General features: G+C 41.2%; 1 protein-coding gene and 1 non-coding gene across 2 annotated transcripts; one reads left to right on the top strand and one right to left on the bottom strand.

The window, feature by feature from the left end:
* Nucleotides 1–61,050: 61,050 nt before the first annotated feature.
* LOC138432526 (eukaryotic translation initiation factor 2 subunit 1-like) lies at nt 61,051–62,546 on the bottom strand. The gene is given in 2 exon segments (XM_069573843.1): nt 61,051–61,851; nt 61,854–62,546. Coding segments are annotated over 2 exon segments (945 nt in total). The 5' UTR covers nt 62,422–62,546; the 3' UTR covers nt 61,051–61,474.
* Nucleotides 62,547–131,112: 68,566 nt separating this feature from the next.
* LOC138434822 (U6 spliceosomal RNA) lies at nt 131,113–131,218 on the top strand. Its single transcript, XR_011254900.1, has one exon. It is a non-coding gene; the product is annotated as a U6 spliceosomal RNA (small nuclear RNA).
* The last annotated feature ends 157,140 nt before the right edge of the window (nt 131,219–288,358 follow it).

Genomic DNA, 288,358 nt, shown 5'->3' on the forward strand with positions numbered 1-288,358 from the left:
CCAGATGAGAAGACTGGAGCTCAGAAAAGGGAAAATAACTGTTTTCAGAGTCTCATAGCTTGAAAATATAAATATACCTTAAGCCTGAAATGGTTCTACTAAGATTTGAAATCACAGTTTTTGTTTTACTTAACCAGAAATCTGTTATTGAAGCTTTTGAGCCACCGAGACCTATAATTAGAGATTGACCTTACTGTCCATTTTGCTGTTGTGATGTCTCACATGCACCCCTGCTCACGTCCCCGCTGTTGCTAACCCTTGAACCATGCTCAAGTCTTTGTTTAAATGCCATCTTCTCATTAAGACCTACATTGTCCACCACATGAAGCTTGTAACACCTCTGTCAGCTTGCACAGCCCACAAACCCTGGCTACACTGTCTTGGTTTTCCATAGCTCTTTTCAATGGCTGAAAAGCGATGCATTTTATTATTTTTTATAATTATTGTTCCTTATGTCTTCCTCTAGAAATCAGCAACAGAAGAGCAGAGTCCCATGTCTGCTTTTGTTTGCCAGTCTTTTCTACTCATTTACAACAATGCTTAAAACCTAGAAAGAGTTTGGCAGTATTTCTGGTGTGAATTCCTAAATAAGCATGTCATTCTATCCATTCATTTTTTAAATTTTCATTGGAGTATAATTGCTTTACAGTATTGTATTAATTTCTACTGTACAGCAAGGTAAATCAGCTCTGCATAAAACATCCAGCTCCTCTTTTCTGGATTTCCTTCCCACTTAGGTCACCGTTCTTATCATATGTGGCTTCCAGATCCTTTCAACAGCCCGGCTGTTAGCCACTACCATTGGATCTGAATTGTAACTTTAACTAAACTTGAAATAGTGTGCCATTGTTTCTTTTTATGTAAAGTGAAAATAGAGGTGGTACCATCAACCATAAGCTGTCAGGAGGACTAAGTGAGTTAATGCACCCGATGTGCTTAGCACACTGCGCGGTCTACGGTGCCTGGCACTCAATTCTTTCTCACTGTCATTTACTGGCTTTCATTTATCCAGCTTATAGCACATGAATCTACACAGTTCTAGTTAAAGCGCATGTCAGAATCTGTGTTTTCAGAATCATCTTGATTTTCCTCATCATTCTGACATACAAAACCTTAGGGCAACCCCAGTTTAAAACACCTTCCTTAATCTTCCAAGGCAAAAATCATTTGCTTATTCATTTTCGTAAGCATTAGGTCTAGTATCAACAAGCTTCTATGTCTTGTTTCCTGTAATCATTTGCTACTTTATCTATAAGATGTGAATTCTTCCAGGACGGGGTCTATGCCTTGGTACTTCCGTTACTTCATTTCCTCAGGTGGCATCTGATTTATAGTATATATTTAGTACCTACTTATTACATGGTTGTCTTCTTTGCATCTGTTTCTTGCCCAGATTACAGCCAGAAGCCTACATGTACTGGACCCTCATTACATATTTGCTACCTTAAACTGCATCTAGTAGACCCACCCACCAAGTGTGGGCAACTCTACTCCTTGCTTAATTATGCAGTGTTTGTCTGACTTCAGCTCTCATACATCCAGTAACAGTACTTACTGCCTCCAAAGAGGCGTTGTGGGGTGACTAATTGCAGTGACTTGAACTGAGAAATGTCTCATGATAACTTTAACCTACTGGCCAGAGCTTTCTTGTCTGGACCACAAAGCACATTACTTCCCCCGCCTTTCAGATGACCGTCTGCTACTTGGAAATGGTGGCCGCCGGCTTCCTCCTACCAGGCCCACCGTGCACATGCCCACAGAAGTCATCACTCCAGGCAAAATGCCCTTCTGGCTTAAGCTATTTTCAATGGGTAGTAAACCAAAAATGTTTGGTCCCTTTCTTTCCTTTGATGGCAAAATCCCTTTAATTTACCATAAAGGATTGTTTTGGGGCTCCCAAAATGAAAGGGTGAGTCGACCGATAACAAGCAGATCATTCAATGGTGTCTTTTAGAGACAGCCTCATTTCACATCATTTAAGTGGTATGTGGGAAGGAAAAGGGAAACGGCATTTATGGAATGCCTACTATGTTTTGGTTGCATTACACTGATTGTGTTCCGGGATCTTCACAGCAATCCTTTGAAGTCCATATTATTATACCCAGTCTCATAAGTGGGAAAACTGAGACTCAGCGGTTTTGAGTAATTTGTTCTAAACCAAACATCAGGAGAGTGGTAGAGGTGGAATTTGAACCCAAGCCTGTAGAATTCCTCAGGTTGTTCTCCTGGCATCCTGCCCAGCTGTCTCCTGTCTCAGGGTCCACAACTGTGGTCGAAACTCTGCCTTTTTAACTTGCTGTGAATGCCTCCCACGAATCATAAACAATGTGGTCTTCCAGTAATTCTGACATAGATTTTCTAAAAGGGTCACAGCTGGCCAGTTGAATGATGCATCTTGCCCAGTGGTCTGCATCTAAATATGTTCCCAAAGGGCAGAACCATGTGATGACTGATATTCTGTACAGAAGCAGAAGAGGAACCCATAACTAAATTACTCACTGAGTCACCTTATGCAGGCTTCCTGTCTATTAATGAGTTGATCATTGTCTTGTCACTGTCATCTTTAACTACACATCTTCCACACATCTAAACCCTCACTATTGATTCTGCCTGCAAAAGACTTCTCATATTTGCAGTCTTAATCTCTATTGCAAGTGCCCTTATTAAAACTGTTCTCCACATTCCATATGTTACTATACCCCTTCCTACTTGGTCAGCCTAGCTGCAGGCATATATACTCCTGTCCACCCTCCAAAGCACATCAAGAGATATTTCAGACAAAGACCTGAGTGTTCCACCTCCTTCTTCAAGAAGTCATAAGTGCTGTTAATGGGGAACAGGCACCATACTTTCTTTCTTAGGAGACTTTACTAAAGTAACACATTTTGTCATTGACCCTAATTTTACTGTCTCCTTCTCATAGAGGGGAAGCTAGCAAACCACAGATAGAGGTTGGCCTACATTTCTTAACTGGGTGGAGCTAGTTTACTGAAAGACCATGGACATTTAGAATTTGTTCTTTCTTACTTTTCTGCCATAGACCAGGTTGATACTTAGGGTCACTGTGACTTAGGTTATTCTAAGGTAAGAATGTATACCTTGTAGACTAGCTGCTGCTGCTGTTGCTGCTGCTAAGTCACTTCAGTCGTGTCCAACTCTGTTTGACCCCATAGACGGCAAGAGCTGTCTCTTATTCTGTGAGTTTCAGTCTCAGCAAGGGTAGGTTTTGCTATAGTCATGAGAGACCCCTAGATTTTAGTGACTTAAACCCACTGATGATGAATGTTCATAGCAGGAAAGCAATAACACAGCTTCATGTTATCATTCCAGAACCCAGGCTGCTTCCATTTGGACCATTATTGAATCATCAGGGCAGAAGGAAAGAAAACACGGATACAGTGAACCTCTCAATGGTTCTCATATACTCCTCTCAGATGTATCACTTCCATTTACCTCACTAGGCAACCAAATCTTTTGACCTCACCTGAATTAAAAAGAGTGGGGTGTTATATCCTGTCACAGTTAGGGGTACCACAGAGAAACGCATGGAATCAGAGTGAATGGTAACACACAACATCACACCTGGTTAACAGGAGAGCATTAGCAAGCCCAATTTGTCCCATACCTTTGCCAAGTCATCTAACTTAGTATTTAGTTATTAAAAAGAAAATGTTGGTATTTTGAGCTGATGCTCAGAGAGGCAAAGTTACTTGCCTCACTCTGCAAAATCTGTGAAATTCAGAGTAAGGACAAGGAGCTAAATCTCTTTCCATTAAAGCGGATTGTCTCTCAAGCTTCATTGCCCATGTCTGGCACAAAGTAGGTGGCTGGTACACGTCTGTAGAATTGAATCAAATTTATATGACCCACTGGTCAACATCTCCCTGAAATTCATTTTTTTTTCTGTTCAATAAACACAGCTTCCACCTGTGTTATATGGTCTAGGAAACTCCACTGCATGCTTAACACAGAACTTTCACAGCAAGTAAATCCCCTACCCTTCATCCAGCCCATCCAGACACACATTTTGATTTCTATATTGGTGTCATATCACCAAACACCATAAACAAGAAATGAAAACCAGACAAGTGTCTTAGGAACAGGAAAAGCCTCCACGTGCCACCCCTCATCCTTGGTTTAATGTTAATCCCAATTCCTTGCTTCTGGGCCAACAACCTTCTCCCTCAAGCCCCAGTCCCTTTCCTTTCTGGAAGAAAGGCTAGGTACTTCTTGAATTCATTTAGTTTGTTTTTTCTTCTCTTCAGTCGTCTTCCCGAGTAACGTCTTCCATATGTCTGTGAGCCATTGTGCGGACGAACTCTGCCCAAAGTCCTTATTTATTCTGAGTGGATTGGAATGGCAGCCTTAAGTCTGGTATTTCCTCACGTTTGACAGCTTGAATTACAGACTTTGGGTACATTTAATGTAATCCATTCATGTGGAATGGCTGTTGTTCCTCTCATAGTAGTTTGAAAATATAAATATTTACAAACCCCTAAGACAAAAGCTCTTACTGACAAGGTCTCTAAAGCATAGCTTTGTGGACAAGAACCTTTCCACTTAGAGTTTTCCACTGACAGAGTCTCGATTCTCCTGGGTCATGTGCGCCCCATTTAATGCTAATGGAATCATAGTGAAATCACAGGATCTTATCTCCCTGTGTGTCCAAAGAGGAAAGGGAACAGAACACAAATATGGGAGACAGGTTTTCTTAGCAGATACAGTTATCTAGCTCCTTCAAAGCTAACTGGAAATGAAGTCCCTGGATTTGAAGATAGTATCTGACTCTCCAGGATTTCTCACTGCTTGGTGTCTTCTTTATTCCAGGCACACATGCTGCAATTTATTGATAACTCATAATCCATTGCATCGATGTAGAGAAAAATCTTTAAGGGATAAGTGAGTTCATTGGATGTCAAACACCTAGCAAATGGAGATTCCAGGAATTTGACTGTAGGCTTTATCCTTTAAGGTAAAACTGGAAGGACTAGAGGGTATTATATGCAAGTTATCTAAATACAAAGATAATAGGTAACACTGGAATAATCTACATTTCTGAAAAGATTTCTCTTGGCTCAATACAATAGCTACATTCTCTATACATGCCAATTTCATTAATTTATCAGTATGTGACACTCTCCATTCTTTTTAAAGAGATATATCCATCTATATCAATTGGCATTGGTTTCAGTTGTATATAAGGGAAATAAATAATAATATCTTAAAATAAGGCAAGTTTAGGTGTCCTGTGTTTAAAAGTGTGTTATGGGTTGGAGATCTGAATTTGGTATGGTGGCTCTATTGATGTGAGAGAACACGAACCTTATACCTCTCTTCTCCAGCATCCTTTGAGTGTGCACCTCATTCACATGACCAAATTGGCTGCTACAGTGGTGCCCACTGAAACTGTGCACTAAGAATCACGAAGGACAGAAAGAAGAAGGAAGGACACATAACTTCTCATTTAAGAAAACTTCCCAGAACAATCTTCTACACACTACTTTAGTTTACACATCTTTAGCCAGAACTTCATCCCATGGTGGCAACTAATTATACAAGAGAAAATTGGAATGGAAATGTAATCTTATAAGTGGATGGTAATGTGCTCAGCTGATAGCTGTGACTCAAAGCTACTAGGAGTATGAAAATGGGTCCAGTAGACAGATATTGGGACCAAAAGTAGAAAGCCTAACATTTACCATGGAATTTTTGTCTTGGCTTCCCAGGTGGTGCTAGTGGTAAAGAACCCACCTGCCGATGCAGGAGAAATAAGTGATGTGGATTCCATCCCTGGGTTTGCAAGATCCCCTGGGGGGGAGCAAGGCAACCCTCTTCAGTATTCTTTCCTGGAGAATCCCATGGACAGAGAAGCCTGGAGGTCTACAGTCCGTAGGGTTGCAAAAAGTGAACACAACTGAGGTGACTTAGCATGCATGCATGTATACTAGAAATATTGATGGCAAAAGGAGAAGGGGGTGGCAGAGGATAAGATGGTTGGAAAGCATCACCAAATCAATGGACGTGGATTTGAGCAAATCCTGGGACATAGTGAAGGAGGAGCCTGCCATGCCGCAGTCTGTGGGACCACAAAGAGTCAGACAAGACTTAGCAACTCAACAACAATAGCAACAAATTTTGTATCTCATCTTAAGTACCCCTACAGGGAGAGGGTAAGAATCCTGGCTTCAATACCAAGCAAACTTGGGCTTCATCCCTTTTCTCTCTATGTGGATGGTTTAGATGGGAATAAAGATATAACTGGTTTACTTGAAGAGTGGATCCAGATATGAAACTTGGCTCCATTTCCATTCTATGACCATACATGGTAGGTAATAAAAGAGCAACATTTATGATTTATGTATGTATATATGTATCTGTATGTGTGTGCACATATATGTATGTACATATGTATGCACGCAGATGTTGGTAACCTAAGTGAATCAAAGGGCATAACTGGTACAATGTGTTAGAGTGTTAGAGGTCAGGATCCTAAAGAACCAAAATTTTAGTGCACAAGACCCCAAAGAACGTACAAATACTAGAGCCAGGGCTGAGTTAGTGTTTTCCCTGCTCTAGACTCAGGATGTTGTCTTGAAGCAGAAGATGATGAGGACCTTGAAAATAAGGCCTTCATCTAGGGAAGGTAGAAAAGAAAGTAGAGTTCATTAGGGCTTTGTGCTTTTGAAGTGTTCACATGAAAACAGGGCACAGAAATGGCCCAATCTGGGAATATGAACAATTGTCCGGTCTCTAGGTCTGGAGGCCAAAGTTGGGCAAAGAGACCAGCTCTGAGTCCTGGCAGTAGAAGTACTTAGAGGGGGCCGGACAGGACTGGAGTGGACGGCAGACAATTGAGGAACCAAGGTTTGGCCACATCCTGGTGCATCTGTGGTCAGTGATGCATTAACCAGCCTTCGTCTCCCAAAGTTCTAAATGGAGTCCTTTCCCATGAATGTGGCTGAGAAAACTCAAAGAAAAGAAGAGGACAGAAAGGATGAGAAACTCAAATCACCCAGTAGATTCCTGTGTGAGAGCAGAATGAAAGCCCATGGGATTTTAACACTTCATCTATTTGGATTCTGGAGTCAGAATTTGATTCATATCCTGGCATCCCTACTTACTAACTGCAGACACTTGGGTAATTTTACCATGTCTCTGATCCTTATTCCAGGAATATTTTAAAAAGGATACTTGCCTCACAGGGTGGTTGCGTGCATTATAAGAGATGAGTTATCTGAAAGATCTCTGCAAGTTACAAAACACAATATTCATTTGAGCATCTCATGTAGTTCCATATAGCATTCCTTCTTATTCTGATGATTCTGTAACCAATAACTTTCTATACCTTGTCCTTATTCCAATATGGCCCACTTATATCTCATGGTTTTGCTGGTTTCATAACACTAACAAATTCTTTCCAGTTAGCATAAGTCAAATCATGATGCCTCATAGCTTACACCTTATCTGTTGAACAGCTTGTAAGGAATAGGGTTGTGAAAGTTGGTCAAGGTGAAAACCAGGTTTCACAAGGTGACAATGAGGCAAAAACTATAAATACTAACAATTATTCTACATTTTCTGTCTTAGAGAAAAGGAGTTTAGGAGACTCTGCCAAACTTAACCATAACATGCAACAGCTTATTTCTACATTACTACTGCACAATTTGGGCTTCCTGGGTAGCTCAAATGGTAAAGAATCTGCCTGCAATGTGGGACACCTGGGTTCAGTCCCTAGGTTTGGAAGATCCCCTGGAGAAGGGCATGGCAACTCATCTCAGTATTCTTGCCTGGAGAATTTCATAGACAGAGGAACTTGGTGGGCCACAGTCCATGGGGTTGCAGAGTCAGACACGATTGAGCAACTAACACACACACACACACACACACACACAATTTACTAATAATAAAGAATGAGAACTCAGAAATCCTAATCCTGATTAAATTTGAGTTCGGAATCAATAAGCCTTCCCTATTTTAGGGGAATATGCTAATGTGTTAATGATTTTACGACATTAATGAATGTGATAAAAAATCAAAAAGCATGCTAAATTTCAAAATGAAACTGGAAAGTACATTTGAAAATGAATATGCCACTGAGTCAAATATCTTATTTACATCAAGTTCTTTCAGTAGTTTCCTAAAACATATCATGGGTACATACCAAATCTAGTGATTTGTGATTTATCTAATATTCATCTCCTTTTCTCTGTCACTCAACTCTAGCTCAGAAAGAGAATTATGACAGTGTAATTTGAAGATAGCAGAGAATGGAAAGCTTTGAAGTGAAGAAACTGAGTATATGAGGAAAATACTATGGGAACTACAGGGTAAAAGCAATAGTGGAGTTAAGTGTTTTTTGGGGGGGAGAGGGTGGGATTTGGCCACACCGTGCATGTGGAACTTCTCCAACCAGATCAAGCCCCTACCCCCTGCAGTGGAAAGTGAAGTTGCTCAGTCCTGTCTGACTCTTTGCGACCCATGGACTGTAGCCCACCAAGCTCCTCCGTCCATGGGATTCTCTAGGCAAGAATACCGGAGTGGGTTGCCATTTCCTTCTCCAGGGGATCTTCCCGACCCAGGGATCCGAACCCAGGTCTCCCACATTGCAGGCAGACGCTTTAACCTCTGCACCACCAGGGAAGCCCTTAAATACAAGAATCAAAGATTTCAAGGGAGGAAAGGAAGCCAGGTTGAAAGAAGAAGGGGGAGGAGGCAGGAGAGGGGGGCGAAAGGGGTGGCCTTACAGACGTCTCCTGCCACCTACAGATGCCCAGGCATTATAGGACTTTCCCCTGGGCCTCCAGAGAAGGGAGGACTGGAACTCAGCCCTACCAGAAATCAGACTAGACCAGAACCAGAATTCAAGTTCTCTGCCAAGAGGAGGTGATCAGTCTCCAAACCTCAGCTCAGGCTGAGGGCCCTTCAACCAGATTCCTGCATCCAGGACCGGGGGACTAGAAAAACAGGGAAGGATAGGAAGGGTTAAGGAGAGGAAAGAGAGAGGGAAGGGGAGAGAGGTCAATAAAGTCTCTTGTTCCTTACCGGTTGGGGCACTCTGGCCAGTTGTCCGCGTCAGGAGGAGACCAGGGACAAAAGGGTCCCAGTTGCGGCCGCTGGGTCTGGTCCATTGGCAGGCAAGCTGGCCCCTGAGTACCCCGAGTGGTCAGGATGTCAGCTGCAGCAAAGAAGAGCCCCACCAGAGTCACCATTTGTTGTAGGAAGAAGGACCCCTTCCAGGGCCCAAAACTGGGCTCTTGTCTAACATTCAGAAATGAATTGTCCGAGGAGACACGTGCTGACAAAGCAAGAGATTTTATTGAGAAAGGGCACCCGGGTGGAGAGCAGAGTGGAAGCACAGTCTTAACCACTAGACCACCAGGGAAGTCCTAGAGTTAAGGTTTAAGTCTAAGCTCTTTTATTAATTAGCTGTGTAATCTTGAGAAATGTATATATCCTCTGTTAGTCTTACTTTTATCTAAAAACTAGTATTCAGAATCCCTAGTTATCAGTGCTGTTAGGAAGCATAAAAATGATAAGACATACCAAGAACATACTGCCTCCCTTTTCCCTTTGGTTCTCTCCTCGACCATATGTGACCTTGGGAAAATTCTTCACATTTCCGTACCTCAATTTTTTCATCTATAAAATGGCAAAAATATTAGCATCCATATATTTGAATGGTGTGAGTATTAAGTATGTTCATACATATCAATTCTTAGTACCAGTGTGAGTGTGTGTGTGAGTGTGTGTGTGTGTGTGTGCGTGCGTGCGTGCGCATGCTAGTTGTATCTGACTCTTTGCAACCCCATGGACTATCGCCCACCAGGCTCCTCTGTCCATGAAATTTTCCAGGCATGCAAACTGGAGTAGGTTACCATTTCTTACTCCAGCCTGGTACCTATTAAGAGTTCAATAAATGATAATAACTAATGTCTGTAATACAGTACCTGGCATATATTAAGGGTACAGTCAATTGTAAATATTGTATTAATTCAAGAATATTTTCTTTTAGAGTCATAACACAAAATGGAATAATTAAGCCCATTTCATAGATGAAAGACTAAGGTTTAGCAACTGGGATCTATTGGAATCCCACCAATACCTGGGATCATAACCTAACCTTTTTTAAATTCCAAGGTTAAATATTATTTCATATAAAATGTTTCAGAAGTCAGGCAGATCCTCTTGTTTCTCTAAGAACATATTATTTCCATTAGAGCTTTCTCACCCCAAATTTCAATCCTCAAATTGGAAAGGCAAGTTACTCTTATAAACTGACAGTTTGGAATTCATTCCACTTGTCTGAGTTCTTGAGTTTCATATATATGTATATGGAAGTTAAATATATTTTCTTGAATGTGATTTATGAGGACTTTCTGACTAAGTTCAAGAGGATCACTCATAATATACCTCTAGACTGCATGCCATAATCTAAACACTGGAAGGAAAGTTTAGGAAAGCAATTCCCCAAACAGCCTCACCATCGGTGAAATCACAGTATCTTGTACTTGAAGCATTGGCCTCAGTGATTCAGCTTGCCTGAGAATTGAAATTGACTAAAGTTTTTATAAGTTTGTGGCTTATCTGGTTTACATTAAATACCCAAAGAGAAATGAATACATCTATGGCGTCAGTGGAAGAGAGAAAAATGGTGTCAGGCTCCAAGCCCAGGGGAGATGGCTGGTCTCAAGGAAAGACTTAAGTAGAATTATTTCCTTTCCTCTTCTGGGGGACAGAGACAGAAGTCAAATGACTAGACAGGGAAAGAGAGAAAAAAAAATAAGACAAATCTCAGCTTAAAACATTGGCTGACTTTTTTGGCTTCTCTTTTAGACTACCTTGATTTCATGGTGTTTTGCATTGTCCACTATTAAGAGGGTTTCTTTCCAGATTATGACACTCTTGGGGCTACAAATTTCAGTAGATCCTTACTGCCTACCAAAACCTTAATGTGCCTTCCAAGGATTCTGTATCAAGATACTTTGAGTGGCAAATAATAGCACACTCAAGTCAAACTGGTCTAAGCCATAAAGGAAATTTATTGGCTCATGTAACACAAAAGTCCAGAAATAGCACTGCTCTCCTGTGAAGCTTAATCCATTAACTCAAAAATGTTAGGACACAGTTTTTCTCTGTCTTCATTTTTCAGCCTGTGTTCTCAGTGCCAGATTTATTTTTAATTTTTTTTTAAAATATATTTTTCCTCTGGTCCCAAGATGGCTGTCAGGAGTTATCAAAGCTTTAGGTTTCCTTGTTCACATCAAGGTGGGGGGGGCGGGGAAAGACCATTATCTTATAACACACACTGAAGCGAAAGAGATTTTCTTGCATAAAACCAACAGAGCAATGTATGTACGTGTGTGTGTGTCTATGTGTATATACAGGCTGGTTCCAAATTGAGAAAGGAGTACATCAAGACTGTATATTGTCACCCTGCTTATTTAACTTCTATGCGGAGTACATCATGAGAAATACTGGGCTGGATGAAGCACAAGCTGGAATCAAGATTGCTGGGAGAAATATCAATAACCTCAGATACGCAGATGACACCACCCTATGGCAAAAAGTGAAGAAGAACTAAAGAGACTCTTGATGAAAGTGAAAGAGGAGAGTGAAGAAGTTGGCTTAAAGCTCAACATTCAGAAAACGAAGATCATGGCATCTGGTCCCATCACTTCATGGCAAATAGATGGGGAAAAAATGGAAATAGTGAGAGACATTATTTTCTTGGGCTCCAAAATCACTGAACGTGGTGATGGGGAAAAAATGGAAATAGTGAGAGACATTATTTTCTTGGGCTCCAAAATCACTGAACGTGGTGACTGCAGCCATGAAATTAAAAGACACTTGCTTCTTGGAAGAAAAGTTTTGACTAATCTAGACAGCATATTAAAAAAGCAGAGACATTACTTTACCAACAAAGACCCATCTAATCGAAGCTATGGGTTTTCCAGTAGTCATATATGGATGAGAGAGTTGGAATATAAAGAAAGCTGAGTGCCAAAGAATTGATGCTTTTAAACTGTGGTGTTGGAGAAAACTCTTGAGAGTCCCTTGGACTGCAAGGAGACCCAACCAGGCCATCCTAAAAGAATCAGTCCTGAATATTCATTGGAAGGACTGATGCTGAAGTTGAGAAACTCCAATACTTTGGCCACCTGATGTGAAGAACTGAGTCACTGGAAAAGACCCTGATGCTGGGAAAGATTGAAGGCAAAAGGAGAAGGGGACGGCAAAGCATGAGATGGTTGAATGGCATCACTGACTCAATGGACATGAGTTTGAGCAATCTTGGGAGTTGGTGATGGATAGGGAAGCCTGGTGTGCTGCAGTCACGGGGTTGCAAAGAGTCGGACACGACTGAGTGACTGAACTGAACTGAACTGATACATATATAAGTACATACATATATGGGCTTCCCTGATGGCGCAGGAGGTAAAGAATGCAGTGCAGGAGCCACAGGAGACCCGGGTTCAAGGTCCCCTGGAGAAGGGAATGGCAACACACTCCAGTATTCCTGCCTGGAGAACTCTATGGGCAGAGGAAACTGGCGGGCTATATAGTCTATGAGGTTGCGAAGAGTTGGGCACAGCTGAGCAACTAACACTTCCTTCCAAAACAGAACCTACCCCCATCAACTGGGAGTGGAACTAATCCCATCAAATTCTCAAGGCTCAGAAATGTGGAGGTTGGTGGATTGGATCCTCTAGTATCAACCTGTTTCTTGAACTTCTGAATCAACCAGTTTTTCCATCCTTACCTCCCACTTCGGATTTTACTTTCTGTATGTGCATGCATACTGAACTATTTCTAGTTTCACAAACACACCTTGATCTTCCAGCCTCTGCTCCATTCTACTTCCTCGTGAACTGTCCCTCTCATCATATTTTCAAAAGCAAACCCATCCTTTGAGGTCCTATTCAAACACTCCCTCCTCCATGAAGCTCTTCCATAATATTCTCAGCTGGAAGTTCTCTATCATCATTTTTCCAATAGCTATGCTTATTTCCTGGCATTCTGAGTTGGATAACTTCCAATCTATTCTACTGATACTGTGTGTGGGTCTCTTCTAGATGATGCGAGTTCTCTGAGAAACAAGACTGTGCCTCCCTTCTTCTTGATTTGCCTTAGAGTAAGTACCAAGTACCTGCTCTGAATATTGTAGACCAGCCAATGGGCTTTGGGATCATTTTTCTGGAGACACATATTCTGTATATTTGATGTTGTTCAGTTGCTATGTCCTACTCTGTGTGATCCCATGTACTGTAGCACACCAGGCTTCCCTGTCCTTCACTATCTCCAGGAGTTTGCTCAGTCTCATGTCCAATAAGTCAGTGATGTCTAACCATCTCATCCTCTTCCACCCGCTTCTCTTCCTTCCCTCAATCTTTCCCAGCATCAAAGTTTTTTCCAATGAGTTGGCTCTTCACATCAGGTGACCAAAATATTGGAGCTTCATAACCCCACTCCTGTTTCTTTGAGAAGGTTTAACATTTTGGCAATTTACTTATCTGGTAGCCAGTTCTTCATTCGTCATAGTGAGCTTGTCAGCTGATAGCAGAAAAGCAAAAACCAGGGGCTTAGCAATATTTATTTTTCTACTTTTCAAACTCTGTAATACAACAGACTTGGACCAGAAGTCCGTGATTCATGGATCAGAGTAAATCAACATTTCCTTTCTTTTTCATTTTCTTATTAATTTTAGTATCATTGTATTTAGATGACATATATCTGAGAAGGAAAAATAATGAGTATTGCATATTTTCAAAAACGAATTCCAGGCTAAAAATCAAGGTCCTTATGCAAGAGGTAAATTGAAGCCATAGACAGGCTTAAGGTAACAAATGAATTGATCACGTTTTTGTTCACCTTGTTGAGAGTTACCACACAGCAAAGGGTTCCTTTTCCCTCTCAAATTGTGCTAATATTATGTGTGACTGTATCATTCACAGATATCTCAAGCATAGCATGTTTAAAATAAAACTGTGGCTTTCCCTCCAGAAACATGGTTCTCCCTCAGGTCTTCTTTATATTAGCAAAGGGTCCCACCATTTACCTTGTTTCTCAAACAAAATACCTGGAGAGGCATCCGTGTCTTTGGAACTACATACAGGTCCATGAGTGCTGTAAACTCTATCTCCACATATATCCCTGGATCGACTCCTCTCTCTCTCTCTCTCCCATCCTCTCTGTCTCTCTGATAGCCAGTGTCTTAGTCCAGAAGCCCAGAATGGCCGTGATAGTCATCCCTTCATGATTTCTAGGCATGTTATTGTTCACCTGTTAATGTGTGTGTGTGTGTGTATATATTTGCCTGTGTCAGGACTTAGCTGTAGCACACAAGATCTTTGATCTCTACTTGTGGCAAGTAGGATCTAGTCCCCTGAGTAGGGATTGAACCTGGGCCCTCTGCATTGGGAGCACAGACTCTTAGCCACTGGACCACGAGGGCAGTCTCCTTTATTACTCACCTTCAACCCACTGTCCACATAGCAATAATCTGCCCCCTGACTTCCTCCCCCTTCCATCCTCTGAACTCTTCTCCTGGTTCTTGCAGGTCCTAAAGCTCATCCGGTTCTTTCCTCCTTCAGAGCCTCTGGTCATGCCATTCCCTTTACTTGAATTGTTCTTCCTTCTGCCTCTTCATGAGGTTGTATTTTTTTCTCTTTTAGTGCTTGGCTGAAATAGTATCTCTGCAGAATGGCCTTTGCTTACTACCCTATCTAAGAGGTGAGCCCCTGTTAGTCTCCACTTTAATTCCTTATTCACAGTCTTTATCTCATACTCAATATGTGGTGGTTTTTTTTTTTTTTTTGCCTTTATGTTTTTGTTTGTTTCTCCCATCAGAATGTAAATTCATAAGGTAAGGGTGATGTCAGGCTTATTCTCCATTTTACCTCAGTCCCTAACACTGTTGCATTCAGGATTAAATACCTACTGAATGGAAGGAATTTCTGTTAAAGTCTGCCCATCTATTGTATTTCATGGGATGTTTATTGAGTCTAAGCACCCCCTGAATATAAAAACAGTGGTAGTTTAAACTAATTTACTATCTAAATAACCAAAGTTTGGTTTTTTTTTTTTAAGAATTCGTAAGAACTTTGTGAGATTTATGATTCCCTCACCACTGTGAAACATCCTTGATGAAACAGGAATGCATTTGAAGCGTATCTTGAGAAACAGAAGGTTGGAATCTGTGAAAAATGACAGCTTGTACCCTTATATGGCAAACTCTACTTTGCCAAACAAAGTTTCTGTAACCCACAGAACCCTTGTGGTCTGAGATATGCCACTGCAATTCACTCAAAACACTGGACAGTGTTTTCCAAAGGATGAAAGCGTCAGCCTCCAGCTGCTTTTCCAGATCCTCTTCCTCCTAATCCTTTTCCCTAACAGGGATTTGCAAGGTCTAAGTCTGTACCCCTTTCACTTCTATTATAATTCTGTGCTCTGTTTCCATGAGAGAAATTACCCTCCTTCTCATGTTTTCGTTATCAGCTTTCTATTGATAAATCTTAAACTCGTATTTCTAATCTCAGCCACACCTTCTGATGAGATCGGTTTCTCCATCAGCCTGCATCATGGATTCCTAATGCTGCCAAATCTGAGCCCGACAAGTCTAAATCTACCAGACCCTTCTCTGTGTACAGTGCTCAGTAGCTGCAACTGTGTCCGGCCCTTTGTGACTCTATGGACTATAGCCCACCAGGTTCCTCTGTTCAAGGGATTCTCCAGGCCAGAACACTGGAGTGAGTTGCCAAGCCCTCCTCCAGGGTATCTTCCTGGCCCAAGAATCGACGGTCTCCTGAGTTTCCTGCATTGCAGGCAGATTCCTTACCCCTAACCCACCAGGGAAGCCCTTACCCCTCCCTAAACCTCAGCTATACGGTTTGTTACTTTCTCTCATGGATATTTTCTTATAGCCCATGGCCTTGCATTTTCAGCTTCTTCATCCCTGTTGTTCATATACAAACACGTGAATGTGGGGAATGCTCTTCAATCACGTTTGATACCACTGCAAAGCTCTAGAGGGCGCCATTTACACTGCTGTCTAGGTGAAGGGGGGCTTCCCTGGTGGCTCAGATGGTAAAGAATCTACCTGCAATGTGGGAGCCCCGGGTTCGATCCCTGGGTGGGGAAGATCCCCTGGAGGAGGGTACGGCAACAGACTCCAGTATTCTTGCCTGGAGAATCTCCATGGATGGAGGAGCCCGTGGGCTACGGTCCATGGGGTCACAACGAGCTGGATACGGGCGAGCGACTAAGCACACTGTGTGAAGGGAAGTGTTTCTGACTCCTCTACATTTTCCATCTGCTGTTCCAAATGCAAGTCTCTCTACGTTTTGGCCACCAGGAAAATGCTGCTGACACACAGTTTTGGCGAATGATGAGGAATTAAAAGTGTCAGAGAGTGTCAGGTCCACACCCTAAAGCTTCTTTACTGGACTGTATGAGACATTTGCCGTAACTCTCTCCCCATGCAGCTTGCCCCATTCTGAAAAGAACGCGTTTACAGGATGTGTCCTCACTTTATCTCTTACTTCCTTGTATAATCCTCCTTTTGTGAGGGTATCAAGCTTAACAGAGGAATGTGAAGCCAAAGAGCAGTTATTTCCTGATGGCTCTGCCCAGAGATTGGTCACGGTGCTTATGCAATCATAAGACTGGAACATGGGTTCTCTATGCTGAGCACCTAGATAATACATTTACAGCGCTGATAGGCAGAGGGCCCTCATTCAGAGTTACCCAAAAGGTAACTCAGAACCCTGTTGCCTAGCTCAGGACTTGGCATTGGTAGGGACCCTCCAAACACATGCTGAGTGAATGAGCTGGAGTTCACTTTGCTATAGTGAGATTGTCCCTGGGTAATTATCCCAAATCCAGTGTAATTCAGTAGTGGAAGTCTAGCTGGGACACTGACAATGGGCAAGCCCTATAATTTTTAAGGGCTTCAGGACTCTTTCATTAAAAATTATACCCACTTAGATTTTACACACTTTAGATTTGTGCTTTTGTAGGATTCGGGTTTTATAAATCCATGTTTATAACATTTAAGGATATCTGTTGTAAAAATAATGATAATAGAGTTGAGCACTCATTAGAACCAGTTTTTGAAGTAATTTGCATATTTATATGAATCATTATCAATATTTGCATATTAAGCAAATTGTTAAAAGAATGAGTACAGGAACTGTTTTAAAGTTATTTACTTATTATTATTGTCATTATTATGATTTTTTTTTGTATACAGATATCCCCTCCCTTTTGAACCTCCTCTCATCTCCCTCCCCATCTTGCCCCTCTAGTTTCATACAAAGCCCCTGTTTGAATTTCCCAAGCCATGCAGCAATTCCCATTGGCTATCTATTTTAATATAAGTTTCCATGTTACTGTTTCCATGCATCTCACCCTCTCCTCCCCTCTCCCCATGTCCATAAGTCTATTCTCTATGTCTGTTTCTTCATTGCTTCCCTGTAAATAAATTCTTCAGATTCTGTATATGTGCATTAGAGTACGATATTTATCTTTCTCTTTCTGACTCACTTCACTCTGTATAATAGGTTCTGGGCTCATCCACCTCCTAAGAACTGACTGAAAGGCATTCTTTTTTATGTCTGAGTAATATTCCATTGTGCATATGTACCACAACTTCTTTATCCATTCATCTGTCGATGGACAGCTAGGTTGCTTCCATGTTCTAGCTATTGTAAATAGTGCTGCAATGAACAATGGGATACATGTGTCTTTTTTTCAGTTTTGGTTTCCTCAGGGTATATGCCTAGGAGTGGGATTCCTGGGTCGTATGGTGGTTTTATTCCTAGTGTTTTAAGGACTCTCCATATTGTCTTCCATAGTGGCTGTATCAATTTACATTCCCACCAACAGTGCAAGAGCGTTCCCTTTTCTCCACATCTTCTCCAGCATTTATTGTTTGTAGACTTTTTGGTGATGGCCATTATGACCAGTGTGAGATGATATCTCATTGGGGTTTTGATTTGCATGTCTCTAATAATGAGCGATGTTGAGCATCTTTTCATGTGTTTGTTAGCCATCTGTATGTCTTCTTTGGAGAAATGTCTGTTTAGGACTTTTTCTCAATTTTTGATTGGGTTGTTTGTTTTTCTTGCTTTGAGTTATATGAGCTGCTTGTATATTTTGGAAACTAATCCTTCATGAGTTGTTTCATTTGCTATTTTTTTCTCCCATTCTGAGGGTTGTCTTTCTAGAAACAAATGACAATGAAAACATGACAACTCCAAATCTATAGAATGCAGCAAAAGCAGTTCTAAGAAGGAAGTTTATAGCAATACAGCCCCACCGCAAGGAAAAGAGAGACATCGGACAGAGAGCCTGACTTTAGACCCAAAACAACTGGAGAAAGAAGAAAAACAACAGCAACAAAACCAGAATCAGGAGAAGGGAAGAAATCAAAAGATCCAGGCAGGAATAAATGAAAAAGAAACGAAAGAAACAATAGTAAAGATTAATAAAATGAAAAGTTGGTTCTTTGAGGAGAAAAACAAAGTTGACAAGCCTTTAGCCAGACTCATCAAGAAAAAAAGAGAGAAGAATCAAATCAACAAAATTAGAAATGAAAAAGGAGAGGTTACAACAGACAGTGCAGAAATACAAAGGATTATAAGAGACTATTATGAACAACCATATGGCAATAAAATGGATAACCTGGAAGGAATGGACAGGTTCTTAGGAAAGTTCAATCTTCCAAGACTGAACCAGGAAGAAATAGAAATTATGAACAACCCAATTACAAGCACTGAAATTGAAGCTGTGATAAAAAGAAATCTCCCCCACAAACAAAAGCCCAGGACCAGATGGCTTCACAGGAGAATACTGTCAAACATTTAGAGAAGAGCTAATGCCTATCCTTCGAAAACTCAAAAAATTGCAGATGAAGGAATACTTCCTTCATGAGGAAACTCATTCTACAAGGCAACCATCACCCTGATACCAAAACCAGACAAAGACAGCTCACAAAAAAGAAAACTACAGGCCCGAATCACTGATGAACATAGATGCAAAAATCCTGAACAAAATCTAGCAAACAGAATTCAGCAACACATCAAAAAGCATGATCAAGTTGGGTTTATTCCAGGGATGAAAGGATTCTTCAATATATGCAAGTCAAATAATGTGATACACCATATTAACAAATTGAAAGATAAAACAATATGATAATCTCAATAGATGCAGAAAAAGCCTTTGACAAAATTCAGCACCCATTTGTAATTAAAACTCTCCAAAAATGGGCTTACTCCTTGGAAGAAAAGTTATGACCAACCTAGATAGCATATTGAAAAGCAGAGACATTACTTTGTCCACAAAGGTCCGTCTAGCCAAGGCTATGGTTTTTCCAGTGGTCATGTATGGATGTGAGAGTTGGACTGTGAAGAAAGCTGAGTGCCAAAGAATTGATGCTTTTGAACTGTGGTGTTGGATAAGACTCTTGAGAGTCCCTTGGACTGCAAGGAGATCCAACCAGTCCATTCTGAAGGAGATCAGCCCTGGGATTTCTTTGGAGGAAATGATGCTGAAGCTGAAACTCCAGTACTTTGGCCACCTCATGCAAAGAGTTGACTCATTGGAAAAGATTTTGATGCTGGAGGGATTGAGGGCAGGAGGAGAAGGGGATGACAGAGGATGAGATGGCTGGATGGCATCACTGACTCGATGGACGTGAGTCTGAGTGAACCCCGGGAGTTGGTGACGGATAGGGAGGCCTGGTGTGCTGTGATTCATGGGGTCGCAAAGAGTCGGACACGACTGAGCGACTGAACTGAAGTGAAAAACGGGCACAGAAGGAACCTACTTAAACATAGTAAAGGCCATATATGATAAGCTTACAGCAAACATTATTTTCAATGATGAAAAACTGAAAGCATTCCCCCTAAGATCAGGAATAAGATGAGGGTGTCCACTTTCCCCACTATTATTAACATAGTTCTGAAAGCCCTAGCTACAGCAATCAGAGAAGAAAAAGAAATAAAAGGAATCCAGATAAGAAGTGAAGCTCTCACTTTTTGCAGATGACATGATACTGTACATAGAAAACCCTAAAGAAACCCTGAAGATAGTATCAGAAAATTACTAGAGCTAATCAGTGAATTTAGCAAAGTTGCAGGATCCAGAATCAATACACAGAAATCACTTGCATTTCTATATACTAACAATGAAAAATCAGAAAGAGAATTTATGGAATCAATCCCATTCACCGTTGCAACAAAAAGAATTAAATATCTAGGAATAAACTCACCTAGGTTGACAAAAGAACTGTACACCAAAAATTATAAGACACTAATGAAAGAAATCAAAGACAATATAAACAGATGGAGAGATATTCCATGTTCCTGGGTAGGAAAAATCAATATTACAAAAATGACTATATTACTAAATGCAATCTACAAATTTGATGCAATCCCTGTCAAATTACCAATGACGTTTTTCACAGAACTAGAACAAAAAATCATATGGAAACACAAAAGACCCCGAAAGCCAAAGCAGTCTTGAGAAAGAAGAATGGAGCTGGACTTCAGATTATACTATAAAGCTATAGTCATCAAGATAGTATGGTACTGGCACAAAAACAGAAATATAGACCAATGGAACAAGATAGAAAGCCCAGAAATAAACCCATGCACCTATGGGTACCTTATTTTTGACAAGAGAGGCAAGAGTATACAAAGGGGGAAAGACAGCCTCTTCAATAAATGGTGTTGGAAAACTGGACAGGTACATGTAAAACAATGAAATTAGAACAATTCCTAACACCATACACAAAGATAAACTTGAAATGGATTAAAGACCTAAATGTAAGACCAGAAACTATAAAACAGAGGAAAACATAGGCAGAACATTTGATGACATAAGTCAAAGCAAGATCCTCTATGACCCACCTCCTAGAGTAATGGAAATAAAAACAAAAGTAAAGAAGTGGGACCTGATTAAACTTAAAAGCTTTTGCACAGCAAAGGAAACTATAATCAAGGTGGAAAATGTCAGTATTATTTGCATTTTTATCTTCTTTAATACTCCTGGTAAAGATCTTGACCCATGTTAGATAGCCAGTAACTTTCTGAGTTAATGAATGAATCAGTGAATAAAAATCGCATGTCCTGTGACTGGTGAGAGCTCTTTGAGACATTATGTACAGCACTCACTTAGCCTAGGGTAGTTTCTGAGACATTGTAGCAGTTTTGGATGTATTGACAGAAAGGGGAGATATGAATACAACTGGACTTGGATAGGTAAGTGTTATTGCAATTGTGGACCAAATTAAGCTCTGAACTTCCTAAAGGTCAAAGCAGAAGGGTACACAATGGATTAAGTGGATCTCATTGTCTGCTTAAAACACACACACACACACACACACACACACACACACAAATTGTGTGTGAGAGGTCACATGGACAGATCAAGGCAAGACATTCACACTGGGGCATCACCAAGATCTCTTGGAGCAGGAACTCCCTAGACTACCTCACTTTATGGAATGTGTCTCTGTCTATAATGAGACCAACCTGAAGCAGCTCTGTGATGCAGAATGTGTCATTTTAACTGCTACCTTCAGATTTCCCAGACAGAGTCACTCCCATTCTCTTAGAAACTCTCAGGGTTTTTCAATGTTGGTCAACTAACTGTCTGTCTTTTATTATACTCCCACACTTGTCTCTTCTCAACCCATTTTTCCCCCACCCCAAATCTTTTTCCTTCCAGGGTCCCTTGATTTCTTTCTCCTTCTCCAACCTGTTCACCAACATCAGTTGAACATCAACTATGCATTGGTTCCACATCAGGCAACATGTCATGCATCTGAAAGTTAATAAGGCATCCCTCTTCCCCCAAGGTGTTCCCCAGCCTTTCACACTTCCTGCTAAAATATTCATGTGCTAGGCTTCACCTCCCAGGTGTGAGCTGCATGAAAATAGGACAGTGGCTATGTGTTAACAGCTGTATCTCCATTACCCACATCAAGTTCCTCTTTACTGAACAAAGGAACCTAAGCTAATTCTTAATGCAGTGTTTCCCCAGTTATTCTGTGGAACACTAATCTGTAAATACACTGTTTAATCTAATGGGTTTGAGCAACACAACTTCCTCCATCCCCTGCCAAAAGAGTCTGAGAAGCCTTGTAGGAATCAAATATAAACTGAGCTCAACTTATACTGTTTATTTGACTTCAGAAATGTATGTGTTTAGTATAACATCATGTAGAACTTGCAATCTATGGAAAATGTCATCAGAGTGAGGGAAGCACACCCAGTTAGGAAAGATGATGGTGGGCAGATCTGAGAACAGAAAGCCCTGAGCCCAATCAAAGCCATTCCAGCAGGGACCAAGAAACCAGCAGCTGAAAAAGAAGCCTCCAGAAAAGAAACCTACCACAGAGGAAAAGAAGGCTGCTGCGTAAGCTTAAACTTGTTTATTCCCTAAATGCCAAATCATTTTGGACAGCTAATTTTGAATAATGACCTGAACAAAGAGGCAATGAGAAAAAGAAACAGAAAAAAAAAAAAATTCCAGGAGCTCCCCTTGACCTTTTCAAACTCAAATACAGTCTTGTCAATAAATATGGATTTTGGATTGAAATCAATATTTTACTTTTACTAGATCCCAGCTGTCGTGTATCCTCCACAATTCTAAGACAATACCCGTCACAAAGTTTTACTAAAAATTGGGTAATTGTACCAAATTATGACTGTCAGCCAGTTTGGAAGCTGACCTAAACCACCTCCCCGGTTATTTACTATGTGTGTATATTGTAGTCAGTGTGTGTATATCAATGTGCTTTTAAAATATGCTATTATTCTGCTCTTATTTATTACTTTGCAAATGGTAGGAAAAGCATGTACCAGCCATCCATTTCATTTAGCATCAAGGTGCTTCCAAAAATAAAAAAGGCACTTTCCCTTACTGATTTCTGAGTTGATGGCTTAATGTTACTATTCGAATACATAATTTATAAGGAGAAGCTATCCATGGAGGATACAAGACACACCCATTTCAAGTTAAAAATCTTCACAGATTAAAAAAAATGGCTTTTGTAATTTATAATTTTGTGCTATTTGTTTATTGTAATTGTTTCTCTAACTTTGAAAGGGGGGATATTTAAAATAAAACAGTGAAAAGCTCAAGTCTGCATAAACTGATTCCAACAAGAGACATTTTGGAGAAAGTTCACTGTAAAGTTAACTTTGAAAATGTCTTAGAAGAAAATTATGTCTCGTAAAGGGTATGAATAGTCTTTGAGTGTTTTAGCTCATGATCTCAGAAGGATTTTGGAACAAGAGGACACATTTTTTTTTTCAGTTTTAAAGAAAAAAGCATATTCGTTTGTACTAAGTCTTTATTTTCCATTAGTGCTTTAAAGTTTACAAACTGTTCTCGTTTGATCCTCCCAGGAGCCTGTGTGGTTGGCACAGAAGTAAAAATAGCTACCATTTACAAGAGGTGCTGTTAGCAGAGATTTACCTCACAGATGCTCAGGCAGTCCTAAGACGTGAGTACTACCGCTGCCATTGCAGATGGGGGGAGTGAGGCATTGGGAGGGGAAGCGACTTTCTTAAGGCCACAGGCCGAGTCTGGAGGTCCAGGTGAGATACAAGCCCAGGCCGTCTGGCCCCATAGGCTGTGTTCCTAACCGGTGCACTAGATTGTCTCCTGAGACCAGAGTGGTGCTCACTTTTCACAGCTCACATGCAGGAAGATGGCCAGTGGAGGCATCAGCGTGGCAGCATGGCCTCTCGGGGGCAGAGAGCAGTGTAGACGACTCATCTCTAGCAGTTCAGAGCCCTCGGGGGCCTCTTAACCTGGCCAAGCGGGGCCTCCGCTGTGGACATAGCTCGCCACATTAGACATCTTCTAGAGGCATCACTGCGCCGGTGCCTCTATGGGACTGACATATACCCACTGCTGCATAAAAAGTACATAACTGACGAGGACCTACCGTATAGAACAGGGAATGCTGCTCCATATTATGGAGTGGCCTAGGTGGGAAAACAATCAAAAGGAGTGGATACATGTATGTGTACTACAGATTCACATTGCTGCACAGCAGAAACTGATACAACATAGCAAATCAACTGCACTCCAGTAATAGATATTCATCACAGGGCTATTCATCATGGCTTAAAAAAAGAAACATTCCCCCACATCCAAAAATATAAGAATGGTCGAATGATTCAACATTTGAATACCACACACACACACACACACAAGATAAACAGGAAATAAAAGACTGGAAAACCAAATGACTTATGCAAGACCACTGAGCTCCTAGATGGAACAGATGAGGCTAGAAAGTCAGTCTGTAGATCTTTGAGTCGAGTGTACCCCCCGCCCCTTTCAATGGCTTCCTCTTCCAGCAATTACCTAGGGCTGTATAGCTGTAAGTCCTCTCACCCTGCCCCAGCTAGACTTTGGTTGTTCAGAAGTCTCTAAGTCATGTCTGACTCTTTGCAAACCTATGAAATGCAGCATGCCAGCCTTCCTGTCCTTCACTGTCTTCTGGAGTTTTCTCAAACTCATCTCCATTGATTTGGTGATGCCATTGAATCATCTCATCCTCTGTCGCCCCCTTCTCCTCCTGCCCTCAATCTTTCCCGGCATCAGGGTCTTTTCCAATGAGTCACCTCTTTGCATCAGGCTAGACTTGATCCCTGCCCAACTCACAGTTTTCTCATCAGAAAGATGAGGAGAATCAAGCCTACTGTACTGAGTGGATTCTGAGAATTAATGATGTGGAAAGAAAATTGTAAAACAATGCTATGAAAATGTTCACAGAGCATCGCATTTTTCAGAATCGTGATGGCATGCTGTGTGCCACAGAATTATATTTTCCATGTTACAAGCCTATTCATCAGATATAAAATAGATACAATCTCCCAACATTCTGTAAACTTTTTCTCTCAAAATCTTTCTGAACCATTTCTTTATGTTCTTAAGAGGAGCAAATACTAAAACACATATTTTCTACCTTCAGGAGGTTTGTAGTTGAGTAGAGGCTGCTGCTGCTGCTGCTGCTGCTGCTAAGTCACTTCAGTCGTGTCCGACTCTGTGCGACCCATGGACAGCAGCCCACTAGGCTCCCCCTTCCCTGGGACTGGGTTGCCATTTCCTTCTCCAGTGCATGAAAGTGGAAAGTGAAGTCACCCAGTCATGTCTGACTCTTAGCGACCCCATGGACTGCAGCCCACCAGGCTCCTCCATCCATGGGATTTTCCAGGCAGGAGTACTGGAGTGGGGTGCAATTGCAAGTAGAGGCAACTGCCTACAAATGTAATCTCAGGCAAATTACTACCAGAATAACTGAAAATTGGGGGAGGGTTTCAGGAAAGAGGTAGCACTTACATAATCATGAGAGATAGAATTTCAGCAGGCTGAAATGAGGGCAGAGTACCTTCATTCCTGGTGGACAGGCTATGTGGACAAAGGAAGGGAATAAATATTTAATGAAAAGACACTTAGGATTGCTAGATTGTCCAGTGGAAATGAAGTCAGAAGCCAGAACTTAGAAGGATTGGACTGTTGTTCACAGGCAGGAATTGAGGACAGAGGGTTCTGCTCAGCAGGGCACCGTAAACGCAGAGCAGGAAAAGCTCTGTAGGAGGCAGTAGACTGTCCAGACTTGGGCAGGGAGACCAGATGCCTAAGATTGTTTACTCACTAAACGTGCCTGACTCTTCTGTGACTCTTCTGCTATTCCATGGATGGTAGCCCACCAGTCTCATCTGTCCATGGGATAACCCAGGCAAGAATCCTGGAATGGGCTGCCATTTCCTCTTCTAGTGCATAAAATTACCTGCATGTAAATGTAGACAAGATTCATGTAAGGGCGGTGGGCTTGAGAATGAGGGAAGAGCAGAATGGGTCTGTCAGGACACTCTGAATGGATGAATAATAGTGCCTCTTATCTGTGAAGGGGGTCAGTAAAGGGACGTGTGTGTGTGTGTGTGTGTGTGTGTGTGTGTGTGTGTAAGGGAAAAGAGAGAGGGAAAAGATCACTTGCAATTCATTTTGGCATAACTACCACTTCATGGGAAAGATCTGGATGCTTCAGAGTATCATCAATTATTCACCTGGCTTCTGGCAACCTTTCAAAACATCTTTTAGGTTTGTATATTATTTACTCCTTTGCCTTAATGCATTTCCCCTCCCCTGTTAACCCTACCTCAACCCTGAAATGAAACAAAACTGTAATTAATTTTATAGCATGTAGAAAAATAAAGTCCAGGGAAACGTTCCTCATTTCCTGGAGGGCAGTGACTCTCAACTGCCTGAAGAAATGGAAAATGATTTTCACCATCTCAGGGAGAAGAAAAACAGCCATTTCCAATTAAGCTGTTTGCTTTCTGGGTTCAGAGGGAGGAGGGGACTGGTTTGGGCCTCCTTCTATGACACAGAATTCACGTTGCGAGACAAGGGAAGAGCGCTGAAAGGACACGATGCCAAGTGCAGAGCAGCACGGGGGCGCACGTAAAGGGGGCGCACGTAAAGGGGGCGCACGTAAAGTGGCCGCACGGCGCCCGGCGCAGCATGTACCACTGGTTTTCTACGTTTCATCACCCAGAGGTTCTGAATATGGATTTGTGGGTTTGGGGACTCTGAGCAGGTCAGACAGATAATCCCACTGAATTATAGGAACAACAAAATACACCCTCAGATGCTGGCGACAGATCACATGACCATTTTCTTCTAACTTCGGAGGCCTGGATGCATGAGTGAAGTACCTTCTTTTTATTATTTGAAAAAGAAAAAAATTGGCATGCAAAAAAGTTGAAAAAAATAGGACAAAATGTCTGTATACCTGTCACCAGATTTCCCCAGATGTTAACATCTTATATAACCTTGGTGCAGTTATGGAACTATAAAATTATGGTTGCAATCCTATAAACTACAGACCTTATATGAAGTTTTCTACTTGTACCACAGATGTCCTTTTCTGGCCCAGGGTTCACTTCTGGATTAAATGTTACTCTTAGTTGTCATGTCCCCTTAGTTTCTCCCAATCTGGGGCGATTCCTCAGTGTTTTGTTTTTCCTCTCTCTTTTATTTTAAATGATTGTGACACTTTGGAAGAATACAGGACACAGGTCAGTCTTTTAGTAGAAGGTCTGTTATCTGCTGTTTCCTCATATTAATATTTAAATTCAGAAAATACATTTCCCTATGTATCCTTAATCCATTAGTTTCCATTTCTATTGAAGAACCTTGCCTGAAACAGTTAAGTGTCGTGGTGTTCACTAAGCAATAATGTCCAGTATCGCTTCTTCATTTAAAAATTGGGACTTTACTAAGGAAAGAGCTTTTCATACTGCTCATGGAGTTCTTGAGCCAAGAATACTTGAATGGTTTGCTATTACCTCCTCCTGTGGACCACATTTCATGAGACTTCACAACTGAACAACAACAACACAAACTTAAGAAGACAACTGAGCAACAACTAAAGGGAAGAGCTCTGTTTTTCTTTCATTTTTTGTGGTGTTCTGTCGCTCAGTCATGTCTGACTCTTTGTCACCCCATGGACTGCAGCACACCAGGCTTCCTTACCTTCACCATCTCCCAGAGCTTGCTCAAAGTCACGTCCATTGAGTCAGTGATGCCATCCCACCATCTCATCTTCTGTTACCCCCTCCTCCTGCCTTCAATCTTTCCCAGCATCAGGGGCTCTTCTAATGAGCTGGCTCTTGGCATCAGGTGGAATCAGCTCTTTGCATCAAAGAATTGGAGATTCAGCTTCAACACCAGTCCTTCTAATGAGTATTCAGGACTGGTTTCCTTTATGATGGACTGGTTTGATCTTCTTGCAGTCCAAGAAACTCTCTAGAGTCTCCAACACCACAGTTCAAAAGCATTAATTCTTCAGCACTCAGCCTTCTTTATGGTCCAATTCTCACATCCATACATGACTACTGGAAAAACCATAGCTTTGACTATATGGACCTTTGCTGACAAAGTAACATCTCTGCTTTTTAATATGTTGTCTAGGTTTGTCATAGCGTATCTTCCAAGGAGCAAACATCTTTTAATTTCATGGCTGCAGTCACCATTTGCATTGATTTGGGAAACCAGGAAAATAAAGTCTGTCACTGTTTCCATTGTTTCCCTATCTGTTTGCCATTAAGTGATGGGACCAGATGCCATGATCTTCATTTTTTAAATGTTGAGTTTTAAGCCAGCTTTTTCACTTTCCTCTTCTGCCTTCATCAAGTGGCTCTAAATTTAGTTCCTCTTACCTTTCTGTCATAAGGGTGGTGTCATCTGCATACCTCAGGTTATTGATATTTCTCCCAACAATCAAGATTCCATCTTGTGCTTCATCTAGCCCAGCATTTCATGTGTTGTACTCTGTATATAAGTTAAATAAGCAAGGTGACAATATACAACCTTGACATACTCCTTTCCCAATTTGGAACCAGTCCCTTGTTCTATGTTTAGTTCTAACAGTTGCTTCTTGACCTACATATAGATTTCTCAGGAGGCAGGTATGGTGGTCTGGTATTTCCATCCCTTGAAGAATTTTCCACAGTTTGTTGTGATCCATACAGTCAAAGGCTTTAGCATAATCAATGAAGCAGAAGTAGATGTTTTTCTGGAATTCTCTTGCTTTTTCTATGATCCAATGAATGTTGGAGATTCAATCTCTGGTTCCTCTGCCATTTCTGAATCCAGTTTGAACAGCTGGAAGTTGTTGGTTCACATAGTGTTGAAGGCTAGCTTGGAGAATTTTGAGCATTACTTTACTAGCATGTGAGATGAGTGCAATTGTGTGGTAGTTTGAGCATTCTTTGGCGTTGCCCTTCTTTGGGATTGGAATGAAAAACTGACCTCTTCTGGTCCTTTGACCACTGCTGAGTTTTCCAAATTTGCTGGCATATTGAGTGTAGCACTTTAATAGCATCATCTTTTTCAATCTGAAATAACTCAGCTGGAATTCCATCACCTCCGCTGACTTCATTTGTAGTGATGCTACCTAAGGCCCACTTGACTTTGCACCGAGATGCCTGACTCTAGGTGAGTGATCACACCATCATCATTTAACTATTTATAGCTATAAGCTTACACAAAAATGATACTTTGTAAAGTATTTGTGAGGCATTATTTTACCAGGCAGTCCATTTTCCTGAGAGATAGCTGGTGAGGTTTTCTCATCTCCAGTTTACATATAAAGATCCTGAAGTTCAGCGACTTGCATATTTGTCTACCATCTCCAACAGAGATGATGAAGTCCTGGAAAGTAGTGCATTGGATCTTGTTTGTTCACTTCCATGATGCCTAGAAGACTCACCTAGTGCAAATGAAGTGAAAAGAAAACATTAATTGGGTAAGATTCAATGGTAAATCCAAGACAAATGGCCAGAATTCACTGTTGGTAAAGAGAGATGAATAAACATGCCGTTAGGCTGTGATGAACATGCTATGGCATACATAATTGTGGTATTCAGAATGTACTTTTGAATAAATAATGTTTTGGGGATATGAAGTAACTGAGCATGGAAGGCAGATACCGTCTGGTATGAAACTCTTCTGGGGTCCTGGCGTGGTTCACTCTGTCCCTCTTGTCCCACTGTATTTCCCCTATTCTCACCTGTCTAAGTCATTCTTAGTCTTTCGTTCTCAGCATAGACTTTGTTTCCTTCTTGAGGATGGTCCTGATTCTGTTTAAGTTTGAGGATACTTATTTGGAGTTTGCCATCATCCTGTATTTTCTACACCCAAGTATGTTTTACACCACGTTGTGTTGGAGGTAAAAGGTTGCATGCAGCCCCGTCTTCTTGGAACACTGTCTGGTGGAGAAGATATTACTAAACCTCAGTTTTCCTGATAAGATAGAATGGGCTAGTCCTTAGGAGATCTCAGGTCAACTGGCTTGTTTGGAATCTGTTCCCTGTTTCTCTCCAACCATATGATTTCTGACAAATTGCTCTAAGTGCTCGAAGTGTCATTTTTTTCTTTTCTGGAATTTACGAATAAAAGTGATACTCCAAGGTTTGTGGTTAGAATTAATTTGAATATAATAATATATGTAAAGTGCTTATAAATAAATCTCTTACTTTTGGAAAGTGCCTTTTAGTTAAGAAAACACTTAACATTACTCTGTCCTTTAACTAGTGACTAGACTCTGTAAATCACTGAGGTGTCTCATCTATCCAACACTCCATAAGATGTAAACCAGCGGGCAGGAAGAACACTTCAAGAACTGCTCCTTTTGACATATGAATATTTCACCTGACTGCTTCCAATTCCGCTTCTAGATTATAGTTCAGTGTCTGTCTTCCACCTCTCCCCAGGAAGTTTGTTTTCATATTTTGCTTAAGCTTTCTCTATTCCATTATCCTAGCCATGAGGCCACTGAAAATGTAGATCCAGTGACATTAGAGCACCCTTTGGATTTTGATTACAAGTCCCTATTCCAAAAGGAACACAAATACCAATCCATACATCTCAGATCCCCAGAATATCAGAGTGGGAAGAAGTCTTCCCAGAAGATTTCACTTTACAGATGGAAAAAGCTGAGGTCATAAAGCAAATTAGTAATATTACCAAGATTAGAACTCAATCTGCTCTCTCCAAATATTGAATTCTTTCCAACCCATAAATAGGTACATGAAAAAAACAAAACCAGATCACTGAACTTACCCATTTCAGGCAAATTAGTCCAAATTTTCCTTTAGTTTATAGATATGGAAATCCTTGGGAAATCTAAGCCGAGTTTGATTTCTCTTTGGGGACTTATCTCTGAGGACAGAGAAAGTAAAGAAAATTTTGGAAACCCCAGTGCTATGAACTGAACTGTTCCCCTCTCCTCTCTACCAAAATTCACGTGCTGAAGCCCCAGCTCTCAGTGTGATTGTGTTTGGAGAGAAGGTCCTTTCAAGGGTTGTGCACATGTTCTAAATCACTTCAGACATATCAGACTCTTTACAACACCATGGACTGCGGCCTGCCAGCCAGGCTCCTCTGTCCGTGGGATTCTCCAGGCAAGAATACTGGAGTGGGTTGCCATGCCCTTCTCCAGGGACTCTTCCCGACCCAGGGATTGAACCCACATCTCCTGCACTGCAGGTGAGTTCTTTTCCACTGAGCCGCTGGGAAAGCCCCCTCTTAGGAGTTATTAAGGTTAAAGAAGATTGTAAGGAAGGAGCCCTAATGTGATGTGATGGTGGCCTTATACGTAAAGGATGAGAGCTCTCTCTTTCTTTTTGTCTGTGTGTATGCTCTCGCCAAAACTGTTCACACTGGCACCCTAGTCTTGGGTTTCCAGCACACACAAGTGTGAGAACATAGATTTAAATTGTATGGCATTTTGTTATGACAACCCAAGTCAGCTAATATACCCAGGATTGTATCCCACATGCAAAGAATATAATCAGTCTGATCTCAGTATTGACTATCTCATGGTGTCCATGTTTAGAGTCATCTCTTGTGTTGTTGGAAGAGGGTGTTTGCTATGACTGATGTGTTTTCTTGACAAAACTCTGTTAGCCTTTGCCCTGTTTCATTTTCTACTCTGAGGCCAAGCTTGCCTGTTACTCCAGGTATCTCTTGACTTCCTACTTTTGCATTCCAGTCCCCTATGATGAAAAGGACATCTTCTTTTGGTGTTAGTTCTAGAAGATCTTGTGGGTCTTCATAGAACAGTTCAACTTCAGCTTCTTCAGCATTAGTGGTTGGGGGTTAGACTTGGATTACTGTGATATAGGATGATTTGCCTTGGAAATGAACAGTGATCATTCTGTCATTTTTGAGACTGCACCCAAGTACTGCATTTGGGTATAAGGAGATCAAACCAGTCATTCCTGAAGGAAATCAATCATAAACATTCATTGGAGGGACTGATGCTAAGGCTGAAGCTCCTATACTTTGGCAACTTGATGTGAATAGCTGACTCATTAGAAAAGACCCTGATGGTAGGAAAGATTGAAGGCAGGAGGAGAGGGGATGACAGAGGATGAGATGTTTGGATGGCATCATTGACTTGATGGTCATAAGTTTGAGCAAGTTCCAGGAGATGGTGAAGGACAGGGAAGCCTGGCATGCTGCAGTCCATGGGGTAGCAAAGAGTAAGACAAGACTGAGTGACTGAACAACAATATATCCCATATGCAGTGTGAGTATATTTTAAGTCTTTACCAAATGCAACCTATGGTTGACTTCTTAGCAATTGAAAATAGGATATGAACTGGCAATGACTTTTTTTTTCCAATAAGTGCCCTTCATTTCAGTTAGAATTAGTATCCATGAATTCCTAACTGTAATGTGAGGTGATAGGTGGAAGAGGGGAGGGGGAGCTCAGGAATAATATTATATCCTGTTTTCATTGAGAGGGTTAGTGCTCAAAATAGTCACAGTTGGGGAAACTTTTGAGACATGGATGGAGAACCCTTCTTGTATTCCAGCAGCAAATGGGTAGGTCTCTCTCCCACCCTCCCACCGGTACAGAGCTGCTCCCAGCGGGACACTGGGATTCCTCACTGTGGTCTAATTTTAAGTGAATCAAATGAGGTGGCACTCTGCCACATCCCTCTGGAAACTATTCGAAAATCGAGCAGATCTCATCCTTTGAAAATGTTCCTTGAGTAATGGAAACATGAGGAAGGGGAATACACTGCAGACCCCGGATGCATCCTTCAACCACAGTGGAATGCAATCTGCCAGACTCACTCTTGCAGTGGTCAAGATGGACGTGGGAAAGATCTGGGGAAGAGAATGATGAGGTCTGCTTGTTGTCTTAAATCGCTTTCATCACTAGATGCTCTCAAGGATTAAATGACACAGTGCTAGGCACATTGGGAGGTACTCAATTCCATTTCAATACAAGACCTGTAGACACTGTTACGTGGTAGCTACCAGGTAGGTAAAAGATTAGAGTTTTCTGTTTTTCATATAGATATTACACTGTGTTGGAAAGGTTCTAAGAGTCCATTTAGTTGTAAGTTAATTTATTCATTTAAAAAATGGGAAAACTAAGCCTGACTAGGAGTCTAGCGTATGTCCATCCCAGTAGAGGGTGCCAAAGCCCACCTGCTCCGTAGGTGTAGCAGAGGAGAATCTGCTACATCTAACCCCATCCAGCTCCCTCCTTACCACACCTGTGCTTATTCTTTCCTAAAGAAAAAAAAAAATCTAATAGTGCATTGCTTCTTTAGGGTAAAACTTTGCTTTTTGTTTCTGTAAGTATATACTGAAGGGACTGAAAGTTTAATTGAAAATCTAAAGCTTTTAGAATCAATATTTCATATTTCTGTTAGTTTTGGGCAGCAATGTATGCTTGTCTCTTTTTAACATCTCTGAGTCAGACTTAAGATTGCAGGACTGTGAATCAGGAAGGACATGTACCTTTGATCCCAAGCAAATGATTCACAGCATCGTGGGAGCACCAGCTTGAAAAGCATTAGAAATGCTAACACACCACTCACCACACCCGCTCCATGCACAGGGTGGCAACATCATGCCCTCTGAAATATCTGTCAAGTACCTGTCCCATTTTCTGAGGACCCATCATATACTAAAACCATCATTTCCGTGTTACTGCTTTAATTCCAGTGACCACCCTATGAGGTAATTGCTATTTTCTATATAGGGCTTCCCTGGTGGCTCAGCTGGTAAAGAATCCTCCTGCAATGCAGGAGACTTGAGTTCAATCCCTGGTTAGGAAGATCCTGTGGAGAAGGGACCAGCCACCCACTCTGGTATTCTGGCCTGGAGAATTCCAAGAGAAGAAAAAAAAAAAAAAAGGAAGGAAGGAAGGAAAATAGTACCAAACTCTGAAAGATTTCATGAAAATTTAGTTTACCTTTGTCAAGTGTCTTCCGTGGTATTTAGCATGGTATCTGTTCAGTAAATTTTATGTGCTATCAGTAATATTATGTCAACCTATTTTTCTGGGCCATAGTTTACCCACTTATGAATGCCCATATCTGGACGAGAATTCTCCAGTTTTTCTAGCTCTGATCATCAATGGCTGTGTGCAGTTCTCAGTAACTGTGTTGATACACCTCTCAAACCTACATCTAAAGCGATGATGTACATGGTTTGTTCAGCATCTTCAGCCTTCATTTACTTTGGAAACTCATAATAGAAGTTTAGTTTTGTTTTTTTTTTTTTAATTTTTATAACCATCCCCTCATGGCAACGTAGACAAAATCCATTACTATGCTGCCATAGAATCAGCCCAACATTAGGAAAACAAACTGGCCTTGGGGTAGTCAACTGCTCATGATTCTTTCCACTCCTGTCTTGGTAGGATCCATATTCCTAATCAGATTGAGTGACAGACAGATCACATCCATTCAGTGGGTGAGAAAAGAGAGTTCCATCTTGTGCATTTCATTATTTCACTGCCAAGAAGAAAATCCAAGTTCGAAGTGAAAGCAATTCTGTCCCTGTGTGTGTGTGCTCAGTTGCATCCAACTCTTTGTGACCCCTATGGACTGTAGCCTGCCAGATCCTCTGCCTATGGGATAGTCCAGGAAAGAATAATGGAGGGGGTTGCTATTTATCTACTCCAGGGGCTCTTTCTGACTCAGGGATCAAGCCCACATCTCCTGTGTTGGCAGGCAAGTTCTTTACCATTGCACCAACTGGGAAGTCTAGATTCTGCTTTTAGTTGTATCTAATCACTCAGCAGCAGAAAGGTGCGTGATGGAGGTGCCTTCCCAGTGTCCAAAACCAGAGCAGATGTTTCCAATTGCTCCCTCCTTTGTAATTCTACCCTGGAAACAAGAATTTAAAACCTAGGAAATAATAAGAATACATAAGCCTCACAGAGGGACATACACAGCAGAAGGTGAACAGCATGGGATAAAAGCACGGCTGTGTTGAGAGTCATCGCGTGGGAGTATTTAAGGATTATTTTTCCAATCAGATTGGTACCAAGGGATACAACTGCACCTCTAAATACCTTTCACTTGAGAGAAAAATATGACAAGTTCTATTAAATGTGTTCTCTTATAATGGAAAATAAGCTGGATTTCTTCATGATGCTGGGTTTGAACTCTGAGCCAATACTTGTCTGGGAAGCTCTGATATTCTAACAGTTTTGGTTTGCAAGAAGAAAGTATCAGTTAATCCCAAATACTGTAGGGGTTTAGCAATAGTAGCCTGCATCAAAAGTTAGTAGAATTCTGAAAGACTTCTGAAGATAACTTGGAATAATCACTGTCACCAAACGTAAGAGCTAGAATCTGAAAATTTGAGTGCTCAGGTAAATCCAACATACCCATTCTACAGATGGAGGAGCTAAGACATAGAGAAGTTCACTTGCCTAAGATTAGCGAATGAGTCAAAGACAAAATAGGGACTTACCTGGTGGCTCAGTTGTAAAGAACCCACCTGCAATGCAGGAGATGCAGGTTCGATCCCTGGGTGGGGAAGATCCCCTGGAAGGAAATGTCAATTCACTCCAGTATCCTTGCCTGGGAAATCCCATGGATAAAAAAGCCTGGTGGGCCGCAGTTCATGGGGTTGCAAAGAGCCAGACATGACTGAGGAACTGAGCAGGCATGCAAAAACAAAATGCTACCCATACCATCACAATTAGGAAAACCTGTGGGTAAATAATCATATTTATTTGTATCCTGTATAGTTGAGTACAATACTTTAAAGTGTGATCAGAGCCCTTCTGATACCAATTTTAAAGCTTATATGATCAATCCACCAATGAAAAAGAATTCCTGAGTGTAGCACCATCTTTTATGTACTTCAGTCTTGCTCTGGCATAATATTAAGAAAACAATCAGAATAAATCTCATAAAATAAGTCTACATCAGATAGGAATGAGCACATTTGGGGGAAAAAAAATGCCGAGAGAAAAGGAAAACGTTAGGTAAAATGAATAAATGAATGTGCTTCTTTTTTGTAGTTAATTGCTCTTTAATATATAATGTATGAAAAGACCTGTTATCAGCCAGTGATTTTGCTGGTTGCAAAGCATTTATCAATTATTAATGTAATCAATGATGATCAAGCCTGAGGACGATCCCCTGTATCTCACTGATTACCTGATCTCAGAATTTTAAGGATATCTCAGAGACCACCACATCCAACTTTTCATCTGAGCTCAGGCTCTCTTCACTCCCTTCTGTTAGAGTTACTGGATTCTTCCACTGTTTCCCTTACCCTGATCCTTCTATGCAAGGGAACAACATTAGCTCCAGTGCCACCCTACCTCTGCTTATCCCATGGGCAATAGAAAGACATTGATATAGATAGATAGATAGATAGATAGATAGATAGATAGATAGATAGATAGATCGATCGATCAAGAGCTTACATAGGATCTGAAAGACTTAGCTCAATCTGGTACTTCATTTTGTGCCTGCTTCATTTGAGGACCCCTCCTTCCAGCTAGTGGTTAAACTACTATGCATGCTGTTGCTGTTGCTCTTGCTGCTGCTGCTGCTGCTAAGTCGCTTTAGTTACGTCCGACTCTGTGCGACCCCATAGACGGCAGCCCATCAGGCTCCCTCACCCCTGGGGTTCTCCAGGCAAGAATACTGGAGTGGGTTGCCATTTCCTTCTCCAATGCATGAAAGTGAAAAGTGAAAGTGAAGTCGTTCAGTCGTGTCCGACTCTTAGTGACCCCATGGACTGCAGCCTACCAGGCTCCTCCATCCATGGGATTTTCCAGGCAAGAGTACTGGAGTGGGGTGCCACTGCCTTCTCCGCTACTATGCATGAGTCAAGGGCAAATGGAAGATGGGTGGTTTTGCCGTGCAGAAAACTAACTGCATTGAACAGCAGACAACCTACAGGTCATGCTTGCAATTTTTATTTCAGAGGCAGGTAGCAGGTACTATGAAAAGAATAAATGATTTTACATTAAGCTATTAATGAATTGCTTCTTTTCAAGAAACAATCTGGCCTCATAAGAGGAAAGTAGCACACAGGGTAATGAAATAAAGTTGAAATTTGCTCGAAATGATTTGGAGTATGTATTTAACATCACAGAATCTCATACCTTAGGAAGACCTTCGATGCTACTTTAGGGGATTCCCATCTGATGCAGCTTCCCATCTGAGCACAGCATTCATGGAGTGCAACAGCTCCACTTTATGCTGAAGACCTCCAGTGAATCAAAACATCTAGTTTCCAACACATGTCACTGGTCATATGTTCTTCTTTACTTTTAGCTAGAGTTGGCCTCTTGGAAGCTGTACTTCTTGGTCATTATTGGGTCTTCAGTGACTTCTAAAAACAAGTCCTCCTCAACAACTGCCTTTCTGCTGGTGCAGATCAGAGGGCATGTGCTCCCTCAGTCATTTCGTTTCCAAACCACCATCCAGTCCTTTTCACTTGGAAATCCTCTATTTCTTTTGGTGTGGTGATGGTTAATTTTACATGTGAACTTGAATAGACTATGGCATCCATTTGTTTCATCAACACTAGCCTGGATATGATATGAATACCTGTGAAAGTATATTTTAGATATGATGAACATTTAAATCACTAGATTTTCAAGAAAGTAAAATTTTCTCCATCACATGGGTGGACCTCATCCAGTCAGTTGAGGGCCTTAAGAGCAAAGGCTAAGTTTCTCCAAAGTGAAAGGAATTCTCAAGACTGGAAGATAGAGATCTTACTTGAGTTTCCAACTTGCTACCCTGCAGAATTTGGACTCAAGGCTGCAGTAGCAACATCCACTCTTACCTGAATTTCCAGCCTGCCAACTTGCCCTATGGATTTTGGACAAAAAGGACTCTGCATTCACCTAACCCCGTCCCTTATGATAACCTTCTCTCTTTCTCTCCCTGCCTTTTTTTTTTTTTTTCCTCCTTTCTGTCTCTGCAACACAAGATCTTTTCATAATCTTATTTCTAGCTTGTTGCTCCAACTGTGGATAAGACAGTGTTGGAAATGGTATTAACTTGAAAGATGAATGGAGGGTGCTTCATTTCCCTCTAGTGCTAGAGATGGCAAAAATAAAAAGATTCTACATGCTTCAGGATTTAGTGTTTATAAGCTACTCTCACCAATGGGTTCTCAGGGGAGCTAGACGTTGATCCTGTTTCACAGTTGAAACATGATGGTCTGGGGATATAAAATGATTTACCCAAGACCTCTAAGTCCATGAGTGGTAGAACTCCAAGTCTGATATTCTCCCTGCCACCCCTTTCCTCTCAACAAGCAGACAGAGGAACTACAGAGGCGATTCTTCTGGGGCCATGCTGCACACCCATGGGAATCCGACCCAAGGCTGCCAGGAAAAGCTAAAGGAAAGACCTCTGCCAAGGTCAGACCATGCATTGCCTGAGGTTATTATTCACGATTCCAGCCTCAAGAACTCTGAGAGATCAATGGAAGCATACAGTGAGAAATAAAAGAGGCATGAGAAAATTTTACAGATTGGCTAGTTTTTGTTTCCTGTTGGCTTTTCCAGCACATTCTTGGCACCAGATGAGAGTAATGTGGTAATGCGGTAAAATGTCTCTGTGAGATGCTATCCATTTAGAGACAGGGGCCACTGAGATACCCTAGCCCTTGATGCCCTAAGGGCTCCTCTGGACATCCTGAGGTTTTCCTAGTGACCAATGTGGTCAACTTTTTATCATATCAAATAGGTTTGCGTTTTAGAGAATCTCAAGGCATCAAGGTTATGGCACTATCTACATTTCCCCTGCTGGCTCTGAATCGGAAATGCCAATAAATGAGGCTTGCTTCATGCTTACTTGATGTCTAAAGAGAACGTGCAAGTTCAATCTTGTCTTTTCCTAACTGGCAGAATTGCCCATCATAATATGCTTTTCACAGGATTAGAATCAGTACCAGGGAGTCACACTGTGTCTGATTTTAAAGAAAACAACTGTCCAGGCCCTGAACTTGGAAGAGAAACTCAACAAGGGAGTTGACCCTCACATTTGAGGAGTCTCATGTTATGATGTCATAGCAGCAACTCTGATTTATTGAGCATCTACTATGGGGCCAGATAGTTTAGAGACATTATTTACAATTCTCAATTCTCATAACAACCCTTGAAAGCACTTAGGAGAAAACTGATACTTGGTGAAAGGAAGTAACTTGCTAAAGGTCACAGAGCCAGAAAGTATCTAACTTGTCTAGCAAATGTTTTTGCTACTATAGTGAAGCTTTTCTCTTCAGATCCTATGAAAAATCATATTGACAATTTGCAAGGGAGAAATTTCTCTGTCTCTCTCTCTCTCTCTCTCTCACATGCACACACATACACACACATACATACTATACACATCCACAGAAATTCTTCCTATATAATGTAAATGAAATCCTGATTTTAAAAACAGCCTTTTTTTTTTAATCAAACAAAGTTTATTCATCCTTCAGGACTCAGAAAGTAGGTACAATTATGTTTGTGTTCAATTGATATTTGTGAAATTAAAAATACATCCTTTATTACTGTTAACCCCAAGCATGTCATCCAAGACCTTCTCTCTCTCTCTCCCACCTCATCAGATCTATTTCTAAAAGAGAAATCACTAATTCTTTCAACAAACATGCCAGAGCATATATATTCTAGTCGGAGATATAGTTCTAGAAACTGGGATACAGATTTATAAGGATAGAATGCTAGCTTCTAGAGAGGCAACTGTCTTCTAGGACAGACAGGCTTATGGACAGACAGGCCTATAGGCTGACAGGCTTGAACACAGGCTTGTAGACTGACAGCGTCATTAGTGCTGGGCACGTGCAAATAGGGTTGGGACGGCATTGCAGAGGACTCTACAGATAACCGTAGGAAGAGATGAAAGCACAAACTGCTCCAATGTGTGGCCAAGTGTAGGATTTCCTTGTTCTCTCAGGCTTATTCTCATTCAAAAAGGCCTTTAATTATGTGTGATTTCTAGGTTTTCCTCTTAGAACCATAGGACCATGGGATTTGGCAAATTTGTAGATCCTTTAAAAATAGATGTCTGGTTTGGGCCATAGAACGGGCTAGAGAATTGGAAAGTTCCATTGCCATATAACACTTGGAAACCCTAGATATTATATAAGAAGTTCTTTCAAATGCACAGCTGAATGCGCAATAAAATAGAATTTTACAAGCACACACACAACCACATACACACACACACACATGCACACGCACACACACACAAATGAAGAAGGAATTGAGATCCAGAAAATGAGCAAGTACAAGATGCCGTAGCTGTCCTAGTATAGTAACGGAAAATCAGAGGGCTGTTCTTGGGTGATGTAAGGATGGGGGAAGGAGAATTTGGGCCCGCTCACGCATAATAGTTAAAATTTAGACATCATCAAGTCAGGCTTGTCAGTATTCTGCACCTCAATTAAAGGTGAAGTGAACTTGAATTTGCCCTTCTCAGCAAAGGTATATTTCACAGCACTCCATTCCTTCGGAGCCTGGAAATTTACAACCCAGTCTAAAGTGTGCGGTTATCTCTTTTGTATGTAAATACCTCTACATGTTCTTTATCATTTCCCATTAAAGGAAGTTCTCTCTGCTGCCCTTGGCTCTTGGTTGAAAATAATATAATGAGAGATTTCATAATGATCTGAAGTGCTTCTCGATAAACTTGTCCGAATGCTCATTAGAACGGTTTGTTGCAGTTTACACATTCCTAACTGTGTCTGACAAAGCCCTTTGGTGTTTCTTCTTACTAACTTCTGGATGTGCTGCAAAGGTCATCTTTGCCAATATGATAGAATAATGTATCTTTTAAAATTTAAGGTGCATAAAATTGTTTTTCTGTGAAGTCCAAACAATCTTCATATGTGTTTCAACTGTGTCGGTTGTGAATTATTATTACATGTCTATGTGTCAATGTCCAGTTTCCAGTCTGGGTGCATTTTTGTTCATTTGTTTTTCTTGCATGCTCAGTCACTGAGTTGTGTCTGACTCTGCGACCCTATGGACTGTAGCCTGATAGGCTCCTCTGTCCAGAGGATTCTCTAGGCAAGAATACTGGAGAGGGTTGCCATGCCCCTTTCTAGGGATCTTCCCTACCCAGGGATCAAACCCGTGTCTCTTATGTCTCCTCCACTGGCAGGCAGTTTCTTTACCACTAGTGCCTTTTTCTTATTGATACTTAATTATACTTAATATTTATAAGGCGTTTATGTCTTGGCATCAAGCACCATTTTCTATGTTTAACTTGCTGCTATTCATTTATTCCTGATAATAAATCCTATAGGATAGGTACTATTGTCTCCAAGGGTACAAAGGACATCTTGGAACAATTCACGTAAATGATATCATACAATATGTGTTTTTTGTGACTGTATTCTTTCACTTATAAAAATATTTGTGTATTATTTTCTCAGCATGAAGATTAATGGACAAAGTTAGTTACATAAATTAAATCCTCAGACCCACATAATGCTCAAGTTGATATTTTATGGAGTCTGGGGTTGTTACAAATTTCAGTTTCTTATATTGAGTAGAAGGCTATTGCTCAGCCAAGTCTCCAAGATGGGAGGTACTCAGAGGACATAAACTCCCATAAAAATGGAAAAGGGATAATCTTCATTCTAAGAACTGTTATCATTCATAGCAATTTTTCCTGTGGGGTTGGAGCCTGGAAAGTTACACCCTGGTCTAGGATGTACTGTGTTATCTCCTTCTTTCATTGTATATCTTTGTATGTTTTTGTATCATTTTTCATTACAGTAACTTTACATTCTCTGGGTCCATTGATGTCTTTCCAGTGATTAAAGCTCTATGATATATGTGACAAGCCCAATGAGAGAATACAAAATATTTGATGATATAGTTAGAAGATTGATCTAATCATGGATACAACTCTCCTTCAGCAGTTGGTGGATATCCACTTGTTCACCATTCATTCCTTTGTTAGATATTTATTTAGCTCCTTCTACTAGCCACCTGACATGAAGAGCTGACTCACTGGAAAAGACCCTGATGCTGGGAAAGATTGAAGGCAGGAGGAGAAGTGGGTGGGAGAGGATGAGATGGTTGGATAGTATCACAGACTCAGTGGACATGAGTTTGCACAAACTCTGAGAAACAGAGAACAGGGAAGCCTGGCATGCTGACATCCATGGGGTCTCAACAAATGGGACATGACTTGGTGACTAAACAAAACTATGAGTCTGCCTTGTAGGAGTATCAGCTATGTGACTGAATAAAGTCAAGACTCCTGGCCCAAGAAACTCAAGTTCTACTGGGAGGAACTTAGCTTTTTCTTCCAATTTCATGTGGAGCAATTACACAAATTGAAGTGGTAGAATCTGGCTGACCAATGTAAAGACAGGAAGATAAAATAGAAATGTGAAATGTCATACCTAGAAACACAGATTGCTCCACCCTAAGCAGATTGGTCTGCTTAGGTCTGTCTTACCCCTGACCTGTGCTCAGTGCAAGCAGAATCAGAAGTATAACAGATAACTAATAAGCACCTACTGTAAAGCACAAGGAACTCCACTCAGTGCTCGGTAATGGCCTATATGGGAAAAGATCTAAAAAAAGAGTGGATATATACACATAACTGATTCACTTTGTTGTTCAGCAGAAACTACCACAACATTGTAAATCAACCATACTCCAATAAAAATTAAAATATAAAAGAAGGCAATTCAAAAAAGAATACATAGGAGTTCACAGCCTTCTCAGGCAGCTCTTATCAATGATAGACAGGGATGGCAGTGTGCAGATCCAGCTCTTTTGCCCTGAGTCAGGGCAAAACATGTTGCTGAGGAGTAACATGTTCCAGAGCAGGATCAGACTGAGATGGGAACCCACTTGAAATCACACCCCTGCTTGATTTCATCCTCTCTCTCTCCTACTTCTCGCTTGTCATTCTCTCCTAGGACCATTTCCTTAACAAATAACACGTGCATGAATCTACATTCCAAACATTGCTTTTGGAAAAGCTAACCTAAGATGCTAAAGCCTTTGACTGTGTGGATCACAACAAACTGTGGAAAATTCTTCAAGAGATGGGAATACTAGACCCCCTTACCTGCCTCCTGAGTAATCTATATGCAAGTCAAGAAGCAACAGTTAGAACCAAGCATGGAACAATGGACAATGGTTCCAAATTGGGAAAGGAGTACGTCAAGGCTGTATATCGTTACACTGCTTATTTAACTTATATACAGAGTACATCATGAGAAATGTCAGACTGGATGAAGCACAAATTGAAGTCAAGATTGCCAGAAGAAATATCAATAACCTCAGATATGCAGATGACATCACTCTTATGGCAGAAAGTGAAGAGGAAAAAAAGAGCCTCCTGATGAAGGTGAAAGAGGAGAGTGAAAAAGTTGGCTTAAAATTCAACATTCAGATAACTAAGATCATGGCATCCAGTCCCATCACTTCATGGCAAATAGATGGGGAAAAAATGGAAAGAGTGACAGACTTTATTTTCTTGGGCTCCCAAATCACTGCAGATGGTGACTGTAGCCATGACATTAAAAGACACTTACTCTTTGGAAGAAAAGCTATGACCAGCCTATAAAGCATATTACAAAGCTGAGACATTACTTTGCAGACAAAGGTCCATCTAGTCAAAGCTATGGTTTTTCCAGTGGTCATGTATGGATGTGTGAGTTAGACTATAAAGAAAGCTGAGCACCAAAGAATCGATGCTTTTGAACTATGGTGTTTGAGAAAACACTTGACAGTCTCTTGGACAACAAAGAAATCGAACCAGTGAATCCTAAAGGAAATCAACTCTGAATATTCATTGGAAGGTCTGATGCTGAAGCTGACATTCCTATACTTTGGCCGCCTGATGCGAAGAACTGATTCCTTAGGAAAAGACCTTGATCCTTTGAAAGATTGAAGGTAGGAAGAGAAGGATACGACAGAGGATAATATGGTTGGATGGCATCACCGACTTGATGGGCATGAGTTTGAGGAAGCCCCAGGAGTTGATGATGGACAGGGAAGCCTAGCGTACCATAGTCCTTGGGGTCACAAAGAGTTGGACACAACTGAGCAACTGAACCGAGTATAGTGAATAGTGTATAGTGAAGTCGCTCAGTCGTGTCCGACTCTTTGTGACCCCGTGGACTGTAGCCTACCAGGCTTCTCCATCCATGGGATTCTCCAGGCAAGAAAACTGGAGTGGATTACCATTTCCTTCTCCAGGGGATCTTCCTGACCCAGGGATCGAACCTGGGTCTCCCGCATTGCAGGCAGATGCTTTAACCTCTGAGCCACCATAAAATAGATAATTAACAAGGACCTGCTGCATACTCAGGGAACTGTAGTCAGTAGTCTAATAGCCCATATGGGAAAAGACTCTGAAAATGAACGCATGCTTGTATATGTGCAAATAACTCACTTGTGTACATCTGAAACTAGTGCAGCTTTGTCAATCAACTATAACCTAGAATTTTTAAAAAGTTATCAGAGGGAAGTAAATTTATATCAGTGAGCTGCAAAGACTCACAATCTCCCAATCAGAATTGTATTTATACTCTGAGTCTCATTATCTCCATCTATGGCATTAGGACGTTGCTGTTTACGTCAATATATTTGTTTGTTTAATCAAATTGAATAACATATGAAAAGTGCCTGGCATAGTTCTTAACACACAGCTAGATGCTCAGAGTATCTTGTCCTTCATTGAAGAGCCAGCATAATGAAAAATTAACCAAATAAGGACTCCAGTGGTCAAAACTGTTTTAACCAACCACAGGGTTTTCTTGAAGCAAAGCTGCTATTTCTGGAAAAGAACAGAAAATAACAAATAATCTTGTCAGTTCCCCATACAAAATGGACTGCATCAATGTCTCCATAGACATGATGGATAAATAAAGGAGCTCATACGTTCAGAAGTTTTCTTAATAAAGTCCAGCCCCTTCTCAAAGAAGAAAAGCCACGGAAGACAGGCATGCCACATTAAAACTGCAGTGACCCCGCCAGCCCTTCCTAACTGCTAACTAGGCAATTCTCAGGAGCCCAGGAAGGAAATCCAGAAGTATATAAACATGAAATGAACCAAGCGTGCAATTGATTTTCTGTTCTCTTTTCTTCCCTTCTGTTTTGTTTTGGTGTGTGTGTGTATGTGTGTGATATTTATTTATTTTTATCATCATCAGGACATTAGCACTCAGAGGGAGGAAAATGCCTCTTGAATGAGATGTTTGTAGGGAAAATTACAAGGGAGAGGATGCTGACTTTGACCGAGCAATGCCCTCTGAGGATTGGGCTGGATCAGAATGGCTTCTCATGTTTTTTCTGCTCCCCTAATGGAAGTAAAATAACAACGTGAAATAGAGGGGATGGAACAGTCAGCAGGAGGATAAATACCAAGGAAGCGATGTAAACACAGCCCCCAATTTCCCCAGCGAGTAAGAGAATGAGGAATGTGTTATTTATCTCTCTTCGCAATCTCTAAGGCGGAATAAGGAGCTGCCCTCCTTTGGGAATATCTTCTATAAATAATCAAAGAATTGCAGGATGGGGGTTTGAATGAAGTGAAAGGAACCCAGGAGACTGAGAGTTTCTCCAGGTTCCAGATCTTTTGCAACTCTTCTAGGAAGCCCCTCTTGATCCTCCCAGATTATGAAAAGAACAGAGGTGCTGAGTTGTCATGTACTGTGTCCGCTCCCCTTGTTATTTTAGGTTAGAAAAATTGATGCAACCTGTAGCTAAATTGTTTATTAAGCTTGCTCTGAACTTGTAAGTGAGCATGTAGTGTTGAGTTCTAGAATAAAACCACCCAGGGTAAATTCTGCCTTTATTACTTGTTAAGTGTGTTACTTTGAGAAAGTTACTTAATTTCCCAAGCTTCAGTTTCCTTATCTGTAAAAACTGGAGAAAAACTCATCATAATTTCTGTTGAATCAGATTAACACGGTAATATACATGAAACTCTTAGCACAATGCTTAGAATATACGAAGAGCTCCAAAAGGCTGGAGATTAGTCTTGTTGTAATTGTTGCTGGTTTAATCATTAAAAACTAAAAGTAGAATCTATATTCATGTCTACCATCTTCAAATTCACCTTTTGTTCTCTACTCTGTTATTTCTAATTTCTTGATGAAGAGTTTACATTTTTTCCAGCAAAGTTCATTATTCCATTATAAAATACCTGGTGATAAATCTACCTATCACCTACCTATCTATCTGCCTCTCTCTCTCTCATACATATCTACGAAGCGATTAGGTAATATATTGCTTGTAGAACTTATTATGCCAGGCTTCAGCTCATATAAATCCAATATGCTTTAAGTAAACCAGATAAGCATAACCAAGTTCATCCACATAAAGGATACTGATGAATTTGCCTTGGCAAACAGAGTTAAACATCTCTATTAAAGTATTTGCTGAACATGAATTGAAATGATGAAAATCTATTTTTGCAGGGAAGACTGGATTTTTTTTTTTTTAGGGCAGAGTTAAGATGATAAGGAAAGAAGTGTGGCCTTTGTACTGGGACTTGAGGAGCATGTGGGCTTAGATAAAGGAAGAAACAGGAGAGGGCTTCTAGGTGGAGAGACAGAGAGGACTAGCAGAACTGGCCTGCAAGAATATTCTTTCATCTTTAGGCTTCCTCTTAAAAGTCACTGAGTCAGAAATGCTTTCCTCAGTGTCCCAGTTCAATAGCATCCCACTTTTATTTTCCTCCTTCATAGCGTCTTGCCGTTCTCCTGTGAAGCATGTTGTTATTATTTAAAACTGAAAATCTATCCATGTGTGTTGAGGACAGGAGGGTGACATTCACATGTTTTCAGTTAGCAGCAGTCTCCTTTGTGTGCTCTGTGAGAATAGATATTAGGACTATTTTAATGTATGCTTGTCCTTGGTAGCATATCTATCTGACACACTGTGTTATGAGACATTTCTTCACTGAATGAATACTTGGGCAAATGTATCAATGGGACAATCAGGAGACTCACCTCCACAGAGGGAGCTGCTATGATCTAGAGAAATAGAAATGGATGAGGATCAAGACAGATAACTCTGCCCCTGCCCCCAAAAGGGTCATAAGTAAATCTGTAGTCTTCTCTGAGTCTCCAGGGTCCTTTATGTAAAGTCAGAGTTGGAGCCTAGACCAGTGCATGGGTTGTTTTAGGTTGTCATGATTCTCTAATTCTTTGCTTAGAAGCTTTGTATTTTAATAGCTAAGTACTCATGGGTGAGAACACATATATGAGAGTGCTTTCTAATACACAGAGAAAGGGCAAAGGATAGTTTCTTTCTTTCTCAATTATACAAGTATCCACTGAGCAATTGCTGTGTACAAGGCCTAAGGAGAGGCAGAGTTGAGTTAAACACAGCCCCTGACTTCAGGAGCAGAGACAGAGAATGAAAAAGGAAGAAAAGCATGAGGATTAAGAAGGACAAAGAGGGACTTCTCTGGTAGTCCAGCAGTTAAGATGCTGGCTTCCAATGCAAGGGATGCAGGTTCGAATCCTGGTCAGGAAGCTAAGACCCCATATGCTTTGTGGCAAAAAAAAAAAAAAGAACATAAAACAGAAGCTATATTGTAATAAGCTCAATACAGACTTTAAAAATGGTGCATATTTTAAAAATTCTTTAAAAAAAGGACAGAGAAAGAGGAGCCACAAAAGAAAGAAAAGATGAACAAGGAGAGGGAGGAGAAAAGGGCATTTTATTAAGCATGGTGCCAAGTATTTTACCCATCTTATCTCATTTTACAAATGTTGAAACCTTGGTTTCAAAAGATAAACTATGAAGCTGTTGAGGGGCCTGAATTAACATGAAATCTGACTGCTCATTCCTTGGTATCGAGGTCCGGACACTCTCATGTCTGGTGCAAACAAAGAGGCAGCTACAGTGGTTTGATGAGAACCTTGATGGAGAGCTGTACTCTTTGTGTTTTCAGTCTGAGACCAAGGCCCTGCTCTCTTATTCCTCAGGCTTCTCTCTTTCAATGCTTCAGCTTGCTCACCCCTATTCTGCACTTACCCTTAGAGAAAAGACCTTCCCAGGCCAACAGCAGGGATAAAGACTTCCCTCCCTCTCACCTCTTCCCAGAAAGGTACAGAAAGAGAGGAAGCTTGCAGAGGCTCAGGCCCAAGACCAGATGGGGAGATGGCAAGAGAGGATACAAACAGAGCCTGAAGCATTTTGGCTCCTCTTCTCAATTTTTCCTTCTCTTCCTTTGCAGCTTTTCAATTTCATTCACTATTTCAATGGGATTTGGGGATTGCATTGAAATGATGGTAATAGAGGTGCCTGTGGCAAACTAGCTGTGACTTTTCAGCTTCCAAGGAAAACAATTATCCTAATCTGGTCTACCCTCCCAGGTTCTCCCCCATCAGTGAAACTTCACTGGGTTTCGAGAGCATTTTCATAGAGGAGAGGAGAAATGTTGCTTCGTGTGACTACATCTTGCCTGCAATTCTCCTTTCTCCCATTTGTTTGCTTCCCCTCTGGTTTGTCAAGCATCTACCATGCTTCATCCAGCTACCATTCACTGAGCCCTTGCTAAGTGCTTAATCAAGAGCCTTAGTACAGTGTTTCCTTTCATCTGCACAATGCCCCACAAGCAATGTATGATCATAGTGCTCATCTGTCCCAGAGAGTGAAGTAACCTGCTCAAAGTCACAGCTGTGAAGAAGAGGAGACACGATTTGAACTTAGATGTTTAATTTCAGAGCCTTAAGTGCTTAACATGTTAGTATTGTACAGCCTCTCCACTACAAACCCTGTGTGTTGGTTACCATTCTGTCATTTTTTAAAAATCTTGAAACCAAGGCACAGAGAGCCGAAGGTTTGCCCCAGGTTGTGGGTGTTGTTGCTGTTCAGGCTCTAAGTTGTGTCCAACTCTTTGCGACACCATGGACTGCAGCACTCTAGGCTTCTCTATCTTTCACTGTCTCCCAGAGTTTGCTCAAATGCATGTTCGTTGAGTCATGAGTGATGCCATCCAACCGTCTCATCCTCTGTCACCCGCTTCTCCTCTTGCCCTCAATCCTTCCCAGTACCAGGGTCTTTTCCAATGAGTCGGCTCTTTGCATCAGGTGATCAGAATATTGGAGCTTCAGTCCCAGGTTACACAGCTTGGGATTCTAGTCCATCCAATCCTAGTGTGCATACTGTTCCCACCATACCAAATCCATATGGGCGGTGCTGTGCCAGGGTAGAGGGTTGCCAGGGAGGTTTGTCTCTTAAAAAGACCATCCTGGCTGGCACATGGAGCACTGCCCAGTATAAGCTTGGACACCAGGAAGCCAGTCCTCCTCATATCCACACCAGTGCAGGGCTGTAAGCTTCTCTTTTCTGATTTCTCCTCCCTTTCAGGATTCTCCCACATGATTTTTTCAGTCTGATTTCAGTTGTGGGATAAGAAGATGAGAAGGTGTGATTTGCCTTAAGCACTGAATTTCCCTAGAAATCACCCCAGTGCTTTTAGAGATCCTTGGATTTTTATAATTTCAGGAACCTACAGTTATAATGGTTCTGAAAAGAAATCAGATAATCAGGTATAGACCTTCTTCAAAATTGCTACCATGTCAACATTTGACTTACCAGGGAGGTAATTTTCTCTTTCTGGGTTTTAGTTTCTTAGGACCATTAGGTGAGGGGATTAGATCACATTTGAACAACATTCCTCAACATTCCCACCTGGTATGTGGCTAGATGTGAATGTTTTCAGGATAGATTCCTGCAACCCCAATTCAGACCTATTGATCAGAATTTTAAGGGCCGGAGTATAAAAACTTGCATTTGAAATAAGCAGCTCAAGTGAAGCCCACTGAAGTTAAACTAAAGAACTTAAATATTCATGTGCTGTGTGCTAAGTCACTTCAGTCGTGTCTGACTCTTTGCAACCCTATGGACCGTAGCCCGCCAGGCTCTGTCCATGGGATTCTCCAGGCAAGAATACTGGAGTGGGTTGCCATACCCATCTCCAGGGGATCTTCCCAACCCAGGGATGGAACCCGCATCTCTAATGTCTCTGCATTAGCAGGTGGGTTCTTTATCACTAGTGCCACCTGGGAGGCCCTAAAGATTTATAGACCTTCACTGATTAATAAAAAGGAAGCAAGAAAAGAAGGAAGGGGTCAAGGAAGACAGGAATGTATTAAAGCCTTCAGGAAAATCCAAACGAACTGGGTTTGGAGGGCTTCCAGGTTGGTGAACAAGTGGAGATTTGGGGAGAGTAGTATGCTATGAGGACAAGGAAGCTTATGCTCTTTTCCCATAACTTTCCCTACCCATCATTTCTGTCTGGTGACTCCTGAGTCATATTCTTTTATAATAAACTGGTAATCCAGTTATTGAAATGTTTCTCTGAATTCTGCAAGCCTCTCTAGCAAATTAATAGAATCCTAGGAGGTGTCTATTTATATTAATAGCCAGTTGGTCAGAAATAAAAGTAAGAGCCTGGCCTTGCAATTGACTTTGAAGCCCAAGGAGAAATTCATGGCGATCTCCAATCTATAGCCAGTTGATCTGGGGGAGTTGGAGCAGTCTTGTGGGCTGGGCCATCAACCTGTGAATCTGATGCTATCTTTGGGTAGCTGGTGTCAGAATTTAACTGAATTATAGGACACCCAGCTGGAGTCCTTCTCCCTGGTGGTCAGATAGCAAAGCATCTGCCTGCAATGCAGGAGACCCGGGTTCGATCCCTGGGTTGGGAAGATACCCTGGAAAAGGAAATGGCAATCCACTCCAGTTCTCTTGCCTGGAAAATCCCATGGATGGAAGAGCCTGGTAGGCTATAGTCCATGGGATCACAAAGAGTTGGACACGACTGAGTAACTTTCTTTCTTTTCTTTCAGCTGGTGTTGGAGCATTGAATGTATAGGGAAGCCAGCCTATATACATCACATATCAAGTCTAGGAAACACCCCCCAACCCTGCAAATAAAAGACCACCACAACAAAAGCACTCTGATCTATTTATATGTATATATATATATTTTTAAATAGCATGGCTTATTTATCTTTTCCCTCTGCTATAACTGGCATCTAGGTTAATTGAAAAAAGTATAGAACATTGATCAAGTGTAAAGAAGAGTATAAAAATCACCCATAATCTCACAGGAGAACTTTTAACATGTTAGAATATGTTCTCAAAAAAATAGTATTTGCGTATACTGTTGTATCAGACTTACTCCAGAGATTTATTAACATTTATTAAGTTAATAAGCCCCTGATGCTATTAATCCTGGAATATGTAACACAGTGTTGACCAAATAAGAAGCAGCTGTATCCTGAGTCTACTTTATAATGTAGAGCATCCTCCCTTGTGACTTATTTTTTTTCTTTTTTTTTTTTTTAACTACTCTTTGTTTTGTTTTTCCCCCTTTGGCCATGCGACTGGCTTATGAGATCTCAGTTCCCTGACCAGGGACTGAACACTCACCCTCAGGAGTGAAATCATGGAGTCCTAACCACCAGACCACCTGGAAATTCCCTCCCTTGGGGCTTCTAAAAAATAATTATGTGGCACTCACTGTGAGCCAGCCCTGTTCTTAGCATTTTAAAAATATTGACTGATTTAACACTAATAAACAATTGCACGAAACAGGTATTATTATTTGATAGATGAAGAAACTGTGGGCTGAGTGGGGTTAAGTCTTTGAGGTTCACACTTTAAAGCACTCATATTTGTTGCCATTTTTCATTTTCTCTATCCATGACCTCCTGTTAAGGATGATGTGGCAGGTAGAATAATAGAACCCTATCAAAGAGGTCCATGTTCTTACCCCCAGTACCTACAAAAACATTACCTTACGTGGCAAAACAGACCAGATGTAATTAATGAGGATCTTGAGATAGGAAATTCACCCTGGCTTATCTAAGTCCCATGAGACCATAGTAGTCCTTATAGCAAGGAGGCTAGACTGTCTAAGATAGAGGAGACAGGAGCAGAGTGTGTAGTGATGTGGTGTCAGGAGCCAAGTCGTGTAGACAGCCTCTAGGAGCTCAAAAGCCGAGAGAATAGATTCTCTCCTGGAGCCTCCAGAAGGACTCATGCCTCTATTGATACCTTGAGTTTAGCCTTATAAAACCCCTTTTTCAGATTCTTGACTGCCAGAATGTTAGCATAATAAATCTGCGTTTTTAAGTCACAGTGTTGGAGGTGATTTGTTAAAGCAGCAATAGGAAACTAATGCAGGTGGTACCTAGAATTTATATCCTATGTCTTTGTGGTGAGGCAGGGACTCTAAGTGACTTTCACAAGTGCTGAATAAAGTATACTTTAAATGAAAAAAATCTTAACTATCTTCTCTACCTCATCCAATTCTATAGCGATAGATAGACACATACGCACACAATATGCACAGGTATATATATATATATATGCCCACACACATTCAACTTTATATGTTTATCCATCCTTCCATTTATTATTTCTTGAGAATTTACTCATGTCACTAAACATTATGTATCAAGATATTCCCTTATCTCTTTGAGTCTCAGCAGATGCTCCAAAGGTCCCGATTCTCAGTTGCCGCCTGTTGATACAGGACAGCTGTGGAACTGGTTTTGCCGCTTGGTTTATCCTCCAGGTGTGGGTACAGAGGAGATGCTAGGAGATTTATTCAGATGGAGGAGACTCCTGAAAACTATGCAAATACCCCTGACTTTGGTGAATATGCAGACAGGAATTTGATTAATTCTTGAAAAGGCCTAACAGGGAGATGCTTTCTGAAGGAGTCTTGGACAGCTGGGGTGAGCGGGTGGCTGTGGAGCTCCACTTCCTAGTATGGTGGGGGCAAGGTATATGTGTTCTCTGGTGTGGATGAGGCAGTAAGCCTCCAGATGCCTTGAAATGGACTCTATTCAGAGACCACCCACAAGTAGAGGAGATCCAACAGAGATGGTCTGTGTGGGGTGGAGGTAAGGGTCGCAGGACTGAAGTGTGATCAGAAATATTCAGCCTCTGGAATCAGAGATCGTCAAATGGGACAGTCCTAGAGTGGGTGGGAGTGGAGGTGAAACTGTTAGTCATTCAGTCATGTCTGACTCTTCACAACCCCATGGACTATTAGCCCACCAGGCTCCTCTGTCCATGGAATTGTCCAGGCAAGAATACTGGAGTGGGTGGCCATGCCCTCCTCCAGAGGATCTTCCCAACCCAGATCGAGCCCAGGTTGAACCCAGGTTTCTTGCACTGCAGGCAGATTCTTTACCATCTGAGCCACCAGGAGAAAGCCTAATAATTTCCAGAGCAAAGGGAAGAACCAGTCTTTGAACACCTGCCACCTTTAGTCAAGCATCAGATTTAAATTGTACTGGTCAACAGCACTGCCTCTGTCCCTAAGTACCATGTGAAAATTTTATAAAAGACATACCCTCCTTTTGGAGGCAGCACAGAATTAGGTGAAAAAACAAGGTGACAATTTACAAAAATGTTTCCTTCCCTCAGATGGATGCAGCTCCACACAAGAGCAACTTGGTAAGTTTAGCTTCACAAGCAAAGTGAACTAGATTCCATGTTCTCTTGCCTGAGTACCATTGTACAGTATGCAACCTCCACAACTGGATGTGGCAACCCTGTTGGGCAAGTAAGACATTCAGTGCCTCTTTCTGCTGTCGCCATCACCCTAAAGAAAGTGAAAGTGAAGTCGCTCAGTCGTGTCCGACTCTTTGCAACCCCGTGGACTGTAGGCTACCAGGCTCCTCTGTCCATGGGATTCTCCAGGCAAGAATACTGGAGTGGGCTGCCATTTCCTTCTCCAGGGGATCTTCCTAACCCAGGGATCGAACCCAGGTCTCCCACATTGCAGGCAGACTCTTTAACCTCTGAGCCACCAGGGAGGCCATCACCCTAATACCCTTTCTAATCAGGAGAATTCATAGGAGTCATAGTAAGTGAGGGGAGTGGCAGAGAAGAGCATGGTGGGGAAATGGGGCAGAGGTGGACAACAAGTCTCTTCTCCGTACATTTTCCAACTGTGTGGAGCAGTGCTTAGGAAAGGAAAAATCTTCCCCTTTCCCTGAGATTAGCTTTAGTTCTACAATGAGCTGGGAGACAGGATTATTTATTAACACCTGAGAAGGACCAGAGAAACTATAGAATCCCCCTGAGATACAAGCCAGGAGTATGAGAAATATCAATCTATAAGTTCAAAGAGGTAATGATAAAAAGAATGACTTCCTACTTGTATTTACAGATCAGTACATTCAGTAAAGCAGTCACAAATATTGCAAAACAGATCCTTTTAAATATATTATGAAGAGCTCTCAGAAACTATAATGTGTTAATGGATAGGTCTCCAGGTCTGTTGTTCCCACTTCAGCCACTGCAGGTCCCCTATTATCAGTTTTATTTATTGAATTTCATTTAAATGAAGTTTCACAGTTGAAAGTATTTGAACATCATTGGCTTAAGACCTAATATTTTAACAGCTGCGTATGATTAAACATGCCTTTTATTGTAGCTGACTATATACACATTTAACTGTCCTGTCTGGACAGTAAGAATCTTTTAAGAGTAGAGATTTTATTTTGTTATCTTTGTATTTGCAAGAATGTCTAGAACATAGGAGGTCTCTATACACTCACTGAATGATTGAACAATCTGCTCTGACCTGCCCCATTTTTGGAGTTACAAATGCAAAGACTATTTTCCATCTTTGGGTGGTGAACATATTTCAGCTTGATAAGAAGATGAGCTAGATTTTAATCCTTATATTTAATCACATGAAAATAGAGTCTTGATCCATATTCTCTCTAGATACAGGACCTGATCACACAAAGGCAGGCAGCCCAGGCGACGATAGCTCATAACGACTCCAAGTGCTTCCCAGTACTAAGTGTCACTTGTAGCAGGAAATGGGTGATTTTCGGTTGACATGAAGTGGAAAATTATTTCATGTGAATTGATGCTGGATGGCTCCATTTTTACTAAGCTAATGCAAAATGGCTCGGTGCACAGGAAGCATTTAGCGCTAAGTGAGCTGACATCGATTGGGTTGTAGGGCAGAGGTTCATAGAGGAATGTGGAAACTGAAAATGCCGGGGAAGACCAAAGTTGTCACATCAGATGAATCCAGCATGCCTGCCTTTCAACCTCTAATTCCTGTGGGATACCCTGATGGAAGGAAATTGAGGCTCAGCCTCTGGGCTGCTTGAGGAATGTTGTCGAAAGCAGGTGTGGAATTTCGTTCTTGTAATTACTCTCCCTCCGAATTTTCATGCCATTGTGTAATCTGGCTTGGGGTTTGCCACTAACCCACTGTGTGACCTCGCGCAATTGCTTCTCCTCTCTGGGTCTGTTTTCTTATTGATGAAGTGTAGGAACTCAAATTAGCTCTTTCAGTGATTTTTAAAAAAATATAAACCCTGTGCTAAGTGCTCAAGAAATAGCTTATTAAATACTCCCTAAATCCCTGCTACATGGGTCCTCTCCTTTCATTTTATAGATGAGAAAATTGTGGCTCAGATATGCAACCTGAATTGCTCAATGTCAAGTGGCGAGTGCAGGACTTCCCTGGTGGCTCAGATAGCAAAGAACCTGCCGACGGTGCAGGAGCCCGGGGTTCAACCCCTGGATCAGGAAAATCTCCTGGAGAAGCGAATGACAACCCACTCCAGTATCCTTGCCTGGAGAATTCCATCAACAAAGGAGCCTGGTGGGCTACAGTCCATGGGGATGCAAAGAGTCAGACGTGACTGAGGGACTAACACTTTCACTTTCACACAAATGGCTGGTGAGTGGAGGAATAAGCTTCTAAACACGTGTGTGTCTTATCTTAGAGGTTGTATTAGTCCCGAAACATCATTCAGCTCTTAGGAGAGACCTGAATTCACACTTGAGCTGCATGTATTTTTATATATTGGAAAGAATTCTAAGTTAGAAATCCCATGTGCTCAGTCAACTTCAGTTGTGTTCGACTCTTTGCAACCCTCATGGACAGTGGCCCACCAGGTTCCTCTGTCCATGGGATTTCCCTAGCAAGAATACTGAAGAAGTTTGCCATTTCCTCCTCCAGGGGATCTTCCTCACATCTCCTGCAGCTCCTGAGTTGGCAGATGGATTCTTTACCACTTACCTGGGAAGCCCCTAGAAATCTCACACCTGGATTCACATTTAAACTGTAATTTACTGATTATGAGCAAGGTGTGCTGATCTTTGGGGCCTCCGTTTTTTCAGCTGTGGTAGGCAGATTAATGTCCCCCAGAGATGTCCAGCCCCTACTCAGAACATCTCAATATGCTGCAAGGTGATGTGGCAAAAAGAGACCTTACTAATGCGATCAAAGTTAAAAGGCCTTAAAGTAGGGAGATTACTCCAGATAGGCCATTGGGAAAAAAGGAGGAAGGCAGAAGAGTGGGCAAGAGTGATGCAAGGTGAGTAAGATTTGAGCCCTTGATGCTTTTTCTGAGCCTAAGAGAGATCTCCAGCAAGGAGATAGTGATCTAAGTTCTGTTACCACGTTAGACAATTGATTCTCCCCTACGCTATCCACAAAGGAACAAAGGCTTTCAACATCTTGATTTGAGTCCTGGGAGAATCAAACCAAATGCCTAAACTGTGGACTGTGAGATGATACATTTTGGTTGTTTTAAGACACTAAGGTTATAGTAACATGTTACAACAGCAATGGAAAAATGATGCATCACCCCTAAAGTGAAAATGTCAAGCTAGACCATGTCAGAGTCTTCTAGACTGCTAGGGCAATCATGAGAGTAGGATTAAGAAAGAGAGCTGATGAACTCAGGAGAAAGTGGCAAAGCCAGAGAGAACAAAGAGAGTGACAACTCTGCTTATAGAAGAAGAGGCTTGTGGGAACACCCTGAAATAATAAAACCTAAAGCAACATGGGGCTAGAGGTTTCCTGGATGTTTATGTTGTAAGAACATTTTCCACTGGGCAGAGTCTAAAAGATGGACATCACAGCTTATTTTTGGAACTGATGTGGAAGGGAAAAGTTCAGAAATAAACTCAAACTCTCTAAATTGCTTTTAATCTATCCTGCTCTCTCAGGTAGTGACACTGAAGTCTGAACTGAATTATGCTGGATGAGGCTGCTAGACTTGGGAGAAGACAGACACTACTGAATTCAATGGTATTAAAAAGAAAAAAAAGAAAGAAAAAGAGGGAGACTTTTTATTTAATTTGAGGAAAAATGAAATAAACTGTAGGCTCTCTCATTATCCTTAAGCAAACTGCTCTTAGCTGCAATCTTTTGTTTATTTTTAGTTGAAATATAGTTGATTTACAAAGTTTACTAGTTTCTGGTATATAGAAAAGTGGTTCTATATACATATATATTCTTTTTCATAGTCTTTTCCAGTGTGGTTGATCACAGGATGTTGAATATGGTTCCATGTGCTATACCGTAGGACCTTGTTGTTTATCCATTCTATGTAAAATAGTTTGTATCTGTTAATCCCAAACTCCCAGTTCATCCCTCTCCTTCTCCCCCATCCCCTAGGCAACCACAGGTCTGTTTCCTCTGTCTGTGAGTCTGTTTCTGTTTCATAGATAAGTTCACTGTCATATTTTAGATTCCACATATAAGTAACATCATATGGTATTTATTTCTTTTTAACATTTCATTTAGTGTGATAATCTCTACGTCCAACCATATTGCTGCAAATGGCATTACTTCATTTTTTTATGGCTTTTTTTTTTTTTTGCAATAGTAGCATCAAAGATCACAAATGACTGATCACATCACTGATCACAAATGACTATAATGAATATAATAATAATGAAAAAGTTTGAAATATTGCAAGAATTGCCAGAAATGTGACCCAAAGACACGAAGTGGGCAAACAGGAAAATGGCAGCCATAGAGTTGTTTGATGCAGGGTTACACAGACTTTCAATTTGTAAAAAGCACAGCTTCCAAATTTATTTTTACAAAGCACAGTGGAGTGAAGTACAATAAAACAAGGTATCCCTATATTTGATTAGTGTCCTAACTGCCCCTTCCACTTCCTCTAATGTCCCCTATGATCCATTGTCTGCACAGAAGCCAGGAGAATCTCCTAACATTTTAATCAGGTTAGTTCATCTTCCCCATAAAGTATTTTCCTGAATGAATGAACCAACCAAGCAGAATCCAGTGATTCCTCCTCTGTTTATCCCACAGAGCTTTACTGTTCATCTAGCAATTGGGCAGAAAGCTGACTCTTTGCCATTCCCTCGCCAATTATATATCCCTTAGCCCCTCCACCAAGACTTCCTACGTTGATAGATCTAGCTTAGTGAAAACAAGACTCGGGTGGGGAGGGCTTACAGTATGGATAAGGAGTCGCACTAAGCTGGTGGGAAGGGATGCATGCAGGGTCAGACAGAAAGCTAGCAGCTACCCCAGGAAGGCCCACTGACTCCCAGTCCAGTGCTCTGTCCACCACACCTCACTAATCCCTGGTCACAAAGGCATCATGCAACGGAGTCTTCACCTTAGTGAGTGACGTCACCGCTTAGTTCTCAGAGGGCCACATGTCATTTCCTTCACCAAACACCCAATTCTGTGCTAGTTTCCATTCCAATTAGACACTGTCTGGAAAACATGAAAGAGTGGAATGTTTTCACATAAGACCAGAACTCCAAGTCGGTCAAGGAGAATGTATCCAAAGCACTTAGGTTGTCTGGAAAACAAACGTAGGTACTCAAAAGCGTGTGTTTCCATGGAGAAGGATGGAGGTTTTGGAAGTTGATTTAGTGCAGTGGAAGTTTTCCCCAAAAGTATGTGGAAGATGATAATCTATGAAGTATCAGAATGAGCTCCAGAGAGAAATTTGTCTTAGAAGACCTTTGATAATGAAAGAGTACTGATTTTGTGTACTTCTTAATAATGGCACAATGACATTTCCAACCATGGGGAAATCTGTTACTGGTGTTCTGACAGGATGCTCCCCAAGGCCTGGAGTATGTCAACTCAATCTGAGCCTACCTTTCTGTTGTTCCATAGTTGCAGAGTCTTTCAGAATGGACTAGGGGTAGAGAGAATAAATAAAGAGGACTCAAGGAACTTAAAGTAGCAGGGAAAACATATACATATAATCCTGCGCTGTGTGTTGTTGAATGATAAATTGAGCCATATTACAATATTTAAGAGTCTATTTGAGCAAAAAGCAATTCAAATCAAACCAGAAGTGGTTCGGAACACTTTTACAGAGAAAAGTAAAGTGAAGTGAAGTCGCTCAGTCATGTCCAACTCTTTGTGACCCCATGGGCTGTAGCCTACCAGGCTTCTCCCTCCGTGGGATTCTCCAGGCAAGAGTACTGGAGTGGGTTGCCATTTCCTTCTCCAGTGGATCTTCCCAACCCAGGGACTGAACCCAGGTCTCCCGCATTCCAGGTAGGGATCAGGTAGGGAGAATAAGTAAATATTTCAATTATATTTATGGAGCTATATATACTTTACAAACCACTTCTGGTTTGATTTGCAAAGTAAAGCAAATATCAGTTGGCTATAGCTCGAACCCAGTTGGCTGTGAATGGTTGTCCCTAGTGTTTTGACTTCTTATTGACCTATTTACATGCTTAGGTTTTAGTTTGGTTACATATGTCATCACAGCACTAAGCCACATCATTCTAATGGCTCCCTTGTTTACTTAAGCTAACCATTCCCCTCTTTGGGTCGTCCTCTTATACATGAGAGATTGACCCTAAATTTGGTGTTAGCGCCACTCTGTCCCTATCAGAGTCAGGCTGCTAGCATCTCAAGATGAACTCCGTAGGTTATAATGTCAGATCGCTGGAAGAGCTTCTGCTGTTATGAATCATTTTGTCTCGGTTTCTCCGTGCACAGTGAGATCACTGTGTACTTGTGTGGCTGTGATCATAAATTTAATACACTTCAGATAATGTAGCGCACCAGGGGGACTGCAGTGGTAACTATTAGCAGGGTAATAACTCGAGATGGAGGTATACTCCTTAGCCAGGGACTACAGTGATCATACCGGTTGGTGTCAAACAAAGGATATACCTGAAGTCATGTCATCCTGTATTACCTGAGTAGATGATTAATTTCTTGTACTTGCTAGGATACCACAGATGCTGATCTAGGTGCAGCAGAAAGTATTTGCTATGCCTCATACTCTTCCTTGTTCAGCCAATAAAAATAAACTAAAGCAATTCTATTATCTAAAACTGCCTAAGCCAGAAAATTTAGGGACTTGTATTGTACAGCAATGACCTTAGCAGTAGATTCAGCTGTAGTTGCCAAAGTTAAAAAGCATCGTCTTCTTATGCACTGACAGAAAGAAAAAGCAAGTGGCAAAGAGGCAAAAGGAATCAAGTTTTCATGTTTGAGATAAAGATATTGATCTACAATCCTGGGAAAGCTGTCCACTGCAAGGTGATAAAAACTTTGGGGAAAGAACCTCCTTAGTCAACTTTAATTTTAATGTCCAGCTTGTGGGCTGTTCTAAGAGTCTAGAGGAGCCCTTTTTGATTGGGGGATGTGTACTCAGTTATAAAATTTCTGGAGTTTGGATTCCATCTCGGTAGTGAGAAGGATCTGGTATAATCCCTTCCAAGTAGGTTCAAAAGAAGTTTGCTTTTAGTAGTTCCAAATCAGAAGGTTTGGGGGAAATTGGAAACATTAGTTTGGAGAGTTGTAGCTAGATGTTTGAGGAAACCAGAAGAATTCAGGATTCAATTTGGTTTTCAGATATGTACAAAGCCTCAAAGGCAATGATCAGAACTATAATCTGATCCACAAGATTGTATCATAATTTTCTACCGAAATGTATTTTTTCCTCTACAATCACTCTCATTTCTATCAAAAATAATCACAGTGAGTAATTTTTTAGCAAGAAAAAAAATCTAGTTTTATTAAACTTGGCCTGATTTTTTATGTAAGTGAAACAAGAATAGTGATTAACAATACAGGCTCTTTTAAAATTTGCTTTGCTGGAACTTTTTATAAGTTAAAGATTATGAACTTATCATAATCTTAAATTAGATTTTAAAAGCCTCTGCAGACTAGAAACCAAGCCAAGAGTGTACCATCAGAGTTTGCCTGGAATCCCGATAGAGTTGGGTAAAATCCTCTCTTCTTCAGGCTCCCAGGATTTCCTGAGGTTCCAGGCATGCCAGAAAGTGACCTTCCTTACTCACCTGGTAAGACTACTGAGAACGGTGTAAATAAGATACCAGGCCAGTTTTTCCAAGGGACTTTTACTGGCTGTATAGAGTCGATCTTAGTTCCTTAAGACTGGTCTTATATGATCTTTTTTTTTTTTTAAATATCCCAGAAATTTATTTAATGTTTGCTTGATACATTTTATATAGAAAGGTTGGAACTATTTGCTTTGAGTGCCTCTGGTAAATCTCATGGAGGCACTAAACTACAAAGGGGTGCCAATCTGGAGATATCAGAAATGGAAATCATAAGCCCAATTTATGTCTCGTCTTGAAGATCTGTCTCTAGTGAAATCAGGCCACTCCCTTAAAAAATGCTCAAGGTGTTGGAGCTCCTGTGTGAAAACAGCTAACATTTAGGAGGGCATTTCTTATTTTGGTCTGTTGGAACATTTAAATACTTAAAAAATATTCAGCTTTGACGTTTTCAATACTGGAAAACTTTTAAGTCTAGGGTTTACAGCCAGGAAGGCTGCTTTGTGTTCCTTAAACTGGACTCTGTTTCCCACAAAGTTAATCTTCAGCTTTGGCTTCCATTTCTTCTGCATCATCATCTCCATCCACTTCTGCATTTTCTCTCTCAAGCCTCTCCAGCTGCCTTGCAAGTTCGGTCTCATCTGTATCTGTGACCACTTTGGGCTCCATTTGAACATTGAAGACGCCCCTCTTTTCCTCAATTTTTTCTTTTATAACAGCCATAGCTTGATTGAGGACAGAGAGGCCTTCTGTTCTCTCCAGGGTGGTTGTAGTCATTACATACCGAGGAGGAGCTATTAGATTAATCTTGATAGGCATGGTTTCTGTAGAACAATTCAAACCCGCTCTCAGAGCTTCTTTTACGGCATCAATGCCTTCATAGCCATAACAAGCCACTTCAATATCTGCTCGAATTTGACAGCCTGTGGGGTCAAACGCCTATTAATATTGTTAATGAGTACTTCCCGTTCATCTTCATTCAAATCTAAGCTATCCAAAATAGATGGGTCTGAGACTGCGTGCTTAAATGCATCATAGGCACCATATCCGGGTCTCTTGTACTTGTCATCGAAGACCCAGGCAGTCCTCTGGAACAGGCTTTCCAGCTGCTCATCCTTGGTGTATTCTAAGACCTCAGCAACATGACGAAGAATGCTGTAAACAGTTTTGGATTTGGTAAATTTATCTTCACATTTGATTGCTTCCTCTGGTGAAACTCTTCTTTTTGACAAATCAATGTATCCTTTTTCTTTGTCCACTCTAATAACAACCACACATTCATTCCTGCCAATTCGGATGAGTTTGTTTATAGAACGGATACGCCTTCTTGACAACTCACTCAGAAGAATCATGCCTTCGATGTTGTTGTATTCCAGTAAGCTGACATAAGCGCCCATTTCAGCAATGGACCTTACATTCACCATCACTACATCTTCTACCTCAGGAAATTTGTGTTGATAAAATCTACAACTTAGACCTGGCATTCTGAGGTATGTGTGTGAGTCCCACACCAGGCTCCCACGCCACGCTCTTCAGTAGGAGAGATCAGACTCGATCAGCCCTCAGCAGCCGCCGACTTTCTTCAGCGTGTGCTTCGGTTGACCACACCGCGCATCTTATATGATCTAATACACATTCTCAAGCATGATATCCCAGTCCTGCTGCTCCTGCTAAGTCGCTTCAGTCATGTCCGACTCTGTGCAACCCCACAGATGGCCTCCAACCAGGCTCTCCTGTCCCTGGGATCCTCCAGGCAAGGACACTGGAGTGGGTTGCCATTACCTTCTTCAATATCCCAGTCCAATGTAACCAGTGTTTCCAGTTGTGTCTTGTTATATATTCCTATTGAACTTATGTGAATAACTATATTGCCACGGAATAAGAATACTTAATAAATTTCTGAATTCTAGAAGGATCAGGTAGGGAGAATAAGTAAATATTTCAATTATATTTATGGAGCTATATATACTTTACAAAATTATTGTAAATCACAAATAGCTGAAGAGAAAAAGCTTTCCTTAAATCTGGAAAAATAAAACCTTAAGGAACCAGCAACATTTCAAAAAAAAAGTGATGAAAAAATTAGACTCATCCTCATAAATTTATTCAATCCCCCCAAATTTAAATTTAACTCATTTTTAATTCTTATTCTGCTTCAATCCAGTTTTTCATTACTTCTGGTAATTACTAGGCAGTTCAGTTGTATGATCTTAAAGTTGTGAGAAACCTATATTTTAGGGTACTTGTCAGAGTCCTTTCCAAGAATCTCTCTGAAGATGAAGCCCCTTGGAAAAAGTATCAGAGCGAAATAGTAACTGTCTATAAATGACAAAAGACTTTAAAAAGCTCATGGTTAAAGATCTGATGAGAGTTCATTTGATAAGAAAATGTACTTATTTTCATGACATATGAAAATTTAGGGTAATAATTGGACAATGATAGTACTGACAAATTTCTAGAAGCTTGAAAAAATTTCTAGAACACTTATATTAGTAACATACATCTATGCACATATAACTCAAGAAAATTAATGATCATTTCTTATTTAACAATGTTTCCCTTGTAATTTTAACATTCTTAATAAACCTAATTATTTGAATATTTCTCTTCTATAAGGTGAGAGACAGAACACTTGAGATTTTTCAGGAGCTCTCTGGGAAATCTCAGTTATTTTGACGTTAAAAAGAAATCTCCTTTTAGAATTTGATTTGGGGAAGTTGTCAAATGTTAAAAAGTTTGAACATTTGGATAAGTAAAACCTCAGATAATTATGAAACAATGTTTCAGTTCAGTTCAGTCACTCAGTAGTGTCCAACTCTTTGCGACCCCCTGAATCACAGCACGCCAAGCCTCCTGGTCCATCACCAACACCCAGAGTCCACTCAGACTCACATCCATCTAGTCAGTGATGCCATCCAGCCATCTCATCCTCTGTCGTCCCCTTCTCCTCCTGCCCCCAATCCCTCTCAGCATCAAATCTTTTCCAATGAGTCAACTCTTCGCTTGAGGTGGCCAAAGTACTGGAGTTTCAGCTTTAGCATCATTCCTTCCAAAGAAATCCCAGGGCTGATCTCCTTCAGAATGGACTGGTTGGATCTCCTTGCAGTCCAAGGGGCTCTCAAGAGTCGTCTCCAACACCACAATTCAAAACCATCAATTCTTCGGCGCTCAGCTTTCTTCACAGTCCAAATCTCACATCCATACATGACCACTGGAAAAACCATAGCCTTGACTAGACAGACCTTTGTTGGCAAAGTAATGTCTCTGCTTTTCAATATGCTGTCTAGGTTGGTCATAACTTTCCTTCTAAGGAGTAAGCGTCTTTTAATTTCATGGCTGCAGTCACCGTTTGCAGTGATTTTGGAGCCCCCCAAAATAAAGTCTGACACTGTTTCCCCATCTATTTCCCATTAAGAATTGGGACTGGATGCCATGATCTTCGTTTTCTGAATGTTGAGCTTTAAGCCAACTTTTTCACTCTCCTCTTTCACTTTCATCAAGAGGCTTTTTAGTTCCTCTTCACTTTCTGCCATAAGGGTGGTGTCATCTGCATATCTGAGGTTATTGATATGTCTCCCGGCAATTTTGATTCCAGCTTGTGCTTCTTCCAGCCCAGGGTTTCTCATGATGTACTCTGCATATAAGTTAAATAAGCAGGGTGACAATATACAGCCTTGACGTACTCCTTTTCCTATTTGAAACCAGTCTGTTTTTCCATGTCTAGTTCTAACTGTTGCTTCCTGACCTGCATACAAATTTCTCAAGAGGCAGGTCAGGTGGTCTGGAATTCCCATCTCTTTCAGAATTTTCCACAGTTTATTGTGATCCACACAGTTAAAGGCTTTGGCATAGTCAAGAAAGCAGAAATAGATGTTTTTCTGGAACTCTCTTGCTTTTTCCATGATCCAGCGGATGTTGGCAATTTGATCTCTGGTTCCTCTGCCTTTTCTAAAACCAGCTTGCACATCTGGAATTTCACAGTTCACATATTGCTGAAGCCTGGCTTGGAGAATTGTGAGCATTACTTTACTAGCGTGTGAGATGAGCACAATTGTGTGGTAGTTTGAACATTCTTTGGCATTGCCTTTCTTTGGGATTGGAATGAAAACTGACCTTTTCCAGTCCTGTGGCCACTGCTGCGTTTTCCAAATTTGCTGGCATATTGAGTGCAGCACTTTCACAGCATCATCTTTCAGGATTTGAAACAGCTCCACTGGAATTCCATCACCTCCACTAGCTTTGTTCGTAGTGATGCTTTCTAAGGCCCGCTTGACTTCACATTCCAGGATGTCTGGCTCTAGGTGAGTGATCACACCATCGTGATTATCTGGGTCGTGAAGATCTTTTTTTGTACAGTTCTGTGTATTCTTGCCACCTCTTCTTAATATCTTCTGCTTCTGTTAGGTCCATACCATTTCTGTCCTTTTTTGAGCCCTTCTTGGCATGAATTGTTCCTTTGGTGTCTAATATTGTTGAAGAGATCTCTAGTCTTTCCCATTCTGTTGTTTTCCTCTATTTCTTTGCATTGATCTCTGAGGAAGGCTTTCTTATCTCTTCTTGCTTTTCTTTGGAACTCTGCATTCAGATGCTTATAGCTTCCCTTTTCTCCTTTGCTTTTCACTTCTCTTGTTTTTGCAGCTTTTGTAAGGTCTCCCCAGACAGCCATTTTGCTTTTTTGCATTTCTTTTCCATGGGGATGGTCTTGATCCCTGTCTCCTGTACAATGTCATGAACCTGAGTCCATAGTTCATCAGGCACTCTATCTATCTAATCTAGTCCCTTAAATCTATTTCTCACTTCCACTGTATAATCATAAGGGATTTGATTTAGGTCATACCTGAATGGTCTAGTGGTTTTCCCTACTTTCTTCAATTTAAGTCTGAGTTTGGCAATTAGGAGTTCATGATCTGAGCCACAGTCAGCTCCTGCTCTTGTTTTTGTTGACTGTGTAGAGCTTCTCCATCTTTGGCTGCAAAGAATATAATCAGCCTGATTTCAGTGTTGACCATCTGGTGATGTCCATGTGTAGAATCTTCTCTTGTGTTGTTGGAAAAGAGTGTTTGCTATGACCAGTGCATTTTCTTGGCAAAACTCCTTCACCATATCCTGGAGCTTGCTCAAACTCATGCCCATTGAGTTGGTAATGCCATCCAACCATCTCATCCTCTGTGGTCCCCTTCTCCTCCTGCCTTCTGTCTTTCCCAGTATCAGGATCTTTTCCAGTGAGTCAGCTGTTTGCATCATGTGGCCAAAGTATTGGAGCTTCAGCTTCAGCATCAGTCCTTCCAATGAATATTCAGGGTTGATTTCCTTTAGCATTGATGGGTTGGATCTCCTTGCAGTCCAAGGGACTCTCAAGAGTCTTCTCCAACACCACAGTTCAAAAGCATCAATTCTTTGGTGCTCAGCCTTCTTTATGGTCCAACACTCACATCTGTACATGATTACCAGAAAAATCATAGCTTTGACTATACGGACCTTTGTTGGCAAAGTGGTAACTCTGCTTTTTAATACACTGTCTAGGTTTGTCATAGCTTCCCTAGACTGTTAAAAGATAAGCTGGTACCTATTACAATTTTTATAATTTTTAAGAGTTTATTTGAGCAAAAGTCAAGCTGGAATCAAAATGGCCAGGAGAAATATCAGTAACCTCAGATATGCAGATGATACCACCTTTATGGTGGAAAGTGAAGAGGAACTAAAAAGCCTCTTGAAAGTGAAAGAGGAGAGTGAAAAAGTTGGCTTAAAGTTCAACATTCAGAAAACAAAGATCATGGCATCTGGTCCTATCACTTCATGGGAAATAGATGGGGAAACAGTGGAAAGAGTGTCAGACTGCAGCCATGAAAGTAAAAGACGCTTACTCCTTGGAAGGAAAGTTATGACCAACCTAGATAGCATATTCAAAAGCAGAGACATTACTTTGCCAACAAAGGTCCGTCTAGTCAAGGCTATGGTTTTTGCAGTAGTCATGTATGGATGTGAGAGCTGGACTGTGAAGAAAGCTGAGCGCTGAGGAATTGATGCTTTTGAACTGTGGTGTTGGAGAAGACTCTTGAGAGTCCCTTGGACTGCAAGGAGATCCAACCAGTCCATTCTGAAGGAGATCAACCCTGGGATTTCTTTGGAAGGAATGATGCTAAAGCTGAAACTCCACTACTTTGGCCACCTCATGCGAAGAGTTGACTCATTGGAAAAGACTCTGATGCTGAGAGGGATTGGGGGCAGGAGGAGAAGGGGACGACAGAGGATGAGATGGCTGGATGGCATCACCGACTCAATGGACATGAGTTTGAGTGAACTCTGGGAGTTGGTGATGGACAGGGAGGCCTGGCGTGCTGTGATTCATGGGGTCGCAAAGAGTCGGACATGACTGAGCGACTGAACTGAACTGAACTGAATTCTGAACAAATGAAATTGGGCATATCTAAATCAGAAGTAGCCAGGAATGCACCACCAAGAAGTGTAGGGGAGAGACATTTATAGAGAAGAGGCAGAAGTGAAGTAAAGCAATTATTAATTGGCTATAGCTTCACTTTTCACTTTCATGTATTGGAGAAGGAAATGGCAACCCACTCCAGTGTTCTTCCCTAGAGAATCCCAGGGACTGGGGAGCCTGGTGGGCTGCCGTCTAGGGGGTCGCACAGAGTCGGACACAACTGAAGTGACTTAGCAGCAGCAGTAGCAGTAGAATCTAGTTCACTATTTGTGACTATTGTCCTTAGCATTTTATTTCCTAAACTTGAGGCATTTATAGCCTTAGATTTTGGTTTGTTTATATAGACTCTCACAACATGAAAGCCACTTAAGCCTATGTAATGACCTTCTTTTTTATTTGATTTAATAGTTACCACATTTCAGCCCAATGGAGAAAAATAGAACTTTGGAATAAAAACTGAGAAATAACCCTCAAGTTCTGCTCCCATATACCTCAAGCAAGTGACTCAAATTCTCCGAGCCTCTGATTCCCCACTTTTAAAACAGGGAGCTCAAAATATGCCAGAATTCCACAGAGTACATCCCTCGGGACATCACTTTTCAAGATTAACTACAGAATCTGTGGTAAAAAGAGTTCAGTAGATACTTTGACATACATAACACTATATGATTCATGATGTGTATTAACAATCAAAATCCCAATAAATCCTTTAGTAGTGAAACTCATTTTTCCATGGAACCACTTAAAAGCTTCCTATAGAAGCAAAGTCTTGCAGAATTCTTTGGGAGAGGCTGGATGAAGTATTTTCAAATATTTCTTTGAGATTTAATCTGTGACACCGTGAAGAGTACACATGCCTTGTGACTTGAGGTTCCAGATAATCAACTGATTATCAGCAATGGCACTTTTCCAGAAGTTTTTCTTTGGTGACATGACTTTCGACTCAGACTCAGCCAACTTCCTTTACATACATTAGTCAAAATCCTTTTAGTCTCTAGTTATAGAAACCTAATTAAAACTATTTAAAATTTTCAACTGAAATTATAATCTGCCATTTCTTTGACAATAACACAAAGGTAGAAAAATATGTAATTTGTTGTTGATCAGTCACCAAATTGTGTCTGACTCTTTAGGATCCCATGGACTACAGCTTGCCAGCTCCCCTGTCCTTCGCTATCTCCCAGAGTTTGCTCAAATTCATGTCCATTGAGTCGGTGATACTGTCTAACCATCTCATCCTCTGCTGACCCCCTTCTCATTTTGCTTTCAATCTTTCTGAACATCAGAGACTTTCCAGTGAGCTGGTTCTTCACATCAGGTGGCCAAAGTATTGGAGTTTCAGCTTCAGCATCAGTGCTTCCAAAGAATATTCAGGACTGATTTCCTTTACAATTGACTGGTTTGATCTCCTGGCTGTCCAAGGGACTCTCAAGAGTCTTCTCCAGCACCACAATTCAAAAGCATCAATTCCTCGGCACTCAGCCTTCTTTATGGTCCAACTCTCACGTCCATACGTGACTACTGGGGAGACTATAGCTTTGACTGTATGGACCTTTGTCAGCCAAGTGATGTCTCTGCTTTTTAAAATAATGTCTAGGTTTGTCATACCTTTTCTTCCAAGGAGCAAGTGTCTTTTAATTTCATGGCTATAGTCACCATCTGCACTGATTTTGGAGCCCAAGAAAATAAATCTGTCACTGTTTCTACTTTTTTCTCTTCTATTTGCCATGAAGGAATGGGACTGGATGCCATGGTCTTAATTTTTTGAATGTTGAGTTTTAAGCCAGCTTTTTCACTTACCTCTTTCACCCTCATCAAGAGGCTCTTTAGTTCCTCTTCACTTTCTGCCATTAGCATGGTGGTATCATCTGCATATCTAACGTCATTGATATTTCTCCCTGCAATCTTGATTTCAGTTTGCGACTCATTCAACCCAGCATTTTGCATGATAATAAGCAGGGTGACAATATACAGCCTTGTCATGGGGTTCTCAAGGCAAGAATACTGGAGTGATTTGCCATCCCTCCTCCAGTGAGTGGATCACATTTTGTCAAAACTCTTCACTAAGCCTGGTCCATCTTGGGTGGCCCTGCAAGGTGAGATTCATAGCTTTACTGAGTTACGCAGGCCCATTTGCCCTGACAAGGCTGTGATCCCAAAATATGTAAATTTCTGGGCAAATACATAAATTGCACCAGAGGTGGGCACGGTGGAATATTTGAAAAATGTCTTACACCCTAAACATCCATCCATTTGTCCATTTATTCTTTTGGAGAATACTTATTAACAGAATTAAAATAAATACATTTTGTACTTAAATGTATTAAAAAAAAATATTTTGCTGCACCTGGTCTTAGTTATGAAATCTTTAGTTACAGCATGCAAATTCTTAGATGCAACATGTGAGATCTAGTACCCGGGCCAGGGATCGAACCTGGCCCCACCCCTCTATTGGGAGCATGGAATCTTAGCCCCAGGACCACCAGGGAAGTTCCCGTATTGTATTTAGAATGGCTTGGTTCAAACTCCAACTTTGGGATTTATAAACAGTTTAGTTTTGAGTAAATCAGTTATTTTATCTGATTCCAACATCATTTTCCTGAAAATGAGAATAATTATACTTACTGTATAGAACTGCCATAAAGATGAAATGGGATCATATTTGTAAGGTACTGGTGCAAAGACAGAAACAAGTTAAATAGTTTGAGCTTATCTTACCTAAGGAGGAACTTTGGATGCAAAGATGGGAAAATAGCTTCTCTTACCTTTGAGTACCATATATACCTGGGGTAGGTGAGAACCCCAGTCACTATAATGCTTTGTTTAGTTCAGTTCAGTCACTCGGTCATGTCTGACTCTTTGTAACCCCCATGGACTGCAGCATGCCAGGCCTCCCTGTCCATCACCACTGCCTGGAGTTTACCCAAACTCATGTCCGTTGAGTCGGTGATGATGCTTTGTGGAGAATCAGATAATTGGAAGGTCTGGGTTGCAGAAAGGCTAATTTCACTTTTTTTCAGAGAAAGAGAAATGGGTGCTATTATAGTAAGAGGTAGGGGGTGCATGTAAACTGCGACCTGCTTGTACCTATGGGGCTTCCCTGTGGCTCATTTGGTAAAGAATGCCTATGGAAGCATGGCCGACAGTGATCCATCACCATGATGTGATTAAGGTGTGTCAAGCAGTGAACCAAACCTCAAATGTGAAAAAAGGATTTAAAATTTAAATTTAAAAAATAAAAAACTAAAATTAAAAAAAAAACCCAATTAAAAAATAGGTCAAAGACAAAAAACAAAAAACAAACAAAAAAAAAAAACAAAGATTGAGAGCCATTGAACTGAGGTGGAGCAGCAAGTGAACTAATGTACATCACTGTCATAGCTTCCTCTTCATTGACAGACAGGACTATCAAATCACAGAGATTGTTTTTGAGCCCAGATGTAGCCTTCAATAACCAGTATCAAATGAATGTGACATCTTAGAAGAAATATACTTTTTTAAAGCCTTTTGTTTTAGATAAAGATGGGGATGGTAAGTTACATTTCCATTTAGTAACCAACTCCAGTTCAGTGGTAGTGGCTACATTATGTTGTAGAGGAGGATTCTGGTTTTGCTCAGGCTTTTAAGAAAGAGAATCATTAGCCTGTTCTAGGGTATTTTCAGAGGTCCTGGGAAAGCATTTTTGCCCCCAGTTTCCTCTCTCACAAAGTCTAACATCATATGGCTCAGAGGGTAAAGCATCTGCCTGCAATGCAGGAAACCTGGGTTCGATTCCTGGGTCAGGAAGATTCCCTGGAGAAGCAAATAGCAACCTACTCTAAAGACCCTTGCCTGGAAAATCCCATGGATGGAGAAGCCTGGTAGGCTATAGTCCATGGGGTTGCAAAGAGTCAGACACAACTGAGCGACTTCACTTCAACATCATATGGTTCATTTATTCAAAATGACATGCACAGTGCTGAGTCAATAAACTGACAATTCTATTCAATTTAGAGAAACCGTAAAGAGAATTGCCATAAGAGAAACAGAGGGGTATCACAACTAGTTTAAAGAAAGAGAATGTGTCCCAGCATGCTTCAAAGGGACTAACAAATGAACTGAGCCTTGGAGAAGGAGGAGAGTTTCACGAGATGAGAGACAGGAGAGCATAGTATTCTAGACCGAGAGATTGTATGAGTGAAACCAGAAGCCAGAGATACCACAATGTATGAGAGATGCCAGGGAAGAGCAGTGGATTTAAAGGGAAAGCAAGGAGTGATAGAAATGAAGCTGTAAGTAAGCAAGGGCCTGTATCAAAAAGGGTCATGATGCTAAAGTGTTTATACTATTCAATAAAGATGGAAATCATCTAAATAATTAAGGACAGAAGTGACATGATCAGAACTGTGTTAGGAAAAAGATATCATTGGTAACAACACACACCAAGGCAACAGTTACAGGGACTAATGGATTTGGTTGAAGCTTCTTGGCCACCTGATGCTAAGAACTGACTCACTGGAAAAGACCCTGATGCTAGGAAAGATAGAAGGCAAAGAAGAAGCAGGTGGGAGAGGATGAGATGGGTAGATAGCATCAGTGACTCAATGGACAGGAGCTTGAGCAAACTCTGGGAGGTAGTAAGGGACAGGGAAGCCTAGTGTGCTGCAGCCCATGAGGTTGCAAAGAGTCAGACATGACTTAGCGACCGAACAACAGCAACAGCAATGGGTTTGGAAATAGCAATCTGAATTTCTAATTTTTATCTGGAGACAAAATCTTGCATGACATTGGGATCTCAGTCTTCTCCAGTAGAAAGTGATTGAGCTGGACAAGGTGATTTCATTGGGTTTTTACAGGTATAGTATTAACACTTTATACCAATACTTTTGTAACTGGCTTGTATAATTATCTGTTCTTCAATGACATTGTTTGAATAATAGAATCATTTCTGGATTTTCAACCATGTACAAAGAAAGTTCATCGTGTAAACAAGGTCACAAATAATTTTGAAAAATGAGAAAAAGCCAAGATGGTAAGTTATCAGTTTGTTTTCTAAATAAATAGCTAGCCCATAGAAAATGAGGAAGCCTCAGAGTTAACATGACAAAGAGTGAGAAAGGAACTGTGTCTCCTTTTGCTCAGTTTAGCGGTCTGGACCCTCAGAGCCTCAAGAAATGTTATAGATCCCTATTCCTATGGTTTTCAGTTTCTGTTCCACCATAAGCTGGTAAAACTATAGTTCTTTCTTCTTCTCCAATGAGAGAAACCCCAGTTTTGCATATATTTTTCATACTGAATATCTTTCCTTCCTTCTTCTTATCTGCCATGTGGAATATTCCCTTTCTAACTCTGTATTTTTCTGAAAGAACTGGCAAGCATGCAGTCTTGCTTCTTTAGCAGCAGAGATGTGCCATTTCACTGGAATTTCTCAGAACATAAGAGACAGGGAGTAGGGGTGGGGGAAGCATGTTCTCCCTCCATCTCTCTTCTAGGACCATCTTGCTACCACACGTCGAAGTTCTGGCTGAGAATGAAGCCAAGTAGTTATAGGTATATTTCGGGTAGAGAAATGGATCTCTGATGACAGCTTTTGATCCCCGACCCAGTCATGTCTGGTATGCTTTGATTTTTTTTTTCCTCTTGTTTTACTTTTAAACTTGTTTGAATTCCATTTCTGCCACTTGTAATGTAAAAAGTTTTGAGATGTATTTATATATGGGTATTTCATGTATGACTTTATTTAAGGAAAGATTTTTTCCACTGTTTTTCTCTGACAAAACATAAATTTGGGAACTGCTGATCTCATCCAATGTAATTGCTTACAGAGGAGGTAACTGAAGGAAAATACAAGGTCATTTCCTCAATTTTACACGGCAAATAAATGGCAGAGCTGATACCAGCATGCAAGGTCCATATTCGTTTTTATCTCCCATGGCATTTGGAACTGCTTATCTACTGATATTTCTGATACATGCATAATTATACCACCCATCTCTATCAACCATCACTGTGACTCACCAAATATCGAGAAAGAATATTTCCACTGTCCAATAGGGAAATATTTGGGGAAGAACGTTTATCTATCCCAACAGAGATGAAGCAAAGACTTCTCACGCTTGCCACACACAGAGTTGTGTTTAGCAATAGAGGAGGAAAACGTGTCTGATCAACCAGACAGTGTGGAAATGACCTTGCAGGATTCTTGGAAGCCCTTATCCCCAACAAGGGCAGTACTACTTTGACATTGTTAGTGGCTGGATCATTGTGGTCCTGGAGCACCACCTCCTGGCTGTATTTGAGGTCTTGTTTGCCTTTACCAGTCAAAGAAGATCCAATATTTAACACTAGCAGTTTGGGACCTTGGAACTAGCAGAACCTTTAGCAATGACCTACTCTGTTATTTCTATTTTATGCATGAGGAGACAGACTCGGAGAGCAACAGTACCCTTCCCAAGAATGTTACAGTCAGTGAAGAGCAGCCATAGACAGAGAATCCGCATGTGTTGACTTCCTACTAGTACCCGATTCTCTTGCTGTAAAGGGCTTATTAACTATAGGAAACTAAAACTAGTGGGGGTAGAAGTGGGGGTAGAAGTATGCAGGGGCAATTTGTAAGACTTAGAGAACAATGGAACAATTGGATCAGAAACAAGGAACAACTGGGAATCTAGAAGGAATTGCAGGCCGTCTCTTTAGGACACCATCACAGCTCATTATAAATCAGTTTCAAATATTTCCCATTCTTATATTACTTCACTCAAGATTAAATCCCAAGGAGATCAAGACTGATCGGCCTAGCTTGATACACTTGCCAACACATGACAAGGAAATATGAGCCCCTGACGGATGGCTCCTTTAAGACATTTTAGGAAATACCTCTATAGGGAGAAATATTTTCCCAAAGGAAAATTGCATGCTATTCCAAAAAAGAATGGAGAAGGGAGACAAAAACAACAGATGTCCACTGCAGGAACAAAGCCAAGGATATGACTCAGGCATTTCCAAAGGAGAGCCGTGAAGCATCTACTCAGAGACCACAGCATGCATTCTCATTGGGTGAGTTCCCTGTGCATTGCTGATGCCTTCGCTCCAAAGCAAGGAAGGGCTGTGTACCTCTAAGTCTCCGACGCACCTCTTCCCCAGTACTGTTTGCTCCACTGCTCTCCAAACAAGGACTATTTCACTTCCAACTATGGTTGATGCTTGAACAACTCAGAGGGGAATGAAGAACCAACTCGTTGACCAGTTGCAAAGCTGCTTGTAACTATACATTTGGCCTTCTCTATCCATAGTCCTCCCATCTTTGGATTCAAGAAACCACTGATCATGTAGTACGATAGTACATATTTACTATATATGTAGATGTACACAATTCAAATCCATGTTGTTCAATGGTCAACTGTATTTTAGGACCTGGGGACCAGGTGTTGTATACAAGACCATTTAATTAATACCCAGGCCTCGGTACTAATGGAAAATATGAAAGGCTTAATAGAAATGCTTCAAAATCACAGTCTTCATTTTTGTTTTCTCTTCCAAAGAAGGGATTTATTTGGCATATATGAGAGCCCTTTATGGACTTCCATGGTGGCTCAGTGGTAAAAAAATATCTGCCTTCCAATGCAAAAGACATGAGTTTGATCCCTGGGTTGGGAAGATCCACTGGAGAAGGAAATGGCAACCTTCTCCAGTATTCTTGCCTGGGAAAATCCCACAGACAGAGGAGCCTAGTGAACTACAGTCCATGGAGTCTCAAGAGTTAGACATGACTTAGTAACTAAATCAACAATATAAGATCCCTTTTAGATCAGGGCTTCCATGCTTTGGCACTGTTGACATTTGGGGCTGGTTAATTATTCATAATTACTCTGAAAGGCTGTTCTGTCCATTGCTGGCAATTGAGCCGCATCCTCCTCTTCCACCTGCCAGATGCCAGCAGCAACTCCTCAGTCCTGACAGATAAAAATGTCTAATTTTTTTTAAAATCAATTTTTCCACTGGCAGGATGTTTTTTGAGGTGGGAGAGAGATGAGTCTCATTTGATAACTACTGATCTACATGTTTGGAGATGACCACAGGGATTCACAGAATCAATTTAATTTTTACCTGAGAGGGAACATTTTATCAGTCAGTACCACTCAATAATGGTAGAATGTGTCCTTGAAAGCAGAGAATTCACTCCTTATCTAGGGATATTAGGCAGACAGTGAATAATACTAGTTAGAGATGCAATACGGAGAAAGGGATGGCAGGTAGGTATGTTTTTTTTGTTTGTATGTTTGGTTCCATTTTATTCATTAATTGAAAAAATTCAGAATCATTCATTAGACCATTTTACTCTGTTTACTCAGTAGATAAGTATTTCTGTTCAGTTATTTTGATTATAAAAAGCCAATGAGGCCCAGTTTAACTCTAGATAAGGAATTCATATGTACAGGAAATGGAGGGACGGGGGAGGATGACATTAAATATCAACGTATTTTATAGGACTTAATACTCCCACCATGAACATTTCATGCAAAGAGGGGCTCAATAAAGGACAGAAATGGTATGGACCTAACAGAAGCAGAAGATATTAAGAAGAGGTGGCAAGAATACACAGAAGAACTGCACAAAAACGATATTCATGACCCAGATAATCATGATGGTGTGATCTCTCACCTAGAGCCAGACATCCTGGAATGCAAAGTCAAGTGGGCCTTAGGAAGCATCACTATGAACAAAGCTATTGGAGGTGATGGAATTTTAGTTGAGCTATTACAAATCCTAAAAGATGATGCTGTGAAAGTGCTGCACTCAGTATGCCAGCAAATTTGGAAAACTCAGCAGTGGCCACAGGACTGGGAAAGGTCAGTTTTCATTCCAATCCCAAAGAAAGTCAATGCCAAAGAATGATCAAACTACCGTACAATTGCACTCATCTCACATGCTAGTAAAGTAAGGCTCAAAATTCTCCAAGCCAGGCTTCAGCAATACGTGACCTGTGAACTTCAAGATGTTCCAGCTGGTTTTAAAATAGGCAGAGGAACCAAAGATAAAATTGTCAACATCTGCTGGATCATCAAAAAAGCAAGAGAGTTCCAGGAAAACATCTATTTCTGCTTTATTGACTATGCCAAAGCCTTTGACTGTGTGGATCACAATAAACTATGGAAAATTCTGAAAGAATGTGAATACCAGACCACCTGACCTGCCTCTTGAGAAACCTATATGCAGATCAGGAAGGAACAGTTAGAACTGGACATGGAACAACAGACTGGTTCCAAATAGGAAAAGGAGTATGTCAAGGCTGTATATTGTCACCCTGCTTATTTAACTTCTATGCACAGTACATCTTGAGAAACGCTGGGCTGGAAGAAGCACAAGCTGGAATCAAGATGGCCAGGAGAAATATCAATAACCTCAGATATGCAGATGACACCACCCTTATGGCAGAAAGTGAAGAGGAACTAAAAAGCCTCTTGATGAAAGTGAAAGAGGAGAGTGAAAAAGTTGGCTTAAAGCTCAACATTCAGAAAACGAAGATCATGGCATCCGGTCCCATCACTTCATGGGAAATAGATGGGGAAACAGTGGAAACAGTGTCAGACTTTATTTTGGGGGGCTCCAAAATCACTGCAGATGGTGATTGCAGCCATGAAATTAAAAGACGCTTACTCCTTGGAAGGAAAGTTATGACCAACCTAGATAGCATATTCAAAAGCAGAGACAAAGGTCCATCTAGTGAAGGCTATGGTTTTTCCAGTGGTCATGTACGGATGTGAGAGTTGGACTGTGAAGAAAGCTGAGCTGAAGAGTTGATCCTTTTGAACTGTGGTGTTGGAGAAGACTCTTGAGAGTCCCTTGGACTGCGAGGAGATCCAACCAGTCCATTCTAAAGGGGATCAGCCCTGAGTGTTCACTGGAAGGACTGGTGCTAAAGCTGAAACTCCAATACTTTGGCTACCTCATGGAAAGAGCTGACTCATTGGAAAAGACCCTGATGCTGGGAGGGATTGGGAGCAGGAGGAGAAGTGGACGACAGAGGATGAGATGGCTGCATGGCATCACCAACTCAATGGATGTAAGGCTGAGTGAACTCCAGGAGTTGGTGATGGACAGGGAGGCCTGGCGTGCTATGATTCATGGGGTCGCAAAGAGTCGGACACGACTGAACTGACTGAACTGAACTGAATACTCCCACCGTCACTCTGTCCTTCTGGGGCTCACAGTCAGCCTTTTGATGTCTGTCTGACCTTTTGTGCTGTTGTCTTCTTTCCACCAGCGGGCTACCTTTGCTTACTTACAATTATTACTTCCTTAAGAGTTGAGTTTATTCATGACTCATTAAGGCAATTCTGAATTCTTTCTCTAATTAGTAATGTTAGGGATTTAGCTCCAAACTTACATTTTTCTTCTTTCAGTAATCCCAAGTTCTAGTTTCTGAAAAAATAAAAAAGGAATCTAAAAGGTCAGTTTCTCATTTTGCACTAGATAGCCACATAGATAATTGCTCTGCATATGGACTGAGGTTTGTATTCATTACTGTGCCTTTGGTTACCCATAACAGAAAACCCTGATTCAATTAGGTTAAACAACAAGGCAAGTCTGCCTTCTAGTTATGCGGTTCTACAGTAGGACTTCTCCTAGGTCCTTTAATTCAGCATTTCTTTGATGACCCAAGGGTCTGGGTTCTTTATTTCAGTCTTCTTTGCTCTCTTCGGATGCTAGGTCTGTTCTAAAGCTGACTATCCCCTCATGATCTTTGTAGTAGCTGAGTCTAAGCATCTCAACCAAACATCGCAACATCTTGTACAGGAAGACACTTACTAAGTTTTGCTTTTTAAGAATGAGGAAACTTTTCCCAGAAGTTCATCAGGAGAATTTCCCACATCAGCTTCACATTTCATTTACTGGAACTATGACACATGCTGTGTCTAAAACAAGTGCTATCAAAGGGAACGAGATTACTAAGATGGCTTTAGGTTTTCCTTCTGAGCAGGAGATAAAGTCAACTTTCCTAAATGACTGATACTTGTACAAACATCAGATTGTGTTATCAAGAAGATGTGTTTAGATATTGGTGGTAATGGTATTTGATTCAGCTGACTTTGGATTGAGTGGCCACTTCCTATCCTTTTGTCCACGACCAAGGCCAAGTAGGATGTCATGTGGGCACATCCTGGTTGTCTAGCTAACCTATGGGCGTGTCTACTCTTAGATCTGGTACCACTATAAATCCAGTAAATTGTGGTCAAGAGACCACGTGGTAGAAAATGTACATTTCTCTGTGACAGCAACTGTAAATGGAGCGTTTATCTTCAGATGGGGTTTAAGCGGTTGTTAAAACCATGATCGTGTGCCTTTCTTACCCATTCACCTTCTATATGTCATCTTTCTCACTTATTCAATTCTTTGTTTATTAAGCTTCTGTTGAATGCCTACTGTGTGCCAAGCACTTTGGACACAGGAAAGAATTAGACATAAGGTAGGAAGAAAGGAATCCATGGTATTGGTGTGGATACAGAAATATACAGGGAGATTAATAAAGGCACCTTTGGGTGCGAGCATAGAAGTATGTCAAAGCACACATACAAAATTAGAGAGGGCCAATTTTATATAGAAAAGGAGCCTAAGAGAGGAGCAGGAGGAAGGCAAAGTCACCTAGACTCCCTAATTGAAAGAAGTCTTCTTTTTTGTGCCCACAACACACAGCTTGTGGGATCTTAGTTCCCAGACCAGGGATCAAACCCGAGGCCTCTGCAGTGAGAATGTGGAGCCCCACTGGACTGACAGGGAATTCCTTAGGAACTCTTAATGGAGGTTGCAATGATTAATAATAGCTTAATGAAGCTAACTACTCCAAAGATGTGAACTTTTAGCAAAGAGTTTATGCTAGCAAGAAATGGCCAAACAATGGAATTCCTGGAAAAAGCAACAAGTAGGTTTATGAAAGAGTCTTTCTCTTTGCTTCAGCATTTAGTCTTTAATAATGCTAAATGTCCTAATAGAATTATTTTGTATTCTGATACTGCCTCATCATGAACTTTCATATCTGTTAGCAAAATTCATCTTTGAGTTAACCCTATGAGTCTAACAGCAGAATTCTCTTTATTCCTATTTAAGATGGTTCTACAAAGATTAAGTCCCATCTAAAGGAGACATAGCTCAAATAAACACAAGAACATTGACTTGAACTCAAGAACTTTGGTTTCTATACCGACTCTTTGTTCTATACCACATGCTGCTTAAAACCTTGTGTTTCTTGCTTGATAGAAACAAAGTCAGAGGTTATTAAGTGGAACTAATTCTGATACTCAAAGCCTGTCCAAGTTAGTATCAATATTTTAAAAGTATGATGATTATAAAGTCAATGCAAATTGACTTCATTTAGAAACACACACATTGGGTCAAACTAAGTGAAGTGTCCTAGGTAGAAATCATCAGGGTCCTGCTACACACAATAGATAAAAATAATCTATAACTAGCATGTCATATCTGTATGTATAAATTGTGTCTTAAAGATATTGGGAGAAAGTTTGCTCTCTTAAAGAGGTTAAATATTGCTGCCTGCCATCCTGTTTACACTGTTAATTTGCTTTCCAAATCCTTTTAGCCAGATAAAGCAAAGGTAAACTTCAGAATAGGCCCTGTACAAATTATCACCAATTCTAAATTAATGAGCTTTTTGCTTTATCTGAGTTGCAGAAAGACTAAACAAATGTGCTGGAATCATATGTTTTCTTTCCATCTGAAGGGTTATATTTCCCTTTTAGCACTGTTTCCTCTCTTGGGGAATTCAAGAGGTCCACTGGTTTAAAGAAATCCAGTGTTTCTGCTTGAAAGGGACAGCCCATCCCACCCTCTGACTTCCTTTCTTCTACCTCCTGACTTTCTTTGTCTCACCCAGTAGGTGACTAGGCCTCACTTACTGATTTAATCTAATTTTTCCATTTCCAAATTCACATTAGACAACATCAAGTACTAATGTAATTGTGTGCAAAGTCTTCTCTTTGTCTACAACCGTATGTGGAGAGGAAAAATTCTCAGTGGGAGTGCTGTCCTACATAGTTTAACTAAAATAACAAAAGTTTATTGTGTCCCACAGTCCATCATCTGGCCCAGTTGAGGCCAACTAAATCCCATTTGTATACTGTTCTTTATTCTCATTTGTGCTTGGAAGTTAGACCCACTCTTCCCAGTTTAGGAAATTTGTAATGAGAACATTGGATCCAGACAGATCCCTCTTTGATCCCTGCTCTGCACCCTCAGGCATGTGACTTCCCCTCATTAGACTCAATTTCCCCACATGTAAAATGAGAGTATTTAATGTGATTAAGATTACACAAAATATTCAACAAATATTTCGTAAAATATTCAACATGTTTTACTTCCACCTCACTAAATTTTTGTCAGAGTAGTAGTCTTTAATTGCCCACATCATCACAACTACTCAAATATTGTTCAGGCATTTCTCAGAGCACTTTAGAAAGCATCAGGAGAGGTGGTTATCTGCTAAACTCTCAGCCACAGGCACAGAACCTAATTTATGGTATTCTTTTGCAAAATATCTAATGGTATCCACAGTATAGAAAGTGAACATCGGTTTTGTGGCCAAAAGCACAATAAGCTCTTCTACCTCGAAGCATTTGCCAGGAGAACAGAAATTAAATTTTGAAATTTATTCTTGCCTTCCACCATGACCAAACTGAATGTATATATTCATGACCCACGTGTTTCTCCTGCCGCAAAAATTTATTTTTTTTTAACATTTACCACTTCACCTGTATTATATAGGAGATGACTTTAAAGCATGAGTAAACCTATAAATAAGCTTGAATTATTTCTCTCTCCAAGGAAAACAAAAATAACAGAAACTGACAAAAGAGCAACAAGTTACAAGCAGGTGCATTTTATAAACCCTATCTGCTCTCTCCTTTTTAGAATATTTTTCTCCAATAGCAGTAATAACCAAACAAGCAAATACCAAAATAATTATAAAATCTGATCAAACAAAGCAAATTCTTTTTGTTTTAATTTTTATTGCAGTACAGTTGATTTACAATGTTGTGTTTCTTTCAGGTATACAGTGGAATGATTCAGTTTTACTTTTATTCCAAAAGCAAATTCTTAAAACCAATCAAATACCCAACCAATCACCAGCAACACCACCGGAAAACACACGGTTTCGATCCCCACCTACTGCAAAGGACGTCTAACTCCTTAGACTCAGGGCAGGTTGCTCTCCTCAGGGGCTTCACTCTTGTGTGCTTGTGCTAAGCTCCTTAAGTCATGTCCAACTCTTGCAAACCTATGGACTGTAGCCCACCAGGCTCCCTTGTCCATGGGATTCTCCAAGCAGGAATACTGGAGTGGGTTGCCAGGTCCTCCTCCAAGGGATCTTCCCAATTTGTGTGCTTGGTGCCTCTCAAATATTTCTACCTGAATATCCCACAAGTACTCCTAACCAAAATGCTCAATATTTAATAATTTCTATTCAAATCTCCTCCATTATCCATGTTGACTTATCTCAATGAGTGGCAAAAGCAAGACAAAAATGTGGGGAATTATTCTTGACTCCTCTTTCTGATGTACCTTTCACAAAGAATCATTTCCCAAGTCTTTATACTCCTAACCCCTAACATTCTCAAATACTTTTATTTTTCTTCCATCTCTGGTTGTATATGTTACCACTATTATCTTTGCAACTGACTTCTTAATATTGCCATTCTTTGTTGATCAATGAGTTCTCCATATGGCAGCTTCAAATGGGAATGGCATTTTGTTGCTTCCCTGTTTAAAACATCAGTGGTTCCAGTTGCCCTCTAGATTAAATCCAACTCATTTACATGGCTTTCAGGTCTCAATGAAGTTAGAACCCTGATGACTTTTTCAGTGATGAACCCTGATGAAGTTTTCAAATCACTTTTACTTTGCTCACTGCCCTCCTCCTAATCTTTAATTTAGTGTTCCCAAACCTGACTGTACCTTAAGATTACCTGGAATTGTGAAATCTAAAAAAAAAGAAAAAGAAAAAGAAAAGAAAAGAATCTATATACAAAATAGAAGCACAGTTATAGATATAGAACACAGTCTTATAGTTACCAGGGGATACGAGGGGCAAGGATAAATTGGAAGATTGGGATTGACACAAATGCGCTACTATGTAAAGTAAGTAACCAATAAGGAGATGCTCTCTACAGTCAGCAAAAGCAAGACCAGGAACTGACTGTGACTCAGATCATGAACTCCTTCTTGCAAAATTCAGAGTTAAATTGAAGAAAGTAGGGAAAACCACTAGATCATTCAGGTATGACCTAAATCAAATCCCTTAAAACTATATAGTGGAAGTGACAAATAGATTCAAGGGATTAGATCTGACAGAGTGCCTGAAGAGCTATGGGTGGAAGTTAGTGACATTGTATAGGAGGTGGTGATCAAAACCGTCCCCAAGAAGAAGCGATGCAAAAAGGCAAAATGGTTGTCTGAGGAGGCCTTATGAATAGCTGAGAGAAGAAGAGAAGCAAAAGGCAAAGGAGAAAAAGAAAGATATATCCATCTGAATGCAGAATTCCAAAGAATAGCTAGGAGAGATAAGAAAGCCTTCTTCAGTGTATAGAGGAAAAGAACAGAATGGGAGAGACTAGAGATATCTTCAAGAAAATCAGAGATGCCAAGGGAATATTTCATGCAAAGATGGGCTCAATAAAGGACACAAATGGTATGGACCTAACAGCAGCAGAAGATATTAAGAAGAAGTGGCAAGAATACACAGAAGAACTATACAGAAAAGATCTTCATGATGCAGATAATCATAATGGTGTGATCATTCACCTAGAGCCAGACATCCTGGAATGCAAAGTCAAGTGGGCCTTAGGCAGCATCACTATGAACAAAGCTAGTGGAGGTGATGGAATTCCAGTTGAGCTATCTCAAATCCTGAAAGATGATGCAATGAAAGTGCTGCACTCAATATGCCAGCAAATTTGGAAAACTCAGCAGTGGCCCCAGGGCTGGAAAAGATCAATTTTTATTCCAATCCCAAAGAAAGGCAATGCCAAAGAATGTTAAAACTACCACATGATTGCATTCATCTCACAAGCTAGTAAAGTAATGCTCAAAAGTCTCCAAGCCAGGCTTCAATAGTACATGATGTGAGGACTTCCAGATGTTCAAGCTGGATTTAGAAAAGACAGAGGAACAAGAGATCAAGTTGTCAACACCCAGTGGATCATAGAAAAAAGCAAGAGAATTCCAGAAAAATTTCTGCTTCACTGACTATACTAAAGCCTGTGACTGTGTGGGTCACAGAAAACTGGAAAATTCTTAAATTTTCCGGACCACCTTACCTTTCTCCAGAGAAATCTGTATGCAGGTCAAGAAGCAACAGTTTGAACAGGACATGGAACAACAGACTGGTTCCAAATTGGGAAAGAAGTACATCAAGGCTGTGTACTGTCACCTTGCTTAGTTAACTTACATATAGAGTACATCATGCAAAATGCCAGACTGTATGAAGCACAATCTGGAATCAAGATTGCTGGGAGAAATATCAATAATCTCAGATATGCAGATAACACCACCCTAATGGCAGAAAGCAAAAAGGAACTAAAGAGTCAGTTGATGAAAGTGAAAGAGGAGAGTGGAAAAAGTTCGCTTAAAACTCAACATTCAAAAAGCTAAGAACATGGCATTTGGTCCCATAACTTCATGGCAAATAGATGGGGAAACAATGGAAATAGTGGAAAATAGACTTTATTTTCTTGGACTCCAAAATCACTATAGATGGTGACTGTAGCCATGAAATGAAAAGACACTTGCTCCTTGGAAGCAAAGCTATGACTAATCTAGATAGCATATTCAAAAGCAGAGACATTACTTTGCTGACAAAGGTCCATCTAGTCAAAGCTATGGTTTTTCCAGTAGTCATGCACGGATGTGAGAGTTGGATTGTGAAGAAAGCTGAGGGCCAAGGAATTTATGCTTTTAAACTGTGGTGTTGGAGAAGACTCTTGAGAGTCCCTTGGACTGCAAGGAGATTCAACCAGTCAATGCTAAAAGAAATCAACCGTGAATATTCATTGGAAGGACTGGTGCTGAAGCAGAAACTCCAATGCTTGGCCATCTTTGGTGAAAAGTTGACTCATTGGAAAAGTCCCTGATGCTGGGAAAGATGGAAGGCAGGAGGAGAAGGGGACTACAGAGGATGAAATGGTTGGAAGGTATCACTGACTCGGTGTACATGAGTTTGAGTAAGCTCTGGGAGTTGGTGATGGAGAGGGAAGCCTGGCGTGCTGCAGTCCATGGGGTCACAAAGAGTCAGACACGACTGAGTGACTGAAATGACTGAACTAAGAAGGACATACGTATGGCACAGGTAACTCTACTCAATATGCTTCTCACCTATATGGGGAAACAATCTGGGCAAGAGCGGATATATGTAAACCAGATTCACTGTACTGTACACTGGAATGTAACATATTGTAAATAAATTATATTCCAATATTTTTTTAGAGAGTAGACAAATTCATCATTATACTTAAAGATATTAATACTCATCTCTGTAATTAATGGAAGTAGTTGACAAAAAATAAGAGGAGATACAAAAGATTTGAACAAAACTATTAACCAACTAGACTTAACTGGCTTTTATAGTACACCACTCAAAAACAAAATAGTAAACATTCAAGTGCAAATTTTTTTTCACCTACATAGAATACATTTTAGGCCATGAGACAAGTATCAATAAATTTTGAAAGACTCAGTTCATACAAAGCATTGCCTTGATCAAGGTAGAATTAAATTGGAATTATCTCCAGAAAGCCTGAGAACTTTGGGAAATAAATAACTCACTTCTAAGTGACCATAGGACAAAGAGAAAATTAAAAATTAAATTGGAAAAAAATGAACTAATAAAAATAAAAACAACATATCAAAATATGTGAGTTACTGCTAATGCAGTTCTTTATGGGAAACTTATAGCATTAATATCTTTATAAGGAAAGAAGAAAGATCCCAATACAATGATATCATGTCCACTTTTAAAAACTAGAAAAAGAATAAACTAAATCTAAAGTAAGCTGGAGAAGGGACACATTAAAAGTTAGTGCAGCAATCAATAAAGTAGAAAATAGAAAAGTGATAGAGATAAATCATTGGACCCAATATCTGATTCTTTTACAATATCAATACAATTAATAATTAGTATGGCTAATTGGAAGCCTTTAGGAAAGCCTGGTAAAAAATCTGCCTGCAGTGCGGGAGGCCTGGGTTCGATCCCTGGGTTGGGAAGATCCCCTGGAGAAGCAAAAGGCTGCCCACTCCAGCATTCTGACCTGGAGAATTCCATGGGCTGTGCAGTCCGTGTGATCATAGAGTCGGACATGGCTGAGCAATTTTCACTTCCAAACTTTTAAGACTAATTGAGAGCAATTGAGAGACAGATGGAGACAGAGAAACCATGAGCTACTGAGAGAGAGAGGGGAGACACATTATCATTTGTGAATCAGAGAATTGACATCATTATACATTCTACAAATTTTAAAAGGTTAATCAGGAAATATTATAACCACTTAATGCTAAAAACGTCAACAATTAAATGAAATGGAAAAAAATCCCTGAAAGACAGAAAATTCCAAAGTTCATTCAAGAAGAAACAGCTAAAGTAAATAATCTCTATCTATTAAATAAATTGACTTTGTATTTAAATATCCCACAGGGAAAATCCCAGTTTTCAATGCCTTCACTGATAATGCTACCAAACATTTATGGGAACAATATTCCATTCTACTTAACCTCTTCCAGAAAATTGTAGAGGAGGGACTATTGCCCAACTCATTCTATGAGCCAAACAGTATTCTTATCCAAAAATAACAAAATAAAAGTACATTACAAATAAAAGGAAAACATATTCCAGTTTCTTTTCTGAATATAAATGCAAAATTCTAAATAAACTTTTAGTAAATCAAAAAAATAATATGTGACATCGATAACACACAATATTCAGGTAAGATTTATCCCAGGAATGCAAGGTTAGTTTAACATTTGAAAGTAAACTAATACAATTCTTCATATTAGCAGACTAAATATGATGTACTTAGGAATGAATCTGACAAAGACCTGTATGCTGCCAATTCCACAGCATTGCTGAGAAAATTAAATAAGAACTAAATAAATATAGAAGTATATTGTGTTGTGGGTCAAACACTCAATGTTATTAAAATGTCAATACTCCCAAACTGATTAGTAGACTCAATGAAATCCTAATAAAACATATTAATGCAAAAATACTTTATAAAAATGTATTTAAGTTTGTATAAAATTGGCAAAGAGGAATTAATTTACTTTGTCATAAATATTCAGCTTATGTTTTGGCATTTAAAAGATGCTTTCTTAGTAATTTAATATTTAAGTAACAAACATTATAAACAATAAGCTGACACTAAAGGCAGATTTAGAATCATTAAAAGGCATAAATTTAGACTGTCATAGTTGTTGATGATCTCTTAGACTTCTTTGAGGTGTTCAAGTTCATATCAGAGGAGACAAGTAACGTAAAATATTAACAATGCAATCTAGACATCTGATGGAACATTGGTGTTTAACTAAAAACCCTTCAAACTTGCTACATTTTATCTTACTTTACTCTTAATTTGGTATTTATATTAGGGTTATCTAGAAGTACAGAACAAATAGGATGGATGATGATAAGGAATTGGCTCATCCAGTTATGGAGGCCAACTAAGTCCTAAGATGTGCAGAATAAGTCAGCAAGTTTGAGACCCAGAATGGTCAATGATTTAGTTCCAATTTGGTCTCAAGGTCTGAAATCAGGTAGCCAGTAGCCTAGTTTTAATCAATAGGCCAGCAGGCTTGAGACGCCCGAAGAGACAATGTTTCAGTTTGTATCTGAAGACAAAAAAAATCTGATGTCCTAGTTCAAAGAAATCAAGCAGAAAAACAGCTGATATACCAGTTTAAAAACTATTAGAAAAAAAGTATCCTCTCTTATCAAGGAGGGTCAGCCTTTTTGTTTTATTCAGGCTTTCAACTGATTGATGAGGCCCACCCAAAATAGGGAGAGCAATTTGATTTGCTATTGGTCAATTGCCAAGTCATGTCCGAATCTTTGTAACCCCACAGACAGCAGCACACCAGGCTTCCCTATCCTTCACATTGCCCAGAGTTTTCTCAAACTCACGTCCACTGAGTCAGCGATGCCATGCAATCATCTCATCCTCTGTTACTCCCTTCTCCTCTTGCCCTCAATCTTTCCCGGTATCAAGGTATTTTCCCAGGACTTGGCTCTTCCCATCAGGTGGCCAAAGTGCTGGAGCTTCAACTTCAGCACAAGTCCATCCAATCAATATTCAGGGTTGATTTCCTTTAGGATTGACTGGTTTGATCTTCAGCACCACAGTTTCAAAACATCAGTTCTTCAGTGCTCAGCCTTTTCTATGGTTCAACTCTCACATTTGTACGTGACTACTGGAAAAAACAAAACAAAACAAAACAAAACAAAAACATAGCTTTGACTACACAGACCTTTGTTGGCAAAATGATTTTTCTACTTTTTAATATGTTGTATATATTTGTCATAGCTTTTCTTTCAAGGAGCAAGTGTATTCGAATTTTGTGGCTGCAGTTACCATCTGCAGTGATTTGGGAGTCTAAGAAGATAAAATCTCCCACTGTTTGCATTTTTTTTTACCATCTATTTGCCATGAAGTGATGGGACTGGATGCAATGATCTTAGTATTTTGAATGTTGGGTTTTAAGCTAGCTTTTCCAGTCTCCTCTTTCACCTTCATCAAAAGGCTCTTTAGTTCCTCTTCACTTTATGCCATTAGAGTGGTATCATCTGCATATCTGAGGTTGTTGATATTTCTCCCAGCAGTCTTGATTCCAGCTTGTTATTCATCCATCCTAGCGTTTTGCACTGGGGTGAGTAGCCTATCCCTTCTTCAGCAGATCTTCCCAACCCAGGAATCAAACTAGGGTCTTCTGCATTACAGGCAGATTCTTTACCAACTGAGCTATTAGGGAAACCCCATGATGTACTCTACATATAAGTTAAATAAGCAAGTTGACAGTATACACCCTTGATGCACTCCTTCCCAATTTTGAACCAGTCCATTGTTTCATGTCTGGTTCTGTTGCTTCTTGACCTGCATATGGGTTTCTCAGGAGACAGGTAAGGTGGTCTGGTGTTCCCATCTATAAGAATTTTCCACAGTTTGCTGTGATTCACACAGTGATAGACTTCAGCATAGTCAATGAAACAGATGTATATGTATATATTTAATTCCCTTGCTTTTTCTATGATCCAAAGAGGTTGCCAATTCCATCTCTGGTTCTGCAATCTGCTTTGCTCAGATTTAAATGTTAATATTATCCAAAAATGCCCTCAGAATAATGTTTAAGAAAATATCTGGGCACCCCATGGCCCAGTCAAGTTGACCATGAAGTTAGTCATTATAGGACTATCAGAGACCACCATAATAATATCAGGGTTCTCTTAAGATGTCATATTTGAGCAGAAACCTGAATGTGCTGAAGAAATGAGCCATGAGACTCATGGAAAGAGTTTCCATTCAGTTGGAAAGGCAACAGGGTTTTCAGAGAATCCTAAATATGTTTTACGAATAGCAAGAAAACAAGAGTAACTTGTATGGGAATGAGTATTGGAAATTGCTATAAAAGGAGTCAGAGGTACAGCCAGGGATCAGGTTATGAATTGCCTTGTAGACACCAAAAACACATAGATTATATTCTAATTCTGAAAAGTCAGCACTAGAAGAATATGTGCAGAGAAGTTACATGAAGGGACGAGAATGAAAGCATGGAGCTACCTTGAGAGCCTGTTCATATAATTAGTTTCATGTACTTGAAAGGAGAGTACAGAATAAGCCCTGCTAGGTTTCAGTAAGTTTCCCTGTTTGAAGGAGGCTTACTATGTGGACAGACTAGCGTCCCATGTACAACATCCTTCAGGTTTCTGCACTGAAACATGTCAACAAGCATGTCAAGCATGTCAGGGTCATGGATTGTCCTGATTTCAAAGAACAGATGCTGACTAATTTCAGGATTTCTTTTGCAACATCAGAAGCTGTAGGCTCATTCAACTCAAAACATGTGAACCACCGCAAGTGAACTTTGATTTGGAGCAAAGGAGCTGGCATTGCTCGAAGGTGAGGTCACTGGAATCAGAGCCTTGGTGAAGTTTCTCAGAAAGAAAACATTGTGCTGTGTTTGTGTCTCCATCACATTCCTCCTTCCCTCTTGCCCTGCTTCCCACCACATGTGGGCTGGCTGTTCCCAAAGTCCCAGGGATTGAAGGAAGGTCATTGAGTTTGGAGGATGTCAAAGCATCTATGCAAAACTAGGCAGAAGTCCCATTAACCTGGGCACAGTTTTCCAAGGAAAACTAGTTGATGTTTAAAGATTGACGGCAAAAGGAGAAGAGGGCAGCAGAGGATAAGATAGTGAGATAGCATCAGTGACTCAGTGGACATGAATCTGAGCAAACTCTGGGAGATACTGAAGGACAGGAAGCCTGGTGTGCTGCAGTCCATGGGGTCACAAAGAGTTGGACATAACTTAGCAACTGAACAGCAACAACAATGGAAGAGATGGGGAGAGACTTCAGTCTGTTACAGAAAACAACACTTGGTGTGTACTCATGGAACTCACTAGATAATAAGGAGGCTAATTCTCCAGCTGTGAGTCAGAGCCTGGCTGATGTAAAGTGATGGAGAGAAAGCCTCCTGGAGGTTTATACACAGGGAGATTTTCCAGGACTCTTTGTCTTATCAGCAAAGGACCGGAGGCTCAGGACACTTGCGTTTCAGGATCCAGAGGAGTTATGTGAGCCTGAGATGATCACTTTATTCCTTTGACTTCAGTTTTCTCTTCTGGCCTTCCCTGGTGGCTCAGATGGTAAAGTGTCTGGCTACAATGCGGGAAACCCGGGTTCGATCCCTGGGTCAGGAAGATCCCCTGGAGAAGGAAATGGCAATCCACTCCAGTACTATTGTCTGGAAAATCCCATGGACAGAGGAGCCTGGTAGGCTACAGTCCATGGGGTCGCAAAAGAGTTGGACACGACTGAGCGACTTCACTTCACTTCACTTTTCTCTTCTGTAAAGTAGAGGTAGCAATATTAGTACCTCTGTAGGGTTAATATGAGAGTCAGACAGGAATGTCTGACTCTCTGTGACCCCATGGATAATAGCCCATCAGGCTCCTCTGTCCACAGAGATTCTCCAGGTAAGAATACTGGAGTGGGTTGCAATGCCCCCACATTATGGAGCCATGGCTGTACAGGTGCAGGAGGGCCAAGAGGAGCTATTCCATGTCCAAGGTCAGGAGGGGTGCCCGTGAGGAAATACCCCTTGTCCAAGGTAAGGAGCAGCAGCTGTGCTTTGCTGGAGCAGCCGTGAAGAGATACCCCATGTCCAAGGTAGGAGAAACCCAAGTAAGATGGTAGGTGTTGCGAGAGGGCATCAGAGGGCAGACACACTGAAACCATAATCACAAAAAACTAGCCAATTTGATCACACAGACCACAGCTTTATCTAACTCAATGAAACTAAGCCATGCTGTGTGGGGCCACCCAAGACGGGAGGGTTATGGTGGAGAGGTCTGACAGAATGTGGTCCACTGGAGAAGGGAATGGCAAACCACTTCAGTATTCTTGCCTTGAGAACCCCATGAACAGTATGAAAAGGAAAAATGATAGGATACTGAAAGAGGAACTCCCCAGGTCATTAGGTGCCCAATATGCTACTGGAGATCAGTGGAAAAATAACTCCAAAAAGAATGAAGGAATGGAGCCAAAGCAAAAACAATACCCAGTTGTGGATGTGACTGGTGACAGAAGCAAGGTCTGATGCTGCAAAGAGCAATATTGCATAGGAACCTGGAATGTCAGGTCCATGAATCAAGGCAAATTGGAAGTGGTCAAACAGGAGATGGCAAGAGTGAATGTCAACATTCTAGGAATCAGGAAACTAAAATGGACTGGCATGGGTGAATTTAACTCAGATGACCATTATATCTACTACTGTGAGCAGGAATCCCTCAGAAGAAATGGAGCAGCCATCATGGTCAACAAAAGAGTCTGAAATGCAGTACTTGGATGCAATCTCAAAAATGACAGAATGATCTCTGTTCGTTTCCAAGGCAAACCATTCAATATCGCGGTAATCCAAGCCTATGCCCCAACCGGTAATGCTGAAGAAGCTGAGTTGAACGGTTCTATGAAGACCTACAAGACCTTTTAAAACTAACACCCCAGAAAGATGTCCTTTTCATTATAGGGGAAAGTGAAGTCGCTCAGTCGTGTCCGACTCTTTGCAACCCATGGACTGACTGTAGCCCAACAAGCTTCTCCATCCATGGGATTCTCCAGGCAAGAGTACTGGAGTGGGTTGCCATTTCCTTCTCCAATGCAAAAGTAGGAAGTCAAGAAACACCAGGAGTAACAGACAAATTTGGCCTTGGAGTACAGAATGAAGCAGGGAAAAGGCTAATAGAGTTTTGTAAAGAGAACACACTGGTCATAGCAAACACTTTCTTCCAACAACACAAGAGAAGACTCTACATGTGGACATCACCAGATGGTCAACACAGAAATCAGACTGATTTTATTCCTTGCACGGAGAAGCTCTATACAGTCAACAAAAACAAGAGTAGGAGATGACTGTAGCTCAGATCATGAATTCCTTATCGCCAAATTCAGACTGAAATTGAAGAAAGTAGGGAAAACCACTAGACCATTGAGTTATGACCTAAATGAAATCCCTTATGATTATACAGTGGAAGTGAGATAGATTTAAGGGACTAGATCTGATAGACAGAGTGCCTGATGAACTGTGGATGGAGGTTCATGACATTGTACAGGAGACAGGGATCAAGACCATCCCCATGGAAAAGAAATGCAAAAAAGCAAAATGGCTGTCTGGGGAGGCCTTACAAATAGCTGTGAAAAGAAGAGAAGCGAATAGCAAAGGAGAAAGGGAAAGATATAAGCATCTGAATGCAGAGTTCCAAAGAATAGCAAGAAGAGATAAGAAAGCCTTCCTCAGAGATCAATGCAAAGAAATAGAGGAAAACAACAGAATGGGAAAGACTAGAGATCTCTTCAAGAAAATTAGAGATACCAAGGGAACATTTCATGCAAAGATGGGCTTGATGAAGGACAGAAATGGTATGGACCTAACAGAAGCAGAAGATATTAAGAAGAGGTGGCAAGAATACACAGAAGAACTGTACCAAAAAAAGCTTCATGACCCAGATAATCATGACGGTGTGATCACTCACCTAGAGGCAGACATCGTGGAATATGAAGTCAAGTGGGCCTTGGAAAGCATCACTACAAACAAAGCTAATGGAGGTGATGGAATTCCAGTTGAGCTGTTTCAAATCCTGAAAGATGATGCTGTCAAAGTGCTGCACTCAATATGCCAGCAAATTTGGAAAACTCAGCAGTGGCCACAGTACTATAAAATGTCAGTTTTCATTCCAATCCCAAAGAAAGGCAATGCCAAAGAATGCTCAAACTACTGCACAATTGTGCTCATCTCACACGCTAGTAAAGTAATGCTCAAAAGTCTCCAAGCCAGACTTCAGCAATACGTGATCCATGAACTTCCAGATGTTCAAGCTGGTTTTAGAAAAGGCAGAGGAACCAGAGATCAAATTACCAACATTCGCTGGATCATGGAAAAAGCAAGAGAGTTCCAGAAAAACATCTATTTCTACTTTCTTGACTATGCCAAAGCCTTTGACTGTGTGGATCACAATAAACTGTGGAAAATTCTGAAAGAGATGTGAATACCAGACCACCTGACCTGCCTTCTGAGAAACTTATATGCAGATCAGGAAGGAACAATTAGAACTGGACATGGAACAACAGACTGGTTCCAAATAGGAAAAAGAGTATGTCAAGGCTGTATACTGTCACCCTGCTTATTTAACTTCTATGCAGAGTACATCATGAGAAACACTGGGCTGGAAGAAGCACAAGCTGAAATCAAGATTGCCGGGAGAAATATCAACAACCTCAGATATGCAGATGACACCACCCTTATGGCAGAAAGTGAAGAGGAACTAAAAAGCCTCTTGATAAAAGTGAAAGAGGAGAGTGAAAAAGTTGGCTTAAAGCTCAACATTCAGAAAACGAAGATCATGGCGTCCAGTCCCATCACTTCATGGGAAATAGATGGGGAAACAGTGGGAACAGTGGCTGACTTTATTTGTTTGGGTTCCAAAATCACTGCAGATGGTGACTGCAGCCATGAAATTAAAAGACGCTTACTCCTTGGGAGGAAAGTTATGACCAACCTAGACAGCATATTAAAAAGCAGAGACATTACTTTGTCAACAAAGGTCTGTCTAGTGAAGGCTATGGTTTTTCCAGTGGTCATGTATGGATGTGAGAGTTGGACTGTGAAGAAAGCTGAGTGCTGAAGAATTGATGGTTTTGAACGTGGTGTTGGAGAAGACTCTTGAGAGTCCCTTGGACTGCAAGGAGATCCAACCAGTCCATCCTAAAGCAGATCAGTCCTGTGTGTTCATTGATAAGACTAATGTTGAAGCTGAAATTCCAACACTTTGGCCACCTCATGCGAAGAGCTGACTCATTTGAAAAGACTCTGATGCTGGGAAAGATTCAGGACAGGAAGAGAAGGGCATGACAGAGGATGATATGGTTGGATGGCATCACCGACTTAATGGACGTGTGTTTGGATGGACTCTGGGAGTTGGTGATAGGTAGGCCTGGCATGCTGCGGTCACGGGGTCACAAAGAATGGGACATGACTGAGCGACTGAACTGAACTGAACAGTACATGCTACAGTAATTTTGGTATAAAAGAAAGTATGGCTTATTTTGGATTCATGAGCTCTTTGTCCCATGACAAACAGCTCACATAGAAACATGAGGCCACACAGTGACCTTCAGGCAGCTCACAGTTGGTTAAGTAGTTTTAAAGTCTCTCAAAGTGAAAAAAAGTGAAGTCACTCAGTCATGTCCGACTCTTTGCAACCCCATGGACTATACATACTGTCCATGGAATTCTCCAGGCGAGAGTACTGGAGTGGGTAACCCATTCCCTTCCCCAGGGGATCTTCCCAACCCAGGGATCAAACCCAAATCTACTGCATTGCAGACAGACTCTTTACTGTCAGAGCCACCAGGGAAGCCCAGGAATACTGGAGGGGGTTGCTATTCCCTTCGCCAGGGCATCTTCCTGACCCAGGAATCGAACTGGGGTCCCTCCATTGAGAGTGGATTCTTTACCAGCTGAGCTACTAAGGAAGCCAAGACCCTCACAATCTTTCCTATGTCCATCCAGAAGCTAAGCATTGTCTTTTTTCTTTTTTTCTATCAAATCTCAATTTGGAAGATAGCTGAGTCCTTCCTAGAGCCTCACAGAACTTTACATGGGAGGATGAGTGGAAACGGGCTTCTCAAAACATTCCCAAATTCCAGGGAAACGTCTTCTTCTTTAATTGAGAGGGGAAGATTGAATAAGTCACATCCGAAGGAGATCAGTTCCTGAAATTCATGCTTATGTTGCTATTTGGGCCAGCTCCACGGATGTGGGACCAGTGCCATCACAAAGACCTTACGCTCAGAAGGGTCCCACAATCTAGGTTTAATGCTCCCCAGCCACTGCCTTGAAATCCTTAATTTTTTGTTCAGGCTTGTATGGTCTAAGGGAAGTCTGATGGGAAAATGGGCGATACAGCAGAGGTTTGGAGTCAGAGCTCCAAACAGACCTCCCCATCCTAGCCTCACCCTCTGCCTCCTTCATCCAGAATGATGACCAGATCGTGGTGGGCAGGGTAAGGCCCTTCATCCACTGTTGCTCTCTACCTCCTGTGGGTCCCGAGTGCAGGATGCCACGGGGTTGAGCACACATGCTCTGTGGTGAATCTGCGAGGGGTGTGGCAGCAACATTCCCTGCCCCAGGTAGGCAGAGACTCAGCCCATTCTACAGCTGAGTCAGTGGTGTTAGTGCTGGTCACTCAGTTGTGTCTGACTCTTTGCAACCACATGGACTGTAATCCACCAGGCTCCTCTGTCCATGGAATTTTCCAGGCAAGAATACTGGAGTGGGTTGCCATTCCCTTCCCCAGGGAATCTTCCCTATCCAGGGGTCAAACCTGGGTCTCCTGCATTGTAGACAGATTCTCTACTGTCTCAGCCTCCAGGGAAGTCAGTGATGGGGGTGAACTTTTCACCCACCCATGATCCAGGTACCAAATGTGACTCAGTGCGAAGGCCTCAATTCTCTGATGGTCGTGCACCCCTGATGGTTGGAGCAGAGGCCCCTGGGTAGGAAGATTGCATCTCAGCTTCCAGTCAGGGCACACTGCATCAGCCTGGAGCATCCCACCAAGAGCCAGATGAGTGCACACAAGCATGTGATGGGGCCCAGGGCACCCAGGAAGGTCTGCCCTCACACCATGAGCATCCTCCTGCCAGAGTGAGTGCAGCATTCATTAGCAGACATAAAGCATTCTGATAGCTTGAGAGAGACTGTGGATGGAAGGAAGGTAGTATATTTTAGTACCTAATGGCATTTTTGTCCTGATTTTGAACAAGAAGCCTCATAGATTACACAGCCAGGCCTGGTTACATGCATCTTTTTGTGAATGTCCAGATAATCTCTGTGTTCCAGCTCCTAGCCTTTCTCTGCACAAGAAGGCAGGGAGACCATTTTTCAAAGGTGGTGTGGAAACAGAGGTAGAGATTGGAGTGATGTGGCTATAAGGCATGGAGTGCAAGGGTGCTGGCAGCTGCTTGAAGTGAGGAGAGAAGCATGGAAGAGAGTATCCCTCAGGCACTCCAAAGAGATCCATCACTGCCAAGCCTTCAGACTCCTGGGCTCCAGATCTGTAGAGAATAAATTTCTGTTGGTTTAGACCACCAGGTTTTTCATAGTTTGTTTTAGCAGTCCTAGAAAAGGAATATACATGTGGGTGTATTTTTTTTTTCTTCACATCCTATATCTTCTTCTATATACTTTTCCTTCTTTAGCCTCAAGGAGTACCTCTGCAGGAAGATTCTATAGGCACTGGTTAAAAAAAGAGCAAAAAGAAAATAGCTGATATCTGATTGTTCTTTTGCAAGCCCTATCTGGATCCGCTGATTTCATTACACAAGAAAGAGTTCTTAAAATAAATTTCCTTGGAAAAATCAGGGGAAGCACCTACAGTGCATTGCAAACCATCATTCCAGTTGCTTTTTGTAGAAAAAGAAACAGGCCACTGAAATGATTCACAAATCATGTGATTTTTAATACAGATGATGGCGTGCAGAACTTCTTTGTTTACCAGGACCTTTCTTTCACATGCATGATCTCATTTTGTTCCCACATCAAGCCTGTATTTTCCATGTTATTTTATTCATGAGAAGACAGTAGTTCAGCGAGCTGTCTTCCCAGGATGCCATAGTTGCTATGTGTCAGAACAGAGACCTAAACCTAGTTTACTTGCTAAAATGCTTTTACCATTATGAAATAAAAGAATCACTGGCCTTTATGGTACAACCCCTTGCTTTACTGATGGAGAAGTGACTTATGTATTGAACTCTTGGTAGAAGCAGAAGAGAGATCAAAAGACAACTGGAAGGATTACACATGAGGCTCTTGCTTTCCTTATCTGGTCTGATGCAAAACATTTTCTGGATAAAGAAAAATGACTGTGTGAGGCATTGTGGAATTTTAAATTGGGATTAAAGTCATAAAACAGCCAGATGTGTTGGAGCAAAGCCTCCAAACATGCTAGAGAATACACAGGGATGACCAAGCTCAACTTCATTTGAGATGTAGATTTAAAGGGGATCCTCATTTTTCTAGTTTGTTCCAATGACCAAAGTTTGGGTAATAACTCAAATCAGAGTGGGGACACACTTTAAAATTTTATAATATTTTTAGCATCTTCTACTTCCTTTATACCTTGGAATGCCTATAGCAATAAGACATAGAAAGCATTGTCACCATTTTTTTTTACAGGGGGAATATAAGATTTAGAGAGTGTCAGTAACTTACCCAAAGTGACACAGCAAGAAAGTCTGAGTGAGACTGAAATTCTAACTCAAATTTACCTACCTCTCTTCCATCAGACTTTATAATAAAGTTGCATTGTAAAAGTGAATCTGATTCCTGCCAATAGACCAGAAGCTTTACAGTGTGTCATCTTCAGTTGTTGGACACTGGTGACAGAAATCAATGCTCCCAAGGAGCTCAGAGTCAAGTTGGGAAAAGGGAGAAAAATGAAGCCTTTATGCGGCACCTAAATTACAACTACCATTCTGAATACTTATCATTTCAAAAGGCCATACTTGAGTTTTTACCATGACCTCTCCACGATTAGGCTCTTATTGTGTACCATCTAGAAAGTCAATTATAAGTAAGCAAATTCTGAATAACAGTCATTAAAATAATGCAGATATGTATCCACTGTGGCTCAGTGGTAAAGAATCAGCCTGCCAATGCAGGAGACACAGGAGATGTAGTTTTGACCATGGGTCAGGAATATCCCCTAGAAGAAGAAATGGCAACCCACTTCAGTATTCTTGCTTGGAGAATCCCAGAGACAGAGGAGCCTTGTGAGCTTCAGTCCATGGGGTCATAGAGAGTCAGATGCAACTGAGTGACTGAGCATGCACATACTTATTAACTGATTTATCACGAAATCTGGTAGTTGACAATTCCAGGGCTGGTTCTGTGGTTCAGTGATGCCATCAGGGACCCAGGATTTCATCTATGTACTTGTTATCTCATGGTTTTACAAAGGTTTCCAAAGCACCAAATCCCAATACTCACACTAGTGGATCCTAAGACAAAAAAGTGGGTTCTGTAAAAGACTCTGTCTTTTCATCAGAGACTTACTGTTCATTAGGCATTGTGTTTATCTCATTTAGTTTTCATACACACACACACACACACACACACACACACACGAGTAACACTGAAAAGCACTGAAAAGCTTATTGCCTACACCTTAGAGATAAGGCGATTGAAGGATTATTCATGGGCCCTGAATTAAAATCAGGTCTAAAATATCCCAAAGGGTGAGCCTTCAACTACTGGAGTGAGACAAAACCACTTTGCTGAAAGCTAGAATCCCTCCACAATGAAATCCAGGCAGGAGTCAGGTGTGTGTGGCCCTATGACAGGGCACTTCACACTACTTTATACCTATTAACAGACTAGGATCCTGCAGCAAAGGAGACAGGGAGTCCTCTGAGTTCACACCTCCCTAGGTGCCAGCTCAGGTCTCCTGTCTCTCCTTTATTCTATTTCTGTCTAGAGAAAGACAGGTCTATGATGAGCATATGCTTTAAATATTTCCCAGATTCCCTGGTGGCTCAGACAGTAAAGAATCTGCCTGTAATGCAGGAGACCCAGGTTTGATTCCCTGGAGAAGGGAATGACAACCCACTCCAGTATTCTTGCCTGGAGAATTCCATGAACAGAGAAGTTGTTGGGCTATGGTACATGGACTCGCAAAGAGTCGGACACAACTAAGTGACTCCTTCATTTTAAATACTTCAGTGCGCAGGTGAGGCAATAGGGGTGTCATGGGTTATACACTGCTGTCATATTCCAAGCAAGGCTGAAATGCCAAGACTTCTCCTTCCTTCCCTCTAAGAACATAGCACAGAAGAAACCACTTCAAGATGTTTTTGTCTTGTGACTCAGGAGCATAGGGTGGGAGGGGACTAAAAGATAAGAAAAAGAAAGAAAAGAGAGCCTAGAATGTCTTTTAATCTACATTAGCTGCAAAACTCCACCACTCTTTCCCTTTTAACCACTTCTTACCTCTGAGACATTTTATCAGTCATCTTAATTTCTTTCATAAAGACTTTAACTCCTTGAGGTCTTGTCCAGTGCTGGCTGGATGAGGGCAAATAAGCCAGAATGATGTGCTTATGTTCACCTTGACTTGAATGTGTCTTCAGTTCCTTTTTATTTTTTCTCCTTTTTGCTATGTATTGTCTTTTTTTTCTGTGCCAGAATTAAATACCTTCAAGATTCCTGATTCCTTAGTTTTGATAGCAGTATTCAATCAGTGTAACCCCTAGTGGCCCTCTCCAGAGTCCTGTCTTTCTTTATGCCTCATCAAAGATAATTTAGGAATTGGGGTGGGGGATGGGGTAGAATCTAATAAAGAACTATACTTCCATAATAGAAAAATCAAGCCAATCATATTTTCTCATAAGTTTTGAACATTCTAAACTATAAGGAGAATGTAGCAGGTATATTGGGGGTCTTAACCTAATTTGCCAGACGAATTAGATAATTAACAGGTTTTCTTAAAGGGTAGTAAAGTTAGATCTGAACATGTGACCATTACATCTTTTCCTAAAACAGCTGACATGATCACTAGGTAATTAACCAAGGAACTGACAGAGCATTATTTATTCTGTTCCTTTCCCAAATGGAATTGTGTCATAATGACAAGGAAAGCCCAAGAGATGTTGATTTGTTCAGTGTATATTAATTTATTTATTATTTATGCCATACATTTGTCCAAAAAAATCTACCTGCCACTCCTGTGGTAATAACATCAGTATCAAAAAATCTTATTTTTCATTATCTATGGTGTGAAGACTCTAAGTAATGTCTCCTAGTTGTAGAGATAATAATGTCTGGATTTTTTCCCCCTTAGGACAGGTGGTGTAGATAATGTATTGTTTTTATTAAACAGAAAGTAACTAACATCAAGCACATACACTGTGCCAGGCATGGGACTAGGTGACTTCCATTTATCTCATTTAATTCTTCTGACATATTTATGAAGTAATTTTTATTAATCCCATTGCGGAGAACTCTGAGGCTTAGAGAAATCAAATGACTTGAATCAGACTGATCCCATTTTCAAGGCTGTGCTCTTTCCTCTACATCACTACATGTATGCACACATACACAGAAATATACAAATGTGTCCATTTTTGTTGGCACTGAACTTCTTCTGATTTGACACAGGTGCAGCATGACAAATGGTCTGTTTAGCAGAGTCCCTCCAGGGTCACACATCCAGAAGTCACCACATAACAGACTATACCATTTTAATTGGTGATCCTTCCAAAATGCCTAACTATGTTGGTGAGACACATAAGGTGTCTTTTTCCTAATAAAATATCAAGTTTATTTAGCGAAGTTTACAAAAGCAGTCCATAGTGCAGGAATTAATGAAGCATGTCTCAAGGTGGCTTTGCCCTAATGAGACAGATTTTAGAGACCATTCTTAACACAGATGATGTACTGCCAGAGTTGAAGATACCACCAAATTCTTGTTACACAACAAAACTGCTATACTTGGAATTTAAATTTCCATCCCAGGAATGGGAAGGCCAAACATTCCCAAGATATAGTTTCCTTTTGAGGGAGTTGACAAGTAAAAATTGTATATATTTAAGGTGTATGTAATGATTGGACATACATATGGATAGTGAAATGCCTGCTTGTTCTTTAGTCACTGAGTCATGCCCAACTCTTTTGTGACCCCATGGACTGTAGCCTGCCAGGCTCCTCATCCTTGGGATTTCCCAGGTGATAATGCTGGAGTGGGTTGCCGTTTTATCCTCCAGAGGATCTTCTTGACCCAGGGATCAAACCTGCACTTCCTGCACCTCCTGCATTGCAGGCGAAATTCCTACTCCAGTCAAGTTAATTAACATAGCTCCCCACTTAGTTACCTCTTTTTTCCCTTTTTTAATACATAAGTGCTAGTCGCTCAGTCATGGCTGACTCTTTGCGACTCCATGGACTCTAGCCCACCAGGCTCCTCTGTTCATCGGGATTCTGCAGACAAAAATACTGGAGTGGGTTGCCATTCCCTTCTCCAGGGGATCTTCCCAACCCAGAGGTTGAGTCCGCATCACCCACATAACAGGCAGATTTTTTACCATTTGAGCCACCATAGAGCATTTGAAACACACCCTCTTAGAAAATCTCCAGTAATCAATATATTATTATCTATAGTCATCATGCTGCATATTAAAACTTTAGATTTATTCATCCCACACAACTGCAAATTTGTACCATTTGACCAATATCTCCCCATTTCCCCCACCTCTCTGCTCTTGGTAACCACCATTTTACTGTTTCTATATATTTGACTTTTGAGGTTCTACATGAAAATGAGATCATGCAGTTTTTTCCTTTCTTTGTCTGGCTTATTTCAGTTGGCATAATGTCCTGTAGATTCATCTCCTTCAGCTTGTTCTAGTGTTCAGTTGTGTCTGACTCTTTGCCACCACCATGGACTGTAGCTTGCCAGACTCCTCTGTCAGTGGAGTTTTCCATGCAAGAATACTGGAGTGGGTTGCCATTTCCCACTCCAGGGGAATCTTCCCAATCCAGGGATCAAATCTACACCTCTTGCATCTCCTGCGTTGGCAGGCAGATCCTTTACCACTCCGCCACATGGGAAGCCCAGATTCATCTATGTTGTCACAAACGGTGGGATTTCCTTCTCTTTAACGGCTGAATAATATCCTGTTCTAGCTAACTAACTGGCCAGATCAATGCGTGCAGTTCATTTTCTTTATCCACTCATCTGTGAAAGCAGACTTAGGTTGTTTCCATATCTTGGTTATGGCGAATAAAGCTGTGATTAAAATGGGAGTGCAGATTTCTCTTCAATATAGTGATTTTATTTCCTTTGGATATATACTCAGAAGTGGGGTTGCTGGATCATATAGTAGTTCTGTTTTTTACGTTTTTCAGGAACCTTCATGCTTTCTCCATAGTGGTTGTAACAATTTGCATTTCTACCAAAAGGGTACAAGAATTCCATTTTCTCTACATCCCCACCAATACTTTTCATCCTATGTCTCTTAGATGATAGTCAACCTAACAGATATTTCATAGTCATTTTGATTTGCATTTCCCCAATTATGATTAGTAAGCATCTTTTCATATACTATTGTATATGTATGTATTCTTTGGGAAATCATCTATTTCAAGACTCTGCCCATTTGTAACTGGATGGGTTTTTGCTATTGAATTGTATGAGCTTCTTATAGATTTTGAATATTAATCTCTTTTCAGATTTATGGTTTGCAAATATTTTCTCCCAATCATAGTTACCTTTTCTTTTTAATGATTTTCTGCCTTTTTTTTTTTTGCAGAAGCTTTTTAGTTTTATATAATTCCATTTGTTTATTTTTCCTTTTGTTATCCAAGCATTTTATGCCACATCCAAAAATCATTGTGAAGGCCAATATCAAGGAAATTTTACCCTATGTTTTCTTCTGGAAGTCTTACATTTAAGTCTTTAAGCCATTTTGAGTTGAATTTTGCTCATAGTATAAGATAAAGGTTAAATTTCATTCTTTTGTGTGTGGATATACATTTTGCCTAGAGGCTTCCCTGGTGGCTCAGAGAGTAAAGAATCTGCCTGCAATGCAAGAGATCTGGGTTCAGTCTCTTTGTTGGAAAGATCTCCTGGAGAAGGGAATGGCGACTCACTCTAGTACTCCTGCCTGGAGAATTCCATGGACAGAAGCAGGCTCCAGTTCATGGGGTTGCAAAGAGTCACACACGACTGAATGACCAACACTTTCATACACTTTGCCCAGCACTGTTTACTGAAGGCTATCCTTTTGGCATTGTATATTTTTGGTACTTCTGTTGAAAATTAGTTGACTATATGTGCATAGGTTTGCTTCTGGGGTTTTGATTCTGTTCCATTAGTCTATGTGTCTGTTTTTAAGATGGTCCTATACCATTTTGATTACTATAGCTTAGTAATGCCATTTGAATCAAGCAGGGTAATGCTTTCAACTGTATTCTTATTTTGCAAGATTAATTTGACTATGTGGAGACTGCTACAGTTCTACATAAATTTTAGAATTTTTTTTTTTTTTTCCCCTGAAAGATGCAGTTAAAGTCATGGTAAGAATTGCATTGAATCTATCTCTTTGGGTAGTATGAAATTTTTAAACAATATTAATCCTTCCAATACATAACTGTGGGATAGCTTTCTATTTATTTGTGAATTCTTTGCTTTCCTTCCTCAGTGTTTACAGTTTTCAGCGTACATACCTTTCACCTCCTTGATTAAATTTACTCCTAAGTATTTTTATTCTTTTTGATGCTATAGTTAATTCTAGCCTGATGGCTCTTGTTGTATGGTCTAGCTATGAATCCCTCCAAATAATGTTGAGAAGAAATCATAAATAGAGCATGACTGGCATTTTATTCATTTTCTTGGGTTGCTTTTATAATTATTCCTCAAGGAACCCTTCCAACTGCAAGCTGGATATGATTTCTTTTTCTTCTGAATTCCCTGTTTGTTTGTTTAATGAGCAGTATTGTTCTAATATGCACATGCATATGAATTACCTGGAAAATGTGTTAAAATGAAGCAGATCTAGGGTAGGATCTTCTATTCTCCCATGCTATCAAGTTCCCAGGTAATGCTGATGCTTCATGCTTAAAAACCACCCACTGAATATAACAAGAGTTTTTCTGAGCACTGGTCACTTCTTGTTTTATGTTACAACTACTTGTTTGTGTGTTTGACTTGCTCAATTGGATTGTAGCAATTTTCTTGATGATCTGATTGTAAGTCTTAAAATTAGATCTCAAAAATGTCTCTGGCCAATCTAAACAAACATCCAGTGACTATCACATAAGCTTTTTTTTAAATTTTTTAAATTTTTACTTTAATTTACTTTACAATACTGTATTGGTTTTGCCATACATTGACATGAATCCACCACAGGTGTACATGAGTTCCCAAACATGAACCCCCCTCCCACCTCCCACCCCATATCATCTCTCTGGATCATCCCCGTGCACCAGCCCCAAGCATCCTGTGTCCTGCATCAAACATAGACTGGCGATTCTTTTCTTACATGATAGTATACTTGTTTCAATGCCATTCTCCCAAGTCATCCCACCCTCTCCCTCTCCCTCAGAGTCCAAAAGTCCGCTCTACACATCTGTGTCTCTTTTGCTGCCACACATACAGGGTCATCATTACCATCTTTCTAAATTCCATATATATGTGTTAGTATACTATATTGGTGTTTTTCTTTCTGGCTTACTTCACTCTGTATAATCGGCTCCAGTTTCATCCATCTCATTAGAACTGATTCAAATGTATTCTTTTTAATGGCTGAGTAATACTCCATTGTGTATATGTACCACAGCTTTCTTATCCATTCCTCTGCTGACGGACTTCTAGGTTGTTTCCATGTCCTGGCTATTATAAACAGTGCTGCGATGAACATTGGGATACATGTGTCTCTTTCAATTCTGGTTTCCTTGGTGTGTATGCCCAGCAGTGGGATTGCTGGGTCATATGGCAGTTCTATTTCCAGTTTTTTAAGGAATCTCCACACTGTTCTCCATAGTGGCTGTACTAGTTTGCATTCCCACCAACAGTACAAGAGGGTTCCCTTTTCTCCACACCCTCTCCAGCATTTATTGCTTACAGACTTTTGAATCACAGCCCTTCTGACTGGTGTGAAGTGGTACCTCATTGTGGTCTTGATTTGCATTTCTCTAAGAATGAGTGATGTTGAGCATCTTTTCATGTGTTTGTTAGCCATCCGTATGTCTTCTTTGGAGAAATGTCTATTTAGTTCTTTGACCATTTTTTGATTGGGTCGTTTATTTTTCTGGAATTGAGCTGCATAATTTGCTTGTATATTTTTGAGATTAGTTGTTTGTCAGTTGCTCCATTTGCTATTATTTTCTCCCATTCAGAAGGCTGTCTTATCACCTTGCTTATATTTTCCTTTGTTGTGCAGAAGCTTTTAATTTTTATTAGGTCCCATTTGTTTATTTTTGCTTTTATTTCCAGAATTCTGGGAGGTGGATCATAGAGGATCCTGCTGTGACTTATGTCTGAGAGTGTTTTGCCTATGTTCTCCTCTAGGAGTTTTATAGTTTCTGGTCTTATGTTTAGATCTTTAATCCATTTTGAGCTTATTTTTGTGTGTGGTATTAGAAAGTGATCTAGTTTCATTCTTTTACAAGTGGTTGACCAGTTTTCCCAGCACCACTTGTTAAAGAGATTGTCTTTACTCCATTGTATATTCTTGCCTCCTTTGTCAAAGATAAGGTGTCCATATGTGTGTGGATTTATCTCTGGGCTTTCTATTTTGTTCCATTGATCTATATTTCTATCTTTGTGCCAGTACCATACTGTCTTGATGACAGTGGCTTTGTAGTAGAGCCTGAAGTCAGGCAGGTTGATTCCTCCAGTTCCGTTCTTCTTTCTCAAGATTGCTTTGGCTATTTTAGTTTTTTTGTATTTCCATACAAATCTTGAAATTATTTGTTCTAGTTCTGTGAAAAATACCGCTGGTAGCTTGATAGGGTTGCATTGAATCTGTAGATTGCTTTGGGTAGTATACTCATTTTCACTATATTGATTCTTCTGATCCATGAATATGGTCTATTTCTCCATCTATTAGTGTCTTCTTTGATTTCTTTCATCAGTGTTTTATAGTTTTCTATATATAGATGTTTTGTTTCTTTAGGTAGATATATTCCTAAGTATTTTATTCTTTTCGTTGCAATGGTGAATGGAATTGTTTCCTTAATTTCTTTTTCTACTTTCTCATTATTAGTGTATAGGAATGCAAGCGATTTCTGTGTGTTGATTTTATATCCTGCAACTTTACTATATTCATTGATTAGCTCTAGTAATTTTCTGGTGGAGTCTTTGGGGTTTTCTATGTAGAGGATCATGTCATCTGCAAACAGTGAGAGTTTTACTTCTTCTTTTCCAATTTGGATTCCTTTTTCTGCTCTGATTGCTGTGGCCAAAACTTCCAGAACTATGTTGAATAGTAGCAATGAAAGTGGGCACCCTTGTCTTGTTCCTGACTTTAGGGGAAATGCTTTCGGTTTTTCACCATTGAGGATAATGTTTGCTGTGGATTTGTCATATATAGCTTTTCTTATGTTGAGGTATGTTCCTTCTATTCCTGCTTTCTGGAGAGTTTTTATCATAAATGGATGTTGAATTTTGTCAAATGCCTTCTCTGCATCTATTGAGATAATCATATGGCTTTTATTTTTCAATTTGTTAATGTGGTGTATTACATTGATTGATTTCGGATATTGAAGAATACTTGCATCCCTGGGATAAAGCCCACTTGGTCATGGTGTATGATCTTTTTAATGTGTTGTTGGATTCTGATTTCTAGAATTTTGTTAAGGATTTTTGCATCTATGTTCATCAGTGATATTGGCCTGTAGTTTTCTTTTTTTGTGACATCTTTGTCAGATTTTGGTATTAGGGTGACGGTGGCCTCATAGAATGAGTTTGGAAGTTTACTTTCCTCTGCAATTTTCTGGAAGAGTTTGAGTAAGATAGGTGTTAGCTCTTCTCGAAATTTTTGGTAGAATTCAGCTGTGAAGACTTCTGGACCTGGGCTTTTGTTTGCTGGAAGATTTCTGATTACAGTTTCAATTTCCGTGCTTGTGATGGGTCTGTTAAGATTTTCTATTTCTTCCTGGTTCAGTTTTGGAAAGTTGTACTTTTCTAAGAATTTGTTCATTTCTTCCACGTTGTCCATTTTATTGGCATATAATTGCCATAGTAGTCTTTTATGATCCTTTGTATTTCTGTGTTGTCTGTTGTGATCTCTCCATTTTCATTTCTAATTTTATTGATTTAATTTTTCTCCCTTTGTTTCTTGATGAGTCTGGCTAATGGTTTGTCAATTTTATTTATCCTTTCAAAGAACCAGCTTTTGGTTTTGTTGATTTTTGCTATGGTCTCTTTTGTTTCTTTTGCATTTATTTCTGCCCTAATTTTTAAGATTTCTTTCCTTCTACTAGCTCTCCATTTCTTTCTTTTCTAGTTGCTTTAGGTGTAGAGTTAGGTTATTTATTTGACCTTTCTCTTGTTTCTTGAGGTATGGCTGTATTGCTATGAACTTTCCTCTTAGCACTGTTTTTATAGTGTCCCACAGGTTTTGGGTTGTTGTGTTTTCATTTTCATTTGTTTCTATGCATATTTTGATTTCTTTTTTGATTTCTTCTGTGATTTGTAGGTTATTCAGCAGCGTGTTGTTCAGCCTCCATATGTTGGAATTTTTAATAGTTTTTCTCCTATAATTGAGATCTAATCTTATTGCATTATGGTCAGAAAAGATGCTTGGAATGATTTCGATTTTTTTTGAATTTATCAAGGTTAGATTTATGGCCCAGGATGTGATCTATCCTGGAGAAGGTTCCGTGTGCACTTGAGAAAAAGGTGAAATTCATAGTTTTGGGGTGAAATGTCCTATAGATATCAATTAGGTCTAACTGGTCTATTGTATCATTTAAAGTTTGCGTTTCTTTGTTAATTTTCTGTTTAGTTGATCTATCCATAGGTGTGAGTGGGGTATTAAAGTCTCCCGCTATTACTGTGTTATTGTTAATTTCCCCTTTCATACTTGTTAGAATTTGTCTTACATATTGCAGTACTCCTATGTTGGGTGCATATATATTTATAATTGTTATATCTTCTTGGATTGATCCTTTGATCATTATGTAGTGGCCTTCTTTGTCTCTTTTCACAGCCTTTGTTTTAAAGTCTATTTTATCAGATATGAGTATTGCCACTCCTGCTTTCTTTTGGTCTCTATTTGCATGATATATCTTTTTCCAGCCCTTCACTTTCAGTCTGTATGTGTCCCTTGTTTTGAGGTGGGTCTCTTGTAGGCAGCATATATAGGGGTCTTATTTTTGTATCCATTCAGCCAGTCTTTGTCTTTTGGTTGGGGCATTCAACCCATTTATGTTTAAGGTAATTATTGATAAGCATGATCCCGTTGCCATTTATTTTATTGTTTTGTGTTTGGGTTTATACACCCTTTTTGTGTTTCCTGTCTAGAGAATATACTTTAGCATTTGTTGGAGAGCTGGTTTGGTGGTGCTGAATTCTCTCAGCTTTTGCTTGTCTCTAAAGCTTTTGATTTCTCCTTCATATTTGAATGAGATCCTTGCTGGGTATAGTAATCTGGGCTGTAGGTTATTCTCTTTCATCATGTTAAGTATGTCTTGCCATTCCCTCCTGGTCTGAAGAGTTTCTATTGAAAGATCAGCTGTTATCCTTATGGAAATCCCCTTGTGTGTTATTTGTTGTTTTTCCCTTGCTGCTTTTAATATTTGTTCTTTGTGTTTGATCTTTGTTAATTTGATTAATATGTGTCTTAGGGTGTTTCGCCTTGGGTTTATCCTATTTGGAACTCTCTGGGTTTCTTGGACTTGGGTGATTATTTCCTTCCCCATTTTAGGGAAGTTTTCAACTATTATCTCCTCAAGGATTTTCTTATGGTCTTTCTTTTTGTCTTCTTCTTCTGGGACTCCTATAATTCGAATGTTGGAGCGTTTAACATTGTCCTGGAGGTCTCTGAGATTGTCCTCATTTCTTTTAATTCGTTTTTCTTTTTTCCTCTCTGGTTCGTTTCTACCATTCTATCTTCTATTTCACTAATCCTATCTTCTGCCTCCGTTATTCTACTATTTGTTGCCTCCAGAGTGTTTCTAATCTCATTTATTGCATTATTCATTATATATTGACTCTTTTTTATTTCTTCTAGGTCCTTGTTAAACCTTTCTTGCATCTTCTCAGTCCTTGTCTCCTGGCTATTTATCTGTGATTCCATTTTTATTTCAAGATTTTGGATCATTTTCACTATCAATATTCAGAATTCTTTCTCGGGTAGATTCCCTATCTCTTCCTCTTTTGTTTGGTTTGATGGGCATTTCTCCTGTTCCTTTACCTGCTGAGTATTCCTCTGTCTCTTCATCTTGGTTATAGTGCTGTGTTTGGTGTGGCCTTTCTGTATTCTGGGAATTTGTGGAGTTCTCTTTATTATGAAGCTTCCTCACTGTAGGTGGGTTTGTTTCAGTGGCTTGTCAAGGTTTCTTGGTTAGGGAGGCTTGTGTTGGAGTTCTGGTGGGCGGAGCTGGATTTCTTCTCTCTGGAGTGCAATGGAGTGACCAGTAATGGGTTATGAGACATCAATGGTTTGGAGTAACTTTGAGCTGCCTGTAAATTGAAGCTCAGGGGTGTGTTCCTGTGTTGCTGGAGAATTTGTGTGGTATGTCTTGCTCTGGAACTTGTTGGCCCTTGGGTGGTGCTTGGTTTCAGTGTAGGTATGGAGGCATTTGATGAGCTCCTATTGACTAATGTTCCCTGGATTCAGGAGTTCTCTGATGTTCTCGGGCTTTGGACTTAAGCCTCCTGCTTCTGGTTTTCAGTTTTATTTTTACAGTAGCCTCAAGACTTCTCCATCTATACAGCACTGATGATAAAACATCTAGGTTAAAGATGAAAAGTTTCTCCACATTGAGGGACACCCAGAGAGGTTCACTGAGTTACATGGAGAAGAGAAGAGGGAGGGGGTACTTAGAGGTGACTGGAATGAGATGAGGTGGGATCAAAAGAGGAGAAAGCAAGTTAGCCAGTAATCACTTCCTTAGGTGCGCTCCACAATCTGGACCACTCAGAGGTATTCACGGAAATACCTCTCCGTGAGGTATTTCCTCACAGAGGAAATAGACAGAGGAGAGGGAGGAAGTAGACAGAGGTGGCCAGGAGGATAAAAGAGGGAAATGAAAAGGAGAGAGACAGATCCAGCCAGTAACCAGTTCCTTAGGTGTTCTCCACCATCTGGAACACAGAGAGATTCATAGAGTTGGGTAGAGAAGAGAAGGGGGAGGGAAGAGACAGAGGCCACCTGGTGGAGAAAAAGGAGAGTCCAAGGGAGGAGAGAGTGGTCAAGGTAGTAATCTCTCTCTCAGGTAAAATTGGGTAGTGAAGTTTGGGTTTTTAAATGTACAAAATTGACAACAAAAACCAAAAAGCAAAGATTAAAAATATAGAGTAGAGGTTGGATTTTCAAAAATACGTTATTAAAAAAAGAAGAAGAAAAAAAAAAAAGAAAAAAACAAAGCCACAAGAATTATTAAAACAACAACAACCATACATAGACTATATATGGTGTTTGCTTTAAAAAATAGGGTCTTTTTTTTTAAGTAATTGTCAGTTATAGAAATAAAAATTAAAGGAGAAATAGAGGACTTAACAATTTTAAAAAGTTAGAAAAAAAAGAAGAAAAAACAACCACACAACAACATCAACAACAAACAAACAAACAAACAAACAAAAAGAAAAGAAAAAAATAAAGAATGATCATAAAAATAGTAAAGATATATCTGGCCCTTTCTCTGGTGTTGTGGGCAGTGTGGGGTCACTTCCAAGGCGGTTCCCTCTGTTTAACTTCTTCTGTTTGCTGGTCTCTTCAGTGTCTGATTTCCATCCTGACACAGCGGGAGCAGTGGTGGACACTTTTTTTTTTCATTTTTAGGCTCACTTGTTCAGTCACGCTGTGGGAAGGGAGGGGTGCTGCAAACAAATAGCACTGTCATGTGCACGCAGTGTCTCAGCCCCTCTGGGCCTGCCCCTGCTCGCGTGCACAAACCGTTCAGGCTCTACATTGCTCCGCCGGGAACCATCTGAGGCCGGCCCTAGGCTGCGTGCACCTCCCTGGACTAAGCCGCTCAGGTTCGGCGCTCAGGTAGCCCTCAGAGGCACAGATTCGGTTGGGACTGCGTTTGTGCCCTTCCCAGGTCCGAGTAGCTCAGGTGTTTGGCAAGCGCGGTCGGTGCGACTTATCGCCTTTCCCATCTCTGCTGCTCAGTTTTCTGGGTGTACCGCTGGTGCCCCTTGTTAGGCAGATGGTGACTGTCCAGCACCCCCAGAAGTCTTAGCAAAGAAGCCTGCTTGCAGTTTGGTAGGTAAAGTATCTCCTCTCCGGGGCTGCGATTGCCCCCTTCCAGCCCTTATGGCTCTGGCTGCCTGTCACCGGAGGGGGATGGTCTGTAGCCGCTATTTTCCTTCCATCCTTTGTTTTGTGCGTGGTCTGGCGGTGTCTTATGTTTGAGCTTTTCGCTTGGTAGCTATCCCACAGTTTGGTTTGCTAGCCCAAGTTAGTTCATTCTGGTTACGCTTGGGGCATTCCTGCCTGATTCTAAAAAAGCACTGCAGCCCGCACCTCCCGCACCTCCCTGCCCTGCCCCCACTTGCTAGTGGTGGATGCAGGCTTCTGCGCTGCTTTTCCACTGGGGGAGTTACTGCTGGGCTTGTAATCTGTTGGTTTTAATTATTTATTTATTTTTCCTTCCTGTTATGTTGCCCTCTGTGCTTCCAAGGCTCGCCACAGACTTGGCAGGGAGAGTGTTTCCTGGTGTTTGGAAACCTCTCTTCTTAAGATTCCCTTCCTGGGACAGGATTCCCTTCCCAGGATGGAGCTCCCTCCCCACCTCCTTTGTCTCTTTTTTCGTCTTTTATATTTTTTCCTACCTGTTTTTGAAGACAATGATCTGCTTTTCTGGGTTTCTGATGTCCTCTGCCAGCATTCAGAAGTTGTTTTGTGGAGTTTGCTCAGCATTGAAATGTTCTTTTGATGAATTTTTGAGGGAGAAAGTGGTCTCCCCATCCTATTCCTCTGCTATCTTAGGACTGCTGCCTCACATAAGCTTTTAAATCACCTAACAGAATTTATCCTCTTTGTTTGTCTACCCTTTCTATTATAAAAAAAGAACATGCTCTTTTCAGCTAGAACACAAACATCAAAATACTACCTGGCATACAGTTGATACTTGGTAAATCCACCCTTATGGCAGAAAGTGAAGAAGAACTAAAGATCCTCTTGATGAAAGTGAAAGAGGAGAGTGAAAAGTTGGCTTAAAGCTCAACATTCAGAAAACTAAGATCATGGTGTCCTGTACCATCACTTCATGGCAAGTAGATGGGGAAACAGTGGAAACAGTGGCTGACTTTATTTTTCTGGGCTCCGAAATCACTGCAGATTGTGATTGCAGCCATGAAATTAAAAGATGCTTCCTCCTTGGAAGGAAAGTTATGAACAACCTAGACAGCATATTAAAAAGCAGAGACATTACTTTGTCAACAAAGGTCCATCTAGTCAAGGCTATGGTTTTTCCAGTGGTCATGTATGGATGTGAGAGTTGGACTATAAAGAAAGCTGAATGCCGAAGAATTGATGGTTTTGAACTGTGGTGTTGGAGAAGACTCTTGAGAGTCCCCTGGACTGCAAGGAGATCCAACCAGTCCATCCTAAAGCAGATCAGTCCTGGTTGTTCATTGGAAGGACTGATGTTGAAGCTGAAATTCCAATACTTTGGCCACCTCATGAAAAGAGGTGACTCATTTGAAAAGACCCTGATGCTGGGAAAGACCCTGATGCGGGAGGAGAGGGGACGACAGAGGATGAGACGGTTGGATGGCATCACCGACTCAATGGACATGGGTTTGGGTGGACTCTGGGAGTTGGTGATGGACAGGGAGGCCTGGCGTGCTGTGATTCATGGGGTTACAAAGAGTCAGAAACAACTGAGTGACTGAACTGAACTGAACTGAAATATGGTTTATGAAAGCGAGAAGCACTTTTTTTCTTACTTCTAAGTTCATCTCCTTTATATATAATGACAGATAAAACCATGATGAAGTAACTGTGATGGCTTTCTGTGTTTAATTTCATCATTTTCTGTAGTTCATAGGCACTATAGGAAGGCAGTTAGGCTGAATTGAGCATTACTAGCAAAGACAATTTTAAATGAAAATTTTGTGTGTATCAATGTGAATGTAAGTGTAAAATATATATAATACATTAAAATATAAAATAAATAATATATTTTTTCTTTTTCCTTTTTCCACTTAGCTCCCTGTTTTACCTTCTCACCTTTGATTTTTTTTTTCTTTTTTAGATTCATTCTTAATTAGAATCAGGTAAAGCACAATCTCTTTTCTGGGCAGCAAAAACCCAGTATTGATTTTTCTTTATTGACCAATCATACATTGCAGTATAAATATTTATGATGGCTGCATATAATAAAAAAAAATAAGTTAAATACCACAGAGGAAAATGAAATGTAAATGGAAAAGGATTTCTCGTGGGTAATACATCACTTTATAATCTTACATTACTCTGAGAAGCACCCAAAGGCTTTCTAGGATCAATGCTCAGATTACAAGACCTCCATCATCACAAACAGACATTTGCAATTTGGTCTTGGGTCCTCTTGGGGATCACTCACGTCAGATTTATTTGGCGATTTAGCAAGTGAAATACAATATATATGCAAAGCCCTTCTAAAGTGGCCAGGTGTTTAAATGGAACGCTTCTAATATCTTGGAGCATTTTTGTAGATTCTCCCCAAATGTCAGAGTTGAAAGAAGCCATGGAGATCACTATTCCAAGACTCTCATTTTATGGTGAGAGGAGCTGATGTGCAGAGAGGAAAATGGCTGGCCTCGGGCCACACAGCATGCTGTTTGTTGGACAAGAATCCCATTCAACGCCTAGTTCAGCCGTCTCTCCTGAACGCATCTCCACTGATTCTGGAGATGTAAGGGTGGTTTGGGGAAGGCAGGCAAGGAGGCAGTGGGAGTCGAGTGTGGGCAGGTCAGTTTAGAAAAGGGGCTTAAATACTTTGCCAGACAGTTTGAGAATCCCAAAGGACACAGTAAAAGGCAGCTCATCTCTTCTGGAGTTATTACTGACTTGATTAGAATGTATGGAGACGGCCAATTGTTTTGACGTCAATTTCTGTTTTCTCTACTCAGAAGGATGCAGACAGATACTCAAAGGTTTTGAGGTCACAAAGGTCCTTAAGTGTTAGTGACAAAGATCTTTAAGGAAAGATGTATCCTCCCCACCACCCTCTTCCCCCTCTCCAGTCTCCCTGAGGCAAGTATTAATACCTTCATTTTTGTGGACAGAGATTGTTTTTTCATAATTCAGAATGGTGGAAGATGGGAAACCCCAATAAATAGCATCAACACTTAAACACTTAACATACAGTGTGTGTATTTGAATGTGAACAATATTAGTAAAAGGCAGTTTATTTTGTACAGCTAAAAATAAACTATGCATTTATCTTTTATACTGCAATCTCTACGAAGGAGAAAGAGAGCATAGGATTTTCCATATGTATCTTTGTCTTTTTCATTATTCTTCAAATTCCTCACAGTTATTCTTATGGGAGGCATACAATGTCTCTCTTTGTCATTGGCCACACCAACACACTTACTGAATATGATTCCCAAATTGCAAATGGATGTATTAGGCCCTCAGTGAGAGAATGTGCATGCCTACTTAGTTGTTCAGTCATGTCTGACTCTTTGCAACCCGTGAAGTGTAGCCTGGTGGGCTCCTCTGTTCATGGGATTCTCCAGGCAAGAATACTAGAGTGGGCAGCCATTCCATTCTCTAGTGGATCTTACTGACCCAGGGATCGATCCCAGTCTCCTGCATTGCCAGCGGATTCTCTACCATCTGAGCCACCGGGGAAGCCTCAATGAGAAAAGAGCAGGAATCAAAATTCATCTGAACTGGTAGCCTCCTTATTCAAAACCACTGTATTTGTCCTCAGAAAGAAATGCTTTTTCAGTGAAATATGTTTGTGTGTGTGTGTGTGTATTTTTTTTGTTTGTTTTTGAGTTTTAAGGAAAGAGAAAAAAAATGAGCAGCTGCTTTCTTACACTGAAAATACAGCTATTCAGAGTAACTTGAGTATTCATACCAGATCAGTGATCCACTGCAGTTTGAGATTTGACAGAATTCCCTCAATAGCTCTAAAACCAGAGTCTGGATGATGAGAAGAATACCTGATGTTTGAATTGCCTTTGCAACTACATTTTTTTAGGGCTCTCAAATTGCTACTTGCTAACATTTACATCTCTCTGCAGCCATAATATACCACCATGGGATTTGGGAGCAGATCAAAGGGGCAGGAAAGAAATTGCTATTCCCAAATTCTTACTAGTAGAAGATCAGTGCATGTCAAATAGCTTTTAATGTCCACAAACCCAGTTCAGTATATACACAAGGCGATTTCCATTAGCAAAACCTATACTTTCTTCATTAAAAATCTGTTCACCTCCAAAGAGGAAAGAAACTCTGCTCTGAGTCTTAATAGTCGTAGATATTAGCCTTCAAAGGAACTTCTTAACTTTTCAAGTCCTTTTCCCATTGGTTACAAATTATGTGTGCCTTTTGTTAATAAAACTTGGTCTAAGTAAACCCCTGCTTTTACTTAAATAATTGGGGTAGGTGCAGGAAAATAGAATATTTCAAAGGAAGGATTCTTCATTTCTGAAATAAGGCTTGACAAGGTCCAGAACAGCCTGTATAGCCTAGTCTTATCTGAGATTCATATATGCACATATATCGAAACAGAATAATAAACAAGCATAAGGAAATTAAAGCCATTATCTATAGGGAGGAAGAGGGAGACAGGTAAAGGTTAAAATAAAGTCTAACTTTGTGTGAAAATACCTCATTTTGTAAACATGGCTTTGAAGCCATGAAAATATTTTAAATAATTTTTTAAAATCAGATATAAAAATGACAATTCATAAAAATCAAATACCAAGCCATCAAAAAGTAAAACGTAACAAAGTTGGTGACTTAGCCACACATGGAAGACTCATTTTAATTGACTATAAATAGGATAATAAGATAGCATATTCCAAAGACAAAATAAACTGCCAAAATAACCCTGCTTTCAACAATGATAGTTAGTAATAATATTGGCCTCCTTAGTCTAATACTAATATATTATCTATTAGTATTAGGGAAAGAAAATAAGTATTAAAAATCAAAATTTTGTTAGCAGGTGAGATAAAAATTTAAAACCAAGGGGTTAAGCCAAATCCAAAATTGTCTCGTGTGGTTTCCTCTTTAAAATGTGTCTATTTCCTAGCTCTGATCACTGAAAATTCTGAAAAAAAGAAAAGTTTGATTGGTAATGACTGGTAGCGATGATCATCCCTAATCCCCAGAAGGTTGTTGTTTCAAAATGCCATTTCCCACCAAAAAGAAAAAGGGAACCTCAGAGAAATAATTTATTACTTCCAGATCTGGAGTCAGAAACAGGAGAGAAGCCCGGGACATCTTATCCACTTGAAGGTAATTCTGTCAATGAATGAGACTGTGTCAAAAGGATTCAAGAGCTCCCATTGGCCAAAAAGAGGACATTTGGTCCACAAAGAGAATGATAAGTGAAATAGATTTAAACATATAAAATATTTTATAATCCATGAGCTCATAAAGATACTTTTAAGCAAAAATCCCAAACTTTCATTTTTTTACCTTTTAGGCTTCAACTTACTCTGAAAACTGTTAAACCTGGGGAAAGAATCAAGCATTAACTTATATTTCCCATAAGAACTGTACCTCGTATATCCAAATAATTGGAAAGAAACCTTTCTTTATGGAGAAATTGCAACTGTTATACACAGGAGTAACAGAATATGAACATTTTGGCACCTTTAATGAAATGATGAATGGTCATCAGTGGCTTCTCAAACTTTCGAGTAAAAGCTGATAAGGACATCTATGTTTTGTAAATAAATTCACTTGTATCATGTCTTTGGATCCAATTGAAAACACCAGACTGTACTGATCACTCTCGACATCACAGGGAGAGATATAATCAGACATTAATTTTCTTCATTAATTTTCCTCTAATGTACAATGGAAACTATAGACTACCTCTGATCAAATATTCTTGTCTCTAAATTAAAATAAAATTTATCAGCTCATAGAAAATACAGGACTGAGAATTCCCTGGCTGTCTAGTGGTTAGAACTCCACACTTTTACTGAGAGGGCCTGAGGTCCATACTTGGTTGGGGAACTAAGGTGTGGCTAAAAAAAAAAAAAAAAAAAAAAAAAAGAACCAAAGCAAGATATTAAGCAAGAATACAATCTAAAAATCCAGAAAAAGATAATTCTACAGAAGGTGCCAAGTTCCTTCATCAAATAAATGCAGGCTCCTGCGCATGTGCACACACATACACAAACACACAGTGGGAGGGGAAAGTTGTAAATTAAATTTAAGGGATGTGTTACTCAGATTGTTTTAGATATTATTTAAATCCTTCTTTAAAAAAAAACATGGTAAATGACATTTATTAAGCAATCAGGGAAATGTGAATATTGTGTATTTGGTAATGTTTGAGGGGAAAAAATTGGTATGATCTCACTATGGTGGTTATATGGAAATAGGTAAGTATTAATGTGTGAAATATATAGTGTATAGCAATCTACCAAAACTTGTTCAAGCTGAGAATTCTTTATGTTAATGTTTCAATATGTGTATATATTCAAATATTTCCTCATTTGAAAATTTTTAAAATGCTAAAATAGGGCTTAACACAGATTCTTTAAAACACTAAATTATTTTAGAGTACTAGTACATTTTTGGGAGCAAATGAGAGAAATCCACTCAAACTAGTTTAAGGGGAGAAAAAAGAAAATGTACGTGTTCACATTCCTGAAAGTTCCAGAGATGGAGCTGGCTCAGAAACTCTGGATGTTCCATTTCTTCCCCTGCTCCTTCCTGTCTTCTTTCCTCCTGCTGTTATCCCCTTCCCTCCTCTCTACCTCATCCCTTGTCCTTCCCCAAGTCTTCAGGCTCCACTTCACACAAGAATTACACAATCCTAGATCAGCCACCCCTGGAGGAAAAGAAAGAGACCCTCTTCCAGTAAGGTCTTATTGGGTTCAAGTACAGAAAGCTGGGGTTTCCCAGGTGTTCCTAGGGGGAAAGAACCTGCCTGCCTCTGCAGGAGACGTGAGAGATGTGGGTTCAATCTCTGGGTAGAGAAGATCCCCCAGAAGAGGACGTGGAAACCCATTCCAGTATTCTTGTCTGGAGAATCCCATGGACAGGGGAGCCTGGCAGGCTACAGTTGACAGGGTAGCAAAGAGCTGGTCTTGTCTGAAGCGACTTAGCTCACATGCACAGAAAGTTGGATTACTTGATCACACATGGATAATCACCTCTGGTACATTTAAGGACCCTTACTAATTTACTTTACTAGTTTACTTTATCCTAATTTATATCTCTTTCATCCCTAATCCCCATTAGCATTTATGTCCCCGGATCCTCACCAAAAATACTGATTCAAAGTTTTTGTTATATATCCTTTTGTTTATGAGTAACTTTGTAAAAATATGTATTGTGGTTTTTGAATGCATATATACGTGGGTATCTCATCTGAAACTAATCTTTTTGCCTTTAAAACTACATATTTTTTTAAAAATAGCTAATTTTATTGGGGTCTATTTACATATGGTAAAACACACAGATCTTAAGCTTATAGTTAAGGAAGTTTGACAGATGTATATTTCCATGTAATGGACACCCTGATCAAAACATTGAACATTTCCATCTCCCCAGAAAGTTTCCTTCAGTCCCTTTACAGTAAATCTACAATTAGAGGCAGCCTCTCTTCTGATTTCAATTACTCAAAATTATTTTGCATGTTCAATGAACTTCATAAACATGGAATCATAAAGTAGGTACTCTTTTATGTCTAACTTTTTGTACTCAACTTAATATCTGTGAGATCCATCCAAGTTTTGGCATGTATTAGAACTTTTAAAATTATTATTTTATTGCAACTCATATTCCACAGTAAGAATATAATAAAAAAAAGAATATAATATGTTTTTAAGACAAATATGTGTGTATCTAGTCACTTGCTTCTGGCTGCTTCACTTCTGCTATATGCATCTTGTATATTTTATTCATCAGTCCCCTTCTCATGAACACTTTGGTTGTCTTCTGTAATCTGCTAGCCCAAATACTGCTGTGACAAACATCCTTGAGTGTACTCTTTGTGAATTGTGTGATAGTTCTCAAGCTGATAAGCATCCTTAATTCCATTAAGGACGGTTGCACTATGGAATGCTCACATCAGTTTACATTCCCTTCAGCAGTGTTTGAAGGCACTGTCCCCTGATGTGATGGCCATTCATAGCATTACAGTAAACAGTGTTAACCAGTTTTCAACATTTAGAGCAGTGCTTTCTAATAAAAAGTTTTGTGATCTTGGAAATAGTCTGTATCTTCATTACCCAAAATGGTAACTTCTAGGGATACATGGTTACTGAGCACTTGAAATATAGCTTGTGTGATTGAGGAATGTCATTTCCAACTTTATGAAATTATAGTTAATATAAATGTAAGTTAAATAGCCATATGTGGTTAGTGTTTACCATATTGGACAGTGCAGCTTTAGGATCAACCAGGATGATGAGATTGGACTTAGCTTAGTTTTGACTGAGTCTTGCCATTGGAAAGAGATTCAAAGGAGTGACATGATGCAATTTGTATCTTAGATCATTCCAGCTGTGGTAAGCATGGGTGGAGTGGGGTTCAACAGAAGTCAGGAGATATTAGTTAGGGTGATATTATATTGACCCTAACTTAAAAAAATGACAGCTTATCCAGGAGCAGTGGAGACTGAGAGAACAGAGAAAATCAAGAGCTTAAATGGAAACACCAACAGTCCTTGGAAACGGACTTGAAATAGTAGATTTAAAAAAAAAAATCAGCAGCGAATGCCGAGTTTCTTGCGTGGACAATGAGATGCACAGCTATACATAGTTTCTGATGAAGAAGCTCCCAGGAAATCCACATGGAAAAGCACCCATCAGCCAGAGTGGTGATGGAAACTTAGACAAGGTCCTTGAGTCATGAAAACACTGTGTGTGGAGTCATGTTGTCTCTGGGTCTGGAACCCCATCTGTTACTGCTCTGATTTCACCAAGGTTTGTGCCAAAGGTCACCTGGATCCATCCCATCCCATCCTTTGCTCAGTCATAGGCTGACAGAGTTTAGCATGAGAAGAATGAAGCGACCTGGAGAAATCTGTAAATATCTGGAAGCTAAGGTTGACACAGAAGGAAAAGTCTGGGAACTGATACACATCCATTGTTTAATGTTGCAGGCAATTAGTGATCAGGAGCAGCTGCTATGGTTAAACTGTTAAAAATTTGAAAGTAAGTGAAGCAGAACATATGGGGTAGGTTTTATCTCCAAAACACTGCTTTGAGGATAATATTGACATAATTTGCCTATCATATTTCCCCCTCTTTGAGATGATTTGCATAACATTTCCTAGAAATAGACTCCATATGTCTGTTAGCAATTGGTAGAGGAAGTGCAAACTCAAGCTCATTGAAGGAGAGCCAGTCACAAGGGGAGTCACGAATCTAAGGCTAGAGCCAGGCTGTGTTTCCCCTTCTTGGGCAAAAGGTAGAGCATCAGCAGAAAGTCAGCGAAGGGACAAGGAGCTAGGAAACTGACAATTAGTGACGCTTTTCTATATGCGACCAACTGTATGATGCAGCGTTCTAGGTATTTATAAATATCTCCATTTTATAGATTGGACAACTGAGACTTAAACAGAGGAGGCAATTTACTCAAAGTCACACAGCACCAGATCCAGGATCCAGACCAGATTTTCTTGGCTAAAAAATAAACTTCAGACAAAAAAATCCACCTCTGGATTTGGACAAGTGCACTGATTCTCACCTGAAAAGCCCCCATCATGCGGAGAAGGGAATGGCAACCCACTCCAGTATTCTTGCCTGGGGAATCCCTTGGAGAGAGGAGCCTGGCGGGCTGAGGTCATTGGGTTACAAAGAGTCAGACACGACCGAAGCAACTTAGCACACACAGACAGCGATTCTCAGTGTGGTCTTTGGACTAGTAGCTTAGACCTCACCTGAGAATATTCGATGAATACGAATCCCTTTGTACACACTGAATTAAGGATTCTGGAGGTGAAGCCCAGATGTTTGTTTTAACAAGCTCTCCAGGTAATTCTGGCAGAGGCTACTGTTTTGGAATTGCCAAATAAGTGCGATTTAATCAATCATATAAAAAGAAGTTACTCAGGAATGCTACAGTGGGAGGATGTAGATGGGAGGAGATAGAGAAATATAACACATGTTTTCTACACAAAGAATAGCAAACTTTAGGGGAAATAGATATAACTGGAACAACAACTCAGTTTAGTGGAAGGAATGCTAGCTAGATAAATAATTTGGAACCTTTGTTTCTAGTCCCAGATCTGATACAAATATTCAGGATGGGTTTGAACAGGTCGTTTAACTTCTATGTATTTCCTTTTAATTCCAATTAAAATGATACCAGTCATGGTGGTAATAGTTTATTTACAAGGCCAATGCTGTTACATTATTTTAGAGGTAGATAGGACAGTGACTAGCCAGAAATGAGAAGTGTTAGAAAGCCTGAAGTATTCCTTATAGATTGACATTCTAGTACACTGAAAAGGCAAAATGATAGGACACTGAAAGAAGAACTCCCTGGGTCGGTAGGTGCCCAATATGCTACTGGAGATCAGTGGAAAAATAACTCCAGAAAGAATGAAGGGATGGAGCCAAAGCAAAAACAATACCCAGCTGTGGATGTAACTGGTGATAGACGCAAGGTCCGATGCTGTAAAGAGCAATATTGCATAGGAACGTGGAATGTCAGGTCCATGAATCAAGGCAAATTGGAAGTGATCAAACAGGAAATGGCAAGAGTGAATGTCGACATTCTAGGAATCAGCGAACTAAAATGGACTGGCATGGGTGCATTTAACTCAGATGACCATTATATCTACTACTGTGGGCAGGAATACCTCAGAAGAAATGGAGTAGCCATCATGGTCAACAAAAGACTCCAAAATGAAGTACTTGGATGCAATCTCAAAAACGACAGAATGATCTCTGTTCATTTCCCAGGCAAACCATTCAATATCACAGAAATCCAAGCCTATGCCCCAACCAGTAAAGCTGAAGAAGCTGAAGTTGAATGGTTCTATGAAGACCTACAAGACCTTTTAGAACTAACACCCAAAAAAGATGTCCTTTTCATTATAGGGGACTGGAATGCAAAAGTAGGAAGTCAAGAAACACCTCGAGTAACAGGCAAATTTGGCCCTGGAGTACAGAATGAAGCAGGGAAAAGGCTAATAGAGTTTAGCAAAGAAAATGCACTGGTCATAGCAAACACCCTCTTCCAACAACACAAGAGAACACTCTACACATGGACATCACCAGATGGTCAATGCCGAAATCAGATTGATTATATTCTTTGCAGCCAAAGATGGAGAAGCTCTATACAGTCAGCCAAAAGAAGACTGGGAGCTGCCTGTGGCTCAGATCAGTTCAATTTAGTCGCTCAGTCATGTCCGACTCTCATGAACTCCTTATTGCCAAATTCAGACTGAAATTGAAGAAAGTAGGGAAAACCACTAGACCATTCAGGTATGACCTAAATCAAATCCCTTCTGATTATACAGTGGAAGTGAGAAATAGATTTAAAGGACTGGATCTGATAGACAGAGTGCCTGATGAACTATGGATGGAAGTTTGTGACATTGTACAGGAGACAGGGATCAAGACCATCCCCATGGAAAAGAAATGCAAAAAAGCAAAATGGCTGTCTGAGGAAGTCTTACAATTAGCTGTGAAAAGAAGAGAAGCCAAAAGCAAAGGAGAATAGGAAAGATATAAGCATCTGAATGTAGAGTTCCAAAGAATAGCAAGAAGAGATAAGAAAGCCTTCCTCAGAGATGAAGGCAAAGAAATAGAGGAAAACAACAGAATGGGAAAGACTAGAGATCTCTTCAAGAAAATTAGAGATATCAAGGGAACATTTCATGCAAAGATGGACTCAATAAAGGACAGAAATGGTATGGACCTAACAGAAGGAGAAGAAATTAAGAAGAGGTGGCAAGAATACACAGGAGAACTGTACAAAAGAGAGCTTCACGACCCAGATAATCACGATGGTGTGATCACTCACCTAGAGCCAGACATCCTGGAATGCAAAGTCAAGCGGGCCTTAGGAAGCATCACTATGAACAAAGCTAGTGGAGGTGATGGAATTCCAGCTGAGCTATTTCAAATCCTGAAAGATGACGCTGTCAAAGTGCTGCACTCAATATGTCAGGACATTTGGAAAACTCAGCAGTGGCCACAGGACTGGAAAAGGTCAGTTTTCATTCCAGTCCCAAAGAAAGGCAATGCCAAAGAATGCTCAAACTACCGCACAATTGCACTCATCTCACACGCTAGTAAAGTAATGCTCAAAATTCTCCAAGCTCAGTAATACATGAACCGTGAACTCCCTGATGTTCAAGCTGGTTTTAGAAAAGGCAGAGGAACCAGAGACCAAATTGCCAACATCTGCTGGATCATAGAAAAAAACAGAGAGTTCTAGAAAAACATCTATTTCTGCTTTATTGACTATGCCAAAGCCTTTGACTGTGTGGATCACAATAAACTGTGGAAAATTCTGAAAGAGATGGGCATACCAGACCACCTGACCTGCCTCTTGAGAAACCTATATGCAGATCAGGAAGGAACAATTAGAACTGGACATGGAAAAACAGACTGGTTCCAAATAGGAAAAGGAGTACATCAAGGCTGTATATTGTCACCCTGATTATTTAACTTATATGCAGAGTACATCATGAGAAACGCTGGGCTGGAAGAATCACAAGCTGGAATCAAGATTAATGGGAGAAATATCAATAACCTCACATATGCAGATGACACCACCCATATGGCAGAAAGTGAGGAAGAACTAAAAAGCCTCTTGATGAAAGTGAAAGAATAGAGTGAAAAGTTGTCTTAAAGTTCAACATTCAGCAAATGAAGATCATGGCATCTGGTCCCATCACTTCTTGGGAAATAGATGGGGAAGCAGTGGAAACAGTGTCAGACTTTATTTTTGGGGCTCCAAAATCACTGCAGATGGTGACTGCAGCCATGAAATTAAAAGATGCTTACTCCTTGGAAGGAAAGTTATGACCAACCTAGACAGCATATTAAAAAGCAGAGACATTACTTTGCCAACAAAGGTCGGTCTAGTCAAGGCTATGGTTTTTCCTGTGGTCCTGTATGGATGTGAGAGTTGGACTGTGAAGAAGGCTGAGCGCCAAAGAATTGATGCTTTTGAACTGTGGTGTTGGAGAAGACTCTTGAGAGTCCCTTGGACTGCAAGGAGATCCAACCAGTCCATTCTGAAGGAGATCAACCCTGGGATTTCTTTGGAAGGAATGATGCTAAAGTTGAAACTCTGGTACTTTGGCCACCTCATGGGAAGTGTTGACTCATTGGAAAAGACCCTGATGCTGGGAGGGATTGGGGGCAGGAGGAGAAGGGGATGACAGAGGATGAAATGGCTGGATGGCATCACCGACTTGATGGACATGAGTCTGAGTGAATTCCGGGAGATGGTGATGGACAGGGAGGCCTGGCGTGCTGTGATTCATGGGGTCGCAAAGAGTCGGACACGACTGAGCGACTGAACTGAACAGACTGAACTGAAAGTGAAACTGAAGATACACAGTTATAGATGGCCAAGTCCATTATTCTCAAACATGATTTGCAATGAGGTGCTTATCACAAAGTAAAAATCATGCAGTTCCAGAGAAATATACTCTGTTCACATCCCATGTTTGTGGCATATAGAGACAGGAAAGAGGTGACTATGATCACCTTCAGATGATTCTAGCATGCTTCCAAAGTTGAGAATTATAGCTCTATATAGTCAGCAAATCTAATGAAGGAGAAATCTAAGTGATCAACAATTGTTTGGGGGTGGTGTATGGTGATGTTCTAGGCACCTGTCTTTAGTGACTCTCTCATCATTTATGGGGAAAGTCTAGTTTACTTAGCCTGGAATTCTAGTCTTCTATGATTTACTTCCTGAGTACATTTCCTGCTTCCTGTTTCATTGATCACTTTCATAAGCCTCTGCGTTAGCCAAATTAGACTACTTGCTTTTCTCCAGCTATTCCTAGGTTACACTTCCTCTGTAGTTTTACTAGTGCTATTTCCTATGCCTGTTTTGTCGACTGAAATTATATCCTTCCTCTACAGCACAATTTAAGTGTTTTATCCTTCCTAAAGCCTTCCCTTGTGTCATTAACCGGTAAGCATCTCTGCTCCCTCTGATGGCTTGTCATATTTGGATAGTATATCTTTTTTAATGTTGTGGACTATAGAACAAAACACTTTGTCTCAAATAATTTCAGTCATAAAGGCAATGCACTTCAGTCCTGAGGTATGATGGCAGTAGGTCAGTTCATTTAATAGCTCAATGATGTCATAAAAGGTGCAGGTCCTCTCTACCTTCCCCATCATCCAGCCTAGCTCTAGTCCCTTGATAAATCGAAAACAGCCACCATGGTTCTAAATGTCACTTACAGACAAATACAGCCAGTGTGTGAAAAGAGCTTTTGTTGACCTTGGTTTCTTTTTAAGAACAAGGAAACATTTCCAAGAATCTGACCCTAAGACTTTTTCTCATGTTTCATTGGCCAGCATAATGTCACATGCCCATTCCTAAACCAGTCACTGACAAGGGCAATGCAGTTTCAGGGCCTGGATCATTGAAGCACGTTTAGTCAAAAGATTTCCTGAACAAAACTGGATCACTCTTAGAAAGGAGGAATGGTGGATGCTGCCGAATGGTGCTTGGCTTAGCTGTTAATCCTTCTCTAAAGCAACAGGCCCTCTCAATATACGTGATGACTATCTGTTCCCATGTTTAATTCCCCTATTAAACCTAAGTCTCCTTGAGGACAGGTTTTTGTTTTATGTTTAATGGCATGAGTTCTAGAGTCAGACAAATCTGGGTTGAAACTAATGTGATAAACTCAATCCAATTTGCACAAGACTTTCCTGATTTGGGGGGCTTCCCAGGTGGTGCCAGTGGTAAAGAACCAACCTGCTAATGCCAGAAATATAAGAGATGTGGATTTGATCCCTGGGTTGGGAAGATCCCCCGGAGAAGGGCAACCCACTCCAGTATCCTTGCCTGGAGAACCTTGAGAACAGAGGAACCTGGTGGACTACCGTCCATGGGGTCACAACGAACTGGACATGACTGAAGTAACTTAGCTTGTGCACACTTCCTGATTTTAGCACCGAAAGTCACATCTCTAGAGAAGCCCATTAGCTCCAGGTAAACCATGACAACTGGTCACCCAAGTTGAAATCTCATCTCTGTCGTATACTGGATGCACAATCTGGAAGTCAGTTTTGTTCAAGACTGACTGCTTGAATGCCCACCAAACGCCAGGCACTGTTTCAGAAAGTTTGCCTTGTTTTTCTGGCCACACTGGCACCGGCCCTCTCACTTCCCGCAATCATGCTAGTGTTGCCCCGGGATTACCTCGTGTGTGACCCTCTCTCTGCCCCGCATCACTCAGAGATGATGTCAGAGGAAGCCTGGCCGCCTGACGAATAGGGCTTGGGAAATCCCCAGGAGTTTGCAGACACTGTTTCTGGCTTGAAAAACAAAAACACCCACAAAACAGCCAAGGGTCCCAATCTACTCAGGGAACATGCTGTCCCCTCCTGTTTGCAGGGCCATTTCTTGGACAAGCAGCGGCTCTGTTTGCTGGACTTTTGGCCCCTTGCAGTCACTGTGAGGCAAGGCACATCTCATATAAACAGGCCAGTGAAATGAGGTAATTGCGGCTTTCGATGAATGCTATTTCTGTCTCCTGGGCAATGCTGCTTGGGATGGGAAGAGTGAGAGCAAGTGGATCTGGCACATTGTGGCTCTCCTTTACAAAGTGGAGACAGATAACCCAGGGGTGGGAAAGCCGCCTCCTGTGTCTCCTCCTAATGATGAGTGAGTACCATACGCTTTTTCAGAAAAGACCTGCTCCATGTTGGAAATCCCTTCCGAATGCCAGAACTTTTCCATTTGGGCAATGAGGCTGCCCTTAAATGTGACTTAACAGAGCTGTACTGAGCATAATACGCGCCAAGCCTGTTACAGATGTCATCATTTCCTCTTCACAAAGATCCTCAGAAATAGGTACAATTAATATTCCAGCTATGGAGAAGAGCAAGGGATGACTCAGGATGGTAGGGTCCTCTGGTCACAGCCCCGACATGAGCAAGGCCAGCGTAAACCTCTTTCCATAGCGAGAGCTGTTCCATTGCACCACTGTTCATTTTAGCCATTTGCGTTGAATTTTTGTTGGATTTTGTCCTTTCGTGCTACGTTGAAATGGGAAACAGAAAACAAGATTTCTAATTAACGCTCTTCATAGCCACGTTCTGTAACCAAGTACTGTGACCACTTTGGCTGCTTGACCTAGAACCCATGTTTTTTCATGTTTGGATTGTGTGTTTGTTGTTGTTGTCATCCCTTTTATCTTCAGCCAGTGGTATTCAGCTTCACAACACTTGTTGGCATTATCAATGCATCTACTTCTCAGATTTCCTTACCACCATTTCTCATTAAATGTTTAGTTTTGGATGTTTAAATAAATCACCCAGATAGTTGCATAACATTAAATTGTTGTTGTTGTTGTTGTTGTGTATGTGTGTGCATGCTAAGTTGCTTCAGTTGTGTCTGACTTTGAGCAACCCCATGGACTGTAGTCCACCAGGCTTCTATGTCCACATGATTCTTCTGGGAAGAATACTGGAGTGGGTAGCCATTCTCTTCTCCAGGGGACCTTCCTGACCCAGGGATCGAACCCACATCTCTTATATCTTCTGTGTTGGCCGGCAGTTCTTTACCACTAGTGCCACCTGGGAAATCCTTAAATTGTTATATATAGTGTAAATAAACTCTTCTGTAACCCAAGGGACTATTTTATGGCTAAAAGATGGAGAGAGAGTTTAATAGGCACTTTGGGTTATCTTGCAGAAGATGCGTCTGGTGAAGAATGAGCTTTTGGGAATGAGAGCAAGGTCCATCACAGTCAAACGCAGAGCACTTTGGCATTCATTTAGCCTTCCAAGATTTAGCTTCCTTATGAGAAATACAGGAACTGTGCATGTGATATTTTCATGTATTGCACACTATGGTGTATGAGGAGAGACATTCAGTACAGTGTCCGATGCCTTGTGCAAGCTCTGTCAATGACAGCTATGCCTTGTTACTGAGGACTGCTATTTACACTTTTATGTCAGTTACATGCCTTTCATGGTCTATTCCCCAGGTCAGGGACTGTGTTAGAATTCGTTATTTTTGAATAAGTGAGATATTGCGCTTATCAATGTATCTCCACGTCCATAGCACCTTTTCCATAAAGACTTTCTGTTCTTTATTTCCTGTGCTCCTTCTCCTCCAGGGAGAGGTGGAGATAACCACTGTGCTCTCAGTTATGGTAACCGGATGACCAGAGTGCAGCCTTCCAGCTTCACAGGTGCTCAGCATTCAGCCTCTAATCTTTTGCCATATTGCCGTTTCCCCTCACTTCTCTGCTCTCTTCTACTCCTCAGCCTCACTGATTTCCCATTACTGAGCAATTTACGAATCTCTTTTACTTCCTGACTTTTTCTAACTGTGTCCTCAGGGTCTCACCTTCCTCTACAAGGAGTTAATCAAGGTACTTTGATAGACAAACATTTCCCACCCCAGGAGGATTTTATGGCAGCTGCTAGTTAATATATCTATTTCTTCCCCCTGTAATTAGAACAGAAGGATGTACATAATCCAAGAGGTTGTGAACTGCCTGAGCCACATTGAGAGGCAGGTAGGAAAGTTAGAGCGGGCTTCACTAAGCCTGTGTCATTTGTGCTATTGGAGCTGAATCTTGAAGGATGAGATAGCCAGGGAATCAGCCCTAGGTCAATGCTATTTCAGGTCACAATGAGGCAGACCCAATTAGGTGAGCTCCCAGCGTGCTCAGAGGGAACATTCACCACCAGCAAGGACCATTAGAGTTAAAACAAGTTGCAAAATCAGGAAAGGACTCCTGAGGGGTGAGGAGGGGAGGTGTTTCTGGACATTTGTTCTGAGTTGGAAAACAGTGCTTGTGTGTTCATTAAAACAGCATCAAAACAAAAGACCCTCCAGGAAGTCCCAGTAACCAAGGTTATCAGTATTAAGAAGGCAGAGCCCTAGTCCCTGGGTAGACATTCTATCATGAAAAAGCCTCATTTAGAAATATTGATAAATTGATCTATATCATGTTTTCCTTTTTAATGCTTAAAACACTGGTGGTGTGTTTACATAATTGGAAGGAGGAGGCAGGAAATGGAAGGAAAGCCATATTACTCACTTTGAAAGTGCTTTTGGATGAGCAAAATGAGGGCAAAATCTTGCAAAGAAGGTGTTCAAGAGTTTTTGTGCACAGAAGCATCAGACTGGAAGAAGGAGGTTTTATATTTGGTGTGTGCGTAGTCACTCAGTCCTGTCTGACTCTTTGTGACCCCATGGATTGTAGCTCACCAGGCTCCTCTGTCCATGGGGATTCTCCAGGCAAGAATACTGGAGTGGGTTGCCATGTCCTCCTCTAGGGGATCTTCCCCCCTCTGGGACTGAACCCAGGTCTCCCGCATTGCAGGTGGATTCTTTACCATCTGAGCCACCAGGGAAGCTTTGGAGAGGATATCAAAGCAAAACTCTTTGGAGAGCATATCAAAGTAAAGTTCGAGAGGTGAAGCAGCTAAGGACAGACATATTCCTGTAAGCCTGGCATTGTGTCCCTGTCAGCCAAACAGCAGACACTAAGAATACTCAGGTCCAGGCTCTCTCTAACCCATACCCCTCACTCTCACTGTACTATTTCTTTAAGGTATTGCTTCTCAATGTGTCTTTATTCTGTTGAATTCACTCTCCCTAATGCTACTACCCTGGTACAAGCACATTTATATTTTTGCTTTATTGCTCCAGCTTATTCTTTAAACTTTGACTTGCACTCAGAGGATTCAAGGATCTTGTTAAATTGCAGATTCTGACTCAGTAGTGCTAAGACAAGGCCCAGGATTCTGCATTTCTAACAGACTATCAAGTGATGCCTTGGTGGCTGGTTGGAGAACTACACTTAGAGCAGTGATGTAGTAGGGACAGAAGCAGGTCATGAACCCTCCATAATTCAGGTTCTTATACTACCCCAGGCAGCCTTCTAAAGAGTTTTGGGAGTAGACTTTATCTAGAGGATCCCAGAAGATGAAACAAAGGCTGCTGGATGGAATTAAAGCAAAATCTTACTGTCTAGAAGATGATTCTGACATCAAGAGCTGTTGAGCAATAATTTGGACGGTATTATGAGATGAATATCCTTCATTATGGGGCTCTCCTGGCGGCTCAGCCATGAAGAAATCTCCTGCCAGTGCAGCAGATGCAGGTTTGACCCCTGGATCAGGAAGATCCCCTGGAGAAGGAAATGGTAACCCACTCCAGTATTCTTGCCTGGGAAACCCCATGGACAGAGGAGCCTTGTGGGCTACAGTCCATGGGTTTGCAAAGAGTCAGACATGACTTAGTGACTAAACAACAGCACCTTTCATTATAAATATTCAAGAAAAGAGAAAGCAGTATTTTTCTGTCATTTTATTGGATTGGCCAAAATGTTCATTTGAGTGTTCTGTAAGATGGTATGGAAAACCCAGACAAACTTTTTGGCCAACTTATTACTATGAACATTTCAAACATAATTCTTGATTCTACAGTTAGCATCTTCCTATATGCTTGCTTTATCCATCCCTCTGTTTATTTGACAATGCAATATTGTTTTTTATGCCTACATAGCCTTTACTGAAGTTCAGTATTTGTTTATTTTTTGTGGGATGAAATTTACATGCAGTGGATACACAAATCCTAAGTTACTATTTGATGAGGTTTGACGAATGCATATACCTTTGTGACCCAAACGTCTATCAAGATATAAAACAGTACCATCACACCCAAATTTTTTCATCCCACTCCACAGTCTTCACTCCTATCATCCTAAATGCAACTATTTTTCCTAATTGGTTTTGCCATAGTTTAATTTTGCTTCTTCTAGACTTTCACATCAGTGAGATTAGAAATAATTTACTCTTTTGTGTGAAGCTTCTTTTGCACTAAGTTTTTGAGATTCATCTGTGTCATCATGTAGTTAAGAGGCATATAGTAATGAAGATTCCTGGAGAGCTCACTTCAGCAGCACATATACTGAAACTAGAACGAGACAGAGAAGATTAGCATGTCCCTACACAAGGATGACATGCAAATTTGTGAACCATTCCATATTCGTGTGTATACCTATGGCTGACTCATGTTGAGGTTTGACAAAAAACAACAAAGTTCTGTAAAGCAATTATCCTTCAATAAAAATGTAAATTAAAAAAAATTCCTATAGTATCAGTCTGTAATTTGTTCTTTCTCTTTTATGGTTTTTTTTTTTTAATTTAAATTTTTATTTTTACTTTATTTTACTTTACAATACTGTATTGGTTTTGCCATACATTGACATGAATCCATCACGGGTGTACATGCGTTCCCAAACATGAACCCCCCTCCCACCTCCCTCCCCATAACATCTCTCTGGGTCATCACCGTGCACCAGCCCCAAGCATGCTGTACCCTGCGTCGGACATAGACTGGCGATTCGATTCTTACATGATAGTATACATGTTACAATGCCATTCTCCCAAATCATCCCACCCTCTCCCTCTCCCTCTGAGTCCAAAAGACCATTATACACATCTGTGTCTTTTTTGCTGTCTGGCATACAGGGTCGTCATTGCCATCTTTCTAAATTCCATATATATGTGTTAGTATACTGTATTGGTGTTTTTCTTTCTGGCTTACTTCACTCTGTATAATTGGCTCCAGTTTCATCCATCTCATCAGAACTGATTCAAATGAATTCTTTTTAACGGCTGAGTAATACTCCATTGTGTATATGTACCACAGCTTTCTTATCCATTCATCTGCTGATGGACATATAGGTTGTTTCCATGTCCTGGCTATTATAAACAGTGCTGCGATGAACATTGGGGTACATGTGTCTCTTTCAATTCTGGTTTCCTCGGTGTGTATGCCCAGAAGTGGGATTGCTGGGTCATAAGGTAGTTCTATTTGCAATTTTTTAAGGAATCCCCACACTTTTTTTTTTAAAGAATCTGAGATAAATTTACCCCTTTAAAGTATACAAATTAGTGGTTGTTAGTATATTCACAAGGTTGTGTAACCATTACCACTATCTAATTCCAGAAAATTTCATCACCACCAAGAGAAATCCCATACACATTGGCAGTTACTCCTCAATCCTTCTTTTCGTCCCAGTTCCAGTTCCAGTTCAGTCGCTCAGCCATATCCGACTCTTTGCAACAACATGAACCGCAACACGCCAGGCTTCCCTGTCCATCACCAACTCCCGGAGTTCACCCAAACCCATGTCCATTGAGTCGGTGATGCCATCCAGCCATCTCATCCTCTGTCATCCCCTTCTCCTCCTGCCCTCAATCTTTCCCAGCATCAGAGTCTTTTCAAATGAGTTAGCTCTTCGCATGAGGTGGCCAAAGTATTGGAGTTTCAGCTTCAGTATCAGTCCTTCCAATGAACACGCAGGACTGATCTGCTTTAGGATGGACTGGTTGGATCTCCTTGCAGTCCAAGGGACTCTCAAGAGTCTTCTCTAACATCACAGTTCAAAAGCATCAATTCTTCAGCACTCAGCTTTCTTTATAATCCAACTCTCACATCCATACATGACCACTGGAAAAACCATAGCCTTGACTAGACAGACCTTTGTTGACAAAGTAATGTCTCTGCTTTTCAATATGCTGTCTAGGTTGATCATAACTTTCCTTCCAAAGAGTAAGCATCTTTTAATCTTTTCTTCCCAGACTCTGGCAATCATTATTCTACTTTGTATCTCTATGGATTTGCCTATTCTGAACATTTCATGTCATATTCTGTATTATGAAGTTATCACAGTGTTGTTTTTTTTTTTTTTTTTTTCTCCATCCTCCTATTGATATAAACTTGGGCTATTCCTAGTTTGGGGCTATTTTGACTACATCTTCTTTGAATATTCATGTAAAAGGTATTTTTTGGGCATATGATTTTGTTTTCTTAGGCCAATGCCTACAATTAGGATTACTGGTGGATAGTATTGTTATATGTTTAGTTCTATAGCAACAAGTATTTCCAAAGCGGTCATACCATTTTACATTTCCATGAACATTGTATGACAATTCTGGTTGCTCTACATGCTCAGCCATCTGGTGTTGTCAATTCTTTTTTTTTTTTTTTTTTTAATTTGGGCTATTCTGGTGGGTACAACAATATTTAAGAGGCAGGTAGAAGTTAAGTATGAGGAGCTTGGACAGGAATGTCTCCACAGAGCTCAGAGCTTCTGGGATTCCAAACCAAGTTATATGCATACTTGTGTTAGCTTTATATTGCTGCCATTAAAAAAGAAAAACAAAACAAAACAAAAAACTACCACACACAGTGAAGTAAAACAACACATATTTATTATCTCACTGTTTTCTAGGCCAGAAACCTGGGTTCACTCAGCTGTTCCTCTGTCTTCAGTCTCACAATGCTGAAATCAACCTGCCAGCTGTCTTGGGCTCTCAACAGGAGGCTCCAAGGAAGAATTCATTTAGGTTGTTGGCAGAGTCCATGGTCCATAAGGTTGTAGAACTAAAGTCCCTATTTCCTTCGTGGCTGTTAGCTGGAGGCCGCTATGAGTTCTTCAGGACCTCTTTTCAGCCCTCATACCTGCCCCGTCCATCACAGAAGCCGGCTGCTGGGGATTATACTTGCACTTGCAATCACCCTCACTTCCCCTTCTACCACAGCGCCTCTGCTTCTACCTGGAAAACGTTCTCTGCTTTTAAGAGCTCATGTCCTTAAGACCAGCCTGGATAAATCAGAATAATCATCCTATCTTAATACATGTAACCTCGATCACATCTACAAAGCCTCTTTCGACACGTAATCTAACACGTTCACATGACTCAGGGATTAAGACGCAGATGTCTATGTGGAGCAATTATTCTTCAGCCACGGCTCCTTTAAGTGACAAATGCCCAGACCTCTGGTAGACGACAAGCTTTGGAGTCTGAGGCCTCACCTTCCGCACTGTAGCAGTTTCTCCCCTCTCTGTCAACATTTTGTCAACTCTGATTAAATGCTTCTGGTATTTTATACAACCCAATCAAGAACAGCTTAATATGGACTATTTCAGTTTCACTTGGTAGTTTTAAGAGTGTTCATAGCACTGGTGTAAGAATTCAATGAGATAACTTATTTTTTGGTTCCCAGAGAAATTTATTTTAGTTTATTTTTATACAAGAAGCAAAAATAACATATTAAGTATCATTAAGAACATTTTTCAAAGACTCTGAACTTCCAAGTCAGCAATAGAGAGAGAGAAAGAGAGAAGGAAGGTCTTAGTGTGGATTGCTAAGCAGCATATACACATGTTTTTAAGGCATCTTATTGTTGGCAATGTTTTCTGTGAGCACCCTATGAAACATGTTGTTTAACCCCTAAAGCAATCTTGTTCATATATCCAGAAAGGATATGAAATGCTTGTGCTGGTAGTCAGTTTCTATAAATAATTGTTTTTTGAGCTATTTAAAGAATACCCTCAAGACTCACAGTGCCTTGTTGGATTTTTTCCATGAAATAGTCGTTATTTAAAATGAATCAGAGAGAATGTCTTTTTTTAATTTCAATTTTTGTTACGGTATATTTGCTTTACAATGCTGTGTTAGCTTCTCCTATAGAGCAAAGTGAAGCAGCTATACATATACATATATCCCCTCTTTTTTGGATTTCCTTTCCATGTAGGTCCCCACAGCTAATTAATGCAAGGAAACGCATGTAAAATAGTGCTTGCCACAAAGTAACTGCTAAGGAGACTTCATGTGGGCCAGCCACATCACCATTCTGCCTCAAGCCTCTATTTTCTCTTGATTATGATGCTTATAAGTCTTTGCTTTCCCATCTGCTCTCTGACCTGAAAGGCAGACCTCTCCATGATAGATCAGTGAGGTCCCCTGCCCACTGATGTTCAGGTGGATTTGGCCTCCGGGAGGAACAGGTGAGGGATTGAAGGGAGAGAAATGACTGAGACTGGCATTTTATTCTTCTGCTCATCCAGAGCCCACCACCACTTTCAGAGCTCATGAACCACAACCATAGGCTGCTCTCTCTAGACTCTAATAACACTGTTCCCTTTACTCTTGCCATCAGGCTAAGGGTGCTAGTAGCTTCCACTATTGTTCATCTCGTGTGCTACACAATCTCTTGTTGATTTCCCTGATCACCATCATGGCTTCATAAATCATCTCTTCATTAACCTCTCCTGAATTATCCTTCTTATTGTACCAAGTTACTCTACATATTCATCCATGTGGTGGTGTCTTTTTTTTTTTTTTAATTTGAGCTATTCTGATGGGTCCGGCAATATTTAACAGGCATAAAGTAGCAAAGATCCCTGTAGAATGAGGAGAGAAAAAATGGAAATGTACTGGACCGTTTCTGTAGACCCTTATCTATTTAGAATGTTGTCATTCCTTGGTTCTCAGGATGCATGAACTCTTCACAATTCTAATTTTATTGAGTGGTTAGTTTTGGTAGAAATGTTGAAGAATGTCAAGTAAACACACATCAAGTTTGAGAGTCCCACTTTTTCAATAATTCATTCAAAAATATTTAGTTGTGAACATGTCAAGGAGAGATGAATGTCTTAGCCTTCTTATGTCTTCTTATCACCTCCTTTAAAACAATCAATTCCCTTTTTCTCTGAAATATTATGTCAATGAAGAGGAGGCATACAATGAATATTTATTATCTGTTGAGTGATTTAAACACATCTCTTCAACAATCCTTCCAGGAACCCTTAACAGAAGGGATCACATCCTTTTATCAAATGAGGAAACTGAGGCTCAAAGAGATAAAATAACTTATTCCAAATGTGTGATGCTACTGAGAATTCAAGTTCAGATCTCTTTTCTCAGTCCTGCACCATTTCTTTTAACTAGGCTGTCTTTAAGTCCTCAGCTATTAGAATAGGGATTCAGTGACCCTTGCCTTAAAATCATTATTTTTGTGCAAAATCAGAAAGGGACCTGACATTCAGATGCAGTCACAATGGTCTAGATAAATGAATGAGTGATTGAAGCAATGGGTGAATGAATCAAGCAAATTTTTGCAAGATTAGTTTCACTTTTGTAAAGAAGTCAAAGAAGTCAGACACAGTCATAGATTGGTATAAAAGGTGAACAAAGCCAGGCTGGGATATTGGCTGGAAATCTTGGGAGGGAGTGTCTCCAGGAAGATGAGGTACTTGATGCAAGCAGAGTTCAGCAGGTCTCCACTGCTGCCCTTTCAGCTCCTTCCTACTGCCTGAAACAGGATGTTCCCATGGAGAGAACTGCCCAGGGTTCAGCGTTCTTCAGGATTACATCTGTTGTCAGGTGGATTGACAATGATTAGGCTTCTTGTTCTATGGTTATGAAGAGAATGCCAGGACAAGACACAGTTCTCACCTCGAATGATAGCATCCCAGAAATGCAAGGAAGTTCTCAAAGGGAACCATTCTCCCTTTCTGAGTAATGGCCATTTATTAACATGTACAACGTTTTCTATAGATTATTGTATTTATGCTTCATTACTGCTGTATGAAGCAAGTATTACTAAACCCACGTACAGATTGAAAAACAGACTCAAAGTCCACATGATCCAGGGTCACAGAATGGATAAGTAGCTGAATTGGTACTGAAAAGCAGAGAGGTCTGACTTCAAATGCCTTCATCTTTACCCTCAAAACACCATAACAACTAGTTGGATTTATTAGTGTTTTGGTTTAAGCATTCAGTTCAGTTCAGTTCAGTCGCTCAGTCATGTCTGACTCTTTGCGACCCCATGAATCACAGCACACCGGGCCTCCCTGTTCATCACCAGCTCCTGGGGTTCACCCAAACTCATGTCCATCGAGCCGGTGATGCCATCCAGCCATCTCATCCTCTGTCGTCCCCTTCTCCTCCTGCCCCCAATCCCTCCCAGCATCAGTCTTTTCCAATGAGTCGGCTCTTCACATGAGGTGGCCAAAGTATTGGCGTTTCAGCATTAGCATCAGTCCTTCCAATGAACACACTGATCTCTTCTAGAATGGACTGGTTGGATCCCCTTGCAGTCCAAAGGACTCTCAAGAGTCTTCTCCAACACCACAGTTCAAAAGCATCTATTCTTCGGCGCTCAGCTTTCTTCACAGTCCAACTCTCACATCCATACATGACCACTGGAAAACCATAGCCTTGACTAGAGGGACCTTTGTTGGCAAAGTAATGTCTCTGCTTTTCAATATGCTATCTAGGTTGGTCATAACTTTTCTTCCAAGGAGTAAACGTCTTTTAATTTCATAGCTGCAATCACCACCTGCAGTGATTTTGGAGCCCCCCCAAAAAATAAAGTCTGACAATATTTCCACTGTTTCCCCATCTACTTCCCATGAAGTGAACAGACCAGATGCCATGATCTTAGTTTTCTGAATACACAGAACTGTACAAAAAAGATCTTCACAACCAAGATAATCACGATGTTGTGATCACTCACCTAGAGCCAGACATCCTGGAATGCAAAGTCAAGTGGGCCTTAGAAAGCATCACTACAAACAAAGCTAGTGGAGGTGATGAAATTCCAGTTGAGCTATTTCAAATCCTGAAAGATGATGCTGTCAAAGTGCTGCACTCAATATGCCAGCAAATTTGGAAAACTCAGCAGTGGCCACAGGACTGGAAAAGGTCAGTTTTCACTCCAGTCCCAAAGAAAGTCAATGCCAAAGAATGCTCAAACTACTTCACAATTGCACTCATCTCACACGCTAGTAAAGAAATGCTCAAAATTCTCCAAGCCAGGTTTCAGCAGTATGTGAACCATGAACATCCAGATGTTCAAGCTGGTTTTAGAAAAGGCAGAGGAACCAGCGATCAAATTGCCAACATCCACTGGATCATTGAAAAAGCAAGAAAGTTCCAGAAAAACATCTATTTCTGCTTTATTGACTATGCCAAAGCCTTTGACTGTGTGGATCACAATAAACTATGGAAAATTCTGAAAGAGATGGTTTAAACATTATGTTCTATCGATTACTTTGGTGATTCTTATAGAACTTAATTCTCTTTCTGAACAAATAAAGTTTTGATGACCAGCATATCTAAAATATATTTCCTAACTGTCTTCTTTGTCATTCTTTTAATTCAAATTTATATTTTCTTTCTCTGAATTCCAAAAGTGCATCTAACTAGCATGGTGTATTATCCAGGGTATTTTAAGGTAAAAAATGGAGGCCAAGTCCCAACCCACAATTTACCTATGTAACCTTGGGTGAATAATTTCAATGATCTGAGTATCAGCTCAGTCACCTATCAGACTGGGGGTTATTATCCCTGTCCAACCTAGTTCAAGGGACTTTGGGAAATCAAATTAGATAATGGATATGAAAGTAGTTTGTAAATTATGAAGTGCTATAAAGATGGGTGTGGGTTGTTTATGTGTGTGTTCTCTCTCCATTTCCCACCTATCATATGAATTAGGCAGGACAAATACGCTCACCTTACTGAAGGCAGGAGGAGACTGAAGGCAGGGGGAGACTGAAGGCAGGGGGAGAAGGGGACGACAGAGGATGAGATGGTTGGATGGCATCACTGACTTGATGGACATGAGTTTGAGCAAGCTCCAGGAGTTGGTGTTGGACAGGGAAGACTGGTGTGCTGCAGTTCATGGGGTCACAAAGAGTCGGACATGACTGAGTGACTGAACTGAACTGAAATATGCTTATTTTATTTGTAGATTTCGTCCTTCCTTCCTTCCTTTCCTTCCTTCGCATTTTCCTCCCTCTCTACCTCCTTCCTTTTCTCTGTTTCTTCAACAAACCCCTTTTTTAGGTCTTACCATGAACTTGGCGCTGTGACACAGCACACACAGCCAATTAAAGCATTTACAACCCTGTCATCGAGCAGCCTCAAGCTAGGCACAGAGAGTACACAGATATGTGACGGAACCAAGGGAGGAGAAGTGGCACAGCTGAAGAGACAAGCTGGAACCCTCAGTTTCAAATTCCAAGATAGTGTGCTCTCCATCTATTTACAAGATTCATCTGGGAAAATTACCACTTTGAAGCCAATGTTTCCAAGAGCAGAATCTGGCTTAAAGGAAAAAGAATCCCCTGAGAGTCCACTGAACATGTATATGTGCAGAGAATCATGATGTCTTTTCATGTTCCCCTACATACTGCTATTTCATATATTGGAACAAAAGATCTAGAAAAATGCTTTCTCCCAGATCATAGAACTAGAAAATGGCATATCTCTGTCCCTCCTCCAGGCCAGCTGTGTTTCAAATGTTTAAAGGCAGAGGCATCTTTAGGCAATATAGAAGTGAAGGGAAAGCAACAGGTCAGATTTGATAAGCTAGTAGGGTCTGTCCTTCATAATGTTAGGGCCTCTACCCTTTTTTCTGTGCTCTGTTAATACAGCCTGGGATGATTGTTAATATGACCATTTAACCAATGTTTCCCTTCTGTGGAGCTACTCCATTTGGTGCCTGTCTGGGGATGAATTACATAGACTGTCCGTGTCCTCTGAAATTGTCTAAAGCCTTCTCTTCAAGTTGAGCAGAAACTCACTTCGGCTCAAAGGAACAGCCTATGGAAAATTCCTGACACTGTATGTTCTCGTAATTTTTGGAACACTGTAAATATTTGAGTCAGTAGATCTTAATCCATAAACACAGCTGTACTTAAAAAACCCTGATGGAGAGTTATTATAATTTAAACAATTGGGTAACAAAACAAATCAATGTTAATCATTTTCGTTTTCTAAGGACAATGGACTCAGACTTCTCATAAAACTGACATGATGAGCTTCGCAATTGCATCCACAAATAAACTTACAAATGCTAAGATAAACCATTCTCAACTTTTAAGAACATTATAAAAAGAAAGTGAGGTGGGGGAGGGCCAGGAAAGAGAAGAAAAACAAAACAATTTTGAGCAAGACCAAGACTCTCATAGCCATATTTCACATGAGGCCTCCAAAGATAAACATGAAGGGAGAAAACCCTCTCTGGGTTTGCCGTTTCTCAGTCTGAATTACATTATGAATTACCATTGTTCAGGGGTTATTCTTGTTTCTATCAGAGCTACCTTTGGCTCTCTTCAGACTTCTTTGCTGTAATTTATAGAAACTACTCACAACAGTCAATTAATTTCCAAACGATATGCTGAGCTCTTACTTGTCAAGCATTATGGTGGGGTACTGAGGTTGATGTGAAGAATGAGATACAGCCCCCAGCTTCAAAAGGATTATAGTGTAGAATCAGAGACCAAAACATCATCATAAATGAGCTTTTTGGTAAGTGAATAAACCAATGTTTTGCCTGAAAACGGGGGAAAAAATTACAGACTTTGGAGGACATTTCCAGCTGGAAATGTTGGTGTTTAGGGATAAGGTTGGATGACTGAACTGAACTGAGGGGCTTCCTAGGTGGCGCTAGTGGTAAAGAACCTGCCTGCTAGTGCAGAGACACAAGAGATGTGAGCTCAATCCCTGGGTCAAGAAGATCCTCTGGATGAGAGCATGGCAACCCACTCCAGTATTCTTGCCCAGAGAATCCCATAGATAGAAGAGCCTGGCAGGCTACAGTCCATTGCATCACACAGAGTCAGACATGACTGCAGTGATTCAGCATGCACTCACGCAAAGGAGACCAGTACCTGGGAATGCTGACAAGGGCAAAACTCGAACAGCTCTGAAGGGCCTGGGATTTCAGGCTTGGGAGTTGAGCTTAGAACATCTTCTGTAGTTGATTGGGAAGCATAACCTAATTTTGGTAAAGACTTGACCAACACTAGGATTTAGAAAGATTCATCTGGGAAAATATAACTATCTATTGAGATAGGAAAAAAAAAAAAACAACAACAACAGTGAAGAGACCTAGGGAAGGTTCTGAGACCTTGAATCATGACAATAGCAAGTAGATGGAGAGAAAAACTGATGGGTGAGGTATTTGAAGAGTAAACTTGGAATGATTTGCTGAGAGATTGTATCAGAGGAAAGCTAGGTTTTATGGACCAAATAGAGACAAAAGGTTTCAATTGAGAAAGATTTAGGATTAGAACATTTAGCATTTGAAATCATGCCAAAGTGCTATTGGGGTTCTGAGTTATTATTTTTCTTCATATAAATAACAAGACCTAGTCTTCCTCTGGGATTTTAATGAATGTCCTTTCGCCTCCTTCTGGTCTCATTTCCCACAAAACTGGGCAGCACAGATGTCGTGATGATAGCTCAGCAAGGATTCACGGGGAACGGACGGTGCACTCTCGCACTTGCTTTGTTTCATGTGACTACATTAGCTGATCCGAGAAAAGAATGCGTGGATAAGGTCTTCTTGTCCTTACTTTACAGGAGACAGCAGCGGTGCACAATAAACCCCTGAGTGGCTGCCCTTGGGGCACATATTTAGAGGCAGAATGAGGACTAAGCACTGTGTGAGCGGTGAGGATGAAAGGAACCGAAGATAAGGAGTTGCAGAAAAACCTGAGCAGAGAAGAGGAAGCCTGCACAAGTAAGACTGGGTTCCTTTTCAGGTATTAGCATCAAGTACCTAAGTGACAGTTGAATTGCTTCAACTTTCTGAGAATCAGCTTTCTGATATCAGTATGCTTTGTAAAAGAGACTTTGGAATATATATATATATATATATATATATATGTTGTTGTTGTTGTTTTAATTTTGATATTCTTCCTGGAATCACCAGGTGGGTATAGCCTAACAATGTTGGATAATTTTCCTTTATATGATAGTATCAGTGATTATCTAAACTTAAAAGCATGGAATGGAGCAAAGGTTAAGAACTTTTACTCAATAACCTAGGATCTTTTCATACACTCTGTGTGTGTGTGTGTGTGTGTGTGTGTGTGTGTGTGCTAACTCTCTTTAGTCACGTCTGACTCTTTGCAACTCCGTGGTGCCTCTGTCCATGGGATTGTCCAGGCAAGAATACTGGAGTGGGTTGTCATGCCCTCCTCCAGCGATCTCCCCGACCCAGGGATTGAACCCATGTCTCTTTCATCTGCTGCATTGGCAGGCAGGTTCTTTACCAACAGCACCACCTGGGAAGCCGTTTCATATACTGCTGCATGTAGTTATCTTAATGCCCCATCAAACAGATGAGAAAACTGAGGCCCAGGTACACAGAGATCCCACTTCCCGTAATACCTCTACTTTAGTAGAGGAGTCTGAAAAGTGAACAAAGAGAAATACTTTAGGGGATTCTTCTGAGTCAGCTGCACATTGAACTTTGCATTTACTAAGATGGTGCTGTAGGCAAGGCTCTACTCAGCAGTGGCCCCATAAACACAAACACAGCACCAGACGAGAGCCTAGCATCCTTTACCTCACTTCTAAGGTGCTGCAGGATCTGAACACTGCCTAGGTGTCCTGCCTCAGCTCTCATCGCTCCTCTCACCTCACCCTGATTCTCTACAACCACAGCTGAAGTTCCTCCAACGTTCTCTCTCATTTGTAGGATTTGCTCATTGATTTTTTTGCTCTTCCTAGAGCCAATTTTGCTCTTTTCATCTGGCTGAAATCTAGTCATCCTTCAAAATGGTAGCGACACAAAAGAACTCATCCTGACTCTCCTACACAGATGTAGGATGGCTCTTCTTGGCGCACCTGGAAAGAATCCACACACCAGTGCCTGCTAATGTAGGAGGTACGAGTTTGATCCCTGGATTGGAAAGATCTCTTGGAGAAGAAAATGGCAACCCACTCCAATATTCCCGTCTGGAAAATCCCATGGACTCCTCAGCCTGACAGGCTACAGTGAATGCGGTTACAAAGTCAAACACGACTGAGCAACTAACAGCAACAACAATTTCCCTGCACGTGTTAGGTCCCCACATAAAGTTTTCTCTGTGCTTCTCTTTTACACAATCCTTGGGACACTCAAATGTTCGTAATTCTGCTTTATTAGGTGACTTCCTCTTTTGACTCTAATCTCATTGAAAGCAGAAAACCAACCCTTACCGTCCTCTCTTATTCCTCTTGCTCTTCCTCTCCCTTCTCCTCCTCCTTCTTCCTTTTCTTCTTCTTTCTCCCCATATATATACATATATGGTATGTATCGTAGAGTCACAAAAATGCTTATTGACTATCTGAATGACACACGCAGAATACGCGCAGCACAAAACGTGACTAAGCCCAAATACTGAGGCAGTTTGCTGGGTGGTAGCAAGCTGGGAAACCAGTAAAGTCTCCTGGAAAATATGTTGAAGTTTGTTGGAGAAACAGGGGCCAGAAAGCAATGAGCACAGTGATCAAGCTAGTACTCCTGATAATTGCAACATTTAACTAGATTCAAAATCACTGTGCAGCCTTGTGTGTAAGATTCCTGCTTCCTTCATTCCATGTATGTTCTGGAACCAAGTCCTAGCCTCCTGTCTCTCTGTCCAGTGCTCTATTACCCCTACATCCATGAATATTCTAACAGGGATATAGAATTGAGGGATCACTACAGGGTAGACCAGATATCCACAGAGAATCTAAAGTGGGCAATTAAGTCTTGACTTTGTTTCAGGTGGGACTTCAGTGTCCACAGAAATGAGAACATTAGAAAGGCTGAGTGCAGAGGGGCCATGGAATAGGCCTGAATTTATAAAAGGAGGAGGTATAGGATGTTGACAGCATTTCATAATGTGCCCGGAGGAGCATATCTCAGACCTACCCAGAGGCTCTATGGCCAAGCCAGTTCCCAGAAGACCCAGTTCTAAACTGTTTTTAACTTGTGGCAGCTTTGCTCTTTCTTCCTGCAGACCTGGCTGTGCCTCACCTGAGGAAGAAAACCATTCAGAAGCTACAAACCCTTTCATCCCTCAAATATGCAACTAATCCATGTCACTCAAGGCCAAGCCTTTTCCCACCACTGAGATTAGAGAGGACTGTCCAAATCCGTCCCTGCCCTTTGGCACTGCCATCCTTTATTTCTCTGCATCACTGCCTCTCCATCTCTGGAAATCACATTGGAAGACTTCATCTTCTCTCCCTTGTCACGGACTCCGAATTCTCTTTTTGGCTGCCAAGTTGTGGTCTGGGACGCTAAATGATGCCACCACGTTCCTTCTGAAATGGCACGTTTAACTCATGTGGTGTTAATGGAGTGAATTCAAGTGAATAAAAAGCTATTTATTGTCAAGTTTAGTTTTGGGATTTGGGGAAGAAGGAATATGACTCTTTTAAGTCTTCTTCCTGGATTTTGTATTAATTTTTTGTCTGTTATTTGGTCCAGTACATGCATGCATGAGATGCTTAAATAATTTTGCAGTGGGAAAAATCCAAAGATAATCTCAGAGCACAGAGAGGAAAGTGGTCTGTGTAGCACAGACTGCAGCACAATGAACATAGTCCTGGTTTAAGAGTCGGAGGAAGATACAAGCCATCCTCTACTTGTCTTCAGTTTTTTCCCACCTGTAAAATAAGAAAATTAAATATGAGACAATGTAAAAGTTGAATTAACAGACATCTAAGTTCGTTTAGTATTTACTTTCAATATCTCTATTTTTTTCTAGTATTTACCAATTGAGTAATCTTAAATAAATTGCTTAGTTCTTTGTCTCAGCACAAAGGTATAAGCATGGGCTTTCCTGGCGGCTCAGATGGTAAAGAGTCTGCCTGCAGTGCAGGAGACTCAGGTTCAATCCCTGGGTCATGGGAAGGAAATGGCAACCCACTCTAGTATTCTTGCCTGGAAAATCCCACGGATGGAGGAGCCTGGCAGGCTACAGGCAATGGGGTCGCCAAGAATTGGACACGACTGAGAGACTTCACTTTCTTTCTTCACAAAAGTATAAAGAGGGATAAATGAGTTAACATATGTGAGATGCTTAGCATCCTTTTGACACTCAGTAAAGGACAGATTTGGTGGGTTAGTGGTGTGGCAGTCCTGGTACTGATGGTGATGGTGGTGTCAAGGCAATGGTCATTTAGTCCTGGTGTTGGTCTGATGGTGGTGGTAGCAGTCGGAGTGGTAGGTACAAATTCGTTGGTGGCAGTGATGGTGATTGCAGTAGTGTTAAAGTAGGTGGTAGTAGTGGCTAGGCAATGGAGGTGACGATGAAGTAATCATGAGAGTGGTGATGGTGTTATCCCACAAAAAGAGAGGCAGTCAACTCAGCAAAGGTGGATTTTAACCTCCCATCACCATCCACAATTCTGCTGGCTCGGCCACAAGATTACAACTCAAATAGAATAACTAAGGCTATTCCATATGCCCTCCTTCTCTTTATTCCAGGGGAAAAAAAGTGTAAGTTAGGTGTTCAAGGAGTTGTGAAAACAATTGAGAGTCCTTTAAATCAATAGGTATCTGTTGACTGAGGCACTTCTTCACCAATTCCATAGATCACAAGTAGCTCTGAATTGGGGTAATAATACATCTTTAAGAGTAAGGGAATTCTAAGCAAAATCAATAGCATGTGCAGAAACACAAAAAGATGAAATGCTGTAGCACATGATGGGAAAGGTGAGGGACTCAAGGGACAGAGAGCAAAACAGATGGAGAAGCAGTAGATGGAATTAAAAAAGCTGATTGTGGCCAAATCATGGATGGTCTTACAGACAGGCCAGAAACTCCAGTTCTCTGAGAGCAAGCAGGAGCCTTTGTAGGGGAGAGGTAATATAATCTTCACATCTTCAGAAAACTGTTTAATCAGCAGTGTGGAAAAGGGATTCACGGGGGGTGTGGGTAGGGACTAGAAAGAGAAAGACCAAAATGTCATAGTGGTTAAAATGACAAGTAATACATTCCAAACTGGGACGAGACCATGAGGGATGATTTGAGAGACATTTTGGAGCTGAAACTAACAGCCTTTGGAAACAAGGGATGAAGTTGGAAGAGGGTGTAGGAAATAAGAGAAAAAGAGGAACTAAAAGGATCATGGCTATTTCTATTTTAGGCAGCTGCTGCAATTAATGAAAAGAAAGTTGAAGGGCCCTGTGATGCAAGAGATCTGGAAACAAGCCCGCAGGAGCTCTGAGTGGCCAGAACTGAACAATTTGAGCAACAAAATAGAAAATGATAGAATTGGACCATAATCCATAGACTAAAATACACATCCATGAGTTTATGAGGATATAAAAATATCTGAGATTAAAGAGAAAGACAGGAGTGAATGGACAGTCCTCCCTTATGACAGAATTCATATTAATATAAGCAGAAGGGAAGTCAGTAGCAAGCAGACAGACCGCACTTGCTGCACACAAGTGTTACTAATGGATGTGAACCAGTGAGAGAAAGTAAGAGCAGAAGGAGGGACATAGCCTCAAAGTATCTTCTCTAAGATATCTGCTAAGTACAGGGGCAGGGGTGGGAGGGATAACAATTTTAGAGCAGAGCACCCCTGCAGAAACCGCTTTCTCCAAGCAATCAGGGTTACATCACCAATAAGGCATGTAGACAGCATACGCCTAGTGATACAGTACCTGAGAAAGCCACAGCATCCCTTCTCTGATACTCTTGCCCCAGATGCAGAGCCTCGGTTCAGTCACATGAAAACTCTAGACAAACACACGCTGGGGGACATTCCATGAAATAACTTACCGATACCTCCCCAAAGTGCCAAAGTCATGGAAGACAAAGACTAAAGAGCTGTTATCGACTGTAGTAGACTAAGAAGAGAAGGATCCCGATGGGGTTCTGGAGCAGAAAAAGAGCCTAAGTGGAAAGCCTGGTGAAGCTTCAGAAAAGCCTGTACTGAGTGGTATTGTACCAGTGTTCTTTTTCTGGTTCTGATGGTTACACTCTAGTTGTAGAAGATGCTACTATCTGGGGAGTTTGGGTAAAGGGTGCATGGAAACTCTGTGCTCTATTCTTGCTGTTTTTAGTAAGTTTAGAAGTAGTTCAAATTAAACAAAAATTTTTTTTGCAAAAATATCTGACAGCAAACTGGCTGCTTATTCTGAACTGTTTTCTTGAGGACAAGCATCCTGGTTCCAGGACATAGTACATGCTCTTCTGATGTCTTCCTGTATGATTTAGGGCAAGTCACTAACTTCTCTGGTCCTCCTTTTCCTCATCTTTATAAGGGGATGACAATATTTTACCTCTGACTGAGTAGCAGGCTGGCTCAGGTGGTTCACGGAGGTACTTCACTGTATTTAGGATCCTATGCAGTACTGTTCAATTTGAGATAATATTGAATTCAGATCTAGACCCTTTTCCTGCCTAGCTCTGAAGACTTGGGCAAGTTATTTAATCCCTAAACAATTAATTTTTCCCAATCTTCAGAAGGAAGCTAATAATAGGACTTAATTCATAGAGTTGCCATGAGGATTAAATGAGATAACAAATAGGGAATGCTTAGCCCAGTGTTTTGTACATGGAGAACACTTAAAATAGCAGTTATTAATATTTTCCAAATGGTAGGCCCCTAAAAGAAGTTAGAGGAAAGGAGTACTGAATCGTACTTAGGCCGAGAGACTCTGAAATGGTCCTTCTGTGAAATTCCACTGGAAGGCAGCAGCTTTCCTGTAGGCAGTCACTGTTGACCGAGTGAGGTTTCGGGGTGAGGGGAGAGCTGGAGTTTATGCGCTAATCAGATTGGCTGCAGGAACTGCTCGTGTTTTCTTCTCCGAGGCCCTCTGCCGTCATCGCCCGCATCCCTCCCTGGCACGCCCTGACATTATACATTTGGGATAGAAAACAACCTCAGACAAGGTACTGTGCCCAAACGTGGTTAAGGATTTAAATTTAGAACAGACGGACAGCCTGACTTCATTTGGCCGCTGAGCTTCAAGTCTCACATCCAAGCCACAGTCGTTCCCTATGCATTCCCGAAATTGAGGGGTGGAGGACGAACATTGAGAAATTCCTACCTGGCATACCTGTGCTCCTCCTGGCAGTGATGGTTCCCAGGGGCCCGGGAGCTGAGTTCACCATCCTTCATGGGTGCTAGGCCTCGGGTCCACAGAGCAGTCCCGGGATGGAGAAACAGCTCAGCGGTCAGGTTTCTAAACCGAAGCATGAAGGCCAGACCGGCGGTAAGGCTAGAGACGGCTGCCCTTCCAACCTCCAAGTGGATTGGGACTTGCTACTCCCCGTGCCCGGGGCCACTGCCAGAGGCCAGCTCACAGCATCGCTCCTCTTTGCAGGCCTCCAGGCATCCAGTTTCTCTGTCTTCCCTATGAATCCCACCGGGGCAGTGCCAAGAAGCGGTTTTGGGAGAGCCCCCAGGACACCTCATCACTCATTCAAGCCCAGCCTCCCAAATCATTTCCAAATCAACACACAGTCTAAATAAAACCAGCTCATTAGCTGAGCGTGTGCTCCATAGAAATACGTACATCATCCCTGTTCTTCATTTTGCCCTGCAAACAATCTGACACTGCAGTCCCAGTTCCTTCAGGATACAGTCTAAGGTGCTATAGGATTACCCCCTGCCCGTCTTCCCTGTCTCTTCTCCCACTGAAGCCCACCCCACTCCATAAACACATGCCCAGCGCCCCAACAGCATGGAATGATTTTATTTCTCAATGTAGCGTGTGCTCTTGCTTCCATCCTGTGTATATGCTGAGCCATCCTCCTAGAACGCCCTTCCCCAGGTTATGACTATACTCATGGCTCCACGCTCAATATCTCTACAGTGTTCATTCTTAAAAGATATCAGGGAGCATTCTTAGAAACCAACCGGTCTACAACATGCTATTCACAAGAACGTTCATCAAGAGATGGCTAATAATAGTTCATCAGGACCTCAGCATATGCTGGGCGCCATGCTAGTCTGTTCACAGGCATTAGCCCGCTCAGTACTCACACCAGTCCTGCAGGGAACTGAGTCATATGGGTCCCATTTTATAGCTGAATAACTGAATCTGAGTGAGGTTAAGTAACTTGCAGGAGGACACACATCTGGAAGAGAGGACCTTAGGATTGAAACTAAGTAACAGATTGTTTGTATGCTATTCTCCAACACGCTATAATGACTGATCAGTGCCATATTGTCCCCATAATTTATGGTTGAAGCAATTGAATCCAAGAAGAGGGAATGTTTTTCTCAAGAACAAAAAGTGAGTTTATGAAGAGAAAGGATAAACTCTATACCTCCCACTTCCCAGCCTATGTATAGGATTTTCACTAGATAGTCTTGGAGGAGGTGATGTCAACAAATGACTCCTGGGCACTGCCTTCATATCACTGTGATATGTGCGACTAGGTGCCCCATGTAGCAGAGCACTTGGAAGGAAAAAAGGCAGTCAGCTGATGTCTGGGCAGAGTTTATGATGTGAAGACCCTGTGAAGGTGTTCCTATAAAAGGGATCATCTCCAGAGTTACAGCAAAAGAATATGAACCAAGTTCATTTCCCGAGGCTTCCAATCCTCTCCTACCAAACAGAAGAGCGATGACCTCTTTCAGGATGCTATGAGGATTCAACGAGATACATAAAGCCCTAAGCATGAAGCCAGACAACAACATACTCAATAAAAGTAGCTACCAGCCCACAGGGCACCTTCTTTCCAAGGTCTAGGCCTCAGTAGTCATGAAAAAAAGACAAAATAGAAAATTCCCAAAACCAAAGAAACCTTGAAGATTTCTTTGTGCTGAATTCTTCCTTTCCCAAGAGCAAACTGAGGCTGTAAGAGGAAAAGGATGGGTCTAGGTCCACAGGTAGCTTCCCAAGTGGTGCTAGTGGTAAAGAACCTGCTTGCCAATGCAGGAGACGTAAGAGACATGGGTTCAGTCCTTCAGTTGGGAAGACCCCCTGGAGGAGGACATGGCAACCCACTCCAGTATCCTTGGCTGGAGAATCCCATGTACAGATTCATAGGGGTGGGCTACAGACCATAGGGTCACAGAGTCGGACACGACTGAAGTGACTAGGTAAATGGTGGCAGAACTCAAAGGCCTAGAAACCTGGTCTTCTGATCCCAGACCCAGGAGCTTTCTAGGAGAGCATTCTGTATCTAAGTGCTCCTAGACTGTGCAGTCCAAAGTGGGCTGGCAGAAAAATATCAGCTTCCAGGCCCAGTCTTTTCTCTGAACCATGAACTTGAGTTGAAACTTAAGTTTCCAGCATGTACTGCTGCCTCTAAAGTATGTACATAGAAAGATTTAAAAAGTATGTATGTTTGTGCGTATGTATGTAGAGAGAAAACGAGAGAAGGAAGTTGATGCGCATCTCGGTAAAATAGGCATGAATTCATAGTAAGGCCTGAAAATAGAAGTCTTTGTCACATACTCCGCTGAGCATGTTACAAACACCTCCATTGTTAATTCAGAAAGTTCTGACCCTTTGTCTTGTTGCTTTCACATGCCAAGACTCATTTGCATTCCAGCCCCTTGTGTGCATTTTCCATAAGATAAGATTTAGGGGCACCAACCTGACTTCTTTCTCCTCCTTCTCTTCCTTCCTCTTTCTTTCTCCACCCTCTCCACATAACCCCTCCTGTTCCTCCTCTCCCTGTCACCTCCCCCACCCCTCCTTTTCTTTCTTTTGGTGCAAAGAGATTCAAAGTCTGGACTTAACTTTCTCTCTGAGTGATTATCTAAGGACATGCCTTGCTAGCAACAAGTGAAGTGGTGATTCCTTGATGCCTTCATTTTTTCTTAAACTTTGAATACTAGCTAAATTCACTCAACCAGCATTTATAGGTACAGCACATTTTGCTTGGGGTGCCAAAATGAATAAGACTGTCTCTCCATTTAACCTTTAAAATCTAGTTGGGAAAATCCTCTATGCTATGTTCACGGGTTTTTTCATTTGTTTTCACTGTTTAAATATGGATTACTGCCCATTCAAAGGTGAAGACAGGTTATAGGCACTGTAAATAGATAACTGATACATGTTTTCAAGGAGCTTACAATGCAGGAGAAAGGAATCCAACCATCTCGACCAGTGAGTTCAGGTTGTTAAAACCCCATGGTGAGAAAAATGACAGGAATGCTGCTCTCCCACAGATGAGGAAATCATCTGGAGTTCCCCAGCAATCTCAGGAGGAGTCCCAGGAAAATGTGGCATTGGTTAGGCTGTAAAGAGAGTTCCAGACTCTTTGAGCCCTGATTAGACATTTCATTTTATTTCCTCTTGTATAAAGTGTAGATAGTAAAGCAAGCATGCTCTGTTTAACTCCCAAGATGGCAGTGGGATCCAGAGAGGATGGAGCCTCCACCCCACCAACTCCACCCCGGGATCCTGAGAGGGAAGCAGACTTGGAATCAGAGGGTCTGAAGTGTATACTGTCTCTCCTCCAGGTAATCTTGACTTGGCTCCCCTAGATCATAGCTCTCCGAATTATAATGGAAGCACCACCATTCACTCCACGGACAAACCACAGCCTGGAATTCAGTGTTTTGCTGGACATTGTATGCACCTTGTCTTTTTTTACTTTGATGTGGACCATTGTTAAAGTCCTTATTGAATTTGTCGTGACATTGCTTCTGTTTTTTGTTTTGGTGTCTTTGGCCATGAGGCATGTGGGGTCTTAGCTCCCCTACTAGGGATCAAATCTGCACCCCTCCATTGGAAGGCCAAGTCTTAACCACTGGACCATCAGGGATGTCCCTGAGCTGTTTTTTGTTTTTCTTTTAAAGTCCCATGGCAACCCCCTAAGACATTTATGAAATAGCTCCATTTAGTAGGAAAAGATCTTGGATTTTTGAGGAATAAATTACCTGTCCCAAACTATCTAGCAAGTAAGAGGTAGAACTGAGATTTAACATACAAATATATAGGTTGACCTATATGAACTTTTTATTAAAAAGATGTATTTATTTGACTGCACCGGGTCTTAGTTGAAGCAATCAGTATCTTTAGTTGTGGCATGCAAACTCTTAGCTGTAGCATGTGGGATCTAATTCCTTAACCAGGTGTCAAACCTGGGCCCCCTGCATTGAAAGCACAGCGTCTTAGTCACTGGACCACCAGGGCAGTCTCTGTATGGATTCTTCAGTATGAATGTCTACCATCAGCAAAATCTCATGCTTAATAACTGATGGGACGAGATGGATTAATAACGAGATGGATTGAGTGAAAAAGCCAAGATCAATAAGCACTGATTTGTATATTTCTTTGTGAAAAATACATTTTAAAAAAAGTTTAAGTTTTTAAACATTGTTAAAAGTAAAATGTTTTGCATCAACATAAGATGCGTATTCACAAAGCTGTAAAAAGAAAAAAAGTTCTCTTTTCCGACTCCCTCACTCCCCTTTTCTTCCTCACCACCCTTGAAGTAATCAGTCTTAGTAGTCCGCCGTTTGTCTTTATTTTTAACATTTAACATTTCTTGCTCATGTAAGTCACCACTGAAGAACTGCTAAAAGTCACAAACTGTCAGGGAAGAGTCAAGTTACCGTTTGTGAATGAACTGGGCATCTGTCAGGAAAGTAAGAGGTAAATCATTCATGAAACGCAAGAGATGACCTACAAAACCAGGGCCTAATTTGTCTGCACTGGAGGCTGCTAAGAATCCTTCTTGTTCTTTCCAGCAGGAAATGTAATGTGGCCATCCCCAGATGGAGTGGCCTGGCTTGAGGGCAGTCTACAAAGATTTTGTACAAGGAGGTCTTGTGCCTAGGATATTTTAAGAGCATTCACACTTGCTTCCTTGAATCAAACTGTACAAATCTCTATACAACTGGTAACCATAATTATAGCTGTAGGGCAGAATCTTTACTGCCTCCTATACCCCGATTTCTGCTAAAAGCATAGCGTGATTTATTAAAATGTTCTTCTTTTTTTTACTTCAGCTCTGTTCCTTGGCCACTTCCTATCTTTTTCTAAGGTGTATCTATTAATATCAAGCTACATGTTGCCGATTGTATTCCATGCCAGTTGATTTCTAGGTAGATCCCAGGAGCTACCACATCTTCCAATAATGAGCTATAAACGTGTTAGCATCGCCAGGCCTGAGAAAGTGTCTTCAGTTGCAATCAATTTCCCACCAGGGTGGTAGAGAGCTCTCAAAGAGTTAATGGGCCCCATTCCTAATGGGGCAATCAGGAACCTGTTTGATCCCACTCCTAATCACTTCCTAAGTCGCTATCCCATCACATCGACAAATGAATGTGCTGGGGCCTGAAGTTTGCTGTGGAGGGCAAGTGAGTCATAGGCAGACTTCCTCCCTGAAAGGTTCATTGAGAGAGCCAATTAGCCAGGGAGGAGGTGCTATTCTGCATGCTCTAATTACCCGGAGATGCCAGGGGTCAGATCAGAAGCCTGACCCCCACAAGTAACCACACAAAACGCCTCAATAGACTTTTGAGGCGGGAAAACTTAAAAGCAGGCCTCGCGTCTGCCTCAGCAGCCCTTTCTCAAGAATCCAACAAAGGTTGGAGCCTCGGACAATGGCCTGGGTCCTCCCATGGACCACCTCAGGGACAAAGAGGGAATGCAATTGCTAAGATCCAAGGAGCCGAAGCTGCCGCCCACTCTGAGGGAGGGTGGGGAAAGTGTGGCCATTTCTAAAACCTGATTTTCCCCTTGATCCAAAAGAGGACCTTTTGATCTCCTAAAAAGGGGGTGGGGTAAGGAATTCCACAAACAAAAACACAAAGATTTCCAAGTGGAAGAAAACACCAATTCATTAGCTTGCCCTATCTATCTATCTATTTTCACCAAGACATTTAATCCTAAGTCTTCCAAACTTAAAAAGAAGAAGAAGAAGAAGAAGAAGAAGGAAAGAAAAGGAAAGAATTATAACAATTCTGCAAAAATTAGTTTGGCACTCTCTAAAATGCATCTCTACTCCCTGGTTATGCCTCCTTTTAGTAGTTGACTTGGTTGTCCATTTCATAATCCAAGGTGGTCAGTTAGAAAAGAGGGCACTCTCAAATATTGATACAATAACAAACAACTCAGAGGGACCCTGTACTTCCAGGGTTAGATGAAAACTTAGACTAACCTAGCCAAATCCCCCCAACCACACACACACACACACACACACACACACACACATCCCTAAAATACATACGCACAGATATTAGTTTTATGAGTCTGAAACATATTTGTTGTTGATTGATTTCCTTCTGTTCTTACTGGAGAATGTTCCAGGGTTTAAATTCAGGATTTGAAAAGGGAGTAATCCATTTTGGGGAAAGTTAGATGGTTTTGAAGTGGATAAGGAAAGTAAGATTGACAAACATCTTTTGAAGCTTCCAAGTAGGAACCTGGGATTAAGGAGGACAAAGCAAAAATAGAAGTCAGAATACTTGCGATCACTCTGATATATTTCCAAACAGGAGATAAGAAAGAGATGGAGGGCCAGAGTGTCTCAGAGAGACTGGCAGCTAGGATGATCTTCGTCTCCACCCCTTGCCCTTGTGCCTCAGTTTCCTTGTGTGTAAACTGGGCCAAGTATTCTAGCCGATTCCTAAGGATCTTCCTATGCAATCTGTATTAGTTTTCAGAAAATAACTCACAGTTCTACTCAACACTGGTAGTTTAGGAAGCTAAATTTGGGTAATTCTGGATAACTGTACAACCTATGCACTTCTTTGCATTTTCTCTAAGCTCCCCTTGCTCATAAATCTGACCAGTTACATCCAATATTATGACCACTTCTTCCCTATCTCTGCAGCCCACCTCGGGCTTCTGAACCTTGGTGGTTCAGATGGTAAAGAATCCAACTGCAATGCGGGAGACCTGGGTTCGATCCCTGGTTTGGGAAAATCCCCTGGAGGAGGGCATGGAAACCCACTCCAGTATTCTTGCCTGGAGAATCCCCATGAACAGAGGAGCCTGGTGGGCTGCAGTCCATGAGGTCACAAAGAGTTGGACACAACAGAACAACTAAGCACAGCACAGCAGCACAGCCCACCTGGCAAGATGAGGATACATCCAGAGATAAGAGAGGATAAGAGGTTTATATGGGTCAGGAAGGTCCCCTGGAGAAGGGAATGGCTACCCACTCCAGTATTCTTGCCTAGAGAATTCCATGGACAGAGGAGCCTGGAGAGCTACAGTGCATAGAGTCGCAAAGAGTTGGGCACAACTGAGTGACTAACACTTTCACTTTCACCTAAAAATAAATAAGAAGCCAGGGTAAGAAATGAGGAGGGGAGAGAGCTGGAGGGAGGGCAAAAGAAGAAAACGTGTTGCCTCCATTCATCCTGACTATGGTCAGGAACACATGATGGAGACTTAAAGCATCACCTTCATGCCCACAGAGTCAAAACACATGTCAGCATGCAACTCAGGGAGAAAATAGCCTTGTATTTCTTCTTCCACCTCCTCTGCCTTCGCATGACTCTAATATTTTATTTATGTATTTATTTGTTTAAAAGAGGCAGCAGGCTACGATAATGACGATGTTGACAACTTTAGTGTTTAGTTTTTAGTGTGCTTATTTGTTGCTAAGGACTCTGTTCCCTCTGGGGAAAAGTGTCCCAAGCACCCTCCACGCCTTTTTTTATAGACGAAGAAGTGGAGGCTCCATGGGTTAAGTCATTCATCCAGGATAACTTAGCAAACAAGCAACAGAGCCAGGAACGTTGAAAAGGGTTTAGACTCCAAATCTCAAAAGGCCTGCTGGAGCCACTGGTTCTTTGCAACTCACTAGCTATGTGAACATGGACATGTTATTTAAACTCTTGCAGACTCACTTAATTTCCTTACTTGGACAGCAGAGAATAGCTCCCTCTTAGGACTTAGGTAAATATGAGTAAAGGTAATAGCGTGCATTTGGCACACAGCTGGTGTCGATAAACACTAGGTCCTCCTTGCTTCTTTCCCTACACTCTCTCAAATCCGATTTTAAAATGATTGGCACTATTACATTTTTGATTCTGCAATTCCATAATTGGAACACTTTCTTGGTGCTGACTCCACACCCAAGAAGCCTCATTTTCCCCAAGCCTCGGCCTTTACAGACACTGAACTCAGACAATACACACTCTTTCCAGTCATTGAAAAGGATATGGCTTTGGAGTAATGGGGGGAAAATATATCATGAGTAATATTAACAAGAAACCTCCATAAAAATTGGCCCATAGCTTCTAAAATTCTTGTGGTTCATCATCTAAATGGAAACTTGGTCTCCCTATGGTAGATGGCAATGTTTTCAGGGCCCATCTTCTACAAGTCACTAAGGATTATTGATGGAAAAAATTATAAGATATCATTTCAGCTGAGGGTAGAGACACTTAAAGAAATTTCCCCAAAGAACATCAAGAAACAATCTAATATCAGCAGTATGTCAAAGACCTCGTAATTCCTATTTGTGAGTCGAGGATATGGACATGAGAGAGGTTTCCAAGCGTCCATTAGTTCAGTACATTCTGAGCTGAGTGGCAAGGTGGTATGAATTGCCACCGTTCGTCCATGGTTCTTTTATCTCAGCTGGCTTTTGAGAATATGTCCTGTCCCAAAAAAGAAAGTGACACGTTAGAATTCTTTTCTACATCCCTGTTTCTTTTTCTAACATCCTTGATTTTTCTTCTTCTTCTTCCTTCTGCTGTGGTTAGAAAGAGAAGAAAAGTAATTGGCAGTTTGGTTCTTGGTTTTGAGGTACTTAGGGCCTGTGGACTTCCCAGGTGATGCTAGTGGTAAAGAACCTGTCTGGTGATGCAGGAGACGTAGGAGAAGTGGGTTTGATCCCTGGGTCGGAAGATCCCCTGGAGGAGGGCCTGGCAACCCAGTATTCTTGCCTGGAGAGAAGAGGCTGTCCGTTCTTCCCATGGACAGAGGACCCTGGCAGCCTACAGTCCATGGGGTCGCAAAGAGTCAGACACAACCGAAGCAACTTAACACACGTCTTTGGAACCTGACGTTTCACTTGCACTCTCTGAAGATAATGCCTAGAATTTCTGATTGAGAAGAGGAATGAATGTTTGGTCTGATCCCTCCCAGGCTCTCTTTTCGCAAGTTAGATGGTGACATAAGTAAATTGGCTATAAAGTTAATTTTAGAACTCAGGTTTTCTGACTCCTGGCTCAGTGTCTTTTCTACATACTACTGTGTTCTCTTGGAGACTAAATGATTTAGCTTAGTATTTGAGAGCCTACAGCCAGTTTATAGGAAAGTTATTCTCACTACTCATAGCTTGTGAATTCAGTCCACCACAGCTCTGACTCATCTCCTAATGGGCAACTTGTTATGCCTTGGTCCATACGAATGAGAGCGAGAGTGGACTAAATTAATCGAGAGGGTTCATTTTAATGGTGAGTATCTAATTATATGATTCAATATGTAGTTTCTTTATCAACATGTCTATGGCCATATCTCTATTAGTGACTGGACATAGTGTGGAAAGGGGAAGTTGACCCTGATTACAATCGGCTCCTTCTTCTACATTACCATTGCTCTAGTTTTGGAAAGGGCTTCTCAGGTGGCACGGTGGTCAGGAATCTGCCTGCAAATGCAGGAGACACAAGAGACACGGGTTCGATCCCTGGGTAAGGAAGATCCCCTGGAGAAGGAAATGGCAACCCATTCCAGTATTCTTGCCCAGAGAATTCCATGGACAGAGGATCCTGGCAGGCTATAGTCCATGGGGTCACAAAGAGGAGGACATGACTAAGCACACACACACTCAAATGCAGATTAGTAAATGCTTTAGCTTGTTCTAGAACACTGCACCTCTGTCTCCCACCACTTATCCAATCGTTCATTAACTAATGTCATGGGGTAAGGGGGTGTGTTGGTTTCCAACTTCTCCTCTCCTTCTCTCCGTTGCCCCCTGAAGAATGGAGCACTCAAATAATTCAATCCTAGAGAAAGTGCTTCTTTAATAACGGTTTAACAAGTGATCCACTGAGGTTCCACTGGGCATGGGATTTGCCTCAACATAAAAAATCTTTTGCTTTACAGCTAGTATTCAAAGTTGCAAAGGAGAACCACCTTGTGAAGTGTGTGGGGCTTGGTTGCTAAGTCGTGTTCAATCCTTTGCAACCCCAGGCTCCTCTGTCCATGTAATTCTGCAGTCAAGGATGCTGGAGTGGGTTGCCATTTCCTCCTCCAAAGCTGCCAGGGAGGACTCCGAATAAGCAGAAGCATTCAAATAGAGACTGGACAACCGCCGCTTCAGTGAGAAGGAGAAGGGGTTGTTAGTGTGTTAAGGGCTCAATCTTTGAAGTCAGACAGAAGAGGTTTTCAACCTGCCACATCCCAGCCTTGAGACTTTGTATTCTTTACCTTTGCGCTGTGCTAGCATCACATGGGAGCTTATTAGAAATGCAGAAACTTGATCATATGGTAGTTTTATTCCTAGGTTTTAAAGGAACCTCCATACTGTTTTCCATAGTGGCTGTATCAATTTGTACTCTTACCTACCAGCAGTTCAGGGGAGTTCCCTTTTCTCCACAGTCTCTCCAGGATTTACCATTTGTAGGTTTCTTGATGATAGCCATTCTGGCTAGTGTGAGGTGATACCCTGGAGAAGTGAGATGGGAGGTGGTAGGAAGGAGGCTCAACAGGGAGGGATATAAGTAAACATACAGTTGATTCACATTGCTATACAGCAGAAATCAACACATTACTGTAAAGCAGTTATCCTCCAATTTTAAAAAATGCAGAAACTTTGCTCCACGCTAGATGTAAAGTTTGAAGCTATATTTTAACAAGGTCTTCAGGCCATTCATAGGCACTCTAGAGTTTGAGAAGCACTGACCTGGGTTTTCCAAACCTTGGCTTGGTTATTTATTTATTTAAAAAGTAAAAATAGCAGCTACCTCTCAGGTGTGCTTCAACAATAAATCAAATTGTGTCACGGAAGGTTTCAGCAGAGTACCTAACCATTAATACTCAATAAATTGTAAGTGCTATTTTTAGTCTCTCTATAGACGAATCCAACATTGAGTTGGAAGTTGTACTAAATTACTTCTACTGTCTCTTTATTACTCTAGGACCTTATGATTCTATAATTTTATTTCACACATTTTGGGGTCAAATCATTGCTCCAACTCCCACACCAAGAATATAAGTGTATTTGGAAAAATCATGTTATATTATGGTATGTCTGTTAGGCAGATGTTTTTCCTGCCTCTTCCACACCCACATTGTAAAGAGACTGCATTGAACACGCTTGGCAGCAGGCACTGCACTTCACTCATCCATAAGTATGGGTTTCGTGGGGAGCAGGGGCATGTTGAGGTTGCATTCCATCCATTTCACTTGTTCTGGGAACTGGAGATCTTCCTCCCTTTCTTGATGCTACAGAGAGATCCTGTGTGTGTGTGTGTGTGAGTTGCTCAGTTGTGTCCACCTCTTTGCGATCCCATGGACTGTAGCCTGCCAGGCTCCTCTGTCCATGGAATTCTCCAGGCAAGAATACCGGAGTGGTTAGCCATGCCCTTTTCCAGGGGATTTTTCTGACTCAGGGATCGACCTTGGGTCTCCCATGTTGCAGGCAGATTCTTCACCATCTGAGCCACAAGGGAAGCCAAGAGATCTTATACTGTCTTCAATCTATCATTCTCTGGTTGAAATGTTCACCTGTCATACTTAATACAAAAGTATTGTATTCAGTGCCATATAAGAAAGAGAAATTTAAGCATGAAGTTGATCTTGGAGTCCATAGCATCATAAAGCTGATGACTTCACTCCTCAGCTTTAAAGCTCACTAAAGATTTTCTGCTGCTCTAAAGTTCCAAAATCTTAAAGGGACCTACAATTCCCTGTGTGATTTGACTCTGGCCCATGTCCCTGGTCTTAGCGCACACCCGCTTTCCTCTTGTATCCGTTCTCTATTGCCATGCAGCAAATTGCCCCCAAGTCTAGGGCCTTAAAATGGTTAGTGCTTATTATCTCACACAGTTTCTCACAGAGCTCAGCTGGGGAGCTCTGGCTTGGGATTCTTGTGAGGTTGGTAGTCAGGATGCCATCCGGAGTTGCAGTTATCTAAGGCTGGACTGGAACTGGAGGATCTTCTCCAATGGGGCTGACTCACATACCTGGCAAGGGGAGGCTTGCTGCTGGCAGAAGTTCTTGGTTCTTCTCTATGTGGTCCTCTCCACAGGACCACTTGAGTGTCCTCATGACATGGCACTTAGCATTCCTGAGACTGAGTGATCCAAGAAAAGGAATAGTACAAACTGTAACGTCTTGTTGACTTGGCCTTGAATTTCACACACTATCATTTTCAAAATGCCTTTGTGATGACACAGATTCACCCTACTTAATGCAGGAGGAAACTACACAAGAGTATAAAAATGCCAGAGGCCTAGAATCGCCAAAGGCCCCCTTGGAGCCTGGCGCCCACACCTCTCATGCTCTGAGGATTTCAGTCGGTCTGTTCATGCTGGAGTCCCAGGAGCACTGTGCTCTCTTGCCTCCCAGCCATTACACAGAGCTTCCTCTATAGCAATCTAGTTTAACCCTTTCTTACTCTTCATTCCATACACTCGATGCCATTTTTCCTGAGGAGCCTTGCCTAGATCATTTCCCAGACAGTTCCGGGGCCCCTCCTACAGGCACCTGGTATCCCCCCACGTCCCAGAACTTTTCACAGGATACTGTCATGCTCTCTTTTTAACAGTTCTTGCCAGACTTAAATAGCACCCAGAAACTTCCTCTGTACCAAGAATTGAGGAGATGCCCCAAAACTACAAGGGCTTCCCAGGTAGGGCTAAGAATCTGCCTGCCAGTGCTGGAAATGTTAGACTCTCGGGTTTGGGTTGATCTCTGGGTCAGAATGATCCTCTGGAGGAGGAAATGACAACAGACTCCAATATTCTTGCCTGCAAAATCCCATGGACAGAGGAGCCTGGCAGGCTACAGTCCATGGGGTCACAAAGAGTTGGACACGCCTGAGCATGCAATGAGACATGCATCCATAACTGCAGACCATCTCATAAGTGGGAGCATGGGTGAAACCAAAGGTGATGAAGTTAGGTTTGTCTTGAAAATGGGTAAGACTTGAGTTAGAGGGAAGGAAAGAAAGGATCTATAGTATGAGGAATGGGGTGAGCATTGTTCTCACTTCCCACTACAGTAGGTAATGGCCAAGCTCCTAAGCTTCATTTTTCAGTTCAGTTCAGTTCAGTCGCTCAGTCGTGTCCGACTCTTTGCGACCCCATGTATCACAGCACGCCAGGCCTCCCTGTCCATCACCGTCTCCTGGAGTTCACTCATACTTGCGTCCATCGAGTCCGTGATGCCATCCAGCCATCTCATCCTCAGTCGTCCCCTTCTCCTCCTGCCCCCAATCCCTCCCAGCATCGGAGTCTTTTCCAAAGAGTCAACTCTTCACATTGAGGTGGCCAAAGTACTGGAGCGTCAGCTTTAGCATCATTCCTTCCAAAGAAATCCCAGGGTTGATCTCCTTCAGAATGGACTGGTCGGATCTCCTTGCAGTTCAAGGGACTCTCAAGAGTCTTCTCCAACACCACAGTTCAAAAGCATCAATTCTTCAGTGCTCAGCTTTCTTCACAGTCCAACTCTCACATCCATACATGACCACAGGAAAAACCATAGCCTTGACTAGATGGACCTTATTCGGCAAAGTAATGTCTCTGCTTTTGAATATACTATCTAGATTGGTCATAACTTTTCCTTCAAGGAGTAAGTGTCTTTTAATTTCATAGCTGCAGTCACCCTCTGCAGTGATTTTGGAGCCCAAAAAAATAAAGTCTGACACTGTTTCTACTGTTTTCCCATCTATTTCCCATGAAGTGATGGGACCAGATGCCATGATCTTTGTTTTCTGAATGTTGAGCTTTAAGCCAGCTTTTTCCCTCTCCTCTTTCACTTTCATCAAGAGGTTCTTTAGTTCCTCTTCACTTTCTGCCATAAAGGTGGTGTCATCTGCATATCTGAGGTTATTGATATTTCTCCCGGCAATCTTGATTTAGCTTGTGTTTCTTCCAAACCAGCGTTTCTCATGATGTACTCTGCATATAAGTTAAATAAGCATAAGGCACCCTAAAACCTACCCTCAATCTTTGTCTTCAAACATTTGCTTTGTTTTGGCAATGGGAGTGTGGGACATATCAATCCATCTTTAGTAACTAAGGTCAAATGCTTTTATCTAAAGAGACAGGAATATATAAGAGGGAGAAAGGAGGAGTAGAGAATCAGAGGGCAGGGTGATAGCCAAATAGAAAGGAAGAAGGGTTGATAAACACTTGATATATTTCAGCAAAGCATTGGATTCAAATAGAGAAATGATTGCTCAAGGCCCCTCCTTAAGTTAAGGGCTTTGACATTCTCCATCCATGATCTGCAGAGTGCTCTAATTACAGTTGCATGTCTTGAATCTGCTTGAGACAATCATCTGAGCTAGTGTTTCTTGGATTTTTGTGTCACCTCGTCTCTCAACACTGGTCTGAGCCTTCCCCAGGGGCAAGGACAGGATTCTGTATGGCCTCGGTCACCCTCCACTGTAACGTAGGTTCCAGCAGCTTCAGCCTCCAGCTCATTCAGGTACCATGAACTGATAGATACTCTGGCTTCTGTAGTCATCTCTGGAGGGGCCAGATGATGCTAATTGAAAATGTTGGAGAATCAACTTCTTTGGAGAACATTCTGACCTATGAGATGCAGCATAAGTAAAGACTAAAGAGACAAGCAGCTTTTCCTTTCTCTTCACTCAGCCCTGAATTGTTCTGACACATAGTGGTCCTACACACCTCTCCAAAGTCACCTCCCATGAGCTGAAGATAGCTTGGTAATTTATCCTCTTGTGCTTGCCTTGCCTCTGTCGCTTCCCTTCCTCCGCCATCCTTTGGGGTGAAAGTCCCAAGAAAGTACTAGAATGTAAGCATTGCCTCAGTCTCTTGTGTTCAAAAGAAAGAGACTTTTCAGTGACCCAGTAAGCGTAACTCTAAAGAAAGTCTAAGGAAGATGGAAGACATTGCAACCATCATGAAGAAAGGAGAGGGAAGGGGCAGAGCCTGGAAAAGTATCAGCGTGGTCCCTGGAAGAGTCACCATCCTTAAAAATGAGAGTTAACACAGAAGACTGTACAGATTGTCCTTTTACACCAGAAACAGTAAAAGAGTAAGGACCGAGTGCTGCTTTGCCCACAGGGCCCCTGCCATCAACCATGGTGACAGTGCTGAAAGGCTCCCATCATTAGTAGAACTCAGCTAAGAAACAGGGGTGGTCACCTCATCTCTGACCTTTTTGTGACTCAGTGTGTGACCTTGGGACATGTCACCTCCTAACCCTGCCTAATGGTTTTCTCATTAAAAAAAAAAAAAGATTCAGATAAATCAGCAGTAAGGTTCCTCATAACCTAAATTTTCTTTCCTAATGTGTTTTAAAGCCTCCCAATGCTCATGATTAACATCTGCGTGGCCAGACTTTAGATGTGTTTCAACTAACAGCACAGAGGCAGTGAGTAATTTCTTCTTCAGAGCCTGGTGGCTTCTCACAGGGTCAAACGCACACAGCGCTGCTTTCCATCCTGGTGCGCCATTCAGGAACACCCAAGGAAATAAAAGTATGAAAGGTCCTATGTGAAGACCTAATTTCATTCCCTTTTAAAACTCAACAGGAACACACTTCAGAGGCAGGGCACTGGGAATCTGAGCCAGCAACTGACAAATTTAAACCAGCCCGTCCATTCCATCACAGCCAAACACGTCCATGGGGTCATTCTGCTTCCTTTCCTCTTTCTTGTTTTCCTTCTCTCTCTCTCTCTTCCTTCCTTCCTTTCCCTCTCCCTTCCTTCCTTTCTTTCTCCCTCTCTTTCTTTTTGACCCTCTCTGTTCCTTTCTTCCTTCCTTCTTTCCCCCTCTCTCTTTCTTACTCTCTCTTCCCTCCTCCCTTTCTTTCTTTATTCTTCTCTGAAACAGAGATTATCAATGTAATAGAAAATGGTGGATATTTAGTATTGCCTCTGAAAAAAACAATTGGTCAAATGAATGTATATTATCAGTTTCCGTGATTAATGGACCATTCCATCCCTTGAAATGCACTCAGATTTCCAGTTCCCTCAAGAACATAATGAGATGCTAACTGCCTCTGGATCCAGGGTAAATAGAGTTCATTTTTTCCTGGCTTTTCAACCTTTGAGTTGTTAGATCAGCTGAAAGGGCGAAAGGTAGGGAATCCACAGACCTGGGTTCTGGGTTTGTGTGGTTTCGTTACTGAGTGAGTGGTCCTGAGCACATCTTCCACCCCCTGGCTTCCTGTTCCTTCTCAAGGAAAGTGGAAACTTCATAACAGTCTTCACATGTGATACCAGGCTTGTTGGCAGAGATGCTCTTCATGGGATTCTGCAGTCCTCTCCAGGGATGATGAAAGCTGTTTTAGTTATGTTAATATTACTAGCTAAGTAAACACTGGTGGAAGCATTTGATGAGGAGAAAAGTACTGCTCCACGTGTCTGGTTTTACAGACGTAGTGACTGCTAGTTTATCTGCATTTCCCTTTGTGGGGTAGGGGGCTTTCTGGGGGATAGGTGAGGGTGAGCCTGGTCAATCAGACCTACAATTTTTGCACCTTTCCAGGAAAAGCAGAAAAGTAAGAACCACCAAACATCTCAGGACCCTTCTCTCTTCTTCCAAGAGAGTCAAAGGCAATGTGAAGGGCAGACCCAGAGTGTCCTCAAGGGAATAGCTAGAGAAGACAGTAGAGAAACCATGGAGAAAAGATGAGACCAGAAAGACTTCTTCATAGAAGACATGTAGACAATCAAACTATATTTCATTATAGTACATCATAAATGGTATGTAGTTTATCTTATCTGTCGATTGGAACAGAAGAAATTATGATCATTCCTGCAATGTGGTTATCTTTTTTTTCCTCCATGAAGCATTTGATTCAGAGAAACAAGATTTAAGCTTCAATAGTGGCCACTTCTTTCTTAGTGGAGGACCTCAGACAGGTCACTGGACCTCTCCAGCATTTGCTGAGCACCTACAGTGTGCAAGGCTGCTTCTAGAACATACAGTGTGCATGGCTACTGCTAGAGGCTTTGACACTGAGGGAATGAGATGCAGACTCTGCACTCAGAAAGGAAACAGAAGAAAGACAAAACAAAAAACGCTGTAGTGGAAGAAGGGGGATAGTAGAGAGAAGCAAAAAATACCACGAAAACCTCATAGAGACAACTTAGAAATGGACCCAAGGAGCCTTCCTGGAGGAAGCAACTGGAACCCTGAAAGCACACAGATGTTAGCCAAACATGAAAGGGGAAACACAAATGAGTGAGGCGTGGGTAGAAGTGAAAAGTTTCAACGTGGTGGAAACATAGAGTCTTGTGGCTTAGGATGAGGCGTTCAATGGGCTCCTATTGGAATCCAATAAAAAAAAAAGAGAGAGAGAGACTAAAATAGACTAACACAAATAATCAAGTATGTGAATTTACCCTCTAGGTCCATGGAACCAAAGAAAGTTTCAACTTGCAGGAGGGGAAATGTGCTATGATCAGATCTTCATATTACAAAGAACACCCAGTCTGTTGTATAAAGGGGACTGTGTGGGACCAAACTCCACATATAGAGGTTGGTTAGGAGGCTGGGAATGACTGTGGCTTAGACTGAGTTGGAGGTGGCTTTTTGAGATTTTAAGAAGGGAGAGTCTATAAAAGATGGAAACTGATTGAAAGTGCAACTGCAGAGAGAGAAAAAAAAAAGGTCTCTCTTGGATAACTGGATGAACAGCAGGGGCTTTCCATTGAATCAGTACCAGGAAAAACTAAGAGGGAAAAGAGGGAGAGAGAAGAGGCGATAAAGCCAGTTAGGGGGCTTCCATGGTGGCTCAATGGTAAAGAATCTGCCTCCAATGCAGGAGACCTGGGTTCAACCCCTGGGTCAGGAAGATCCCTTTGAGGAAGAAATGGCAGTATTCTTGCCTGGAGAATACCATGGATAGAGGAGCCTAGTGGGCTACAGTTCATGAGGTCTCAAAGAGTTGGACATGACTTAACATTTAAACAACAACAAGGCCAGTTATGGATATGCTGAGTTTGAAGGGCCTGTGGTTTATTACTGTGGTGATGTCAAGTAAATAGATGGATATATTTCAAACTAATCTTGAAAGGAACACAAAAGAAAAAACAGTCAGAAGAAAATATTTAGGGAATCATCAGCTCATAGCTGTTTTCAGATCTCAGCTTTAGTAAAATGAGGAAAATACTATTTACCTGTTTGTTCATGAAATTGAAATGCAGAGTGAATGAGGTAGCGAATCTAATGTTTGGTGTATATATGGTGCTATACAGCTGCAAGGTGTTTCTTATTAACTGTAGAGCCCTGGGGCATAAAGAATAACTTTATTAGATTCACTTACATCATCTCTACCAACAGTACTATTTTCATATATGACCCTTGGCTAAAAAAAGCTCTTTAGAACTTAGTCTTGGTTTGCAAATAGAATCAGAGGGAAGGAACTGGGTAGGAAGAAAAGGAGGGAGTAAATTGTGTTAGTCGCTCAGTCGTGTCCGACCCTTTGTGACCCTGTGGACTGTAGCCCACCAGGCTCCTCTGTCCATGGAATTCTCCAGGCAAAAAGGAAGACAAAACCAGAAGGCACATAAGGAAATGCAGAGCCATTAGTACCCCAAGAACGTGCTGAGTACCTTCAAAGGCATTGACTTAACTGTCAATGAGGTCCTAATGAATGCAAGGGACTTTGCTCCCTGATCTGTTGCCCAAAGAGATTTCCTTCTCTCAACCTCAGTGAAAGAAAACTTAAGTCATCTCTGTCAGTTGTTTTCCTATTCAATTACTTGGTGTGGGACCCTTCCCGGTTTCTCTTGAGGACAACAGCCGTAAGCCTCAGCATCACTACCACCCTAGAATGGAGTGAAACTGTTCAATAAACACCTTTCCTCTGCATACTCATGACATTCTGATGAGAAGGAGGGGGTGACTCAGCCACAGACTAAAAGATGAATAAGTATCGCCAGCCCCACTCAATTATGGGGCCAGAGGGAAAGGCAGTGTTTGCAAAAGTCAAAACAGATTTCAGAAACAGTTTTTCTTCCAGCCTCTGAAAAACCTGCTCATTCAATTCCATTTCTGTTGATGACTTTGGCTTCTGAGACAGGGTCTTTTGCTGGCGGCCCAGAGCTCTGACAATCCCCCAAATGTCAGGGGCTTGGAGAGCTCCTTGGGGTAAGGTGTCCAAAAGGACAAGGCTCCCAAGCCTCAGAATCTGTGCTGAGCTCCAGAGTTTCCAAAACTCCAGGCTCCTACAGAGACACCGAGCTGCAAATGTGAATTGTTGGAACTCTTCAACCATAACCTCCTGGGTGTTCTGACAGCCCGGGCTCCTTCTTTGCTGCCTTGTAGTGATTAATTACAACCAGCCAGCCAGGTTTCACAGGACCCTACTTTCACAGCAGCCGCAATTGGCTTAACGTGGCCATTTGGAACAAAAGCCCCTGCTCAGACCCTGAGTGCCCTTCACTAGCCCACCACAAAAGAAGGATTTATTATAGAAAAGGAATTCACATCCCCTCCTCTCTTCAACTCAGGACAAATGAGGAGAGATGGATTAAGGCTGGACGTGTGATGGACAGGCCCATTTGGTCCAAGCCATAATTGTAATCCCAGTTTAGACCCCCAACTGCCTGTGTGATGGGCTTACCTGGTGGCTCTGTCGGTAAAGAATCTGCCGGTAAGGCAGGAAGTGCAGGTTTGATCCCAGGGTCGGGAAGATCCCCTGTAGAATAGCATGGCAACCCACTCCAGCATTCTTGCCTGGAGAATTCAATGGACAGAGGAAACTGATGGGCTAGAGTCCATGGGATCACAGAGGGTGGAGCACAGCTGAAGTGGCTGAGCACACAGGCACTGCCTGCATGATGCTGGTAGAAGTTATCTACCTTCTCTGAGCTCTAGAAGCCCTCAGGACGTGATGGGAAGGGATCCATGCGCTATCACACGATAGATGGGAGACAGCTTGACGAAGTACCCTTGACTTTCTCTTCCGCAAACCCGGGCACGACATCACGTAGAGTAGGTGATAGCTTGTCACAAGACCTTTTGTCTGGCATTCCTGTTGAAACAATAGTAGTTCCCTATATATATATATATATATATATATATATATATGTTTTGCCCATCTTTTCATTCTTCTGCTCAAACTCTTCTCTTTTTTAAATATAAATTTATTTATTTTAATTGGAGGCTAATTACTTTATAATATTGTATTGGTTTTGCCACACACCGACAGGAATCTGCCACGGGTGTACACATGTTCCCCATCCTGAACCCCCCTTCCACCTCCCTCCGCATACCATCCCTCTGGGTCATCCCAGTGCACCAGCCCCGAGCATCCTGTATCATGCAAACTCTTCTCTTTGCCTAGAATATTTCTCCCTCCTCTTTCATACCTGTGACAGCACCTGTTTCACCTGCAGCCTCAATATCATCAGAAAGTCTTCCTCCTCTGTGGTTTCACAGACTCCTCTGCCCACCCTAATCTTGACTCTCACCATTGATCTCATCAGCTGACCACTGCCTCTGTATCCATGTCTCTCTTTGGCACTAAAACTCAGTTAATGCTTGTTTATTTGAATAAACTTAGCTCATTTTAATAACAGAACATTTTTTTCCTTACAATCATAAAATAGCTAACTTGAGTAACCCCTTGGTGTTTACAAAGCACGTCTACAAATATTCCCTCATGTGAGCATAAGGGCACCTCTATAGGACAGGTAGTGTCAGCCTTATTTCATAGATACAGAAACCAAGCTTTCAATAAACTTACATGGTAACCACATGACAGACGGTGTATCTGGCTCTAAGTGCAGAGACCTTCCTTCACAGGAGGCTCAGAAGCACTCCCACAGGGCACAAGATTGTAGCAAAACTTTTTTTTTTTTAGTGTCTGCTGTGCACTAGGGTCTTCCTTGGTGGCTCAGCAGTAAAGAATCCACCTGCCAATGCAGGAGAGGCAAGAGATGCAGTTTGATCCCTGGATCAGGAAACGGCAACCCACTCCAGTATTCTTGCCTGGAGGATCCCATGGACAGAGGAGCTGCTGGGCTGCAGACCATGGTGTCGAGGAGTCGAACATGGCTGAGTGACTAAGCATGCGTGATGCACCGGGCACTATGTTAGGTATGGAGGAGCAGAGATGCGTGCGTCAACTTGAGCAAGACTCACGGTGGCGTGAGCAAATTTAATAAAACAGAACTCATTCACCCATTCAAATCACCTTTCCTGAGAATCTGACAGATCCCAGGCATCAGTCTCTGTGCCCATTCTAACAGCATTTCCCTATGTGAGAGAGCACGTGAGGGAAACCTTGGTATAATAATCCTGGGTAGATCCTATGGATTCTATGCTGGTACAGTTTAAATTTTCTATAACAGATGTATATTCATTTGTAATCAGGGAAAACAAGTTAAACAGGAGAAAAAGAACAAGATAGGATATATTGCTCACCTTTATCTGTTTATACATCTGTCTCTCACCATCAGCTTAGTATCTTTAGTCTGTAAGCCGAAAGAGCAATAAAGATAAAGTAAGGCAGGATTTCAGAAGCGGGAGAGTGTCCATCTATCGGGAAATCAGTGAACTCCTAATCTCATTTATGTCATAGTTCCATCTATGAGCAGGTGTTTCGAGGGGAAATTTTTCTTTTTAAACCAAATTTAATCAGAGGAAAAGGCAGAGTGGTGAGACAGAAATTTTTGCGTGTGCCTTGTTTTCCCTCTCTCTTTGTTTGCTTGTTTGCTTTTCCTGTCAGACGCCTCAGAATACTCAATGAGCACGTTTCTTGGAATAATGAGTAGAGTAAGGGCGGGGGGAGACTATTTAGGATTTCTCAAAAATTTGTAATTCTGAAAACAAACACTGAGACTAGTGTTTCTAAGAAAACAGGTTGAGACCCATTGCCCTTCTGAACTTTCAATATCCCTTTAGCTTCATCTAGGGAATGTTGATAGCTGCTGGGATGAGTCTGCGCCAGGAGGAGATAAAAGGAGTGTGCCTGAAAGGTACTTCGGCAACACAACAGTGAGGCAAAGGAAGGTCAAATCTGCCTGAGTGTGGTTTCCTCTATGGAAACAGTAACAGCCCCACTTGATATACAACAGAAGAAAAGTTTCATCTTATTTGCAGCCTGGACATCTTCCTTGGAAGGTTCATGCATGAACTGGAATATGAGAACCATCTTCTCAGTTCACAGTGGAATTGAAAGACTTCAACAGTGGAGATATTGCAGCAGTGTCTTCATGGACACAAGATCGCTCTGAGGAACTCTAGACCTCCCTCCATCTTCAAGCCATCAGGATCCACCTATGGTCTGGAAATAGCATGGTGCTTGGAGTCAGTTTCCTCACCCAACAAATGGGAATAATAATGCGTTTTGTGGGGTAGGTGTGAGGATTATTTGAGCTAACTCATGAAAAGAATTTAGCAATACAGATGGCACTGGTGGTAAAGAACCCAGCTGCCAATACAGGAGATGTAAGAGACATGGGTTCGATCCCTGGGTCACAAAGATCCCCTGGAGGAGGGCTTGACAACCCACTCCAGTATCCTTGCCTGGACAATCCCATGGACAGAGGAGCCTGGCTGGCTACAGTCCATGGAGTCGCAAAGAGTCAGACATGACTGAGCGTCTGAGCACATAGACACACTGTAGGCGCTCAAAGGGAGGCTGTTATTAGCTGCTACTTTCACTAAAAGTTGAAACTCTGTTACCGGTTTGTGAGATGAAATACCATCTTCTGACCTGACAGAGCAATACAATTTAAAAGCCCCTGCTGAGAATGAAGGTCCAGCATTCATCTTCAGTAATTAATACATGCCCTGGGGGATGCTTGGGTTGGAGATGGGAGGGCGGGGGACTATTTTTCCTACTTGATTGAGTGTCTTTTTTATCCCAAGCTATTCTAAATGTCACGGAGAGTTAATGAAGACATGTTGTATACCCGCTGCAAATGCAGTAAAAGAGAAAGTACAACCGATTCTGCGTAGATTAAACCCTCAGTTACACTGAAAGTGCAGGGGAAGAAATGAGAGCTGTGTTAGGAGATGGATGGGGATGATGCTGGCTACAGAGGCAGAAAGGACAGAGGGCGATTCTCTTTCATCTTTTCACATTTCTTCTGTTACTTTTTCTTCCTTCTCAACTTCCCCTCCCTCCCGGACGAGGCACAAGGACGGGGCACATGGTGTCTCTGCCTTCTCTAGCATCAAGTCATAACACCAGGATCAGTTCAGTTCAGTTCAGTCGCTCAGTTGTGTCCGACTCTTTGCGACCCCATGAATCGCAGCACGCCAGGCCTCCCTGTCCATCACCAACTCCCGGAGTTCACTCAGACTTGCATCCATTGAGTCAGTGATGCCATCCAGCCATCTCATCCTCGGTCGTCCCCTTCTCCTCCTGCCCCCAATCCCTCCCAGCATCAGAGTCTTTTCCAATGAGTCAACTCTTCACATGAGGTGGCCAAAGTACTGGAGTTTCAGCTTTAGCATCATTCCTTCCAAAGAAATACCCGGGTTGATCTCCTTTAGAATGGACTGGTTGGATCTCCTTGCAGTCCAAGGGACTCTCAAGAGTCTTCTCCAACACCACAGTTCAAACGCATCAATTTTTTGGCGCTCAGCCTTCTTCACAGTCCAACTCTCACATCCATACATGACCACAGGAAAAACCATAGCCTTGAGTAGACGGACGTTTGTTGGCAAAGTAATGTCTCTACTTTTGAATATACTATCTAGGTTGGTCATAACTCTTCTTCCAAGGAGTAAGCATCTTTTAATTTCATGGCTGCAGTCACCATCTGCAGTGATTTTGGAGCTGCCCCCCAAAAAAAGTCTGACACTGTTTCCACTGTTTCCCCATCTATTTCCCATGAAGTGATGGGACCGGATGCCATGATCTTCGTTTTCTGAATGTTGAGCTTTAAGCCAGGTTTTTCACTAATCCAGCCTTATTATGTGTACAGAGCGACGTTCTCTGGCATTTCTCATCTTGCAAACTTGCCATGGATAATCTCCAAAAAAACAAAAGAAAAAAAGAAAGAAAGAAAGCTATACCTGTTCTGTCAGGAGCTCTTGCTGCTTGGGGGCTGGCTTCAAATAACAGATGTGCAGTCCTTTAGATTAGCAGCCATTCACAACACGTGATATATCCAACTGGGAACAATCTCCCAGCATTGGGATAAACCAGATGATCTAATGCCTGAGGACCCCCCAACTCCCACCCATCTCCTGTATATATGATACATCTGAGAAAGGGTTGAATATGTTCTCCCCAAAAGCCTGGGTAGGGCACTCCTTCTTTCATGAGAGAACAATTTGCAGGGACCCCAAGGGGCAGCTAAAGAGGCTAAGAAATTCTGCAAAATTATTTGGAATTGTCTAGAGAAAAGTTTCCTGCATAAATCTTAGCAATTATGACTCTCAAAGAGAGAAACAAAGCCTGAAAAAAGAAAAAAAAAAAAAATGAAACAAGCCCTAGGGCGATTTGCACAGTGTGGCTATAAAGCAGGCTTTTCTTAGAGGAACAAAGTGATCTCCATTTTTTTAGGGAATATTTAGTTCCCCTCTGCTCTTCTAGAAAAGATCTGGTATACTTCAGATGAGTTGATTGAGTCGTTAAAAGTGACAGCTCTGCTTCAACCCAAAGCAATCCCCAAATAGAACACTACAGTTCTATCAGACACAGAAAGTCTCTGCAGAAGAGGAAAGGGTGCATAGTTGTAATCTAGCGCTTTTCTGCACAGGTTCAAGAGTCAGACAGAACTGAGTTTCAGTTCGGGCTCATCCCTCATGCATCTTACTTAACATCTGAGCCTCAGTACCCTCCTCTGTCAAATGACGGTGATAATAATAACCTCTCCCTTGTGAGATTATTTGTGCTATTATTTTTGAGGGAACTGTCATCATTAATTTGCTGTATCCATGTTGGCACAGACTATTCAGTGTTTTAATGCTTCATTTCTGAATGTATGCATGCTAAGCTGCTTGGAAGAAAAGTTACTTCTTGGAAGAAAAGTTATGACCAACCTAGATAGCATATTGAAAAGCAGAGACATTACTTTGCCAACAAACGTCCGTCTAGTCAAGGCTATGGTTTTTCCAGTGGTCATGTATGGATGTGAGAGTTAGACTGTGAAGAAAGCTGAGCGCCGAGGAATTGATGCTTTTGAACTGTGGTGTTGGAGAAGACTCTTGAGCGTCCCTTGGACTGCAAGGAGATCCAACCAGTCCATTCTGAAGGAGATCAGCCCTGGGTGTTCTTTGGAGGGAATGATGCTGAAGCTGAAACTCCAGTTCTTTGGCCACCTCATGCAAAGAGTTGACTCATTGGAAAAGACTCTGATGCTGGGAGGGATTGGGGGTAGGAGGAGAAGGGGACGACCGAGGATGAGATGGCTGGATGGCATCACTGACTCGATGGACGTGAGTCTGAGTGAACTCCAGGAGTTGGTGATGGACAGGGAGCCTGGCGTGCTATGATTTATGGGGTCGCAAAGAGTCGGACACGACTGAGCAACTGAACTGAACTGAACTGAAGCTGCTCCAGTTGTGTCCAGATCTGTGTGACCTTATGAGTGACTGTAGCCTGCCAGGCTCCTCTGTCCATGGGATTCTCCAGCAAGAATACTGGAGTGGTTTGTGGAATGCCGTGTCCTCCTCCAGGGAATCTTTCCGACCCAGGGATCGAACCTTGGTCTCCTGAATTGCAGGCAGGTTCTTTACCACTGAGCCACCAGGGAAATCCAAGTGCTTAAGTGATGTACTGTACTTTTATAATTTGGGCATAGTGGTTTTCCAGTGGCTGAACATCTCAGAGATATTCCAGGACTGAACTGAAGTATTCAATTGAAGGCAATGTTGGTTTAGCCAAAAATGTTCCTGGGGTATTTGGAGTCCCATCAAAATGTCTTCATAATGGAGCAAGGTTTTCGGCACATCAATTTTAATGTAAATCCCTTTGTTTTATAGATCACAAAATAAAGGCCAATAGAGACATGATTTGCACACGATCACATAGGCAATTGCAGGAAGATAGCAATTTGAATACAAGTGCCCCAAATGCTAGTTTGAATTTATTCTCCTCATAGCAAGTTGCATTTTTTTTTCCTTTCAAACTTTTTTCCCTTTTTTTTCCCTTTCCGTACTTCCTGTATAATCTTCAAAATAAAGGAGGGACAAGAGATGTACAAGTTAATATTTCAACATTAGGGATGAGAGATTTATTCAAGCATGTAGTGCTGATTGATTGAGAAATACACACCAGTCTTTGAGAATCTGTATCAATAAAAAAAAGATGTCTTTATGACATATTCTTGCAATCAATTTGAAGTAATAAACATCCCCTGGGTTTGTTTTGTTTCTGTTTTTATCCTAGCAACAATTAACCCATTAGTTAAGAGAATAGACTCTGGATCCAGACAGATAAGGACTAAATCCTGGCTCCTCTCCTTACCAGCTATGTGACTTTGATCGTGTATTACATTTCTGAACTTCCCTCTTTAGGATAGAAATGATTAAGATATAAAATTCACAAGGTTTATAGGGATATAATATTAAATGCCATTTGTATTTCATCACAAATAGCTTGGCTCATAATAAACTCATTGACCTGTAGTTATTGTTGTTGCTGCCATCGCTGTTATATTGTATTCTTTCAGTCAATAATTCAGGGCACCCAGGGAGATGCTCCGCATAAAAATAAAGCGACGTTGAATCCTTTTGCCTGGGCATGAGGAAGTCTCACTCCTTTTATGTCATTTTGTTATTAATTGTGTGATTGGGTCAACATATTCCTGTCTGGCCCTTGTTGCCCCATATTTCAGAGTATTTTCTATTTCATGGGGTGAAGATCTGCTCCCCACCAGTCTTAAACAAAGGGTGGGTATTACAGGTTTAGGTCATTCAAACCTTCATAGGTAGTCTCTTCTCTAGGTTCAGCTTGTTCCAGGGCTCAAAATACATCAAGAAATCTGCGTTTTTCTCAACACTGCTGAAATCTGTTCTTCTCAACATTCACTTCATTCCCAAATTCCACATGGCGGCAATATAGTTGACAACAGGTCCAGACCTAAATGCCTTCAGCTTCAATTTCAGTGAAAAGAGATCACTTCTTCTCCCTAAACAAATCCAACAAAATAGCTTGGCCTGATTCTCATAGGCACAGATTAACTCACATACCCATCTTGACCCAATCCCTGTGGACAGGAGGAGGGAGCACAATGCTTAATTTAACCTTGGGTCCTATGCCATGACTGAAGATGGAGGGAAGATAGTCCTGTTCGTATAACCAACGGTCAAGAAGTGGATAGCATACTTTTATTATCTCATGATTTTACGATATTAGAAGTTCAGGCACTGCATAAACATTAATTAGTTCTCTGCTCAAAGTCTCACCAGGCTGAAAGCAAAGTGTCAGTCAGCCAGGCCTGTGGTCTCACCTGAGACTCAGAGTCCTCTTCCAAGTTCACGTGGTTGTTGATAGAATTCACATCCTTTTGGCCATGTGACGGAAGCCCCTGTTTTTTTGCTGGCTTTTGGCAGGGACCTCTCTCAGCTCTTAGAGGCCATCCTGAGGTCCTTCACACTTGGCCCCAGCCTCACAATAAGACAGTGTTCTTTGTCCTAAAGTCAGCAAGTATGTCTCTCTTTTTTTAATGGCTTCACCTTTTTGTAAATGACTCATCAGATTAGATCTGGTAACCCAGATAATCTCCCTTTGATCAACTCAAAGTTGACTGATTGCCAATCTATTATAATTACCATTGTATCCCATTGGTTTTTGTTACACATAGAATGTATACAGGGGCAGAAGTTTTTGTGCCATCTTGGAATTCTGTCCAACCAAAGGACAATGGGAGTTTGGTTTACAAAAGGAGATTAAATATTGGGTAACCAGGAAAACAAAATCCTTCATTCCCTTAAAAACAAACAAACAAACAAACAAAAAACAACAGCAACAACAACAACAAAAGCTCTGGGATTGGCCCAGATTATCTCTAACATCACTTTCGATTCATGCTTAATTTTTTGAATCAAATATAGAATCTAAATATTTCCAATGCAGTTGGGGGAGTTAGCAGTAACTTTGTATGAAAGTCACTAGAAACAAAGAGCAAATTCTTTAAAAACGTCATCTTACTGAGTGTTTTATAAGCAATTTCTGCAATCCTCCCCCTTTGGGGGGCATCTCTTGCCTACCCCATTAATATTTTCTGACTTGCTGTTGACAGCTCATTTTTTACAAGACTGGAAGGACACAGTCTAATCTAAGACCCAAGGGGGTTGAAGGAGCCTTCCTGGAATATGGCCCTGACCCAGCAAGCGAGTCACCTTCTCCAAATTCTTCGAGCTTGAGCTATGGTTTATCTCTAGTCCCTTGTTTTTGGCAGTGGAGGAGGAGGATGTGGTCAGGATCGCAAAGGCATTACTCAGAGCCAATTTGGTTCAGAGGAAAGAACAAGGACTGAGATCTGTTTCTGCATGGCTCCATTTCTGTCTGCAAATGATTCCCAGAGGACTGCCTTCAGGAACTAAGCCTTAGTTAGGAGCTGACTGACCAGCAAGATTTGAACACAGATCTCACAGTCCTGGCCTTTCCCCATGAGTAAGCGGAAAAGAAGATGTGGGAGAGCAAACCACCTCTTCCTTGGGAGCAAAGTTCAGTGCAATGTCTCAGGTTCACTGGACCAAAGTTTCATAAGCGATGGAGCATCTACTCGAGTTGGAACAGCATCTATGTCCTCTGTATGCTGACTGCACACAGTGGAGGACCAGAGAAGGCCTCTGTCATGGAGGAGCTAACAACCAACTGGCTGAGATTCATGACTGTGTTTGGACAATTCCAGCAAAATGTAAAATATTATTGCAGAAGCAAATGCAAGGCATAGCCTTTAATAGGAACCAGGTAAAGGAACCAGGGAAGGATTTCTAAAGAAAGGTAGTGCCTGAGTTGAGCTTAAGGAATAGACAGGTGTTAGCTAGGTCAGAAAGGCACTCTGAGATGAGCAAAGCAGCACAAGAAAAGGGTCTGTTGTGTAAACATCCAAATGAATACAGAGAAAAATACAAGTAGGTTGATAGCATTGGGATATGAAGGTGGTTATGGCAGGAGAGAGGTGAACATGTGGAAAGAGCTGATATATACAAGTGAATGTGGGAAGGCCAGGAGAAGCAAGTCTGAGTCTTATGTGCCACATTAAGAGCTTGGTCTTTGTCTTTTGGATGATAGCGTATCCCTTCCAGGTTTTGAGCTGAGCTGATATTTGTTTGTTTTGAATTCTTCTGTCTGTGGTGTATGGAACACATTTTAACAGTACCCAATTGTGGATATAAAGCTCTTGGTTCTTGACTGTTGCGATGGTTCACATGAAAGATGGTGAACGTCTAAGCTACAGCATTGAGACTGGCGAAAAATAGGTTGGAGAGTATTTAGGGCGTAATATCTGCAAGATTGGTGATAGATCGGCTGTCATGTCTAATGGAGAAAACAGCATCAATAACAACACCCCACTGACTTGCTAAAACGTTTCCTTTCGTGTATGTGACTCAGAGTCAAGTTCCACCAACACTTACTGAGCACTTATTATATCTCCAGCCTGTTTTAAACCCTTAAGTATACATTATCAATGTTACTTCCCAACAGATAACTCTATGGGACAACAGATAAGATAATGGAACCTTGAAGAAAGAACCAGCTTGTTTAAGATTAGCTAATAGAAGAGATAGAAGTAGTTTGTATTTGTTTCATAGAATAGATGGACTTTACTTGATCCTAGACCGCTGAAATGAGGCTTGTATAAACTCAAAAGGTATGCTTAGATTTGTTCCAAAGAGAAGCATAGGGGCATTAAAATGGTAGCTCTTATACACCATTATCTTTGTGTCACCAACTTGATTGGTTAAGTTTAGAGGCCTCCAGACCATTGTTTTTCCACTTTATCAACACATGGACATTACCTAGGTAGCTTTAAAAAACACTGCTCCCTATGCTCCATTCCGAAAGACTCTGATTGAGTTGTTTGGGGGTACAGCCTAGACATCGGGATATTTAAGATCTGCAGGTTATTATCACTTATAGCCAAGCCTGAGACTCGTAAGCCATGCTGCAAAACACGCAGCAAACGATCTTCTGCATTGAACTCCGTTCCTGACCCTGTCTCCCTTCTTCTGTCTTAGACGCTCTGACTCACGTGAGCCTCCTTCCCAGCAGAGCCCTCTCCCCCGCTGCAGCCTCCCCACTGCTGGTGGTCCCATGCTCTCGGCCCAGATGGATCTGCTACCTAATTGCCTGCTTATTTGTCAAGTGGTTGTCCCCAGCAGATGTTCCCATGTGGGAATGTGAGGGCCAGCATCTGTACACAAACAGCTGATTGCGTCATGGTCTGCTTTTGATCTAGTCCTGATGGGGCACCTCCCAGGCCATGGATGATCCTCCAGAACTGACCTGAGCATGACTTTTCTGATCCCCTCTTTCCATCCCCACCCTTTCCATCCTTAGTGGCTTTAGAAGCTCTGCGTGTGCATTTTCGGATCTCTCTCCCTCCACCTTCTCCTTTCCTCCTCCAGTCCCTTCCTTCTTGCTCTTCTCCTCTTCCTCCTTCTTCCTTCTGCTATTGGTGTTTCTCTTTGAATAACAATACTCGGCAGGAACCTCAGTGTCTTCATGGTACCAGTATGCTAGCTGAGACCCAGAAGGGGAAAAGGAAATTGGTTAGGACTAGAATATAGCCATTCAGGGACAGAGTTGACTTTTAGTTCTTTTATCTTCTGCCTTCCTTCATTATCACATACTCATGACTATACTCAGACTCTCAGAAATATCCATGGGTTTGATGGCTGGTCCGAAAACCCCCTAGCTGTGTGACTTTCAACAAGTTACTTCACCTAAAGAGAGTGATCGTTTGCAAGACAGTGATCACGTATGACTCTCTGCATCATTTAAAATATATCATTAGTAACTTTTTAAAATACTGTGCATGAAGTACATAGTGCCATATATAAAGAGTCATTTAAAAGTATGAAAACATGATGGAAAATGGATAATGATGATGAAGTGCACTTGCATATCTATTAGATCCTTTCATGTTTTAATCCCTGTTACTGTTGCATGTTAGCAGAGTTCCCTTGGTCAAGTTAATTTATTTCTTTAAGTCTCCATTCCTTCATCTTAAAAATTAGGATGTAAGTAATGTTAACTTCACAGGGTTATAATATTTAGTGCTTATTACAACAGCCTGGCACCTAGTGAGCATTTGAGATAACTGTGAAAGTTAGAGATGATGAGAAGAAAGAAGGAAAAGGGAAAAGAAAAAGAAAAGGACCACAACATTTTCTGTCATTCAGAGAGAGCATGAGGAGTCAGAACACTTAATTTTTAATCTTAGCTCTGAAAACCAAATTGCTACGTGATTGCTGATAAACTCCTCTTTTTGTCTATGCTTCAAAGATCTGAGGAAGGGGAGATGGTCTTTGAGCATTCTTTCAGACTGTGATCTTCTGTGTCTTAGCAAAGTTCTCTGCTTACCCTTCACTTCTCTCATCAGCCAAGGGATGGGACATTCAGGGTCCTTCCGGCTTCATAAAATCATCTGCCTTTGATATAGCCTTCCTTGTCTTCCTAAACCTTTGTGGTGTGACATCATTCCCACTGCTCTGGAGTCTGTTCAGAAGGAGGCGGCCTCATCTTTTCCTGAGACCCCCTTCCTTACATGTGGGGAGAGGGACCCAGGAATCCAGCCTTGGAGATGAACCGCTGAATGTTTTCCGAGATAATCCATGAGCCCCTTTTGAGAAGGCAGGGCTGTCAAGTGGAAACACTGACAGCAGCCTTGGTTCCAGCCATGTAAATACTATTACTGCAAAAACATATATTTAGCATCTATGACATCAGCTTGATTTACCTTGATTAACGGAGCAATTTGCTGTACATTTTTCCAAATGCTGTAATCAATTAGAACTCAAAATAGATTAGAAAACCCTCTATGGTGTGGCCACCATCCAAAAAAACTAATCCATCATAAAATATATGTATGTATCCTTTTCCAGCCATGGCGTGGATAAAGATTTGTGTCCTAGAGGAACTCAGAGTGGTTCAGGTTTGTACAGTGGGGCATCAGGTACTTTTTCCTTCAGCCATTATTAAAGGCACATTGGGGGAAAGGATGTTTGTGGATGTTACTCCAGTTTTGTGCAGCTTCTCATCTCCCTACTTACTGATGCTTCCCTGCCTAACTTCACTATTTGTTTATAAACGACCCAAGTGGTGATAGACCTCCTGGAGCAACAGGATAGAGTCTGACTCTTTAGACTGGCATTGACAGCCCTTTAAAATAAGATTCTATATTACTCTTTCAAATTCTCCTCTTCCTGTGTCCCTATGCATGTACTTTATCCTCCTCAGAGCTACCTCTACCCCAAGCATATGCTATATTTCCTTACAACTCTGTGTTTCCACTTACAGTTCTCTCAGCTTATATTAGAATGAAGAATTAGTGTTTACTGAGTATTTACTGTAGATGAGACACCGGGTTAAATGTTCACCATATATTATTGCCTTGCAGTTCAGTTCAGCTCAGTTCAGTCACTCAGTCGTGTCCCATTCTTTGCAACCCCATGAATCGCAGCACGCCAGGCCTCCCTGTCTATCACCATCTCCTGGAGTTCACTCAGACTCATGTCCATCGAGTCGGTGATGCCATCCAGCCATCTCATCCTCTGTTGTCCCCTTTTCCTCCTGCCCCCCAATCCCTCCCAGCATCAGAGTCTTTTCCAATGAGTCAACTCTTCACATGAGGTGGCCAAAGTACTGGAGTTTCAGCTTTAGCATCATTCCTTCCGAAGAACACCCAGGGCTGATCTCCTTTAGAATGGACTGGTTGGATCTCCTTGCAGTCCAAGAGACTCTCAAGAGTCTTCTCCAACACCACAGTTCAAAAACAATTCTTTGGCGCTCAGCTTTCTTCACAGTCCAACTTTCACATCCAAACATGACCACTGGAAAAACCATAGCCTTGACTAGACGGACGTTTGTTGGCAAAGTAATGTCTCTGCTTTTGAATATGCTATCTAGGTTGGTCATAACTTTTCTTCCAAGGAGTAAGCATCTTTTAATTTCATGGCTGCAGTCACCATCTGCAGTGATTTTGGAGCCCCCCAAAATAAAGTCTGATACTGTTTCCACTGCCCCATCCATTTCCCATGAAGTGATGGGACCGGATGCCATGATCTTCATTTTCTGAATGTTGAGCTTTAAGCCAACTTTTTGACTCTCCTCTTTCACTTTCATCAAGAGGCTTTTTAGTTCCTCTTTCCTTTCTGCCATAAGGGTGGTGTCATCTGCATATCTGAGGTTACTGATATTTCTCCCAGCAATCTTGATTGCAGCTTGTGTCCTTAATCCTCTTAAATATCCCTTAAGACCCAAGAGTTAAAATATCAGCCTGAAGGTATACACAAGTAAGTGGTGATGCTAACATCCAGCCCAAGTCTAACACCAAAGCTCTCAGTCTTTCTGCCTCCCTCCTCCCTTACTATAGCATTCCTTCATCTTTCCCTGTTTGATTTCTTCTCTCTGCTCCCCCAGATCTCAAAGTACCTTTGTGTCTAGGAGGAAACTTATTTCTTAGAGTTTGGGACAGTTAAGTGTTAGGGGGTGACTGTAGAGCCCATTCACAGATGAAACTGATCCACGTGCAAGCTACTCATTCTGCTGTGGCTGTTAGCGTTGCTCCTGTAGGTGAAACATTCTCCTCGGTCTTCTGCATGGCACAGTGGGATGGAGTGTTAAGGAACAGACCTGATAAAGTGCTGGCTGATGAACGCATTAGGATTAAATTCTAGATCTTCTACTAACCACGTGTATAATTTTGGGTCTCACAGAATATACACTTCATGATTAATGAATAGAAATAATGTTTTATGTGTACACGCAACACATACATCTCCATCAATATCAATTAAACTGATACGAAGGTATGAAAGTACTTTATCAAGAGTGGTTTACTTGCTACCTGACATCAGGAACTTATGATCTAGGAGCTCATACTCTAAATTGCAGGTGAAACTACCCAAGAAGCTATAAAGCGGTGCACGCGTGCCTGCTAAGTGGCTCCGTCGTGTCTGACTCTTTGCGACCCTATGGACCGTAGCCCACCAGGCTGTTCTGTCCATGGGCTTCTCCAGGCAAGAATACTGGAGTGGGTTGCCATGCCCTCCTCCAGGGGAGCTTCCCCACCCAGGGACTGAACCCACATCTCTTACGTCTCCTGCATTGGGAGGCAGGTTCTCTACCACGAGTACTGTTTGGGAAGCCCCACAAAGCAGTAAGCTCTTGTTAGTTTTGAGTAAGAGTCAGAGGAGAACTGGCTGTAACATCACTGAGATGGCTGCCTGGTTCTTCATGACTTTCCCTGGGACTTCTCCAAATGTCTGAGCCATAAGCGGCCCTCAGAACACACATCCCTCATGGATAAATACTGCTGTCATTGCAGAAGCACCAGTCTGGGACGTGGGGGCCCTGGGCTCTGACCCCAGCGCTATGCCTCACAGACATGAGTAAGTCAACTCAGCCACTTGTGCCCTCAGTTGCTTTATCTTTGAAAAGAGAGTATTAAACCCCTGACTTCATGAGAGTGTTATGTGGAGCAAATAAAACTGTCCACATGGAAGTGACTTGTAAACTATAAAGAAATGTGTATGTACAAGGGGATGAGCAGAGCTAAGCTGTATTCTTAAAGGGACACACAGGCATGTGAGTGCTGTGCTTTGAGGCCCTCGAGGGAGTCCCATCCAAAAGTCTGCAATTTGAAGCCCGGTGGTTTATCCCAGTTTTTACAAATGACCATTCATCTTTTTGACCTGACACTAAGCAAATGAACCACATAATCCGCCCATGGACTGCTTAGCATACTCTTGGCAGAAAGGACATTAGAGACCAATGAATCCACCACCCTTCCCCTCTCCAGCACTCACCACTGTCATGATGAGGAGTGTGCCCTACAGAGGGCAGGAGCTCATCTTCCCTCCTTCCCTAGCATCTAGGACAGTTCCCCTCACCTATTATAAAATCATTAACTGTCTGTTGAATAAGCGAAAAACAACAACAAAAAAAAACAAATTAAATGATTTGTTCAAGGTGTCTTCAGTAACTGACATACCTAATCCATGATAAGTGCTGATTCGTTTGCTTATCAAAAGAGTGGATGGATAGTCATCCAGCCAACTGATAGTAGCTTTGGGCCTCAGATCTCATACCTTGCAATTCATTTCCCAAGACATCACAGGATGGTGTTCAACCTGGCTTGCATTTGTTGCTAATTGATTTAAGCTTGTGCATTTTGCCTCTATGTCCGCAATTCCAAATCATTAGAAGAAGCAAAGGGCCGTGGCTTCTCCTACCATTTTTCTCGGGGTACAGGGCTTGAAATTGGTTATCCAGTAGGTAATCAATAAACACATCTTGATCCTCTAAACCTGGACAAATTAAAGGAGCTATTTAGAGTGTGACTTCTGAGGAAGAGGCCGGGTAGGAAGTGCTTTGTGTGGTCTGATAATGTATTTATCTGTGGGACTAACTGTTTATCTAAGCCTCCAGCAGGTCCCTGGCTTCATTCTGGTGTCTGTGTGCGTTTGCGTTGCCTTCTGTGGTCACAGCAGCCCCATCCTTCTGGGGTCCAGCTGGGCTATGGAGTAATAAACAATTTTTATAAATTGGCTCTCTCCATGACAAGAAGTGGGAGCAACCCCAAAGCTTTAAAAAAAAATTTCTTCTCTGAGTCGTGAATACACCAGCAGCCAGCTAGTTCAAGTAGGGTTCAAGTAAGCACTCTAACTTCACGAGAGCTATTTATGGCCAACACAATAAAACCTCTCTACCCATTCAGGCGCTGGGCATTTGAGATGTAGTTGTTTTTCTTTCAGTCTGTTCTTTGACAGCATTCAACAACGTCGGGTTACTTTGACAACTTCAACAACCAATTCAGAGTAGGAGCAAGCCTCCCCTTTTGTTCCGTTAGTCTTTGCCTTTACCATTTGCTGCTACAAACCAGTGATCGTGCTTCATTCTGAACAGCTGGACTGAGGAAGTTCAAATCCACTCTTGAAAATATCTTCCTGGTTGCTTCTGAAAAGCCAAATCACTTTCCAAGGTTCATCACCTCTCATGGCTCATGACACTTCCTTCAGAAAGTACCCCATACAGTCCCCCAAAATCACTATCTTGACATGTTGAGTCGTGACTGGTAGGCATTCATTCACCCCCCAGTTTATTTTATGAGCACCAACTACAGCAACCTAACTCGAGAGAGAGAGTGAGGGGTAAAAGCAATGACCTGTGCCCTCCAGGAACTCATGTCCTGGCATGAAAACTAAGCCCAGAGTATCCATTTCAGTGGCACCAGTTAGACATTCCTGACTGCCACCAAAGAAGACACATCATGTTCTGGAAGCTCAGAGGCAAGGGCAAGGGTGGGTGGAAGGAAAGAGACAGAACTAGAAGGCTTTATGGAGCAGAAACCCAGCTGGACTGGAAGTGTGTACACACCACTGATCAGTTCTACATGAGGGAGGTGAGTGGGAAGATGACTCACTCAGAAGGAAAGCATGGTCTCCACCAGCTCCCTAGGCCTTCTTTTCCCCCCAAAGTCCCACAGCCCCAAGCGGCTGCCCTCCCCAGGCAACTCTTGGGAAAATAAGAGTAACCAAGATTGCCGTGTGCCAGGTATCATCTGAAGTACCTCACCCTCACTAGCTACTCATACGCGGGAGGTATTATCCTCATTTTTGTGGATGTGGAAACTGGAGCTGATATAAAGGATGAGTCATCTGTCCAGCATCACAGGGTTAGTCACTGAAGCAGCTGGGCTCCTTCCCAGTCATCCTCTCCTCCTTAACCCACCTTCTTACATACCACACTCACCACCTCCTTGGGCAGCCGGCTGAGCTGTTCCATGACAGAGAGGAGGTGGAGAGGAGGGAGTTTGGGAAGCACTTGGGGAGAGGTCCCTTGGGTCTCCCCCAGGCCATGCATCTTCTCTCTAGCTCTGCTTATAAGGAGAGAGCTCCTAGTCCCCACCGTCTGATCCCAAGATCAAAGGAGACTGCACACACTCACATTTGTCAAATGCTCATTCCAGGTGGCTCTGTGGTGTTTCACTTCACTGTCTCAGGTTATCCTGACCAGAAGCCTTTGGACCACTGACTCTTTCCTTCAATTTGTGAGTGAGAGCTTGCAAGCCTTGTGTAATATCAGGGTTTGCTCTATTTTCCCGCAGCAAGTCTCTGCCAGGGCCAAGAAGCGCCAGTAAGAAATTTCCCTCCTTTCCTTCGAAGTCCAGTTTGTTTTTACTCCTTTGCCCTGTGGATGATAACGTGTCCTAGAGCAGGTGGCATAACGATCCTGGTGAAAAGGGAGAATAAAAATGGCAGGGAGGAAGAAGAAAGAAAGGAAGACGCAGGTTGGGCAGGAGGAGGAGGAAGAGAAAAGGTGATCGGGATGTGCCTACGTCTGTGTCATTGACTTTGCAGGACTTCTAGAGATTGAGGACATCTCCCTAAGATAGGACCCAGATGTAGGCCTCCAGTTGACCTGTTCTGACTTGAATTTTGAACACGGACCATTGCATAAGAGTGGGTAAAGTTCTCAGTGTCGTGAGATGCCAAATTGGACGCAGGAGGAGAGGGCATGACTAAACGGGTAGCAACGGGGGTGCTTATGACATAGCCATTTGCTGAAATACCCTCAGCATGACTACATGGTCATCTTACCCCAAATGTCTCCCCCCTTTGTTTACTGAAATAAATGATGAATAAAAAGGTTTAGTCTTTTTTTTTTTTTCTATCAGCCTAGGGGATTTATTAGTCCAATATTAATTAACCTCACCTCAAGTCATGTTTTCATTGTGTTTGGGACATGTCTTCTGGGCTCAGGTTTCCTTGGAATGAAGTTTGCATCTCTGTAAGATCCTTTCCATCCCTCTTCTTTTCAGACAGCAAGCAGCTCAGAAACAAACAAAACAAAACAAAAAAATCTTGGATCTACAACACATTTCCCTGCCTCCTTCCTTCCTTTTCCTCTGCTCTCTAACCCCTCCCCTAGAGAACACAAGAGAAATAAAGTCATAATTAAGAAAAGGACCAAGAATAAATTCCATGCATTTAAGCAAAGTTCCATCTCTGAACCCAGGAGGATTGGTGCATAGCTGTGGTTGTGCGAGAGGAAGCACTCAGGGAACTCATGCTGGGCTTTCAACACAAATACAGCTCATAAGGAATAGTTTATCACTTAAACCATCTCTCTTCATTCTGCAGAGTAAAGGCAAGCCCTCAAAAAGGGCTCAGATACCACCACCACTGCCACTGGGATCTCCCATTTCTGGAGTCCCTCTGGCCCAAAGAGCTCAGAGCAATTCACAAACATCTATTGACGGAACCCTATGACCTATCCCCACCCCCAAGTGAATACTTGAATATCCAATTCTGCAGAGGGCAAAATGGTAACATGAAGAAGTTCACGGCTCTTGGCTGCCTGCCATGCACAGAAAACAGAGTAGTGGCTGGACTCCGAAAGAAAAGCATCACCAGGTGCACAGTGGATTATTCAAGCAAAGAGCGATGGGCTGGGAGTCAGGACACTGAGCTCTGATCCCAGCTCTGTCACACACGCCGTCACTGGTGGGGGGGGCCATGCCTAAGTCACCTCCCTGCTCTGGGCCTCAGTCTCCCCAACTAAGGCAAGTTTCAGCTAGAACACCTACCCGAAAGCCACTTCTCTGAGTATGTGGAGCTCTACATCCACGGAGCCAGAGCGCTAGGCAGTGTTTCTTATTATGCTGCTAAGTCACTTCAGTCGTGTCCGACTCTGTGTGACCCCATAGACGGCAGCCCGCTGGGCTCCCCCATCCCTGGGATTCTCCAGGCAAGAACACTGGAGTGGGTTGCCATTTCCTTCTCCAATGTGTGAAAGTAAAGTCGCTCAGTCGTGTCTGACTCTTCGCAACCCCATGGACTGCAGCCCACCAGGCTCCTCTGTCCATGGGATTTTCCAGGCAAGAGCACTGGAGTGGGGTGCCATTGCCTTCTCCGTTTCTTATCATGGTGATGCCCAAACCACACAACAATCATTCCTTCTGGAAGGACTCCTCCTTCCATAGTCCATCCTGCGTTCAGGACCTGGCCCCACCCATCCTCCTGCTGGCGCTGGTCCTTGGTCTGCTGCTGCCCATAGGAATTCTGCTGTCTTTTGTTGATCTTCTGTCCCTCAGTTGTGTCCGAGTCTTTGCCACTCCACAGACTGCAGCACGCCAGGCTTCCCTGTCCTTTACTACGATCTCCTGGAGTTTACTCAAACTCGTGTCCACTGAGTCGGTGATGCCATCCAACCATCCCATCCTCGGTCACCCCCCTTCTCCTCCTGCCTTCAGTCTTTCCCAGCAGCAAGGTCTTTTCCAAGGAGTTAGTTCTTCACATCAGGTGGCCAAAGTATTGGGGTTTTAGCCTCAGCATCAGTCCTTCCAATGAATACCCAGGGCTGATCTCCTTTAGGATGGGCTGGTTGGATCTCCTTGCAGCCCAAGGGCCTCTCAAGAGTCTTCTCCAGCACCACAGTGCAAAAGCATCAATTCTTCTGCTGTCTTTAGAACTCTTGATTACTTACTTCTCCACATAGAAGGAGATCAGTAAATATGTATTCAATTACCAGATTCTGTGTGTAACTTAATCTTTAATTTATCTGCCTTCATCTAACCAGAGACACAGTAAGGACCTTGAGCTAAGGGTAAAGAATGTGCTTGTTAAACCTTAAATGTCTCAAAAGATCTTAAAGCTTAAAGATCTATTAACAGGTGCCTTTCCCATCTGTATCTGGATTTTAAAACCCTGATGATACATGTGCAGGGAGGCAGTTTGTAATGTGTAGGTTCAATTCAGTGCAGTGTAATTCAATTTGGCAGTTAATTATTGATCAACTCCTCTTTGCCAAAAACTATACTAGCATATGGATTTACAAAGATTCCTAAGATTTAGTTCTTGGCTTGGGGATGTTCTGCTCCATGGCAGAATCAGGCAAGGAGAACAGCAACCGTGATTCACTGAGATGGGTTCAACAGCAGCGTGGACAAGACAAATGCAAGGTATGAGACGAATGAAACACAAAAGGGCTAGTTACAGCTCAGATTTCTGGTGAACTGGCTTTACCTTCGATTCCAAAGCACAAAAGTTGTGACATACAGATTTCAACGCTGATAAGATTTCACAGCATGAAGTTTCTTTGATGACTGTACACATGTGTGTGGGGAAGCAATTGCGTCTGTGGAAAACTTATATGAGACCCTCTTTTAAAGGATAACCAGCTGGCATGGGCGTAGTTTCCAAGCGAATGTGTTGATATCAAGGTGTAGACTGGCTTTCATGAAAAGCAGGTCATTTGAGATAAATCCCGTGGCATCACATACAGGAACGTTTCTCCTCCTCCGTGGTTTGGTTTCCTTACATATAAAGAGGGTCGTTAGAGGAGATAATTCCAACCATCTCTTCCAGTTCTGGTGCTCTGTATGTAGGACACAGACCTGTGTTCTCTGTTGGGCTGGGATCTGAGATGGAGGTTGGGAGGAGGAAGAAAAGGAAGGAAGGAAGGAGAATGGGCATCTCCCTCCAAGGACTCTGACCTTTGGGGAGAGGTGAAATTCAGAGATGATCAGAAGAGTAGGGGAATGGCAATAGAGGAGCTGTCCGTTATAAACGAATTTCTTAGGATGCCATACAAGTTTTTTTTATCTCATGCAGTGACATGAATATGATACTTGTAATTAGAAGACTCCGATTCGAGTTCTAGCATTTTAGCTGAATAGATTGGAGATTCTTAGGAACTGACTTACCCTGTTGAGCTCAATTTCTACTCTGTAAAATGGAATATTGGGTTGGCCATAAAGTTCATTTGGATTTTTCCCTAAGTTGGTACGGAAAAACCCAAAATAACTTTTTGGCCAACCCAGTAAATGCCCTCAGCCATGTTAATTCGGGTGTGTTAAATAAAATAATTGAGAGAGCTGTACTTTGTAAACTATACAAGACAATGCAGAGGTTGGGTTTTTTTTTGCTATGTTATTGTTATGATTATTATAATAAGGAAGTAACTCAGTGGCTAAGTCAAATCTGACTCTGCGACCCTGTGGACTGTAGCCCACCAGGCTCCCCTGTACGTAGAATTCTCCAGGCAAGACTACTGGAGTGGGTTGCTATTCCCTTCTCCAGGGGATCTTCCCCGCCCAGGGATCCAACCTGAATCTCTTGAATCGGCAGGCAGATTCTCTACCACCGAGCCGCAAGAGAAGCCCCATAATAAAGCAGTACATTGCCTTAAATGGATTGTGTTGTTATAGACGTTTGTAAAAGGCTAGTAGGGGGAAGAATTTGGGGTGAGGGAGTCATTTGTCCTTCTAGAAGAGCCTGCCCTATCCTCCTACCAGCTGTGAGCCTTCCTATATTCTCTGTGTCATTCCATAGCACAGTGAGCAAAAGCCACGAAGTGCTGGTGGGCTCTCATGGGCCCATCGATCTATACACTCCGAGAAAAAGCTGCTAATAATTCCCACTTTGCCCTGGAGCAGAGATACCACGTAGCACTGTGATGGCCCGTGGCCATTGACGGGCCTCCGCTAGTGAATTTTATAAAGGCCTGGTCCGCATTTTTAAGCAAGGCAACTAAGCCTCTAGAGTTCACTCTGAATATTTTTTAAAAAATCTTTACCAGTGTATGAGTCTCACAAGCTGGGATTTGTGTCGAGATTTAGATCTCTTGTTGCAGAAGGTAAATGTTTAAGTCACACCCAAGATGGAACCCAAAGTACACCAAAGCTAGCATATCAGCGCCATCTAGTGGGCATATGTAGCCAGTGCCCACACCAGGGGAGAAAAAGGTGAGCGAAGGAAAAGTGTACTCTCTCCGTTCAGAGGAGATTCTGCTGTGGTAACAGCCTCTACTGACTAAGGTAGGAGCCTTAGTATGTACCTCTGGGAGTCAGCGTGGGGCAACGTGTCCGTACCATGGCTGATGGCAACATGAGACATTAGACTAAGAACTCGATCTGGTCAGAAAGCAGACACTGTTTGCTTTCAAATTCTGTGCCTCTGAGCAGGTCACTGAAACTCTAACCCTCAATTTCTTAGTCTGCAAAATAGGAATAATAATATCTGATTTAGGAGGTTGATGATAAGCTGGTGTTATAGCATGATTCCCTGGTGGCTCAGAGGTTAAAGCATCTGCCTGTAATGCAGGAGACCTGGGTTCGATCCCTGGGTCGGGAAGATCCCCTGGAAAAGGAAATGACAACCCACTCCAGTATTCTTGCCTGGAGAATCCCATGGATGCAGGAGCCTGGTGGGCTACAGTCCACAGGGTCACAAAGAGTTGGACACGACTGAGCGACTTCACTTCACTTCTGTAGGCATTTGGACAAGAGTCTGATATAGAAAATAATAATCAATTTGGTATCTGCCGATCTGATGCTACTTCACGTTCCTTGTCATCTTAAATCTCAACACAATAGCCATCAATAACTTCAGCTTTCCAAATAAGAAACTGAAGTCCAATATGAGTCAGTGGCACGTCCAAGATCACACAGCCTAAATGTGGCAGAACTGGGGTTTGTAAACAAGCCTGATATGTTCTAAACTCCTGTTGATCCCACCATACCAGTTAGTAGACACACAAAGTTTGCTCTTCCTCCCCTGCCCTCCGATATGCACCATTTTTTCTTACAATGAATATTTAGTCACTGTCATGGACTTGACTTGGTGCACACATTTTTTTTTAAAAATTCAACTGACATGTAGATATCCTCAATTTCTGTGTGTAGATGGAGAAGCTGAAGTTCAGAGAGACTAACCAACGGAGCAGACATCAGCAGTGAGGGAGAGAGCTGGGATTCAGACTTTCTGATCACAGACCCACTGCTTTAATCCCCCTTCAGCTGATTCATTCACTTATCATACGTCTCTAATTGTCAAGGATGGTTCTGTTTATATTTATATCCCCCAAATCACTTGTTTATTTAAAGACATCTGCATTTATTAAGGTCCCTGGCTCATTTAACTGTGACCTGTTTTCCTGCCCACAGGGAAGTGAGCATTGACTTTCACGTACAAAGCCCCCTACAGCTCAGAGAACTGTGAGGTCAGAGAGCCAGCTGGCTGGATGGAGAGAAGATCAGTTCTGATTCCACTGAGGAGTCCCTTGCTCTATGGTTAGCTTTAAAAATGGAGACTGAAGGGTTTCACCAGGACAGCCACTGAAGATGGTTAGGAAAAGAAATACAGAGGCCACTTCTTTCCTGTAGTCACTGTGTGTTTAGAAGGACCTCGAGACAGAGAGAGCCCAGAACCAGTTTGCTCAAAGTCAGAGAAAGAGCTTGACAAAAATCAGCTCTCATTCCTCCAAAATGCTGATACCACGAGACATTTACTCAAACTGTTAAGAGTCTGAGCAAGAGAGATGAAAGGCATGCCTGGTGCAAAGAAACTGCTCTGTCTGGCGGTTGCTTCCCTCCAGTGGTCATATTGCCTTCAAGCTAAGATGCTTTCTTTTTTAAAAAATTATTTACTTTTAATTGGAGGATAATTAAAATATTGTGTTGGGTTCTGCCATCTATCAACATGAAACAGCCATAGGTGTATGCCTGTCCCCTCCCTCGTGGCCCTCCTTCCCACCTCCCACCGCATCCTACCCCGCTAGGTTGTCCCGGAGCACGAGGTTTGGGCTCCCTGTGTCGCACATCGAATTCCCGCTGGCTCTAATCTGACGCGTGGTAGTGCGTACGGTCCAACGCTGCTCTCAATGTCTACTCTCTCTCATGTCCCGGCCGCTCCTTCCCGCACTGTGTCCACAGCTCTACTCTCTGTCTCCATCCCCACGGCTGCCCAGCAGATAGGCGCATCAGTACATCTTTCTAGATTCCACGTATATGTGTTATAAGACAAATAAGGATATTTGTCTTTCTGACTTACTTCACGCTATATAATAGACTCTAGGTTCATCCACCTCATTAGAATTGAGTCCAATGTGTTCCTTTTCATGGCTGAGAAATGTCCTATTGTGTATACATACCGCATCTTATTTATCCATTCATCTGTCAACGGACACCTAAATTGCTTCCATGCCCTGGACATTGTAAACAATGCTACTATGATCTTTGGCGTACGTATGTCTCTTTCACTTATGGTTTTCTCAGGGTGTATGCCCAGTAGTGGGATTTCTGGGTCATATGGTAGTTTTATTCCTAGGTTTCTCCACAGTGGCTATATCAATTTGCATTCCTAGCAATGGTGCCAGAGGGTTCCCTTTCCTCCACATGTCTCCACCTCTCTAGCACTGTTTTGTAGATTTTTTGTGGATGGCCATTCTGACGGGTGGAGGTGATACCTTATTGCAGTTTGGTTTTGCATTTCTCTAATAGTGAGCAGCATTGAGCACCTTTTTATGTATTTTTTGGCCATCTATGTGTCTTCTTTGGAGCAGTGTCTGTTTAGGTCTTCTGTCCACTTTTTGACTGTTTTTTTTTTTTTTCTGGTATTAAGCTGCATGAGCTGCTTGTATACTTTGGAGATTAATCCTTTGTCAGTTGTTTCATTTCTCCCATTGAGAGTTGTCATTTCACCTTGTTTATAGTTTCCTTCACTGTGCAAAAGCTTTTAAGTTTAATTAAGTCCCACTGGTTTATTTTTGTTTTTATTTCTGTTACTCTGGGAAGTGGGACATAGAGGATCTTATTGTGATTTACGTCAGTCGAAGTGTTCTGCCTATGTTTTCCTCTAAGAGTTTTATAGTTTCTGGTCTTGCATTTAGGTCTTTCATCCATTTTGAGATTATTTTTATGTATGGTGTTAGGGAGTGTTCTAATTTCATTCTTTTACATGAAGCTGTCCAGTTTTTATGCTTTTCATGGCATCTCAGAATTACGAATCGCAACATAAAAGCTGGATGCTGTTTTCCTATCTGGTGTGGTCACTGCCTGGCCTCAGAAGAAGGGGATGAAACCAGCAGCCACAACGTGAAATAAAAGTGTGCTGTTTAAAATATACATTTGAGGAAACCATTTTTTAATTAAAGTTTTCAAATCTGAGTTATGCATACATACGCAGATGACATGTGCTCCTTGGAACACAATTTGTAAAGTAAGTACTGATCTAGTGCTCTTTTTCCTGCACCTAGACATTAATTTCCATCGTGAAATCAGACTGTTGAGACCCATGGAAGGACGGTCACCATGCAGCGGTCCAGTGTAGGCTTACATAGTAACAGTGCAGACAGTGTCTTCTGGAAGCATGTATCCGGAAAGGGCCTTCATTAGGCTACGCGCTTGCATGAGCTGTGCTCAGGTGAGACCCCCACCACCCACGATGGGCTGCAGTGAGAACAGGAAGTCAACTCTGCACCGTCATTGAGAGCTCTGGGTTACTTGCTACTGCAAGCAGTGCCTTGCCTAGCCAGAGCAATATCCCACATCTTGCACTTGCCAGCATGTGCTGTGCTCCTCTCTGGGTTAGGGCGGGCTTGGGGCAAGGAGGCTGGCCATTTCTCATGCCTGGTGGACTTCCTCACTCTCCACGTCTAGTAGAGAATTACAGCCCTTTTGTCTCTTGAGGGTAATTTCCTCCACTCGTCAGAGTTTCCATGTCGAACACCTCTCCCTGCAGTTTGCTTGACCCCAGGCTTCTCCAGCTCTATTCTGGGAGGTCTCTGGGGCTCTGTCCTCATTCCACAGGCCTTCAGCGTTCCACCCCCAGTTCCCTTTTTGCTAAGTTTTCCTTGATCCTCCACACAGATCGATTGGACAATGCCCAGCAAGAAGACCCCACTCAACTCTCTCCCTTGGCCTACACATGTTCCTGGGGAAACAAACAAAGGTTCCCTCCTTGGCAAACCCAACTGCAGGGCAGTCACAATGCAGCAGCTTCTCTGGCTCTGACCCAAGGCAGTGAGTCAGCCCTCCTTTTCCCTTCCACATTTACTGGGTTGAATCTAGGCACCATTTTCCTTTTTAATATTTATTTATTTGACTCTGCTGCGTCTTCATTGTACATTCGGGATCTTTTAATTTTGGCAGGTGGCATCTAGTTCCTTGACCGGGGATTGAACCCATCTCCCTGCACTGACAGCACAGAATCTTAGCTCCTGTACTCCCAGGGAAGCTCCCAGGCCTCATTTTCAAACAACGCCTCTTGATTTTGTTACCGTTTTAAAAATCTGCGTTTAAATTTTTATTCAATCATTACTTAATTAACTCATTAATTTTATTTTCTTTAGTTTTGCTTGTTACTTTGTAACTTGTTCAGTGCTCATGTGACTGATCTATCCCCATTTCCCTTCTCTAATACGACTGAGGCTAACATACCTCTTGAAACACTGTTCTTACCACATCCCACACCTGTGACAGGTAAGTATTTCACTGCACTGATGCCTGTAGGAGTATCCCTATGCTGACAGTGTGTGCCTGGTGGCTTTAGGGGGAAAGTTGGAGCTGGAGCTGGAGCAGCTGTGGGCTGGGGCTTCTCCCTGGGCACACTGGAAGCTGCCACCTTGTCATGGCTGGGCTGAAGCCAGGTGAGCTAGAGCTGAAGGTATGGCCTCCCCAGGCATGGTCCAAAGCCACTACCTTGGCAGAGAGTGAGGGCAGAAGTAGAGTCCGATGTAGGCTGGGGGCTATGCTGGAGCAGCCTTGGTGGACCAGCTAGAGAGCCAAGCACTGTTCACTTGGCAGCCTCCGTGTGGGACTCGGAGCAAGCCTGTCCGTGCACATACCCTTTAGGTATGTCTCCTACAGCCTCTGGTTATCCTAGTGGAAAACCCTGCTGGTTTTCAAAACCAGCGATGAGGACTTGTCTTCCTGGTGCCAGTCCCCAGGGCTGTGATGCTGAATGTGGGGCTCAAGCCTCTCGCTCCTTAGGGAGGACCTCTGCGTTTGAGTTGTCCTAGTGGTAAAAGCAAAGGCCCATCTAGTCAAAGCTGTGGTCTTTCCAGTGGTCATGTATGACTGTGAGAGTTGGGCCATACAGAAGGCTGAGCGCTGAATCGATGCTTTCAAACTGTGGTACTGGAGAAGACTCTTGAGAGTCCCTTGGATAGCAATGAGATCAAACCAGTCAATCCTTAAGGAAAACAACCCTGAATCTTCATTGGAAGGACTGATGCTAAAGCTGAAACTCCAGTCCTCTGGCCACTTGATGAGAAGAGCCAACTCATTGGAAAAGACCCCGATGCTAGGAAAAATTGAGGGCAGAAGAAGTGGGTGACAGAAGATGAGATGGTTGGATGGCATCACCAACTCAACGGACATGAGTTTGAGCAAAGTCTGGGCAATGGTGAAGGACAGGGAAGCCTGGTGTGCTTCCATAGGGCCCATAGGGTCACAAAAAGTCAGACAAGACTTAGTGACTGAACAACAAAAACAACAAGTGGTAAAGAATCTGCCTGCCAGTGTAGGAGACGCAAGAGGTATGGATTCAGTGCCTGGATTGGGAAGACGCCCTGGAGTGTGAAATGGCAACCTGCTCCAGTACTCTTGCCTGGAAAACTCCATGGACAGAGGAGCCTGGCGGGCTGCAGTCTATGGGGTCACGAAGAGTCTATGGCACAACTCAGCGCAAACACTTCCTCTTTTGGATCCCCCAACTGGGTGTGTGTGTGTTACCTCTTTAATTGTAGAAGAGCTGTTCCGCTAGTCTTCAGGCCATTCTCAGAGAGAGTTGTTCTGTATGAACTCATAGTGTCTGTTGGAGGAGGTGAGAGCTAGGGACCTTCTCACTCTGCCACCTTCACTCTTCTTGAAAGGAATTTTTGTAGGTACACAATTATCCATGTACGTGTATGCATTTGGTACATATTTGCTTTTTCTCACTACTTTGAAGTCATTTTGCTACTCATTTGATTTTGATTGTTGAGAAATCTACTCTTAGACCATTTGCTATTCCTTTGCAGCTAGGTGGCTTTTCTATATGGATGCTTGAAAGATATTCTTTGTATTATTGTTCTGGGATTGTTCTTCACGCTCAGAACAGTGTGTATTATTAGACTCTTTTATTCTATTCCATTCTCTAGGTCTCTTTAACCCGTTCTGACATAGCCCATCTCTGTTTCTTTGTGCGGTACTCTAATGTTATTTTCAGAATCACCTTAGGATAATTTTTTTTTTTTCAGGAGTTATGCCTAATGTGCTGTTTCATCCATCTACTAAGGATTTAATTTAATGACTTTAATTCTAATTTCTTAGTGTTTTAATGAAGTAGATGAGACTAAAGTATTCTTGGTCATTTTGTTCCTATATATTTTGGGAAGGAGGGGGTAAACAACTGAATAATGGTTTGTTTTATTTTGTGTTTTCTTTTACATGGTGTAAGGCAGAAATCTAAATTCATTCTTTCCATGTAAATAGCCAGTTGTCCCAGCACCATTTGTTAAAGAGACTATCCTTTCCCCTTTAAAAGGTCTTGGCACACTTGTCCAAACTGAATTGCCCTTAGATGTTTAAATTACCCGGTCACCAATTCCGTTCCTTTGGCGCATATGTTTAGCTCTGTCTCCGTGCCACTGTAGCTTCACGGCTTTGAGATTGGAAAGTGTGTTTCCTCTAGCTTGGTTCTTCTTCTACAACATTGTTTTGGCGACTCTGCATGCCGAGTCCCTTCAGGTGTGTCCGACTCTTTGCGACCCTATAGACTGCAGCCCGCCAGGCTTCACTGTCCGTGGGATGCTCCAGGCAAGAATACTGGAGTGCCTTGCCGAGCCCTTCTCCAGGGAATCTCCCTGACCCAGGGATCAAACTTGCATCTCTTACATCTGTGTTGACGGGGCGGTGAGGGGGGTGTTCTTTACCACTAGCGCCACTTGAGAAAACTTTTGTAACTCTATATGAATCTGAGGATCAGTTTTTCCATTTCTTCAGCAAACACCATTGATTTTAATGGGAACTGAATTGAATATGTAGATAGCTTTGGACAGTAGTACCATCCTAACAATGTCTTGTAATCCATGAGGCACAGGATCTTTGCATTTGTTTGGTCTTTTAAAATTTCCTTCAGCAAAGTCTTATTGATTTCACTGTAAAAGTCTTCCACATCCTTGGTTAAATTTATTCCTAGGTATTTTGTTCTTTTGAATGCTATCATAAATGAAATTCTTTTTATAATTTCCTTTTGGAGTTGTTTATTGTTCGCATATAGAAATACAACTGATTTTCATCCATCTATCATACTGTCTTCCAAAATCTTGAGGATCATCTTTTGTGATTAGGGACACTTCCGTGGCAGAGAAGGTTAGAAAAACCTTAGGATTTGGGGCCTTGAAAAAAATGTCCAATTAAAGCGAATTATTCTTTTCTTTTTTTATTGAAGAATAGTTAATTCGCAGTGTGTTAGTTTCAGGTATACAGCACAGTGATTCAGTTATTTTTTCTGATTGTATTCCATTATAGGTTATTATAAAATGTTGAGTATAATTCCATGTTATGCATAAATCCTTGTTGCTTATCTATTTTATGTGTAATAGTTTGTACCTGTTAATCCCATACTTTTAGTTTGTTCCCTCCCACTTCCTTCTCTTCTCTGGTAGCAATAAATCTGTTTTCTGTGTCTATGAGACTGTTTCTGTTTTGTATGCAGATCTATTTGCATTATTTTGTTAGATTTCACATATAAAAGATGCCACATAGCCTGTGTCTTTCTCTGACTTACTTCACTAAGTGTAGCATTCACTAGGTCCATCCATGTTGCTGCAAATGGCAATGTTTTATTCTTTTATTGACTGAGTAACATTCTATTGTGTGTGTATATGTGTCTACATCAAATCTTCTGAAGACAGTCATCTGCTAACAGGCACTTGTGCTGTTTCAGTGCCTTGCCTACTGTAAATAATGCTGCTCTGAACATTGGGGTACATGTATCTTTTTGAATTCGTGTTCGATTTTTTTCTGGATATATAACCAGGAGTGAGATTGCTGGATCATATAGGAGCTCTATTAGGTTTTTAAGGAAACTCCAAACTGCTTTTATGGTGGCTGCATCAATTTATATTCCCACCAACAGTTTAGAAGGGTTCTCTTTTCTTCACACCCTCTTCAGCATTCATTATATAGACTTTCTGATAATAGTTATTCTGGTAAGCATGTGATTTATGGTTTTGATTTACATTTATCTAATAATTAGGGCTTCTTAGATGGCACAGTGGTAAAGAATCTGCCTGCCAATGTAAGATACACAGATGTGAGTTTGATCTCTGGGTTGGGAAGATCCCACGGAGGAGGAACGAACAACTTATTCCAGTTTTCTTGCCTAAAAGCCTGGTGAGCTGCAGTCCATGAGGACACAAAGAGGAGGTCAGGACTGAGTGAGCACAATAATTAGTGAGGCTGAGCATCTTTTCATGTGCCTCTGGCCATCTGTATGTTTTCTTTGGGAAAATATCTATTTAGGTCTTTTGCCCATTTTTTTGACTGTTTGTTTTATTGATATTAAGTTGTTGCTACAATTTATGTCAGAGAATGATTTGCCTGTAAAACTTCCAGGAACTTTATGCAGTCATGACGGATAGTAAGTTTTTAAACCATTTTGAGTTTATTTTTATATATGATGTGGGGGAGTGTCCTAATTTCTTTGATTTACATGCAGCTGTTCAGCTTTCTCAACACCACTTTTTTGGCTAGACTGTTTCTCCATTGTATATCCTTGCCTTCTTTGTCATAGATTAGTTGACCTAGGTATGTGGGTTTATTTCTGGGCTCAAAGTTAATGGTTCTTGAATTCACCAGTATAACAGGGCAAGGTTCAGTTCCCAAGAATGAAGGAGGTAGGAAGAGGAGGGGAATAGTGATAGAGGCATTGCAGGTGTGAGTTATGTATTTCTCTCTGGTGCCAACAGAGGTAAAGCCTTGAAGACAGAAAGTTTTATCAAGTCCTGCCTACATGGCTAGAGGTAAATCTCACTTAAGATTTGGAACACTTATTTAAAAAAAAAAAAAAAAATATATATATATATATATATATATATATATATATATAAAATCTGTCTCCTGTCTTACCTAGAAAGGGCTGGACATTTTCCTTGAAATTAGTTCACATTGCCAAGTAGTAGTTTTAAAAATTATCTTTTAAGGTCATTTTTTTTCCCTGTTGAAAGTCCATCATAGAAAAAAAAAACTTTTCCAGATTTCAAATAAATAGATATAGAAAAATACACATTTCCTTACTGAAGAATTCCAAATAATAAATGTATTATAGGAGGAAAGCAAGAAATAGAAAATAACCATTAGAACATCACAGAAATAATTGCAACAGGCAAGGTCCATCAAAGGTTGCTAAAATGGGTCATAGACTGTTAAGCAGAAATGGGATATTTGCACAATGTCAAAGAATCTACCAAAATATTACGTGATTATAAAGCGAAACTATTATGTTTGCAAGAAATAACTCTGTCATCACTCACCATAGCCAAATGATGGTGTATCACTCTAGCCAATAATACATATTGACATTGTACCCCTTGATGCATGATATAAGAATCTTACAGAGTATGAACCATGTGTATTCCTTTGTTTTAAGTTTGAGAAACTCCTGACAAGATGGAAAATTTCATCAGATCCTGCTTGCGTGGTTAGAGATAAATCTCACTCCAAGTTTGGAAGACTTACTAAAAGCAAAAATGTTTCTGTCCCCTCTGTTTCATGGAAAGAGAAAGAAAATTTCCTTGAAATTTCATTTACAGTAACATCCAAAAAAGTAAAGTATATTGGAATAACATAAACACAAAGTTAAAAAGATACACTGAAAAGGGGTAAGTCACCTCTGTGGTGTTCTTATTGGGAAGTAATACAAAATCTGAATATAATCACAAGAAACCAGAAAATCCAGGTAGAGGGATTTTCTACAAAATAACTAACCTGACCATTACTCTTCAAAAGTATTAAGGTCATGAAAAACAAGCAAAATCTGACAGATTGTCAGGATTAGAGCTGTCTGTCGAAACAGGACAGCTAAATGTGATGTGGAAAACTGGATTGGCTCCTAGAGCAGAAAAGGAACTTTAGTGTAAAATCTATTGAAATCAGTCAACTCTAGTGGATGATATTATGAAAAGTGAAGTGAAAGTGTTAGTTGCTCAGTGTGTCTAACTTTGCAAACCCATGGACCGCATGGAATTCTCCAGGGAAGAATACAAAAGTGGGTAGCCATTCCCTCTCCAGGGGATTTTCCTGACCCAGTGGTTGAACCTAGGTCTCTTGCATTGCAGGTGGATTTTTTACTGTCTGAGCATCAGAGAAGCCAGCTGAATAGTATTCAGTTCAGTTAACTTCACTCACTCTTTCATGTTTGACTCTTTGCGACCCCATGGACTGCAGCGTGTTGGACTTCCCTGTCCATCACCACTCGTGGAGCTTGCTCAAACTCATGTTCATTGAGTTGTTGGAGATGCCATGCAACCATCTCATCCTCTGTTGTCTCCTTCTGCTCCTGCCTTCAATCTTTCCCACCACCAGGGTCTTTCCTAACGAGTCAGCTCTTTGCATCAAGTGGCCAAAGGATTGGAGTTTCAGCTTCAGCATCAGTCCTTCCAGGGAATATTCAGGGTTGATCTCCTTTAGGACTGACTGGTTTGACCTCCTTGTTGTCCAAGGGACTCTCAAGAGTCTTCTCCAACACCACAGTTCAAAAGCATCAATTCTTCAGCACTCAGCTTTCTTTACATGACGACTGGAAAAGTCATAGCTATGACTAGACAGATCTTTGTCTGCAAATAATGTCTCTGCTTTTTAATATGCTGCCTACATTTGTTATAGCTTTTCTTCCAAGAAGCAAATATCTTTTAATTTCTTGGCTGCAGTCACCATCTGCAGTGATTTTGGAGCTCAAGAAAATAATGTCTGTCACTGTCTCCATTGTTTCCCCATCTATTTGCCAGAAAGTGATGATACTGGATGCCATGATCTTAGTTTTTTTGAATGTTGAGTTTTTCGTTTTTAATTGAAGGATAATTGCTTTACAGAATTTTGTTGTTTTCTGTCAAACTTCAACATGAATCATATACATATACATATATCCCTTCCCCTTTTGAACCTCTGTCCCATCTCCCACCCCATTCCACCCCTCTAGATTGATACAGAGCCCCTGTTTTGAGTTTCCTGAGCCATACAGAAAATTCCTGTTGAATATCTATTTTACATATGATAATGTAAGTTTCATGTTACTCTTTCCATATATCTCACCCTCTGCTCCCCGTCCCCATGTCCATAAGTCTATTTTCTATGTCTGTTTCTTCACTGTCGCCCTATAGATAAATCCTTCAGTAGCATTTTTCTAGGCTCCGTATATATGCGTTAGACTATGATATTTATCTTTCTCTTTCTGACTCACTTCACTCTATATAATAGGTTCTAGGTTCATCCACCTCATTTGTACTGACTCAAATGTGTTCCTTTTTATGGTTGAATAATATTCCATTGTGTTTATGTACCACAAATTCTTTATCCATTCATCTGTCAGTGGACATCTAGGTTGGTTCCATGTTTTAGCTATTGTAAATAGTGCCACAGTGAACAATGGGACACATGTGTCTTTTTCAGTTTTGGTTTCCTCAGGGTATATGCCTAGGAGTGGGATTGCTGGGTCATATGGTGGTTTTATTACTAGTGTTTTTTTTTTTTGTTTGTTTTTTTTTTTTTTTAACAAATCTCCATACCATCTTCCATAGTGGCTGTATCAATTTACATTCCCACCAATAGTGCAAGAACATTCCCTTTTCTCCAGACCCTCTCCAGCATTTGTTGTTTGTAGATTTTTTGATGATGGCCATTCTGACTGGTGTGAGGTGATATCTTGTAGTTTTGATTTGCATTTCTCTAATAATGAGCAATATTGAGCATCTTTTCATGTGTTTGTTAGCCATCTGTATGTCTTCTTTTGAGAAATGTCTGTATAGGTCTTTCCCCACTTTTTTACTGTTTTTTTTTTTTTTTTCCTGGTATTGAGTTGTATGAGCTTCTTGTATATTTTGGAAATTAATCTTTTGTCAGTTGTCTCATTTTCTATTATTCTTTCCCATTCTGAGGGTTGTCTTTCCATCTTGCTTATAGTTTTCTTTGCTGTGCAAAAGCTTTTAAGTTTAATTAGGTCTCGCTTGCTTACTTTTGTTTTTATTTCCATTACTCTAGGAGGTGGGTCATAGAGGATCTTGCTTTGATTTATGCCATTGAGTGTTCTGCCTATGTTTTCCTCAAAGAGCTTTATAGTTTCTGGTATTATATTTAGGTCTTTAATCCATTTTGAATTTATCTCTGTGTATGGTGTTAGGAAATGTTCTAATTTCATCCTTTTACATGTAACTGTCCAGTTGTCCCAACAACATTTATTGAAGAGGGTGTCTTTGCTCCATTGTATATTCTTGCCTTCTTTGTAAAAAAAGGTACCCATAGGTGTGTGGGTCTATTTCTGGGCTTCCTATCTTGTTCCAGTCTATATTTCTGCTTTTGCACTGGTAACATACCATCTTAATGACCATAGCTTTGTAGTATAATCTGAAGTCAGGAAGGTTGATTCCTCCAGCTCCATTCTTCTTTCTTAAGACTGCTTTGGCTTTCAGGGTCTTCTGTGTTTCCATATGAATTGTGAAATTTTTTGTTCTAGTTCTGTGAAAAATACCATTGGAAATGTGATAGAGGTTGCATTGAATCTGTAGATTGCACTTGGTGGTATAGCCATTTTCACAATATTGATTCTTCCTACCCAGAAATGGGATATCTCTCCATCTGTTTATGTTGTCTTTGATTTCTTTCATTAGTGTCTTATAATTTTCTGTGTACATCTCCTTTGTCTCCTTAGGTAAGTTTATTCTAGATATTTAATTCTTTTTGTTGCAATGGTGAATGGGATTGATTCCTTAAATTCTCTTTCCGATTTTTTCATTGTTAGTATATAAAATTCAAGTGATTTCTGTGTATTGATTTTCTATCCTGCAACTTTGCTAAATTCACTGATTAGCTCTAGTAATTTTCTGATACCATCTTTAGGGTTTTCTATGTACAGTATCATGTCATCTGCAAATGGTGAGAGCTTTATTTCTTCTTTTCTGACCTGGATTCCTTTTATTTCTGTGTCTTCTCTGATTGCTATAGCTAGGACTTCCTGAACTATGTTGAATAATAGTGGGGAAAATGGACACACTTGTCTTGTTCCTGATCTTAGGGGGAATGCTTTCAGTTTTTCAACATTGAGAAAAGTGTTTGCTGTATGCTTATTATAAATGGTCCTTACTATGTTGAGGTAGGTTCCTTCTATGCCCATTTTTTGAAGAGTTTTAGTCATAAATGAGTGCTGAATTTTGTCAAAGATTTTTTTTCTGCTTCTATTATCATATGGTTTTCATCTTTCAATTTGTTAATATGGTATATCACATTGATTGATCTGCATATATTGAAAAATCCTTGCATTCCTGGAATAAACCCAACTTGATCATGGTGTATGATCTTCCTAATGTGCTGCTGAATTCTATTTGCCAAAATTTTGTTCAGGATTTTTGCACCTATGTTCATCAGTGGTATTGGCCTGTAGTTTTGGTATTTTTGTGTGTTGTCTTTGTCTGGGGTTGGTATCAGGGTGATGGTGCCCTCATAGAATGAGTTTGGAAGTGTTCTTTCTTCTGGAACTATTTGAAAGAGTTTTATAAGGATAGGCATTAGCTCTTCTCTAAATGTTTCATAGAATTCTCCTGTGAAGCCATCTGATCCTTGGCTTTTGTTATTTGGGAAAAAATTTTTTTTTATCACAGCTTCAATTTCAGTGCTTGTAATTGGGTTGTTCATAATTTCTGTCCCTTCTTGGTTCACTCTTGGAAGATTGAACTTTTATAAGAATCTGTCCATTTCTTCCAGGTTATCCATTTTATTGCCATATAGTTGTTCATAATAGTTTATAATCCTTTATATTTCTGCATCGTCTATTATAACCTCTCCTTCTTTTCTAATTTTGTTGACTTGATTCTTCTCTTTTTTTCTTGATGAGTCTGGTTAGAGGCTTGTCCATTATGTTTATCTTCTCAAAGAACCAACTTTTAGTTTTATTAATCTTTATTATTGTATCTTTCTTTTTCACTTATTTCTGCTCAGATCTTTATGATTTCTTTCCTTCTACTAACATTGGGATTTTGTTTTGTTTTGTTTTGTTTTTCTTTTTCCAGTCGTTTTAGGTGTAAAGTTAGGTTATCTAGTCAATGTTTTTCTTCTTTCTTGAGGCAGGATTGCATAGCTATAAAGAGTTCCCTCTTAGCACTGCTTTCACTGCATTCCATGGGTTTTGAGTTGTCGTGTTTTGTTATTTGTTTTTTGATTTCCCTTTTGATTTCTTCAGTAACATGTTGGTTATTTAGAGACATGTTGTTTAATCTCCATGTATTTATATTTCTTACAGTTTTATTCTTGCAATTGTCATCTAGTCTCATGGCCTTGTGGTCAGAGAAGGTGCTTGATACTATTTCAATTTTCTTAAATTTACTGAGGATTGATTTGTGACCCAAGATATGGTCCATCCTGGAGAATGTTCCCTGTGCACTTAAGAAGGTATATTCTTCTGCATTTGAATGAAATGTCCTGAAGATATCAATGAGATTTATCTTATCTAATGGATCATTTAAGACTTGCGTTTCCTTAGTAATTTTCTGTATTGATGATCTGTCCATTGGTGTGAGTAGGGTGTTAAAGTCTCCTACTATTGTGTTACTGTCAATGTCTCCTTTTATGTCTGTTAGTGTTTGTCTCATGCATTGAGGTGCTCCTATGTTGGGTGCATAGATATATATAATTGTTATGTCTTCCTCTTGGATTGATCCCTTGATCATTATGTAGTGTCCTTCCTCATCTCTTGTAATCTTCTTTATGTTAAGGTCTGTTTTGCCTGATATGAGGATCGCTACTCCAGCTTTGTTTTGATTCCCATTTGCTTGGGATGTATTTTTCCATCTTCTCACTTTCAGTCTATATGTGTCTTTATGTCTGAAGTGGGTTTCTTGTAGACAGAATATATATGGGTCTTGTTTTTGTATCCAGTCTGTGTCTTTTGGCTGAAATATTTAATCCATTTACATTTAAAGTAGTTATTGATATAATTGTTCCTGTTGCCATTTTCTTAATTGTTTAGGGCTGATTTTGTAGATCTTTTTTCTTCTCTTGTATTTCTTGACTATATGAGTCACTTTAACATTTGTTATAAAGTTGGTTTGGTGGTACTGAATTCTCTTAACTTTCACTTGTCTGAAAAGCTTTTTATTTCTCATCAATTTTGAATGAGATCCTTGCCAGGTACAGTAATCTAGGTTGTAGATTTTTTCCTGTAAGTGCCTTATATATATATCCTGCCATTCCCTTCTGTCCTGAGTTTATGCTGAAAGATCAGCTGTTAAGCATATGGGTTTTCCCTTGTATGTTACTTGTTGTTTCTCCCTTCCTGCTTTTAACATTTTTTCTTTATGTTTAGTCTTTGTTAGTTTGATCAGTATGTGTCTTGGCGTGTTTCTCCTTGGGCTTATCCTGTATGGGACTCTTGGACTTCATTGATTATTATTTCCTTTTCCATGTTGGGGAAATTTTCAACTACTATCTCTTCAAAAACTTTCTCATACCTTTTCTTTTTCTCTTCTTCTTCAGGGATTCCTATAATTCAAATGTTGGTGCATTTGATATTGTCCCTGAGGTCTCTGAGACTGTCCTCAGTTCTTTTCATTCTTTTTACTTTATTCTGCTCTTCAGAAGGTATTTTCACCATTTTATCTTCCAGCTCACTGATTCATTCTTCTGCTTCGGATATTCTGCTATTGATTCCTTCTAGAGTATTTTTAATTTCAGTAATTGTGTTGTCTCTGTATGTTTATTTTTTAATTCTTCTAGGACTTTGCTCATTGATTTTTGCATTTTGTTTTCAAGATTTTTGATCGTCTTTACTATCATTATTCTGAATTATTTTTCAGGTAGTTTGCCTGTTTCTTCTTCATTTATTTGGACCTCTGTGTTTCTAGTTTTTTTCTTCATTTGTGTAGTATTTCTCTGCTTTTTCATTTTTTTTTAACTTATTGTGTTTGAGGTCTACTTTTCCCAGGCTTCAAGTTTGAATTCTTTCTCCCTATTGGTTTCTGCCCTCCTAAGATTGGTCCAGTGGTTTGTGTAAGCTTCCTGTAGGGTGAGACTTGTGCTGAGTTTTTGTTTATTTGTTTTTCCTCTGATGGGCAAGACTGAGTGAGGTGGTAATCCTGTCCACTGATGACTGGGTTTGCATTTTCGTTGTGTTGTTGTTTAGATGAGGCATCCTACACAGGGTGCTACTGGTTGTTGGGTGATGTGGGGCCTCTTATTCAAGTGGTTTCCTTTGTGTGAGTTCTCACTATTTGATACTCCTAGAATCCCAGAGACAGGGGAGCCTGATGGGCTGCCGTCTATGGGGTCACACAGAATTGGACACGACTGAAGTGACTTGGCAGCAGCAGCAGGGTCAGTCCTCTGGTGGTCTAGGGTCTTGGAGTCAGTGCTCCCATTCCAAAGACTCAGGGCTTGACCCCTGGTTAGGAACGAAGATTCCACAAGTGGTTTGTTATGGCATTAAGTGAGATTAAACCAAGTATCCAAAAATGAGAAGTCAAAGATGAACCCCAGACAAATGGCAGTTACAAAATCAAGCAAATAATAATTAAAATAATGGAATATACACATATACACATATACCCATGAGCAAAGTCAAAACAATTCAACAAAAATAAAGTACAGTAGAGTGACCCAGCGAACAATGGAAATCAAAAATTATATTTACCAGTTAAGAACAAAACTAACTAAAGCAAGAACTTGAAAACAAAACTAAAGCAAGGTGCCAAGTGGAGAATAAAGCAATGAAAACAAAACTAACAAATAGGTTGAGAGGAAAGGAAAGAAAGAAAGACTAGATATGCAAAGTTAAGTAGAGGTAGATGAAGAAGATTTATATACATTGAAGATTAACTGCACGGGGAAAAGAACAGTAGGGAAGCAAACAAAGGATGAAATGTGGGAAAATATAATAGATTTTTTAAATTAAAAAATATAAAAAAGAGGAAAAAAATGGAAGAAGAAAGAAAAAAGGGAAAAAAAGCAAAGCTCCACAGAACTGCAAAAGCCCAACATAGAGGTGGAGGTTTATAGAAACAATAAAAAGTGTGACTGAATATACACATATGCATACCTGGCCATAAGCAAAATCAAAAAATCCAACAAAAATAAAGTACAATAGATTGACCCAGCGAACAAAGGAAACCAAAAAGTATATCTACCAGAACAAAACTAACTAAAGCACAAACTGGAAAACGAAACTAAAGCAAGGTGCCAAGGGGAATAAAGCGATGAAAATAAGACTAGCAAAATGTTGAGAGGAAAGGAGAGAAAGAAAATAAAGAAAGAATAGATATGCAGCATTAAATAGAGTAGATGCAGAAGATTTATATGCAATAACGATTAACTGCAAGGGGAAAAGAACAGCAGGAAAAGAAAACAAAGGAATAAATGTAGAAAAATAGTAATAGGTTTAAAAAATTAAAGTTAAAAAAAAGAGAAAAGAAAAAAAGGGAAACTCCACAGAACTGCAAAAGCTCAACATAGAGACAGAGGTTTATAACAACAATTAAAAATGTGACTGAGGAAAAAATTTTAAAAAGCTCAAAAGCTTAGATTTCATAATGCCAATAAAATCAACAACTACAACAGAGGGGGTAAAGAAAGGAAGAAAAAAAAAGAAAAAAATCCGAAAGAATCTATAGAACAAGTCAAAGCATACGAATAATACATATTTTTCTTGAATCACTGCTGGCAGAGTCCTTTTCCTCGCTGGGAGCCACAGTCCACCTCACCTCCCCAGGATGCACGCTATCACTGTGCTGATCTCTGGACCTGCTGTGGGGGCAGCTCAGATTCGAATCCGGCCCTACTCCTGTGTGTTCCTGACTGCAATGTCCACAGCTATCAGAACTGGTGCATTTTCTTCTGTGGGAGCTCTCAGTGACCTCTCATATATTCCACAGACGCAGAGTCTGGCTAGTTGATCCTGTGGATTTAATCTGCAGCTTGTACAGCTGGTGGGAAGGGTTTGGGTCATTTTGCTTAGCCATACTTCCCCTGGATTTCAATTGTGGTTTTATTTCCACCTCTGTGAGTGGGTTGCCCACTGGGATTTGCTCCTGAGGCTTCCCTGGAGGACTTGGGTTTGCCTTGGTGAGGCCCAAGTGTGGAGGTGGTGCAGCTGCTGGGGTCGCAGGGGTTCTGGCAGCACCAGGTAGGGGAGATGATGGCTAGGGCAGCAGGAAATATAGTGCTCTAGAAAGGTATGGCAACCAGTGTTGGCCAATACGCTCCAGTATTCTTGCCGGGAGAACCTGCCTTCCTGACAGAAGCCTGGCAGGCCACAGTCTACAGGATTGCAAAGAGTCAGACACTGCTGAAACAAGCCTGTGCACGTAGACACGGGACTCCCTTTGCCTGTGACAGCTCTGCCTCCGTGAGAATTGAGCGTGAAGGTGGCACAGCTGCCTGGCTTGCAGGGACCCTGGCAGCACTAAGTGTGCAAGGACACAGACTGCCTCCACCCCAGGACCCTGTCAGAGTCTTTTTTCAAGCCTCTTGTGGCTGGCAATCAGAAGGCCTCTTTGGCCAGTCTTTCTCCATAGCTCCGCCTGTTCAGGCACTTAGACGGCTCCCTTGCTTGGGGTCCTTCTCTGTTCTTCCATGCATCAGGCACATAGAGGGCCCCCCTGGCTGGGGTTCTACTCTGTAGATCGGCGCATCAGGCACTCTACGGGGCAGCTTGGTGGGGTCCTACTCTACCGTGTCAGGCATTTGGTGGGCCAGCCTCTCTTACTGTTCAGCTGCCAGTGCTGGCATGTGGGGAGGGAGAGGCTATGGTGATGGCTCCACCCACTATGTGTGACTCAGCAGTATCACCTTGCTTCCATGGCTACCTGGCTTTCCTTCACAGGCATGTCCCACCACAGTCTCCTCCCTCGCATCCCCTTGATCCGTCTCTCAGCAGTCAACAGCAGCCCTCGCCCTGGGATTACTCCACAGTCCCTAAACTCCAGCTCCCAGCTGCTACGCCTTCCAGGGGAAGGTGTACAGGGTATGTATGTGTCCCTGTACAGGATATGTACGGCTGTAAGAAGGGCTGTCTGGTTCTCATTCCACTTAGGCTGCCATAGATTAGCTGTTTCACTCTCAGCCTTAAAGATTTCTCCTCTGACTCAGACAGTTGACCCGATATGGGGATCAGACCCCTACTTCAGTTTCCCCACCCACTGAGGGCAGGTCCAGTCCTACTAACACTCCTGTTTTTCCTGTTTTTCCCCCTACTTCCTTCTTCCTACCAAGGGTTGCATGGTCTATATATTCGTTTCCTCTGGTCGGGTACTCCTGTCTGCTCTCGGCTGTGCTCTGCATGAACTTCTGTGTCTGAAGTTGTATTCCTGATGTATCTGAGGAGAGAGATGTACTCCGTGTCCACCTACTCCTCTGCTGTCTTGTTCTCTGAATGTTGAGCTTTAAGCCAGCTTTTTCCCTCTCCTCTTCCACTTTCATCAAGAGGTTCTTTAGTTCCTCTTTGCTTTCTGCCATAAGGGTGGTGTCATCTGCATATCTGAGGTTATTGATATTTCTCCTGGAAATCTTGAATCCAGCTTGTGCTTCATCCAGCCCAGCATTTCAGATGTATAGTATTATATCAAAGTTAATTTCTTAGTTTGGGCAATGTCCTCTAATAATGGAAGCTACATTACATTATTAGAGGACCTTGCATTACATTACATTACAAGGGAATCTGAATGAAGGATTTATGAAATCTATACTGCTTTTACAACTCCTCTGTAAAAGGATCTAAAAAGGAGATCTAAAATGATCTCAAAATAAAATAGAAATTAGCCACTAAAAAATAAGCAAATATTGTACTGTGTGTAGTTCACTGTATTCCCTTAGCTTACTTAAGATTAGACTTTGACAGAAAGGGATTAATTGTAGCTCTGTTGGAGGAGAAGATGTCAGGCTGTTGATAACTTTCTCACTATCCCTCTGAAACGTTGAAAGAACAAGGCTTTTTAAAATGGTGTGTAGGTTGGGATGACTGTTCATGTTGCTGTTGCCGTTGCTTTCATTTTGAGTGCACAGGAGATGTCGTGGAGAGGTTGCAGGGCTTCCGAGGAGCTAAAGTCAAGAGAAAGTGGTGTATCTCCTTTTGTTTCTCCTGTAGGGGCACTTTTAAAAAACAACATTGATCTGGATTGAATCCAGTGTCTCCCATTTGATAATGTGTAGCTTTGCGGAAAGTTTCTAAGTTTCTTCATCTTCCTCCGTTGGAAAATAGAGAGAGCAATGCAGACTCTATCGGGACTATTAGGAAAATTGCATGAATACACGTCACTGATTACTGATAGCTGTAAGAATATGGAGAGAGCATAAAGAGCTTTATTGAAAATAGGAGATCTCTCAGGAGAAATGCAGCCAAGGGTGCTTGTCCTGGTGAGTGAAGAGCAAGCTGGATTTTAGCACACACTTGCCTACTATCTACTGTCAGACAAGCACGAGCATACAAAAAGGAGATGCTTTCTGACTGTGTTGTCTTAATGTCTCAAAAAATATACTAATAGAGCTATTTTAAAATGAGGTTCATAAGTGAGTCGGACACGACTGAGCGACTAACACACTTTCATTGCTTTAGGCTTAATTTACTTTCAGATGTGTTCTGTCACTTACATTTTGATGTCTTGGGAATCTGTTATGTTTATTTCTTGCAGTCTGTTGCTTTTACTTAATCAAATGTATTGATATGTATTTTAATAACTTTGTTGAGGTGTAATCGGACTATAATAAACTTCGCATATTTAAATTGTACTATTTCACAAGTTTTAACATATGTATGCAACTGTAAAACTATCACCACAGTCAAGATAATAAACATCTATCTTGTCTCCCGCAAGTTTTACAGAATCCCCTTGTCATCCTTCCCTCTTGCCCATCCCCTTCCTGTCCCTAACCCACATACCAATGAGCTGTTTTCTGTCGTGACATTAGTCTGTGTTTTCAGAATTCTACAAATGGACTCCTGCGATGCATGCTGGATTTGGGCCTTACCTCAGTACAATTATTTTAAGATGTATCCTTATTTCAATGTATACCAATAGTTTACTCCATATATTCCTAAGTAATATTCTGTATCATAGTGATACCATCATTTATCTATTTATCCTTTAATTAACATTTGGGCTGTTTCAACATTTTGACTCTTACAAGTAGAGCTACTAAGAATATTCGGTTACAAGCCTTTGTATATGCATATGCTTTCCTTCCTCTTGGATAATACCTAGGAGTGGAATGGGTAGGTTATATGATAAGCGATACATGTCTACATTTTAAAGAAATTGACCAACTGTTTTCTTAAGCAGGTGTGCTATTCTACTCCTCACCAGAAGAGATGAAAGTCATCCCATGTCATTGTCAGTACTTCGTTTCGAGTGGATGATCCGTTGTTTTAATGTTAGTCAACGAAATGAGTATAGTTAGGTTTATCCTGCTTTTTTAAGAGTTATGCTACTTTCCTTTTATAAAAGAAGTATGTTAGTACTGGTTTTCACTAACTGAAAGAAACTCAAGTAGGATTTTCCTTTTTATAAAATCACCACACTAATGTGGGTCTTTCCAAAAAGCAAAATGACTGAACTCAAATTTTCAGAAAGCTGTGGATACTCTTTTCTCTATGCTGTTTTGACTTAGAAAAGGTTTCATAGGAATGCGCTGCTTTTAGATAGTGAGAAAGCCTGCATCTCAACATGGTTTTGCTTTCCCTTTCTTTCAGGAGTAACAACGGTGTGCTTATTTACCAGATATGTACATTCTCTGATAATGTCTTTAAACAGTTTTGTTTTTTTTTACTGTATAATTTGTTTTCCTATTATTTGAGTATTTGAAAGATTGTTATATAGTATGTGAAAAATCTTTTATCATATATATGATTCACAATTGTTTTCTGGAAGGTCATATCTTGCCTTTTCATTTTCTTAACAATGTCTTTCAAACAATAGACCTTAATAACTTGATGAAATTCAATTTGTTCATTTTTTTTATTCTGCCATATCTAAGAAATCCTTGCATAACCTGAGACCTCAAAAATGTTCTTTTATATTTTCTACCAGAAACTTTATACTTTTAGGATATACATGTAGATATACGATCATTTTGAGTTAATTTTAGTATATGATATGAGATGTGGATCAAAATTAAATTTTGCATACCCATATCAAATTTTTATGGGGCCTTGGTTGAAAAAATTAATTTCTGCTTTCAATTGCTTTTGAAGCTTTGTTGAAAATCTATTTAAAATATGCTTAAACTCACCCTCTTAAAAATGCATAGTGTGAAGTTTGTGGGTTAAAAAATTATCTGGTGCAAAATGAGGACAAAGGCCCAGGAGATAGCATCTCAGAGAGCTCTTAAATACTGCTGCAAAGAGTCGGGGGCAGTCAGTAGAGCATGTGATTTTGGTGGAGGGGAGTACACACAGTAAGGCACATATTTTTTGCAGAAGAGTTCTGATAATCATGAAGAGCAGTCATCACCATGAATGATTTGAGAGCATTTCTAGATAGGAGGAGATACAAGAATTGGCCTCATAAAACCGTCTCCTCAAACTATCAACTATCTGAAGATCTGTTCTGCCAGTTGCTCCCTGAGCACAGACTGCCTCATTTTCTGTGGTCCACCCTGAACTCTTTTTAGGGGCTATTGAAAGTCAGCAGCTGCACTACCATGTGATTTTATCCTTGCAGAGGCAGATTGTGAGTGCCAATGGCAAATGCCAATATGTAGTTGACAGACCTATTTTTGAATTCTTTGTTCTGTTCCATTGATCTATCTGTCTACTATGTTAGCAATACAACATTGCCTGAAACAATGCAGCTTTATAATAAATCATGAGATAAGATAGTATAAATGGTCCAAATTCGTTCTCTTTTCAAGTTGTTTTGACTATTCTGGGTCTTTTAGGTCCTCTGCCTTTCCTTATAAATATAGAGTTAGTTTGTTCATTTCTAAAAGAGAAAAAGCATGATGGAATTTTTGATTAGAATTGCTTTGAATCTATAGATTTAGGGATCATTGATATCTTAACTAATAGATATCATTTGATCAATAAATATGGACTATATCTACATTTGCTTAGGTCTTCTTGAAGTTATCTGCAACCAACACCAGTAGAGGGTTAAAAGAATGCTTAAGATCGTCTAGCCTTCCTCTATTCCTAATCTTAGAAGGAAAACAGTCACTCTCTTGTGATTAAGTATGATATTAAGTATAGATTTTCAATTGGAAGTACTGATGCTGAAGCTGAAGCTCCAGTACTTTGGCTACTTGATGTGAAGAACCAACTCATTGGAAAAGACCCTGATTCTGGGAAAGATTGAGGGCAAGAGGTGAAGGGAACAACAGAAAATGAGATGATTGGATGGCATCACTGACTCAACGGACATGGGTTTGCACAAACTCCAGGAGATAGTGAAGGACAGGGAAGCCTGTTGTGCTGTAGTCCATGGGACTGCAAAGAGTCGGACATGACTGAGCAACTGAACAGCAAATAGAGCAAAAGATTTTGATAAGGTACTATTGCTATAAACCTGCTTTCCTTGATTCGAAGAAATACACAGAAGTAATTAGAAGAAAGGACCACAACCGTCCCAGCCCATTCTCATTGATCAGAGATAAAATAACCATTTGTGAGTCTCATATTTGGGAGTGTCTTGCTTTACCCTTTCAACAGTTCTACAAGATGAAAATTTTATCCAAAAAAAGTTATCAAAAACTCAAAAGAATAAAAAGAAAGCAATAAAAACCACACCCCCAAAAGAAACCATAACACAAAAGTCTGCAGGTTTTTATTCTACGTACCCAGAATACTACCTCTTATGTAGTTGTACATTCTTATTTTAAAAGAAAGAACTTGAGACCTTGAGTATGTAAGAGGCCCAGAATGTATGAGTGCTTGTCCAAAATGGCACAACCATTCAGCTCTCCTATACAGGCCTCGTCAAATCCCCTGCATCCCCCAGTTCTCCCTCATGTTCTCGTTACATGACCAACCTCCTGTTTCTTCTCTTTTGGTATTCTCCATCCTGTAGTGTTTCAAATATTCAATTCCAAAATAAATACTGTCATTTTAAAAATATGTAGGGAGTTTATCTGCCAATAGATATTAATTTTCTAAATTCATTCATCCTGGTGCACATTTAGAAACCAGAAAGACCCACTAACTTTAATCAGAATCAGTATTTGATGACCGTATAAGTTATCAGTTGGTGTCAGATTTCTGAGATGATTTCTTATCAAGATAACATTCTTGTCTAGGGGAATTCAGAGCCTGAGGAACTAGGGCCAAGTTCAGGAGATAGAAAACTGAAAGCTGCCCATGGCACATGCTACAGGTGGGGAGAAGATGTTTAAGCTGACTGCTGTATGACACAGAATACTGGGTCTTTCTCCTTCATAAATCCCTGTGTGTATGGATGAGAAATGACTTGCTGAACGTACTTGGAACATCCTACCTACCTTGGAACCAATATAGAGGCTCCATAAGGAATGCTCAGCTGATTTTGGACGATTTTGTTTGTTCTTAGCTAATCCCTGAAATATCCAGACAACACAGAAGGTAAAAGTTTGGAAATACTGGGGCTTCTCAATTTAAAATCCTGCATTTGTGGATGTCTAAAATGAATGACTTCCATACTATTTTGCAAACAAAGCAGCATCTATCATTTCCACACTATCTGACTGAAACTACCCATGTTTCAAAATCCAATCTCATCATTTCTGGAAGGTATTAAACTGGATATCATTTTTTAAATGACTCAGGACCTGGACAGGGTAAGCACTATCTCCAAACTGACAGCAGTGTTCTGATGAGCAGCCTTTGCAAAAGCGAGTTGGCCAGTTGTAAATCTACCTTGTATTTCATAGCAGCCCCCACTTTGTTCCTTTCCAGGCCTATTTAAACTTAATAAATATTTTGAATCCTCACTAGGGCAGAGGTATTGCAAGAGGTCTTCTTTATTATCACAAGTTTCTCTATTTCATCACCTTGTCTATTTCATTCAGAGCACCAGTTACAAGCTGTAGGGAGTTCTTTATTTTTCTCTAAGATTATTGTCTGTATTCTACATTAGAGGGTAATATTGCTGAGATCAGGCCTGCATCACTGCTTTATGCCCAGAATTTAATACAAAGCACACCTTAGGCACTTAGTAAACCTTTGTTCAACAAACAATGGCATGGAACATCTGTGAAAAGGCAGGCACTGCATGTCTGTGAAACTGTGCAGTGCAATGGTTAGCCATGTTAGCTTCAACTGTCTGAGGCTCAGTTTTAACTGAACTGCTTATCAGTTCTGTAGCTTAGATGATCTTCTGTTGGATATCTTTCTGTGTTTCAATGTATTCATCTCTGTAAATTGGTAATCACAATACTAAATTTCTTTTTCTCCCAAGATTTACTGAGATACTACTAATATAGGTGATGTTGTATTAGCTTAAGGTGTATATCATGTTGATTTCACCCACTTACATAATATAAAATGATGACCACTGAAGCATGAGCTAACACATCCATCATGTTACCTGAATAACATTTCATTTTTGTGTGTGTGATGAGAACGTTTAAGATGTACTCATTTAGCAACTTTCAAGTACACCACGTGGATATGAGGCAACCCTATGCACTTCCCTAGTGGCTCAGGTGGTAAAGAATCTGTCTGCAATGCAGGAGACCTGGGTTCTATCCCTGGATCAGGAAGATTCCCTGGAGAAGGGAATGGCAACCCACTGCAGTATTCTTGCCTGGAGAATTACATGGACAGAGGAGCCTGGTGGGCTTTAACCCTTGTGGTTGTAAACAGCAGCACATGACTGAGCGACTAACACACTATGCACTGTTAGCAGGCACAAAAATGTGTTCAGCCAACATGCAAAGCTGTACAGAGGTACGTCAAAAACTTGGGGACAGAGCTACCATCTGATCCAGAAATCTCACTTCTGGGTGTGCCTCTAAAGGATATGAAGACAGGATCTGGAAGAGAGAGTTGCATCCCCGTGTTTGTCACAGCATTATTCACAACAGCCAAGACGTGGAAACAACCAAAGTGTCCATCAGCAGATGACTGGGCAGAGATACAGTAATACACGTATATATGCAATTGAGTATTATTCAGCCATGAGAAAGAAGGAAATCCTACCATTTTCAACAACTTGGATAAACCTTGAGGGCATTATTCTAAGTTAAATAAGTGAGACAGAGAAAGACAAATAGTGGATGATATCACTTGTGCGTGGAATCCAGAAAAGTGAACTCATAGAGACAGAGTAGAATAGTAGTTATCAGGAGCTGGGAGGTGGGAGAAGCAAAGAGATGTTAGTCAGAGTACAGACTTCCACTTGTATTTTATTATCATTTTTTAATTTATTTTAATTGGAGGCTAATTACTTTACAATATTGTGGTGGTTTTTGCCATACATTCACATGAATCAGCCACGGGTGTACATGTGTTCCTGTATTATACACCTGATAGTATCTTTACCATGGAGTGACCTGATGCTTTACCTGAAACAGAATTAAAGTGAAAGTGACAGTGAAAGTCACTCAGTCATGTCCAACTCTTGGCGACCCCATGGATAGTCCATGGAATTCTCCAGGCCAGAATTGTGGAGTGGGTAGCCTTTCCCTTCTCCAGGGGATCTTCCCAACCCAGGGATCAAACCAGGACTCCTGAATTGCAGTTAGAATTCTTTATCAGCTAAGCCACAAGGGAAGCCCAACAATACTGGAGTGGGTAGCCTATCCCTTCCCCAGTGAATCGGCCCAAGCTAGGAATCGAACCGGGGTCTCCTGCATTGCAGGTGAATTCTTTACCAACTGAGCTATCAGGGAAGCCCAAAACAGAATGAATGGTAATAAATGGTTATCTAGGATACAGGAATGATGTCACTAGCTCAGGTTCAGAGATGAAGAAAGTGAAACTGAGAGGGAGCAACTCAGAGGGTGTGTTTGAACACACCCTCCTGTTGAGAGGCAGAACCAGTGCTTGTATTTATGTTGGTCTGATGCCAAAGTCTAGGTAGTCTGTGCTACCCTCTGTTGTCTGCCAGCTTCTTAAGACTGAGAACACTGACCTCCAGCAGCTCAGTTCAGGAGAATGCCATGAACACATAAAGGACTCAGTCACAGGGCAAGCTGCCATCTCTCCTGAAGAGGACAAGGCCATAGGACTTCTGGCATTTAGAACAGTGAGGGGATAACCGCATGCAGGGGCTCCAGGAGTTATCTGGAGAGGAAGGGATTTGAAATGGGCCGGGGGGAGGACCCTATCAAGTGCTTTTCAAAAATCAAGACTCTCTGCTTCCAAAACCATCCCCCATCCATCAGTCTAGCAACTCTATCAAAAACGGAAATGAGACTGTCTGGATAATGGTTTCCACATGTTCTCTTTTTGTATGATCCTAGGTGCCAAACCACAGGCATAGGCAGAGAAGTAGGATGAGGTCATCATTTTCATTTGCTCCTTTTTGTCTTTGCAGCTTGATTCTGTGTCCGTTCTGTATATAACAGCCCAGCATGAGTAGCCAGTGATAACTGTCCATATTTATTAAGCCTCTACCCCTGTGCTGGGCACAGTTGTAAGATATTCATGTGTAGTAGCTCATTTATTCCTCATAACTACTAAATAAGAGAGGTACTTAGTAGTATCCCTACTTCACAATGAGGGAAATGAGGTCTGGAGGATGGTGGGCAACTTGTTAAGATCATACAGATAGACAGTGAGGAACCAGGATATGAATTCAGGGAGCTGGCTGCTAAAGCCTGTGTGTGTAACCCTAAGCACTTTCTATTGCCTGCGGTGAGCTCCTGAATCTTTAGGAGAATTAACAAATGCTCCTGAAGTTCAATTCAGTCAGTTCAGTTGTGTCAGACTCTTTGCAATCCCATGGACTGAAGCACACTAGGCCTCCCTGTCCATCACCAACTCCCAGAGCTTGCTCTAACTCATGTCCATTGAGTCAAGGATGCCATCCAACCATCTCATCCTCTGTCATCACCTTCTCCTCTGCCTTCAATCTTTACCAGCATCAGGGTCTTTTCTAATGAGTCAGTTCTTCACGTCAGCTGGCCAAACTATTGGAGTTTCAGCTTCAGCATCAGTCCTTCCAGTGTTAGAGGCAAGCAAATTTAAGGAAAGTTAAATCTCCTTGAAAGTTTCTTATGGTGGGACAGCACCTGTCCTTTCTTTTGGCCCCCTGTTCCTTAATCTTAAACAATGAGTTGACAATTCATTAGGAGTAACTGAGAATAACTGAGGAAGAAAGTAACTGATGTGAAGAACTGATTCATTTGGAAAGACCCTGATGCTGGGAAAGATTGAAGGTGGGAGGAGAAGGGGACAACAGAGGATGAGATGGCTGGATGGCATCACTGCCTCGATGGACATGAGTTTGGGTAAACTCCGGGAGTTGGTGATGGACAGGGAGGCCTGGCATGCTGCTGTCCATGGGGTCACAAAGAGTTGGGCATGACTGAGCGACTGAACTGAACTGAACTGAGAGAGAGACAGACTTTGTATACTAGACACATTCTTGCCTGAATCATCACTAGAATTTGCTGCCATTCTCTCAGGTCACGTGGGAATCCTGTAAGGACCAGCCTACCTGTTCATATTCAGTTTTACCCCCTCTAACTCATCCCTGAGTCTTCATTTGAGTTCCAGCAGGGAACAGTTGACATACTCAAAAAATAACTTGAAAGTGACAGTATTAGTCGCTCGGTCGTGTCCACCTCTTTGCAAGTCCAAGGACTGCAGCCCACCAGGCTCCTCTATCCACGGGATTTTTAGGCAAGAATACTGGAGCAGGTTGCCATGTCCTTGTCCAGGGGATCTTCCTAACCCAGGGATAAAACTTGGGTTTCCTGCATCGCAGGCAGATTTTTTTTTTTTTTTTTAACCATCTGAGCCACCTGGGAAGCCCCACAAAAAGTGACTTAAAAAGAGTTAAAAGAGCAAGTATCTGGGGAGAGAAACCACTAAACGCCAAGCCTGCAGAGGAGGGGGAACAGAACAGAGTTACTAGAATCTGATGGGAGCTGTGGTTTCTTAATAGAGATGAGCTTCATAAAGCTGTGGGCACAGCAGGGATACACAACCACTGTAAAGGCTGAGCACTGTGGAGCAAGGACAAGGTAAGGGATAAATACCCCAGCCTCTCTCTCTTCTCCCATATTCCAGTGCCTGCTGGAAACCAGAGGGCCAGGAGCCCAGTGAGATGTCGTCAACAGCGACTGAGCGTGGAGCTAGAGAGGCAAAAGGAGACAAACCCACAGAGGCTGCACGCGTGCATGTGTGCTAAGGCCCTGCAGTCACGTCTGACTCTTTATGACCCTATGGATGCAGCATGTCAGGCTTCTCTGCCCATGCGATTATCCAGGCAAGAATACTGGAGTGGGTTTCCAGGCCCTCCTCCAGGGGATCTTCCCAATCCAGGGATCAAACCTATGTCTCTTCCATCTCCTGCATTGGCAGGTGGGTTCTCTACCACTAGCACCACCTGGGAAGCCCACCCAACAGAGGGCATTCCTCCTTAATTTTTTGTTCTATTTGACTTCTTACAAGAAATGCTATAATGTGGATCTTCACATACTGGGCTTTTAGTTCTGCTAGATAGGTGATTACTTGTAGGATGGTCAACTCAGAGGGTGTTGGAAGTCTTAAATGTTTACAGTTGCTATCTAATTACCCCCCAAAACTGTAGCAACTTCACAACACTGTATATGTACCTTTATTAGCAGTAGATGCTTTTAATGCCTTAAATGTGTTGATCAGTTGACACAAATTATTGCTTACTGTTTTATTCTGCATTCACTAGGTGATTAATGAGATCAGAAATTATTTCATAATTATGCAATGGGATCACCTCAGTCAATTTCTGGTTTCTAGTAGGGATATTTGCTTCCTTAATTACCAATCTTTATTCAACTTGCCTTTCTTCTTTGTTTATGTAGCCTTCGCCATACTCTGGTTTGGAGTACTTTTTGTTTTGCTTACAGTCAGATTTCCAAAACATAGTGAAAGTGAAAGTCATTTAGTTCTGTCCGACTCTTTTGTGACCCCCTGGACTATACAGTCCATGGAATTCTCCAGGCCAGATTACTGGAGTGAGTAGCCTTTCCCTTCTCCAGGGGAACTTCCCAACCCAGGGATGGAACCCAGGTCTCCTGCATTGCAGACAGATTCTTTACCAACTGAGCCACAGCGTAAGTCTGACCTTTATGTGAAGACTCAACAGTGGCTGCTACCTGCCTTCAGGGTAAAGTCTAAATCCCTTTGCTGACTGACAGGGCTTTGAATGTTGTAGTTTCGAAAAGTCCCCAGTTTTATCTCTTGGTCCTCTGCACCAGCTCTGCAGCCACACCCAGGTACAAGTACAAAGCCAGCACGCTTGTGGCCTAACCCTCTGTACACTGGCATGCGCTGTTTTCTCTTCCTGAGATGACGGTCGTCACTTCCTCTTGGCCCATTAACTCCTGTCCTTTCTCAAAGGTTAATTTCCCCATTGTCTCTTCTGCAAGGCTATGCTTGTTGCTTCCTCTGTTGTCTTCCTAGACTGAATCTCCGGTGGCTGACAGGCATGGTGAACTGAATAAAAGGCAACTGATAAGCAATTTGCCAGGAGTGGAAAGTACCAAGATGAGTAAGTTCCAGTACCTGTGTCCCAGAGCTGCACAGTCTAGGGGCTGAATCCCGTCACCCACATGGAACAGAACAGCATTGGCAAAATGTTAGCAGGGCTCTCTTTGAGTTTTCCTACCGGCAGTCTTTCCAGAAAAGATCCAAGGAGGTGATTGTTCTTAGAAAAGCCACATACCATTTGTCAAAGTCCCTTCATCGTGACCTCAGTAGGCCAGCTGCAACATTTAAAGGTCACTCTAGGGAACCATACAACTACAATGAGATGTCCTCCAACCGCCACTACCCAATATTACATTTTGGTGTCCTGGGATCTTGGGGATCCACCACGACATAATGAACAAGGCTTTGCTGCATAAAGAAGCTCTGTTTTCAAGCATCACTTTCTCAGCTGGCCCATTTCACCACTGCATGGTATGTAAGTATACGCTGGACATTTTACCTCTGTTTTTTAATCCCTATCTCTCCAGAAGTCCAATCCAAGCACTTCCTACCACCTCCACTTTTAAAAAAACCTCAGTATGAAAGTTCAGAGCAGTATGATATTCTTTCAAAACTAATTCAAATAAAAATTAATTTTAAAAAATCCTTCAAATAGTAGTGCCCTATTACATTTAAACTAGGATTTGAGAAGTGCTGCGTCAGAGCACATGATGAAACAGCATGGAAGACCTAGGTAGGTAAGGGGCCCTACCACCCTGAGCCTCAGTTTCCCCACCTGTAAAATGGAGATAACGTTTGCATTTCAGGACAGTGGTGAGAAATAAAACCACACATGTTTATGAGATACCTAGCACAGTCAGTGAGAAAATAGAAATAAAAGGCAGACAATTATTTTTTTTCATTGTTTATCTAGTTTCTACTTTCTCCACTATTCAATATGTGAAACAAGACACAAGAGTATCAGACCACCTGCTTTCTAGTCTCACTTCTGACATTCACTCACTTTCTTTATCTAACCTTTGTGTATTTAGAAGAATTTAAGATGATTCAGCAGCCAACAAATAAGACACTCCAATGAGAAAATATTCATGTGATCAAATGTGAGCAGCCACATTCACCAAATCCTGCCTTGGAGAAAGTATTATATTTCTTAGAGAAAAAATATACTGAAGAGCCCTGGGTGAGGTGGTTAAAGTGTCATCTATAAGATAAACACAACTACCCATATTTAGTGAGTACCCTGATGGGTATAGGTCTGTATTTTGGAAGAGTGGTAAAAAGTAGAGGATTACTTGAAGTTGTTTTTAAATAATACAGAGGTATGAAAATTACAGTTCAGTTCAGTCACTCAGTCGTGTCTGACTCTTTGCAACCCCATGAACTGCAGCACGCCAGCCCTCCCTGTCCATCACCAACTCCCGGAGTTTACTCAAACTCATGTCCATTGAGTCGGTGATGCCATTCAGCCATCTCATCCTCTGTTGTCCCTTTTCCTTCTGCCCTCAATCTTTCCCAGCATCAGGGTCTTCTCAAATGAGTCAGCTCTTCTCATCAGGTGGCCAAAGTATTGGAGTTTCAGCTTCAAAATCTGTCCCTCCAATGAACACTCAGGACTGATCTCCTTAAGGGTGGACTGGTTGGATCCTCTTGCAATTAAAATTCAATTGGGACTATTACTGAAGGAGAATTAGGTGAAGAGAGTGTCTGAAAATTGTTATTTACTGCTTGCAAAATAGAATAAAAAGAAAAACATCCTGGTAATGACCTAAAGGAAAAAGGACTTTGGGGAAAATAGACCTATATAATGAGAAATTTGGGGGGCTTCCCAGGTGGCGCAGTGATAAAGAATCTTCCTACCAATGCAGGAGATGCGAGAAATGCAGGTTTGATCCCTGTCAGCAAGATCCCCTGAAGTAGGAAATAGCAACCCATTCCAGTATTCTTGTCTGGAGAATCCCAAGGACAGAGGAGCCTTAAGGGCTACAATCCATGGGGTCGTTAAGAGTCGGACACAACTAGGTGACTAAGCAGAATGAGAAGTTTTAGTCATATGCAATGCTTGTATCTATCTTGAGAGCTCCAGTAAAGTCTGCATCGCTTTGCAGCTGGAGAAGTCATGGTGGAACCCTGCTCCTGTCTGGTTTGGTGTGGGGCTACAGACTGCTGGTATAAATAAGAGTAGTTGCTCCCTGAGAAAACGGCAGCTGATCTAGGTTGTGTGCATTAAATAACAATTTACTGAGCTCCTGTTGGGTCTCTGGCACTGTACTTGGGGTTTCAATAGGAGGGAAATAAAACACAGTAAGCACTGATATACCATATAAGATATACAACACAGAAAAGATGCTCATCCTGAGGATGTACAGATGAGGGAAACATGTGTTCTGTGTGATGGTGATGATCTAGGGAGAGCTCCAGAGAGTAAAAGCATCTTACTAAGACCTAAATAGATGAGTAAGAGTTTGCTTAAGCTGGTAGAATGGAAAAAGACCAGCCTGGCAGAGGTAACAGCTGGAGCAAAAGCAGAAAGCCTCACAAGTGAGGAGAGGGTGACAGAAAGACAAAGAAATGAGTCTCTCTGGGGTGTATGGAGACATGAGAAGGAGGAAGGATGGAAGAGTCATCCAGGGCTGTACTTCAAAGAGTTTTTCTCTGTTTGTTATTCTTTTTTTTTCCACCCCCCTCTGTTTATTATTCTTACTCAGTAGGTCTGGAGGCACAAACATTTTTTGAAGTTTGTTCCTTAGTCTAATCCTTTAGACAGATAGAGTCAGTTTCTGATACATAACAATTATAAAATGTCTATGAAATTGAGTCAAACAAAGCCTGCCGTTCAAGGATCAATTTCTATGTGCACTTAGGCCATTTAAGATAGAGTTAATTGTCCCATGGTCTTTGTCTTCACTCTGAGATGTTCTGTATGCCAAGACTGTATGCCAAGACTATCCATCACTAGCCTCACAAGCGTTGTAATTCCCACGGTTTTCAGGGCACCGATTGCCTCTGCAGGAGAAAGAGTGAGATGGGATGAAGAGAGAAGGGACTTCCTCAGGTCTTAAGAGTGAGTGAGTGAAAGTCACTCAGTCATGTCCGACTCTTTGCGACCCCATGACCTATACAGTCCACGGAATTCTCTAGGCCAGAATACTGCAGTGGGTAACCTTTCCCTTCTCCAGGGGATCTTCCCAGCCCAGGGATTGAACCCAGGCCTCCCACATTGTAGGCAGATTCTTTACCAGCTGAGCCACAAGGGGAGCCCCCTCAGGTCTTGTAGGACTGACTGTTTTATAGAGTTCTGTGTCAACAGTTGTTGTTTGTCAAGAGTATAAGGGGAAGAGCAGCCGTAAACCATGGAACAGAGGGATTATCGTTGCGCCTCAATGCTTGGGAAACAAAACACAAGAAGAAAATGTTCCATTGAGGTCATTCTTGGATAAAACAAGCCAATTCATGTGGACCCAATTGCAATAAACCTCTCTTTCCATTTTAAGAGAAAGAACCAGAGGTGACAGGTGAATCAATTTTAAGAGAAAGAACCAGAGGTGACAGGTAGAATCACAGAGCATCACATTTGAAGGGAACTTGGTCAAGGTGGTTAAATAGAAAGCATGTGAGGTGATGACTCCAAAAATACAGGTGAAAGATCTCCACTTAAAAACATGCTAGTTTTGTGTGTGTGTGTGTGTTTTGAGGTTTTATAAAATTTTATTATTTATTTATTGATGTTGATTTCTTTCTTTACTTGGTGTTTTGGGGGACTGTTCCGGGTCTTCTTTGCTGCGTGTGGGCTTTCTTTAGTTGCTGCAAGGGGCGGGCTCCTCTCTCGTGTGGTGCACGTCTCATCAAGGTGGCTTCTCTTGTTGCAGAGTGCAGGCTCTAGCGTGCGCAGACCTCAGTAGCTGTGGCACACGGGCCTAGCGTGTGCAGACCTCAGTAGCTGTGGCACACGGGCCTACTTGCTCTGCAGCCCGTGTCACTTTCCCCGACCAGGAACCTGTGTCTCCTGCATTGACAGGCAGATGCTTAGCCACTGGGTCACTGGGGAAGTCCAAGCACATAAGTGTTTTTAAAAGTATTCCAAAGGTCATCTTCTCTAGCTACAAAGTGGAAAGCAAAACAAGCTCTGAAAAGATGTAGTGAAGGTTACAAATAAAATGAATAAAGGATCCAGTTCATGGTGGACATTTAGTAAAAGACAATTGCTTTTATATTGACCTCGTCTGTCTACTCTGTTCCAGGACTCATCATCTGAGTGTAAATGTTGAATTACTAGGAATAAGCACTCAGCACACATGGATCCTTTAAAAAATTGTTTAAACCATCTGAATCCCGTGCAGATGTCCTATGTCACTTGGACTAAAAAGGCCATATCCCACACCACTGAAATGTTCCTTGGATTTGGTCTCCATTGTAGGACAAGCACTTGGATTTTTTCAGCTTTCATAGTCTGGGCATCTTTTTAATCTTCTAAAGAACTTAAAATGAAAAATAGGTTCTTGGATGAATTTCTTCTTGATTTGTAAATATTGTGCTTAGGGAAATAAAATTAAAAATGAGAAAGTAATTAATCTATTTTTTTGCTAGAGTAACATAAGACCTATATGATCTAAACAACACTGTTATAAGCATAATTTATCTAATATTAATATTAACAGTTTGTATTCTTTTAACATTTTGCACTTTGCAAGTCATCTTTGAAATACATCTTGAGGAAAAACAAATATTTTAAAGAAACTCACTTGGACTTGCCTCACAAATCATAGAGTTGCTTTATCTACAATAATACTTTTTCCTGTACATCTGGAAAATCTTGAAGTAAAATTTATTCTGTTTCATTTTAGATGGAAAAAATATAGATTGATATCAAACAAAATGTTGGATTTAAATATTATCTTTTCCTCTGATGGATGACTATAAATGAGGCAGGTTATTTGACATCTGAGCCTCAGTTTTCTCATGGAAAAAAAAATAACATTCTCCATTTCATAGAATAATTGTGATTATAAAGCCCATAATACTGTATTGCCTCTTAAGACAGGTTTCCTAAAGCACTGCTCTTTACACCTCTCACTTTTCCTTTGCTGTTTTCAGTAACTCTTTCTTGCTATAGACTGAAAACTCAGCTCCTTATGTGGCCTTCATATGCTCTCTATATTCTGACCTTGGCTATCTTTTAAAAAATTCTTATTTTATGTGTCCTACATATACCCAAACTAAACTACTCACTATCTGCCTCACATATCCCAGAAGATCCTAACTCATGTCTTCACTTTTTCTATTTTCTCTGACAATCATGTTCTATCTCTAGCATGTCAAAATTATGCCTAACCTTCAGGATTTAAGTTGAAATGTTTCTACTTCCTTGACATTTTGAAATTTCCCCTGACATCTCCAGACTGGAAATTCCTGTTATTCTCCTCTCAACCCTCACAGATTTCAAGTCAACAACCATTTATCATGTGCCAACTGTGTGTCCAGCTCTGTGCTAATCACTAGATATATAAAGACAAGTAAGACACAATTCTTCTCTAATAATGAATAAGAGTTGATTTCATATCAAATAACTTGAAAGAAAATTCTGACAATAACCGCACATCACATTTCCCATCTTCTTATTTTATTATAAATAATTGCTAATTACTGCCTGGACTGAGGTAAACACATTTATAATATTAAAGTTTAACTTCTTCGTGAGGAGGATTATTCCCATCTTAACAATGACAAAAATAATGTAAACTTCATAGAGATTAGAAAACTTAACCTCTAGCTTTTATAACTGAGATCTGACTTCATGACTCATACCTAAACTACTCATATATGAATTCATAGTAAATATGAAGATGGCATAGTTTCTGGACTAAGGGAAGACTCCTTTCATTACAAAAAAGGCACTGTGAAATTATGAGGTGTAGTAATTTGGGAGCTACATTTAATTAATCTGTATCTACTTCCATAGCACTCAGTGTATATTTGATACTGGGTTAGTTAGTGAAAGTGAATTTTGGATGTGATCATTGCATTAGTTAGGATGAGTTAAGTCCTGTTGCTATGCCAAAGAACCCCCCAGATCTTGGTGGCTCACAGCAACACAGGTTTGGTTTTGCTCACACGGCATGGTAGTTCATTGTAGGCTTCTTCTGATCAGTACCTTGGTTGGCAGAGTAACCACATCAGCTGCATGTTGTAGTTTAGGTATCAGAAGAGAAGAACTTTGGAAAGTTCTGCATTGAAAACCATTGGCCCTTCAAGACTTAGCTCATTCTTTGCTGTTGTGGCTGTTAAATAAGAATCTGTTGATCATTCATTGATCATGCCATGAATCACATGGCAATCACTGGTGATAAAGCAAAAGTGAAAGACGATGGTTGCTCCGTTGTGTCCAACCCTTTGTGACCCCATGGACTGTGTCCTTTGAGGCTCCTCTCTCTATGGGATTTTCCAGGCATGAATACTGGAGTGGGTCGCCTTCCCTCCTCCAGGTGATTTTCCTGACCGAGGGATCAAACCCGGGTCTCCTGGGTCGCAGGCAGATTCTTTACCCCTAAGCCACCAGGGAAACCCGATAAAGCAAAGACTAGAACAAACAAGGTACCTGCACTCCAGCAGATGAGTTCAATGGTAGAGAAATAATTATCCTCAGATTATTTAATTACAATTGTGATATTATGAAGAAAATTGTGTGGAACCATAAAAGAATAAAATAAGGATGCCTCATAGTCTGAGAGTTTAGAAAAGAAGTCTCTAAAATCATGATATTTAATCTGAGACCTGAAAGAAGTTAAAATAAGCCAGGTAAAGTTGAAAGTGATGGGAGGGAAATGTAAGGAGAGTGAAGAATTTTAGAATCTTGCCCAATATACTCCCACAGAACTGGGTTAGTGTTCACGCATAGCTATTGATATATTAGCATGTAATATATCCTATTAAAATGACTATTGCTAGTACGGTTGTCTGTCCCCCTACCCTAGGCTGCATAGAATTTTATTTTCATTTCTGTATTTTCAAAGTTTGAGATTCAATAATTTTCAGAAATCTTTGTCAAAGTGATAAAACATGATAGCTTGCAGACCTGTAGAGTAAGCAGGCATTGAATGAAATTTCAAATTTTTAAAAATCTGTGTATTATATCATGTTGACACATAAAGATAATGTAATGTGAGTCAACACCAAAAGTTTCACCAGCACTTTATTTACCTCTCTTCATCTTGTTTCATTCTCCAATATATCCAATATTGTGCAAAAAAAAAAAAAAATAGTTTCCCTGTTTATATATCTATCCAATTGTGGGCATCAATAGATTATTTCAGCTGTATGTTCCTGCTAAGCAATGTCAAAATAAAATGAAGGTTATTAAATTTTGAAAATGATTAGAAGGAAAGTATAAACTAACTGTATCTCTAATTTCCCAGAAAAAAAGAGATCTATATTCAGAAATGAATAACTCCACCAATGAAAGACTAAACATATGAACTCAGTTAATGCCATTGAAAAGCTGGGGTGTTGAGCTATCAGGAAATTAATGTTCCACTCATTTATTTTTGAAAAGTGTTTGGTAGGACTTATCCCATTTATAGCAAGAGGAAAAGAGAGCTTACACATTTCTGGCAAGAAAAGGGCTTCCCAAGCTGCAGATAAATATTGATATTGGCTTTAAGGCAGCAATAATCACATGCAAAATCAAATACAATAGGCATACGGAAGATTTGAAAAACCTTACAATATTGCATTCAGTATCTTTCCATTTAAGTTAGACTTTAATCAATACTTTTGCTGTTGAAGGTTAACCAAGCCAGCAGTTTGGCTGTCAATTCAAGAAGCATACAGATTTTTTTCCTTAACACACATTTTTTATGATAAAACTGAATTCTAGGAGATGCACAATCTTAAGTTACAATTCCATTAGTTTTGACAAATGCAGCCAAGCATGCAACCTACATACCTGTCTGTAGAGTTTAACTGTCAACCTAGAATTTTCCCTTCAGTCTCTTCCCAGTTTAACTGTCCCCCAGAGGCACAGCTATTCTGGATTTTTCTTCAGCTTAGATTAGTTTTGTGTATGGTAGGAATTCCTATAAATGGAATCGCGTGTAACAGGGCCTTCTCTGTTGTGTCTGGCCTCTGTGCTCAGCATAATGTCTGTATAATCCAACCATGTTACTGAATATACAAGTAAGGTGCTGGTGTTATTACTTAATATTATTCCATTATGTGAATATACCACTGTTTGCTTATCCATTTCAGTTTTAGACTATTATGAATAAGGTTACTATGAACATTTTTTTTTTTTGCAGGTCATTTTGTAAAAAACAGATTTCATTTCCTTTGGCTAAACACTTAGAATTGCCAGGTCACACAGCAGAGGTTTGTTATAAGAAAATATCAAAACATTGTCCCAAAGTAGCTGTGCAATTTTACACTCCCGCCAGAAACATTTTAGAGTATGGTTCTCCCAACCTCACCAGTGTTTATGTTACTGTTCTCTTAGTGGCATCTCATTGTGGTTCACGAGTGTATTTATTTCCCTGACGATTAGTGGTGCTAAGAACTTCCATGTGCTTATAGGCTATTCACAGTCTGTCCTTTGTTACTACTGCTATTGGAGATGCCTTTAACATGTTGATAAAGGTGTGTTCTATTCCTAGCTTGTTAAAAGGTTTTTATCATGCATAGATATTAAATTGTTCAAAATAGTTTTTTTGAACTTACTAAGATATTAGTGGGTTTCCCAGATGGCACTAGTGGTGAAGAACCCATCTGCAGATTCAGGAGACATAAGAGATGTGGGTTCTCTCCCTGGGTTGGGAAGATCCCCTGGAGGAGGGCATGGCACCCACTCCAGTATTCTTGCCTGGAGAATCCCATGGACAGATGAGCCTGGCGAGCTACAGGCCATAGGTTTGCAGAGAGTCAGATACGACTGAAGGAACTTGACATACAAGATATTATTAGTTTTCTCTTTTACTTAGTGTAATTGATATATGTTATATATTAATATATTTTATGCATATTAATGTATATTAACAAGGTAATTCGTTTCATTGCTTGGTTTTTTAAATATGAAAGTGACCTATTTTACTTGGGACAGAGTTCTCTTAATCCTTTTTATGTGTTTTAGATTTAATTTGGTAACATTTTGTTTTGGATGTTTCTCCTAGGTTCATTCCTGGAGGGCTTTAAAAAAAACTGTTCAACATTGTTTTCACAGTTTCTGGTTCACTAGTTTTGAGGTGAGGATAAAACATTTTCATTTTAATACAGTAAGGTATGATATTGATAGCTCTGGTTAGGTGAGGGGCACACTTACAAAACCACATTAAAAAAAATAACTATTTAGTTGCAAATAATGCAACTGACAAGGGATTAATTTCCAAAATTTATAAACAGTTCATGCAACTCAATATCAAAACAAAATAAAACACCCAATCATAATTTGGCAGAAGACCTAAAGAGACATTTCTCCATAGAAGACATTCAGATGGCCTAGAGGCACATGAAAAGATGCTTAAATCACTAATTACTAAAGAAGTCCAAATCTAAGCTACAATGAGATGTTATCTCACACCAGTCAGGATGACCAACACCAAAAAACCTGTGAATAATAAATACTGGAAAGGGTGTGGGGAAAAGGGAAACTTCCTACACTGGTGATAGGAGAATTTATGGGAATATATGGAGGAGAATTTATAGGAATGGATGGAGGTTCTTTAATAAACTAAAAATAGATCTGCCATGAATGCTAAATTACTTCAGTCATGTCCCACTCTGTGCGACCCTATGGACTGTAGCCTGCCAGTCTCCTCTGTCCTTGGGATTCTCCAGGCAAGAATATTGGCATGGGTTACCATGGCCCTCTCCATCGGATCTTCTTGACCCAAGGATTGAACCCACATCTCTTATGTCTCCTGAATTGGCAGGTGTGTTCTCTACCACTAGTGCCATATGACTCCTGGACATATATCCAGGGAAAAACACGGCTCAGAAAGATACATGCACCCCAGTGTTCATTGCTGCACTGTTTACAGTAGCCGAGGCATGGAAGCAACCTAAATGTATATCAAAAAATGAATGGATATGGAAGAAGGGGTACAATGGAATATTCAGTTCAGTTCAGTCTCTCAGTGGTGTCCAACTCTCTGTGACCCCACGGACTGCAATATACCAGGCTTCCCTGTCCACCATCAATTCCCAGAGTTTGCTCAGACTTATATCCATTGAGTCGGTGATGCCATCTAACCATCTCGAGTCAGTGATGCCATCCAACCATCTCATCCTCTGTCATCCATTCTCCCCCTGCCTTCAATCTTTCCCAGCATCAGGGTCTTTTCAAATGAGTCAGCTCTTCACATCAGGTGGCCAAAGTATTGGAGATTCAACTTCACCATCAGTCCTTCCAATGAATACCCAAGACTGATCTCCTTTAGGATGGACTGGTTGGATCTCCTTGCAGTCCAAAGGACTCACAAGGGTCTTCTCCAGCACCACAGTTCAAAAGCATCAATTCTTTGGCGCTCAGCTTTCTTTATGGCCCAGCTCTCACATCTACACATGACCACTGGAAAAACCATAGCTTTGACTAGTCGGATCTTTATCAGCAGTGTAATGTCTCTGCTTATTACTCAGCCATAAAAAGGAATGAAATAATGCCATTTGCAGCAACATGGACGGAACTGGAGATCATCATCCTAAGTAAAGTATTCAGAGAAAGTCACATATCATATGATATCACTTATATGCAGAATCTGAAAAAATAGAAATGAATGAACTTATTTACAAAACAGGAACAGACTCACAGACTTAGAGAACAAACGTATGGTTACCAGGGGCGCAGGGGAAAGGGGACCAATAGACTGGGAGGTTGGAACTGACATGTACACACTACTATATTTAAAATAAAATGCCTTTCCATGAAAAAAAGATACAGAGCTCTTTAGATTTCTGCTTCTTCTTGTATCAGTGCTTTACTAAGTTATGTATTTTTTAAAAGATGCTTTTTTTCCCCTTTCACATAAGTGGTTGAGTTTATTTATGTAAAATTAGTAAATGAAAAAAGTATATGAAATTAAGGTCATAAGCCAATAAAATAGAAAAACAACAGAGAAAATTAATAAAGCCAAATATAGCTTTCTAGAAAATTACAAAACATTGATAAATCTCCTCAAGGATTCATTAAGAAAAATACAGGCACACAAATTCTCTTTATCATAAGGGAAAGGATGTCATTAAATAGTCCCCACATGAAAAAAACATAGTAAAATAATATTAACAACAAAAGGAAAAAGTAATGGGAAAAATGTATAACTTACCAACATTAATTACAAGAAAGCTGGAATGGTCATATAAATATTGAAAGGAACCTGAGGCAAAGATTTAACCTCACTTTCTATCTTTACGTGTATATATACCTTCTTTCCCTGGTGGCTCAGAGGGTAAAGTATCTGCCTACAATGCAGGAGACCTGGGTTCAACCCCTGGGTCGGGAAGATCCCCTGGAGAAGGAAATGGCACCCCACTCCAGTACTCTTGCCTGGAAAATCCCATGGACGGAGGAGCCTGGCAGGCTACAGTCCATGTGGTCGCAAAGAGCCGGACACGACTGAGCAACTTCACCTTCACATTCATTCTATCTTTACGTGTATATACATTAGTAAAACCATATGGACTTGTTTTCCATCCATAGGTTTGGACATAGTATCCTGTAGACTAGGGTATGCACCCAGCATCATTGTGTCTATCTTTGGCTGCTCTGGACTGCAGCACGTGGGCTCTCTAGTAACGGTGAGCAGCCTTCCCACTGCAGCGGCTTCTCTTGTTGCAGAGCCTGGGCTCCGGGGCTTCAGTAGTTGTGGTGCACACGGGCTTAGTTGCCCCGTGTCATGTGGGATTTTAGTTCCCAGAGCAGAGATCGAACCTGCATACCCTGCATTGGCAGGTGGCTTCTTAACCACTGGAACACCAGGGAAGTCCCCAACATAATTTAAAAATAATCACAATGATTTTACGAGAGTACATCCCCATCTATCATCAACCCTATTATATACGCTTTTACAGATTATTAGATTGTGTTTAGCACTGGTCCTCTCAGTTAAAATCTATTGAGTAGTTATTAATATGATATTAGGTGCTGTTTAAAGAAGTTTATAAGTAATGAATTAATTTAATCCCTTTCGAACCATATGAGGCAAGAATTTATAACTTTCCCTTGTTTTCAGTTGAGACATAGAGAGGACTGAGAAACTTGCCCAAGGTCACACATTTGGAAATGGCACAGTGGGCTTTGGACCCAGGCATTCTGGTTCTAGAACCTTCAGTCAAGACTTAGGGGTCATGGTGCATAATTTTTTTTTTTTAATGAATAAAGAAGAATGGAGACATATGAGACTAAAAACAAGGGAATAAAGAAGAGGAGGGGTGGAATGAAGCCAATGGAGCAAAGTAAGGAAGGGGAGAAGTATCAACAGCTTCCAATGCAACCAAGACACTAATCACATAGTAACAGAACGTTAACCGTTGGACTTGGCAACTGAAAGCTGACTCTCATTACAAAGTCTCGGTCGGGTACCGGAGGAGGAGGTCCACGATGGCGGCATGAGGACTAAAGCAGAGGTGATGAACGCAGAGTGCGAACTTCTGAGATGCTGGTGTGGAAATGTGTTTGAGGATGAATGGGGGTGGGAAAGGAAATTGTGGTTTGTGATCCTTTCGTTGAGAGGTGACTTAGCTCTTTTGTGTTTTAGAATGAGAGAAATGTGAGTGTGTTTATGGGCAGCTGAAATGGAGCCAGCAGAGTGGGAAAGATCTGTGCCTAATCCCTATTAGAAAATCATTGGGAAGACCACCAGAGCTGCCTAAAACAAAGAGGAAACAGCAGAGGCCTGTGCGCAGTGGCAGAAGCGTGAAGCCACTTCACCTGCTGCTCTGCAGTTTCCCACAGGCCACCTCGCCCTGGCATTCCCGACAGACCCCGATTCCATAGTCAAATGCTAGAGGCACATCGGAATCTTTTTTCTCTGACAAAACTGTCTGCTGGTGAATTAAGTGTGAATGAATCAGATACAGATGGAGTGAGTTTCACTGAAAATAAACATGAATTACAAAACTGGAAAAGGAAAAATGCCCAAGGAAAAATCACTGTGTGCCAAATGAAAATTGTTTGGAATGTTATTTTTTTTTTTACCTTGGCTCAATCTTCCCATCCATCCCTCTGCCGTCCTTTAACTTGTTTCCAATTTGTCTGGAGAAATGACATTTTCAGTCCTTTGGGGACCTTGGGAACAGCTCTGGGGAAACCATGGGGGTCAGAATTGATGGAAAGCAGTGATACAAGATGTGTATAGGCATTTTTCAGTCGGGACGGGGCCTGTGGGGATGCTGGGGAGAAATTATTCTGGTGTGCTTCAAGGATGCCCTTCCTCCTTAGCTAGACAGACTCAAATGTGGCAACACATCAGAATGGAAAACTCCATGAGCTTCAGAGTCAGACTGACTCAGGTTGGAATGCTGGAAATGCCATATATTAGCCATGTGCCCTTAATCAAGTGACTTGATCTCATAAGCCTCAGTTGTTATTATTTGGAAAATGGGAATAACAAGTGATCTCTAGCTCATACAAATAGTAGGCTTCAAGGAGGCTGCGCCTTCACAAAACAAAGTGCCTGGTAAATGCTATGAGTGCAGAAAGTATTTCCACCCAGAGGGGGATCACAGGGATCTCCAAAGTCATTTAAAATGTGACTTTATACCTACAATTCATACTTTTAAAAGGTCTATTCCAAGGGGTAAATGAAATAATACAGAGGGAGGACATTGATATCACTGACATTCAGTAAATGATGGCTTTGGTGTGAAGATATCAACAATTCAACTAAAACCATTAACAGGGAGTAGCCATGTGACTAGATTCTAGCCAACCAGACATAAGCAGAATATTTGGTAGGGTTTTGGAGGACGGTCTTTAAAAGGCGGCTCTTCCCGAGTGGCTCAGTGGTAAAGAATCCACCTGCCAGTGCAAGAGACGTGGGTTCGATCCTTGGGTTGAAAAGATCCCCTAAAGAAAGACATGGCAGCCCACTCCAGTATTCTCGCCTGGAGAAACCCATGGACAGAGGAGCCTGGCAGGCTATATAGTCCATGGGGTCATGAAGAATCAGACACAACTGAGTAACTGAGCACGCACACATGATTTAAAAGGAGCCCACTCAGCCAGCATGTACCTTTTATTCATGCTCTTTCCCTCTTTGTCTAGGTCACGATTATATTACTGAAAGTGGTTCAGCCATTTCAGCGGCATAATGTGATAAAGAAGGGCTGGGGAAAAAGACAGAAGCAGCCTGTATTCCTATTGGCATCTCAAAATAGCTATAGAAGCCCTCGATTGCTGACTTCCAGATTTGTTGTTGTTGTTGTTGTAATATATTACATGCATGCTAAGTTGCTTCAGTCATGGCCAACTCTTTGCAACTGTATGGACTGTAGCCCACCAGGCTCCTGTGTCCATGAGGTTCTCCAGGCAAGAGTACTGAGGTGGGCTTCCTATGTCCCCCTCCAGAGGATCTTGTAGACCCAGGGATCAAACGCAAGTCTGTCTCTGACTTGACAGCTGGGTTCTTTACCACTAGCACCACCCAGGAAGCCCTATATATTACATATATCCCATTATATTATTAGAATAGGAAGAACACACTTCCTGACTGATCTGTGACATGTGATTTTCAGTTTCTCTTACTAAAAACCAAAGCAAGTCTTACTACATGAGCTTACACAAAGTCATAGAAAACACGGAGTTCAAAATACTATAGGATTAATACCGTATACCGTCATTTGTCTGTCGAATATAAAAAAAGCCAAATTCATAGAAACAGAGAGTAGAATGGTGGTCAGCAAGGGCTGGAGGTGGGAGAAATGGAAAGATTTTGGCCACAGGGTACAAACTCCCAGTCAAATAGTGAGTAAATTCTGGGAATGTAATGTACTGCATGATAATTACATTTAGTAATACAGTATTATATATTTTAAAGTTGTTTGTAGAGTACATCTTAGATGGTCTCACCAAAAAAAAAAAAATGGTGATTATGTGATATGTTGGAGGTATTAGTTAATACTATAATGATGATTATTTTGCAACATGTGTTTCAAATCAATTATATCACAATAAACCTGAAAAGAAAGGAAAACACCATAGGATAGATTTCCCTATAAATATTGGGACCCACTTCTAAGACCCTAAAGTAGGTTGATTCTGATTTCCAGGTGAGGGACATGACGGTCCAATGCTGTTTGACCCAGGCTGGCTTACAGGTGAGTTAAGCAGGAGCCAGGGACACTGAGGGATGGTCAAGCTCTGGGGTCTGGCTTTGGAATGGATGATGAGCAGAAGGCTGTCCACTGGGGCCAGAGGCAGATGCAGCAACGAGACAGGGGGGTGCCTGAACAGGGAGGACAATTATGGTGTCAGGAGAGCTGTCAAGAGAGCATCCAGAGCTTAAAAAAGTGGGAGAGGCAGGCTACTAGGTGAAAACGCTCATTGACTCAGAGTCTACATTGTTGAACAACTTCCACGAGAGGCCACGGGGCATAATGAGAGTCAGAGCATATAGTTGTGGGGAAAATGTAGACCCTAAAGAATATTCTACACAAGCTTGCATCCTGGCTTACTCAGCTGCCAACAATATCAAGTGATACCATCTCTCTGTATTCTAGTTTTCTAAACTCTCAATTAACATAGCAATGGCTATTTGAGTGTATCGTTCACAGGATTATTGACTATGTATAAGCATTATATATATGTGTATATATATATATACACATATATATATATGGGTTTGTATATATTGAACATGTATATACATATTCTGAAGGAGATCAACCCTGGGATTTCTTTGGAAGGAATGTTGCTAAAGCTGAAACTCCAGTACTTTGGCCACCTCATGTGAAGAGTTGACTCATTGGAAAAGACTCTGATGCTGAGAGGGATTGGGGACAGGAGAAGAAGGGGACGACCGAGGATGAGATGGCTGGATGGCATCACTGACTTGATGGACGCAAGTCTGAGTGAACTCTGGGAGTTGGTGATGGACAGGGAGGCCTGGCGTGCTGCGATTCATGGGGTTGCAAAGAGTCGGACATGACTGAGCGACTGAACTGAACTGAACTGATACATATATATGTGTATGTATATATATATATGCCTACTTCATTATTTCAGCAACAGCCCTATTATTATGCCATCCACAATGCTAGATGCTCTGACTTCAAGTAGTATGGAGAATTCTCTAAAAATGAGACACTGGTATTTTAAAACAAAATTCTGATTAATTCATTCTTCTCAAGCTATTTTGGGGATTCCTATCATTGCTAGAATAAAAACATGAGATGCTTAAAGTGACACAGAAGACCATGTATGATGCTATGTTGCTTCTGCTTAAAATCAATCTACTCTAAAGCGACCCTCTACTCTCTCACCCCAACATCTTGGTTTTATATATATATATGCTGTGCCTGCGTTCTTAGTCATGTCTGACTCTTTCTGACCCCATGGACTGTAGCCTGCCAGGCTCCTCTGTCCATGGGGTTTTCCAGGCAAGAGTACTGGAGCAGGTTACCATTTCCTTCTCCAGGGAATCTTCTCAAGGATTGAACCTGTATTTCCTGTGTCCCCTGCATTGCAAGTAGATTCTCTACCCACTGAACCATCAAGGAAGCCGATGTCATGTTTATGGTTTTCTATTAATGTCTATCTCTTTCACTAGGTCTGAGCTCTGTTTGGCAAGAACTCTTACCTGTTTCCCTGATGGCTCAGATGGTAAAGAATCCACCTGCAATGCAGGAGTCCCAGGTTTGATCCTTGGGTTGGGAAAACCCCCCAGAGGAGGGAATGACAACCCACTCCAGTATTCTTGCCTGGAGACTCCCACAGACACAGGAGCCTGGTGGCTACCTATGGTCCTTAGGGTTGCAGAGTCGGACACAACTGAGCAACTAACACTTACTTTCTTACTTGCTTACCTGTTTCGCCTGCCAAAACCTTAAACTGAGCAGTATTCCTGATAGTTAGCAGCCAGTCAAGAAAAAGTTTTTAAATAAATGGAACAATGAATGACCACTGAAATCTACTATGGCAGATCCAGTTATCCCATGCAATGGGAGCATGGAGAGAGGAATGGCAAAGTTTGCTTTGGAAAGAGGAAATGGACAATCCTTCATGGAGAACAGGACAATGAAGTGTGGCTTTAAAGCATACCACAGAAAAATTATCCAAGTAGAGAAGCTATTTGGTGGGAAAACGCCCAGAAGCTACTGATTGAACAAGCTTCATTTTTTTTTTCAATCTATAAAATAAGGTATTTGATATCTATCATAAATAAAGGTTATGAGTATCAGCTGAGATACATGATGTAAAATTGTCCACACAACATATATAAGTATTATAATCAGCCTGTACTTTTCTCAGAAATCCTGCTTCAAGAGTATCTTAAAAAACTGAGAAGTCTAACAAAAACAACAACAAGAAGAATTACTCTTTGTTGATTGACTACTGTGTAACACTGGATATACAGCTTGTTACTCTAATCCTACAACAAACTCTCACAGTAGCTAATATTTTCTTCTTTTTAAAAGTAGAAAAGCTGATGTCCAGAGAGTTCAAGTGACCTATGCAAAACCACAGAGTACTGATACCCTCTGTGAGATTTCCCCTTACAGTGAAGTCTTAACACAATGGCCAGAGGCAGAGGCATTGTACAAGTAGTGGCTCAGTAGCTGTCGTGGAACAGTCCATTGTGCTATCAGCTGGGGAAGCAATGCATATAAAAGACAAGCATTCTGCTTCCATGGAGCATACCATTCACTGCGATAAAACATACAATCGAGATCTGACTGTTGCTGTTTGGAGCCACACCATCAGGTTGTCACCTCCTCTCTGCATGGAGGCCTATTTCTTCAGATTGATGGCCACTCATTTCACACTGATGAATGTCTTGGTATTTCACCTTGATGCTTAATCTCCTCATGTCAAGGAGCCAGTAGGGTAAGGGAGGAATCAGAACTGAGCATGGTTAACTGGTGAGACCATTAGCAAAATGACATGCTCAATTCTCAGGTTATATTGTCCAGACAAGAAAGAGGAAGGCTGGAGTTAGACCCAGGCACTTCAGCTCTCGTTCACATCAGTCTCAGACATGTTGGTGCTCAATGTAAACTTGTGAGATGTCACTGTGAGACATGAGGTCAGTGGTTAGCTAGGCTATGCACATTTCCTCCCAACCCATGTTCAATGAAATAGACCATGTAAGTTATATAAAACTGTATAAATTACGGGCTGCCCACGTGGCTCAGCTGGTAAAGAATCTGCCTGCAATACGGGAGACAAGGATTCCATCCCTGGGTTGGAAAGATCCCCTGGAGAAGAGAAAGGCTGCCCACTTCAGTATTCTGACCTGGAGAATTCCGCGGACTACAGTCCAGGGGGTCACAAAGAGTCAGACACGACGGAGCGACTTTCACTTTCTTTCAAATATATTATAGTATTTATAATTTGTACAGCAAATGCTATAATTTATAGAGCAAATACTATAAAGTTAAACTGACACCACTACCACCACCCTGAGCTGGTTTTAAACCCTCACCAGCACACTGCTGCTGTAGCATCTCTCTTAAGTCTCAGTTTCCCCACTTGTAAAAGGGGTAGAAGAATGAAATAAGTTTAAAACCCTGAGACGCCTGGGTGATCTATTTGGAGAAACCATGGTTGAAACAGCACAGAACTAGATAAGTTCTAGATGATGGCCCTATGTTACCCATGGACATTCAGAGAGTCACTTGCCTCTCTGAGGCTCAGTCCCCTCCTGTGTAGAATCAGGCTGCTAACTCCCACATCATTCAGTTTTTCTGTGCATCAAATGTAACAAAACTTATAAAAACATGGGACCTATCAGTTTTTCAGTTCAGTCGCTCAGTCGTGTCCGACTCTTTGCGACCCCATGAAATGCAGCACGCCAGGCCTCCCTGTCCATCACCAACTCCTGGAGTTCACCCAAACCCATATCCATTAAGTCAGTGATGCCATCCAACCATCTCATCTTCGGTCGTCCCCTTCTCTTCCTACCCTCAATCTTTCTCAGCATCAAGGTCTTTTCCAATGAGTCAGCTCTTCGCATCAGGTGGCCAAAGTATTGGAGTTTCAGCTTCAGCATCAGTCCTTCCAATGAATATTTGGGACTGATTTCCTTTTGGATGGACTGGTTGGATCTCCTTACAGTCCAAGGGACTCTCAAGAGTCTTCTCCAACACCACAGTTCAAAAGCATCAATTCTTTAGCGCTCAGCTTTCTTTACAGTCCAACTCTCACATCCATACATGACCACTGGGAAAACCATACCCTTGACTAGACAGACCTTTATTTGCAAAGTAATGTCTCTGCTTTTCAATAATGGAACATATAGAAGCTAATAAATGTTAGACTTTCCCTATTCCTGCCACCTCCATGAACTATGAATGAAAAATAAATAAATGAATACTCTTTTCAGAGTTGCTTTGCTTCTTCTCTACTTTGATCACTTTTAATATATTGATTTTGCTTAATACATACCCATCATTTACTGATGATGTTTTGTTGTTGTTCTTATATGCTCTAAATTCCTGTTCTACAACTCTAATATTTTAAAGGATCTTCTAAACACAACAATATGAAGCCAGTTTCCTTTGGAAGGGACAAGTGAACATGACTTCATTCAATAGCTATTTGGTAGCAGGCATTGTGTGGCATGTTACATATTTTGCTCATTAAGCCTTCCAATAAAATAAAGAGTGAGATCTACATTTCAGAGGAACATTTCCTTTAGGCATCTGCAGAATCTTCCTTGTACCACCAGGGAGCAGTAAACAGCCACAATTGAGGATTTTGAAAGCTCCAGCTGCTCAGCGTCAGATAACTGCACTTCTCTTGGGAGACTATGCGCTGGGATACCGTGAGCAAGTCTCTCCTGGCCAGGTTGTCACCTGAGGGTAAATGATGAAGGTAGAGACCTGTGAGCCAGAACAAGGTCACCCCTAACTATAGATGTGGAAACCAGAAGAGCTTCAGGGAATTAAATACAATGTTTTGAGTGAGCAAGGAGATGATATATACAAGCCCCTGTTTGTTAGAGAAGGGGAGACTGAGGCTCAGAGAGAGAAAGAGATTTATTCAAGGTTATCCAGTGAGTTGACAGCAGAGCTGGAGCCAGAACCCATAAACCCCATGTTCACACACAAACTCACTTGTTGACAAGTAGGTACATACGTGTGAGAGATCCTGATACCACTCGTATCCGGTATTATTAAAGAGGAGATTGCAACTTTTCTTCCTGGTGGGTCTTTCCATCCTGGGACTTTGTAAAGGACTTTGCACACAGCACTTCCATCTGCATTGTTGTTAGGCAAGCCTGGGTTTATGGCATCTCGGTAGAAGACAGCCACAAATCCAGGCTTCATAAAAACAGATCTACCAAAGGAAAATACAAATGTCTTTTTCAGAAATACAATTATTGCGGCCACAAATAAAAGGCTCATCCTCATTTTGAAAGGATTCTAGCAGGGCATCATGCACTAATTTACTCTTTTTCCTTTCATTAAATAATACTGGAGTCCAACTCTGCCTTAGGATCTATATTAGAAATTATGGGAAAGACTAAAAATAAGAAGCAATACCTTGTGGCTGTACATGAGATATAGTTCCGCAATCTAGTGGCACACCCTGGCAAGAAACTAGATAACTGCAATAGAGAATCCTAAGTTTTGTTTTGTTAGGATATGTGCCAGAGGTTACATTTCTGTTTTCCCTTCTTTTCACTAGCAAAATATCTCCCAGGAGTCCATTTCAATTTGCCAACGGTGGTCTCTCTTACAGGGAGTGATGAGCAGAGTAGGCACCGTGGAGGTATGGGTGCATGTATAGATACATTGGAATCAATTGACTGGAAAGGGCAATCACTCTTGACTTACTGAGACTGCTGTTGTTGCTGTCCAGTCACTAAGTTGTGTCTGACTCTTTGTGACTCCATGAACTGCAGCACGCCAGGCTTCCTTGTCCCTCACTATCTCCTGGAGTGTGCTCAGATTCATGTCCATTGAGTCTGTGATGCCATCTAACCATCTCATCCTCTGCCACCCCCCTTCTTTTGCCATCACAAAACAGAATTGGAAACTAAAGCGCATCTCTTGGAAGGATGAGTGTGGAGCTTCAACAAATGGGGAAGGATAATCTGATCCTATGTACATGAAAAAACTCCCTTTCCTCTTAAGCTGATTCCCAGGAAAAGGGCATGGGGATTCTAAAGTGGTGAAATATCAGATTTCATACTCAATTTGATGAGAATTTTTATGCATAGCTGATAACCTGAGAAGGGCTGAGCATGTACTTGAATGAACTTAGCATGAGGGTTTTCAAACGGAGAGCCAGCCCCCGGGGCCTCTTGGCCTGGCTTAGTTCAGAGGATGAGAGCATGTTCTTCTTGGAAGAATCGTAGCAGGTGGCACAGAGTTTGGACAAGTGAGGCCTCATGAGATTAGTCCAGGATCGCCTGTCAGAGTAGAGATTAGGGATCTCCCAAAGGAAAGATTCAGCAGCTCTACAAACAAAAAAGTTCCTATTTGATGCCACTCCTCTAATTTTTTTTTAATGTATTGAAGTATACTTGATTTACAATGTCGTATTTTTCTCATTAGTTGTCTATTTTATTCATAGTATCAATAGTGTATATATGTCAATTCCAATCTCTCCGTTCATCCCATGCCCATTTCCCCGTTGGTATCCATACATTTGTTCTCTGTGTATGTGTCTCCATTTCTGCTTTGCAAATGAGTACATGTACTTTATTTCAGAAGTTAAACTGACTTTCAATCTGGATTTTATAAGCCCAAATTTTGTTTGTTTGCTGTTGCTGTTGTTCAGTTGTTAAATCATGTCTGACTCTTTGTGACCCCATGGATTACAACATGCCAGGCTTACCTGTTGCTGTTATTGTTTGCTTATTTTGGGGAAAATAAGTCTTTGGGAAAGGGTATTCTAAAAAATCAAATCTGTGTAATAATGAAGTAATACTGTGTTGTGATAACATCTTATGGAAAAACCCAAGCGAACGTTTTGGCTAACCCAATATAATGGAGTAGTATGCAGCAATGAATCAAACAGGGAACTGAGGGTCACATATGTGACCTTTTTTTAACTTTGCATCTGAGAAGCAATTAGTAGAGGTTAAAATGATACTGAAGGTGCAGTTTGCTGTGGGCATGTAAGGAGAGACCCCAGCAATGGCTGTACCAATGTCAGGAAAACCTTCCCAAGGAGAGAGGCCTGAAAATAAGTGCAGATGGCCTCAGGAAAATTTTCAAAAGGGAGGAGTTTGGGTGGTGAGTAGTTTTCCATCTGAAAATCAGATCCAGGTCTCAAGTCTTTTGCATTAACCTTGTATTGTTGGGGGGAATCAAACTTTTAGACTAGTGGAGGGTTTAATTCTACTCTGCTTGTTTGCTTTGTTTTATTTCTGGCACACTAGCTTGGGAATTTTGTATGGCCAAAGCATAGGGTTCATGAGCAGAAAGAACAGCGGCTACTGGCCTTGCTCACTGGGTTAGAGTCAGAGGTTATCTTCCAGGCTGTGGGAAACACCAAGTGGAAGAACCTCTTGGCTTCTGGAATAGCCTGCCCACCCCCAGAACGTGGGGCACTGATCAGTATCTCCATCCTGTGCTGGAGACCTGCAAGGACAGAGCTGCTCAAGGAGTGCACCATCACTTTCCAGCCACTGTTGACTTGCTCCTCATCACCATCCCAGAGGTCACCAGGGCAGGGCTACTCCCCTTTGATGGGGGAGGAGCATGTGCTCCAGAACACACTGTGCCTGGGAGGGAAGGACAGAACCCGGACTCACACCAGGAGCTGCAGATGATAAAAGCTAACTGTGTTCAGATCATGCTTTCTGTCATCTCCCCTCTGTTCTCCTTATTGCTTTCTTTAGCCCACTTCTCCCCTGGAGAAGGAAATGGCAACCCACTCCAGTCCTCTTGCCTACAAAATTCCATGGATGGAGGAGCCTGGTGGGCCACAGTCCATGGGGTGGCAAAGAGTCAGGCATGACTGAGCGACTTCACTTTCTTTCACTTAGTCCACTTTGTTACAGAATCTGACTCCAAGCACTTTCTCCTCCTGCTTCATCTCCTGATACTCATACCCTGCCACTGCACTCCTAGTACCCCACCTAAGTCTAGGTCGTGAATACCTTTAAAGTCTTTGGAACCATCAGGTGCAAATCCAGTCTTCCAACCTTAGCACATTTTTACTTCATCCAGAAAACAATCCTTTCCATTCCACATACCATTACTGGAGAATTCCCATTCTTTGCTCCAGTCTTGGGTTAGACATCACCTCCTCCAGAAATCCTTCCAACTCAACGAACAGACTTGTTTCTGCATCCTCCCTGTGCTTTCCTCGGGTGCTTTCTTCTTCCCTCACACTTAACCACAATGTACTGGAATTGCCTGGCTATTTACCTGTCTTTTTCATCAAAGAAATAGACTCTAGCAACTGCAGGGAGACCTCTACTATTCTCCATCATCTCTCCAACACCAAGTGTGGCATTTGATATTCATGCATGTTCACAAAGTATATATTGATTAGATGAGTAGATAAATGAATGAAGAAACGAGTGCGGACAATTTGCAAGAATTTAAAGGGAGAGGTGAGGAGAAACATACCGAGGTTCCAGTGGAATCCCCGCCTGTGTTTGCATGGCAGCTTGGGGTGCCTCTGTTTTGTCTCTTGCAGCCACGTTCCCACATTCTGCCCTTGCTCAAGGGGTCAAGCAAGGTCTACTCAAGAAAGAAGCCCGTTTTCCTCTGACAACCGTTCCCTGCTTCTACTTTGCATTCTTGCGCCTCTGATGTTGTTGGTGAAGCCAGGAGCGTCTGGGACCTCTATTAGCACCAGCCTGTGTGAACAGACTCCGGGCCAGAGCTGCAGCTGGGAAAAATGCCGCTGGTGTGCAGGGGCTGCTCTGAATGCACGCGGAGAGAGCAGGAAGGATCCGCAGGTGTAGAGGACAATGGATGAGAGCCAAAGACACAAGGGGACCCTCAAACACAAGGGGACTCTCTAGAACAGTGAACCTCGAGTGTGGAGGGAGGTACCCTTCCTGGAGTGAGAAGGCAGGTCTGCACTAACCATCAGGATGAACTTGGACAAGGGATTTATCTTCTGAACTCCAGTTTCTTACCTGTTAAGTCAGACTAATCTCAGTCCCCAATTCTTGGGCATATTCGAAAGATGAGATGAAATGATTCCCATGGGCTGCTTCAGTGAGTGCTGCGTAATCAGTAAGCTTGATCTGTCTGTCTGCCTGTCCAGGTTCTCCAGAGAAACAGAGCCAATGGGGCAAAGAGAAAGATACAGAGACAGAGAGAGAAATTCATTATAAGAAATTGACTTGTGTGCTTGGGGAACCTGAGAGGCCCAAAACCTGCAGGGCAGGCTGGTTACCTAGAGACCCGGGGAAGAACTGCTGCTGCAGCTCTGGTCCACAGTCAGTCTCCTGGCAGAATTCTCTCTTTCTCGGGAAAGGTCAGTCTTCTTCCTGATGGTCTTCACTTGATTAAATGAGGCCCACCCACATGATGGAGGGTAATCTGCTTTAGAGTCTACTGATCTAAATACCAATCTCATCTAAATAATACCCTCACAAAAACATCTAGAATAATGTTTGATCAAATATCTAGGTACTGTGGCCTAGCCAAGTCCACACACAAAAGTAACCATGACCCTATCTATCTATCCAACTATCTATCATTTATTTATTACATTAAATATATGAATGAATGGGGAATTCTACATCCCTTAAATATAGTATGAGCCCACAATTCTTAAAATTAAGACACAAATAAGAACAAAAGCAGGTCATCTGCAGAGACTTAGATAAACCTAGAGACTGCCATGCAAAGTGAAGTAAGTCAGAAGGAGAAAAACAAATATTCTATATTGACACATATGTGCAGAATCTAGAAAAGTGGTATGGATGGTTTTATTTACAAAGCAGAAGTAGAGGCATAGACATGTAGAGAACAAATGTATGGATGCCAAGGGCGGAAGTGGGTGTGTAGGGTAGACAGCGAGATTGGGATTGACGTATATACATTGCTATGTATAAAATAAATAACTAATGAGAACCTACTGTTTGCAGAGGGAATGCTACAAAAAAACAAATTAACACAGCATCAAGGGCCTTCATTCTATTGTAAACGCTCAGGAAACAGTGAGTTCGGTCTCAAAGGCAGTGCCAAGCACTCGTTGTATTAAAGGAGTCTGTAGCCTGGCGTGCTGAAGTCCATGGGGCCACAAGAGTTGGACACAGCTTAGCAACTGAAGAGCAACAGCATCTTACCAGTTCTCTGCCTCCAAAAGATGCACATCAGCATCCATTAAAAGAAATGCTTCATCTGGGTTTCTGGAAATGTGGGCAAGTAGTAGCCGATGCAATAATGGTGTCAATTACGGGCTCGCAGCCTGTAACAGAGACAGAGACATCAGAGAAACAGAGACATCAGAGAAACTCTGATTATTCTTTCTTCTCACCCTGCCTTCCTCTAGGGAGAGTAGGCAGTGGTGAGATAAGGCAGTCAGACATGCGCCATTACCATGACGGCCAGTTGGAGAGCCTGGATTGATGTCTCCAGCAGGCAAGCCCAGTCTGCCCCTATGCTGGCACATCGTCGCCAAGGTACACAAAGTCCATTCTAAGGAGACTGTACCTGCACTGAGCTTCCTCTTGGGCCAAGGCTGGAGGAGCGACCCTGGGTTGACTATTTATTTCGGACTTTGGTCTAGCAGCACACAACTTATCTCCTCTCTCTCTCGATGTAAATGGGGCCATACTTGACTTCCTAGCCAACTCAATGGAAGTCATTTCAAGTTTTCTGTGCTGCTAAGTTGCTGCTAAGTCACTTCAGTCGTGTCCAGCTCTGTGTGACCCCATAGACAGCAGCACACCAGGCTCCCCTGTCCCTGAGATTCTCCATTGGAGTGGGTTGCCATTTCCTTCTCCAATGCATGAAAGTGAAAAGTGAAAGGGAAGTCACTCAGTCGCGTCCGACTCTTCCTGACCCCATGGACTGCAGCCTACCAGGCTCCTACGTCCATGGGATTTTCCAGGCAAGAGTACTGGAGTGGGGTGCCACCACCTTCTCTGTTTTCTGTAAATCTTGCTAAAAATCTATTTTGCATCAGACAAGAGATATCCCTTAGATATAGATATCAGGAGTGAAAATGACTAAAAGTCCCTGTTTTTAGCTCATTGGGTTATTGTTGTACTGATGCAAGCTAAGATAATAGGTAGGAACAATATACACCAAGCATGCTCTACCATGGTATTCATATTTTCCTTCTACCCAGTGTGACTGGTCAACCCTCTCTGTCTGATAATGACATCTCCTTCCTAGAGTAAAATTGTTCTTCAATCTATAAGGCCCTGGTGGAGGAAGGAACCTTTTAGCTCCCAATTACCCAGTCACAGGGAGATCTAGGTTGCATCAGGAATAATACTTGATCTCCTTGATCAGAGAACATACCAAAGAGGGATGTGTATGCATGAGAGAGAGAGAGAGAGAGAGAGAGAGAGAGAGAAAGAGAGAGAGAGACAGGGAGACAGAGAGAGAGAGACGGAGAGAGAGAGCAGAGAAGAAAAAGGAGGAGGAGGGGAGGTAAGGTCGGGGAGGAGAAGGAAAAGAGGGGAGGAGAGGAGGAGATTATTTAAGACTTAGAACCTATAGAATCGACCATAACTGAAGTCAGTTACACTCCCCGGACAGCACAGATTATTATATGTGCGTGTGTTGGAATTATAGATAGTTTATGTTTTCTGTGGCTTTTTAAAATTATTTTTTGGAAAAATACAAACAACAGAAAAAAAAGGCTAAACTAAAATATTCTGACAGAAGGAATTCAATGTTGCAATTCAATAAATGGTATTTGCGGCAGAGTTAAAAGTATCAAATAATGATAATGGTAAACAACACTAGTAGGAGGAATCCCACAAATATAATGTTGAGATAAGGCACTCAGACCCCAAAAGTACTTGATGTATGATTCCATCAATGTAAAGTTCAACAATAGACAAAATGAATGTATTGGAACCTATACAACGTATCAGCAGTGAGGAGGGTGGTCACCCCGGTAGAAGTCTTGGAGGGACGTAGGAGAATGGAAATGGCAATATTCTGTTTTTCTCCTGGTTACAGATGTGTGCTCCATTTGTGAACATTTATTAATCTGTGATTTGTGTACTTTTCTATACATATATTATACTTCCATGGAATCTAAAAACAATTTATTTTTTTAAGTCAACCTTACCCTGAATTGCCTACATCAATTGCTCAGGAAAGATAGCTAAGTTATTCCCGTAAATGTGCTGTGATATAATACATATCATTTTTTTTTTAAATTCTGAACTAGTCCTTACTGGTTTGAAAATGAATGACTTTTTCACTTGCATTCTTCCACGCTTCCTTTCTTGCAGTCTCTCAGTGGAATGCTTCTGAATCCACGCTTCTCACAAATTACCGTGATATTAAAGGCATGTTTTTTCTGGGTCTTAGCCATGCTCTGTGTTCTGAAAGGGTCAAGAGGCACCAGCTCTGCTTTCTCTGAATGATAACATAGTCTTGCCTGTTTATGGAAGGAGAGAGCAGTAATTACTGTGCTGCTCCTTTATTTACAGAAAGCAAACTGAAATTCACCTATGCAAGACATTCCCAGGTGTATTATGTATATGTAACTAGTAAAGCAACATATTGTTGTAGCAACCAGCATCATTTTCCTCTTTGGGAGTAAATTTTCTTTTATCAGGGAAAAGTCCCTTAATATGTGACTGTGATAGAAATTGAAGTACCAAGGGCGTTGACGTTGGCTAATTCTAGGACTTCAGAGAAAAAAGGCAAAGTAGCCCGTGGAAAGAATGGAAGAGCAGTGGATTTTGTGGTTCTTTAGAGAAAGGGAAGGGAAAGAGTGAAAGCTCAGAAAAGATGAGAGAAAGTCTTTGGTGGTATGAAAGAATATTTTATTTCATTGGAAGGATATTTTTAAAATGAAGATACTCCTATATTTCATTTCACTGCTTGAATTAATCACATATGAACCCTAACTTTAAACTCTACTGGGTCAATAGCTGACTTCTGTGAATATGGTTTTATGGAACCTCAAGATAGGGCTGAGTTTCTCATGTTATCAGAGAATCAGAGACCAGAAAAATAAGGAGTTCAGGAGGTAGAGGAGACACTGAGAAATGAGCTTGGTGTCTATTGGATATTTGGTTAAGCCTTTGACTTCCATGGAAATACAAAAATCATGGAATCAGAAAGGGAGGAAGATGGGGGTTCAGGCAGTTGATCAAGTGACAAATGAGTTATATAAATTGCGTGCCTGCTTGTGAAGTCACTTCAGTCATGTGTGACTCTTTGTGACCCTGTTGACTATAGCCTGACAGTCTCCTCTGTCCATGGGATTCTCCAGGCAAGAATACTGAAGTGGGTTGCCATGCCCTCCACCAGGGGATTTTCTTGACCCAAGGATTGAACCCACCTCTCTTACATCTCCTGCATTGAAAGGTGGATTCTTAACAACTAGTGCCACCTGAGAAGCCCCACGTAAATGAGAAAGTGAGTTATCTAGAAATTATGCTTCTCACCACACTGTGGGTAGAGTTTTGGGGTCGCAAAGAATCTGACACAACTTAGCAACTGTCTCTTTCACCTTCACTTACTGTAAATTAAATATACAAACAGCTCCCAAGTGGATCAGTGGTAAAGAATCCACCTGCTAGCACAGGCGACCCAGGCTTGACCCCTGGGTCAAGAAGATCCCCTGGAGAAGGAAATGGCAACCACTCCAGTATTCGTGGCTGGGAAATCCCATGGACAGAGGAGCCTCGCAGGCTACAGTCCATGGGGTGCCAAAAGAGTCAGACATGACTTAGCAACTGAACAACAAGGGTCCGCAACACTTCTGTAGAAGGGAGAGTTCTGCTCCCTTTCACAAAAGTAAATGACTCATCACAGATTGGAGAATTTACAATTCTCAAAAAAAACCCAAAAAGGTGCTAGGGATACAGTGATGAACAAATCAGACATGGCCCTGGCTTATGTTCTAGCAGAAGCAACAGAAATGAAAGATATTACCATGTAAGTGTCATGTTCTGTTAAGGAATCAAAATCCTATGAAAGTCTGTAATAGGAAGCAAAAACTTCATCTGGGAAATAAAAATCACATCTTGAGGAAGAAATCAAGAAGGCAGACTGTGTGTGTATCAAGTTGCCTTAAAGACCAAAGAGAACTATTAGGAAAAGGTAGATAGACATCGATATAAATCTAATTGTCATCAATGTAAGATCTCATCTGGTTCCTCCGGAGATCAGCCCTGGGATTTCTTTGGAAGGAATGATGCTAAAGCTGAAACTCCAATACTTTGGCCCCCTCATGCAAAGAGTTGACTCATTGGAAAAGACTGATGCTGGGAAGGATTGAGGGCAGGAGGAGAAGGCGACAACAGATGATGAGATGGCTGGATGGCATCACCAACTCGATGGACGTGAGTCTGAGTGAACTCCGGGAGTTGGTGATGGACAGGGAGGCCTGGCTTGCTGTGGTTCATGGGGTCACAAAGAGTCAGACACGACCGAGCGGCTGAACTGAACTGCACTGAATCCATCTTAGGTAACTATTCAATAACTTAATAATCAGTCACATTCCTCAGTAGCCCTGTCTTCAAGGGTGTGTAGTGTTATACTTGACAAGTTAAAAAATTGCTCTAAAGTTTTATAAATAATTCTTTTGAAAAGTTAACGTCACTGGCTTTTTCTTTCTAGAGACAAAATGTTACTTTAAAAAGTGGTAAAGAGTTTCTGCCTGACTTAATATGAAGGTCAAAGAAATAAAATACCATTATCCTATACCTTAAGCATCAAATCTTCTTATGAACAGAAAAAAATTAATAAGATCTTTAACATCAATAAGTCTATGTGTTTAAAGAGCTAAAAATATAACACTACACAGAGATTTTTCCTGTTAGAATGGCAATATTTAAAAATATTAAAAAATAACAAATCATGGCAAGATAATGTTGAAAGAGGAACACTTGCAGAGAATTTAAATCAGTACTCTTTTTAAGAGGAAAATATATTTTTAAAAACTTGCATCAATCCTTTTATCCAACAATTTTATTTTTAGCATACTACATAGATTTATTTTCACAATCACATACAGATATTCTTTTCTATTGTAGCATTTTTGTAATTATTAAAAGTGGAAAGACTAACCCTAAGAGTGGAGAAAAGGCTACATTGCATTAATCCTCAAGGATGCTTCCTGTGAGAACAGTGCAGCCTTCACAGAGAAGAGAACATTTCTAAGACATACTATTAACTGAAAAGAGCTTGAATGCCAGGACTATGCCTAATCTATGCACCTGTCTCTCCATTTTTCTGTTTTCTGATCCTCTTCATATCCAAGCAATCTCTAAATTATGTGAACCCATAATTACATCCTGTGCATTCTGTGTCTATGTGTGTGTGTCTATGTACTTTTGTCATACATACAAAAAAGCTCAGAAGGACAGGTACTTGGGGTTGCAAAAATGAGATGATATTTATGCTTTTTCACCTATGTATTTTCATAGAGTTGAAATGTTTTGAATGAGAATGTATTCCTGCTTTATCATTTAATTGAAATGAAATACAAAGAAAAAAATGTGGCCCTATGTCTCACCTGGTTGTCTTCATCTGCCTCTGGGTATTAACAGCACTGCCCTGTTTGTGAGCGGTCACCTCTGTCTAGAGAGCAGAGGTTGTTTTTTATCCTATGCCTAGCACCTAATAAGGGCTCAGTGAATCCTTGGGGACTGGAGTAGTGACTTCTCAGCATAGACTACATATTTCAAAAATATAAGGACATCCAGAAACAAGTTAAATGCCTATCAATTAAGCATCAGTTCAGTTCAGTCGCTCAGTCGTGCCTGACTCTTTGCGACCCTATAAACTGCAGCACGCCAGGCCTCCCTGTCCATCACCAACTCTCGGAGTCACACTGTTCATGGGGTTCTCAAGGCAAGAATACTGAAGTGGTTTGCCATTCCCTTCTCCAGTTCAATTAAGCATAGTTTATCCAAATATCCAAAGAGAGAATAACATGCAGCTGTTAAAAGTCGTTTTATAAGAATAGTGAATACCCTGGCAAGGTGTTCCAAATAGATTAAGAAGTGGAAGTTTCAAGATAGAGCTCACAGCTAGAACTCAGGGTGGCAAGTGAAAGAATCTCCCCTTTCCCCCATTCCATCCTTTACCCACGGACCTTCTCCTCTTGGAGAATGCCAGCAGGAGCACTTTTAGCCTTTGCTGAAGGAAAAGTCTCTGTCTGTCTTCTGAATGTACTAGTCTGACTCCACTTGTTGATGCTTGGTTATGGTGGGCCCCTTTCCCTTCCACATCTGAGAAGACTGATGAGAATGTCTGGCACTCCCTGTCTTGGGGCCCGTGGAGGATTCAAACTGTGCAAGCCCCTGTCCACACAGCGGGGCCCTCACTCCAGCCCACCCTGTGACCACATTAACAGCCCAAGCCAGTCCCCTTTGTCTGCACCTTGAAGTTTATTTCCAGATCAGCCTAGGATCATCTTCTACTCTCCCCAGAAAACTTAATTCTGTGAATTAAAAAAAAAAAAAAAACCTGTTGATACCTTCTAGGTGGGCATGGGACCATCAGTCTCTACATCAAAACCAGATTTGGGGTGGAGGTCTACCCTGTCTCTGCAGAATGGCTGCAACGCCAACCCTGGTGTCCATCTAAACCTTGAACTGTGAGTCTGGGGTCTGGATTTTCCAAGCCACATCTCCCCTTAGCCACTTCTCCTCCCATTAGGCTCTAGAAACAGCCTTGGTCTGGGAGGGGTAGGCACTTATTCCTTGTGGATGACTTACTTTTCTCGTTAGCTTCGCTCTAGCAGTGACCCCTCGCCCGAGTAATGATAAGGATCTGGCTTCTGTATTTCCTCCACCCCCCAATGCAGTCAGAGCCAGTTTCATCCTGCACCCTGAGAAAGACTGGCTGCAGCCAGCCCTGCTCTTCTTGAGATCTAAGCCATAGATCTTTAAGTTCCTTCTCCAAGCTCCTGATACCCCAGTACCTGCTGGCCGGAGCCCGCAGGATGGGATTAAGCTCAGCCTTTTCTCTTTGTGTCTCTCACTCTGGTACCTGTTTCCTACAGTTACTTTTTTATCACCTCATTTATTTAGTTAATTTTATTTTTTGCTTCTCCAGTTCCCTCTATTAAATCTCTGTGTTAAAATGACTATTATGTTCTCTGCTTTCCTAGTTTAAAAAAGAATATTTATCTGTGTTGCATCTTAGGGTCTTAATTGCAGCTCACTGTGTCTTCCTTGAGTCTCACGGGATCTTTCGCTGGGGCCACAGACTCTCTAGCTGTGGTGTGGAGGCTCCGTAGTTGCAGCGCTCAGGCTGAATTGCTCTGCAGCATATGGGATTTTAGTTCCTTGACCAGGGATTGAACTTGTGTCCCTTGCACTGCAAGGTGGATTCTGAACCACTGCCCCAACCAGGGAAGTCCCTGCCTACTTTCCTGATTTGATTCTTCCTGATACAAATGGGAATATACACCGGTGGGGGATACAGTTTTGTACCAAACTTTAGGAATAAGCAGTCATCTTTCTCTGGAATATTATTTCTCTGTTAATATTTGGAAGAAGATATGGGTTCCTCTTTGGTTTACCTGCTTTTAATCTAAGAATTGGAGAAGGCAACGGTATCCCACTCCAGTACTCTTGCCTGGAAACTCCCATGGATGGAGGAGCCTGGTGGGCTGCAGTCCATGGGGTCGCTAAGAGTCTGACATGACTGAGCGACTTCATTTTGACTTTTCACTTTCATGCACTGGAGAAGGAAATGGCAACCCACTCCAGTATTCTTGCCTAGAAAATCCCAGGGATGGGGGAGCCTGGTGGGCTGCCGTCTATGGGGTCACACAGACCTGGAGATGGGCTGAGGGTCAGCCTCCTATAGGTGAGCTGAAGGTACCACTATTCACCCATTTCCTCAGCTGTCCATTCTTTGTGAGGCGGATACTATTTCCCGTGCTGCTAACTGTGTGAGTATAGTTGATGTAATTTTGCCCACAGTAGCCTTGAAGGCACATGTCCCATGGGCAGGCTACTTCAGAGCTAAGATCCATTCTCCAATCCTGCCTTATAAAGGACCCCTACATATTAACCACTATTAAGTCTCTATTATATTCGTGGAGAAGGAAATGGCAACCCACTCCAGTATTCTTGCCTGGAGAATTCCAGGGATGGAGGAGCCTTATGGGCCGCCATCTATGGGGTCACACAGAGTCGGACACGACTGAAGCGACTTAGCAACAGCAGCATTATTATTATTAGCTCCACATTTACTTCTTGAGCTTCTTCCCAATCTTCATTGTAACCTGGAAAGGAAGAACATTAAATGAGTGGTACCCTTAACTTCCAAAGGAGAAATGAATAGTAAAAATCAGAGAGAGACTAGAATAGAATTCCCCAAACTACATGGAATGACTATTATCCCTTGATGATGTTTATAGCTCTTCTTTCTCTTTTATACCTCTCCACATTTCATTTATAGTGAATTTACAGTATAATTCTGCTAAAGGAAAATTATAATAAAATTCAAAAATGACAATAAACTAAATCTAGGCAGAAATTATATTAAAAAATATGAACTATATGAAATTATATGAAAAAAACTTTTATAGGAAAAAATGAACTTTCAAAAGCATGAAATTTATAATCAACTGATGTTGCCTCAACCAGTTTCTTGTGTGTCCTCCTGGCCATGAGAAGATGTGTTGGTTCAAAGGCTTGCCATTTCCTTCTCCAGGGAATCTTCCCGATCCAGGGATCGAACCCAGGTCTCCCACTTTGTAGACAGAGGCTTTACTGTCTGAGCCATGAGGGAAGTCCAAGAAGAAATTAACCAAACAAAGGATGTGAAGGGCTCTTTTAAGAAGCATAAGGAAAGGAAAATGATCAGGTAGATAGAGGATGGAAGGAGATGTGAGCTGGAGAAATGAGGGATGAAGAGGAGGAAAGAAAAAGCACAGAGTCAGCATACGGAGACACTCAATTCACTACCATTTATGGAGATTTCCTCTGAAAAGACAGTTGGCTCCTGGCCCCAGCTAGCAGCATCTCCAATCTAGCTCCCATGTCAGATGTCTGTCAGCACTCTGCGAGGACCACTAGAAATCAAGGCCATTCACAGTTTGTCTTGGACTTCATCAAGTCCTCCCACCCCTACCAGCTACTGAAAAGGGAAGGGGAAAAAGTTATCAAGTTTCTCTAGCCACGGCGAGAATAACCAAAAAATGAAACGAGAAAAAGGCAGCATTAGCAAAGGAGACATGTTCCCAGGACTCCTCATTGTCAAAATCTCCCTTTATTCATTCCCCTAAATATTTGTTGAGCATCAGTGCATGCCAAGTGTTCCAGTAGGCACTGGAGACCATTATCAATGCCAACCTGAGCTAGATGTTCTTTATCTCGCTGCATGTCTTCCCCCAAACAAACCACAGTGCCTGGACCTCAACCTGCTTCCAAGCCCTCTTCAGATGTTTCCTTTCCCCTGAGGGCAGGAGGTAGATTGTACCGAATATGTGCCTAGATGTCTCACAGGGGGAAACAAGACAAGGAGTTGCATCTGCAATTTCTTACCTCCAAAAAGACACAGATCTGAGCAGCAATGCTGTCACCTGCTTTTCAGTTGACTGAAGCTTTCTCTAGCCTCAAAGTTGAATATGTGAACTAGGTGTCATTCTTCAAAAGCACATCCCTTTATATCCGTTTTTCACACGTTAACACTTTTGTCCATGGTGTTTCCCTCTGGATTTTCCTTTATGTTGTTTCCCATTTGCTGGCAAACTCCTAGTCAATTTTTGTTTATTTTTCCTGTAAAATATAATATATATATAGTTAGTTAGTTGCTCAAGCTCAGTCATGTCTGACTCTTGGTGACCTCATGGACTGTAGCCCACTAGGCTCCTCCGTCCATGGAATTCTCCAGGCAAAAAATATTGGAGTGGGTAAGCCATTCCCTTCTCTAGAGGATCTTCCTGACCCAGGGATCGAACCTTGGTCTCCTGTGTTGCAGGCAGATAATTTACCATCTGTGCCACTATATAAATAGATCTAATGCATGTAGATAGATGATAGATAGATGGATCAATCAAAGAAAATAAAGAGTTGGACTGTGAAGAAGGCTGAGTGCTGAAGAATTGATGCTTTTGAACTGTGGTGTTGGAGAAGACTCTTGAGAGTCCCTTGGACTGCAAGGAGATCCAACCAGTCCATTCTGAAGGAGATCAACCCTGGGATTTCTTTGGAAGGAATGATGCTAAAGCTGAAGCTCCAGTACTTTGGCCCCCTCATGCAAAGAGTTGACTCATTGGAAAAGACGCTGATCCTGGGAGGGATTGGGGGCAGGAGGAGAAAGGGATGACCCAGGATGAGATGGCTGGATGGCATCACGGACTCGATGGACGTGAGTCTGAGTGAACTCTGGGAGATGGTGATGAACAGGGAAGCCTGGCGTGCTGCGATTCATGGGGTCACAAAGAGTCGGGCATGACTGAGTGACTGAACTGAACTAATACTTCAACCAGCTTCAGAAACAGAACATTACGGAAACTTTGAAGCTGCCTATGTGTCCCTTCCTACATGTATTTCATTATTGGTCCCTCTCCCAACCTCCAGAAGTGACCACTGTTCTAAATTTTGTGGTTTTTTTGCGCAGATATTCCCACCAATATATCCCTTTGTTTAGGCAGAGGGGAAGGTGGAAGAGGAAGGAGAGGGTAAGAGAGTAACATGGAAACATCCATTACCATATCCCTGTGTTTATTATGCCTGTTTTATACCATTACAAGGGTGGAATCATACTACATATATTTTCCTCATGAATTACTGTTTTCAATTATCTTGGATCTTGAAATTAATCCACATTGATTTCTTATACTGTAGTTTATTTTCTTTCTGCTGTATGGGATTCTAGTGTAATGACTATGCTACAATGCATCCATTCTACTGCTTATGGGAATTTGATATTTTACAAGTTTTTGTTAGTAAAATCAATTTTGCTGGAATCACACTTATTGAATGTGTCCTGGAATACATGTACAAGTTTTTCTAGGAAATATTCCTAGGAATAGAATTGCTGAATTCAGGATTTTTGAAGTTTAGTAAGTTATGCCAATTTATTTTCAATGTGTTGGATTAAATTTACATTCCATCAACCAGATATGAGAGCTGTTTCTCTACACCCTTAACAGCAATCAGTATTATTAGACTTCTTTTATCACTAATCTCAAGTGTACCAAATTGTTCTCTTATGCCATTTTGGGAGCATCTCCTTTATAACTAATGAGAATGAGCATTTTTTCAAAAAGTACACTTATGTTTCTGTTTTCATGGTGTCTGTCCACATCTTTGTTCACTTTTATATGTGGTTTCATTTTCTATACTTTATATATTCTAGATACTAACACTTTTTATTGTTGCTAAATTTCATGGATAAGTTTTCCAATTTGTAGCTTTTTTTTTGCTTTGTTTATGATGATTTCTAGTAAACAGGTTTTCATTTTTAAAATGTAATTAGCTTTATCAAGCTTTCCATTTCTGATTTGTATTTATGTATCTTTTTATACTTTAAGATCATATATATATATTCTTTTCTAATACGTTAACATTTTAATCGATTTTAACGTGTCATATAAATGAATATGTTCTTTTAGACACATTCAATGTTGTTTTCGTCATAAACTATTTAAATAAATGCCTGTCCTATTGCTTAATTTTCTGTTATTTCCATTAGTTTATGTGTCTATACCGGCAACAATCTAAAGTGATTTAATTACCTGGTTTCAAACAAGTCTTACCATATACCCAGGCAAGTTCCTCTCTCATTTGTCTTCTTCAGGAGGGTCTTAGCTTCTGTTAGTTCTTATATAAATTTTAGAATTAGCTTGTCAATTCCACAAAAAAAGAGAAAAAATCATGCAGACAGATGTTGACTGGTGCTCCATTAAAGTTATCCAGTCAATTTGGGGGATTAGTTGGGGCTTCCCTAGTGTCTTCCCTGGGGGCTCAGACAGTAAAGCATCCGCCTACAATGCGGGAGACCCAGCTCAATCCCTGGGTCAGGAAGATCTCCTGGAGAAGGAAATGGCAACCCATTCCAGTATTCTTGCCTGGAAAATCCCGTGGAGGGAGGAGCCTTGTAGGCTACAGTCCAAGGGGTCGCAGAGTCGGACACGACTGAGCGACTTCACTTCACTTCACTTCACTTCTCTTGTGGGTTAGAATCTGCCTGAAATGTGGGAGACCCAAGTTAAATCCCTAGGTCAAGAAGATCCCTTGGAAAGGAGAATGGCCACCCACTCTAATATTCTTGCTTAGAGAATTCCATGGACAAAGGACGGCTACAGTCCATGGCGTTGCAAAGAGTCAGTATTTCTACCTGTGAATATGTCATATTGATCAACTTATTTAGGACTTTTAAATATCTTTTAGTACAGGTTCTTTTAAAAAAAATTTTCTATACAAATGTCATTTGATAGATTCATTTCTAGGCAACTTGTCTATTTGTTATTAGAAAATATTTTTAATTGAATTATCTAACTGTTCTTGAGAGAAGAAAACACTTGAATATCATTATTAATTTTATCCTTTTAATATAAATTTATTTATTTTAATTGGAGGTTAATTACTTTACAATATTGTATTGGTTTTGCTACACATCAACATGAATCCACCACAGTGTACACGTGTTTCCCATCCTGAACCCCCCTCCCATCTCCCTCCCCATACCATCCCTCCGGGTCATCCCAGTGCACCAGCCCCAACCATCCTGTATCCTGCCTCAAACCTAGACTGGTGATTCATTTATGATAGTATACATGTTTCAATGCCATTCTCCCAAATTATCCCACCCTCTCCCTCTCCCACAGAGTCCAAAAGACCATTCTACACATCTGTGTCTCTTTTGCTGTCTCGCATACAGGGTTATCATTACCATCTTTCTAAATTCCATATATATGCGTTAGTATGCTGTATTGGTGTTTTTCTTTCTGGCTTACTTCACTCTGTATAATCGGCTGCAGTTTCATCCGCCTCATTAGAACTGACTCAAATGTATTCTTTTTAATGGCTGAGCAGCAGTACTCCATTGTGTATATGTAACACAACTTTCTTATCCATTCATCTGCTGATGGACATCTAGGTTACTTCCATGTCCTGGCTATTATCTTAAACAAATGTCTTATATTTTCTTACGAATTTTAAACATATTTATCTATTTCTGATTCATATATAGAATATATGATGAGCATTTTTATTTCTTATTTACTGGCTTAATTGATTAATTAGTTAATGTTGCCTTTCTGAAATGACTAGGCTTGCTATTATATCATTGAATCCTGTCTTGTTCTTGGTTTCATGGATAAAGTTGTTTTGATGTTGTACCATTAAGCATGAAGTTAGCTATATAATTTTTGTAGATTCCTGCATCATTACTTAGGGGCTTCCTTGTGTCTCAGGCAGTAAAGAATCTGCCTGCAGTGCAGGAGAACTGGGTTCAGTCCCCGGGTCTGGAAGATCCCCTGGAGAAGGGAATGGCTAACCACTTCAATATTTTTGCCTGGAGAATTCCATGGACAGAGGAGCCTGGCAGGCTACAGTTCATGGGTTTGCCGAGTCAGACATGACTGAGCAACAAACACTTTACTTTTACTTTTATACACATGATAAGGGGTTGAATTTCCAAAATATGTAAAGAACTTAGAAATTTGATAGCAAAATAATAATAATACAATTAAAAAGCGTGTTAAAGACTTGAATATTTTCTTCTAAAGAAGACATACAATTGGCCAAGTACGTGAGAAGGTATTCTAATCATCGGGAGCGTGGAAATCAAAACCACAATGAGAAATCACCAAAAGTCTGTTCAGTTCAGTTGAGTTCAATTGCTCAGTCGTGTCTGACTCTTTGCGACCCCATGAATCGCAGCACGCCAGGCCTCCCTGTCCATCACCAACTCCGGGAGTTCACTCAGACTCACGTCCATCGAGTCCGTGATGCCATCCAGCCATCTCATCCTCTGTCATCCCCTTCTCCTCCTGCCCCCAATCCCTCCCAGCATCAGCGTCTTTTCCAATGAGTCAACTCTTCGCATGAAGTGGTCAAAGTACTGGAGTTTCAGCTTCAGCATCATTCCCTCCAAAGAAATCCCAGGGCTGATCTCCTTCAGAATGGAGTCTTAAAAGTCTGTTAAGATAGCTTTAATCAAGAAAAGCAAAGATAAATGTTGGCAAGGATGGGGAGAAAAGGGAACCCTTGTGCACTCTGGGTGAGAATGTAAAATTGATACTATGATTAGAGAAAAAAAATTATGGACAGTTTTCAAAACATTAAAAAATAGAACTACTACATGATCCAGCAATCCCACTTCTGGATATACTTCTGAAGGAAATAAAATCAGTATCTGAGAGAAATACATCTATGCCCAAGTTCATTGCACATTGCCTGCCATAGCCAAGATGTGGAAAGAATCTAAGTGTCTGTCAATGAATGAACGGATAAATAAAAATATGATACAGCTTTCATATATAATATATAATGCATTACATTATAATAATATTTTGTATAAGGAAATGGCAACCCACTCCAGTGTTCCTGCCTGGAGAATCCCAGGGACGGGGGAGCTTGGTGGGTTGCCGTCTATGGGGTCGCACAGAGTTGGACACGACTGAAGCGACTTAGCAGCAGTAGCAGCAGCAGTATATAATAGAATATTATTCAGTCATGAGAAAGGAAGCAATCCTGTCATATATGATATGGATGAAACTGGAGGACATAGTGCTAAGTGAAATCAACCAGAGAGAAAGACATATAAGGTATGATCTCACTTATTTGTGTAATCTGATTTAAAAAAAAAAAAAGCCAAACTCATAGAAACATAGAGGAGAATGCCAGAGGGTGAAGGGTGAAGGGCAAAATGAGAAGACATTGATCACAGGGTAAAATTTTGAAGGTATATGATGAATTAAGTTCTGGGAATCTAATGTACAGCATGGTGACTACAATTAATAAAATGTACTCAGTTCAGTTCAGTTGGTCAGTCGTGTCTGACTCTTTGTGACCCCATGAACCGCAGCACGCCAGGCCTCCCTGTCCATCACCAACTCCCGGAGTTCACCCAAACCCATGTCCATCAAGTCGGTGATGCCATCCAACCATCTCATCCTCTGTCATCCCCTTCTCCTCCTGCCCTCAGTCTCTCCCGGCATCAGGGTGTTTTCAAATGAGTCAGCTCTTCGCATGAAGTGGCCAAAGTATTGGAGTTTCAGCTTCAACATCAGTCCCTCCAATGAACACCCAGGACTGATCTCCTTTAGGACTGACTGGTTGGATCTCCTTGCTGTCCAAGGGACTCTCAAGAGTCTTCTCCAACACCACAGTTCAAAAGCATCAGTTCTTCGGCGCTCAGCTTTCTTTATAGTCCAACTCTCACATCCATACATGACCACCGGAAAAACCATAGCCTTGACTGGATGGAAAACGTACTATATACTTGAAATTAGTTAAAAAACTAGATCTAAGCATCTCACCACAGCAAACAAAAGGGTAACTATTTGAGGTGATAGATGTGTTAATTAACTGGATTGCTGTAATTACTTCATAACATATATGCATAGCAAATAATCAAGTTTGTACACTTTAACTATATACAATTTTGCCAATTATACTTCAATAAATCTGAAAGGAGCAATAAGAAAAAAATTATTACTTCTTATTGCTCCTTGAAAATTGACATTTTTATTCACTGCTGCTGCTGCTGCTGCTAAGTTGCTTCAGTCATGTCCGACTCTGTGCGACCCCATAGACAGCAGCCCACCAGGCTCCCCCGTCCCTGGGATTCTCCAGGCAAGAACACTGGAGTGGGTTGCCATTTTTTATTCACTAGTAGAGGTTAACTTGTACTGAATATTTTTCTGTCTTTATTGAGGCTGACTTTTATCTTTTAATATCAGTATGATAAAGCATCTTAATAGATTTTATGTTGAATCAATTTTGTTGTCTGAATTAGAGTGTGTGTGTGTGTACTTGGTCATGTCCAGCTCTTTGAGACCCCATGAACTGTAGCCTTCCATGTTCCTCAGTGGTGGGATTTTCTAGGCAAGAGTAATGGAGTTGGTTGCTATGCCCTCCTCCAGGGGACCTTCACCACCCAGGGATCAAACCCACATCTCTTGCATCTCCTGCCTTGGCATATAGATTCTTTACCACTGTGCCAACTGGGAAGCCCCCTGAATAAGAGTGATAATGCATTAATGCTGGGCTTAGATTATGACTTCTTCACAATGGTCATCAAACTGTATGGTTGAATGTTTACTTTTTTTTTTTAAGCCTACTGATTTACTCCCCCAAACATCTTGTTTATCACTAGTATTATACATACCTCACATGAAATACTGGGCTGGATGATTTCCCAACTCAGTTTTTTTTCTTTTTTTTCTTGCTACAAGACATGTAGTATCTTAGTTCCCTGACCAGGGATCAAATTTCCATTCCTTGCATTGGAAGCATGGAGTCTTAACCACTGAAATGCCAGGGACATCCCTTCCAACCCAGTCTTGAATTCAGAAGTCCAGTGAATGGTACAGATGAATGCTAAGTTCAAGAACAGGGCTTTCTGGAAGTAGTGAGAATTCTTAGCTGAATCACATCCTGGGAATAGTAAAGAAATGAACTCTATATTCTCTGAGACTGTCTAGCTGAATTCTGGCCAATGAACTGACATAGTATTAGCAAAATAAATATTTATGAGGTACTTAAGTTTGCCAGGAGATTTACATCCCTGAACTTTACTCTAGATTTTATGGATCATTAGATACAACCAAATAATCAATCTACATTCATAGTTAGTTGGCATCTGACAAGAAACTCAACATGAAACTTCTTGTGTGTCTGCTGTTACTATCTCACCAATATCAAGGTTGCTCTTGAGAACATAGTCAGGATTTTATGGTAGAGTCATCAGGAGCAAGACAGTTCTCCAAACAGTGTAGTAGCTGCACAGGACACTAAAGTGTACCCTAAACAGCCTCAGTTCTTGCTTGCCCAGTAGACCCGATATTCGGAAATCCAGTGACCCACACTTCACCTGGCACTGTACTGTCCCCTGTGGGTGGGAAGCAGTTTGCATGGCTGTCTTTTCCCAGGAGAAGAAGACAGCTTGCTTTTTTCTGTTCCTGTTTATTTTGCAGCAACTGAAGTCTTTCCAAACAGCAGTTAATGAACATTTCAGAGACACCACCCCAGACTGTCTTGGAAAAGCTGTAAAATTTGACCGCCACCTGAGTAAAGACTTCAAGCATGTAAGTAGCAAGCATGTCACAGTTTTTGAGGGGTGCCCATCTGATTCATGATGACCCAGCCAACATCTCTCCGTGTTGTGCAATAGGAGACAGAACGGAAGACCTGGTCTTCTCGCAGTCTTGCCTACGAGGTGCAGTGATTTTTTTTTTTCTTTTTAAAGTGGTTATCTGTTAATTTAAAAATGTATCTGACTCTTGAAAATCTGCTTTATAAGCCAAGAAAAAGATAATTTAGATATCAGCTGTTCACTTTTTACAAATAACCCCATGTCTCTAGTTTAAAATATTTTAATTCTAGCCCCCGATTTGCCATTAATTTGCTATATTTCTTAGGTTAGTTATTGATTTGTCTGTCTCAGTATACCTATGACAACAGGAATTAAAAGAATACAAAATGATTACCACAAAACAAAAATGGGATTAAGTAGTCACTAGGACTGAAGCGACTTAGTAGCAGCAGCAGCAGCAGGATTACTAAAGATGTGTAGTTCTTGATTGGAACTAAGAACCAACAAGTCTTTCTTGTTTTTTAATTGAAGTCCAATTGGTTTACAATGTTGTGTTAATTTCTGCTGTACAGAGGAGTGACTCAGTTATACATATGTATATTCTTTTCATATTTTTCCACTATGGCTTATCTCAGCATACTGAATATAGTTCCCTGTGCTATATACAATAGGGCCTTGTTGTTTATACATCCTACGTACGCTAGCTTGCATCTGCTAATCTCAAACTCCCCCTCCTTCCTTCCCCACCCACCCTCCACCTTGGCAACCACAAGTTTCAACAAGTCTTTTATCAGCTATCACTATCTAAAAGTCTACTTACAGGGACAAGTCTTCTATGGGGATTACTTCTCAAAAACAGTCTCTGATTCATGCCCAAGACACAGGGGGAGCTGCCTGATGTGAACACACATCTTGGGAAATTAGCGAGCAAAGTGAAAATAGGAAGCTGACATATTGCCCAGTTCTGCCATTAATGTACCTCCAAAGCATATACATGAAAATAAATATCAAATTTTGAAAAGTCAGATGTTCTTCTGTCAAATGGAGCAAGCGCAGTGTGAACAGCTAAGCAGAGTAAACCAGATGGCAGGGGTGGAGGAAGACTAAGAAACGGGAGTCTCAGAGGAGCAAAAATCATGGCTTAAACTTTAGATGGCTGAATACCAGGCCTTGACTCTACCTTTTACTGGCTTTGTGACACCAGATGGGTTGCCTGACCAGGGCCAACTTCATGGACACGTGCCCTGTGAAACCACAAAAGACCCCACACTTAGAAGCATCCTGTCCTTGGTTGAATGTCCTCCATTCTGCCATCTTGAAATTCCCAATAATTGTTTTTAACAAGAAGCCACACACTTTCACTTTTCATTGGATCCTGTAATGATTTAGCCAGTCCTGAGCTTAATCTTTTCAAAATGTAGCTTTTCCATCTCTTTTTTAAAAAATGAACTTATTTAATTACAGGCTAATTACTTTACAATTGTAGTGGTTTTGCCATACATTGACATGAATCAGCCATGGGTATACATGTGTGCTGGGGTCCAGCCCCGGTGGATCCAGGGTAATTCAAAGGTGGGGACGGAATCGGCATCCTAGGAAAAAAACTTATTTAGTTACAGATAGAGAGAGGTTAGAAAATTAGCAGAGAAAAAGAGGCTGAATAACTTGGTTTACGTGGAATACCAATCACCGTCTACGTAGGCCACAGGCGTCTTTCCATTCTCCCAAAGGAGAGGAGGCACTGAGGCCTCCCCGGTCCAATCTTAGAAGCCCAGGCAAAATTAGCAGGCTTGGTGAGTACCCACATACCAGATGGGAATTCAGCCAGAGAAACGGAGAGCAAGAAAGAAGCGACATGGGGGTATCAGTCTTTCCAGAAACTGATCCGATTTCTTTATTTTTTAGGTTTGCTTATATACCTTTTGTTACACATAGAGACAAATGGAAATTTTAAAGTCACGCAGGGGTCAGCAGTCCTGACCTTTATCAAAATCAGGTGCTTCACATAAAAGTATACAAAAAGGTCTTAGGGGTTTTATATCATCTTCTGGCCATAAGGCCTGCTGACATTTTATGATCCTTTCTTTCTGGTAACGGTCAGTTAACCAGAAAACTTATATTTTCCAAGGGTGTTTTTTTCTTAAACCAGGCACCACCCTCCAAATAAAGTTGTATTCCTATAGGGTGAGGGTGTAATGGGTTACAATCAAGAAAGGAATTTATCTAACCTAAGGTTAACATGATTAATCTTAGAGGTTAATACTTATTTCTCCTATATGCTAGTTGTATTCATTATAAGGGCAGGGAATATGGAGATTTAGCAGCAAACATCAGCCCAACAAATGAAAACCCTTCACCAATGCTCCCCTTAAGATCTATTTAGTCTTAAGATGGTGATAAAGTTACATTTTTGCACAGCAAGGACACAATGATTTATAACAAACTACAGTGATCTATAACAGAAGAGAAAACTCATTAACTCAAAAAGTCTAGTATTGCTAACATCAAAAACTACTATATTTCCTTTTCTATATTCCAAATACATTGATTAATATATTCCCAGGTGCCTAAGGATATGGAGGCCTGGTGGCAATCATTGACTCAACAATGAAAAAAGCCCTATGCTAATTAAGACTTTCAAAATACTCTAAACTCTGTGTGCTATTTATGGTTGAGAGGTTGTCACACAAGCTAGTCTGTCAGCAGAGAGGTTTGACCTGAGACACCCTTGTCACACCCAAGGCAGGGAATTAGCAGCAATTATTGGCACAACAAATGAAAAACCCTTTACCAATATAATTCCTAACCAATCCACTATACTAACAATTTCCAACTTCCCAAAAGAATCTGCCTTCAGCAAGTCAAAAACATCTCATGCCTCTCACGGCTGGGAGGCTGTAAACAATCACATGTGGCCGGAGGAACCTGTACAGGCAGGCTAGATAACCTTCAGAGGAGTTCGTAAGTTGAAACACTCTTGTCACGCCCAGGAATTTTTATTGACTTGGAGCTGTAAGTTAACTCCTTCTCAGAGAGAGGTAATGGGGGTCAGCCCCCCATAAAGTCAGAGGTTTAGGTGAGAGCTTGGAACAGTAAAGTAGGTAGACTCTGGTTTTGGGGGTAGATGCTAACAGGGGTTTCCTGAGGCTCGATCCACCTTTGCGTATGCCGAAGCCTCCTTCCTCATGACTTTTGCCATGGACAGAGTTCCTCACACTGGCTCCCGGCACATGTGTTCACCATCCTGAACCCCCTTCCCACCTCCCTCCCCATCCAGTCCCTCTGGGTCATCCCAGTGCACCAGCCCTAAGCACCCTGTCTCATGCATTGAACCTGGACTGGCGATGTATTTCATATATGATAATATACATGTTTCAATGCCATTTTCTCAAATCATCCCACCCTCACCTTCTCCCACAGAGTCCAAAAGTCTGTTCTTTACTGAGCTGGTTGGGAACTTTCATAAATATGTCACTTAATCCTTAAGAGAATCCTGGGAGGGGAAAAAAGCTGTAGCTTTTCCCTCTCTAAATGAGAATATTTGTTGTTCAGGATTCTCTTATGGATTCAACGATGTGTTTATGAAAGTTCCCAACCAGCTCAGCACATGATGTGTTTGCTAAATACATGGTAAGTCTTGTTCTCTACTTTGAATCATTTTGAGACCTACATCTAACTCTTCTTCTTTAAAAGGAGACATAGACTAAGGGTTTCCTATTTCTCCTCACTTTATTTTCACAGACTGGTGCAGTCCATATGTGGGAACGTAAAACCATCATGAGTAAAAGTTGTTTTGGGCCAGCTCAGAAATATTAAATGCAATAATACTTCTCATGTGTTTATGACTGGGCCTGCGGCCTCACATGGACTGGTAGCTCTGATAAAGCTTCTAAGAATTTTAACAGTACATGGCATTTCAAAAGTGCAACATGCCCCCAATATAATTAATACTGAGCTTGACCCTTTGCACATCTTTTCCAGACAAATAAGCCCTTAAATGGCCAGTATCGTACTTCAGTGAGTCTTCTTAAGTTATGGGGAAAATGTGAACTGTTACTATGGAGAAGTTGCATCATTTATTTCCCTTGAACTCTCCATTCTTGAGACAGTTTTAAGTTTTAAAGAATGAGAATTCTTCAATTTTAGGGAAGGTCTTCTCTCTTCACTTCTTGCTAAAGAGATTTTGATGAATATCTTCCATTGTGTGATCTTGTTTTCACGTATACATTTTCTTTATTTTAAAATAATTTGGCATTACAGTTGTATAGTTTCATTTTTACCTAGAATGGAGTAGAATTGTGCAAGAGAGTCGAGGGATTTCTAACAAAATAAATAACAACATCAGAATGATAAGCCACAGCTAATGAACTATGCACTAATATTGTCAAGAATTTTAAATGTCTTTTATTCAGAAAAACTTATGTGTGATTATCTCCCACAGACAAATGCAGAAAATAAAGTTTAATGAGGGGAAGCAATTTGACTACAGTCACATTAATTGTAGCATGAGACTTGAATCTGTGTCTGTTGAACTCGAGTCTGTGTTTTAATCCTTATGATGTCCAAAGCAAAAATGTCAGATCTGCGAAGGACGCATCATAAGGAAGGGGAAATGCAAGTAAGCTGTCATTCATTCATTCAAGAATCTAGCTGACATTCACAGAGCATGCTCTGAGTCAAACCCTGTCCCAGGCAATGAGGATGCAATGCCTAGAGTAGATATAATCCTCACTTCCAGGGGCTTAAAAAGTGAAAGACACAGCAGGCCAAGTAAATCTGCTGTTTGAGTTGCACTAAATAGTATGAAACAGAAGTGCAGGATCCTTGGTGAGTGTATAACCAGGGAATGGATCCAGATCTGGAATGGCCAAAAAGGAGCTTTTCCTTGGGGAAGTGATAGCAGGGTTAAGACTTGAAGAATGAGTAGGAGTAGGTGGAAAATGGAGGTGTTCGTCTGATCACTCTATCAATGGAAGTGCCGTTATTAGGGTGGGGAACCTGAAACAGGTTACAGTAGACACAACGGTCAGGGAGAGAAGTAGGGAGAGAGATCTCTTTTGCATGTACGAAGCCTGAAATCCTGGTGATACAGCCAAGCAGGAGTGTCAAGGAGACCATCTTATATACAGGTATAAAACTCAAATGAAGAGTTTAGGCTGGAAATACAGATGTGGGGCTAGTTGACAGAGTTATTACAAAAAGCTGTTATAGGGAGGGATGGACAACAAAAGTGGAAAGAGTGGACCTTTGAAAAGTAGAGGGAAACTTTATCTTGTGATAGTGGGAAAGAGAAAAAGAAGGTAAGGACACAAGCAGATATAGAAGTTATGTTGTAGTACAACATGTAAGTACTATAATGGTGACTTGGACAAGGGACAACCAAGGCAGGTAGGAAAATGAATTGCTAAACTTCATGGGAAAGGGGAGAGAGGATTAGAGAAGCAGCAAGGACAAAGAAGGGTTTCCCTGGTGGTTCAGGCAGTAAAGCAACCGCCTGCAATGCAGGAGATCCTGGTTTGATTTCTGGGTCAGTTCAATCCCTGGGTTGGTTCAATCCTTGGGTTGGTTCCATCTCTGAGTCAGGAAGATGCTCTGTAGAAGGGAATGGCAACCTACTCCAGTATTCTTGCCTGAAAAATCCTATGGACAGAGGAGCCTGCTGGGCCATAGTCTAAAGGGTTGCAAAGTGTTGGACACCACCGAGCAACTAAAACTTTCACTTTCTTTCTTTCATAGACAATGAAACATTTGAAAAGATGAAAAAGCATTAACTAGGCTGATCTGTTGCTAGAATTAGCAAGTAGATATAGAGTGTATGTTATGCAATATTTAGGACAAACTTATACTAAACTTTTGTTGTTGTTTATCTGAAATTCATATTGTGCTAGGTATCCTGTATTTTATCTGACAGTCCTATAGGCAGAAAAGTTAGGGAAAAACACTACTGCAGAGGGTATGAAAAAATTAAAAGCATGAGTCCTGACAAGGCATGAGGTATTTAGGGAATCACAAATAGCTCGTAACAAGCAAACTAAGGAGTTGTTGCAAATGATAACACAGAGATATTCAAGGGCTATAATATGATGTTTGTTTGCAGGCTTACTTTAGATGAACAGTTCTGTTTGATGTTCACCAGGTAGTTCAGCCTGTAGCTTGGAAAGCAGGTAGGCAGGTAGGTGTCATATAGGAACAGGAGCATATCAGTTCAGTTCAGTTCAGTTGCTCAGTCATGTCCGACTCCTTGCAACCCCATGGACTGCAGCACACCAGGCCTACCTGTCCATCACCAACTCCCGGAGTTTACTCAAACTCATGTTCATTAAGTCAATGATGCCATCCAACTATCTCATCCTCTGTTGTCCTCTTCTCCTCCCACCTTCAATCTTTCCCAGCATCAGGGTCTTTTCAAATGAGTCAGCTCTTCGCATCAGGTGGCCAAAGTATTGGAGTTTCAGCTTCAACACCAGTCCTTTCAATGCATATTCAGGACTGATTTCCTTTAGGATGGACTGGTTGGATCTCCTTGCAGTCCAAGGGACTCTCAAGAGTCTTCTCAAATACCACATAAATTCTTTGGTGCTCAGCTTTCTTTACAGTCCAACTTGCACATCCATACATGACCACTGGAAAAACCATAGTCTTGACTAGATGGACCTTTGTTGGCAAAGTAATGTGTCTTCTTTTTAATATGGGAACATACACTATGGTCAAATACAAGGAAGGAAGGAAAACATACAATTGTTTGAACACCTCTGGTAGATCAGTCCCTTTTTGACATCCTCAATCTCTCTCTTTCTCTCTCTCTCTCCAGTGGAAGCTTGAGGGAGGCAGTTTCAGCATCATGTTCCTTTCCCCTGCAAGGGTCTTTGCACAGCTGTAATGAATGGAGTGCAGTTCTCTCTCTAGGATCGTGAGACTCTATGCAGACATGAAACCTGCTCTTTACTGATGGGAACTCACCTCTAGAGAAGGAGTCTTGTGAATGTCTGAGTCTTCTTTCATAACTCTCTGAATACTGCAAACAATGCCATCACCTTCCATGAAGCAAACACAAGCACATCTTCTTCCCTAAATGCTCACATTTTTCTGGATAGTCCTATCCTGTTTACCATAAAACCAAACAAATTTGAAGGTCCAAATACATGCAAGTTCTTTAAAGGTTTAAACATGATTCTTCCCCTTGAGATTTATGTGTGTGTACACTCATGGTTTCCAAGCCTTGGCCATTGCCTCGGGGAATAGGACAGCTTGTTTTGGCTACAGTTTGGGAACAGCACAATTGAGACATTGCTCACATAAATGACACAAACCCCACTGGTGATGTCATGGCTTTGCATGGAGACATTGCAAAGGAGTCCATTTAAAGGTACTGAAAAGGAACACTTGGGTTGATCTTTATCTTGGGCTTCTGAGAAACTGGACCTTTATTATTAATATAACCTCATTATTTTAGGTAACTTGACTATGACTGTGGTTCAGATCATTTTCAGAAATGCATATTTCACATCTACTGTGAACCAGGCATGTGGTTTATTGCTAATATTTTCAGAATGAATTAAATACTATCCCTGTGTATCTCCTTTCTCTCCTGCTCTGTTCTTTCCTCCATGGCTTCATTTTAATTTTTTCTTGCTTTGGTCACTGAAAGATAATTTACAGTTTGAAATACCCCTTAATTACCATGTTTTATGGATTTCAGATAAGTTCCCTTTCGGTTCTAAACTGCCTTAAAGATAATGAGTAGAAGGCTGGGTGCAAAGGTCATTTCAGGAAAATGTTTTGTTTATTTTTTAAATCCCATGACAAAAATGGACTTAAAGCATCTGTTAATTGGGTGGTAGTTAATTGAACCCCAGGTGGGTCAACTTTGAATTGCCATAATGGCTTTTGGAATGTCTGGCATATTTTGTAAAGTGTTGGGATACAGGTAATATAAGTGTGAGGTGACGTGGGAGCCTAAAGAGGAGCTCTTGATTCAGACTGGAACAGGGGTGTCGGTGAAGATGTCTGATAGCGAAGTCTTCTGGAAGGAAGCAGTGCCTGAAGAATCAAGAAGATGACTTTACAGAGGGGTGAAGAAGAGAGATATTTCAGGCAGGGGGAATCCTTTGGATAAATGCCTGATGGTGTGAAACAGCAAGATGTTTAAAAAGTTTCTCCAAGGCAAACTCCATCATTCTACAGACAGATTCCTGGCTTCTGGAAAGGGGATGTGGGTTGGAGGTACTTTCCTGAAGTTTTAGAACAACGGTCAGAGCGCAGGCCAGAACACTAGCCTCCTGACTCCAGATCACTGGTCTTCTATGCCAGTGAGAGGCCTTTGTTCCACATGTTCAGACTACATTCCAAGACCTTAATGCTGGTCAAAGTTCCTGTAAATATTCCAGTTATCCCAAGCAACAATACTTACCACAAGTTCCGTGAGATGTCCAAGACCACCCTATTTGCTAGATGAAGGATTCTCTGGAGGTTTTTTTACGGGATTAACAAACCACGGAATGCCTCTAACTTTCTAATGGGGATAGATCCTGGCTACTGTTATTTTGAAAAATTCCTTCAAGTAACTTTAAACTGACCCAGGTGGGTCACATTTGAAACTGACCCAGCTTCCTCCTACTCCCTTTTTTTCTCTGTTTTCTTCCCTGCTATTGCATTCTCAAAAGTCACTTAAAGACAATTTCTGTTTTGAGGGAGTATATAATTTAATTACCATATTACATAAACTTCCAGAGAGTTCCACTTGACTTCTATCCTTCCTAGAGCCCCTGATAGGAACCCGGGATATAAGCTGTTTGACCTTGAGCAAGCCACTTTTTCAGTTTCATTCTTCGTATCTGCCTAAGGAGACTGATTGGACTGGCTGACTTTTCAGATTTCTCCCAGCCCTAAATTTTAATATTTTATTTTTCTAAGTAGTTGCTGGCAGGAAGATTAAGTTTCTTGCAAGTTGCTTTCAAAAATTAAATATGTTCCAGGAGTTTGATCTAAGGAAGAGCTAAATTGCCAAGCATGAGCCTTGATGGCTTCCACAATCCTCCCCTTGGTGCTTTGGGCCAAAGAGCATGACTGCCTTTTCCCATCTCTTGAAGCTCTCTTCATTCTTCTTGCCCAGCTTCCCATACATCTCCTTGGATAATCTGCCATGTTTCTCCTGCTGCCAAATGAAAACAAAAATAAAACAAGGTCAAAACAGCATTTCTATAATTTTGCAGAGGGAAATCATTTGAAATAGCTATTCAGGCTTCAGCGTTCTAAAGCAGTTCTTCAGTTTCTCAAGGACGGTTTGTCTTGGTCCCCACTTTCCCACCATCTAAGGAAAGTGACCAAGTAAGTACAAGTCTAAAGACATAGGGATGGAACTAATTTCTCATTGGGGATTGCCATAAAATGAGGATTTTTCTTCTCTGATCTCAAATGTGGCAACAAAATTTTCCAGCAAGGCTAGGTGGGAGGAATGTTGACATCTCTTCATTCCTCCACTGTAAGATCACCACATCCTTTTGACAAGTGATAACACACTTCAATTCATTCCCACACATGAGAAGAATTCCTTTTTTCACAGTGGCATAGTTGGAGGGTTCTGAGAAAATGCTCACAGAAGTCTCCCATACCTGCCTGCTATAGCACAGTTTATACTGGTTTCCTCATTTCATTGCCTCTGACTTCTTAACTTTTCCTTATGTTCCTGTAATAGATTCTGCTTGGAGTTCCCCAAAGTCCCTATGATGTCTTGGTCCAATTCCTGGCACTTCATGGGAAAGCCCCTCAGGTCACTTGTCCTGAGGATTCTTTCCATATATCCATGAGTTGAATTGTCATCCTAACTCCAATTCCGCCTCTATCGTGACAGTTCTTCCATTATACTCCAAATACTTTTAAGCATATACCATGCTTGGAGGAGCGGGTCTCCATCTGATTCATCTCCAAACACTCAGCATGTGCCCAGCGAGGCTTTGGAGAGTACTGGATAGCCCTTAACTAAGAACTAGGCAGGTATACTGTGATAAATATATCTTCCAAACAAAGATGAGCACACAGTAGACCTTCAATGCATGTGTTGAAATGATTAATAAAACACTCTTAACTAGAAGAAGACAAAATGTAATAGCTTGTAAGGGCACATGTGGAACAAAAGGTCTGAGTAAGAGGGAACTCCTCCTGCCTGCCTGCCTTGAGCTAGGACATCATTATCTTCCTGCCAGAACAGCAGCTCTTCTTGGGTTTCAAGTATGCTGGCTGGTTTCCAGAATGGAACTTACCCTATCAGCTCTCGCAGTTCTCAGGCCCTCAGACTCCAGCTGAATCTATACCATTATCTTCCCTGAGTCTCCAGCTTGCAGAAGTCCTGAATTTTTTTTAGCCTCCATAATCACAACACAATTCCTTATAACAAATCTGTGTGTGTGTGTGTGTGTGTTTGTGTGTGTGTGTATAAGATAAGATTGGGGGTGGTCTAACAGCTTGGTATTTAGGAACAGTGTTACTATGCAGAAACATTTATGCTGGGCAGGGGAAGTTCTATTTGGATTAGAAGGCTAGCAGTGTGATGCTAGACTAAGGCATCTGAACTTTCACCTCCAAGTATGGAAAAGCTTTGGAGTGTTTTAACTAAAGAATAGATGTACCTGATTTACATTTAGAGACATCCCTTTGGCAATGATGTGGATTATGAATTGGGGGGACCTAACTAGAGGTATTTGATATTCCACCTTCAAAACACTTGATTGATCTGATGTATCCTCAGTACCACTTATGGGACAGGCATATTGCTGCGAGCTAAGGTTGGGACAAGGGCAAAGAGTGGAAACAGTGCATCAGATTTCCCTGCCTGCCATGGATGTCACAGTCCAGGGTAGTAAAATTATTGGCATGTTTTCAGAAACACTTTAAAGTTCTTTTCAGGCTTAATCCTGGACTCATGACAATTCCTCAATAATGGACTAAAGTATGACTGAGAAAATAAATGACTAAATAAAGTATAGCTGTCACCTTTTGCCCAAGATTTTAAGTGAATAAAGCATTAATCAACAATTTAAAAGCACATATCCATTTACAAAGAATTTTCTCATCCCCTACCTTTATGATTCTAAAAAAAGCAATGAAAGTAGGTAATCTTTTTGATCACATTTATTTATTGCCTGAGGTAATAGACGTTACAGAAGTTAACATTATTTATTCATTATACAGCCAAGTGTAGACTTGAAATTGCATTCTTTAATTTCAGATCCATTCTTATTTCATCAGCCACTCTATAGCCGTTAATAATATGCATCCCCAGAAGGTTGTCTGTAGAGAGACTTGAGCCCTGTAATAGTCTCCCCAAGGAGGTACAAAAACTGAAATAAATGGAAGAACTCACTAGCCAAGGAAAATCCACGCTCAGGCTGCTGAATCACCTGGGAACCAAGATGACAGGCAGGTGACTTTACTCTTGGTGGCAGACCAATAAACCTTGCAGGAACTTAAATGGCTTCTTGACATAGACTCTGTTGATGGATTCTCCTGGAGTCATTCACTTATTCATTTACATACTCATTCATTCAGGATGTTGTCCAGCTTTTTAAAGCAGGCCAGGCCCAAAAGGATGATCTCATCCTGTCTGGGGAACTCAGACCCTGGAATAGGGTCTGGTAAGAATTTTCTCTCTGGTGTAAGTGGGTCAGGAGGCCTGGGAGATTGAGAATAAGAGGGCTCTCTGTTAAATAGCCCCTCGGAAGGGAGAATGGCCCCTTCTGAGGCTAACAAGGGGACCATGTGTCTGTCTGTCCCAAGCCTCCTCTGGGCCATGTCTGTTTTAAGTTCTATGCCTGTCTGTTTTAAGTTTTGGAAACAGGAAAATCAACTCATATTCTACCTTCTTTGTACCGAGCAGAATAATTTCACATAAAACATACATTCAGTCTAACTCCAAAAAGATCCACAGCTTTCCACTTGACTTATGTAAGCCCCAGAGTGGCCTGTTACCAACGAAGGGAATAAGGCTTTAAAGTTAGAGCAAACAGGATTCAAATCCCATACTGAACGTGTTGTGTGAACTCCACCAAATAAGTTATCTTCCCCAAGCTTTACTGTGCTTATTTCAAGGATGGAGAAAATATTAACTTCAGAAGATAGTTGGGAGCAACGGATGGAAAACATTCAAAGGATATTAAAAGCAGAACCATTTGTTGTGTATTACTCCCTGCCCTACTTATAATTTCTAAAATTGAATCATCACAGAATTCATTTGACTAATGAACCCTGAGATGGAAGGATAATACAGGACTTTCCTGGACGTGACAACCACATCAGTGAGAGAATCCAGAGTTCCAAGTCAAAGCCAGTCTGTCTGCCTCTGCATTCAAGCCTATGAGCTCAATGACATATAATCTATGTGCTCTTCTCTTGCACTTTTTTGCTGTCCTCCCTGCAGCTTCCCTTCTCTACCTTCTCTTTTTTCATCACTGAAAACAATCCTGTGGTTCATTTTAAGACGAAGACACCCAAGCTTGTGGTTTAAATCCAATACAGCCCATCATCAGTATTCTGTGGTTCTCCGACTCCTGAATCATCCAACTCAAGTCATATATTCAGCACCCAGGAAGTGTTCATGTATTTCTTGACAGTTGGTTCCAGAGTAAAAGCATATCCGAGACTTGTCCCCTTGAGAACTGGCAGCTATGACTGTGTGTAGATTGGAGGACATTGTCCGAGATGGAGAGGATGAGTAGGGAACTAGAGCGAGTGACTGCAGGAGACTAGATGGTGTCTGGAATGTTCACTGCAGTTTGCCCATGAGTCTCTGGTGGTGGCATTTTCCGTCTGCTGCCTCACCCCTCTAGGTTTGGTTCACAGCAGCAGGGCTCTGGGGAGGCATCAGTACAAGTCTGCCCTTCAGCACACTCTAAATGAGAAGAGTAGAGAGCCACTCTCTACCCCCACCCACACTTAAGGCAGCAAATGGAAAGTCGTCAGGAGAGGTGAGTTCTTTGGGTACAGTTCCCTCGGTAAAGAGACTATGATGACACTTCACACCTGTTGTGACTCTGCTGCCAGAGCCTGAGATCTGCACTCTCTGATGCTGTATCTGCACCCCTGACTCCACAGGGAAGGCTTCTCTCTGCCTTTCCCAGCATGCAGACACCAGCCCTTTAGCACATCCGCTCCCCTCACCCAAGAAACTGGTCTTAAACCATGTTCTCATCGTCCTCTGCATCCAGACTCACAATGTCACTTGGAGAGTGATGCTGTCAAGATCGGATACAGATGCCTTAGCATTGATGACGTGGACAAGGATGGGACTTGCAGTGTGTTAGAACCAGGCTGCGTGGGGTCAACCGTTCTCATCCCGCGCTCTCGGTTCTCATCCCGCGCTCGATGTTCTCATCCCATGCTTATGCTGCTTCCTCTGCCTAGAATGCAATTTATCTTCTTTTGCTGATTTTACTGATCCATCTGCTTTTTGGTGATTAGAGTGTTTGGGTAAAATATTGCTACATTCTAATTGTTGCTAGGTTAGTTTCTAACGAAGGGCAGTTCTTTACACAACTGTACACCGAGAATTCTGTGCCATTCACAACGATGGTGTGATACGATGGTACTAACTGCCACAACGGTCAACATGCTAAGGTTCAAAGTGGCAGAACAGTGATGGTTGCTTGTGTCACCCAAATTTATTTAAAGTGCTACTTTGAAGTGGGAAATGTGAAAAAAGCATCAAACTTCAGAGGCAGACAGTTGAGCCTGAGTCAGCAATTTCAGTTTTAAAATCCTCAGGAGCTTCTGTGGACACTCTTCTCCCTTTTTGGAGGGACAAACATGTCAATTTATCTATATTGAAGCTATTTAATAATATTTACTGTGCATAGATACAGGGGTTAATAGGTACGTGTGTATGGTAAAAATTAAATAGTCAAATACTGTGCAAAGCATTGAGTCTGGTGTTTTTAAGCATGACCTAATTTAACTTTCATGGTGATATGTATGAGACGAATTTTTCCTTTGCCAGTGCAGAATGAATCTCAAAGAAATCATTCTATTTTCTTGGAATAACACTACTCTGGAGATTTTATCTGTCAGGTCTGAAAATCTATGTTCCTGCTATTTAATAAAATTCGATATTGATGATGGCTTTTCTCAAGGTCCTCTGCTTTTTCAAGGCCCTTGACTTTTTAGCTCTTTGTAAAGAAAAATAGGGAAGCAGAGACTCAGCTGTTTTCCAGATGAATGCTTTCAGACAAAGAAGTCGCCAGCCAGTTTGGAAGTAGATATCTGCTTGTCTCAGGCAGACCCACCTCTTGGGCAAAGTCCAGAGGCCGGGCCCATTCTATTCTGTGATGGTTTCCTCCCCCCTTGATGACTGGTTGTGTCCGACTTTGTCAAAAAGACATCTGGGCACCGGGAGCAGTAGATGTGGTTGTCTCTAGAGCCTGAAATTAGTAGCCACCCAGTGAATAGCACGCCTCAGTGCTTTCTCTGAGAGGACTTCCAGAAGCAGGGGAGGTAGGGTGGGTCCCTCCTGGACTTTAGGGCAAACAGTGTCCACATTATTCCATCGCACCTTCTCCTCCATGTCAGCCAGCGTGTCCATGTACCCAAAGTGTCCCTTGGCTCCTGGGACCCTGGATATTTGCTTTTTGAGAGATTGCATGAAGGGATGGTTGGCAGGTCTCTCCCTGCAGTTTTTGGTTGCTAGGAAGTTGAATCCTGTCCCTCCACAATCGTGTGGTCTGTCTCTCTCTCTGTGTTTTGGAAACAAGAGTATTAACTTCAAGCTTTTTTTAATTCTTGTTGTTGTTGTTGCTTTGGCTTTTTGCCTTTTCAAAGATTCATTAGGTTGGAGCAGTTTGTTGGACCATGCTTGTGCCCCTGTTCAGAGCTAAATGACACTAGAGGTGTTGAGTGTGACCCAGATTTTTTATTTGAACTTTGAAAGTCACTATTGTCTGAACCCTGTGTATTAGAGGGAAAGTGGAGAAAAAAATGTAAATATGGGTCCCTATTGGTAGAGACTCATAGCAGATAAAATAGACGGGGGAGATGCCAAGAGGCAGCAATACATGGTAGGTCTGTGACAGAAGACAAAGACCCTTACTCAAGACAAATGGCTCCCTGCCTAGCTCTGATATCAGCAGAAGAGCCTGTTTTGCTGGCACTAGGGGCTCACTATCTTAATAGGGAAACGAGCAAGGTCAACTTCACGTGTGTGCTAGTTGTAGAAGTGAAGGGACCGGAGTATGGTGAAAAGTCTCTCTGGGAACCTTAGAGACCATCCCTGATTTGCAGATGAAATCAGCTGAGAATCTACCCAAGAATGGGATGAATTGGGAGGCTGGAACTGGATACACACACATACACACACACACACACACACACACACACACATATACTATTGACAGCATGTATAAAATAGGTAACTAATGAGAACCTGTAGAGCCCAAAGAACTCCACTCAAGGCTCCATGGTGTCCTAAATTGGAAGGAAATCCAGAAAAAGATGGGATATGTGTGTAGATATGACTTATTCACTTTGCCATACAGCAGAAACGACTACAGCATTGTAAAGCAACTATATTCCAATAAAAATTAATAAAGAAGAAAAATAGATTCAACTAAAAAAAGGATTTACTCCAAGAAACAAAAGAAAAAGACCTTTAAAAAATACTCATTGTAGATGAGGATTTAGGGTACCCACTCCCTTCATTAACACATTCGTTCACTCAGCTCAACATGAATCAGTGGACCAAGCGCTGATCCAGGTATTGATGAGGTTCCAGCAGTGAGCAAAACAAATGGAGTTCTTGGAGTTTTGTAGGGGAAACAGGCAAATGGAAGTAAGCAGATGCCTAATATTCATTCTATTACAGTAATTACTATAATGGAAAAATAAAACCAAGGTGCTGAGAAAGAAGGGAGGGGATGAAGGAAATCTCCCGGGGCAAAAGTGTTCAAGGAAGATCTCAGCGAAAACTAAAGGATTTGAGTGATAACCAAGCATGTGGATCTCAGAGCAATAACCATGTCTGGGAGAGGAAACACTTTGTACTGAAGCGCTGAGGGAGAAAGAATTTGGAAAGTTTTTGGATTTGGAGGAAAAAAAAAATACCATTTGTCTGATTGCAGTTGGGTCATTCTGCATCAGGAGACGGGGGAACAATGATGAAGCAGAAGCAGAGGTGGGGTCAAGCACAGCCTTGAAGGCGATGAATGCTAGAATTTTACTCTGAGGATGCTGATAATTATTGAATTTTAACTTACCTTTTGAGTAATTAATACATTCATATGGTTCATGCAATTCATAAACTTAAGCAAGTATCCATGGATTGGGTCCTTACCATCTCAACCCCAGCTGCACAGTTCCCATCTGCACCCTACCCTTCACAGACAAAGATTGATGGCAGTTTCTTAGCTTTCCCGCATAGGAAAGGAAGCAGGTGCATATACATCCTGTCTAAGCTCCTAAATCCACACACAAAACACCCTGTTCTGCCCCTTGCTTAATCAGTTAATATGTCTTAGAAATCTTTCTCTGTAAACGTAAAGAAATCTCCTTGATTGTGTTTAACATGTACAGGGCACTCCATCTCAGAGTCATGCCACGCTTTGTTTCACCAGTGGATTTGTTTTTATTTTGTTTTGTTTCTAGCTATTTACTGTTATAAGCAATGCCAAAAACTAATGGCTGCAGGCAAACATCTTTCTGCCATGTGCACAAGTCCACCGGTGGGATAAATTCCTAGAAATTTGTGAATCAAAGGTGTATGTTTTTGAGGATGTTGTGAGAGACGGTAGGTTAGGGAGTTCCAAAAATTGGTCCTTTTACTGAAACAATCATAAGGGGCCCAAACTGACAGAAGCAAACCTTTGAAAACTCTGGAATCTAATAAAAGTCTTCTAACAACCAGGGGAGTGGTTAATGAAGCAAAAAGTCTGCTAAAATTGTTGGTGAGAGAGTGTTGCGGTGCGTTATCTTACCTGGCTACCGTCCCCCATTTCCCAGCTTGCTGGCAGCTGTGGGAAGATGGCCCGCATTTCTTGAAACTGCTGGTGCCAGGGAACAGGGAGCAATGCAGACTGTGTCCTCCAAAATGTGTGTATTTTGACCTATCTGGCAGTTCCCTGAGGGACTATCACTGAGACTTGCTTTTGTTTCACCCCCATGCAGGCTGGGCGGCATCTGTTGCAAACATTAAAGATTAATAACCCATAGCTGCCTGGGGCCAGGGATGACATATGAGACAGCAACAGACAGATCCTAAATGGGGAGAAAGAAACTGAGAAGGAGGGTTCTTGCGGAAATAACGGTCTGAAAGGCTGCCATGTATACAAGGGAATCCAAGTACAATACGCATGCCTAGAGCTAAACACAAGGTCTGAAGAGTCCGTAGAGGACTCTAGGCTTGCCTCTCCTATTGATCTTTGGTTTCTTTACAAGCAGGAGTTGAAGGCTAAGGCAGAGTTGTAGGCAACACTGGCAAAGCACTGAAGGAGTATTTTAGCCCATCTGCAAAGAAAAGCCAGAAGCGTATTTTTATTTTTTGTCTTTTGGTTCCAAGAATTTAAGGAAATCTCTGGAGGTCACTGACTAACTACCGAGATAATGAAACTGAGACTAAAAGTGACAAGTAAAATAGTTTAGAACAGTTACTAAGCAAATAGATGGCTGTAGCCCTCAGGGAGCAGTAATAGCAAACCCTAGGGAGGGAGAGAGGATATGATGTTCAGAGCTACCACATTAAAATACCCAGAAGTATAGCTTTCAACAATAAAAACTTACAAAGCATACCAAACCACAGAAACATGCAGCCCATTTTTCAGGGGGGAAAAGAGACATTGACAGGAACCCTGAAGAAGCCTCAAAATTAGACTTGACTACATTATATATATATACATATAGTTACCTTTTTTCAAGGCTCTTTATTTCTTTTATTGAGTTACTGTCAATGATCTCTTCATTTTCACCTGAAGAACTCCCTGTAGATTTCTTGTAGAGAGGATCTCCTACTGAAAAATGTGCTCAGCTTTTGTTTACCCGGAAATGTCTTAACTTCTCCTTTAACTTTTAATTAGAGTGGTTTTTACTGGATATGGAATTCTTGGTTAGCAGTGCTTTTTTTTTTTTTTTTTTTCATTTTAACACCTTGATTATGTCAGCCCACTGTCTTCCGCTCTCTGCTGTTTTCTACTGAGATATTATCTGTTAATCTTGTGAACCCCTTGTACATGACAATTCACTTCTCTCATGCTGCTTTCAAGATTGTCTCCTTGTCTTTTGATAGTTTTATTGTGTCTCAGTGTGGATCTCTTTGTGTTTTCCTTTCTTGGGGATTGTTGAGATTCTTGAACGTATAGATTTGGGAAATTTTCAGCTCTTAGTCCTTCAAATATTCTTTCTATTCCTTTCTCCCCTCTTCTTCTAGGATTCACATTATACATAAGTTGGTATACTTGATGATGTCCCAGAAGTCTCTACAAAACCTTCAAAATCTATTCCAATATTTACTAATGCATCTATATGGGAAGAGTCTTCCAAAGGACAAACAAAATGGCTAAGATTTGTTCTTAGAATCAGATGTGCAGCAGGATACTCCACATGGGGATGCAGGGATATCAGACAGAAGACTGAACCCCCTGGAATTGGCAGAGACTATGACAAGACTTCTGTGCTTTCACAGGTTATGGTACTGTCAGGGAATTCATCCCAAGTTCTCTGGCACTCTGAAGGACAGAAAGGCCCTTCCAATATCTGAACAACAATTGTATCAGAAATTGATAGGGGCTTAGGAAAAAATCAGGGCTTCCCTGGTGGCTCAGTAAAAATCTGCCTGCAAAGCATAAGACATAGGTTCAATCCCTGGATCTGGAAGATCCCCTGGAGAATGAAATGGCAAGCCACTCCAGTATTCTTGTTGGAAAATCCCATGGATAGAGGAGGCTGGCAGGTTATAGTCCATAGTGTCACAAAAGAGTAAGACATGACTTAACTGTGTGGATCACAATAAACTGTGGAAAATTCTGAAAGAGATGGGAATACCAGACCACCTGACCTGCCTCTTGACAAACCTATATGCAGGTCAGGAAACAACAGTTAGAACTGGACATGGAACAGACTGGTTCCAAATAGGAAAAGAAGTACTTCAAGGCTGTATATTGTCACCCTGCTTATTTAACTTAAATGCAGAGTACATCATGAGAAATGCTGGACTGGAAGAAGCACAAGCTGGAATCAAGATTGCCAGAAGAAATATCAATAACCTCAGATATGCAGATGGCACCACCCTTACGGCAGAAAGTGAAATGGAACTAAAAAGCCTCTTGATGAAAGTGAAAGAGGAGAGTGGAAAAGTTGCCTTAAAGCTCAACATTCAGAAAATGAAGATCATGGCATCTGGTCCCATCACTTCATGGCAAATAGATGGGGAAACAGTGGAAACAGTGTCAGACTTTATTTTCTGGGGCTCCAAAATCACTGCAGATGGTGACTGCAGCCATGAAATTAAAAGACGCTTACTCCTTGGAAGGAAAGTTATGACCAACCTAGATAGCATATTCAAAAGCAGAAACATTACTTTGCCAACAAAGGTCTGTCTAGTGAAGGCTATGGTTTTTCCTGTGGTCATGTATGGATGTGAGAGTTGGACTGTGAAGAAAGCTGAGTGCCAAAAAATTGATGCTTTTGAACTGTGGTGTTGGAAAAGACTCTTGAGAGTCCCTTGGACTGCAAGGAGATCCAACCAGTCCATCCTAAAGGAGACCAGTCCTGGGTGTTCATTGGGAGGACTGATGGTGAGGCTGAAGCTCTAGTACTTTGGCCACCTCATGCAAAGAGTTGACTCATTGGAAAAGACCCTGATGCTGGGAGGGATTAGGGGCAGGAGGAGAAGGGGATGACAGAGGATGAGATGGCTGGATGGCATCACTGAGTCGATGCACATGAGTTTGTGTGAACTCTGGGAGTTGGTGACGGACAGGGAGGCCTGGCATGCTGCGAGTCATGGGGTTGCAAAGAGTCGGACATGACCGAGTGGCTGAATTGAACAACTAAACAACATAAAACAAAGTACAAAGTCACAGTGAATGACCAAGAACCAGAGAAATAATTGTTCAATAATGTGGAGATCAGATGAGTTGAAAAAGGAGGAAGTTGCTTGAGTCTGTTGAATTCCAGTGCTAAAGTAATTTATTGAAAATGACTGGAGCTCAAGCATATTTTCCAAAGCCCTGGGACAAGTCTGAGTGAGAAGAACTGAATTACATCAGGTGATTGCAATCACCCCAATGCCCCTTTCTTATGTTCTATGTTTCTGTGTGTTCTGCTCTGGCTTCCTCACCTCACTTCTGCCTGTGTGCTCACTGACAGCTTGGTTCTCTCTACCTGTATTCTCAGATATGCTGGCAAGATAGACACTCTCAGGGACGGCTCCTTCATTGCCAAATATAAACTGACTGAGGCTATTCTAGGCTGGCCCTATGCTGAGTACTGGAGATTCGGAGATGATTGAGACATGGTCCTTGCCACGTAGAAACTGAATCTATAGTGATAAAAATCTCATCAGTACACAAATATAACATGCACATATATAATGCTTTCTTGAAGAATGCTTGAAAGTTATTTATTCACTCTTCTAATCTTTATTGAACATCTACAGAAGTCAGACTCTGGTCTAGGACAGAAAGTTCACTGGAGAACAGAACAAAATCAAAATGCTTGAACTCATGGAGCTTTCTTGTTTTGTGTGATTGCTGGTGGTGGAAAAGAATATGCAAATCAGATAAATGGGTAAATGAACAAGGTGATTTTATTTTATTTTATTATTTTTTTCTTATCTGTTTTGATAGCTTTTTAAAAAAATTTTATTTTATTTTTATTTTTACTTTATTTTACTTTACAATACTGTATTGATTTTGCCATACATTGACATGAATCCACCATGGGTGTACATGCATTCCCACACATGAACCCCCCCTCCCACCTCCCTCCCCATAACATCTCTCTGGGTCATCCCCATGCACCAGCCCCAAGCATGCTGTATCCTGCATCAAACATAGACTGGCGATTCGATTCTTACATGATAGTATACACGTTTCAATGCCATTCTCCCAAATCATCCCACCCTCTCCCTCTCCCTCTGAATCCAAAAGTCCGCTATACACATCTGTGTCTTTTTTGCTGTCTTGCATACAGGGTCATCATTGCCATCTTTCTTATGTATAACAGACTTTTGGACTCAGAGGGAGAGGGAGAGGGTGGGATGATTTGGGAGAATGACATTCTAACATGTATACTATCATGTAAGAATTGAATCGCCAGTCTATGTCTGACGCAGGATGCAGCATGCTTGGGGCTGGTGCATGGGGATGACCCAGAGAGATGTTAGGGGGTGGGAGGTGGGAGGGGGGTTCATGTTTGGGAACGCATGTAAGAATTAAAGATTTTTAAATTTAAAAAAATAAAAAACTAAAAAAAAAATAAATAAATAAATAAATAAATAAATTCCATATATATGTGTTAGTATACTGTATTGCTGTTTTTCTTTCTGGCTTACTTCACTCTGTATAATCAGCTCCAGTTTCATCCATCTCATCAGATTCTGATGAGAGCTGATTATACAGAGTGAAGTAAGCCAGAAAGAAAAACACCAATACAGTATGCTAACACATATATACGGAATTTAGAAAGACGGCAATGATGACCCTGTATTTTTAGATCATGTGAACACTAGGAAAGGAATTCACTATACATTAGTTAATACGGGTAGAAATTAGCATTTATCTCTCTGATGAAGAAACAGCTACTTGATTCAAGAGGGTCAAGCCATGCTTCATATAAAATATTCATAGAAGTTTGATACAGATAAATCCATAAACTCGTATTTACAAAGTGATTCAGTTCTATTATTTACTATTTATACAATAGCATTAGCCTCTTTTAAAAACAATGTAAGTGCCATTATTTTCATTTTATATTCCCAGTTAACACCTTAGAATTGTTTCATTGTAGAACTTTGATTCTTTACCTGAGTAATTTGTATTATTACTTTTTTTTCCAGAATCTTAATTTCCCCATTTGAAAAGACAAACAAACAAAGAAAGGTCAATGAATTCTCATCTTAAGCATTTTTTGAGGACTCAAATCAGTGGAATGGGACATACAAGGAAGTGCTTACGAGCAGTATTTAGTAGATTCCAATGAGTGAAAAACAAGTTATTAAGGGTCGATTATGTGTTGCAAATTTTGATAAGTGCTAGACCTTCATCTTTAGAAATACCTAAGCAGTTGTAGGTTCTCTCCATATCATAATTACTACAGAAGAGATTCCTAGTTGGGTTGGGCCGCTAGATTGAAAATTTCAAGACAAAGATTCACCTGACATTTTTATTACACTGTTTCCAGGACTCAGTTAGATATTGAATCAACTAGTAGATAATTAATAATTGTGAATAGAATAAGTTAAAGTGATCAAAAATTTGAATTTATTTGATGCCTTTGACTCTCCTGGCCCCTATTACTCTAAGCCGTGACTCCTATATTCTTTAACATTTTCCTCGTGTTAGCATTTGCCAGAAGAAGTGATTCTACAATTTTTAAATCAGGCAGTACTTATGCTAAAGGTTTACTCTCAGGGAAGTGCTCCAGGATACTTCTTTCTTCTCAACAACATTCCGAAGTACAAGGAACATGTATGTCCCAATCCAAGTAATGCTAGTTTTCAGGAGCCTCTGGAATATTAGATGTTGATTAAAAAGTACTCATGGAGTATCTAAAAGCCCTTGCCAAGCATGCCTAGGAACATATGAAAACAACTAACAAAATTATACCAAATCTGACCTACTCTAGGGATTAGGTGTTCTCCAAGAAAAAAATTCCAGGATGGTTTGTTTGGGATGATTTCTGTTCATTTTCTTTGGAAGAGGAGCCCTGTTACTTTACAGGGTTATTTGTTCTGTGAGAGGTAAGGGCTTGTCAAGCAATATTCTCAGAGAGGGGAATTATGAACACAATTTAAAGAGCACCAAAAATGCAAAATCATCTTCCATCATCATATATTTCAGGATCCCAATGCTCAGAGCTGTCTTGTATATTTTCTTAAAATGGAAACTATTAAGGGGTGGTCTTTGAGCACAAGTAGGAGTATTTCCTCTCATAAAGCTTTATAACTTTTTATAAATGTCACATCAGAATAACAGAGTGATTCTGAAAATTCAGGTGGCCTTAGGGAAGGCTTTGCTGGAGGCTATAATCTTTTTTTTTTTTCCTTCTTTTACTATCTCTAAAAAACAGTGTTGTATGCATACAGAAAAGCACTGGGCATATTTTGCCAGGATCTCTCTGTGGTATTTTTGTGTTGCTTTTTGAAAACTTTGTTTACATTGGGAGTGGAGTTAAATGATTGAAACCAGAAATTGCAATGGCTACTTGCCTTTCGAAAAGACCAAGCACCTGGAAACCAAAGGCTTGGGTGCTTGTCCTAACTTCATCACTCCTACCTCTTAGCTTCTGGACACAAATCCTCATGTTTCTAAACGATGTATGGCCCTCTTTAGTAGGGGCATGATACTACCCACCTCGCTAAATTAACTCACTGTGAGAATTAGCTGATTAATAATTATGGAAGAGCTTTAAAGAAGGTGAAATAAAAGCAAAGCCACTCACTCTATTGTTTATGAATTTTGAATTAGGAGCTCACAGTAAGCTCATAGTTTTTGCACAGGATTTTTGATTTTAGCTAAATCCGTCTACATAATGTTTTCTATCTCTTCCATACTCTACTCATAAATGCCATTCATCCTCATCTTTGAACCTGCTTCTTCTTTTATCATGTGCACTGTCCTGGAAAATTTCTAACTACACAAATCCCACTTATCCTTTGAATCCTAGTGTAAGTACCAAACTTTCAAGATAGTCTGGGATTCAGCCTGAGGGTGGAGGAAAGAAGGATTTGCCCCTGTCTAAAACAGTGTTTAGGCACATGTGTTGCTATACTTGGGCGCTTCCCAGGTGGTGGTAGTGGTAAAAAACCCATCTACCAATACAGGAGACTTAAGAGATGCAGGCTCAGTCGCTGAGTCAGGAAGATCCCCTGGAGGATGACATGGCAACCCTATCCAGGATTCCTGCCTGGAGAATCCCATGGGCAGAGGATCCTGGTGGGCTATAGTCCATAGCGTCTTGCACACAGTTGGACATGACTAAAGCAACTTAGCACGCAGCCACGCAGGTTGTTATACTTACCAATATCTCGAGTTTTCCAAATGCAATGGTTTCATATGAAATTCTGAAGATAAAAATACCAGTGATTGTGAATCTCTTTGGAAGTTTATGATTTAACTTGGTATTGAGTCTCTGTAAAGTGGTATTATCATTCTTATTCTTGGAAGGACCAGTCAAACACTGATGTTCTTCAAAATACTGACTAGTCTTGAACACAGGATGCCATTTAAGAAACTGCACATAAATCCCTTCCTTTTGAAGACTGTGTTGTAAACACCCCCACTAATTTCCAATTAATATTTACTAATAGTTTTTAGCCCATAGATGAAAAGTGGGCACGCAGCCTTGAGGTGAAAGCCTGTCTCCAAGGAACAACTGAAATACAAATCCCGTTTCTCCCCAGTGTCGTGAAAGGATGCTACCAGAACTGTCTCTGGCCAGAACTCAGCTAAGGTTGGTATGAGAACTATGGCATCACCCTCCACGCCAGCACTCCCCACAAGAGTACAGGGAGTGTACTCTTTGAACTTAATCAATGTGTATGCCAGGTGACCTATAGTGGTTTATAGATTTCTTTTTGTCCTGATGTCTGAGGGCACAATTCCAAGTGGAGAAGAAGGGAGCCACTCACTTTTTTATTTCCATGACCACTGTGGAGGTTCTGCTGTGTTGATTTTGGCCTGAGGACACCAAAGTCTAAAGCTTCTTACACCAGACTGCAGTCTGGAGAGGGAATGTGACCTGGCTAAGGCCCCACCATTCATTAAAGTGACAAAAATTTATGATTTTTTGACATGCATGTCAGAGTCCAGATATATGAAATATATTGTTGTTTTCATAAAATTTAATATGAATTATTTGAAAAGTCCCAGAGGCTCCCCTTATTATCACATTCGTGCCACCCACAAAATTCTTGCTCACTTCTTATTGAATGTGATCAGAGCCTTAACACTCTAGCTTCAAGTTTTAGTCCTTCAGTTAGAGACTATGTCCCAGTCGTGGTGCGTGATTTTTTTTTTCACTATAAGAAAACTGATTTTGTCACCTGAGCTACTGTAACAAATTTATTTTAATTAATTTTTCCTGGTGTATAGTTGCTTTACAATGTTGTATTAGTTTCTACTGTACAGC

Source organism: Ovis canadensis, chromosome 2 (genome assembly GCF_042477335.2).
Source record: "Ovis canadensis isolate MfBH-ARS-UI-01 breed Bighorn chromosome 2, ARS-UI_OviCan_v2, whole genome shotgun sequence".
NCBI lineage: Eukaryota > Metazoa > Chordata > Mammalia > Artiodactyla > Bovidae > Ovis > Ovis canadensis.